Source organism: Colossoma macropomum, unplaced genomic scaffold (genome assembly GCF_904425465.1).
Source record: "Colossoma macropomum unplaced genomic scaffold, Colossoma_macropomum, whole genome shotgun sequence".
Taxonomy (NCBI): domain Eukaryota; kingdom Metazoa; phylum Chordata; class Actinopteri; order Characiformes; family Serrasalmidae; genus Colossoma; species Colossoma macropomum.
In genome coordinates this window covers 9,093,649-9,382,006 of record NW_023494807.1, presented here as the reverse complement: position 1 = coordinate 9,382,006, position 288,358 = coordinate 9,093,649, and the positions used below count along the sequence as shown (strand labels likewise).

Here is a 288,358-nt window from a genome sequence, read left to right as displayed (position 1 = left end):
AGAATAAGGCACAGTTTTGGTCACAGCTTTATACTTCTTAAGAGAGAATTGGCTAGCAGTGGTCAAAGATACTCACCCCAAAGGTATTGGATGGAGCTCCATCATCCAGAGAGCACAGTTCCACTGCCCCACAACCCAATGCTGGGGGGCTTTATACCCCTCTAGCCCATGCTTGGCATTTGGCATTGTGATCATAGGATCATGTATGGCTGCATGCTCTATCTTTACGCTAAATAAAAAGGCCAAAGCTTTCGCATCATGCAAACACATCATGTTCTGCTTTAACTGACCATTGAAGTATAATTTTAAACCTTATATGCTCTTTTCTTTTGTATTTTCAGGGAATCGAGTGATAGCAGCAAGGTTCTGATGGATTCTACAAGAGATGCTACTAAACCGTATGTGGGTTTGGCCTTCAAACTAGAGGTACGGACAAAATAACGGCTTGAACAGGAAAACGTGAACTTTGGTATTGTTGTATTGTCTGTTATTGTTCTAGCGCTGGAAGCTGCCTTACATTGATGTCTGCTTTTAGATGATTGAGTATCTGTACAGTTGTTTGAATTTTCTCATACTGCTGTCTGTATCCAAGGCTGGACGCTTTGGTCAGCTGACCTACGTGCGCGTGTACCAGGGCTGTCTGAAGAAAGGCGAGTACATTTACAACACCCGCACGGGCAAGAGAGTGCGTGTCCAGAGGCTGGTGCGCCTCCACGCAGACCAGATGGAGGTGAGAGGGTGTGCATGTGTATATGTGTATGTATGTGTTGGGAATGGCTGTTTTAGTGTTCAAATCGCCCAGTATGAATCTTTCATATTAAAAAAAAAATTTTGTGTTCACTGTGCTGGTATTTGTTTCTCTGTTTATTTTTTTTTTTCTTTTTTCGTTTTCAGACTACAGGGTGATTCAAAAAGATTCATTTGATTTCAAAATGCTTGATTTTACCTGTAAGTCATTACAGAACAATGCAGTGAACTGTAAATGGTTTAAATGAGCATAAAGTTTATTAATTTTGTTATTGTAATTTTACAAGTGCTCAGTATGAACCTCCTCCAGCTGTACGGACAACATCAATGCCATAGTCAAATTCATCCCATACTTGATTGAACATGTCGGGTGTTTCTGTACTCACGGCTCTTTCAGTGCGATTTCGGAGATCATCCAGTGTTGTGGAACCAACGACGAACGCTCTGAGCTGTTGGAGGTTCACTGCCCACAAAAATCACGTTGCACAGTTCTGACAGATTCACTCTTATTGAAGTGGAGAACGCAGAACGCTTTCTGCTCAGGGGTCTCATCTCCTCTCAGACTGAAGGGAGCCATCTTCCACTGACAGTGAGAAACTCTATGACCCCCTCTTTCAGTTGGATTGTGAATGGTTCCTAGGCGCCTCACGGTTGTAAAAATATGGCGCTTTGAAATCGGAGGAATCTATTTGAATCACCCTGTACAAAAACTGTTGCCTAATCAACAACGCTTCATCAGCAAAGGCCTTAATATAGAACAGTTCTTGAGTGTGTTGAAATGCACTTGATAATCCAATAACTGCAGAAAATCAGATTTTGACAGTAATCTGATCGATGCGTTTACATGCATTTTGAGTAAGTAGAAAACGGGAAACATAACGTAAAGCTCAAACTTCATGCCGCGGCTTTTTTTTCTTAACATTGTGCCACTTTACCTGAACATATGAACATACATCATGTAGAAGATGAAGAATATTTAAATCCTTCATTTCGTCAAGCATGTAGTCGGTTTCAGCGTCGCTCCAAAAGTGTTTTACTGCATCTCGCTGTGACGCTGCTCACTTATTTCCGGTACTGTGGTCTGTTTTCGCACATGCTCAGACTGAGAAATCCGAAAGAAGTCAGAGTAAGAGTTTACACGTACTGAGAAATCTGATTACTGAGCTAAAATCCAGCCTCTTTATCAGATTTCTTAATCAGATTTCTAGACCTTATTCCGGTTTAAGAAATCTGTATACTGTTTAAAATGACTCTTTGAATAATCAGATAACTGCAGAAATCTGACTATGATTGGAATGTTGAGTGCATGTAAACACATGCTATGTTATTAAAAGGAAAATGTTGAAAATAAATACATATTAGCCAGTTAAGTTGAAGGCATCATCGATTCTGGCTTGTTCTATTTGCTCTGCTTAAATCTTTGTGCATTCTGAGAGTGTCTGTGTTTCCCTTGTACGCTCAGGATGTGGAGGAGGTGTATGCTGGCGATATCTGCGCCCTGTTTGGAATCGACTGTGCCAGTGGAGACACCTTCACTGCTCGCACAAGCGCCAACCTCTCCATGGTAAACGCACTTGCATACAGCTGTGTTAATTCAGTCTAGGCAGGTTCATTCTGCTGGTCAGAGATCCTCCTTTTATAATAGGCCTCACAAAGAGCAGGCTGCCCTGCTGTCTCTCTGAATGGACTCCAGCTCAGAAGGCAGCAGCCTGTGTTCTCACCAGGAAAAGAAAGTGTGAGCGTATTGCACTGGCTTCCAGCTAAGTTTTGCATCAGCTACAAGGTCTTACTTATTCCATTTAGAGCTCTTAATGGCTGAAGTCCTAATGTCTTACATATCTTTTGAAGCGTTACAGCCCCTCCAGACCACTTCACTCAGCTGAGGCTTACTGCAGACTCCTATAGGATCTCTTACAGCTCAGTTGGTGGAAGATCATTTTCTTATAGAACTCATAAATTTTGGAGCAACATTGCAGAGAAAATTAGGTGAGAAAGAAAAGATAGAGAGAAAGACAAAGTAAGAGAAAGGAGAGAGATGATGGAAAGAGAAAAGAGAGAGAGAAAGAAAGAAAGGGTGGGGAGAAAGAGACAGCTAGAGAAAGACACAAAAAGGGAAAAAGGAAGTGGGAGGGAGAGAGACAATAGATGGAAAGAACAATGAAAGGAAGGAGGGGAAAGAGAGAGTGGGGGGAGAAATTATTATTATTATTATTATTATTATTGTTGTTGTTATTATTTTTATTATTATCACATTTGTGTTTAACAGGAGTCCATCCATGTCCCTGACCCAGTCATCTCCATGGCTATTAAACCAGCCAACAAGGTAGGCACTGCACTCAGGTACATACAACCGATGCACACGAGTAAAAACAATAGTGCCGCATGTGACCAATTATCCTCTGGTCACTTCAGAATGACACCGATAAGTTCTCCAAAGGCATCAGCCGCTTCACCAGAGAAGACCCCACTTTCAGGGTCCACTTTGACACAGAGAGCAAGGAGACCATTATCTCAGGGATGGGGGAGCTGCATCTGGAGATCTACTCACAGGTATTGCATCACATTCATTAATGAACCATGTCATGTTCTTCACTCTGTACTGAAGCCAAGTTGTGGGTGTTAATGTACTGAGTTGTGTGTGTTTGTAGAGGATGGAAAGGGAGTATAACTGTCCGTGTGTGATGGGGAAGCCTAAAGTGGCCTTCAGGGAGACGGTGACCAGCCCTGTGCCGTAAGTACTGCGCTATTTCTGTTCTAGCAGCAGAGACTACAGAGTTTAAACTCAAATGCCTTGTTTGTTATCTTATAAAACTTTGCCATTTTTCTTGTGTCCTGCAGTGCTTAAAATTACAATGCAGTTTTGCTAGCTGATGTTGAACCACAAATTTATGGACGAGTTTTATTGGATACTGTTTACAATCTAAATGGCGGTCACTTAGAATCATTTCTTTTGGTTCTAAGAATTGCAGTAATGTCTTTGTCAGTAGTCTAAATACAGCAAACTTTAACAAAGCCTCACTGGAGAGTGAGCATGCTGAACTCAAGAACACTCAGACAAAAGCTAAAAGGATCCACTTAAGTTTATACACACTGAATGCATTAGCAGTCTTCATTTGATGATAATCAGGCAGAGCTGAGATCCTGCTAGTTGAGTTATTTCCAGTAACTGTCCTGCCTTTCCTTAAAGAGACCAACCTATGTTAAAGAAACTGCGTTCACCTAATAGACTGGACTATGACGTAGCATAGAGGTAAGAAATGAATGATATTCTGCTCTGCAATTTCTAGATTTGACTTCACCCACAAGAAGCAGTCTGGGGGGTCAGGGCAGTATGGTAAAGTGGTGGGAGTCCTGGAACCCCTGGATCCAGAAAATTACACCAAAGTTGAATTTGAAGACCAGACCATCGGCACAAACGTACCCAAGCAGTTTGTACCAGCTGTCGAGAAGGTAAGTCGTAGTTTCTGCAAATTCCCTGCACAACACGAAGATGCAAAAGCTTTGGCCTTTTTATTTAGTGTAAAGATAGAGCTAACATTTTAATCTAGTTAAGTGCATAGTCCAAAAAAAAAATATCCTCTCGAGATTGCTTAAGAGAGAGCTTTGCAGAACGCCAAGTCCCATAAAGTGAGTGTGACTAGCAAAACGCTCCCCGATGTCCCTTTCGAATGACTCAGACTTCTGTTATGTCAGCCTCAGAGCTTCACTCCAAAACTTAGAAAGCAAACTTCAGATGCCAAGCATGCCCTGCCTGATCGACTACATTTAGGGTAGGTAGTGTAAAAAGAAAAGGATTTTTGTTGAACCATTGCTTTTTAAGGGGTTCTTTTTATTTTGTTTTGTTTTTTTTGTTGTTTTTACATATATTTTCTTCTTTCCTTCAAGCCCTGTAGTTCTGTGCAGATCCTCATGTCCATAATGGAGTTTGCAGGATTACCCATGTCCTTTAGTTGTCATACTTCTTCCCAACCTGGGTCTCCTCAAGTGGACCATACCTGAAAATGCGGCATATAAAACAATATACGCAAAAGTATTGACACCCCTTCTAAGCAGCAAATTCTCTGAAGTGATGGAGCTCCATCCAAAACTTTGGGATGAGTTGGAGTGATCCAGAACTGACCATCCAATATCGGTACCTGACCTCACTAATGCTCAATCAAATCCTCACAGCAATGTTAAAACATCTTGTGTAAAGCCTTCCCAGAAGAGTAGAGGCTGTTACTACAGCAAAGGGGGACAAACTCACTATTAATACCCTTCATTTCACAAGGGAAGCTGAATATGCAGGTGTCTCCAAACCTTTGGACCTACAGTTTAGCTGTATCTGAACATATGTATGTTGTAGGTTTATATGAAAGTGGTACGAACAGAATGAGTACAAGAAGTCTGATACATTTCAGGCCCATATGTCAAACGCAAGGTATCCGGCCCGCGAAATTGTTTTTGATTTTCTGTCAATATTAGCCCATTTCACAATGTACTGCACTACAATCCCCAGCATGCACTTCAGTGTAATGTGCGCTCCCACCCCCCTTACCAGCAACAATCTTTGGGGCAGCGGTTACACTTCAGTCTACCACACCAGTCATATCTCTGAACACACTAGCTGTGTTCCAGCTGCAGTTCAAGCCACATAAACACTCAGCTCAGCAGCTCAGAAACTGATCACAAGAATTAACTATTAAATATTCAAGTAATATTTCAAGGTTCACCAAAAGTGCCTATTTTTTGTGGTTGACAGTTGGAGGGGTATATTTTCAATAAACAGTGGCCTGTTCAGGTTGCAGCAAAATGAAATAAAAACATAGGCGTTCTCTTGCCCATGGATTTGTTGAGATTTTTTAATATGGCCTTTTTAGTGGTTGAGTTTGACACCCCTGATTTAAGGCAAGTTGGAATCCTCTGACAGCTCCGCTCTGTGGGTGAATCTGAGGCTTCTACACCTCATCTTAAACTACAGTGACTGAGCCTCTGTAGACTGCAAGGGCCAGATTATGGCAAATACACTGAGCTTCTGGTAGGATCTGATCATGGCTGACGATCAATGCCTTTGATGCCACTTGTCTTGCTGATTGGGGGTCTCCTCAGTGTTTGAATGGAAATGTGAGCTGGGATTTGACAGAGCTCTGATTAGAAGTATGAAGTGCCTTCATTGTCCCCTTTGAAGATGCTGAGGGAAAGTAAAGATACAAATTTGTTCATGTCCTTAAGCTTTCCTTCTGGTTCTCACGCTCACTCTGTCCCCTCACTGTATCCCCTTCCTCTGTTCCTGTTCCCTCTGCAGGGTTTCAGGGATGCCTGTGAGAAGGGACCCCTAACAGGTCATAAGATATCTGGCGTACGTTTCGTGTTGGAGGACGGTGCGCATCACATGGTGGACTCCAACGAGATCTCCTTCATCCGAGCCGGAGAGGGAGCTATGAAACAAGGTTAGTATGTAGCTCTGGTGACACTGCACATCAGTACAGGTGGATGCAAAGCGTGGGCACCCTGATCAGATTCCATGCTATGTTGATTGTCCAGGTGTAAAGAAGTTAACACACCCTCTACAGAGAACTTAATCACATTTTATACAACAGTTAGTTCCAGCCACGCAAGCTGTTTGGTTGAGAAGCGCTCTAAGCGTTCTTATGGTGAAACTGAGACTCCGTTGCTAAGCAACGACTTTGACAGCTGTAGGAGACACTCAAGCCTTTTGAACGTTTTTACTTCTTATTTTGCCACAAACAGAAAATGGATACTTTTAAGATCACATTTGACCGACAGGCGATTTGGTCAGACTCTGAAGATGAGACTACACTAAATTCCCAAACTGTCATCATCACTGAGCAGCTTTTCAGTCGGCAGCTGTGAAGGAAGAACAGCTAAACAACCTGAAATCAGCCAGAAATGAACCCAATACCAATCGGCAAACTAAATGGGCTGTAAGATGCTTTACAGACTGGCTGGAACAAAACAACATTAATACTGATCTGGCAAAAACTGACATTACGGAGCTATACTGACATTATTGCAGCCGACTGAAAAGCTGCGCAGTGGTGATGACAGTTTCAGAATTTAGTGTAAGGAGCTGGAGAACGAACTGCCGGCTGTGTAGCGAGTGAGCGGAGTTCGTTACTCTGACGTAGCAACAAGCTGCTTGTTAAGGAACTATAATTTGGCTGAAGGAACTGCCAACATTAAAACATATTAAACGCCGCGTTCACGACCCAATTTATTATTTTATTACTTTATTTATTTAACTGTTGTATAAAAGCAATAGAACACTCACTCTTGTGTTCTGTTGCTCAATTCATTCACAATTACTCTTTATTTGCTGAACTGAACATTGACAAGACATCAAGCAAGGCCTGTGTAAAAGTTATGGCACACATTGTTTTGTTTTCTATATTTCAAGATGTTAAACTTTGCAAATACATAGAAATTGTGCACTAAAATGACAAAAAAATGCCATATTTGAGTTTGTATACTGCTGAGTATATAAATTCAACAACCTATGCAAAACTGTGTATACATATCAGACAACTTGGTCTTAGTTTTGTTTATTCTAGATCACCAGACCATTCTTTGTTTAAAACGATGAAAGTGCAAAATACGCAAAAAGAGAAGACCTGCATATTCACGGCACTGTACAGAGCCAAAACAGCAACCGTCCAGTGACTCTCACTGTATAATAAATACATTAGTATTATCTCCCAGAATGCAAAGGATTTGCTCTAATGATCTTACATTTTCACAGAACACTCATGCATTCCTGTTTTCTCTCTAAACAGCCATGGAGAACGCCAATGCGGTCATTCTGGAGCCGATCATGTCCGTGGAAATCGTCGCTCCCAATGAATTCCAGGGGGCAGTCATTGCTGGAGTCAACCGTCGCCATGGTGTCATTACAGGGCAGGATGGAGCAGAGGGATACTTCACACTGTATGCTGATGTAAGTTGATGGCTAATGTAATCAAGCTGAAGTGAGCAAAAACTCTCTCTCTCTCTCTCTCTCTCTCTCTCTCTCTCTATATATATATATATATATATATATATATATATATATATATATATATATATATATATATATATATATAAAATAATAAATCAGTGCTCACTGTTTGTCTGTCTGTCTGTCTTCCAGATTCCTCTCAACGACATGTTTGGATATTCCACAGAGCTGCGCTCCTGCACTGAGGTGAGGCAACCATACTGAACACATCTACACTGTGTAGGGGAGCAGGACGCGTGCAGATATAAGCCAAATTCTGTATTAAGTGATGATATCGGACCCTGTGTGTGGTCACCTCAAAACATCAGCCATTTCCCTCCCAGGGAATAAGGTCTCTTTAAAACACTTGCACATAATTACATATTTCATTTTATTTCATAGGGAAAATAAGTACATACCCTCTACATAGAACACGCTTCTGCACGTTTTAATGTACAATTGCTGGTTATTTGATTAATTTTACATATTGGGGGGAAACATAAAACAAAATGTGGCCTGTGCAAAAGTTATGGCACATTTTAGATTTTTTCTCAGTGTGTTAAACTCAAATAAATAGAAATTGTCCACTAAAATCTGCAGAAAAATAATAGTGTCAAAAAAATTGTCATGCATCCTCTACAGGGGACAGTTAACATTTTCATCTAGAACATCAGCAAAACATGTAACTTGACCAGGGGTGCACAAACCTTTACAGACGACTGTAGATTGTGTAACTTGCATTGAATAAGAACGTCTGCTAAATGACTAAATGCAAACATATACCACTCTTACAAAAATATAGCTCTTCAAGGGTTCTTTATTAAAGGGAATGGGTCTGTTTAGAACCATGGATTCTGTACAGAACCAGTAACAGTGGTTATTAAGGGTTCTGCTTATATACATTAGCAGAACCCTTTTTGATGCTGTATAGAACCACATACAACACATCCCCCAACAAACTGAAGAACAGTTTTACCATGCAAAGAACTATTTAAGCATGCAAATAGCTGTATATAGAACTTATGGTTCTAAATAGACCCATTGCCTTTACTAAGAAACCCTTGAAGAACCATCTTTTTATAGCTATTTTGATTAGCAGGAGATCAGAAAATTACACATTTTGGCTAAAGAAAGATGGAACACATTATTTTTCTTGACAGAGCTGTGCAGTGTAACTGAATGTTGTATGTGCATTGATATATATATATATGTGTGTGTGTGTGTTTGTGCTGTAGGGAAAAGGAGAGTACACAATGGAGTACAGCAGGTATCAGCCCTGCCTGCCGTCTGTACAGGAGGAGCTTGTTAATAAATACCTGGAGGCAACAGGTCAACTGCCTGCGAAGAAGGGCAAATGGAAGAACTGAGCAACAACAAACACACAAATCTCTTTCAAAATGGTCATTTGAGTAATTTATGTATATTTTTAAGCTCTTGCTGCGCTGTTGGAGAGTTCAGGGAAAGCTCAAAGGACGGCTTTGAGCGTGTACAGATGGTTTTGTACTATGTACAGCATATGTGTCTGGTTCATAATTAAAATGTCAACAATCTTGTGTTTCTGTGTTCCTTAAATTAGATAAACAAGCAAAACAAATATTTTGGGTCAGCTGGTTAGCCGCAGTCCTCATTGGGGAAAAAAAAAGTTCACAAGTTCTTTAAAATGCATAACATACATAGCATATGCATAAAATAGCATTTGGTAGCAGCCCTAGACTGTTTTAAACTACAACTCGAGTTCAAAAGCAGAAATAACTGCAGTGTTAAAATATTTCATGCTGTTCTGTCTTCAGGAAATGAATGCATTCATCTTATGCATGTATTAATTGAGGACTCGCTCACGGGCGCCCTCTGCTGTTTTCCAGTTTTGACACAACGGGAAAAGTAGGAAGTGGCCAGGCACCTCATAAACTGGAGTTCTTGTTTAGGTCACTCTACAGACCACTTTGGCGACGCTCTTTTAACAATGGAGGCAACCCAACACCCCCCAACACATCAAAAACTTTTTTACAGGAGGCATCATGCCATTTGTTCAAAGATACAGTTTGGTGAGGTTAGTGGATTTGATCTTGGGACTGAACAAGCTGGCATCACTGAGTTGGGAGGTTTTCAGTAGTATCGTGGCAGCAGTTAAGTCTCTAACACTTTCACGCCCACTGCTGGAGACCAGGAGACCAGCAGCTTCCCGCGAATAATTTCCTGCAAAGAATACAGTGCCACGCGAACAGTTAATGAGATCAGTTTGTATGAATCTAAACCTACATTCAGCTTCTGCTCTTCATATTTTGGTGAATATAATAAAAAAAAAAGGAAATTAGATTTTAGTGCAGCTCAAAGGTTTGAAACATGCTTTTTGTGTAGGTACAATGATAAAACTGCATCTGTAGTATAGGGCATCTGCCAGCATCCTCAAGTTGAATCTCCTTTTAAGACCTTTTTAAGCGCAGACAATGCAGGTACTGCTATTGCAACACAGCTAACATGAGTTTAACGCACACCCCTGCTTTACCATAGCAAACTTGCATTATTCTTTAAAAAAAAACAACAACACTGTTTTCTAGATTCTAAGTAAACTACTACTTACTAACCCTATAATTAGCGAATTGTCATTTCAGACAAATTAATGCCTACAGACACCCTGTTCTAAAATAAGATCAGTTAATCATTTTCTTTGAGTTAGATATTAGATATTTATTGTTACCTGAGAAACCATGTCGTGAAGGAGAACCTCATACTCAAACCTCAGCTGGTCATCTTGAGTCTCCTGAAATGTTTAAAATAGAGAATAGTTGTGGAGGTAGCTGTGACAAAACAAGATAAGGGAAATCCTATTTGATGATCTCTTTAATCAGCCTGGGATTGGTCTTAAATGTTGTCTGATAAAACACTACATGAAGTAAACTACATTAGTACTACCAGACATGATCATCTTCACACAATCTGCCTACCAGCTGTGTGATCTTGGCCACTTGAGCCATGTTATACAGCGTTTTCTCATTGGACTCGTTCAGCATGATGAAGCTAGCTGCCACCCGCGCCAAGTGCCAGAAAGGTTTCATCTCTGGGTCTACATTACCATAACTATCTAGAGAGAAAGAGAGTCTGTTGCAGTTGTAATAGTATTTGTGGTATAAAAAGGTGTCTAAGATCATTTTTGGGCACAAATAAAGACACAGCCTTAATCATCAGGTGTTAAATCAATGTTGTGGAGGTCTTACCTGGTATGTCCTTTGCAGACACAGCACTGTCTACTGTACTGTAGCGCTGTTAGAACTCCTGCTCCTTAGCTGAGATGTTGAACTTTGATAACCTGCCCCAGGAACCCTGCGTCTCACCCCTGGAGTAGACGAGCCACGCCATTCTGAGCTCTGGAATACAGGATACTTTAGCTGAGCTTGAGTAGTTTAAAAAAAAAACATACAATCAAATTTAATGTTGTGCTTGCCTTAAATATAGTTAATCAGTCGAGGCATGTATAGTGTCTGATGTTTGCTTCTGTAGTTTAGCGCTGAAGTTACGAGGCTGATGTTTGTGCTGAAAAAACTGCACAGACCAGCATGCAGTCCATGCAGGTCTAAACTGGTTTATGCTGGTCTAGTGCTGCTTTAATGGATCACCCATCATGGTCATGCTGGTTGACCAGCATACCAACATCCAAAACACAACATGTGCTGGTTTTGCTGGTAACCAGCTGTGCTGGTTGATGCTGCAGGGGTAACTATCATGTAACGAAAGGTTGTAACCTAACAATTAGCGCTTTGCAAATTCTGTAAATTGTGTTATTTTGATATTTTGCTCCTCACTAGGCTTAGGCTACTCTCAAACACGTACATAAATCATGACACGTACTACTCTTCACCCTTCCAGCTAGCTAGCAATAAAACTAAATTAAAACAAATTAAAGGAAAAAGATGAAAAACTGGTTGAGTTGTCTAAGAGCAACGTGTCTGTATGTTTGAATGCATGTGTGTTTCCCCACATTGTTGTTAGCTCATCTCAGAGAAACTATCAACCTCCCATCAACCTATCAACCTTGTTTCACCTACTTAAACTGCATTAAGCCACTGAACAGAAGTAAAAGCTGTGAACTTACTTCATCACACCAGCTTTCCACAGATACCTTTAGAAAGTACTTCATCCCTGCCTCAGCCATATCCTGAGTGACAGTTGAAGGGAAATATGATGGTCAATTACAAAAAGCAGTCTTTGGGAGTATTACAGGGGAATTCCACCAATTTTTCAGAAGACTCATCTTAATTTAGTCATAGAGTGATTTGATGTGTAACCACCTGACATTTATACACTGGTGATGATAGAAATCAAAGGATCCAATGTCTACAACACAAACATAGCCATTTTATTTACTATGCAAAACCACCAATGAACCTAGACACATCTGAGTTTTTATATGTAATGTTGATTATGATACAGTGGAAATTTTTCCATTTTATCAGCTCCACTTACTATATAGATGCACTTTGTAGTTCTACAATTACAGACTGTAGTCCATCTGTTTCTCTGTATACTTTGTTAGCCTTACGTATTTTGGTAAATTGGGTACCATATCAAACGTATGTTTTATGAAGGAATTTGAAGTATTTTGGACAAAATACGTCAGTTGGAGGCATTTTCCAACTTATTTTAATGCCTTGGAGTGAAAATAAAAGGAATTTATGAACATTCAAAAAACGCACACAAAGGTAAGACTATAGCCTTACGTATTTTGGTAAATTTGGCACTATGTCGAACGTACATTTAATGAGGAAATTTGAATTATTTTGGATAAAATACATCATTTCTAGGCATTTTCCGAATAATTTTAATGCCTTGTAGTGAAAATTAAGGGAATTTATGAACAGTCGAAAAACACACACAAAGGTAAGACTATAGCCTTACATAATTTGGTAAATTTGCGCTAAATCAAACGCACATTTTCTGAAGGAATTTGAAACATTTTTGATGAAACATGTCATTTGGAAGCATTTTCCAACTAATTATGATGTCTTGGAGTGGAAATTAAGGGAATTTATGAACAGTCAAAAATGCACACAAAGGTAAGACTATAGCCTTATGTATTTTGGTAAATTTGGCACTATATCAAACATACGTTTTATGAAGGAATTTGAAGTATTTTGGACAAAATACATCATTTGGAGGCATTTTCCAAATAATTTTAAAGCATTGCTTTGAAAATTAAGGGAATTTATGAACGTTCAAAAAAAGCACATGAAGGTAAGACTATATAGTCTTATGTATTTTGGTAAATTGTTCGCTATAACGAACATAAATTTTATGAGGAAATTTGAATTATTTTGGACAATACACATCATGTCGAGGCATTTTCCAACAACTTTTAATACCTTGGAGCGAAAATTAAGGGAATTTGTGAACGTTCAAAAAACGAATGTTATGTATATGTTTGGAAAAATCTGGAATTTCTCTTTAAATGTCTGACACTGTAGAAAGTGTACGCTCTTGAAAAAAGAAAGAATACATCACTCATTAACATAAAGTAAATCTCAGGTTCTCTCTCAGGTGATGTGGTTTGCTCACCTTGGTTCTCGCCTTGTGGATTTGGGTCACCAAGTACAGCCTGAAGGGTGACCCGTAGAGGGTGTTGAGGTAGAGATGGACCGCACTGGGCTTCATAATGATTGGGATTCAGTTTTCTCGTCTTGACTTGTCCATCCTGACCCTCAGCAGAGAGAGAATTCAGAGAACTCAGAGGGGGAGAAAACACATTATAAAGGGTGTTGTTGCTCAACACTTTCCAGCCTTTTCAGAACGCTTCGCTTGCCTTGAGTAAACTGAGAAAATAAGAAAACACTAAAAAGAAAAAGAATCTACAGGTCTGTGTGAAGAGTGAATGTGTTTAGATCTCCAGTTATAACTCTAACTCAGCTCTGCATCAATGAAACAGTGTTATGTTCTTTGGTTAATAATAACAAGGCTTTCATTGATGATCCCAGAAATCTTATAACCCGGCTCACTGGGAAAACTCCATCTGCTCAAATCCAGAATTATCTCCACTAAACCTAACTTTAGGCTGTTCATCACAGATTTAAAACTGCTGTGAGATTCCCGACACAAAATTCTCCACAACAAAAAGGCCACCAAGACTTTTCTATTCTTCTTGAAAAGATTGTGAGTGCTGTTTATTAATGTTTCTCTGTTTTCCTTCCTTTCTCTTTTTTTTGCTCCTGTTGTGATATTGAGGAGTAAATGTAATACTTTTTTAAAGCACCTTCTCAATCTATAAATGAATAAATAAAAACAAAAACTCCCGTTTTCCTCCGTTTGTGAATCACTTCATTTTCATTACACTCTTGGTTGTATGAGCTGGTCTGACAGCGGTTCTCCACACAGGCTGATGCTGTTCGGCTGAGACCAACTTTAGTAACTAAGTTACTGATTTAACCAGTTACTGTTTTTATCTATGTGGTTAGTTTTACGTCATTAAACAGACAAAGTGATCAGACTGACCTTGAGACAAGCACAGAGAGCCGGTGCGGCTTCAGCGCTGCTCTGAATGCAGCACATTTGGAGTGTGTCATAGGCCTGACTTGGCCCACAGGCCTTGTGTTTGACACATGGGGTTTAGCTGGTCACCCCAGCATGATCATGCTGGTTGACCACCAACACCAGCATTAAAACACAACACAGGCTGGTTTTGCTGTTCTGTGCTGGTTTAACCTGTTACCCCAGCATGGTCATGCTGGTTGACCAGAACACCAGCATCAAAACACAACACATGCTGTTTTTGGTGTTGATCAGCATATCCACTTCCATTACTGTTGACCAGCATACCAGCATCCAAAACACACCATATGCTGGTTTTGCTGGTGGCAAGCCATGCTATGCTGGTTTTTGGGACTGTTCAAACAGCTGCACCATCTTTCTGCACAGACTGCAACTTGATAAAATGGAGATGCCAGTGAGGGTATATTACACAGAATTACATGCAAATTGTGTTTTCTTGATTTTCTAAGTGAAATGAAAACTCCACAAATAAATATAAATTGTGCCCCAAGCAAGAAAAAATGTCATATTTAAGTGTATAAAAATTTAGAAAAAGAACAGAACGTGTCATTTGACCAGGGGGTGTTCAAACTTTTGAACGATTTTTCAGTATATTTCCATTTTTTCCACTGCATAAGTTTGAGCATGTGATGCTAAACTTACTTGCATCTACTAGAAACTGGATTTAAGACCTCTCTACTAGATGCAGCAGCAGCAATACGGTGTCTACAACCAAAGTGGACTGCAGAGCCAGTTCAGTGTGGTCAGGTAAGGTATATCCTGTGATGAGAAATGTGGTGCGTTTGAGATGTAAGACCTCCTAAAAGTTGAGAGCCACCGCTGTGGAGAATGCTAACATGGGAATTCCAATGACAACAATGACAGTCAGATTCTCTGCTAAAATAGCTTTTATTGGAGTTACTCAGTGTGAGATTCTCAGATGTTGCTAACTTTTACATCAGCTACATTGTTTCCTCAATATGCTTGTGGACTGGAAAAGTGTGCATGGCAGAGAAAGAGCCATGAAGGATTACAGCTCAACCATTTTGTAGGGTTGCAAAGCACATTCTAATGTACGGTCTTATACAAGACGGTTCTTCAGTAAAGGTAATAGTTCTATTTAGAACTATGAGTTCTATATATAACCACTTGCATGGTTAAATGGCTCTTTGCATGGTGAAATGGTTCTTCAGATTGATGGAAAATGTGTTATACATTGTTCTATATAGCACCAAAAAGGGTTCTTCTATTGTATGCAAGCTTGACATCGTAACAATAGAAGAACCCTTTTTGAGGCTTTTAGAACCATATAAAACACAATGCAAAGAACCATTTAAGCATGAAATGATTCTTTATTGTACCTATGGTTCTAAGCATAACCACTGCCTATACTAAAGAACCCTTTAAGATCTTTATAAGTGTGTGGTCTTCTATTGTTAGGCTGAATAGCAGACCATACAGCACACTGAACTGACCAGTGTTTCATAACACTATTGGATTTTCTGGTAACACTGTATTTGCCTACCTATATAGGGACTTCTTTACAAATATATAAAGAAAGAATAAGATATTTAAAAAAAAATAGTTGAGAATTTATGAACAAATCATGTCAGTATGCGAAAGAAGTAAGTGAAACTGTATTGACATAAGGGCATTTACTTATGTAGCAAATATTTGTTCTGCTTATAAGACCGTTATAAAGCATCATTCCCAGTAATGGAACTTTTATGGTAGAGGACTGGTTAAGAATGCCATATATGATTATTCCAAGTTCTGACATAAGCTGTACTTACATATTGCTCCCATTCCACTCCTTGCCCCTACCCCTAAACCCTTAGCCCTCCATTTTGCACGTTCACATCTAGGGGTAGGATGTCCTGATTTTTGTTGAGATAGAGGGGTAGGGAGAAGTGTTAGGGCTACATGACCCCTCAAACAGAGGTTTTTCTCAGTTTGGATGGCCATGTGTTATGAGGAAGAAGAAAAACTGGCAAGATGGCTGCACAAACGACCAAAGAAACCCACAAATGTGAGGATTTTCACCATTAAAAATGACGATAACCATTGCATTATCTTAGTTTACTGTTGTTTCATTGTATTATGGTGCTTTTCTTCATATCAAGCATAAAAACTGCTAATAGTATGCTAATGTCTCAGTAGCTAGCTAGCTAAATTTCTTCTTCACCTTAAATAGTCCAGCAGTTCTGATGCTTGAAGCACCAGAATGTAACTGCTGCACCATTTAAGGTGGAACGGGAAAAAATTTGCACGAGAAGCTGGTGAATATCTAACTTCAGCTTCACATCACTGAAGAATTAAGGGTGGGTGATAATAAATAACTGCCCCCCCCCTTGAAGGCAGATGATGCCCTAAATGTAACTAAAGCCCAGCAGTGATGAGCTGAACTTTACCCTCCTCTGCTACCACTGCAGACTGGCAGGGTTGCCTACAGAGCAGCCTGTTAATGAAGTAATGCTCTTTTTATTTGAGGGTCCCAATTCATAGGGAAGATTTCAACCACTGGTGACACTCAAACAAGGGGTAGTGGTTAAAATAAGAAATGGGATTGGGCCTAAATGTGTCGTAAAGTCCCTGTGTAGGTAGATAGTAAATTATTACCGATGTTCCTATTAGCTGTTACAAAATGCTTTATCTCATTAGGTAACATCACTCACCTAATGTCATCTTACAGGCAAAGTAATAGCCGTAACATAATACAATGGTAGAGAAATGTAGCTGACATAAAAGAACAGGCTGTGCTTGCTTTAAGTCATGACTGAGATATATAACATTTTTACATGAGGCATCATGCCATTTGTACAAAAGTTACAGTTTGGTGAGGTTGGTGGATTTGATCTTGGGACTGAAAAAGCTGGCATCACTGAGTTGGGGGTTTGCAGTGGCATCGTGGCAGCAGTTCAGTCTCTAACACTTTCACGCCCCCTGCTGGAGACCAGGAGACCAACAGCTTCCAGCGAATAATTTCCTGCAAAGAATACAGTGTAAACAGTTAATGAGATCAGTTTGTGCAAATCTATATCTACATTCAGCTTCTGCTTTTCATATTTCGGTTAATATAATAAAAAAAGAAAAGCTGATGTTAGTGCCACTCAGATGTTTCCATCAAGCTTTCTATGTAGGTATAATGATAAAACTGAATTTGTTGTACAGGGTGTCTGCAGGCATCCTCAAGTTAAATGTAATTCCAATGTAAGACCTTTTTAATAACACTTCAAATTTAATTAGTCTGTTAATTATTTAAGACAGTCTATTAGTTTAATGCAGGTAATGTCAGTGTAACACAGCTAAGACTATCCCCTGCGTCACCAGAGCAATGCTGCATTATTCTTAAAAAAGAAAAGAAAGAATCTAGGATACAGCCGCGATTTAAGTAAATTCATATACTGTAACATAATAATGCATCTTAATCTACAGTGATGCCACAGTGGCATCAGAAGTGGGATAGGGGCCCCCCAGTGAAATGGTGCCTCCACAAATTAAAGGCAGGTAATGGAGAAGACCGAGCCCAGCTGAGGACTGTGGAAGAAGAAGCAGTGCAGCGAGGCTCGACAGTGGAGCCCATCCAGAGGATGGCAGCTGGTGAGGACCTGCCAGCGAAGCAGTGTGGTGGCCTGGCAATGTTGACCGTGGCCCTGCAGCGTCACTTTAGGCAGGCACTTCCAGCATGGTTGGCCAAGGCCAAGAGTCGGGGCTCCAGCGCACACTAGCAGCACCCTGACTGGCGTTGACAGCGCGGTGGGCGACAGAGGAAGCAGAGAGCAGCTAAGGGAGTGCTGCTGGTGTGTGGCATGTTCGTGAATGCCCCAGGGACTCTACTCAAACTTTGTGATGTCACTATTCTGTGCTGGGCTGTGGGGGAGTTTGTGCAGTGTTCGTTCCTATCCTCAGGAGAAAGTGCGTGGTTAGGAATGATCTGCCTGCTATCCCGGCCATTCAGTTAACACTGAGTGGCTGTTCTGCCTGTTCAATAAAAGAGCATTCGCCTTTATAGCACAATGTTTCCTTTGTCTTTTTCTATGGTGACACCACTATACTTATTAATCCTATAATTAGCAAATTGTAACTTCAGACAAATTAATACCTACAGACATCCTGCCATAAATAAAGATGATTTAATCATTTTCTTTCAGTCATTAGATATTTATTGTTACCTGAGAAACCATGTCGTGAAGGAGAACCTCATACTCAAACCTCAGCTGGTCATCTTGAGTCTCCTGAAATGTTTAAAATAGAGAATAGTTGTGGAGGTAGCTGTGACAAAACAAGATAAGGGAAATCCCATTTGATGATCTCTTTAATCAGCCTGGGATTGGTCTTAAATGTTGTCTGATAAAACACTACATGAAGTAAACTACATTAGTACTACCAGACATGATCATCTTCACATCATCTGCCTACCAGCTGTGTGATCTTGGCCACTTGAGCCATGTTATACAGTGTGTTCTCATTGGACTCGTTCAGCATGATGAAGCTAGCTGCCACCCGCGCCAAGTGCCAGAAAGGTTTCATCTCTGGGTCTACGTTACCATAACTATCTAGAGAGAAAGAGAGAAAGAGAGTCTGTTGCAGTTGTAATAGTATTTGTGGTATAAAAAGGTGTCAAAGATCATTTTTGGGCACAAATAAAGACACAGCCTTAATCATCAGGTGTTAAATCAATGTTGTGGAGGTCTTACCTGGTATGTCCTTTGCAGACACAGCACTGTCTACTGCACTGTAGCGCTGGTAGAACGCCTGCTCCTTAGCTGAAATATTGAGCTGAGGTAACTCACCCCAGGAACCCTGGACCTGAGGGGGAGCCTGTGTCTCACCCCTGGGGTAGAGCACCTCCACCGATCCACGCCATTCTGAGCTCTGGAATACAGGATACTTTAGCTTAGCTTGAGTAGTTTAAAAAATATAAATGCATACAATCAAATGTACCCAATTCTGCGCTTGCCCCAAATATAGTTAATCAGTCAAGGCATGTATAGTGTCAGATGTTTGCTTCTGTAGTTTGCACTGGAGCTACGAGGCTGATGGTCCTGTGGAAAAAAGCAGCACAGACCAGCATGCAGTCCATGGTTTATGCTGGTCTGGTGCTGGTTTAGTTGGTCACCCATCGTGTTCATGCTGGTTGACCAGCATACCAACATCCAAAACACAACATATCGCTGCTGTCAAAAGAAAACCTTGTATCTCCATTTTTGACGTTTTTCAGTTTTTGACATAATTTGAAAACGCCTGTTGCTCTTTATATTGTGTGTAAATTTCATGAAGAATGGACTACAAGAAATGACCTAAAAAGTCTGGTTTCATTGACTTACATTAAAAGTAAAGTAGGTTTTTTCTTTCTCCTGTAAAGTTACCATTTTGGAGATACAAGGTTTTCTTCCGACAACATCGACATGCTAGTTTTGCCGTAACCAGCTGTACTGGGGTAGCTACATATAATGGAAGGTAAACTGTGTAATTTTGATATTTTGCTCTTTACTACACTTCAGCTAAATTCAAATGCGCACATAAATCATAACACATGTGCTACCCCTCACCCTCCCAGCTAGCTAGCAATAAAACTAAAATAAAACAAAGTCAAACTAAAGTAAAAAGTAAAGTAAAAAAACTGGTTATCACATATCGTATAAGTATATATTCCTTTGGTTGGAAAGTGGGAGTGGGTTGCCTGTTTTAATGTATGTGTGTTTCACTATATGGTTGCTAAGGGCTGTAGAAGCTTATCTCAGGCTAACTATTAACCTCTCAGCAGAGTATACGCCAAAGGTTCTGCCTAACTGTACTGTATTAAGCCATTCAATACAAGTAAAAGCTGTGAACTTACTTCGCCAACCCAGTCCTTCACAGAGAACTCCAGAAAGTACTTCATCCCTGTGTCAGCCATAGCCTGTGAGTGACAGTTGATGAGAAATTTAAAAGTTGCTCAACCACAGAACGCATTAAAGGGGAATTCCACCAATTTAAAAAAAATCTCAAATTCCAAAATTTCTTTACAGTGGTGGTGATAGGAACCAGGGGTCGCCATGTCTACAACACAAGTATAGCCATTTCATTTACCATCCAAAACCACCAGTGAACCTACTCACATTCTTCTGAGTTTTATATAGAGTGTTTATGATGGTAAATTGGTGGAAAATCTGAAAAAATAAAAAGATTCTTTGGGCACTACTTTACCTCAAAACACCCTGCGGGTACCTCCCTGCTATGAATGGGTTTTAAAAAATATTTTTAATCTAAAAACCTCTCAAAACAGCGAATGACATCGGGCAGTGTATTCAAAACCATTTCATATAAAAGTTTGTGAGGGAGCTTTTAGAGGTGGACGTCTGGTTCCTGTCACCACCACAGTGAACAATTCTGAACTCCAAAACAGAGCATTTCACTAAATGATGTTGTTTACTTATCTTAACCATTTAATTATGCAAAAATGTGGGAAAAATCAGTGGAATTTCTCTTTAAAATGTCTGACACTGTAGAAAGCAAATTTTATTGAAAAAGAAGGAATTTATCACTTAGTAAATCTCAGGTTCTCTCTCAGGTGATGTGGTTTGCTCACCTCGGTTCTCGCCTTGTGGACTTGGGTCACCGAGTACAGCCTGAAGGGGGACCCGTAGAGGGTGTTGATGTAGTGCTGGACTGCATTGCCCGCCCGCCGGGCTTCATAGTAATCAGGATTGAGATCTCTTGAAGTCATGACTAGTCCTTCCTAAGCCACAGCAGAGAGAGAAATCAGAGAGGGGGAGGAAAGACATGATAAAGGGTGTGGCTGCTCAACACAAGAACCTCAGAACACTTCACTTGCCTTGAATAAACAGAGGAAATAAGAAAGCACTGAAAAGAAAAAGGATCTACAGGTCTGTGTGAAGAGTGAATGTGTTAAGGTCTCCAGCACTAACTCTAACCCACTCAGCTCTGCTGTGCTGCTGCTGATGTCCAGCTGCACTGTATAGTAAACTTCCTAGTTCCTGGGAACAGCAGCAGTCCCTCCTTCTCTTAAAGGGGCAGTCTACTCATTCATATGTTAAAGGACCCATTATAAACTATATTGTTGAACTATATTTTTTTTTCGTAAGGTCCACTTATAAAGTTCGTGTCATTTTAAGTACCAAAATTCATACAAAACTTCTCACCACATTCAATTAGATATTAAAACTTTGGCATTTTATTCACCCCTGTTGAGAGAGGGCTACTGCCACACCCTTTGGCACTATTCACATCACAAAGGCAAGTCATGGTGTGGATTATCCAGTGTCAGTCATCCAGATTAGCCAGCAATACTGAGTGTACATTATTCTGCATCTGATAAAAGCCATAATGGCTTGTGATAAGCATATATACACTAATCAGGCATGACATTATGACCACCTCCTTGTTTCTACGCTCATTGTCCATTTTATCAGCTCCACTTACTATATAGGTGCACTTTGCAGTTCTACAATTACAGACTGTAGTCCATCTGTTTCTCTGCATACTTTGTTAGCCCCCTTTTACCCTGTTCTTCAGTGGTCAGGACCCCCATGGACCCTCACAGAGCAGGTACTATTTGGGTGGTGGATCATTCTCAGCACTGCAGTAACACTGACGTGGAGGTGGTGTGTGTTGCGCTGGTCTGAGTGGATCAGACACAGCAGTGCTGCTGGAGTTTATGCCTGATCGTTGTACAAATAAATAGCTTCTCGTGTTGATTGCAATATTGATGTTATTTATTCAACTTGAGACTGCATGGGAACAATAGACAATGCACTTCAATTAATTTGAATCACACCAATGACAATTATTATCCTCTTTTATATATACAGGGGTAGGTTAGCCCACTGAGACATAGGCTTCATTTACTGTGGGGCCCTATAAAGCATACATAAAAATACATTACAATAATAAACAGAATAATAACAAACACAAAATATGTAAATCAATTAGAACAAACAAAATAATTAAAACAACCCAGCTTGTAACCATAGTGGAACCTTTCTTGGTACGATTCAGAACCCTTTTCAAAAAGGGTTCAATACAGAACTATCTACAGCACACTCTCCATCAATCTGAAGAACACTTTCATGATGCAAAGAATCCTTTAATCATGCAAAGTGTTCTTTGAGTGTTCATAGTTCTACATAGAATGCTTTTCTTTACTAAAGAACCCTTGAAGAAGCATCTTATTTAAGAGTGTACCGAATAGTTTAAAAGTATTTTAATTTGATTAAAAAGATAAAAGTTACTGTATTTTAAGTTATGTGACACTAAATAACTAACAGTAAACACAAAAGACAGACAGTGCCATCTACACACTTAAACAGGATGGTTCTTCAAAGGTTCTTTAGTAAAGAAAATGGTTGTGTATAGAACCATGAACACTCAAAAAACCATTTGCAGGATTACAGGGTTCTTTGCATCGTGAAAGGGTTCTTCAGATTGATAGGTTCTTCTATTATTTCAAGCTTGACATTGTAACAATAGCCCCTTTTTGGTGCTATATAGAACCATCTACAGCACATTCTCCATCAATCTGAAGAACCCTTTCATAATGCAAAGAACCTTTTAATCATGCAAAGGGCTCTTTGAGTGTTCATAGGCCTATATAGAACAATTTTCCCTACTAAACCCTTGAAGAACCATCATTTTAAGAGTGTAGCAGCAACCCAGCAGTTATGCCTGACGTCATAAAGAGATACAGGATAATATCATACTGTTGGTATCAGTATCAGTGCAACCCTAATTAGCAGTGCTCCCTGAAGCTGAATGGGAATAAACTCAAAGTCCGTCATTTCTCAGACTGAACACACTGCTTTGAGCCTTTTTTACATGCACAGAGAGTAAGAGAAGTCTAATGCAATCAAGGCAAGACAGAATCATCTGAGAACCGCTCTCTCCGGGGCTTCTACACATCGTCTGTCGCTACAGTGACTGAGCCTCTGTAGGCTGTACAAAGGGCCAGATTATGGCAAATACACAGAGCTTCTGGTAGGATCTGATCATGGCTGACAATCAAAGCCTTTGTCTTGCTGATTGGGGGTCTTCTCCTCAGTGTTTGAATGGAAATGTGAGATGGGATTTGACAGAGCTCACTGCTCTCTCCCTTACTGATCAATAAGCTCTGATTAGAACTACAAGCCTGCCTTTATTGTCCCCTTTGAAGATGCTGGGGGATTGTATACTGTCAAAAAAGGTACTATGCAGGTACAGTTTTCATTTATCAAGGTACGAACTGTGTAAATGCTCCCTCAAAGGCACAGCAATGGTTTTAAAATTCAACTGTGTACCTTAATTAAGTTTCTCCCGGGGTAAAGGTGCATATTTTCACTTTTTAATAAGCAAATGTTTTAAAACAGAACAGTAAAATAAAAAGGTTGGAGACGAGATGGGGTGTGTGGAATCAATACAACTTAGTAGTATATAATTTCAACAGGATACAATTATGTTCCCTAACTAGACATATTGATGTACCATTTAGTCAAACAATTCATCTCCCAACTCATTCTCACATTCATTCTGCTTTCTCTCCCCATTTTCTGTTTGCTGGGTGTTGATTCCCTCTGCAGGTTTACAGGAAGGCCTGATAATAGGGGCCTCTGACAGGTTGTAAGGCTGTGGTTACTCAATGGCTGCAGCTCAGAGCCTCAGTGTCCCCTTGAGCATGACTCTAAATGAAATAACAGCAACTGAGAAATGTGCTTATGTTGACATTGAAGCCGCACTTTTTATGATTTTGTGCTAATACTGAAAGAAGTCTCATTACTGAGTGAGGAGAATAAAATCAGGCTAAACTATAGTAAGCATGGGCTGCTGCAAGTCGTGCCGTAAAGCCTGAATAATCATTTAAAAGTCAGAAGTGTCGAGTCGGGGGTTTTCAGACCATGTCATACATATTTATGTATTGTCACACACACAGGCTCAAAAAGTAGGTCTGGCTCGATGTTTAGGCCTCAAATTGTCTAAAAAATCAACACCATACTGATGAAGATGTGATGACATTAGTAGATAATTCACTCACATCCTCGGAAGATGCGTCCTTTACCAAGTTTTGAGTTCTCTTTGAATTTTCTTTTAGTCTTCAGATTCATCCACACAGGGAAGGGGTCTGAATGTTGTGTCTCCAAATCCACAAAACTTATATAGTGCAGCTTTAAGACTTTGTGTAGTTTAGTGGGCATCTTCACGACTTACTGGATGACATCAAGCAGAAATAAAAACACAAATACAGGTGTACAAGCTTTAAAAGAAAGGTTGCTAAATGGTTCTTGTTTTGAACATACAGTTCTGATCATATGTAGGTATATTAAGGTTTTTGAAAGGTTAAAGAACCATCAATTGAAATGTTCTTTAAGGAACCAAAAGGGGTTATTTTATGGCATTGCTCCAAAGAACTTTTTCATCCTTGTTTAATGAACAAACAATCCTTGTTAAATGAACAAACAATGCTGGCATGATGAATGAATTGGATGTCTGTTAGGGGCCACAAAATAGCTTATGCAAGGCCTCAGAATGTCTTAAAAGGGGAATTTTCAAAAATTCTGCACGGTTCAGTTGTTGAAATGGTTTGTTGTGAAACGTTTCATTGCAGAGAAACTTACGAACACAGATTTTCTAACAGTGGTGGTGACAGTAAACAGGGGTCACAATGTATAATAAACCCATAAAGCAAATATATCCATTTTATTTTATACATGAAATAACAGTGAACCTACACGTCTTCTGAGTTTTTATACGTAATGTTGATGATGGTAAAATAGTGGCAAATCAGAAAAAATACATTTTCTTGGGGGAAGAGAAACTTACAAAGTCAGAATTGTTCACAGTGGTGGTGATAGGAAACAGACGTCCACCTCTAAAAGCTCCCTCACATAAAGGTACTACATGAAATGGCCTGATGCCCGGAACATTGTTTTATCATAGTTTTGAGAAGCTTTTGGGCTAAAATATACATTTGAAATCCATTTATGGTAGAGAAGAAGATATAGATGAAATATTTCCCAAACAAAAATAATTTTTCCATCATAAACATACAACATAAAAGCTCTGAAGACTCATGTAGGTTCACTGGTGGTTTTGGATAGTAAATAAAATGTCCATATTTCTGTTGTAGTCATGGTGACCCCTGGTTCCTATCACCACCACTGTAAAGAAATCTGAGTCTCTACAATTGACCATTTCACATCAAACCTAAAATTCAAGTTACCTTGAAAGCTGTGAGAAGTGTTTAGTGTTAAATGAGCATATAAACTTACAGTACAAATCGAACTAGTATCACTTATAATCCAGAAAGAGGAAGCTGAATACTTTTAGGCCGTGTATGTGCAAAGCTGGAGTGCAAAGCTACTTTTCCCAGAGAGACAAACAGAGAGTAGCAGAACGTACCTCAGACATGGATTCATTGTTGTAAACCAGTAAAAGACAGCTGGAAGGGCACTCCACCTCGCCTTGGGGAATCGAGCGTGGGTCTAGAGGCGTCGGGCTGCTGGGAGCCGCTGGACACGACCAGAGCTGTGAGAAGAGAATCACACTAACCAAGCACACGAACCAATTCATGGTAAGAGGAAAGGCTTGAGAGAGCTCTGAAGACAGACTGCGCTGAACCTGGAGACGAAATTCAGCAAACAGGCTCTGTTTAAGAAGCTAAATGGAGAGTTGCAGTAATAAGACAAGATTACACTGTCCAGACAAACATCTCAGAAGCTCGCTCAGGCAGTCTCTCTCCCCCTCACTCACAGTCTCTCCCCACTGACCGGTAAAAAAAACAAAGTCCTCCCAGTCTTACAGAAAACAGCTGAAAACACTTCAGATACTCCCTACAGCTTGTGCGAGACATTTATGTAGAAAAAAAAGGGGCTTAACATTCTTTAGCTTAAAACATTTCATAACAACTGCAATAATCTGATTATGAATTGGATCTCGTCCCAAAATCTGGTCGGCTTAGCTGCTTTCAAAGCTGTTGTGAAATACTTAATAGACATACATACATGGATCCTCCATCAAATTGGTTCAATGTCAGAGCTAAAACATATTTGGGAACACACTAGCCAGTACATGACCAAAAAACACAACTTTGAACAGCTTTACGCACTAAAATCAACATATTGTTCAATAAAACACAAAACGTTTTCATAACTGCAGAAAATCTGTGTTTTGGTAGTGACTATTCTTTATGTTTCACAGTTATTTTCACACTTTGGGTCACATTTGCTTCAAAACAATGAGATATAACTGCTCATCATGTGGCGGTGAGGGACAGGGATGCAGTCTCACTTCCTGATCTAAAATGCAGGGGGTGTGGCAAAATTAAGTCTCCGCCCACCTACAAAAACTGTGTTCGGTAGTGACATGAAAACGTGGGACAGAATTTTTTAAAAATGTTATTTTAATTAAAAAATCAAACTCATTATAAATCAAAATCTTTCAACTTCACTTCAGATGTTTAAAAAACAACATAAAAAGAGTAAATTTAGGGGTTAGGCTTTGAGACAGATGCCCCCAGTTAAAAGTCTTCTATATGTGATGATATTACATATATTTATATATTTATAAGGCTTATATTTAGCTTCTTACTATCTCAATTATATATTTAGCTCAGGACTGTCTCAATTACTGCATGGCTTTAAATAGATCATAACATAATCACTGTAAATATCCAAGCTGTGAATACTTAATTGTTTTTTTAAATAGTTAAAGAGTTTAAATAGTTTTTTTTTCCCTTTTTTTTTAACACAATGGGCCCACAGTTTGAACTAATTTGGTAGAATGGACCATATACACTGTCCAAAAGTATCCAAACAGCCCTTCGCACTGTTCGTATAATCTCCACAGAAAAGCACTGATCAACAGAATTGGACGCATGTGATGGAGCTCCATCCAACACCATATTAATGAGCATGGTTTTGGAATGGGACATCCAGCAAACTCATACAGGTGGGATGGTCAGTGTATACTTTCGGCCAAATAGTGTAGCTTTTATTGTTTAAATTAATAACAAAGCCTAAAAAAGCAGGTTTTAACTTGCTCTCTGGTAAGGAAATGTTATCTAATGCTTGGCTTTCGCTCTCTGGGTGAGAGATAGGGAGAGACAGAGAGAGAGAAAGAGAGAGAGAGAGAGAGAGAAGGCACATGCAGCTGTCCACATCCTTGGATTTGTTTACATGTACTAATGTGGAATGTACTGGAGCTGATTACACACAGAGACCAAATGGTGATTCTCAGCCGTGAGAGCAGCTGAATATTTTCTTCATTAGTTCACTGTGTCTCGAGCTGCATGGCTGCAAGTAAACAGTGGCATTTTCATGCCATCACAAGCATATGTGCAGCAAGTGTCCCACAGAGCATAGCATGTCTTGAAAGACTGTCTTGTCGCAGAGTTTGCGCTGTTAAAATCAAACTTGCACAACTTCCTCAAACCGTTAGAGCTGCTTACATGGTTTGCGACACTGTATGACACTGTCATCTATAAAAGTGGACCAAATCGCAGACAAAACTAAGGCCTGAAGATGCCTGTTAATGCACTTTAGTCCATGTTTATAGATAACAGTGTGTGACACAGTGTAAAAAACTACATAATTAAGCATATTAGAGATACTGAACAACTCCACACGGTTTAAGCCAAGTTTATGTATTCAGTTTTGAACTATGCTGATTTGTGGGGTATAAGCTGGTGCTCCAAACATTCTTATTCTCTTATATCTCACTCAAGCTTTTGACACCATCAGTCATGGCAATCTTCTCTGTTCCCTCTATTGGAATTGCTAGCATTTATAACTATTGGTGAACATGAGTCCTCTACTGTCCCACACAAGGTGTCCCACAAGGATTCATCCTAGGCCCCCTGCTTTTTTTCAACATGTATAAGCTTCTCCTGGGTCGAATCAATCAGCAACACTGTCTCAGTTTCCACTCTTACTAGGCCTTCCACAGCTCTTCCTCTTGCCTCATTATGGGATGTATAAATGATCCAAAAAGTACGTATGAACATAAACTTTCTTGAAAAAATGAAATTTTGCTTGACGCTTCCAAAACCCTTGAATTCAGTTCATTTCGATTCAATTCAAGTCATATATGGCGCCACTGTTCAACACTCTATAAGCACTTGCAATCTTAGCATAATCTTTGACAATAAACTCTCTTTTTAACCACATATAAGGTCACTTACTAAAAACATTTTTCATTAGCTACACAACATTGTTATTGGTGGTCTCTAAGACCAGACTGGCATCAATGGGGGGCAAATCTTTTAGTGTTGTGACTCTCACACTTTGGAATGTTCTTTTTCATATTAAGGCTCACCTTTAAAACTGCTATTAATTATTTGCTACATTAGCCTTGTAGCTCCAGAGCAAAACTAAAGAAGCAAATGACAGCAAACAAGAAACCATAAAATCACGTCTTGGCTGACTGACTGGTATTTTTGGGATAAGGGGGAAAGTTATAATATATAAAATATCTTGTTTATGTTACCTTAGATGACATCTGCATGCAATGATGTAATTAGAATATCTTTTTTTCTTCAAAATAATATGCATAATATGCCTTTTTATTAGCAAAATGACTTGTATCAGTGTAATTTAAATAAACCTTTATGCCGTTGTTTGTTGTGCAGGGCCATAAACCAGGAATATTCTTACCCACACTCACTTCTTTCATTATGCAACTATAATTTTATTTATGTAAAATAATAAAAAATGGGTGAATCTTGCCTTTAAGCAAAACATTCTTAACAACAGTTCAGTGTAATGAACACTGAGGCGCCCCGATGACCCCAAGGAGCCGACAGCAAACATGTGATTCGCCATAATTTATCTCCAAATTGTCACAGATGAACCTGAATTACAATCAGTCATACTGCATAAAGTCTTTAACCCGGGGCAGAGTATGCTAATACCGATCATGAGGTTTAGAGGTGGGATAAGATGAGGATTCTATTAAGGTGCCATGGGAGATCTGTGTGGAAAGATGCTTTATTCAGGATCATAGTCTGCATTTTCCCTCCGGATTAATTTGCAAAGCAAATTAGGCCGAGGAGAGGAAGGAGGCGAAAAAAAGAGCTTCGCGTGATCCTAATAAATTGGTTCTTTCTGAGTGACACCTTGGAGATGGGGGGGGGGTTTCGGGGACAGTCACACAACTGCGAGCGACTTTGCAGCACGTCCAGGCTGATTTACTGCCACGTACCTGCTGATTAATGGAATAATGAAATATGATCTTCCCTGCCTGCCTACCAGGGGAACAGAAAGGGTCTCGCATTAGAGCTGGAAATTAATGAGCTACACTGTCATTACTCTGACCATGCGAAGGAAACCTGTTTGTCAAACGCAGATTAAATTTTCTGACAGATTACCAAGCCTGAGTGAATTATGGGTAATTCTAAATGGCGTTCATAGAAATTGCTTAGTCCTGGTTCTTGCCCTTCCTCAGAGCCTTAAACGACTAATACACCCAAATGTGCTGATGTGGCTAACTGAGAAAGAACACTAGAGGGCACTGGTTAGCAGATGGGGCGTGAAGGCCCAACAACAGCCAGGAAAAGTTTGCAAGAACAGTTACGTATGTTTCAATAGAATTTACCCCATTTTACAGTAGACTTTCAGAGAGGATCATTTTCAGGTGTAAGCTTTCTGTTGAGTTCAACTTTGGCCAAATCTGACACACATATTTGCATCGTTGACCATTAGTTAGATTATTAATTATATCAATAGTTTGATTTGTCCTTGTCCAAGATAATTGGGTGAACAGCTGGATTAAAAATGAAAATATGCCTAGAGCTGGTCAACTAATTAAGATGTTTGTAGCCCAGCTAAATCACTGAACTCAATCAAAAGCATAGCTCATGCTGATCAATCAGTTAACTTGGTCCACCAGCTGAACTACCTTAAACAGCTTAAACTAGCCTGGACATTATGCAAAATATAGCCCTTAACTTTTTATTCTACAACTAAAAATAATGTCCCAAGTTGAGTTGAGTAGCAGTGTGTGAATCAATCAACACGCAGCAGCAGCAATGCCAACCAATCAGCACTCAGTAGCAGTAATGCTAACCAATCAGCACTCAGTGGCAGTAATGCTAACCAATCAGTCAACACTCAGTAGCAGTAATGCTAAACAATCAGCACTCAGTAGCAGCAATGCTAACCAATCAGCACGCAGTAGCAGTAATGCTAACCAATCAGCACGCAGTAGCAGTAATGCTAACCAATCAATCAACACTCAGTAGAAGTAATGCTAACCAATCAGCACGCAGTAGCAGTAATGCTAACCATTCAGCACGCAGTAGCAGTAATGCTAACCAATCAGCACGCAGTAGCAGTAATGCTAACCAATCTGTCAACATTTCTTTAGGACTCACTCAGTGGCGCCCTCTAGCGTTTCCAGTCATGTTTTTTTTTATTTATTTAACAGGAGAAATAGGAAGTGGCCAGATTCACCCAAAACTGGCTTACCTCATCTATTGTTTTTGCTGTTGATAGTTGGTGAGTTAGCTGGCTTGTTAACTGCACTGAGGGTTGTTTTCATCTTCAGTGTTCTGGTCACACCTATTTCACAAGGTGACATGAGCTGTACACTTGTTGTGTGACTGTGGCTTAATGCTAACTGTCCTTACTTGCTTTCATTGGTTATTTGTAGATGCCTTTGCACGTGGAATTCTTGTGCTATTAATAAAAAAGCCTGGTCTGTTGTTGATTAATTTAAAGTCCTAATTATTAATGATGCTTGCATTTTTGGGTTATGAAGTCCCTTATATGAGGAGAAAAGTGGCTGAAGGAGGAACTGAGAGGAGAAAGGTGAGGAAACGTATCAGCCGTGTCGATGTAAATGTATTCCTGATTGAAGGTTCCCCTTAAAGCGAACGTGGCTGCGAGTTTACTCTTAAACCACCAGTGATTGATGAACAGTGACAGGACTTGCGCATTTAAGGTCAAACTGTCAAATTTAAAACATGAAGGTGACATCAGCCATGCATAACAGCTTACAGACGAGACAATGGGCAGCCACGTTCACAGATACCTCCTTAAAGACCCCAGTCACGAACCACTGCAAGGAAGTTAGAGCTACTACAACAACCAAGGCTTTTACAAAAGGCCTGTGACACTATGACCACTAAAAACATGCCAAACTAGTAACCCACTGGGGAACCATCTCATGGAAAAAAAACATTTTTCCACACCTTTAAATAAAGCAGTTTGATGTAGCATGTAAACTTTGTTAAAGTTTCACAATTTCCCAGTCCATAAGGTCCATATATGAACATTAAGATGCAAAAAAGCTCTTTTTAAACTCACCGTTTTTGTGATGTCACAGAAACCAAAGCATTTTCAAATATGCACCTGTTCAGCCTATGGCAGTTTAGCGCCACCCATACAAACAGAAGCTATAAAGAACTGCGACATTTTTCAGTCCTGACTGCTTTTTGAATGAGGCACAACACAGGACAGCCAATCACAACAGGGGTAATTTACATAGATCAGTCTTAAAGGCACAGTAACAAAACAAATCATGCTCAGTTCTAAGGGGCAGAGAAAGGCTGGAAAAAGGTCATGAAAAAATTAATTATGATATGGCAAAAAATGACAAACAACATACACTATATTGCCAAAAGTATTCACTCACCCATCCAAATCATTGAATTCAGGTGTTCCAATCACTTACATGGCCACAGGTGTATAAAACCAAGCACCTAGGCATGCAGACTGCTTCTACAAACATTAGTGAAAGAATGGGTTGCTCTCAGGAGCTCAGTGAATTCCAGCGTGGTACCGTGATAGAATGCCACCTGTGCAACAAGTCCAGTCGTGAAATTTCCTCACTACTAAATATTCCACAGTCAACTGTCAGTGGTATTATAACAAAGTGGAAGTGATTGGGAATGACAGCAGCTCAGCCACAAAGTGGTAGGCCACGTAAAATGACAGAGCAGGGTCAGCGGATGCTGAGGCGCATAGTGCGCAGAGGTCACCAACTTTCTGCAGAGTCAATCGCTACAGACCTCCAAACTTCATGTGGCCTTCAGATTAGCTCAAGTACAGCGTAGAGAGCTTCATGGTACGGGTTTCCATGGCCGAGCAGCTGCATCCAAGCCTTACATCACCAAGCGCAATGCAAAGCGTTGAATGCAGTGGTGTAAAGCGCTGCCACTGGACTCTAGAGCAGTGGAGACATGTTCTCTGGAGTGACGAATCACGCTTCTCCGTCTGCCAATCCGATGGACGAGTCTGGGTTTGGCGGTTGCCAGGAGAACTGTACTTGTCTGACTGTACTGTGCCAAGTGTAAAGTTTGGTGGAGGGGGGATTATGGTGTGGGGTTGTTTTTCAGGAGTTGGGCTCGGCCCCTTAGTTCCAGTGAAAGGAACTCTTAATGCTTCGGCAGACCGAAGGACAATTTCCTGCTTGCAACTTTGTGGGAACAGTTTGGGGACAGCCCCTTCCTGTTCCAACATGACTGCACACCAGTGCACAAAGCAAGGTCCATAAAGACATGGATGAGCGAGTTTGGTGTGGAAGAACTTGACTGGCCTGCACAGAGTCCTGACCTCAACCCGACAGAACACCTTTGGAATTAATTAGAGGGGAGACTGCGAGCCAGGCCTTCTCGTTCAACATCAGTGTCTGACCTCACAAATGCGCTTCTGGAAGAATGGTCAAAAATTCCCATAAACACACTCCTAAACCTTGTGGAAAGCCTTCGCAGAAGAGTTGAAGCTGTTATAGCTGCAAAGGGTGGGCGGACATCACATTAAACCCTATGGATTAAGAATAGGATGTCACTCAAGTTCATATGCGTGTGAAGGCAGACGAGCGAATACTTTTGGCAATATAGTGTATTAATCTCTAGTTTTATAATTGTATTATTTAAAAGGGGAAAAACTCCCCTTTTAAATTACAGTTAAGTTGTTATCGGGAGATCACGACTTAATTATCTTGTGATCTCGAGATAACAGATGTTATTTTAAGATTACAACTTAATTATCTTGTGATGTCAAGATAACAAATGTTATCTTGAGATCATGACCTCGAGATAACAGATGTAGTTATTTTAAGATCACAACTTATCTTGTGATGTCAAGATAACAAATGTTGTTATTTTAAGATCACGACTTAGTTATCTTGTGATGTCAAGATAACAAATGTTGTTATTTTAAGATCAAGACTCAATTATCTTGTGATCTCGAGATAACAGATGTAGTTATTTTAAGATTAAGACTTAATTATCTTGTGATCTCCAGATAACAGATGTTGTTATTTTAAGATCATGACTTAATTATCTTGTGATCTTGAGATAACAGATGTAGTTATTTTAAGATCACGAGTTAATTATCTTGTGATGTCAAGATAACTACTTTCATTAAATAGCAAATTTTATTATCTTGTGATCATAAGACAAGAATTAAATTGTGATTACAAGATCACAATCCAGAGAATTATAACTATCTCATGGCCTCTCTGGACTTCCACAGGATTTGAATGAATCAAATCCTCTACAAATGCGGCTGCTGCAGTTTGGTGTACACAGCAACTGAAGACATTAGAAGACGCATTTGTCACAAATATTTTAACGGAACATTTTTTCAAATAAAATAAGTTAGAAGGACATCAAGAATGGCCTTCTCAGCTGCCATAGTAGCCCAGGTGTCTACAATTTTCTGGACATAGTGTATTTATGTTGCAAGTCAGTTCCAAAAAGAATCAATTCCTCAATTCCAGACATCCAGGAATCGAGAGTGGACTCTGCTCTGGGGTGCGAGATATTAAGGCAGCTTGTACGTCCCTGTAGAGGTGAGCAATATGGTAAAAATACAATACCATTACGATATGTCTCAACATTTTCTTTTCTAACATCTGATATATTGGAACATACAAAAAGAACCAGAGGTGTCATATTTGAAAAATAATTTTAAAAAAGACGAATATAGTGATTTTTATTCAATGTTTCACACTGTATTCTGCTATAAATGCAGTTAAACTGGACTAGCAAATCTTTCACTGTGATGAAACACAGATGCTCTGACTGGTTAGCAGTAATGCTACTGAGTGTTGATCAGCTAGCATTCCAGCTATGAGTGGTTGGCATTATTGCTACTGAGAGCTGATTTTTTTGCTGATTTGTTCGCACTGGAGTTCAAAAGCACTCAAAACAGCAGTGTTTAAAGAGTTTAATGATGCTCTGTGTTCAGGAAATTAATGCATTCTTCAACTTCAAAAATGTTTAAGCATTTACTATTCGCTCAAATGCTCTACATTAACCCCCTCATCTCAGACTCGCTGGACAGCGCCCACTAGTGTTTAACAAACCCGGAACACATTGCTGGGCAGGAATAGGAAGCGGCCAGGCTACCTTTAAACCGGCTCTGGAAAGACAAGTCAGTCACATGACAGGCAGAACTGCGGTCACATGATTTTCAGCATACCGCTCTGTGTTGTTGTTGCTCTTTGTGAAAGATTTTAGCTGCAGACTTTTTACCGAACCGACAGAAATGGCAGAGAGAGAAGAAAACGAGCGGCTCTTAAGTGAAAACCATCATGACAGAGGAAACTCGGGGCGCATGTCGCCCATCCTTGACCCGAACCACCTGCTCCACAGAATCATTGTGCTGTTTTTCATGTGTTTTTTGGGTTTCGGTGAGCAAGAGCCCGTCACTTCAGCGGGCTTTTTATGTGAAGTATTATGTCACAACAGCTACTTCAGGCTGTTTTTTTTCCTGAAGTACGTATAGAAGATACAGCTTGTTTTTCGAATTTTCACCGCTGCAGCATTTAAGGTGGAACGGGAAAATTCGAACAGGAAGCCAACTTTAGCTATACAACTTACATTGTTGCAGTTGATGTTGTCGGAAGTTGTATTTTAAAGCCTTCAAAGTCAGTAAAAATGAACTATTCTTTTGTCCATTTTGTATTTTCAGGCAGCTACTTCTGTTACGACAATCCGGCTGCTCTTCAGAAGCAAATCATCCAGGTCAGAGGACTTTTATTATGTAGAAATGGGCTGCGAATTTAATCTGCTGCCGTTTATTTATTTATTTTTTAAAATATATATAATTATATATATATATATATATATATATATATATATATATATATATATATATATATATATATATATATATGTGTGTGTGTGTGTGTGTATGTATGTATGTATGTATGTATGTATGTAGATATTTGCTGGACCAGGTCAGAGAACTTTTATTAGAGTCAGAATCAGAATCTTTAGCACAGTTTTAAAATGATGGTTCTTCAAGGGAATGTGTTGTATATTTTTCAGTGTAGCACCAAACAGGATTCTGCTATTGTAACAATGTCAAGCTTGTATACAATAGCAGAACCCTTTTTGGTGCCATATGGAACCATATACAACACATTCTCTATCAATCTAAAGAACAATTTCACCATGCAAAGAACCATTTAAGCATGAAATGGGGTTCTTTTTAGAGCCATTGCCTTAACTAAGGAACCCTCGAAGAGCCATCTTTCTAAGAGTGTACCAGATGTACAAGGAATTTCTTTTTGTGCAGTTGTCAACGTAAAGTGAGTTAAAATAAAATAAATATAGAAAAAGATATATGCTATTAATATATATTAAATACACACTACACAACCAAACTGTGAGGAATATAAAGGATGTGTAATGCGGGTAACTGTAAGTCCAGTTACAATCAAGTACTGAAGTACAAAAAACAGTATGTACAGCCAAAAGAATTAAATAGCTAATATGAATTTAAGTATATTTATTCAATATATGTATTACAATAAGTTAAAAGTGCATATGTGCACTGTCTAGAATAAAGTGGATAAGGTTCTTATTCTGAAGGATTTGGCATGGTATATTTTAATTAATGGTATATTTTATTGTGGCGGAATGGGCTGCGAATTTAATCTGCTGCTTTTTAAAAATGTTTTAATTAAATATTCATGTTTTTTGAGCTTCATTAACCAGAAAAAAAGCACATTCCAGAAATGAAGCGTACTATTTTTATTTTATATATTTTGAATTGTTCTCTAAAGTTGATCTGAATCAGTAAATTGCACTCTTTATAGTAAAGGGTTAATTCACCAATTTTTCTACATTTCTGTGTAATTCAGTACTTGGGATGTAAACAGAGTCATTCAAAGTGGTTTGGTGTGAAATGGTTGATTGTAGAGACTCAAATGTCTTTACAGGGTGGTGATAGGAACCAGGGGTCGCCATGACTACAACACTAATATAGACATTATATTTACCACCAGTCCAAAACCACCAGTGAACCTACATGAGTCTTCTGAGTTTTATATGGAATGATGATGTTGATGATGGTGAGGTAGTGATAAATCTGAAAAATCTGTTTATTTTGCCTCACAACGCTCTGCATGTACCTCCCCACCATAAACAGATTTTAAAACTAAGTTTTAGGCCAAAACTTTCTCACACTATCGGGGGGAAAAAAGACTCTTACACGAGGCAGCACATTCATAGGCATTTTATATAATAACCTTCTTCGAGGGAGCTTTTAGAGGTGGACGTCTGGTTCCTATCACCACCACTGTGAAAAATCTGTGCCAGTGAGTTTCTATACTATGAAGCATTTTACATCAAACCGCTCTGAATTACTTTGTTTAGCTCTTAACTTTTTAATTATGCAGGAATTTTGGATACCATAAGTAAATTCCATCTCTATTATTAAGAGAGACAGTAGGGCCAGTCACTTTAATGTGTACATCCTGCACTGATATATGCAAGCGTGTACATATGAAGTAGCTTCGTTCTCAGATGCTGCTTGATTAGTTTTTGTCAACATATTCTATATTTCAGATCTCTTATTAACCAAGGTAGGAAATATTTTTAAGGGACAGTTATTGCCCTCAGTGGTATCTTATACACCAATGGGATCACTCTACGAAATACAATGAATAACAGTTCAGCTTAGTGCAGATGTGTTAAGTTGATGCCAGCTAAAGCAGTTTAAAGTGGCCATATGTAATATTTATTACATTTATAACATTATTTGTGTATTTATGTTTCTAAGTGCAAAAATGTTGAATATGCAGGATTTTTTTGTTATTAACATTATGCAGAATTTCCTTACACTTTCAAATGGGTTTTTAGGTCTGATTCCTTCTTTTCTCTCTCTCCTCATAGGATATGCAATTAAACACTTCCAAGTTCATGCAGCTCTATGCCTGGTACTCGTGGCCTAATGTATTCCTCTGTTTCCTGGGAGGCTTTCTATTAGACAGAGTTTTTGGCATCAGGTGAGTACACTCCAGAAGAGCAGCCTTGAAGAGTTAATGCTGCTAGAATTTAATTTATTCATTTATTTTATAAGTATAGTGGTAGCTTTATTTACTGCATTACACTAGACTAGGTAATACATTGTCGTGTACAAACGGACTCATTGTGAAAAAATTTAGCATAAGCCTGAGGAATATTTAGCATCAACCACTTTACTGAAGCTCTAGTTTGCATTTATGAAGTCATTTTAAAAGCTTTGTTAATTACTCTACTTTGTGTAAGTTTGTCAGTGTTTTTCAGCAGTAGGTGTAATATGACCCTCTCACTCTTTCTAGGTTGGGAACGGTGATCTTTGCACTGTTTGTGTGTGTTGGACAGGTATGAGAACATCCATTACAGGGTTAGGCCTATATTAATGACATAATCGCCTAATCGCAATTATTTTAGCTGATTACAGTTATTTAATCTGGCCACAATTCCTTTCCACAGTTGTTAGTTTTCACAATCTCATGTTTATGTCACAACAAACATAGTTGTGTGAATGGATTTTCTCACAAAGATAACAGAAGTTCTTAGTTATGTGCCATTGCATAATTAAATCAGGCACAAAAAAACTAAAGATTTCCCTTAAAGATTTCTGAGCCGTGTCCTGATTAAACATATATATAATCTAAATCTGTTTTTGCAGGTAATATTTGCATTAGGCGCTTTGGTTGATCATTTCTGGTTGATGGAGTTTGGCCGCTTTGTTTTTGGGTAAGTTTCCCTTTTATTTAGATCAAATTCACCCAGCACTCATGATTAAATCACTCAGCACGCCCTTCTTTTCCGTCTCCGGCTCTGCAGTATTGGAGGAGAGTCTTTGGCTGTGGCGCAGAACACATACGCGGTGAACTGGTTCAAAGGGAAGGAGCTCAACCTGGTGTTTGGCCTGCAGCTCAGCATGGCTAGAGTGGTAAGACATCACCAGAAATGATTAGAAAGAAAATTGCAGCACTTTTTAGGTCCATTTTATAAAGTATTTCTGGGTTTATGTAACAAAATCATATATATATTTTTAAGAATTAAACAGGCTGATTTTGTTGCTGTGCTTTTAAGACTGATATATGTAAATGAGCTCTGTTTTGATTGGTTGTCCTGTAATGTGCCTCATTTGAAAAGCAGTCTTATTATTTAAAATTGAGTATAAACTTGGAATAAATTAATTCCTCCTGGCTCCCTATTGAAAGTCTTATATGTGGTACTTTGCCTTAAAATACTAACACTGCTAAACTGTTAAATCATAACACTGCTGGTTAGGATTGACAGTAAACCATGTTAAATGATCCCCAGTAAATTTCCTTCACTTTTATCAGTTTAAGAATGATTTCAGATGATTTCTCTCCGTCTCCCAGGGCAGTACAGTCAACATGAACATTATGGGCTCGGTGTACGATCACATGAAGGCTGTCTTCGGCCAAGCGGGCTACTTCACTCTAGGATCTGCTCTCATGATTGGTAAGTGTTCGGTGCCTGATATAACCTGCATAGTCGGTCAAGGATCAACTTCCCCGTAGCCTTGACACTGAACCATTTTGGTAAAGTGAAGTGATTCATGCAGTAGTGGATCCCTGTGCTGTTCTAAAAAAACATGGCTGTAGAGGTCTATATATATATTGTTTCCTTGTTTCTACGCTCATTGTCCATTTTATCAGCTCCACTTACTATATAGGTGCACTTTGTAGTTCTACAGTTACAGACTGTAGTCCATCTGTTTCTCTGCATACATTCTCTAGTCCTTCATCAGTGGTCACAGGATGCTGCCCACAGGACGCTGTTGGCTGGATATTTTTGGTTGGTGGACTATTCTCAGTCCAGCAGTGACACTGAGGTGTTTAAAAACTCCAACAGCACTGCAGTAACACTAATGTGGTGTTTAGTGTGTGTTGTGCTGGTACGAGTGGATCAGACACAGCAGTGCTGCTGGAGTTTTTAAACACTGTGTCCATTCACTGTCCACTCTATTAGACACTCCTACCTTGTCAGTCCACCCTGTAGATGTAAAGTCAGAGACGATAGCTCATCTGCTGCTGCACAATTTGTGTTGGTCATCCTCTAGTCCTTCATCAGTGGTCACAGGATGCTGCCCACAGGACGCTGTTGGCTGGATATTTTTGGTGGGTGGACTATTCTCAGTCCAGCAGTAACACTGAGGTGTTTAAAACTCCAGCAGCACTGCTGTGTCTGATCCACTAAGACCAGCGCAACACACACTAATACACCACCACCACGTCAGTGTTACTGCAGTGCTGAGAATGATCCACCACCCAAATAGTACCTGCTCTGTGAGGGTCCATGGGGGTCCTGACCACTGAAGAACAAGGTAAAAGGGGGCTAACAAAGTATGCAGAGAAACAGATGGACTACAGTCTGTAATTGTAGAACTACAAAGTGGAGCTGATAAAATGGACAATGAGCGTAGAAACAAGGAGGTGTGTGTGTGTGTGTGTGTATGTGTGTGTGCTTATACAGTGCTGGGATATAAACAATACAGCAATTTTACTTTGGGATTTTTACATGTAAAACAGCCTTTTAAGAGGATTTTGATTGAATATTGTAATAATCAATTATGATTGCTTATAACATTTCAAAATTGATGCATTTCAGTGGACCAGCCTTGCATTTTTGCTCCCCTGCTGCTTATTGCGTGATAAACTCTTTGCTTTGGTCAGTCAGATGTATACAGTGTGCTCTTGTTAGAGAGTTAGTATCATTTGCGAAACATTTGGCCACATTTGGCATCACTTCACTCGGTCTCTGAAACTGGGGTCTTGAGTTACACTCCTGTATCCCGGCCAATGAGACATGGTTTTTGAAACCTGAAGCCATGTTTCATTACTGCACTGACTAAGTGAAATCCTCATGGGGTTTTTTGTGCAGAAGTGCTGTTATCGCTTCATGGAGTTTCCTCTTTCACTTCTGCTCATCTCACGTTACTTTGGTCTTATCCAAATAGCAAGCTCCACCATTTCGTTTTCGCTGCATCATTGTTTTCTCTTCTCCATTTAGCAGTTAGCTGTGCTGCAGGTTTTAAAATGTTTTGCCTCTATACAACGTGTTGGCCTGCAGATGACCATTATATTGTATTTGTCTTGTATGAACTGTACAGATCGTGTTAGTTCTTTTTTGATTCAGCGCTGCTGGTTTACTGAACATTAAGAGCGTTTACATGCACTCAGTAATCCAATAACTGCAGAAAATCAGATTTTGTCAGTAATCCGATCAACACGTTTACATGCACTTGAGTAATCAGATAACGTGAAACGTGTCTACATGAGTCAGACAGTAATCAGATTTCTGCTTTGTGACCAGCCAATAAGCTCACAGAAGAAGACGCAACGTAAAATGTAATGTAAAACTAAAACTTTGCCGTGGCTTTTTTTTAAAACATTCATCACTCCAGAAACATTTTGCTGAATCTCATGCGTTTGCAGACTAAGAAATCCGAAAGAAATCAGAGTAAGAGTTTACATGCACTGAGAAATCTGATTCCTGAGCTAAACTCCAGCTCTCTCTATTGGATTTCTTAATCAGATTTCTAGATCAGAGTATGGTGTTTACATGACCACTTGAATAATCGGATAACTGCAGAAATTAATATTATGTAACGTGAATGTAAACACACTCATTATTGATGGAACAGATGGTGGTACCTGCAGCGTTGGCACGAGATGGCAACAAAACAGTTTTGGAGCGGCGCTGAAACCAAACATAAAATGAAGGATTTAAATATTCTTCATCTTCTTGATGATGTGTGTTCATATATTCAAGTAAAGTCACATGGTGTTTAAAAAAAAAAAACCTGCAGCATAAAGTTTGAGTTTTACGTCACGTCGTCTTCTGTGAGTTTATTGGCTGGTTGCAAAGCAGAAATCTGATTACTGTCTGACTCATGTAGACCTGGAGTTTCCCCATTATCTGATTACTCAATCGCATGTAAACGTGTTGATCGGATTACTGACATCTGACTTTCTGCAGTTATCGGATTATTAAGTGCATGTAAACACACTCATTGTGTCTGTTCTATGTTAATATCGTTCCTCAGGAAAGACGGAATTATCTGTCTGGGCTTTACACTAGAACTTTGCTGTGAGGATTTGATTGAGCATTAGTGATGTCAGGTACTGATGTTGGACGGTCAGTTCTGGATCACTCCAACTCATCCCGAAGGTTGATTATTATTGTGCTAAATTACATCACAATACACTTTACTGAGCACATCACAGGTGTCCTGAGTATTTCTGGAGCGCTGACCAGTCGCACGATTCATCTAAATAGAGATCTAGAGTATGTAGTGAACCTGTACACGAAAATGTATACTATCATACTGTAAAACTGAAACTGCAAAGTAAAAAGGAGATGATTGACGGCTCATTATGTCATCTTATGACCAGCTGTTGCTTGTTCCTTATTATGTTGAATAAAGTTATATTGGTGTTTCCCCTATTTTTAAACTCTGTCTGGCTTGGATGAGACATCAGGTTGTTACTGGCAGACTGTCGTTCAGTTTTTTATATGATATTTATTCAAATTTAGCTAAAAAATTCTATTTTTCTGCTTTTTATTTTGGGTTGCTGAACACTGTGTCTGTTCCACGTTGATAGCATTCCTCAGGAAAGATGAATTATCTCTCTAGGCTTTACACAAAAACATTGCTGTGAGGATTCGTTTGAGCGTTAGTGAGGTCAGGTACTGGTGTTGGATGATCAGTTCTGGGTCACTCAAACCCCTCCCAAAGGTATTGGATGGAGCTCCATCACTCCAGAGATCACAGTTCCACTGCTCCACAGCCCAATGCTGGGGGGCTTTATACCCCTCCAGCCCACAGTTGACTTTGGGCATGGTGACCTCAGGCTTTTGTGCAGCTGCGCTAGAGCGTCCTGTTCCTTGTCAGAAAACTGCTTTAAACCATGTCCAAACATATTTAAGTGTCAGTCATCATGCAGGTTAAAATATATTCATGTTATGTAGTAAATCAATTAGAGCTCTATAAGGTACACCAAAAAGATTATTGATTTTTCTTTTTAAATATTTTTTGGCACTAGCTAAAAGCTAATTCTCATTATTGTAATGTGTCCTCATATGTTTCTCATAAGAAATTTTTTTATTAAGATATTTTAATAAGAAAAAAAATATTTTGTATTACTTATAACTGTTGAATCTCTCTTAACCTCAGTGGTTGACAGTGTGTTACAGTAATGAGATTTGCGAATTTTATATCTATATATCTGTCTATACATATATATATATATATATCTGAATGTTTTTAATAATTAGCTTAGACCTGCAACCCTGTACAGATTATGATAAAAGTTGGGGAAAATATTATAAGTATACATTTATCCTCAAATATATCATAAATTTGATATAAATTGGACACTGCTGAAGATTAAAATGAACTAAATCATTTAAATGTTTTTAAATTGTTCAACCAGTATTGAGTTTTTTTTAATTGGGCCCCAGACTTTGTCATGTTCATGATTATGACTCAGCTTTGTCAGCAATGGGTGACCTTAAAGTAGCTGGATTCACTCGTTAGCAGGAGTGTCTGGATACTTTTGGACATAGAGAATTTGGCTTAGGCTGTAGTGTAGAAAGTGTGTGATATCTTAGGAGAACTGACCCGTGTGGACTTGTGTTTCAGCTGCCACGACGTGTGTCTTATCGCTGCTCTGCGCTGTGGTGTTGGCCTTCCTGGACAAGCGGGCAGAGAGGATACTCAACAAGGAGCAGGGGAAGACCGGTCAGTTAACTGTGTGTATGAGTTTATGGCTGCTTGGGCCTCCACTGTACAAAGCTGTTCATGTGTTAGATTGCCTGTCTTTGCACGCTCCACTTAAAACAGATTGATAAGTAACTCTTCTGCTGCTCTCAGCATCTTTTTTGTGACTGTATTACGTTCGGTTTGTCACCGAGGGTTAGGGGCATGATTACAGCCCTTGCTGCAGCCTTCACAGCTTTTCATGTGTCCTGTTTTATGACACTGTCAGAAAAACGGCTTAACTGAGCAGATAATGCCACGGTGAGCAGAGGGAAGCAGTTGTCTGTTTTTATGATTTGTGTTTGTACATGTGTGTGTTTGCCGGTGCAGGAGAAGTGATCAAGCTGAAGGATGTGAAAGACTTCCCTTTGCAGCTGTGGCTAATATTCATCATCTGCGTGGGATATTACGTCGCCATCTTCCCCTTTATCGGCCTGGGACAGTAAGTACACGGTCATGCCCACTTTTTCATACTTAGTATTAAAAAAAGTAAATATTTTTGAGGTCAAGTGTTGCTTAGGGCGGCCAAGATTCATTGAACTTGATTGCTTTTTTAAAAAAAGAAAAATATTGAAAATGAACATTTTCTATGAATTGGCAGCATTTAGTTGGGATCAGTTAGCAATACCATTAGAGATGACAGTATTGTTATTGTTATGAATTTTGTTATTGTGTTACTATGCATACTATGCATGATTCTGAGCATATTGTGGATAATGTGAGTGTATAACACTGACCAACTGCATGTTTTATTACAAAGACAGCATGGTTAGGCGGGACCCACCACATTATCTTGTGGTGCGGGTCTAATTTTTAGTGTTGCACACAGGAGCGTACAGGAACCCAGCCCAGTGCAGGTGGGAGCTGGCCGAAGCACGCATGAAGAGAAATTATGCAAATTAATGAATAGACTAAATAAAGTACAACGATCACTAAATGATATATATACACAGTATAAAATGATAACTGTAAAACAGTTAAAATGAATGAAGTCATTCTAAAGAGCTGTGAAGCAGCTGATCACGTAAACAACACGCAAATTATCGTAGCTTACAGAGACAACAGAGCCTATAGTCCGGCGGCCACAGCTGCCCAGTCCGTTCGCCTCGACTGAACTGCACGGGTGGGGGCGGGACAAAATATTTCAGTTGCGGGCGGGAGAGGGGACAAATGATTCCGATTTTCTGCGGGAGCAGGAAAAAAACAATCCCACGCAGACCTCTACAGCACAGTATGTAAAATAATAAGAAATAATAATCATTATATTCTAAGTGTTGATATGAGTTTTTAAATGTGACACTTATCTGCCATTTTGTCTGTGTCCAAATATCGTGATGTGTATCGCTTATTGTGAAAAAAGGCGTTAAGTATCATAATATACTATTATTTTCCATCTGGTCCATCATAATTATCATCATTTGCATAATGCATAAATATTATATTCTCCTGTGGCAGAGGCTGATATGAACTGATAAATACACCTCTTTATGTGCAGTCATTGCCACATAGTGTATATATATGTAAAGTTGGACGCAAACGTTTGGGCACCTCTGGTCAAATTACATTTGTTGATCTTCTAAGTATAGATAAGTGAACAAATCCTCTACATAGAACACATTTCTGTACATTTTAATGCACAGTTACAGTTGATTTGCTGAATTTATCATATTTGGTAAACATGAAATATGACTAATAAATAGAAATTGTGCACTAAATTCTGCAGAAAAATCTCATATTTCAGTGTGTTCTCTGTAGAGAATGTGTTACCTTATTTTTACCAAGATTAATGGTCAAGAACTGAGTATGCTTATTACTCAGCAACGTATATTATGGCTTCTGACAGCCCTTAATGTCATCTACGTATTCAAGAACTATGACAGATTATAAATTTTGCATTTTACACCTTTTGAGGAGGAGATTTTGACTTTAGTTTGACTTCTAACTAAATGTTGCATTGATTAAAAGCTGAATCCACTAAAATGCAAAGTAGCATTTAAAATTATTGTAACTGGCAGTTTACAAAAAAAAGGTCTGCTGTCCATAACAGACACATTTTACTTACTCCCATAGGGGGCAGTATTAAAATGCTTAGCAGCCACAGTCTCAAATTTCCCTTATTTAAACAGCACAGTTTGCCTAAACATGTTTTACATAAATGGAAAATAAATGTAGGCAGTACTGCATGAATTCATTAGTGCAAGTGGATGTGTCCAGCTGAAAAGGGGTCTGGATGGCTTGTAACACAAAACGTGTTCAACTTAGACAGTTAAGTTAATTTAAAAATAGCCTAAGCTGACCAAAGTGCTGTACAGCAGATTAAGCAAACAGAAGCAGAAACACATACTGACAGTGCCGCACAAAGAATGTTTTGCAGCAAAAAGTGCCCAATTAAAATGCAAAAACAATAAAAGAAAACATGAAGTAATACGTAAAACTAAAATAAACATTTATTTAGATGAATAACTAGGTGCATAAAATTTCACATTTCGTTAATAAACAATCTTCCTTGAGATTTAATTGAGAGCGTGAGACAGTGAGCAGTGGAACGGCGGGACCTGCCAGACGAGTGAGGACTAATCATATCACAGGTTTACTATGGGGCCAGACCACATAGTGCCTTAGACAAAAAGGGTAAAGTCTTAAAACTAATTCTGTGCTTGATGGAAAGTCAAGACGGGTAGAGAAGCCATGATGGGTGAAATGATCTCTCTTTCTTGTGCCTGTAAGAAGGCCTGTGGCGGCATTTTGGGCAATTTGCAAACAAAACAAACCTAGCCATGGTGAACTCTCTTTAGGCTACTGACCTTCTCTGCTAACCCAGATTTAGATACTCTGTGATTAATCTTCGTGCATGTGGACAGTGAGGTTTATGACGAACGTTCAACACAGGGAAGAGTAGAGCAGCTTATTTTTTAGAGGAGGAATCAACATGCTGCAGAAATATGTAGAAAGCATTTATAACAATATAAATGGATGCTGTCTCCAGTGCCACCATGTTTGTGCTCATTGGAATAAATATTGCTTTATATTCTTGATATTTGTGTAGCATGATTTGTTTACTCAACTGAAAAGCATCATTTTTCATGTGACTGGTGGCAAAAAAAGTGACCCAAAAAAGAACCGGAAGGCTTTGCTTCCGTCAGAATAATGAGCTCAATCAGGGTTGGACTGATCTAAGCCTGATGTTGGTTCAATCTATAGCAAATCATCCTGCTTTGTGAGATGAACCCCTGGCTAAAACCAGTGAGACAAAGACTATAAACAAACAAACAAATAAACAGGACCAGGGGCCTGTCTAATGAAGCAAGTTTAACAGAGACAGAGTTCCTGCACTTTCAGCTTCACAAAACCTAACAAGTTTCTTCTACAGTCTTCTACAAAGACACTTACCAGCTTTCTTTGTTAACCCAAGTTTAGATACTCAGCCTATCATTATTCCTTGTGTGCATACAAATGAATGCATAGCAATTATGACAAATGGCCAAAGTATAATAATATGCATGAATACAGTTTTTTGGCAGTTTTCAAACAGTGTCCACTCACTGTCCACTCTATTAGACACTCCTACCTTGTCAGTCCACCTTGTAGATGTAAAGTTAGAGACGATAGCTCATCTGCTGCTGCACAGTTTGTGTTGGTCATCCTCTAGTCCTTCATCAGTGGTCACAGGACACTGCCCGCAGGACGCTGTTGGCTGGGTATTTTTGGTGGGTGGACTATTCTCAGTCCAGCAGTGACACTGAGGTGTTTAAAAACTTCAGCAGCACTGCTGTGTCTGATCCACTCAGACCAGCACAACACACACTAACACACCACCACCACGTCAGTGTTACTGCAGTGCTGAGAATGATCCACCACCCAAATAGTACCTGCTCTGTGAGGGTCCATGGGGGTCCTGAGCACTGAAGAACAGGGTAAAAGGGGGCTAACAAAGTATGCAGGGAAACAGATGGACTACAGTCTGTAATTGTAGAACTACAAAGTGCACCTATATAGTAAGTGGAGCTGATAAAATGGACAATGAGTATAGAAACAAGGAGGTGGTCGTAATGTTATGCCTGATTAGTGTATAATATATGCAAAAAGTAAAGCATCTGTAACTGTAAAACGCAGCTCTGTTAGTTTGTATTTGAATATTAAACTGTAGTAGATCACTGTGTACCGGTGCCGGCACCCTTCTGTTAAAGCATTCACTTCTGTTTTTTATACAACAGTTTTACACATCAGATTGTCCAGGAAAACAGTGATGCAGTGTACAATTTTGAAGGCTTGAAATCTCAGGATTCAGTTTGGTTCCTGTTTTATGGAGCCGTTTTGTGATCCGTTATTCACAGCAGTTATGATTGGCTTATTTGGGGGGGATCATGACTGTAGCTCAAAGTATGTGGGAACAGCACTCCTTTAACTTTGGGTATGCTGCTTCAGGCAAAAATGGAGCGACAGTTAAAAGTTTAATTGCTTTACATTCTTAAATTCAGTGTAGTATGATTTACTTTCTTTTGCTAAAAAGCAATCAATATTCTTCACATGATTGGTGCTGCGAACGTTATGAAGAGAGAACCGTCATGAGACAGCCAGTGGTGGACGAAGTACACAAACCATGTACTTGGGTTAAAGTAGAGATACCCAAGGTAAAATATTACTCCAGTAAAAGTAGAAGTTCCTCCCTTTAGACCTCCACTTGAGTAAAAGTACAAAAGTATTCACCTTCAAATGTACTTAAGTATCGAAAGTGAAAGTACTAAAAGATTAATTATGACTCTAATGACCTATTATCATTTTTGTAACAAGACTCTGATTCATTAACTCATTTCAGGTGAAAATACTGCAGTGTCACGCTTGGTAAACCAGTCTTTTAATAGAATGTCATTAATTAGTCTGACGCTGATGTCTATTAAAATTATCATAAGCACAAAACACTGAAGGTAAACAATTTCCATTAGGTAGAACCGAGCAGCTCTGAAATAACTTTTTGCGAACACGCAAAGTTTCGGTTTAAGATTTATTTGCAACTTAATTATGAGTTTAAGTTTAATAAAAACTTGCTTTAAACTCAGGTTCACAAATGAGTTTTCCTTTACTGTATTTCATCTGTAGGTCTCTGTTCATAAACATAAACTAGCCAAAACAAATTTACTCTAAACTGAAAGTGTTTGTATAAATTCAGAAAAAGAATATGTTTCTATATTGTGGTCTATTTACACAAAGTTAGGTTAGTTCATCATTTATGTTGAAACAGACACTCCCAAAATTTTACGCTGCTGCACTGACGTTGAACCGTATGCTTGCACTGGGTCGGCATGACCAACAGGTCAAAACCAACTCAAAACAAAGTGCGCACTGTGCCCTGATTGGTGTTTTTGCTTCACGCTTCTTTTATTTTGACCTGTTACATTTTTATACACACATAAACCAAAAGGAACAACAGATTTTGCATAATGTAGAGGAGTAAAAGGTAAGATATGTGACTTTGAAATGTAGTGGAGTGAAAGGTAAAAAGTCACCAAAAATGGAAATACTACAGTAAAGTACAGATACATGAAAAAACTACTTAAGTAGAATTACATTTACTTCGTTACTGTCCACCACTGGAGAGAGCTGAGCTTAAAGTTAGCTGGGTAAACCATAAACCCTCCTGTGTGAGACAGGCTGCAGGAAGACTGTCGTTCATTCAGGCTTTGGAATATGCACTATATGTAGGTTATGTAGTGTATGTAAATGTGGGTCACTGACACAGAAAACTGAGTGTTAGCCATGAAGAAGCTTAAAAAGTGAATTGAAAGGCTTGCAGTGGGTTTTGTTTCCATGCCTCTGGGGAGCACCGTGACTATTTACAGCAGCTGCTTAAAAAAACGATCGACTTAAGTCAACCAAGCTGGAAAGCTGCCTCCTGATGGCGAAGTCAACTACTAAAGATGTGTTTTTCTCAGGTGCCTGTTGGCCTTTGCTGCAGACAGTTGTTTGATTCCAGCCCACTTTTTTGCACTCAGCACAAAGCTGGAGGCAAATATTTACCTGTTGGTAGGAAATGCTCACCTTGTTCAGAGCAACAGACACAGGACTGCAAACATTGATGGGTTCCAGGGATGAGCACAGCTCTGTTCCACATGCCTTTGTCTCATTTTTATTTAGGCTATTTAAAGCATTCTGTAAACCACAGACAAGTCATCCTTCAGATGACGATGACTTGAATGTTCATTTGAAGTCTGTACATCTGTATTCAATGGGCCTCACTCACCAACCGTTATTAAGAAGAAATTTCTTCCAAACCCCGTTTAGACCGTTTTTATGAAGATTTGACATTCTGTTCTCTTATTTGGGATTTGCTCTTAGGTAAGAACAGAATCTGCACACACTCAGTAGCATGAAGGTATGAACAGTCCTGCGCTTTAAGATCATGTCATGAGTCTGACGTAATTCTTTTCTGAAGAACTGTTTGGAGCTGGTAAAAATGTGGACCAAACTGGGAGCTGATGATTGGTTTGAAAAAAAAAAACACAGCGTTTGCGTAAAAACTCCCAACTGTGTAGTGCAGGACTAATCTAAGACTGGAGTTGAGGCACATATTTCCAAAAAAATTTAAAACAAAAAAAAGCATTGTCTTTATGTGTACAACTTCTAAGCAACATATTTCTACCAAATTCATCCAGCAGTCTTATTGATACATGCAAATGTAACAGTAAGCTCTGCTTGATGGACTGACATATGAGTGTGTATTATACACACACACACACACACACACACACACGTTCTAAGCCGCTTATCCTTCTGGGTCGTGGGGGGAGCTGGAGCCTATCCCAGCAGTCATTGGGTGGAAGGCAGGATACACCCTGGACATGCCACCAGTCCATTGCAGGGCAGAGAGACAGACATATACGTTCACACACACATTCACACCTAGGGGCAATTTAGCATGTCCAGTTAGCCTGACTGCATGTTTTTGGACTGTGGGAGGAAACCGGAGTACCCGGAGGGAAACCCACGCAGACACGTGGAGAACATGCAGACTCCACACAGAAAGGACCCTGGTCGCCCAGCTGGGGAATCGAACCCAGGCCCTTCTTGCTGTGAAGCAATAAATATATAAAAAAAATAAACACACACTATATGGCCAAAAGTATGTGGACACACCCATCGCATCCATCTGAGCTTGTTGAACATCCAGGAACACACTCCTGATTCAGTTTTTTTTTTTGCTGATATTGCTTCCAGAGACAGTTTAGAATTCTGTAGTGAGTTCTAACGGAGGATAGACATGCGTTTCAGCATTCTGCAGCCCCGCTTTTTGGCTTTTTGGTCTGCTGCTTTGCTGATGTTGCTTCTAGGTGCTTCCATTTCACAGTACACTTACAGCTGACTGGGGCAGATCTAGCAGGACAGAAATTTCCCAAACTGGCTTGTGGTAAATGTGGCATCCTATGACAGTGGCATCTTTTAAGTGGCTGCTGTTGGAACAAACCACGTATCTCTGTTTTTGGTTTTTGACATGTTCTGAAAATGCCTGTTGCTCTTTACATTGTCTGTAAATTTCATGATGAATGGGCCAAAAGAAACAGGCCAAAATGACTTGGAAAAAAATTCCGGTTCCATTGACTTACATTAAAAGTAAAGTAGGTTTTTTCCTTCTCCTGTAAAGTTACCGTTTTGGAGATACAAGGTTTTGTTCTTACAGCAGCGATATATGAAACAGTGAAATTTTAGCAGTGTTTTTTTTTTTATTTCAGAAGAACAAAATTTAGTTTTCCATGATCTGGTGTTTGTATTATTTTGTCGAACTGTGATATATAAAACTCTGCGAGCATCAATTTTAGGGGTGGAACACTGATATCCTAAAATCCAGCTCATGTATCTAAATTCTTTCCTTTACAGAGTCTTCTTCATCGAAAAGTTTAACTTCAGTCCAGTTCAGGCCAGATTAATCAACAGGTAAGCAGGGAGAGTACCAGTGTTGTCTGAATGGAAATAAATAAAGTGTTATGGCTTGACTGGTAATACCTGTACAAATAAGATGTATAACCTGATATTATAAGCCATTTTGATTGACTTTTTTCTTACCTCTTGTTTTTCAGCATTGTTTACATCATCTCTGCTCCGGCCTCTCCTGTGTTGGGTTTAATGGTGGATAAAACAGGCAAAAACATAATTTGGGTTATGTGTGCCATCATCACCACGCTGCTCGCTCACATGATGCTGGCTTTCACTTTCTGGAACCCCTGGTTTGCCATGGTAACTCCGCTAGTTTATCTGTAACCATTTCAGTAATGCAGTTGGAGCATTTTCAATATTGGACAATATTTGTTGCATTATTTTGTACTTTGCACCCTTTTTGAGGTAATTGTGAGCCTTGATTAAATATCTTTTTGTCTTTATATGTATAAGTACTTTGGTTTTATTTAAAGGGGAAAGTCATGTGTTTGATGTGTTTATCATAGAGAAACTTGCTGACTCCTTACAGTGATGGTGATGAGGGTTGCAATGTCTGTAGCACAAATGTAGCCTTTTTTTTTATATATATCCAAAACCACTAATGAGTCTGCACATATCTGCTGAGTTTAAATGTTAATGTTGATGATGGTAAAATATAAATCTGAGAAGAGGGATTTTTAAAAGCACATTTTGCCCAAAAACGATCCTAAAACAGTGCATCAGGCAGCATATTCATAGCCATTTCATGTAACTTCCTGTGAGGGAGGTTTAAGAGGCATTAAACTTTTCAGATGTCCGGTTCCTATCACCACCTCCATGAGTCATTCTGACTTGGTGAGCATTCTGAATGACTGTTTGCCTCTTTAACATTGGTGGAATTCCCCTCCAAGTTTCTTTATTTATTTATTTCCTCATCTCTCCCTACAGGTTATCATGGGATTGTCCTACTCGCTGCTGGCCTGTGCTCTCTGGCCAATGGTGGCCTTCGTAGTGCCGGAACACCAGCTGGGTACAGCCTATGGATTGTAAGCACTCCTTTTGCTATGTCCTCTTACAGTGCTTTCCTGAGTTCTTCATGTTTTTACCTGCGCTGTTTGATAGCTGCACTAATGGTATCTGGAAAGTGTTTTGGTCTGTTGGGCTGCTACACAGTGAAAGCAGTGCAGATAAATAACATGGAAATTTTATTCTAAAAGTCTGTTTTACACCAAAACTGTACACAGTTTGTTTTTACAATACCATCTTTGGGAAAATGTACAAACGTCCCGAATGTCTTATACGTGATATTTAGGGTGTTGCCCAGGCCGCTTTCCAGTGTGGAAAAGTGAAATGAGAACGGAGAGTTTCGCCTCATTCAGGAGCTGAAACTTTGAGCACACACAACTCAATGTCAGCTGCTTTTTGGAGGGGAGATTGTGGCACCGTCTGAAGCAGGGGCAAAGCTAATCGTTTTAGCGTTTACCCATCTTGGTTGTCGCCATGCCAACAACAGAGACAGAAGTGATTGATTCAGTGATTTCATTTTGCCGCTGCAATCGGACAGTGCGTCCATGCTGGGCATTGTAGTGAGAACATTGATAGAAGACTCAGCTGTTGAGGCTGACCGTGCACATTAGGAGGCGTCAAGGTGCTAATGTCGCCTCAAATTTGTGTTTTGTGGTTGTGTTCGAGGCCACTCTTGGTCATGTGTTGGCAAGTACACTGTCTAGTTTCTGACAAAATGTTGCAAATATCTACCAAATATGTGTCTCTGTTTGTTTAAAACAGCAGCTAGAAGTTGACGAGTTTATGAGATTCTTTTGTAATTTTCTACTCCTTACCTGGTATTACAGGTAACATATATATGCTAGTTTTAGGCTTAAATGCTCCTGTAATGCAGTTCTGCCTGTGAAAAGGAGATTCTCCCCATTGTTTCAATTCTCCGTGTCTCTGTCTGCTTCCCTTGTCAGTATGCAGTCCATCCAGAACCTGGGGCTGGCGCTCATTTCCATGGCAGCAGGAGCCATTCTTGACAGCAAGGGTTACCTCCTCCTCGAGGTCTTCTTCTGCGCTTGCATTTGCGGTGAGTGATTTGTAAAAATGCAATGGTACGTTGTGATGGAGTCTGGAAGGATAAACTGCATTTATTTTGAATGCATTAGGAATTCACTGATATGGTGATTGTGGGCTGATGCCGATATCCAGTATTACACATGTACGTTATTGTACATAAATATTTATACAATGTACAAATTGGAACTACGTCTCTTTGGATTAGCATTACAGAGAAATACACATTTTATTCTGAAAGACTAGAAGTGCAGTAAAATGCTGCTAATGGTTATTTAAACAATTTTCATGCACCCCTAGTATGATCTCATTTTTTGGCCCAATTTGAACTATTTTCAAACATAAAAATGAAAATCATTTTGGGCTGAAATGAGCATTCAATAAAATTTGATAACTTTGATACGTAAAATATTAGAAAACAATTTGAATTACTGGAACTTTTACCAGTTTTAAGAAAGCATGCCCTTCAATGCATCAGTTTGATCAGTCTGACAGCAAACAAGGGGTCATCAATACCGCACAGTAGCAGCAGAACTTAGATAATCTACCTGCTTATCACATAAACAGCGGTTTTTGGTCAAATGTTCCTTTCCTATCAAATCCATGATGATATCTCAGTTCACATTGTTGAGACTCTCTAATAAACTACCTGTTTTAGAGTAAAAATGATGAGGCTGAAGCGTTGGCCTCCTGTTCTCCAGGTTCTGATTTGAAATTTTCTGTTCCACCTCAAATCGTGCAGCGGTTGCATTCTGGCACCCAGACCTTTTAAGGTGGAACTGACAATTAAAATAAGAAACTGTCAAATAAGAAGTTAACTTCAGCCTCGTGTGATAATGCTGGGTCTAATCGCCTGAAAATGATTTTCCTACTGCTTGCCTGCTCTTAAATGCATTTATTACTGAGAGTAAAAGACTGTGTGCAAGCTAGCCATCCGAAGCAGAAAGCGCATAAGCCCGGGTATAAAACTGCTTTTCAGTGGCTTTAAAAACTCGAATATAAAACATGCTCACCCGCCTCGCTCACAGACAAGAGCTGATTAAAAAAAAGCTGCTCCCAGTTTTAAGACAATGTGGTTATAAAGACGCTGTTCCTCCCTGTATCACTCACCACATTGAAAACCTGACCTGGGTTGCCAGATTGGGCAGGATCCCTCAAATAGCATTATATGGTACTTAATATGATTGTAATTGTTTTGTGATGTTATTCCATTGCATTGCAGTTTCATTAATAATAATAATAATGCATAGCAACACAATTATGACAAATCATTTACCATTTAATAATTGAGATGAGACACATTTTAGTCACCTTATCCTCAAAGACTAAATAGAATATTTGAAAATTAAAATAATCGACAGTTACAGAATCTTAATTATTTGACCAAATCATGATTAAAATTTGAAATTTCCTGATGCATTAAGTTGTTTCCTGATGAACTGCAACAGAATTGTATAGAGGTCAGAAATGTACACGCCCACTGTTTGTTTATGTCTGTAGTCTGTGCGTGTAAACTTACTCATGCTTGTGTCTTCTCGCTCTTTCCACAGTGGCTCTGATAGCAGTGGTGGGGCTCTATTTTTTGGACTTTGTTCGAGGTAAGTTAAACAGTGATTCAGTTGAGTGCATCAGGTCTCTAGCGCTGACCAGAAGGAGTTGCGTTTGCTCACTTTATCTCCTGCGCTTGACCAGGTGGAGAGCTGAACCTTTCAGCCGCAACCCGGGCCAGACTACAGAAGACCTCATCTCCGGAGTCAGAGTGAGTTTACCACCCAACCTCAAAGCAGTTTGACCTCTTATTCTTTACCACCCACCTCATTACATCTGCACCTCTTAACCTTTCAGATACACAGACCTCATGCACAGTCAGTACAAACACATCTGTTAAAAAATACAGACCCCATATGCTGCACTTCTGTCTGTTAAATTAAATGTTAGACAGATATTCAGTTAATGTTTTAAATAAAGACCAATTATGGAACCCAAAATTGGTGAGTTATATAGGGAGATTCACTTGAAAGAGGCCCCGAATATTCTGTAATAACTCTCGCTAGGTTGAAGCAATCTGAACCAAACAATGTGCAATGAGCTGCTCAGTACATGGAGCTTCGAACAAGCCGGGATGCCCCTGCATTGGAGCAATGAGGTAGGCCTCAGACAGCCATCGCGAAGTTTGACCTCCGTTTGCAACTTCCGGGTGCATACCCCCGTTCCCCTTCATGTGTCTGGCAGAAAACGGAGATCGCTTCCAGCATCGCATGTAATGTAATCGATCACACATACATTAAGGTAGGTAGCGGATTTTTTGGTTCAGATTGCTTTATCCTAACGGGAGTTACAACAGAATATTCGGGGCCTCTTTCGAGTGAATCTCCCTGTAGTAGCCTTAAAGGGTAATTCCATATATGTTTTTGTCAGTATTGTTCTATTGTTGGGATGTAAAGTCCTTCTGAGTGGATTGATGTGGTATGGTGCATTGTAGAGAACCTTACTGACTTTTCACAGTGGTGGTGATAGTAACCAGGGCTGTGATATCTACAACCCAAGTATACCAATTTTATTTGTTATCTAAAACTACCAGTGAACCTACTGAAAAATGTTTTGTTTGGGAACTATTTTGCCTGCCATAAAAGAATTTAAAAAAATTGGTTTTACTAAACAAATCTGGTCTAAAACCTTTCAAAGCAATGACTCAGACTTCAGGCAGCATATTCATAACCATTTCATGTAATAACTTTCTGTTAGGAACCCGATGTCCACCTCTAAAAGCTCCCTATCACCACCACCCTGTGAATAATTTCTTTAGAATGGAGCATTTTACACCAAACCACTCTGAATGACTTTGTTCACATCTCAGTTTTTTAATTATCTAGAAGTTTTGAAAAATCGGTGGAGTTCCCTCCATCTTGAAATCCATTAAATCACACCTTCATTTGTATCTGAGCCACCATAATGTGGATAGCTGCTGTGTGCATCCTTGCTGGATCCCATTTAGCTTCTCCAGTCCGGGTCACCTTCTTGCAGCAGGGGTACTTTGCAGCCTCACCCGTTCTTGGCCACCTAGTGGGTAAAATGTCCTGCACTGTAACAGAGTCTGTGTGCTGTGATATGTTGCAGGTGAAGGCCGTTCACTCCGCTGGCTCCACCCAGCCTGCTGTGAGCCGTCTCACTGGACAACCTGACCTGTCAATCACACACCGGTGGGGGTGTTTCTGCAATACTGCACTGCTGCTGCTCCTCACCACACTGACCAATGCTGTCTTATTGCACTTCTAGGCTAACACCACACTGACAGCTAACTAGGGCTGCAACAGATACTTGCTAAATTGGATAATTAGAATATTTAAAAAAATGGAAAAGCCATTCAAATAACCACTTTCACCACTTTGATGTACTTATATGGGGACACAGACATTTTTTTTAAACAAGCACACAGTTTCCATCTCTGCATACCAGACTTATTGGAGATTTGGCCCAGGTTGCAAGACTATTTCTTACATTTCTAACCTCAGGCGTCAGTATCAGTTGCAATCCAAATAGAACTGATCCAGGTGCAGTCCAGGAGCTTTCTACTGCTCTGGTTTGTTAGCTGGCATGTTCTCAGCTGCATTTATTACCAAGGATAAATGAGAGCGCACCAGCTACCTATATTTCCGGAGCAGGAAGAAATATATTCAGGCTGCACCGGGCGATAAAGCCGACATGTCCGAGTCTACCTTTAGTAGAAAGCAGTTTTGAACAGCCCAAAAAGTTATTTTCATTTTTAAGATGATTAATAAGACGCTGTTTCCTGTGCTGTCCTGCACCGCTCGTCTCCCATGCTCAGAAACCTGTTTAGGGTTGCCAGATTGGCCAGGATCCCTAAGTTAGCATCTCCACACAACTTGCCATGAAAAAAATACGAGCGGCGTTTATTTTTTACCTTGTGGTAATTCAGTTTAATTAAAAATAAACGAAACGGTATAGTACGAATATTGTACAAACAATAGTAGGTAGGTACTATTTGTATTTTAAAAGTATTATTGTTTGCACCATAAAGTATAATAGAGAAAAAAATGCAACCAAAGCTGTAAAGAAACAAAAAAGGAACGTGCAGGGAAATCAAACAAATACCCAGAAATGCTTGTACAAATTAAATAAAAAAAACAGACCAGAATAATCACAAAAAATCACTTGAGCATTTTATATTCTTCTAGAATATTCAAACATTCGAGAAAATATTCAATAGAATATTTGAAAGTGAAAATATGCAAATGTTGCAGCCCTACAGCTAGCACTGCTGTAGGATCTCAAATCCTCCTAAACAGCCTCCTCTCCTCGTCTTTTGACTCCAGCTGTGAAACGAAAAGGAAAACAGTGGAAAGGTACGTTGGCTGAGGAGTGGACGCTGTAGGTGGATTTGGCTCAACCCCTCAGGCCCCCCTTGGGCTCACCCAGGGACAGAACTAACCTTTTAGTAGTGCTGATGTGTTCTGGGTTGGTTGTGGAGAGCTATGGACGGTGTCCTGTCACTCTCTCAACACAGCCTCAGGGCAGCTGGCCATCAGCCGCTGGGACTGAACATACCACTTCTTATTGCAAGTCATATGGGGCCACTTCTTTCCTGTCGACTTTTGCACCGGTGGATCTTCACTCATTGGAAAACTGTTATTCTGCCTTTTACTACATCCCAGCCTGTGACTTTTCTGTTCAGGGCATTGTTCACTTGTTCTTCAACACCTAAAACATTAAGACTGAAGCCCAGGCCCTGTGAGAAAAGCTTTCCTCACTTGTATTTTATCCAAATGCACTTCAGCCCACTGCCTTAGTTCTTGTATGACTGGAATTTTTTATTTGTTTTTTTTTTATGAGTTATTAGACTTTGTTTATCCACAGTGTAATGTTTTGTGTCTGACTAACATCTGGCATTAACATTTTTAAAACGGGTTTTATGTAAATAGTTTAATTATAAGAAGTGTAATGAGGTAAATAAGTTTTTATTCAAATTGTCTCCAAAATTTTCAAGTATGATATCAAACTTTCTTTACAAGTGTAAGTTGACGATTAAATGTAGTTTTTTTTTAACCCTTTATTCACAGTTTACAGACTGGTTTTACTCACTCACAACTGAACTCAATCATTTTGTATTGTTTTCCATGTAGTACCTTAATAATACACATGAGGCTGTTCATGAATATTGAGGGATTTAGTCCAAAGCTTTTTATCTTTGAAACTGGGAAAAGCAGGAACTTTTCTCAGACTTTGTAATATTTGGCCTGTCTGTTTGACATCTTGCTAAGATTTTCATATTTATTCATCTACAAATGATTTATGATTTGAAGTGATAAAGCGGCACGCTGTTAGTGTTTTGACGTTACTTAAAGTTAGGTTGGCTTTGCACTGTGTAACTTTCATGCAACTTTAGTTGCTTGAAACTTATGTGAAACTAAATTGCACATGAGTTGCATAACATAAAGTGTCTTGCAACTCATTTGAACCTCACCCGCAACAGTTGTAGGCGGCTCAGCTTTGTGAAACAAGTTTCATGAAACAGCCAGTCAAAATGCTGATACGGCATGACGCGATCACGTTGAACAACATACTTTCAAAGCTTTGAATTTGCAGGATCAGTGGACAGAAAATAAAATAAAAGATGGTTTATTGGGCGGTTGACAAGGAGACCTTCAGTCAACCGGTGCTCAAATTTTGTCAGTTTCCTGAGTGATGATGACAAAAGTGAGTTTCTCAGGGATAACGTTTCTTTAACAAGACATAATAACTAGCTAACATCTGTTCTTGACGCCCCATGATTTTACACAGATTTTATTTTAAGCTTACATACACTCGACAGATAAAAGTGAAATATATAAGTATCACACAAAGATGATAAACATGCTGTAAATATATAAATATTTACACCTTGCAGTGACTTTACAACAACAATAGAAGTTATGTTGCAGGCAACTCACAACATGCAGCTAGTTGCATAAATGTTTCACCATGTAACGCCTACCTTAGAGGTGCACTGATCATCTGATTACCTGATTCAGAGTTCTTTACAGCCAAATTGGCTTTTTGATCATATTATTACATTGTTTTTGGTTACTTCTTTGAGTGTTTTGTCCAGGTTTTATTTGTGCATGTTAAATCAAATGGGCGAGTTGCAACTTAGCAAATAATGTAAGGGCGTTTTCTCATTGTTTAGTCTGCCTGCCCAGGCCGACTCAGTGTGAAACTGATACTTTTGTTTCCTTTTCTATTTGTTCCGATTTGGTTTCGCACTGCACAGATTTAAGCAAACCAAAACCACAAAAACTTTACAGAATGCAACGTGGGAAGGGTCTGGAAATGTACTCACAAAGTATTTAATTCAGTGGTCAGAAATATTATATGCTTGCCTCAGTCCCTATAGTTTGGGTCGAATCACTTTCTCACTGCTGAGTTGACTTTGATGTAGTGCTGGGCATCCAAATTCAATATTTTATGGTTTCGATGACCAATTATCAATTACTGTCGCAAGATTCCATGTAATTCAGTATCAGCTTTCTCTACCCAAAGCCCTATTTGGACAGGATTAGTTTTACATGAAGAAGTAGGGTAATGTTATATATATTAATATATACATATAATATTACTGCCTCTCAGTAATTCCCTATCCGAATGCACCATGTCAGTCATTTAGAAATAACCTCAGGTTATATTAATCCTGTGCAAATCGAGTTGTTGATAAAAACACTCATTCTGTGGAAAAGGAGTTTAAGTATGGAGGCTCAAAGAAGCATTGATTTGTGTTCTCTGTGGCTAAAGTTGGTATGTAACGTTACTCCATTTAAGGTGGAACGGGAAAATTTGAAATAGAAGCTGGCGAATGAGAATCTGACTTCAGCTTTGCGACTTTTTGTTGTCTGACAGTTTCTCGTTGCAGATTAGACGTATCAGGAAACCAGCTGGAGTGATTATAAATGTCCATTTAATTTAAGTCCGTTCTTCTCCAAATGATCAATGTTCTTCTTAAATCCTTTTCTTTGCCTTTTAGTTAGCTGCTAGCTAGGCAATATTGTTGTCTGTGTTGCTATGGTCATCGGCAGTCTGTGCGTCAGTCTTAAGGGTTAAAGGGTGGTGAATTATCAGATATAGGCTACATTAACTCCAGCGTTTAAGACCATTTAGTGTTAAACTGTGTTGAACGATCAGCAGAGCTTTATTTTACTGTAAAGGAGGATTGTTTTATTTTTACCGAAAAATCTTAATTCTGCCACATGTTGCTGACCCCTGACTTAGAACATGTAAAAATTACAAAAAAATTCTTTGATTTTATTTTATGCAGTGATGATGACTGCTGTGAGTTCCCAAGCTAATGGCATTGCTAATGGCTCACTGCAATCACTCAAGACAGCGAGGTAAATTATCGAAATAAGAGCTAAATTAAATGTTTTGACATTTTCTGCTCTTTTCTGGACTAAAGGCGGTGCGTAAATCAAGTAGCCACCCGCATCTCTATCATTTATACTCATGCAACTCGGTCATAAACACCACAGACATCCTGTGGTAAACTGGCATTACCCACCTCCACCATGGAGAACTGATCCTGTCCAAATAGGGTTTAAGTCAGTGAGCCAATAAACATGTTTGTTCAGACTCTCCACTGCAGACTGGCTTTCTAAATTACAGTCCATGTGAATGTTATTAACGTCAGTGCTTCTTGATTAAGGCCTTTTCCCACCAAGTACTCATTAATATGCATGTGATCGCTTGCAAAATATGACGTTTATAAAAATTGGACTCTCTCTAAATTGGCCTTTTGGTCTGCAATCTGTTGTCAGTAAACAGACACACTTCCAGTCATTTCTGCTATAACCAGCAACCAGTTTAGATTTGCACAAGTATCAAAAATTGTAATTCAGAAGTTTTCATCTTTTAGTCGAGTCCTTTTGATGTGTAAACCAGATGTGAAGGCTGTCCAATCAGTATGACGAAAAATGTTGTGTTCTGTTTGGAAAATATAGGAATTTAAAGTGACCCTCTGTTATGGTGTTAAGTGTGGAGTCACATTCACAGTTTGCAGAAAGGTGCAGTCTTTGTGTCAGGGAGAGAAAAAGTCTGGGGGTGGTTTGGGGTGGATAGTGTTTTCCTCACTATCTGTGTGCCTTTTGCTGTGTGCCTGAACTGAAGAAATTGTGTTGGTTTTATTAGTTTGTTTTGTACACACTGAGGATCGGGAGAATTTAATAAAAATGTCATTACATTTGGTATCTTTTGATTGCTTGGCTGGTTCTGCAAATACATGATAGTGGTGTTTTTTTTTGTTTTTTTTTAATTAAATTTTAAGCTTACTTTAAGTTAGGGCTGTCATAATTATTAAGTGTACAGTGATTATTTAACAGCTTACAATGATAATGCATATTTCAATTCTAATATCTGCCTTACAGTAAAAATCATTCTTTGAATAGGCTTCCTTTTCGTTTTTCTTTTTCAGTACTTAAGATTCTTTAAAAGTCTATCGCTGCTGTCGGAAGAAAACTTCGTATCTCCATTTTTGTCATTTTTTTAGTTTTTTAGACAACTTGGAAAGACGTCTGGTTCCATTGACTTACATAAAGTAAAGTACGTAAAGTATGTTTTTTCCTTTTCCTGTTATCATTTTGGAGATACAACGTTCTCTTCCGACAACAGCGCTATGCATAGTTTTATTATCGTTGAGTTAAAGGGGCATTCTGGACAAAATGAATAACAAAACCATCACTACATCTGTTGTAAACATGCGCACTCACCACCTACAGCGATTCCACGATAGGCCTAAGAGATTTTCTGGTTTAAAGACTAGGAACACCTTCTGATGATGTACCTTGAAGGTGAAAGGAACTTGTGAATAACTACAACAGCTTTGGGGCGGATAGTGTTTTCCTCACTATCTGGGTAGTGCAGAAGGAAGCCAGATCTCTGTGGAGGAGGAATCCCCAATGGTTGTAAGTTGCATTTGCGCAGTGCATGCTGGGTATTGTAGTGAGAGAACACTGATGGAGGAAGATACACTGCGTAACACAAAACATATTGAAGGCTACTTTTAGACCAGTATTGATGTATTTCACAAGCCTATTTTTGTTGTTTGTCCTTTATGAACTCATTACTTGATTAATCGCCTGGTCTGATGTCTGTTCAAAGGTCTCTCTCTCTCTCTCTCTCTCTCTCTCTCTCTCTCTCTCTCTCAGGGAGGTACGGCGCATGCGGGACGACTTGGCTCGTTTGAAGCCCATGTCCACCTTTGGCCTGCGCAACCGCTATCTATCCAGACTGGGCGCACAGGTAACCTTCACAAACAAGCTCACTGCCTCCTTTTCTTCTGTCAGTCCACCTTGTAGATGTAAAGTCAGAGACGATAGCTCATCTGCTGCTGCACAGGTTGTGTTGGTCATCCTCTAGTCCTTCATCAGTGGTCACAGGTTGGTGGACTGTTCTCAGTCCAGCAGTGACACTGAGGTGTTTAAAAACTCCAGCAGCACTGCTGTGTCTGATCCACTCAGACCAGCGCAACACACACTAACACACCACCACCACGTCAGTGTTACTGCAGTGCTGAGAATGATCCACCACCCAGATAGTACCTGCTCTGTGAGGGTCCATGGGGGTCCTGACCACTGAAGAACAGGGTAAAAGTGGGCTAACAAAGTATGTAGAGAAACAGATGGACTACAGTCTGTAACTGTAGAACTACAAAGTGCACCTATATAGTAAGTGGATCTGATAAAATGGACAATGAGCATAGAAACAAGGAGGTGGTCATAATGTTATGCCTGATCGGTGTATAAAATCCATATAACTGACTTTCCATCTCTGTGTCATCCATGCACAGCTCCCTGACCACTACAGCATCCACCTGTCCTCCCTCGCTTACAGGAGTCTGCTCCGATGACCTCTTGCAGTCTACAGCTGGCTATATAATGATGGAATATGAAACTAAGCTGAGAGGGCATGAGATACACGATACTTTTAGGTATTTTTTTTTTGTAGGTTTAAACTGCGCAGTATATTTGGAGCATCTGTCCAGCACATTTTGGTGCACAGACTGTTCAGGTATTTGAAAGTTGATGTCTATTCCATTAAGAAGATGCACATCCAGCACTTTGTATATGGACATTTTTGACCACTCTAGAACACGGCAGTTGAATGTATGGTAGGGTTTACAGTTCTGGGGGATTTTTGCAGATTTTGTACAAGTTTCACAAATTTTGTTTAATGTTCCTGGATTAACGTCGGGCTAAAAATAGCTATTTATATGACTGTTTAGGCAGTAACATTGTTTAATAAAGAATGTTCTACAGTATAGAGCTCTGATGCCTGTTTTGTTGCTTCTAATTTGAAAAGCAGGCACATGCATAGAAGTAACCCAGAGGTCGGTGCTCTTTTACCCTCAGAGTGTACCAGTGCCCTCTTCTATAATTTGTGTTTTATATGGTCATACGTTGTGTGAATTGAACTAGTGGTTCAGCGTTGGTTCCACATTCTTCATCACTTTTAGGCGCCCCCTGTGGTGCAGTTCTGGCACCAATGGAGATTTCACCTTAGTAACTCAGACCTGTTATGTGTGTATCACCACAGCGCTGAAAGTTTGACCAAAAAAGCACAAATTGTATCTTTAAGAATGCATCGCATTCCACAGTATGGTAATTTTGAACAACAACCATTGTCACACTAATGTCTCGCTTACCAAGTTTCTGTTATTGTGGAAGACAAAAAAAAACAAAAAACATGGCTTTATGGCAGGAGTTACCACTCACTAATCTATAGTAATGTGGCAGCATATTGGATAACATTACAACCTAGTATGCAGGAGATGCTTTTGCAATAATAATGTTTTTTACTGAATTCTTAACACTATATTAATACAGACAACCTGGAGAGTTGTTCGTTCAGTTGTTATGCTTCTTAACTGTGGAACTCAATTCCACCTTTTATTAGACAGTCAAGCTCAGTGCATCTGAAAACGTATCCCTTTAACTTAGTATTTAATTAAAACTGTATGTCTTGTGGTATTTATCTTTTAATTTGATCTGTGTAATTTTCTTATGATTCTACATTAACCTCTTCAACTCCTTGAGACCACCGGTGGTTCCAAAACGCACTTCATCATATTGTTCATAATTTTCATATTTCATAAGCTACATTCAAAAGGTGGGGGTCATATGAGAGCTGTAACTGTCTTCTTTCCAGTCAAATAGATGGGTGATGTAATTTTAAACCCTTATAATAAAAGAAGCTGAACTCAAAATTTTTTTGTCTACTGAAAGTCGACCCATTTTTCCACAAATCTATAAACAGATGGCGTCTCTTCAGTGATCTGCTCTGTAAAAATTATTTTAATAAAATAATACAAAGAGCGTCTAAGATTTTTGGCTTTCAGCAGTAAATTGTAAGCATATAGCAATATGTGTGATCATAAAACACATTTTCTGTTAATTTGAGGGGAACTTTTAAAATAAATAAATAAAATGAAAATTTACATTTATTTCATCCAGTTGCTGAATAATTTGCCTTACGATTTGGTCATGTAAATTCAGATGGACAAACCAAAATATACCCTGGAGAATAAGAGGTTAATACTTATACCTTCTTTTATAACCATTTTCTGTCACCGGCATGAAAAGTGCTATAATAATAATAATAATAATAATAAAATCCTACAAATCTAATTCTGCTTTGGAGCTGCAACGGGGCAGTAAAAGAGCCGCATGTTGCCAACCCCTGAGGTAAACAATTACAGATTGTAGTCCACCTGTTTATCAGCGCCCCTCTACTCCATTCATCAATAGTCAGTTTCTGACCACAGGGCTGGTGTTGTCGAGATATTGTTTGGGTGGTGGTCCGTTCTCATTACAGCAGTGACACTGACACAGTAGTCTGTGAGGTTCTGGTGCGAGTGTACAGGTGTCAGTGGGGTTTTTACACACATCAGTGGACAACAACCCAGAAATATCCACACAAGAGTGGCTATGTGGTCAGACACTGGCCACTGATGAAGAGCTAGAGGACAGCTAACATAAACTGTGCGTCAACAGATGATCTGCAGTCTCTAACTGTACACCAGCTTCATTGGAGCTGCATCATTGTATTATAGCAAGAGTAGAAATGTTGACAGTTTAAGTGTAAAATGTAGCCTGTTATATTGAATAACATCTGTTCAATCAGGTTAAAGCTGTGATAAAGTTACTAAAATCTGAGCTTTTTCCGAAATATATCACTGTCACTTTAGTCTCAGTCACGCTGCATGTAGAAAATCTCAAGTGTTGCATTCGTATTATTTAAAAAAATCATTTGATGTTTCTAGATTAACACAACTACACAGCTGTCAGTATTTTAGCCAAAATCATCAGAAATATGAAAAGAGATTTCATGAACTGTGGAGAGAGTTAGCCCTTCTTGCTTTGTGAAAACTTTCACAACACCACTGACGTGCAGCTTTAAATTACATTTATATATCTAAATTATTTTAGCATAGGGCAGATAATCATATAGTACAACCCCATTTCCAAAAAAGTTGGGATGCAAAATGTAAATTAAAAACAAAATGCAATGATGTGCAAATCATTTAAACCCTGTATTTCTTTGAAAATATTCTTTGAAAAGAATAACGTTTCTCAACATAAAACAGCAAAGAACTTTTCTTTTTAGCATCTACGGTACATAATAACATTAAATGATTCCGAGAATCTGGAGAAATCTCTGTAGGTAAGGGACAAGGCCGAAAACCAGTATTTGCTGGCCATGATCTTTGGGCCCTCAGGTGGCACTGCATTAAAAACAGACATGATTCTGTAGTGAAAATCACTGCATGGACTCAGAAACACTTCTGAAAAACACTGTCTATGAAAACTGCATCCACAAAGTCTAAAACGCAAAGAAGAAACCATATATAAAAAGGATCCAGAGATGCTGCCACCTTCTCTGGGCCTGAGCTCAGTTTAAATGGACTGAGGGGAAGTGTCCTGTGGTCCGATGAATCAATATTTGAAATTCTTTTTGGAAATCATGGACACTGTGTCCTCCGGGCTAAAGACCGTTCAGCTTGTTATCAGTGCACAGTTCAAAAGCCAGTATACATGATATTATGGGGATGCATTAGTGTGCACGGTATGGGTGACATGCACATCTGTGAAGGCACCATTGATGCTGAACGATATATACATGTTTCGGCAACATATGCTGCCATTCAGACGACGTCTTTTTCAGGGAAGGCCTTGATTATTTCAGCAAGACAACGTAAAACCACACTCTGCCTGTATTACAACAGGATTGCTCCGTATTAAAGAAGTCAGGGTGATAAACCGCACATCACTGCATTTTGTTTTTTATTTACATTTTGCACAGCATCCCAATTTTTTTGGAAACGGGGTTGTACATTTTTACAATTTAAATTGAAAAACAAGCATTAAAATTGCTGTTTCATATCCATAAAGTTACTGCTGTGACAGATGCAGGTCTAAAAATCACTACAATAAAAATTAAAAAATAGAATGATTCATTTTTAATTTTGTTAATTTATGCATAGAGCAGAAAATACACGGACATCAACTTTCTGTGGTGTGTTCTCGTCTTGGGCTCATTTTCATGGCTTCAGAGTTCATCAAGTGCCACCACAATAGTCGAACGACCCAGCTACAAGCTACACGTTTCTTATAAAGTGGCCAGTTAATGTGTACCGCAAACAGCAAGTCTGTGAAGGAGACCTGAAACTGAAGTTGCACATCCTCCTTAACTCCTCTGTCCCCTTGAGAGGAGATGACCCGCAGGCAATGAATTTCCAATTAAGTGTGGCGGCTGTGTGCATAAGCCCTGGATAATGACAAACCAAACACAGGCAGGTATGAGGTCATTATCAAAGTAAGTCTGTGGAGGACAGAGTCAACAAACCATGTTTCTAATCTTCTGCAGACGTTTTTCTCATCTCAGGATCGGTTAGTTGGAAATGTACCATGTTAAGACATTATTTGGGAAGAAAGACTTTTCCTGCAAGTGATAGTAGATACTGATGTAACACTACCAAAATGAAGAGGTGATTCTTTTGATTTGGTAGAGTTACAACACCTTTTGCCTTAATCAAGTAGCATTAATTGACTTAACAAATCAATCAGCATTGTTTGTTTATTGTTATTTCGTTCCTGCCAACATTAAAATAAAACCTTTAACAGGAAATGACACAGAATCCTCAACAGCTAAATCTAATATCAGCTGTCTGAGTGTTCAGTGAGTCACTCTTCACCTTTATTCCAGCTTCCACTCTTTTCAGGAGACTCACTTTTGGTTTCTCAAAGAATCTGCAGACACACCTCCAAAGTTCAGTCTTAGAAGCTGGTTGATGATTTTCTGAAGTAATCAAACACATTCAATGATGTTGAGGTCTGGACTCTGGGCTGGTCAGTCCGTTGTTCTGAGAACACCAACAGCTTCTTTGTTTGAATTGCAAATTTTCTTTATATCTTTTAATCAAAGAAGCCTCATTCCAGGCTTTTTGAAACTCAACTTTTTGAAACTTAAATCTTACAGGAATAGTTAATCAACAGTACCAATTACCCAGTAATTACTATAAATTATTCAGTATCTATTACAAACTATTCAGTAACTATGATAAATTATTCTGCAACTACTACATATTATTCACCAACTATTATACATTATTCAGGAACTCAAACTATTTAGGAACTTTGATAAATTATCCAGTTATTGTATAATATTCAGCAGCTGCCATAAATGATTTAGTATCTACTGTTAATTATCCAGGTGGTATTGAAATTTATTCAGTAGCCACTAAAACATTATTCAGTATCTACTATGAATTATTCAGTAATTACTATAAATTGTTCAGTATTTGCAATGAATTATTTAGTAACCACTCAAATATTATTCAGTATCTACTATGCATTATTCAGTAATTACGATGAATTATTCAATAACTACTATGAACTATTCTGGAACTACTATTAATTATTGATTAACTGCTATAAATTATTCACAATCTACTGTAAATTATTCAGTAATTACTATAAACTAGTCATTAATCACTAAATCCTTATTCAGTATATACTATCATTTATTCAGTAATTACTGTAAGTTACTCAATAAGTACTATGAACTATTCCAGAACTGCTATTAGTTATCCAGTAACTACTATAAATTATCCAGCAACTACTATAAATTATTCAGAATGTACTATAAATTATTCAGTAACTACTATAAACTAGTCAGTAACTACTAAAACATTATTCAGTATCTACTATACATTATTCAGTAATTACTATAAATTGTTCAATAACTACTATGAACTATTTTGGAACTGCTATTAATTATTGGGTAACTGCTATAAATTATTCAGGGTCTACTATCAATTTTTCAGTACCTACTATAAACTATTCAGTAACCACTAAACATTATGCAGTAGCCACTATACATTATTCAGTAATAACTATGAATTATTCAATCACTACTATGAACTATTCAGGAACTGCTATTAGTTATCCAGTAACTACTATAAATTATCCAGTAACTAATATAAGTTACTCAGAATCTAAAATAAATTATTCAGTAACTACTATAAATTAGTCAGTAACCACTAATACATTATTCAGTATCTACTATCAGTTATTCAGTAATAACTATAAATGACTCAATAACTATTCCAGAACTGCTATTAATGATGCAGTAACTTCTATATATAATATATATTATTCAGAAACTATTATAACTTATTCAGTATCTACTCGTAATGATTCAGGAACTATTATTAGATATTAAATTATTCAATCATCACTAATATGTGAATCATTATTCAGTATCTACTATTAATTATTCTTTAACTACTATACATTTTTCAGAAACTATTATGAATTATTCAGAATCTACTACAAATTATTTAGTAACTACTATGAGCAACTGAATTGTGGCACTGAAGGGGTTAAGCACTCCCCTCTCCAGTACCTGTGTTGTTCTCAGGGTCATCTGTAGATGCTCCAGAACTCTCTCACTGCCAACTTCCAACTGACCTACTGAGCAAATGAGCTTTTATTGATAAAGCATTACGCCTGTAAGGGTAATCTCAGCGCTCAGCGCGCTTCATATTCAGCTCGTCGTGTTTGCTGCGTCAGTGTGTTTACCTGGACGCTGCAGGCCTGTATCTGTACCCCGGGCTGCTGACACTTTATTTGAAGATAAACAGCAGATATTTATTGAAATATTACCCACTCTTTCCCGAGAGCGTGCAGTAGACCTGTTTATGTAAAAGAGTGGAACTGGAAATGATCAGCCGAGCTGGATGAAATGCTTGCTAGCACTATCACTGTGGTGCAGCAAATCCTTCATTAGAGTTGCTGGGTCCTTTTAAGAAATGACCATCACAGGTTATGCAGATTGGAAGCCAGTGGTTCAGTCAGTTCAGTTTACTGTTTGCCATATCATAAGTAAATAAACACTGTGTCCAAAAGTATCTGGAAAGCCATTCTAATCAGTGAATTCAGTTACTTTAAGGTCACCTATTGCTAACACAGCTTGTATAATCTCCATGGAAAAGTATTGACCAATAGACTGAGATGGTTTAGAGCATCCTAAGGTCACCATGACCAGCATTGGGCTGTGGAGTAGTGGAACTGCGTTCTCTGGAGTGATGGAGCTCCATCCGATACCTTTGGGATGAGTTGGAGTGATTCAGAACTGATCATGCTGATAGACGCTGAATGTACCAAGAAGTTCCACTGCAGTTCTCCAAGTTGTTCATAGTCTCAGGAGTTCTTTGATCTTCTTAGTAGTTAAGTAGTTTCTCAGAAAGGTAAAAAGAACATTGCTGCCCGTCTGCAGTTTGCTAAAGATCACACTGACAAGCCAGAAAGCTATTGGAACAATGTTTTATTGACGGATGAGACCAAAATTGATCTTTTTGTTTAAATGAGAAGTGTTACCTTAACCCATCTGTGAAAAATGGTGGTGGTAGTGTCACGGTTTTGCTGCATCTGGGCCAGGATGGCCTTCCATCACTGATGGAGCAATGAACTCTGAATTACACCAGCAAATTCTAAAGGAAAATGTCAGGACATCTGTCTGTGAGCTGAACCTCAAAAGAACGTGGGTCATGCAGCAAGACAACGACCCTAAGCACACAAGAATGGTTAAAGAGGAATAAAGTTAATGTTTTGGAAGGACTAAGTCACAGTCCTGACCTTAATCCTATAGAAATGTTGTGGAAGGACCTGAAGCAGCAGTTCGTGCGAGGAAACCCACCAACATAACAGAGCTGAAGCTGTTTTTTATGGAGGAATTAGCCGATGTGCAGGACTCATCAACAGTTACTGCAAACGTTTAGTTGCAGTTATTGCTGCACAAGAGGGTCTCACCAGATACTGAAAGAAAAGGTTCACATACTTTTACCACTCACAGATCTGTAATGTTGGATAATTTTCCTCAATAAATTAATGACCAAATCTAATATTTTTGTTTAAACTGGTTCTCTTTATCTACTATTAGGACTTGTGTGAAAATCTGATGAAGTTTTAGGTCAAATTCATGCAGAAATGCAAAAATTCTCAAGTGTTCACAAACTTTCAAGCACTACTGTAAAGCGATGGTTCTTCAAGGGTTCTTTAGTAAAGGCAATGGTTCTGTTCTTTAGAATGATGGAGAATGTATTGTATATGCTTCCATGTAGAGCTGAAAAGAGTTCTGTTATTGCTGTGATGTGATATCAAGCTTTTTGGTGCTATATAGAACCAAAACATTTTCCATCAATCTGAAGAACCATTTCACCATGCAGAGAACCCTTTAAGGTTCCATATAGATTTCATAGTTCTAAAAAGAACCATTGGAGAAACATATTTTTAAAGTATGTACATCGATCAGGCATAACATTATGACCACCTCCTTGTTTCTACGCTCATTGTCCATTTTATCAGCTCCACTTACTATATATATGCACTGTTCTTCAGTGGTCAGGACCCCCATGGACCCTCACAGAGCAGGTACTATTTGGGTGGTGGATCATTCTCAGCACTGCAGTAACACTGACATGGTGGTGGTGTGTTAGTGTGTGTTGCGCTGGTCTGAGTGGATCAGACACAGCAGTGCTACTGGATTTTTTAAACACCTCAGTGTCACTGCTGGACTGAGAATAGTCCACCAACCAAAAATATCCAGCCAACAGTGTCCTGTGGGCAGCGTCCTGTGACCACTGATGAAGGACTAGAGGATGACCAACACAAACTGTGCAGCAGCAGATGAGCTATCGTCTCTGACTTTACATCTACCAGGTGGACTGACAAGGTAGGAGTGTGTAATAGAGTGGACAGTGAGCGGACACATTGTTTAAAAACTCCAGCAGCACTGCTGTGTCTGATCCACTCAGACCAGCACAACACACACTAACACACCACCACCACGTCAGTGTTACTGCAGTGCTGAGAATGATCCACCACCCAAATAGTACCTGCTCTGTGAGGGTCCATGGGGGTCCTGAGCACTGAAGATCAGGGTAAAAGGGGGCTAACAAAGTATGCAGAGAAACAGATGGACTACAGTCTGTAATTGTAGAACTACAAAGTGCACCTATATAGTAAGTGGAGCTGATAAAATGGACAATGAGTGTAGAAACAAGGATGTTAATGTTATGCCTGATCGGTGTATGTTCAGTTTATTAGATTCATATTTTTAATGTTTAATAAGCGTTCCCAGCATCGCAGCCTTGACCCTCTCTCCTCGAGCTCGCCTTCCTGCAGCTCAGCCTGGGAGTGTGTGAAACACTCTGCTGATGGATGCTGATTACGGCGCTTCCCACAGCGCTCTCTCTCTGCACGCGCCGTGATATAAAACCGTGCTGAGCGTGCCATTGGCTGAGAGAACGCTCTGGAAGTCGGAGCCGCTGCTTCCCTCCTCGCGCCACTTCGACCGAGACGTGATCCGGGCATGCTGGGGACCGGCTCTCCTCGGTTAGTGTGACATGCATCCCTGCGAGGCTCGCGCACCACTGTTGCAGTAGACGCGAGCGGATTTGGCGTTGCCGAGTGATTGATTGACTTGTCTCGTGCAGCCCAAACCCCTCTTACCCGGTTATGTCATCGAGAAAGCCAGACGGACCCATGTAGCGCGAGCTGCACGAGAGCTTTACATTCGTTCTGCTTGCTTCACTGATACCTCCAACTTTGCTCTCGTGTCCTTTTTTGCAGGGATCTGAGAGCACGAGGCGAGACGGAGAGGAAGCGCTTATCCCTGAGCATCACGCAGGTATGTGGTCATGTCTTTCCTCACTAACGTCCAACACAGTCAGCAAGGGGTCAGACTCTCGCTGTGTGCCTACCTGCGCGCTTTAGGTGGGAGATACATTTGACGGTGGACGTAGAACTGTAATTAAGCAATTATCAGCAATTAGCACGCGCGTTTTGCGATAAATGATGGGCACGGGGCACAGCTGGAGCTTAGCTCGTGCCCTCGCGCGCTCTACAGTGGTGTGCGTGCGCTGGCAAGTCAAGAGTAGACTTCATCATTCTGCGCTTAGGTCATCAGGTGGCTGATCTCCGAGTACGCAGCATGTCCAAAAGTTTGCACCTGCCTCACCAAAAATGAGGGGTATTAATAGTGAGTTTGTCCACCTTTGCTGCAGTAACAGTCTCTACCCTTCTGGGAAGGCTTTGCACTAGATGTTGAACATTGCTGTGAGGATTTGATTGGGCATTAGTGAGGTCAGGTACTGATGTTGGATGGTCAGTTCTGGATCACTCCAGCTCATCCCAAAGGAGCTGCATCACTCCAGAGAACAGAGCTGGGGGGCAGCTGAGGAGAACAGTGACCTCAAGCTCATGTGCGGCTGCTGCAGTGTCCCGTTCTATTAGCATTGCTTTTCTCTGGACATCATACAAGCTGCGCAGATGTACACCTGAACCAGCAAAGGGTGCACTCTAAAGCGGCTGAAATCAGGCTGTCTGGATACTTTTGGAGTTATGGTGTGCATGAATGCAACGTCCTGCAAGTCTGACCGACAAGTCTGTGTCACCATAGTGAAGGCCTGGATGTTGTTGAGCAGGTTGGGAAAAGCTTGCATGATGTATTTTTACAGGACCTATTTAGGCTATTTGGGTGACTATTGAGCCCTAGTCTGTGTTAGCGACATTAGCCTCATAGCTCCAGTTCTCAGCTAAAAAAGCAAAATTTGGATTCCAAACATGTCTTGGCTGATCAACTACATCTAGGTTTAAGTGTAAAATTGGGTAAGTTTTCTGATTTTTCACTGATTTATTCCTTGACTCCTATTGGAGTGCACTGACCGTGTGTCTGCATTCCAAAGCTTCTACAGAGCAGCTCCTTAAAAATGAATAATTAATTGCAGTGTGATGTATTCAGCACTTTAAAAATTGGTATATTGAACGCACCCCCTATGGCACAGCTCGATCGGCTGTAATAATGCTGCCATTACTCATACCCCACAGAACAGAGCTGTTTATTATTACCCCCAGCCACTGAAAATTAACATTAAAGATGTTTTATCCATAAAAACATGAACGAGACAATATCAAATGCAGTCTGAGAATGTTCTCATGGCTTTGAACTAGTCATCCATCTATCCATCCAGCCATTTATCTATCCATCCATCCTTCCACCCCTGCAATCAATAGTGGAGCTAAGTCTGCATTGACCTTCACTGTAGTTAATCACCGCTCAAACTGAGCAACTGCTTTAACCAAACAGCAGAGATGTTGGGTAGAACATCTAAGACTTTAATGGACCTAGACTATATGTCCAAACGTGTCCTGATGCTCCTTCTAATCAGCTTGTATAGTGTCCATAGAAAAGCATTGATCATTAGAATTAGGACGGAGCAGCTGCACGTGAGCCTAAAGTCACCATGCCCAATGCTAAGCATACAGGGGTATAAAGGTGCCCCAGCATTGGGCTGTGGAGCAGTGGAGCTGCATTCTCTGGAGTGATGGAGCTCCATCCAGTACCTTTGGGATGAGTTGGAGTGATCTATAACTGACCATCCAACATCAGTACCTGACCTCACTAATGCTCAATCAGCTCCTCACAGCAATGTTCAACATCTCGTGTAAAGCCTTCCCAGAAGAGTAGAGGCTGTTACTGCAGCAAAGGAGGACAAACTCACTATTAATACCCTTCATTTCAGAAGAAACGCTGGAGAAGCAGAACCCTCACATAATGTAAAGCTTCTATACCAGTTTAATCGTCCTTCCTAGAACTTTTACTTAAAAACGTTCTTCAATCTTTCACATCTCGTTTACAAACATGGTTCTTCAAAGACCTATTAGACCTATGAAAAGTGGATTTTCTATGCAATCTTAGAAAAAGGTGCCATAAAATGTTTTTTAATCGCTGCCATAGAAGAACTTCTTTTGGTTCCCTTATGAACCATGTTTAAAAAGATACTTGTAAGTGTGAAGAACCTTCAAAGAACATTTTTAAAGAATATGAAGGATCCACACCAAATTTTTTTCCAGTTCTACCTAGAACCTTTACGTCATTTGAGCATTCTTTAAAAAGCGTCTTCGCACACAAACATGGTTCTTTAACGAACTATTGGTTGAAAAGTGGATCTTCTATGCACAAAAAACGCTCTTTGAGCGATGCGATAGAAGAACCACTTTTGGTTCCTTGAAAAAATGCTGTTTGAAAAGAGATGTGTGAGTATTTAGGACCTTTAAAAGATAAAGAGCCCTCACATAATGCAACAGTTTTATACCAGTTTAAGGGTTCTTCTTAGAGCCTTTATATGATGTGGAGGTTCTTTAAACTTCACCATCCGTTATTAAGAAGAAATCTCTTCTTAAAACCCACTTATGCAGTTTTCACGAAGGTTCTGACATTCACCAATGTTCTCTTATTTGGGATTTGTTCTTAGGTAAGAACAGAATCTACACACACTCAAGAGCACAAAGGTGAGAACAGTTCTATGCTTTAAGAACACGTCATGAATCTGATGTAGACTTTTTCTTATGACCTTTTTCAAGAACACATTTAAGAAAATACGAAGGAAGATATTGGAGAACGAGGCTCATTATTCTTTAAAGAACTACCGATCGCAAAGTAAGCGCTCTTAAGATAAGGTACAATAGCCATAAAAGAACTAAGGTGGTAAAGATGGATTTCTGAAGAACCATGCATTGAAAGGTTCTTTAGGGAACAGTTTGTTAGGTTCAAATCAGAATCCGAAGCTGCATTTCTGAGTCGCAGCGAATGCGAGCGCAAGCGCGTTGGTGGATGTTTGTAGAGCTCCAGCTTGAGGCCACTGATGTAGCCTCGCAGGAGACAGTTAATGGCTTCTGAAATACATTATAAAGGAAAGACCGGCGATGCGGTGGTGTGCAGAAGCCAAAAACCTCATTTGCGAGGTAGACGGAGATGAAGAAAGGTAGAGAGAGCTAGACAGAGAGAGAGGCAGATATTAGATGGCGGAAGTGTGCTCCACTTCCTCTGTTCTCCCGGAGGAGTGGAGGAGTGAGTGTAGAGTGCAGACTGAAAGCCTTGACTGTGTCTTAAAAAGCCATAAGTGTCCCCAGATCGGATGCATTGCCTCTGTATATTATTAAAAATAAAGGTTCCTGAGTGGTTCTTGGCTTGGATGTAGGGTTCTCTGGAAAACTTGTTGGTTTAAAGCCACTATATTACATCGAGAACTTTCATATAACACATCTCTTTTACTAAAATTGAACCATCTAGTAAAAGGTTCTTCAGGGAACCAATAGTGGCTCTTCTAAAGAACACTGTTTGTGTGCTTTGGCACTGACATACATGATTGGTAAAGCATGCAGAGCTGTGCTTTGAAAGCGTGTTGCATGTGTGCTTCCATGTGACCTGACGTACTTAAAACACTGATGCAATTTGCACATCAAGTTGACCTTCAGGACTCTGTGTGCCCAGTTTAAATGGCTGAATGCATTAACGACCTAGAACTTTCCCTCGTGTCTCAAACAGTCCTCTGATTGACTCTCAGACTCTGAGTTTAGTACTGATAATCAGAAATTTACGGCTAAATACACATAAAAAATTATTCAAAATGCAGTCACGCTTACATAACTGAGGCTAAATGCTAGCCATGCGGCAGGTGCATGCTTCTGAGCTGAGAGAGTGGGGGAGGGGCGGAGAAACGGGCAAAAAAGGTGACAAAAATGGCCCTTGTCCTATTCACTACAGTGCACTTCTTTCCCCTCTTTCCCCTTAAAATCACACAAACAGGCCCTAAAACAGATTTTAACAGATAAATAACAATAAATATGACAAATTTTATTATAAAATGAATACTGTTTAGCTCTGTCTTTCAGTTTGCATTGATTTTGAGTATTGAAAATATCTGATATTAAATATTCAATTCAATTTGTAATTAAAAATAAAGCCTGTCTTGCTGCATATCTGAGTTTTAGCCCTCAGCATGAATCCAAGAGGACAGAAAATCAATAAAAAGTATGGCCGCCTTATGCTAATTGTTTATTTTTGGTCATAATAACCAATAACATGAATCATCCTCAGAATTCTTACACTTTCAGTTCACAGACAGTCCAGACTAACAATTTCTGAAAAGGTATCTGAGGTGCCACTTGTTTTCAAGATCTGTATAACAAAAGATTACAAAATTCAGCAGGCGCTAGGTAAATGTTTGATTAGAAATGGCCCAAATTCATAAAGATATCAAATTTCTGTTCGCATTCACATGTCAAACAATGTCATAGCTGAGCAGCCCAGGATCTCCTGAAAATAACATATGGCATGTAAATACTTTATAATTGCAACTGTAGTTGTAATTGACCCAAAATATCAGTAAAAAAACCCAAAATTCTAGGGTTCTAAGGATTTAAGAGGAATTCCACCAATTCCACCAAAAAATTCTGTATTATTCAGTCATTAAACACAGTTATTCAGATTGGTGTAATGTGAAATGGTTAATTGTAGAGAAACTTTGCAGTGGTGGGTGCCGCAATGTCTACAACACGTATAATCAACATTTAAAAACATGTAGGTTCACTGGTGGTTTTGTTTAGTAAATAAAATGACTATATTTGTGTTGTAGTCATGGTGACCCCTGGTTCCTATCTCCACCACTGTAAAGTAATCTAAGTCTCTACAATTGACCATTTCACACCAAACCACTCTGAATCACTCCGCTTACATCTTGACTGTTTATGCAAAAATTTTTAAAAAAGGGTGGAATTCCCCTTCAAGGTTATATTTATGCTATGTGTCTACAAATGTGCCAGAAAGGCCCCACAGTGTCCCAAAATCAGACAGATCAGGCTTCTGTACTTTGGGAGCGAGACAGATGATTCCTAAAGCATGATGGGATTCTTCATGGCTTTAGAGTCCCCCTCATCCCCTCCGCTCGCAGTGCAGCACCGCAGGCAGATCCATCTCTGGAATGGCGAAGGTGCCTCGACTCCTGCCATGATGAAGATGATTTCTGTGGCGGGTGGGGAGCCGTGTGCTGTGTACCTAGCCCTACTTTATTAGTCACGGATGCTGCGCTGGATCCATCTGTTTGCTGCACAGGGGAGGGGACGGCGGGGTTCGGGCGAAGCTGGGGGTCCGTTTCGCTGGGGCTAAATGAATCGGCGCCGTGTTTAATTGGACGAAGCTTTATGCTCTGACGCGGTGATGGAGGTGGCAAAGCTTGTGCCAGCTCCATATGCTCTCCAAAAGACTGCACCAAGGGTCTGATGGCACCATGAGACCAGCCCACCAGAGACCACCCTGCACTCTGATAGAGTGTATGATCATTCTCGCTCAGCTCCCCCCACCGTATGTGTGTCTCTCTCTTGTTCTCTCTCTCTGTCTGTATCTCACTTTCTGTCTGTATCTCACTTTCTGTCTGTATCTCTCTCTCTCTCTCTCTCTCTCTCTCTCTCTCTCTCTCTCTTTGTGGCTCCAACATTCTCATTCTCTGTATGTATGTATCTCTCTCTCCCTTTGTCATGTTATCGTTCTTTCTCTCTCTGTATGTCTCTCTCTTTCTTTCTTACTCTCTCTTTCTGTCTGTATCTCTCTTTCTCTCTATGCCCCCCCTCTCTCTGTGTGTATGTAAGTATCTCTCTCTCCCTTTGTCACGTTCTCGCTTTCTCTCTCTGTATGTCTCTCTCTCACTGTTTTTTACTCTCTCTCTCTCTGTATGTATGTACCTCTCTCTCCCTTTGCCATGTTATCTCTCTTTTTCTCTCTGTATGTCTCTCTCTTTCCGTCTGTATCTCTCTGTCTCACAAGCTCATTTTCTCCTCTTCATTTCTCTTTCACTTCCTCTCCTTATCTCTTTCACTGTCTTTCTTCTTCTTTTTTCATTTTTTCATTTTTTCTCATAATCTCTAATGTCCTTTACTCTTTTTCTGTTTCTGATTTTCTTTTTTCTGTATCCTTCTTAATTTTTCACTTGATCATTTATTTCCTCTCTCTCTCTCTCTCTCTCTCTCTCTCTCCCCACATTTTTTCTTGTTTTTCAATTTTCATTTTTCTTCTTTCTCTTATTATGTCTTCAATTATTTCATCTTTCATTCATCTTTCACTCGCCCTCTCACTCTTTCTCTACCTGTCTCTCATTTTTTGTTCTTTTCCGTTTTCTCCCTTTCTGTTTATCCTTTTCTTTGCTCTGCCTGTCGCTCAACTTCCATGCTCTCTCCTTCTCTTTTATTCTTTCATTTATTCTTGATTTCTGTGCCCCTCTCCCTTCTTTCTCTCATTTTCCCCCTTCTGCTTCTCTGTCAGTTTTCTTTCTCTCTCTCTCTCTCTCTCTCTCTCTCTCTCTCTCTCTCTCTCTTTCTCTCTCTCTCTCTCTCTCTCTCTGCCTCTTTCTTTCTTTGTCTCTCTCTCTCTCCCTCGCTCTCTGTCTCTCTCACTCCCCCATAAACTCATTGTCTCTTATTTCTTCTCTCTCATTCTCTCTTTTTTTATCTATCTTGTTTTCAGTCCTTAATTTCTCCTCTTCATCTGTGATCGTCTTCATCTGGGCGTCTCAGGGTCATCCAGCAGTTTGACCGCTCCATTACAGTAACAGATTGTTTCCATGACCTGTTCCTTCACATAACATCCTAAAGCTGCCTGGTCTGTTCTTATCGCTCTGTGTCCTCAGATACTAAACTAATCTGCTCACATAAAGACTCTGTTCAAGGTGAATGTGCTTCTAATCACAGTGGCTTGGACATCTGACACTAGTTTCAGGCTGTGTCTGTGTTCGTGTTTCTGCGTAGATTTCTTATCACTGTGTCTCTGAAACGGAAGCTTTGGAGGAGAAAACAATAAAGAAATTTTGGGTCCCCCTGATCACATGATACCACCAGTGTAAGGAGGGTAGCACATGCTTCCTTCAAGTCATATAAAGCCAGTTCAAATAACTTCATAATCAAATTCTTAAGCTGTAGACAGAGTCATTCAGAGTGGTTTGGTGTGAAATGCTGAAATCTGAATTGTTGAAGTAGTGGTGATAGGAACCAGACATCCACCTCTAAAAGCTCCCTCACATGAAATGGTTTTGGTTGTGTTACGAGTTTTTGGGCAAACATATACTTTTGGAAACAAGTCACTAAGTTGCAAGTAATTAGTAATCTCAAGTCTTGACACTCTAGTCCCAAGTCAAGTGCCAAGTCAAGATAATCCAGTCCCGAGTCAATGAAGGTTCAGTCTCAAGTTGAGTCCAAAGTTAATAGTTCTTATCTTTGAGTCCTAAACAAATCAGTCTGCATTCTTCAGCTAATTTAAGGCCACAACACTGAATAATGGTAGCAGTGCCTTTTAATGACAGCACGGTAGCAGCGTATGGCTGTAGGTTATTATTTTTTGTTTTGTTCTGTTTTTTTACCCTTACAACTAAAATACAAAACCCATGGTACACAAATAACCATGACAGGTGTACTGTATACACAAAGAGTAGCGCAACTACACATGAAAAGAATTTTAAAAGTACTACTGAACTGAACACTGGACTCACAGGATTATAATAAACAATAGCTCAGCACAAAAACTTGTTCAGCCAACTTAAATCAACTAATAGTCTGATTAAATTTTGAGGCCAACAGAAACCAAAACGACCACGCTGAACTCAGTTTACAGAAAAGACAGCAAAATGAAGGTGATTGTACGAAGCTGAAGTTGTCTTTTTTCACCAGCAGCTTCTTATTCAAGTTTTCTGTTCCACATTGAATGGCGCAGCAGTTACGTTCAGGCGCCTGACTGCTGCACCATTTAAGGTGGAACGACAAATACAAAACTGGCAAGTCAGCTTCAGCCTCGTGGTGAATGTTGCACTTGTTTTGCCTGCAGAAGCTGTTAAATCGATCAAAATGAGAAAAATGGTCAGTTTGCCTGGTGAGTTTCTCAGTAAGAGTTTAAGTGCTGAGTGAGGGAGCATTGATGCCATTGATGCTTCGCTTGTTTCTAGCTTATGAAGACAAACTTGAGCTCTGATGCTTCATTTGTCTTCCGAAATAAACTAAACCTGGCATAAACACAGTGACTGACAACCGACGACTCAAGATATCAAAGACGAATCCGTTCACATGAAAAGTAACCGACTATGTAGAGTCCTGTCTGCAGCCAGACTCTCGAGACTCTCGAATTTCGAGACATTTCTTCCACTTTGGGTCCCAAGTCTTTCCAGGTCATAAGGCTGAAGTCCAAGTCAAAGTCCAAGTCATTGGTGTTGAAGTCGAAGTCGAGTCGTAAGTCTTTCTCGATTTTCTTGAATTGAGTCTCAAGTCATCAAATTTATGACTCGAGTCCAAAGTCATTTGACTCGAGTCCACATCTCTGCTTTTTAAAAAGCACTGTAAAGAAATCTGAGTCTCTACAATGAACCATTTCACAGCAAACCACTCTGAATGACTGTTTACATCTCAAACACTGATTTCTTTGGAAATTTAAAAAATGTGGAATTTCGCTTAATGTATTTTAATGGTCTGTTCATTGTGAAATGTTCAGAAAATGTAAAATCCAGCATTCAAGTGGTGTAAAAATGTATTTATGAGGTTTTGGTATGACAATGTTGTTTCTCATACTGCGTCTCAGTGTAGTGCACAGTGTGCCAGAAGGACGTTTGAGTGCCGGCGCTGGTCTTTTATCTCTTAGCGCTGGCAGCCTGTAGTTGTTTGAATGTGTTCCACTTGTGTCATTTACAGTACACGTGATATCAGTGTAATTACAGCTCATGCGACTGCATCCACTGCGCAGCGTTTTTCCTCGTCCGTTTTGGGCAAGGACCTGCATCTCAGACTCTGAATAATGGCCCGCTCCCGGCGGCGCTCATGTAAATTGATTTCCAATTTTCCAATTAATGGCCATCCTTACAGATACAGCTCTTTCCCCTGATTCAACATTTCCCCCGGACTGAGACGGCCGATAACATCGCCTGTGCAAATGAAGCCGACGTAGTGACTGGATCAGATCGTGTTGGGTGATATTCTCTAATTGAGCGCAAAAACAGCACTGACTCCAGCTCAGTGAATGCCATTTGCAGCACTGCGAAAGACTGATGGAAAGCCTTGGTTTAGAGCTGTAAGAATTATATGTATATTAAAGCCTTTTCGTTTGGCCGAAAATCCTCCCTAGGATATCCTGACTACAACTTCAAAATCATATCGAACAAGATAAAAACTGAAAAAAGAAAAGATACAGTGTTTTGTCCCTTGCATACAGAGATTTCGCCAGATTCTCTAAATCTTTTAATGATATTATGTACTGTAGATGATGGAAAGCAAAAGTTCTTTGCTATTTTACGTTGAGAAAAGTTATTCATGAATTGTTGCACTTTGATCATGTCTTTCACAGAGTGGTGAACCCCTCCTCATCTTTACTTCTGAAAGACTCAGCCTCTCTAAAGTGTTTTTTTAGCATTATATAACTTTATCAGCCTTTTCCCAACTTTTCTGGAACATGTTGTTGGTCAAATTCAAAATGGGCATATATAAAAAGCAAATATAAACAACACACATCAGAAAAATATGAAAATATTGTTTCTGAATAACTACAGCTTTACCAGCTGTTAATATCAGTTTCATTAATATACTTATTTAAAACCAAAATTTTACTTCATTTCTCTTTGTTTATTAAAGTGTAACCAGTTGTAACATTGTGTAAAAGCTAACCCTGCAGTATGGAGGCTGTACTCAAGCCCAGCTGCACCTGCTGTGAGCTTGTCGGCAACAAGATGATTATTAAAGTAATGTAAGGTTGGATTTGAAAAAATTTACTTACATGCCCTGAAAACGCTCTTTGGCACAGATCTCTTTAAAACGCTGATGAATCGCTCTGAATTTTGGTGAGAGACGGCGGCTAGGAAATGTGGTAAAGTGGCCAGAAGCTCACGCTGCATGACCTTCTTTAACAATGTAAAAAATCTGTATTAATTTGTGTCCTTGTTTGTGAGGTTGTTCCCCCTTGCTCCCCTATATGACTACATGACTGGCATTCGACCAAGGACGAAACGGCCTACATTGCGTAAAAGGAGTGAGAGGCTCCCAAATCCCCACATTAGCATTAAACACAGGCATTTGCGGCTTGTAAAGGACATTTAATGTTTTATTTGCAGCAGTTAACAGACATTAACAATTGGCAAATGCAGAATGTGGGCCCTTCAGTGAGGCGGAGAGCTAAACTCTACAGGGCTGTGGCCAAGAATGAACCCAGTTCAACGCCTCTGCTTTAGCGGGAATGCACTTGGCAAAGAAACTGTTTGCAAGTTAAGAATTTGTCTCATGAGTATTTTTTCGTATGCAAGAACTTTTATTGCTTTAAGAGCTTAAGATCCAATACTTTGAAAGTCTAATGCATCTTTTTAACACATACTTCACTGAACTGCAAGATCCATCACACCTAGTACAATGGTCACTACCAAGAATGGTCCACCCACCCAAATACCATCTGACCAAAGGTGGACCTGGTGATCCCTTTCTATTGATGAATGGGGTAGAGGTGGCTGATGAACCACATGTGGATCAACAGATGGACTACATTCTATAATTGTTAGTCTAATGTTCACCTATGTCAGAGGTGTTTCTGATAAAATGGCCAGTGAATGAGAAAAACAGGAAGTTGTTTCTAATAAAGTGGCATCTCTGTGTAGATCTGGTGGTCCTTTAACAGCTGCTCTCTGTTCAGCAGCTTCTCTCAGCTCTCAGCCTTTTATATGAAGTATGGAGGGCAGTCTGAAGGCCTTCTCTTTCTGACCTAATGAATAAATGCTTTGCATACTCCGTTTCGTCTGAAGAGTCTTCTCTAGAACTAGGCCTTGAACAAGTAATAATTTAATAACTCGTCAAGAAAAGGTCTAAATGTTCATACATTTCAAGTGGGGTCGAGGGGGCGGCAGCACACCCACATTTCAGGACTGGTTAACTAAATGCCTGAAAAAGATAAATTAACTGAGCTGAGCATAGTGAAGACCTATATGTGCTTGTTTTAGAGTGTTTATATTTATATATATATATATATATATGTATGTATATATATATATATATATATATATATATATATATATTCAAAATAAAAACAGAAGTAGCTGTGCACTGTTTAAGTTAACGCTGCATTGTCATTACTGCCAGCTGATTTACATCCCTCACCAGCTGTTGGCTGCTTTGGGAGCATGTCGCTAAAACACAAGCAAGTTTAGGTTTTCAGAGAAAAGCATGTGCAGTCTTGTTGGCTAGTTCTGTGACCCAAAGCCTAATATTGTAATATTGTAATAATGTCCCACATTTTTTAATGCACGTGTTGTTTTCTCAACCATTATCCGCATGTGCTCGAGTCTTGAATCACTGTGCAGCTTGAGGATGGGTGACGCAATTGGTTACCACATATCAACCACCTGATTGGTTTTTGGTCGGTCTGTTTGCATAATGCTCGTCCAGAGCTAGAGTGATGTTAGACCACCATAGGACCACTGCAGACTAGTCCATGACTAGTTAGTTAGTTATTCTTAATGAGTCTTTATCTCCTTTCAGTATCTATTACTTGAAAAATACACTATATGGACAAAAGTATTGGGACACCTCCATATTACACCTACAGGAGCAGGAGGATTTTGCTTTGTGCACTGGGGCTCAGTCATGCTGGAACAGAAAAGGTTCTTCCCCAGACTGTTCCCACAAAGTTGGAAGCACAGAATTGTCCAAAATGTCTTGTTCCACTGAAGCATTAAGGTTTCCCTTCACTGGAACTAAGGGTTCTAGGCCAACCCCTGAAAACAACCCCATATCAACATCCCTCCTCCACCAAACTTTACAGCTGGCACAGTGCAGTGAGGCAGGTAACGTTCTCCTGGCACTCACCAAACCCAGACTTGACTGCTCCAGAGTCCATTTAGCCAAAGTTTAAAAAGACTCTTTTTTATATGCTGCCATTACTTACAGTTGGGTTGAGGGGTAGGGGGGGATGGCAGGGTTTGGGTGGGGGGATTTAAATTGAAGTAATAAAATTCTCTTTGTTTTAGTTAGTATTGGCCCATTCATCATCACTTTATTTAATACGAGGGGATAGTTGTGCCATCCCGGCCCGCTGCTAATGGCTGTATTCGCTCGTGTTTTCTTTGTTGATCGAAATGAATTAAATTAGTATAAACAGCCTCGCTTGTCGTCTGTTATTCATTATCTTTTTTTTGCTTTATATTGTCATTGGTCGATGATGGGTTTTGTTGATGCTTCTGACTCACTTTAGTGACATCATAAGTGGGTGGTCCATGTAACTGGTAGTTCTGTTTAGTGGGTTTGGTGGCTAGAATGCTATTGTGTTGAAATGTCTGTTCATCTGTGAGTCTGGTAAATAGTTTGCAATTACTATATGAGTCATGTCTGAACTTTGTTCATTTGTTTACTTTTTTGTGGATTTTGAATTTCATAAGCCTTTTTCTTATACATTATGCAAAAAATTCAAATGAAAAAAAAAATCCATATCCTTTTGTATGATGTAATGTCATAAGCAAAAGTTGGAACGCTACGCCATGTTTCTGTTGATTTTCTAAGTGAAAATTTAACACATCCTCTACAGAGAACACACTTCTGTACAAATTTGAATTTGACATTTTGGAAAGAAAGTTCTGTTAAACTCAGCAAATAAATGGAAATTGTGGACTAAAATTTGCATATTGAGAATGTAGAGAATGTGTAGAGAATGTATTAATTTCAGACAAAAAATCAACAAACCCTCATTTGAAATGGGTTGTTCACTTTTGCACACGACCGTATATATTACTTAAAATTTCAGAACGCCGTACCTGCATCCCAGACTGCACTGTGGAGACCCCAGCCTGCCTCCCTCTCCCGTACTTATTAAGCACTTTATTAAAAAAAAAATAAATAAAATTTTATAGTTTATTATTCACGTTACTGGCCTGGCTCTATGAAACTCTCATAAACACTCCCTCTGAAGTTATTAATCAGGCCGAACTCTCAGTCACACTCCTCCTACTTGTTTTAACATCTGTTAGACCCTGCGCTCAGGGACCGGGTGAGTGTTGATGTTCGATCAATGTCAGCATGTTCAGGCACTGAGAGAGCGCTCTATAGGGACCTGGAGAAAACATCAGGCTCAGAATAGCCTGCATGCGTCTTGTATGTGTGATGTGGGAGATCATAGGTTAGAACGAATCTGGATGTAAACTAAGAGCCGTGTTCTGACCTGTTTATACAAGATCAGACCACAGTTAGTTCAGACCTTGCAGTGTGACTGGCTGAGAGGCGCTCTGTTTCTTTTCCACTATACGGTAGAACATTTCTAAGCACGGACAGGCGGCATTTCCCCCCGGACGCATGCTTTCAAACTGATCAGCACGGTTTCCTTGGCATGGTTAACTAACCATGCTCAGGGCTGCAGAACTGCTCTGGTGGGATTGCTTAATGATGTACAGTCATATGCAAAATTGCAAACAAATTACATGTTTTATTGATTTCCTACGTGAAATGTTACCACATCCTCTACGGGGAACATGTTTAAATATGTCTATTTCTGCTAATTTTAGGGAACAATTATTTTAATTGTATATTTTAATTGAGTATTAATTTTCTGAGTTAAATATTTTTCCCCCAATCTGTTAAATTCAGCAAATTAACAGTAATTGCGCATTAAAATGTGCATTACAATGTGCAAGCATGTGTTCTCTGGTGGATGTGAGGATGAGCAAAATGGGTGAGTTCAGCTACTTTAAATTGCATTTATTGCTGATACAGTGGTTCAGTTGCACTCACACAGCTTCTGTAATCTCTACAAAAAAGCACTGACCAATAGATGTGAGCCTAAGGTCACCATGCCCAACACCAAGCGTGGGCTGAAGGTGAATAAAGCCTACCAGCAGTGGGCTGTGGAGCAGTTGAACTGTGTTCTCTGGAGTGATGGAGCTCCATCCAATACCTTTGGGACAATTTATGATCCAGAACTGACCATCCAACATCAGTACCTGACCTCACTAATGCTCAATCAAATCCTCACAACAAGTGAAAAGCCTTCTCAGAAGAGTAGAGGTTGTAACTGCAGCAAATAGGGAACAAACTCCCTATCAATACCCTTCATTTTAGAAGAAACGCTGGATGTGCAGCTGTCTACAAACGTTTGAACATACAGTATATCAGCCTGCAGAGCTGCAGCTCCAGCTGCCCAGGCCCAGTCAAACTACACTTCATTAGCTTCCACAAGTCGTTGATGTCATTCTCCAGAACTCATTACTGTTGGAACCAAGATGAGCCGTACTCTAAACCATCTGAGCACACAGACTCACGTCTACAAATCACAGATTTGGCAGTGCCCACTGACAACCGGCTGCTGTGTCTGGGAACGGCCTGTTCCGTCTGCGGCATCGGGCGGCCGATTTATAGAGTGCTTTACTACCTGTTGGCACCTCATTTGGCACACAGCGAGATGGATAGACTCTCAGCGAGCTAAAACGATGCAGAAGGAAACCTGAATGCGTTTTCCTTTCCTGAGGCGAGCATCCTCATTTTCATCTTTGGGTAAACTTTGTTTCTTTAGTGAGTTGTGTAGCTTTTTGTGCATATAAACGGTCTGCAAAGTCCCAAAGCTCAAAGTTAACTCCAGAGGGAGAAACTCTCTCCCACAGAAGCCACTTTTCTCAGCTTCCTGAAAGGCCTTGTTGGAATTCCAGCCCTTTTCCTTCATTACAAGGTGATGTCATCTCATAACACAGTCCTTACTGCCCGCCTACCAGTGAGCTTGGCAAGCTCTCGCACAGCGCACAGCGGCTACTGGAGGAGGAAGAGTGTGTTCACTGGTGTAGCTGTGTGGAAAAGACGCTGACCAGATTTTCAGGATCAACTCTGGATCAAACTGATACGGCAAAATCGATGCCGCTGGAGAAACAGGCACAGTGGAGTTTACAGCTGCTCAGGAGAGAAGGGTCTGTCTGCAGACTGCAAGACAGGGGCGGAACCTGTAGGGGCAGAACCACTCTGGCAGTTGACCAATCGGACAGAGTGGGCGAGCTGATCAATCAGAGCAAACTGGGCTCATCGGGAGGCGGGGCTTAAAGACAGAGGAACTCTAACAGAGCGTTTCAAACACAGGATAAATAAAGATGTACAGTATGAGAAGAATAATGTGTTTTTGGAACATTGGAGCATAAATCTATTGTAGTAGACTCCAAAAATAAACCTATGAGCACAGAAATTGAGCATAATGAAGGTTCCTTAATGGTTCTTTTCTTGGACATATGGTTTGAGTAAAAACATTTGGTATAGAAGGTATACATTATGTTGAGGTCCTGTAAACTACAAACAGGTTCTTCATCTCGTCTTAAAACTCTACAGCAGTTGTACATTAAAAAACTATCCATTGAAGCTCCTTGGGGAACCTAAAATGGTTTTTCTATGGCATTGCTCTAAAGAACCATTCAGAACCTGCTGACTCAAATTTCTCCAACCAACCCAAATGTTTATTATATATTTATGTGTGATTGTTGACAGTTCCTAAAATGTTCTTATCTGTTCACACTGTTCTAGAATGTTCTCCATCATTTACAGTGTTATAGGATGATCACAAAGCCCTTCTCGAGAACATTCCCCTTCCCTCACTCACATGGTTCTGTTTTCCTCCCTTCGCATTGTTCTAGAATGACCAAACACACTGTTCTACAGTGTTCTCCCTCATTCACACATGGCTCTAGACTATTCTAAGACATTTATAATGTTCTAGGATATTCTTTTCCAATTTCACTGTCCTAGAATGTTCTCCTTCATTTATATGATTATACGTTATATGATGTTCTCCTCCATTCACAATGTGCAAAAACATTCACCTTAATTTACAATGTTCTAGAATGTTCCCTCCCACTGTTCTACAATGCCCCCATTCACATGGTTCTGTTTTCCTCCCTTCCCATCATTCTAGAATGCCCCATGCACACTGTTCCAGAATGTTCCAATCAGTCTGTTCTAGAATGTTCTCTCTCATTCACAGACTATATTCTAACTCATTCATAATGTTCTAGAGTATCCTCCATCCATTCACAATGTTCTAGAATATTCTCTTCCAATCACCATGCCCTAGAATGTGCTCTACCTATTCAAACTTTTCTAGAATAGTCTTCCTAATTCAGCCTGGTTCATTTGGTTTGCCATTGGCCTTGCTGGAGCACTGCAGAGTCATCTGCCCACATGGGAGTGTTGCTGTTTGCTGGAGAACATTGTGCTCTGTAAAGGCATGGCTTTCGTTGACTACTGGTTTGGTTGGGTTTTTTTTAGGAGGAAGGACGCAAGTATCATCGCTTCTGCAACCACGGTGGTGCAGGACTGGGAGGCTTGAAGATGGAGAGGTGAGTGAGCTGCCTGAGAAATGGCTTTAGGCCACCGCAAAGGTGCCACACATACAGAGTACATGATAGATTTCATCATAACAAGATTAGCGACAGGTGACTTCACATTTAAGCACATCTCGAAACCTGCAGCCTGAAATCGCTCGCTTTGGATTCAAGCAGCGCCGTTTCAGCTTTTCCCCCTCAAACAGTAATCTCAACTTAACAATGCGCTGCACCCTGTGCCCTGTCCTGTCTGCTGTCTGTTGTCATAGGAACCGCCATCAGCGGACTGAGGAGGAAGATAACAGTCCCTGTCGCCGGGAGCAGCAGCTGATGTGGGAGAGCAAGGCCCTAGTGTGAGTGTTTCAGTGCTTTACCTGACCTTACCAGAGCAGGGCAGCGTGGGCAGAGGGTAGAATAGAACTGGGGTGTTTAACAACAGCACTGACCGTGATATATGACAGGGGCCAAAGGTTTAGAAGTAACACTAACTTTGTAAAAATCAGCATGAATGTCTTATGCTTTTGATAAATATCTTAACAAGATGTCTAACCAGATGTCTGAGAAGTTTCATGTCCACAGTTTTTATTCTACGTAGTTATGAATGTCGCCTAATGATACTGTGTTTTTCGATACTCTTGAGAAGGTCTTGGCCTGTTTCTTTAATCCATTCATGGTGGAAGGATACATTCAGGGCATTGTGAGGCAAAATAGTCCCCAACGAAAACGGATTATATCAGATTTTCCACTATTTTCCCATCATCAACATTTCATATAAAACTCTGAAGACTCGTGTAGGTTCACTGGTGGTTTTGGTTAGTAAATAAAGTGGCTAAATTTGTATTGTAGTCATGGCGACCCCTGGTTCCTATCACCACCACTGTAAAGAAATCTGTAAAGAGTCTCTACAATGAACCATTTCACTCCAAGCCACTTTCAATGTGTCAGTGTCTCCCCTTAACAGTATGTCTTCAGAAATTTTGTTAGGGAGCATAACTGTACCATAATCCATTGCAATTCATATGTTCTAAGTTGTATTGACTCCACACACCCTGTCTTCACTCCAGGCTTTTTATTTTATTGTTCTGTATTAAAACACTATTACAAATATGTACCTTTTCTCTGGGAAAACATATTGAAGGTACACAGTTGGACGATGTTGTATATGACATCAAATCACATTATACAGAAAAGGATAAATCTCAGAAACGCTGCATGCTGGAGACTTTGATTTTCCCGGATGTGTAGTGTTCAGCCATCCCAATGAGGGCTCTGGGGCAACCGTATCCCTTTCAGAAGCTTTGTAAAATAAATTCATAATGACAAACCAAAGACTGAATGTCTTCTGTGATTAATTATCCATTTCTTCGGGTTGAAAAGAGTTGTTGTTGTTAGCATGGCTGTTAGCCGTCCAATGACGCCTTGGGTTGAGTCTGTTGACCAATCAGAGGCTGTGCTCCTGACTTGTTGATGGAACAACACTACCCTTCCGGGCAAAATGAAAGTAAGTCTGTAATATGCAGCATTCCCAAGATATTTATTCTTTTATGTATGATGCCCTTTGATGTTGCATATGACATCGTCAACCTGAGAGGGTTAATTTGTCGTTTTATCTTAGAAGGTACATTGAAAAATGTACCTTTTTTCTGACAGTGTAGGGTAAGTAGTTTGATTGTAGGATGATTCTTCACTATCTTTTTTGAACAAAAAATAGCTCACTAGTTTTGCTGCTGCATAGCACAAACACAAAAAATCCACCTCCCAGAGCCTGATAGTGTTTATCTCGAGCAATCTAGAAGCTAAATCTGTTTATGTTGAATCGATAATACAATTATTACAGTGTAAGCAGCCTGTGTAATACGCCATCCGCTGAAATAAGAAAGAAATCTGGCTCCTTCTGATGCCTTCCTCCCTGACCCGAGTGACCTTATGGAACCCTCGGAAAGTAATTCATATCGACTGCAGCAAATGGCCGCTGGACAAATTCAATTACAGGCGATCGTGCGCAGGTTCAGAAGCTGCGTGTTTGTTTTGTCCTCGCTCCATCACAAACACAGGCCTCCAGGCTCGTGTTCCTCCGGAGCGGCTTTGGAGCCGGGGTTATGCGGGCCGCTCACCTGCGGATGAACTCTAATCTGGCTACAGAAACCCAATCAAGGGCTAAATTGAATTAGCGTCAGGCTGGGATCGATACGGGCGAGGACAGGAGAAACACGCTTGAGCAGATTATCCTAAGAGATCACAGCAATAATAACACCCGGAATAGCCGGGAGGAGGGGGGATTGGCGGAAGTAAAGTAGAAGAAGTAAACAACAAAAAGAGGAAACACAAACAAAAGAGGAATAATAGTGAAGACTGAATCAGCAGGATTAAGGATCTACTGTTAATTATTTGAAAACAGCTATAAAACTAACATATAAAAGCCAAAAAATAAGCTTCTGTTTGTACTCTTCTTATGGAGCAAACTCTTCACCACATTCAGATAGTGGTAATCTTTGCACTGAGAGTCCGAGTTGGGTCTGTCAACATGCGACTGAAGTGTGATTGGAGTCTGAGTTACACTGTCGCACACAGCAAGCTCTAACTCCTCACTCTGATCCATTGTACTGAGTGAGGTACAGCTCCACCAGTTCAAAAACAGCCAAAACTTGCTTTTCTTCCAAGTTGCATGAGTGGCTGATGAGAGAAAACCCATCCTCTATATTGATTGGACAGTTATAATGAGGTATGGTGCTTTTTTAGTGCACTCAGAAGAAGGGCTGATGGTTTTTCAGCTTAAATCCATGGTTTAAACATGTGAACTGCATTATGCAGCTTGTTATTAGCTGTAGGCTTTGCATACAAAAGTAAACCCTACTAAAAACTTCAAATGACATTAACAGCTTCAAATAATGAGACATTTTTTATAGAGAAGCCTTCAGTTTGAAGGAAAGAGGCAAAACAACATGAAATGATTGGTAAGTCTGTAAGTTGTATAGCACACATGCTAGCTAGTCTGATAGTTAACCAAGCTGAGTTAAGTTTTAGTTTTTAGTAAATTTTGAAGCGATGTGATCTGTAACTTACTAAAACGTCAGCTAAAAAGTGAGTGTGCTAGCTAGCATACTTGCTATCCAAACTACATACTAGCAAACAGTGCATCCAATAAATCAAGGCAACTTGTTTTAGACTCTTAAAATCCCAGGCTCATTTCATACAAAGGCTTATTCTTCATTAACTACAGGGACTTCAGTGCAAACTGGTTGAGCTACTCTTGAGTTATAGAAGTATATGATAAAACTTTGACCATGTGAGGGGTAAATAAAGCAATAACAAAAAATGAAAAAGTTCATGAAATGACCACAATATACAGTGAAGGGGGTTTTAGGCATGACACGAAGCAAAGTAAAACCCCCATCCCTGTTGGATAAAAAGCAAGTTTATTGCTTTTTATCCAACAGCGGCCGACATAAAATATAATGAAATACACATTTTTTCAGAAAATAATTTAAGCTATTATTAATAATAATAATTGATATAAACAAGTATTCTGCCAAGAAATGTAGTTCTTTTAGAGAATGGTTTTGTTGCCAAGCAACCAAGGACTGCAGCATGAGAAGAAGAACGTTTGGTTACCCATCACTGTATATTGCAGTCATTTCATGAACTTTTTAACTTTGTTCATATAATAATGAACATATGATAACACAGCCCTGTTTAATGCAAAAACCTTTGCTTTATAAGCACTTTTTGGTCACCAAATTACCGCGAGTCTTATTTAGCACAAAGCTAACAGCGACCCTCTTCTAATGCTGGGGCTGAATCTCAAACGGCTCCTTGCTCCCTACATAGTGCACTACGTAGAAATTTAAATACTGGATCCTGCAGCCCAACAGAGCAAAATACAACTAAAAATAGTCATTTGGGATTCTGCCATATCCATAGTCAACAAACTGTGCACTACCTGACCATAGAAGAATTTAAAACTTATATAGCACACTATTTTGGGTTTATGGAGCCGTTTGGGTGAGTGACTTTTTATGAGGTGGCACAATAATACTGAGTTCAGTTGTTGTGAAGCGTCTGGTGTGCATCTATATTAAGTATTTTACAATGGCTTTGAACGCAGCTCAGCCAATCAGATTTTTGCACCAGAACCATCCTTTTATATAAAGTTAAAGTAAGCTCCAATTCCACATGCTGATCCATTTTACTGTCACCAGTGTGAACACGCCTGCTCACCAACAGATTCTTTGATTCCGTTGAAGGAGCTAAACACTCTGGTTCTTGGGTGAGATGTGAGGCGAGACAAGGTCAGTGGGTTAATGGACCATTTCAAATTGCTTGTTTGTTTTCCTAGAATTCAAAGGGCCTGGCGTACTGCACTGGACCGCAAACTGGGCTGGCAGGGGGGCCCTAAGAACCGCATGGATCACCGTTGTGAGATTGATCCAGAGGAAGATGCCTTCACTGCTGGACTCACCATTGAGGAGCTGGACCAGAGCCTCACACTGGTAGGGCAGCTGAAGTGTGTGTGTAGAGAGAGAGAGAGAGAGAGTGAGGGGCATGCAGCCTATTCTCACAGTCCAGGCTACTTGGATCGGGGGGTCAAGAAGTGAACGTGCGTTGGCGTAATGCCCAGATGTGTAATTAGTAGTTAATTAGATGAATTTGCTAAGTTGGTTGATTGATTAATGAAGTAGTTGGAGAAGTGGCAGTGTCCTTGTTCCATCTGCCCTCCGAGCTCACGGTGAATTAAACACTGCCCACAACAGCAGCCCACACACACACACCCACACACAGGTTTGTTTTTATTCAATGTCAGGAGGGTCATGTCTCACATAATAATATGTCCTATAAAAAAGCGGAAAACATAATTAATAGAAAAATTACATAGAAGCTTCAACAACCAAATATGACCTAATTTTTTTAGTGTTGAGTGTGTTTCTCTTTACCTTTATTCCAGCTTCCACTATTTTCAGGAGACTCACTCCTGAACTCACAAGTTCAGTTTTAGAAGCTGGTTGATCATTTTCTAAAATAATCAAACACATTCAATGATGTTGAGGTCTGGACTCTGGGCTGGTCAGTCCGTAGAGTGACTCAGTGAGGCTTCTTGACACATCCTTTCAGACACACAGCGCTGAGTCATCTTCTCACAGTGGAAGGATGGACAGAAACACCTGTGGATGTTTTCAGATCTGAAGCAGCTTGATTTTCTCCTCTCTCTCATAGATGAAAGCTTTAAGTGCTGTTTATCTGATGGGGGCAGTTTTGGGGTCTACCAGGTCTTCCAGGTGGTTGTTAGGAGGCATCATTTTTTGAACTCCAGGTTTAAAAACTTCATTTGTTTTTCTTTGGCTTTCTCCTTCATTATGCAAGTGGATCTTATATCTGATCTGCTCAGAAATACCTCCTAAAAAAATTCAGAATTTCCATTTTATCTGGAAATTAAACAAATGAAGAGTAGTCTTTGATTTTTGCCTGGTACTGTATATAATAATAATATATAATATATGCATTTTATATATCCCAAGCTACCGATATAAAGTAAGACTTTGAGAATATTCTTAACTTTATCCCAAACCTCACCCACAAAACCACACACCCACACTCTCAAACAAACCCAAACAGAGCAGTAAGACCTACATATGAAGGAACGACTGAAGAAACCTTCAGATGAAGAAAGAAAAAAGAATCCAAAAGGGCTGACAGGAAGCAGACGTGTGAGACAAACCCAGGCTGATTTGCAGACAGTTGCGAGAGAAAAGAGCAAAGCAAAGAGACGACTCCCTTTGTTTTGTCTGACGTAGAGGAAAAATAAACTTGGGTTAGAGACTTCCTCCGGCTCTGAGTCAGATGAGTGTTTATAAAAGATGGTTCGAATTGCACATGGAAAGGAGGCTTCAGAGAAGCGGAACTACTCTTTTTTTGCCTGTGAAAGAATAGAAACTATTGTTAAGCTCATAAAGTGAGCATGCGCTCTTCTGGGAACAGCATGTCCCTGGATCAACAGTCCTTATCTGATGTCATCAGTGTGACCGCCTTGAGCCACCTGAAAGTTCCCTCAAGAACATTTTTGTTGGTTTATGCTTTTTCACTTCATAAAATTAAGCACATATTGATTCGTTACATTTTGTGATGATTTCATGCCTTCAAATTGAATCTCTGAGTTTAATCAGTTTAATGCAGTTTACTTTAGTCTGTTGCCACTGGCAACTGGAGAGATTGGCCTAGGAGATCCCAGGAGGAACTGATTGGCCAGCACACTCCAGAAAAAATGAAGCTGCTCTGCTTTTGATCTTAATAATTTTTTAATAACTTCTCTTTTCTGTTGTTGATGCCACTCAAGCAGTGTCAGCAATGTTGTGACTTGTCAGGATTACTTTTTTTTGGTCGGTGCAAACCTTGTTAGCTGTGCTCCAAAATCTAAGCAGCATTTCTAGACCCCTACAAGGGCCTCCAAACTGCTTACACACTTAAAATGATGGTTCTTCGAGAGTTCTTTGGTAAAGAAAATGGTTCTAAAATGGAACCATGAACACTCAAAGAACCCTATGCATGATTAAAGGGTTCTTTGCATCGTGAAAGGGTTCTTCAGATTGATGAAGAAAGTGCTGTGGATGGTTCTGTGTAGAACCTTTTTGAAAATGGCACCAAAAAGTTTTCTTCTATTGTTTCAAGCTTGGCATCATAACAGTAGAAGAACCCTTTTTGGTGCTATGTAGAACCCTTTTCAAAAAGGTTTTATATAGAATCATCTACACATTAGCACATTCTCCATCAATCTGAAGAACACTTTCACGATGCAGGGAACCCTTTAATCATGCAAAGAAACATTTTCTTTAAGAACCCTTGAAGAACCATCATTTTTAGGAGTATAGGCACTCCCAGAGACCTAAACACTGTAAATGGTTTACAAATGAAAGCAGAGAGAATAATTGTTATAAAACAAATAATGTTATTTTTGTTACAATATTAATAAGTTGTTTATTTACACAATACCACAAGATGGTATTACTGATGATTGAATGCTAATTAACCCTGTTTGGGGGTGTAATAAGTAACAGTTACATAACAGATAAGATCAGCCTTTTTTGGGGGATTTTATGTCTCAAAACTGTGGATCACTTTGTGACCTGGATACCATTTTTTGTACCATTATAAAAACAGCTGTGTTTTTCTAAATATTTACATAGTATGAATCTTTTAGCCCTTTGATTTATAAGATGCTCCTCATGCTTCACATGACTGGCACATCATAAATGCACACTTTCATGAGCACACGCACAAGGATTAATCACCGCCTGAGTGTCTAAACCTGGATTGACAGAGAAAGTTGTTAAAACGAGTTTACCATGGGTAATAAGTTTAGTGACGCTAAAACTCTGAGATAAATCTGCTTCGTGAGACGTCTCTATTTTCTCGTTACCCTTTTTCTTTCTTTTTTAATGATCAAACATTTGCTTTTTCCCCTCACTGGAGTTTAGCATTTTTGACAATATAATGGTGCACTAATAATCCAGAGGTTGTTGGGCTGTTATGTTTATGTTGCAATGTTGCTTATTAGGTAGAGCTGGAACTGTTGTCTGCTGGTGTGTGTGGTTCGGTGCTGGCTGGGCACTTTTGCACTCAGGATTAAGCCATCAGTATTAGGCAAGATGGTCCAGATTTGTTCTAATCGCACATTTAGGCATAAAATATTCTCTGTACATTGAATTTGTGAAGTAAAAAGTAATTTAAAATAGTAAGAAAGAGTTACATTTGTGTTATATTAACATATGTTATTCTAAGATGCAGTGTTTAGTACTTTAATCACATTCAATTCTGCATGTTTATCAGTGCTTAAATTATTTTTTGGGCAGTGGGTTTTTTTTAAAGCAATCTTCTTTGAGTGTACAGTGTTGAACATTGTCCAAATATAGCTGCAGTCAACCTTTCAAGCCCAAACAAGCACTATTTCTATGCGTAGCTAGCAAACATTAGCTGAGCCATTTAAAAACTCCCTCTAAAACATGGCATTTTACAGAGAGATAAAGAATTGTGTGGCTCATTTTTGGTACCTAATACATTTAACAAAATACTTGATTCGTTAAGAATATTAAAAGTACACTTCTTTCATCATTCGTTTAGGTGAGGAAACATAGCTAATGTCTGCTAGCTAGCTAGGGAGCATGGTAGTTCATCCACTAAGTTCACAGATGTGAGCTGAGCCAAAACATGTTGTTATTCAATGCAGATGTGTTGCAGGTTCTGTGCCATCCTCAAATCTGCCAAATGTGCTTTTTGAACAAGCAGAAGTAACCGTCGTCCTGCTTAGTGCATAGAAGAATCGCAGGACAATAGACAGCATCAGTCTCATTCTGTGGAGGCGTAAAGCTGTATCCTGTTTTTATTCCTCGCGCTGCCTCACTCCTGCTCCTGCCCCTCCCAGGGGCACCGTTTCTATCTGAAAGCCGCAGATCAATGAGAGAAGGGGTTCATGGAGAGCTGGATCCGTTATCTGAATGTTCCTCCATATTTTCTGTAAGCCCTTTTTTACGGAATGAATGAAATCAATGCTACAGCACAGCCAAGGGACTGTGTGGAGAAGAGGTTCAGATGTGCAGGCTGCATAAAACATGGAGTGGTGAGGAGAAACCTCTTGTTACATACACACATACATTTATTATATACACCTTCGAATACTAAATCCCTACCTTGTACTTCCACTCACTGGCCACTTTATTAGAAACACCTACCTTGTGCTTCCACTAACTGGCCACTATATTAGAAACACCTACCTTGTACTTCCACTCACTGGCCACTTTATTAGAAACACCCGTCTTGTGCTTCCACTCACTGGCCACTTTATTAGAAACATCTACCTTGTGCTTCCACTCACTGGCCACTTTATTAGAAACAACTACCTTGTGCTTCCACTAACCGGCCGCATTATTAGAAACAGCTACCTTGTACTTCCACACATCGGCCACTTTATTAGAAACACCTACCTTGTGCTTCCACTCATTGGCCGCTTTATTTAAAACACCTACCTTGTGCTTCCACTCACTGGCCACTTTATTAGAAACACCTACCTTGTACTTCCACTCACTGGCCACTTTATTAGAAACACCTACCTTGTGCTTCCACTAACCGGCCGCATAATTAGAAACTTCTTCTCTCTGTATGAGCCCTACCTACCTTGTTGCTCCACTATGTAGTTGGACAACAGACTGTAGTTCATCTGTTGCTGCTCAGTTTATCAACCATCTATATCCCCTTCATCTTTGGTCAATTTCTGGCCAAGTCTTCAATAAGGTCACGCAGACTTATCAATGTGGTTTAGGACACTGGATGACTTACTGTGCACTGTAAAAATGTAAAAACAATTCACACAGGCTTCCCCTGACTCACAGGCATATGAAAATTAGATAACATTTCTGTTGTTTTTGTTTTTGTACATATAACTTTCATTTGAAAACTCAATATTAATATTAATTTATATGTACAAAGAAACAACAGAAATTGCTCTTTTTCACAGTAAGTCACACTGTGTCTATAACCACATTAGCCACATTTACAAGCAGCCTAATCCGTTAATAATCTGATTAATCGCTCAATCAGAATAGAATACGTCCATGTATACACCTCAATCGTAATAGACTAGTCCATTGAAGCCATTCAGAATACAATTCTATCTGATTGAACAAGGTGAGTAATCCTGTAAATAATCCGTTAAATAGAAGAATAATATCCAGGTAAACACCTGTATGTGATTACATTCCCAGTCTGAAAGTTTAAGTCCGTTCTGATCATGTGCGTCACATCATAGTGAAAGTTTATAACGTTCAACACGGCGGAGCAGAAACTGGTCTGCAGAGGAGACGAAGTTTATGCTCTGATCTTTAAAAGACGGCGGTGGGACGGACGTCCAGCTTATGTGTCTCAGAACACGACATGTGAAGGACGTTTCCGTGAGTCTGACATCATTTTGAAGTCATCAAAAACACAAGCACTGCTCACTGCTGCTCGTCTCACTCTGACTGGTTCTCGCTGTCGCTGTCATATCACTCGCTGGTTGTCATGGTAACGTCTACTCTAAGTGGTTCTCTATACATGCACATAATTTTGGATCTGATTACTTGTAGTGAGCATGTAAACGAAGATTTTCACCAGACTGTTGAGTAGAGTATGATATAAACACCTCAGTCTTCATCTGTAATTGGAATGTATTTAATCGGATTGGCAAAAATTGTCAAAAAGCTCCAATTTAAAACCAAAGAAGCAAAATTTGGACTCCAAACATGTCTTAGCTGGTTGATTATATCCGAGGTAAGTAGGATTTTGTGTACATTTGATTTTTTTGCTTTCTTTTTATTTTAATTCACTTCTATTGGTCTATAAAGGGCAAAAAAAAATAATAACAAACAGATAAAAGAAAGATACTACATGTGTAGTTTCTTGCTCATTTTGCTCAACTCTGCAGCATATATTGATAATTCAAACCCATCTTATGCATTATTTATGTTATGTGTAAAATAAGATCCTCTATACAAGCAGCACAGCTCATTGCCACTCACTCGAAGGCAGTGGGCGAACATGCTGTAAATGACAGGAGAAGACCTTGAGTGCCGGTGCAGTCAAGGTTTGGCCTTTTGATCTGTTTACTGCTGTGTTGCTCTCTGCGATCCACTGAGCTGTCCCTTCACCTAAATACATTATTTACAGCTCCACTCAGATCCAGCAGAGAGCAAATCAATCGGTTTGTCTGATGAATCGTGCAGAGATGGCTTGGCTGGCCCTGAGGCTGAGCTGGTTTAGAGCGCTCGTTTGCGGAAGACCAGAAATGCTAATATTGCTAGCATACTTGAATGGCCTAATATTAATTGGTAGTTACCAGCTTTCATGTATTATTTGCTATGTGAGGATATTTCATGCTGTTAAAGCCTGTTCCTTTAGCATAAAGACTTCCGCTGTGGCTTGGTCGTTCTTCTTTTGCCTGTCTGCATAGGTTAATGTCTAATCTCTGTGGCTTAGAGGTTGCTTAGTTGCTTTAAGAAGTGAATTATGAAATGATTTTTCATCAAGCTTTGTTGCTATCAGTTTTGCTATGTTTTTTAATTTTGAAAATTGATGCCTTTAATCTTTTAAGTCACAAATTATTGCTTTTGCTAAACTATTCAATTGGAATTGTGTAAAAACACAATTAGTTATTCAATAAACTACATTTACATTCTGTACTGACAGCATTGAGCTTCACTCCAATCTTGACTCCACTCCTCTATGCTATAACCTACAGCAACTCATGTAAAACTAAGTAAACAAATCATGCCTAAAATAATCATATTTCCATGATTATTAATGCTTTTATGTCAGTTTTAAAACATTTCAAGTTAGTTTTTATGTTTCAGTATTCAAACTGTAATGTAACCACCTATTTTCTCACAAAGTTTCAATTTTATTGCATTTTTCTTTTCACTGTGTCACTGAACTTCACAGCCTGATTCGCACGTTGCTATAAATAATTTACTAAAACACCTCAATATTGAGGAGTTATTAATAATTGTCATGACATTAGTCATTGTCACAGTAGGGTAAACGTGTTGGAGATGGACCAGATCATGTGCTACATATAATAAATCCACTGTTTAAAGGAACGAGGCTGAACAACTTGTCGTTTGGATAGCAAGTATGCTAGCTAGCTACACTATATGGGCAAAAGTATAGGGACACACCTCCTAATCATAAATTCAGGTGTTTCATTCAGTCTCAGTGCCACAGGTATATAAAATCAAGCACCTAGCCCCGCAGTCTGCCTTTACACACATTTGCAAAGCAGTGGGTCGTTCTAAAGAGCTCACTGAATTCAAGTGTGGTGCTGTGATAGGATTTGTGAAATTTCTCCCCTCCTAGATATTCCACAACCAACTGTAAGTGGTATTATTGAAAAGTGGAAGCATTTAGGAACCACAGCAACTCAGCCACGAAGTGTCAGACCACATAAGGTTACAGAGCGGGTCACCGAGTGCTGAGAAGCATAGTGCATAAAAGTCTCCAACGCTCTGCTGATCAATAACTGCAGAGTTCAAACCTCCTCTGGCATCAACATCAGCACAAAGACTGCATCAGGAGCTTCATGGCAGGGTTTCCATGGCCGAGCAGCTGCACGCAAGCCTTACATCACCAAGCACAATGCCAAGCGTCAGATAGAGTGGTGTAAAGCGCCGCCACTGGACTCTGGAGCAGTGGAAACGTATTCTGTGGAGTGATGATTCACGCTTCTGTATCTGTCAGTCTGATGGACGAGTCTGAGTTTGGCGAATGCCAGGAGAACATTACCTGCCTGACTGCACTGTGCCGGCTGTAAAGTTTGGTGGAGGAGGGATGATGATATGGGGTTGTTTTTCAGAGGTTGGTCTAGAACCCTTAGTTCCAGTGAAGGGAAATCTTAATGCTTCAGCACCAAGACATTTTGGACAATTGTACACTTTGTGGGAACAGGTTGGAGAAGAACCTGTTCTGTTCCAGCATGACTGAGCCCCAGTGCACAAAGCAAGGTCCATAAAGGCCTGGCTGGGTGAGTTTGGTGTGGAAGAACTTGACTGGCCCTCACAGAGCCCTGACCTCAACCCCGTCAAACACCTTTGGGATGAACTAGAACGGAGATTGTGAGCCAGGCCCTCTCGCCCAAGATCAGTGTTGGACTTCACACATGCTCTTCTGGATGAATGGACAGAATTTCCCACAGACACTCTCCAAAATCTTATAGAAAGCCTCCCAGAAGAGTGGAAGCTGTTATAGCCGCAAAGGGGGACCAACTCCATATTAATGCCTAAGGATTTAGAATTGGATGTCGTGAAAGCTTTTGTGGGTGTAATATGTAGGTGTCCCAATAATTTTGTCCATATAGTGTATCTATTATAGCTGAAGCTGTCAGCTAATCTAGCAGAAATTTTAATATGTTACAGATCACATTTCTTTGAAATCTACTGAAAATTCAGCTGGATTAGTTATTATTCCAGCTTGGTATCTTACATATAAACAACAGACTGACCTGTTAGCATAGCTGGTCACCACCAAATCCAGCATATGTTGTTTTTTTTTTAAATGCTGGTGTGCTAAACCAATACCAGACCAGCATAAACCAGTTAATTCCAGTTTAGACCAGCATAGACCAGTATGAAAGTATCAAAGTATTACCAAATTAATTTTGAATTACAGCATACTTTTTTTTTATCATTGGCCGAACCTGCAACCACTAAGGGCTAAGGTGTAACCCTGGTTGTTTTTCACTTACACCATGTCTAACATGTCAGTCCACCACTGATGACCAAGTTTATTCCATTTGATTTGTTCATTGTTGTGACTTTTAGTGCTAAGAGGCTTAAAATGTAGCTCATATACAGTCCCCAAGAGGAGTGGACCAAGCCAACGATGCCCAAAGGTCTTCATGCATATTTATGAGCTGTGAAACCACAGCATGTATGTGTGCAGCGTTGAATATTCATCAGTTCAACCATGTGGTGCAGCATTGAGATGGAGACCAGCCATGCCCGCATGGGGGAAGCCTACACAGCAGGATGAACCAAATAGCTTTGTGCATTCTCCACAGCTGCCTTTAGTTATGGCTTAAGATAGGCCTAGAAAGTCACACTTAAGTCAATAGGCTAATGGTGAGTGCCTTTGCTCAAGGGCTGCAAACCATTGCATCCATTAGCGCTTCTGTATTGAACATGAGATTGGATTCTACTTTAAATTGCCCATCTGATCAGGCACTGCATCCTCTTTAGAGCTATAGCTATTGTGTGTTTTCTCTTGCATCCCTCTGTGAGTGCATAAGTGGCTTTGGTGTTTGAATCAATATGGCAAAGAGAAGCTCAGTCTGTGGTGTTTTTTGGGACGCATGGCTGATTTGTAATAACCCCATCAAACTTCTGAAGAAAATAAAGATATTCCATGAGGAATTCCTTCCACTTATGAATAATATATGTATGAATCACCCTCCTCTGTGACTAGATCTTGGATATTTATCTGAAGTGTAACTAGATTTCAACCTCTAAGCACACTGACATGGAGTATTATGTGCACTGAGAAAGCTGAGGGGGATCATATTTCATTTAAAGTGTAATGAGCCGAGTGTAATTCAGGACTACGGTCAGCACACAGCGCTCTTATCTACACTTTTCTTGTATTTAAGGTCATAATTAATTTTTACATGACCATTTTCCAACCTTGGAATTAAACAGGCTTTATGGCCTGGAGATTTCAGCAATGTTTACACCAATTTGGAAACCTCAGGGTCTTCTAGGCCTTCAGAGAAGGCCTGATGGTTTTTGTGGAATAAAAACATAGATATCTGTCATTTTTAGTTATTATTTAATATAATCATCATGTTTGTTGTATTGCAAATATTGTAATAATACTCCTATTTTATCAAGTTTTGAAACAAAAGTGGAAGTGTTAAAGTCTTGAAACGGCCAACGGAAAATTAGCCAATCAGAATTGGTTTTCTCCCTGGTATCTAGGTAGATACCGCCAAGCGAGCTCTCCCACTGGTTAGGACTTCAGGAGCTGGACTGAAGGCCTTACACATTACATTAACTACCAGCATAATTAGGATGTGACAGAAAAAAATCAACCAGTCACATTTTTATTTACAATAAGATCAATTTTGTTAGAAAAACGTCACTCTAGGCCATCTGGAAGTTCTAGACACATCAATGAATGTGAAAATGAGTCAGTGTCTCACCAGATTTTCAGTGGCTAGAAAAGAAAATCAGCAGCATCAGGAATCTTTAGTGAAAAGGTCACTACAAAACTAATACATACAAGCTCAAATATAGGATAGTTTTTGTCACAAGCTTCAAATAAAACATAAAGACATACAGAATGCCTTTTACAAGCTTCAAATATCTGTGTTTAATCTAGAATGTTCATTTGAATCCCCATTAGCTTTGTGCTAACATGCTACTAACATACTCCCAGAGGGGCGCTAACAGAAATTCAGACATTAGCATTATTGTCAAGGTGTTTTTTCTCGTTTGTGGTCAGATTTTGACATTTATGGCCTGGCTTTAATAGCCACGGTTCACAACTAGTTTACACAATATATCTTTTTCATTAAAAAAGCAGGGTATATTTGATCTTCCGTGATTTTGTGCCTCATCTTTTTTTTAAATAAAGAACATTACAGCAAATGCTAAAGCCACGACAAGACCGCTTTGGAACAAAATGACCACTTCTTCTCCTCCACCCTTCTCCATTTTTCCCAGCCCTCACTCTCTATCTCCTTGGATGCTAACGGATGGCGGGATTTACGAGCGCCAGGTGAGGGAGCGTCTTAAATGGATTTATAAATTGTGGCCGTGACTGCTCCATTGATTGAGCCCAGCTCATTTACCAGTGACGGCAGCTCCCTGTTAACTTATTTACTATGCACCAAGCAGCCTGGCTGATCCACCCTGGACGTATTTCTTCAGTCTTCTATCTCTTAGCCTTCTAGGATACGTGGGAGAAGACCACAGGCTACATTAGCTGGTGTGTGCGTGTGTGTATACCTGCATCCATACTCGGCCCATAAAGTAATGCGCCCAAATTAGCTATTGATTTTTGGTGAGATGGTGGGGGGAGAGATTTATCGCCAGTGTCCGAGACTGAAGAGAGGACTCATATTTCTGAGAGAGAGAGGAAAATATTGATGGGAGATGGCAGAGAGACATATGGAAGATGGCTGATCATTTGGGGTTTATTAGTTTAATCATGCCGAATTGAGGTCGGCCCAGCCCCTTGGCTGGACCTGCTTTCTTTTGTTCTTCGGCTTCAGGTTAGACTGATGTGGGTCATTACTGTTGAAAACAAACACATGAGCTCTCTCTCTCTCTCTCTCTCTCTCTCTCTCTCTCTCTCATATACAGACACCTATGTACAATCAATAGCCCTTGAATATTAGTACAGCGCAGTTCATAAACCCTCTGTATTGAACAGAGAGTGAATTCAGGTATGGCAGTTTCTTATCATTATCAGTCGTCTCATAATGAGAATGTCTGGGGACAACCGTGATCAATTTTGGGCTAAATGTGGGTTGGAATGAAAACTTATTATTAAAGTAGGAGCAAAGAAAGTGTGAGTTGTCAAAACCAATCCAATTAAAGTGGAGGTTAAATTAGGGCTAATGGCGTGCTCATCAGCGTTGTCCAATTGGCAACAAGCCTGATGTTCACCCATGGATGTAATATAAGTTAGCATGGCTGAAAAGTCCAGATTGTTAGTCCACTCCAATATTTGTATTTTTTTATAAGATTTAGATAAGTAGGTACCAAGCCAATTCAGATAAGACTTGTTAAAAAGGTTTTTAGCAAAGGCAATCGTTCTAAATACATTCCATTTCCAAAAAAGTCGGGACGCTGTGCAAAATATAAATAAAAAGAAAATATGATAATGTGCAATTCATTTACACCCAATATTTCATTGAAATTAGTACAAAGACAACATATCAAATGTTGAAACTGAGACATTTTATTGTTTTTTGAAAACATATATGCCTTTTTTGAGTTTGATGCCAACAACACATTCCAAAAAAGTTGGGACGCTAAAGCTGCTAAAGTTGTGTAATGCTAAAAACACCTGGTGGTTAATTGACAACATGTCAGTAACATGACTGGGTATAAACAGAGCATCCTGTCACCCACTGAAAACATTTGGCGCATTATGAAATGAAAAATATGACAAATCAGCCCCCGAACTGTTGAGCACCTGAAATCCTATATCAAACCAGAATGGGAAACATTTCACTTTCAAAACTACAGCTGTGTCTCCTCAGTTCCCAAACGCTTACAGAGTGTTGTTAAAAGAAGAGGTGATGAAACACAGTGGTAAACCTGCCCCCATCCCAACTTTTTTGGAACATATTGTTGGCATCAAATTCAAAATGGGCATATATTTATCAAAAAACAATAAAATTTCTCAGTTTCAACATTTGAATGTTTGAAATGTTGTCTTTGTAGTACTTACCTTAAAAAATATGGTTCACATGATTTGCATATCATTGCATTCTATTTTTATTTACATTGTGCACGGCGTCCCAACTGTTTTGTAAATGGGGTTGTAGAACCATGAAGACTCAAATTATTTGAATGCATAAATGGTTCTTTGCATGGTCGAATGGTTCTTCTCTATGATGGAGAGCTTCTTCTTTTTTTCTTGTTTCTATGTCCACCTTAATTCTCATGTGACCAGTGTCCTTTGAAATTGTGGCTGAAACATCCGGTTAGAGAATGGAAGCATCATTCGTTTCTGTTTTCTATCAAAGTCAAAGACAGTGTGTTCACTTTTTAAGCTTTTGTTTTGTTGCATTAAATGTATCTGAGGTGTTTCCATGTCTGTACAGCCAAGCCATTACAGCAAGAACAGCAATGCTACATGCATGAAAAGTGCAGAACTTCAGCAGACATGAGACAAGAGCCTGATAATGACTCCTTCAAAAAGCTGTTGAAAAAAAAAAAACATAGAGATCATTTTCTGTTTGTTCCTGATGGTTTTGCAACATGTTTTGGCTTTTTTGATGGGTCGATATCACAATGTAAATGATCCTAATGGTATATCAGGTGACGAAAAGGGTCTGGCTGCAGACATGCACTCTCAGCCTGACATGAGGAAAAACAGTGAACCACGAAATGTTGGGCAACAAGAGTAACACTGAACATATATTAACATTGTCATACTGATAATAGTAATAATAACGTAATTACATATGGAAACTTTCAAAATAAAACCCACCCTGAGGATAAAACATGATGTCAAGTTTACTCACAGACAAAACAAAGAGGCTACTGTTGAAACCCATAAAAGCCATGCTGAAGACCAGTAGAACCATTAGGAATAAAACCTGAGGGTTTTGCTTTAAGAGAATTGGCTTTATGGTTGCAAATGATGGTTAAAATCTGTGTCCATAAAATGCAACCAAATGATGACCTGACAGTTGAATATCGCTGCCAACAGACTCACTCAAACTAATTTCCACATTATATTCTCTTTATAACTGGATATATTCTGACCTAGAGCAGCCTCTAGTTAGCCTCGACAGCAGGCTGAGCTGGTAACAGAAAGCTAACCAGCTAACAGGCTAATGCTCCAACAATGAAAGATAGACTTCAAGTTCAAGCTTTAAAGAGAGGGTTACTTAAAAACTGAGACATATAAAGTAAAGAATGTTACTTACAGGCCTGTTATACACTAAAAATGTCTATTTTTAAGAAGAGCTGACATCAAAATCCAACATAGCGCTGAGCTAACCCTGCTAGCTTGACGCTAACGCACCATGGTGAACATATGAAGAGCTATCAGAGACGTTTTTTGAGAAAACTGGCCGCTTCCTATTTCCACCGTTATATAAAAAATATGACAGTGAACGTCAGGGCGTGAGGGCACCCGCGAGCGAGTCCTCAATGAATAGGAGTAAATGGAGCTCAATGGCTAAAAACGAGTTAGAGTTAAAATAGTTTCTAATTATTTGCCCAGAACGTTTGTTTAACTTTAGAAAGTAGAAGGATGTATTTCACTAAAAAGCAAAAAAACTCAACTGTATGTTTCCTTTTTTCTATAGCAAATGGGTTTTGGGCAAGAGAACGCTAACATTACTGCTACTGAGCGATGATTGGTTGGCGAGCAGAGCAGCTCATTGGCTATTCGTGCTCACAGACGTCATGGACGTACATGAACGATTTAAACTCCTATAGCTCGAGTTTAAAAGCTCTTAAAAATATAACAGCAGTGTTAAAACATTTTATGCTGTTCTGTGTTCAGGAAATTAATGCATTCTTTTACATTAAAAATATTTTAACATTTATAAACTATGATTTTGCTCAAATGCTTTAACCCATCCATTTTGGACTCACTCAGGAGCTCCCTCTAGTGTTTGAAAAACCCAGAGGACATTACAGAGCAGTAATTCTCCTCTCTACAAGTTCTGTGGAGCAATGTCGAAGCTCTGATTTCAAAAAACAGATTTACAGGAGACATTGCTGTGTAATGGCAGTGCTTTATGGTTTTCTGTCTGTACCTGAGTCTCAGAGTAAGATCAATTAAAAATGAAATGACTTTATTAGCATGAATAATCGGTGTAGGCTATAAATAGGATCCTCTCACTAAAGCGTTTCTCTCATGCAGGTTCAGGTTTGTCTTCACACGTCGATTATAAACTTCAGCACACAAACATTCCAGCATCCCAACAATTAGTATTATATTTTTATTTCTGCACACATTTGCATCATGTTAGGATGTTATAAGCGTTTAACATGTGTTTACGCTTCGCCGGAAATCACTGAAAGCAAAATAGCACCAAAAAGCAGCATTTTCCAGCACTTTTCTAGGCTTTGCAGGATAAAAAAACACTTTTCAAATGTGTAGTTCCAATAGTTTTGTTTTAATGACCATTTTTATAGAGCATTTGATATTGACCCAATGATTTGGCTGTCATTTGTGAAAGAATCATTTTATAATGTTGTGAATATGCTACCAATTAATATATCTCTAATGTGCACAGTAGCTGCTCTTTTCTCTTGATTTTGAATGCTGTTACTACTTCTGCTTTCTGATGCTCAAGTATAAACCAGGCTTAATTTTATATCAGTGTCGCAATGTGGTAAAAGCTGGAATGGGTTTAAAATTTATTGAAATATGCCAGGATCAAGGAAAAAAAACACTTCTGATAGCCAACTACGAGTGCATTCACATGCACTTAATAATCTGATAACGGCAGAAAATCAGATGTTGTCAGTAATTCGTGTTTACATGCACTTGATTAATCAGATAATGGGGAAAAATTGCGGTCTACATGAGTCAGGCAGTAACTGAATTTCCGCTTTGCAAGCAGCCAATAAACTCACAGAATAAGACAGTGTAACATGAAAGTCGTCGTGCAGCAGCTTGTGAACAACATCTTGAAGATGAAAAATAGTTACATTCTTCATTTCGTCAAGTAGTAGTTGGTTTCAGTGTCGCTCCAAAAGTGTTTTGTTGTGTCTTGCATGTGCTGTGTTAAACGCTGCTTGCTGTTTCCGGGACAGCGCTCTGTTTTGCACAGGCTGAGAAAAATGAAAGAAATCAGAGTAAGAGTTCACATGCACTGAAAAGCCCCAATACTGAGCTCAAGTCCAGCCTCTTTATCCAATTTCTAGGCCTTAATTCTTGACAGCTGTGGTGTTCATATAGTGGTTTAGCGACTCAGGTGGACAGTTGCCTAGTAAGAGAGGTGAGCCAGCACCCAGGACTGATTCCTGCTTGGGGGATTACTTTACTTCTGAGTTACTCTCTAAAACCCAAACACATCTAATGCTATCAGAACTTTATTTCAAAAGAACCACAGTAAACCTCATTTAAAAGGCCTGTTACTATGTGTGTTTGCTCTAAACAACACAACCAGTTATGCTAGGGTAGTGAAGTTGAGTCTGGTCTGATTAGGTGGGATTCTCTTCTTCAACGCAGAGATCTTTATCCATCAATTTCATATTAGCATGATTAGACACTTTGACAGACAGTTTGTTAAATATGCCTCCCGTACTCAAACTGTGCTGCTCACACTCACAGTCAGATTCATACAGTCGTCTGACGCAGGTCACACATGCAAGTTTTGCACAAAGACAGGTGCGTATAAGACATTTAGAGGAGATGTATTTTAAAATGCATAATTTTTTTGTCTCTTAGTACTTGTAAGTAATGCTAGTAGTGTAATTCTTATTAACCCTTCTGTAGTGTTGATGTGTTTGTTACTCAGTGGTCTGCTGGACCCACCGCAATTTTGTTGTTTTAATCAATACAGCCATAACAATTTATGTAAAAATACCAGATGTTTAAAATGTCACAAGTGGTCAGCGTAGGGTTCTCCTTTAGCAGCTGTAGCCAGTCAGCAGCCTGTCCATGTTGTCCACCCTCACACACACACACATATACAAACACATGCACACACACAGACACACACACACACACACACACACACTAACAGCAGGCCATGTAGGAGGAGAACAGAGTGAAGAACACAGCACCTCCACACTTTTATTCCCCGCGGGTTCACCCAACACCACATGTAATATAAATGTGTGGGGGGTGAACAGAGTGAAGACACTGAAAATGGGTTATTTTATATGTTCTTCACAGAAAATGAGCAAAGGACAAGGAATCTGAGTTCAAATAATAATAAATCACATCATTTTTTTTTTTGGTAAACACTGAAAATGGGTCCCACAGACCCCAACACCACATAAGGGTTAAGCCAGTAACTGTAATGTGATTATAAGAATTTAGACTGTAATGCATTACACAACTTAATTACAGGAAAAAGTATTCACATTAGTAATGTAACACATTACTTTGTGCCACATCACACCCAAAACTGGCCCTTGGATTCTAAAGCCCCCCCAGCACTGGACCGTGGAGCGTTCCAAATGTACTGTACTGTATTTGAGCGTAACAGTTGGGAGCCGTACAGATTGGAGGCTGAGTTTTATTGCTGTTATGGAGTCTGCGAGATTGGATGCCTCAGTAGCACCTGAACTCTCTGCTCTCCCATTACAAACACACTCGTAAATCTGAGGGGACCTCCGCGCCACAAACAGCCGCTGTAATTTAGACCTGCTACCTCAGGCAGACACACACACACACACACACACACACACACACACACACACACACACTGTAAACCTGTTTCTTAGTACACTATGAAAAATAAAGGATAATTTGGAGAAACGACATAGAAGATTTCCTACAGAACCTTTCAGTGGATAGTTTTTTAAGTTTTGTAAATGAGATGTGCATCTTTCTAAAGTGTTCAAAGGTCTTTAAACCTCCACATAATGCAAAGATTCTGTACCAAGTGGAGGTTTTTTGTAGAAAAGCTTACATTCAAGCCAAGAACCATTTGCAATCCTTTATTGGTAGGGACTTTAGGAGTTTAGGCCCACAATCCACAAGGAGTGGCTTTTGAACTTGGTTTAATGGAGACTGTTCTTTTCCTTTTGGAGGGTGTGACTGCACAACAACTGAAAGCACAGAAAGAGAAAAGAACAGATCCCAAAAATAGACAGTTCGAAACTTTACAGTAGTGCCATCACAGCACTAAAGCTGGAAGTTTAAGTTCCCCGATTTCAGAGTAATTTTCTAACCAAAACTGGAATGAATTCCCTCCCTTTTGAGGAGTGGTTGGGAAAAAGAAAAGAGGGAATTTTAATAATGTTGCATTAACATTAAAATAAAGAAAACAAAATACAAGAAATAATACATATAGTAAATGATTCCTCATGCACTGAGAAACTACATTTATTTCCAAATTTCTATCAGATCCCCTTTGGATCTAACAGATCCAGTGTGTGAATTCAGCTACGTTGCAGTCGCCCACTGCTGAGGCAGCTTTAATGTCCATAGAAAAGTGCTGACCCATAGAATAGGACACTGGAGCAGCAGCACATGAGACTAACACCAAACCACTCTGAATGGCTTTTGTTTACATCTCAAGAATAGTATTATGCAGACATTTTTAAAAACTGGTGGAATTCCCCTTTACGGTGTATCCATTACTGACACTGGTGTTCAACTGTACTTGCACAGCTTTGATAACTTCCATAGAAAAGCATCGACCAATAAGGCGGGACGTTGGAGCAGCAGCACATCACCATATCCAATGCCAAGCGTGGGCTAGAGGGGTATAAAGCCACAGCATTGGGCTGTGGAGCAGTGGAGCTGTGTTCTCTGGAGTGATGGAGCTCCATCCAGTACCTTTGAATGAGTTGGAGTGATCCATAACTGACCATCCAATATCAGTACCTGACCTCACTGGGAATGCTTAATCAGATCCTCACAGCAATGTTCCAACATCCAGTGTACAGCCTTCCCAGAAGAGTAGAGGCTGTTACTGCAGCACAAACTTACTATTAACACCTTAATTTCAGAAGAAACTGTAGTTGACCTGCTTCATATTATGTACAGTGAACATTGATGGACACCTGCTTTATTCCGCTGATTCCAGATTCTCAGTTAGTAAAGTCAGAATCACAGTTTTTGCAGATGATTTAGCCAAAAGTGTGATCTTGTGAGGTCATTAGTGCTGTAGCACATTGTAGATGCAGCTGATTGGCAGTGTAAACAGTGCAGCTCCACAGAACTATCAGGAGAAACGCTTTCTCTCCCAGGATTGTGGTCTAAAACTAATATCTAGTAATCTGGTCAATTTAGAAAAGCGCCTTAAACTGCCTTCTTTCACAGAGAGGCCCTGCTTTTGATAGCAGACTAGCTTCTCTGTCAGATGCTACTGTGGATTCAGGCGTCTTAAGAAGAGCAGCTGTATGATTAGTCCATTTCTCAGTTTCATTCACTAAAGTATATCACTGCTGTCGGAACAAAATCTTGTATCTCCATTTTTGTTGTTTTTCAGTTTTTGACATAGTTTGAAAACGCCTGTTGCCTTTTACAGTGTGTGTGAATATCACAATGAATGGACCAAACGAAACGACCTAAAATTACCTGGAAATAATTCTGGTTCCATTGACTTACATTAAAAGTAAAGTATGTTTTTTGCTTCTCCTGTAAAGTTACCATTTGGGAGATACGAGGTTTTGTTCCGACAGCAGCGATATGTTCGAATAGCAGTTAATGTAAAGGAAAGACCTAAAGGAGGGACTACAGAATGCCCTAAAGCAGCGTTCATGTACAAATCATCTGAAATGGACTTTTGCACATGTCCACACTCTTGTCTTTCTTCCCCCAACCATCACATTTCCTCTCCTCCTCTCCATCGGTCCATCCTTCTTTTGGCCTGCATTTTTCTCTCATGGGGAGGAAAGCAAGCAGCTGAGGGCTTCATCCTTTACACTTAGACACTGAGGGCTCTCTCTCTCTCTCTCTCTCTCTCTCTCTCTCTCTCTCTCTCTCTCTCTCTCTCACTCAATATACCCCTCACTCACTCTTTTCCTCTATTCTTTGTGTGGCCGGTAGAGTACATCACATCTAATGAGTTCCCTGGAGGGGAGCGATGATGCTATTCTCTTTGTCTTTAACCCCCCCCCAACACACAGAGAGAGAGAGAGGGGGAGAGAGAGAGATCGACAGAGAGAGAGAGTAATCATTCAAGCCCCACACACTTACATGCGCTTTTCCAGTCTGCATTCCACTGTTCCACTGTTCCACTGTGGTCAGGCAACGTCCATTACTGAACTATAAATACACAGGTCAGAGACCACACTGTTTCGTTTATTTCATTTCCAGTGAAAGCGGCCATTCAATACAAGTGATTAAGTTTTCATTGTCAGGAAATAAAGCAGAAACATATTTAGCAGAAATTACGCAGACGTCTTAATAACTAAATGTAATATATTTTTTCAGTATTCAGTGAGTCACTCTTCACCTTCATTACAGCTTCCATTCTTTTCAGGAGACCCACTTTCAGTTCCTCAAGTAAATCTGCAGACACACCTCCAAAGTTCAGTCTTAGAAGCTGGTTGATCATTTTCTGAAGTAATCAAACCCATTCAGTGATGTTGAGGTCTGGACTCTGGGGTGGTCAGTCCATTGGTCAGCTTCTTTGTTTGATGTGTCCGTCTCCTTTTCTCAGTGAGGTTCTTCTTGACAGCTACACATCCTTTCAGACCCATAGCGCTGAGTCGTCTTCTCACAGTGGACGGATGGACAGAAACACCTGTGGATGTTTTCAGATCTGAAGCTGCTTGATTTTCTCTTCTCTCTCAAAGATGAAAGCTGTTTATCTGATGGGGGCAGCTATGGTGTCTACCAGCTCTTCCAGGTGGTTGTTAGGAGACCCATTTTCTCTGTAGCTTTTAATCTGTTTCCAGTTTTGGAAACTCCTGTTATTTTTCTTTGACTTTCTCCTTTCTTGTGCAAGTGGAATATCTTATATAAAATCTCAGAATTTTCTCATAAAAATGAAGAACTTGTACTTAATGGCCCTTTTGACTAAATTAAGTCTCTGACTTTTACACTCTATATATCTATATTTATACTCACTGAACGCTTTATTAGGAAGACCTCCTTATTTCTATGCTCATTGTCCATTTTATCAGCTCCACTGATCATATAAGAGCACTTTGTAGTTCTACAATTACAGACTGTAGTCCATCTGTTTCTCTGCATACTTTGTTAGCCCCCTTTTACCCTGTTCTTCAGTGGTCAAGACCCCCATGGACCCCCACAGAGCAGGTACTATTGGGTGGTGGGTCATTCTCAGCACTGCAGTAACACTGACATGGTGGTGGTGTGTTAGTGTGTGTTGTGCTGGTACGAGTGGATCAGACACAGCAGTGCTGCTGGAATTCTTAAACACTGTGTCCACTCACTGTCCACACTATTAGACACTCCCGCCTTGTCGGTCCACCTTGTAGATGTAAAGTCAGAGACGATAGCTCATCTGCTGCTGCACAGTTTGTGTTGGTCATCCTCTAGTCCTTCATCAGTGGTCACAGGATGCTGTTGGCTGTTTGGTTGGTGGACTATTCTCAGTCCAGCAGTGACACTGAGGTGTTAAAAACTTCCACAGCACTGCTGTGTCTGATCCACTCAGACCAGCACAACACACACTAATACACCACCACCATGTCAGTGTTACTGCAGTGCTGAGAATGATCCACCACCGAAATAGTACCTGCTCTGTGGGGGTCCTGTGGGGGTCTTGACCACTGAAGAACAGGGTAAAGGGGGGCTAACAAAGTATGCAGAGAAACAGATGGACTACAGTCTGTAACTGTAGAACTACAAGTGCTCCTATTTGGTAAGTGGAGCTAAAAAAGTGGAGGAGGCGTTCCTAATAAAGTGCTTGGTGAGTGTAAATACATAAGCCATAACAACCAGTGAAACTTCTGCGCTGGTATTGCTTTAATTAACAGATTTTTTTTTGCTGACCCTGACCGTGACCTTTCCCATCACCCACTTCTCATTAAGTGATGCACTGCTGTCAAATAAACTTGAAAGCTGTTAAATTTTCCCATCTCATCTGCTCTTCTTTTTTACGGCATTTCTTAAAGTGACCTCTAGAGCAAATTCATTACTGTACCCGAAGACCAACCATCTGATCGACTCTTCCATTTCTGCCCATGTCGGTTAAAAATTATCAAATTTTAGGCATCACTTCTGCTTATCAGCTTTATTTATTTATGCCCAGGCTCAGATGGGTTTTCTACTTTATCAGTCCATGAAATCCTTCCTGAAGGTCAGCCTGTGTGATGTTTAAAGGGCCTATATTGAGGAAAAAAAAGATTTTCTTGCTTTTTATAACAGTTTAGTTAAATGTAAACACTGATAAAGTTTGAAAATGTACTGTTCACTGTACTGTAAAGACAGTCCATCATTGTTGTGACGTCACAACATCCGAAATATCTGTAAGCAGCATCTGAAGTTGGTTTGATCTGATGTCCCTGGTGATTTTAGTCAGTTTGTTCCATATATTTTGTCCCAGAGGCACTATAAAAAGTAGCCAGCCAGAATGGAGGTAATTTACATACAACCCCTTTTCCAAAACAGTTGGGACACTGTGCAAAATGTAAATAAAAACAAAATGCAATGATGTGCAAATCATTTAAACCTTTGAACATTTGAACCATTGAAAATAGAACAAAGACAACACATCAAATGTTGAAACTGAGAAATTGCTTTGTTTTTTGAAAAATATATGCCCATTTTGAATTTGATGTCAACAACACGTTCCAAAAAAGCAACAAAAAGCTGGTAAAGATGTGTAATGCTGAGGAGACACCACATTTGAAATTCTTTTTGGAAATCATGGACACTGTGTCCTCCGGGCTAAAGACCACTCAGCTTGTTATCAGTGCACAGTTTAAAAGCCAGTATTCATGATGGTATAGGGGTGCATTAATGCACATGGTATGGGTGATGTGCACATCTGTGAAGGCACCATTAATGCTGAAGGATATATACATGTTTTGGCGACATATGCTGCCATCCAGACGGCGTCTTTTTCAGGGAAGGCCTGATTATTTCAGTAAGACGATGTAAAACCACATTCTGCCTGTATTACAACAGCATTGCTCCGTATTAAAAGAGTCCGGGTGCTACACTGACCTGCCTGCAGTCCAGACCTGTCACCACTGAAAACATTTGGTGCGTTATGAAATAAAAATTATGACAAAGGAGACCCCGAACTGTTGAGCAGCTAAAATCCTGTATCAAACAAGAACAGAAAAACATTTCACTCTTAAAACTACAGCAGTGTCCCCTCAGTTCCCAAACGCTTACAGAATGTTGATAAAAGAAGAGGTGATGAAACACAGTGGTAAACAATCCCCCGTCCCAACTTTTTGTGTTGTTGGCATCAAATTCAAAAAAACAATAAAAGTTCTCAGTTTCAACATTTGATATGTTGTCTTTGTAGTATTTTCCTTTAAAAATATGGTTTACATGATTTGCATATCATTGCATCCTATTTTTATTTACATTCTGCACAGCATCCTGACTTTTTTGGAAATGGGGTTGTATATTGCCTTAAAGGGACAGCCTATTCAATGCTAAGGGCAAAGAGAGGTATGTAGATGGTCATGTAAATAAGAGTGTTGCTACAGAAAACCATTGTAACTGTTGTATAAAAAAAATAAAAGTTAAGAAAAATCCAATATGGAGCCTTTAAATAAGTTCTGGGAACAGTTGGTAATCAGCTGGGCCGGGGATGTGTGGGCCGGCCGCCTGATCGATGGCATTTAACCTGTGGGGCAAACTCTTTTTCCGGTGGGGGAAGATTTTCATAAACAGATAAGAAGCATGCACTGTTAATTGCCAGCTAATTAGCGTGGGTTTTAATGAGGCTGGGCACCTGCTGAAGATTACCATTGCTGCATGGAGCATCAGATCAATGACTTGCATTTCTAATGGCTAAAGCCTTTAGTCATTTGGAGGCGTGCATTGGGGTTGAAATCCTAATTGCCCTGCGCTTTAATGAATGTCTTAAGGCGTCCGTTTTTGGCCCGGCTCCCCTCCGTGAGAGGTCTTTGAAATCGACAGAGCGTGTGTTCTTCTTCAGCGGGGCGGCCTCTGGGTCAGGGCGGCCCGGTTTGATGCCGAATGATTGGTGATGCGTGGGTCTTTGATCTGGAGGGTTGTGGGAGAAAACCAGGGGTCTTTTGGTATGCACAGTGAAAGTCAAGTACTCAAGAATGCCCTCGACAGCAAGACGCTACCTGCTAGCATGTAGCTTAATGCAGTATATCATGTGATTTACAATGCTAATGCTGGTTGTATGTGTTGGCATGGGTGTAGGAGTAACTCTATGCATAATGCATGACGGTGAGCGATGGAGTGTTCTGTTGGGGAAGCCCCAGCTGAGAGGATTTCTCTGGTTACTCATTTGATCTTCTTAGCGAAGTTTTTTTTCCTGGGCTGTTTCTGAAGTGGGGAGAAAGAGGAAGAGGCAGGCCGATTCGGGGCGAGATGATACATTCAGTGTTCGTCCCTGGAATGATGTGAGATAAACTGGCAAAAGAAAGAGAGAAATAAAAAATAAAGCCTATTTTTTAGGTTGCACCACCTGTTTTGGAGAAGTGCTCTGCTTCCAATCTGGACTGTGTTTTTTATGTCTAATTGAAACTAAGCAGATTGGAAACAACAACAAATGTGTCACCATGCTAACGATAGTGGCCTCTCAAATATCAGAAGGAATTCATAAAGCAGTCTGAATGTACACTCTTAAAAAAGATGGTTCTTCAAGGGGTCTTTAGTAAAGGTAATGGTTCTATTTAGAACCATGAGTTAGAACAGTTTGTATTGTTCAGAGGTTGAGATTGTTGGAGAATGTGTTGTATATTTTTCTACATAGCACCAAAAACGGTTCTGCTACTGTTCTGATGTCAAGCTTATAGACAATACAAGAACCCTTTTTGGTGCTATATAGAACCCCTTTCAAAAAGGTGCTATATATAACCACATACAATACTTTCTCTATTAATCTGAAGAACCGTTTCACCATGCAACACCCGTTTAAGCACAAAATAGTTCTATATCAAACTCATGGTTCCAAATAGAACCATTCCCTTTACTAAAGAACCCTCTTTTTTAAGAGTGTAGGTATTAGAATGTTGTTTCTCACTAGAATTAATGGGATTTTTCTGTAAAGCTTCTCCAACAGTAGCTACAAAAGAATGCATTTGTGGGTGGACCCTGAGTAGGTCAACTGTACCTTAGACATGACAGAGAATGAACCAGCTCAGTTTGTTTCTGCCTTATTACAGTTCCTCTGTTGTGGATCTGCTCAGTTCAGATCATTCCTCATCATCCCTGCGGCATTTTGCTACAATGTTCCTGTTATCATATGCAAATAGGCAGTTATCAGTCATCATCACTCAGACGTTCAAAACACGAATGTTTCTGTCTGTTTCTGTCTCCGACACTCTTCTTACCTATCCGGACAAGTGAGACGTTTCCAGTGTCTGATCATAATTGTGAATGCTGTGGAAACTATTGAGATAACTGCAGCTTTCTTCATGTCAAACAATCCTGTACAGCTGACACAAAAAACAAGAAGCATTTCAAAACAAAAAAAACACTTTTATACAACACTTAAACAAATTGTAGTTGACCAGACATGCTTACTGTCTGAAGTTTGCTTCTTTACATTTGCAAAAATAGGAAAGTATTATAGCGCTCACGCTACTGGGATAGGCTCCAGCTCCCCCTGCAACCTAGAAGGATAAGCGGCTAAGGGCATGTTACTCTGTGTGTGTGTGTGTGTGTGTGTGTGGCCACAGTGGACACTGTGTATGCATAAGTCGTTTTATTTGCTATAATAAAAAAAGCTTGGCCACAGCCACGCCGTACATAAAAGAATTTTGACTAACACTTCACATTAAGCCTAACTACGTCCTGCTTTCTCAGCCATCAGCATTAGATATCTCAGTACATCCTTGTCTACACAGAACACAGCCCAACCTTCAGAACAAGAGTCCTTACAAAAATGAATATACTAATAAATGCTGCCGAACAGTTACCACAAACTTAACAGGTACGTCTTATTGAACACACTACAGTATATGGCATAGCTAAAAACAGAAGTAGCAGCCTGACTTTTCTATGTACTTTTTCATACAATGTCAGGAAGCACATAAGCAAGACTGTTTGAGATTAATTTGGACATTTTCATCACCTATCAGGAAAGTAATTGTGTTTAACTGATGAAAATGCAACATTATTTTGTTCTACCCAATTTTTTGCAAACTTTCCCAGGTGACATAAACTCCCTCTGTGGCGTTGGCATGGCGACAAACAAAATGATGGATCAGCTCTCTGTTCTCCTTTTTCCTTGTCAAAATAGAAAGTGGCCTACAAGAGTCACAATGCGCCTGGTTTGCATTACATTCTGTACATTACGGCTTTTAGGCATGAAGTTTGCAAAACGCTAATTGGTGGTGAACGGTTTGAACATCCCCCATCAAATTATGCTTTATTGATTTTCTAAGTCAAAACTAGTTTACTCGTCCTCTACAGGGAATGATATGATAAATTTTAGTGCACAGTTTTTTTATTTGCGTTTGAGTTTTACGTAGCGGATAAAAAATTAAACATAAAATATAAGATGTGCCAAAACGTTTTGCACAGGCCTTTTGATTATTACTTCCCTGCCCCCAGTGTGTTGAATTCATCAAATAAACAGTAATTGTGCATTAAAATGTGCAGAAGTGTGTTCTCTGTATTTTCTCAACAGAACGTGTCATAAGACCAAGGACACCCAAACGTTTGCACATGACTGTATAAGCTTTCATTACTGAGCCTCGTAGCTCCGTTACTAAAGAAGTGGCCTTGAAACCTGTCTTAACTGATCCTGCACTTAAAGTGAGGAGAACATTTTTCCACTAAACTATCCCTTTAAGTGTCACAGAGAGCTTCAGATCAGTTCTATCTGGATTAGGAAGGGAGAGGCAGAGGAGTGTGTTTATATGTGTGAGGCCAACGGCTCACAAATGAACTCCATGTACACAAACATTTGCTGATATCTATGCAATATGCTGGTGCTGTTGGCTGGAATGCATCTAGTAATGCATCTCTCCCTCCTCCCCCTCCGTCTCTGTCCTAAGGGATATGATTGTGTTTGCTTTCGCTGTGCGCCGTTAGCCCGCGGGGGGATGTCATTTAGCATGAGATTACAGCAGCTGTAGGAGGATTCTGGAAGAAAGAGAAGAAAGGGGAATTACCTCTTTGTCAGCAGGACAGGCACTTAGAGGGAGAAACCCAGTTTAATTTCAGAGATGATATCATACCTCTCTGTTCAGTAAATACAGGACTGCTCTCACTGTCTTCTCCATGTCATCTTTTGGTAGCTGCTTGTTAGCTACACACTTAAAAAAGATGGTTCTTTAGTAAAGGGAATGGTTCTGTTTAGAAGTTCTATGTAGAACTTCAAAAAGGTTCTTTAAAGATGAGTGTGCGCTGCTGTGAGTTGACCTGTAAAGCCTCAAATTATCATTTAAAAGTCAGAGGCGTCGGGTCGGGGGGTTTTCACACCACGTAGTACGTCTTTCCGTATTTGTGTCACACACGCAGTCTCAAAAAGAAGGTCCGGCTCGATGTTTAGATCACATATGATCTCAGAATTAACATTATACTGATGAAGATATGATGACAGTAGTAGATAATTCACTCACATCCTCGGAAGACGCGTCCTTCGCCAAGTTTTGACCGAGTTCTCTTTGGCCCAATCCCATTTCACCCCTCATCCCTACCACTTAGCTCTTACTCCTCCGTTTTGCGCGTTCACGTCTAAGGGTAGGGCGTCCTGATTCTTGTTGAGGTAGAGGGGTAGGGCGAAGTGTTTGGGCTTCATGGCCCTCCAAACGGAGGTTTTTCAGAGACTTCAAACAGAGTGTTATGAGAAAAAAAGACAAACCGGCAAGATGGCTGAGCAAGAGACCAAAGAAACCCACAAATGTGAGAATTTTCACTGTTAAAAAATGACTGTGATCACTGTATTATCTTAGTTTAATCTCATTTCAATGTATTATGTTCCTTTTCTTCAAAACAAACATGAAAATCGCTAGTATCATGATGATGTCTCGGTAGCTAGCTCGCTAAATTACACATTCCACCTTCAGCTTCATATCACTGAAGAATTAGGGGTGGACGATAATAAATAATTGCCCCCCTCTTTAAGGCATATGATGCCCTAAATGTAACTAAAGCCCAGCAGTGAGGAGCTGAACTTTACCCTCCTCTGCTATCACTGCAGACTGGCAGCATCGCCTACAGAGCAGCGCTAGTAGCTGTTAATGAAGGAATGCTCTCTTTATTTAAGGATCCCATTTCATAGAGGATGATTTCAACTCCTACCCCTTTTAACTTGGTTTCAAGGGGTACAGTGACACTCGAAAACAAGGCGAAGGGGTAAATGTCATCAGATTCATCCCATCCGGGAAGGGGACCGCGCTGCCGGGCTGGATTACCTTGTTGCAGCAAAAGTATGAAGGTTGAAAACGTCAAGGAATTTGGCTGTTTGTTTGGCTGGATGTTTGCTCAATCACATTTCCTGTAAAGCTTATTCAACCTTATTCAAGAACGTCCACGTTTGTCATTGTGAACTGATCAACTGTGGAACCTTCAGTGAGATACCTGAGAGTAAATTTAGAAGCGGCTGTAGGACGGCGAGTGTAAGCTGTTTAATTCACTCATTTCTCTTCCCCTTTTTTCACTCTGACCTTTCGATCTCGACCCATGCCTCTGGCCCCTGAGGAGCAGCGAGGCTGACAAGTGTGAGCCCTTCTCTTCACCTCCACCTGATATCATCTCATGTTCTTTTTTCCTTCTCCCTTCCCACACTCCATCACAACATCTCTCTTCCCTCACCATCTCTTGATAGAGCCTCACTGGTGTTTATTACTCATTTCTGATGTGCTGACCGATGTGGGTCAGGGAAAAGAGAGGTGGAGGGAAGAGTGGAGATGGATAGATGGAGAGAGGAGGAGAGAATGGATGTGCAGCAGTCAGGTTTTGTGGTTCATTCTGTCTGGCTGAGATTTAGAGCTGCAGAGGGTTAGTGACTTTAGATTACATGCCTGGGGTTATGTTGGTGTGTGTGTGTGTGTGTTTGTGTGTGTGTGTGTACATGAAACATGGAAGAGCATTTTTTTAACCACTGCTGTAAATCCAGGGCCTGTTTAGCTCTACATTCTTAGCAAACAAAAGTGCCGAAGACATTTTTCGGGTCGAATACGTAGAAGAACCATTTCATTTTTTAGCGATGCACCAACATTTAAGCCACTAAAATGTTTTGAGTGAAAATGGTCAGAAATGGCACTTTCAGATTTCAGCCAAAAGAGAAAAAAAAGGAAACATAGACCTAAAACGAAATGTAAGAATTTAAGAGTTTAAATCATTTAATATCAATGAAAATAATGCACAAAAATAGCGATTAAAATACTTTTCCATCACTCAGTTTGATCCGCAGATCAACAATGAAAATATCAACAACTTGCAAAAAATTCCACAGTTTCTATGAGGAACAAGATTTATAATCACTGTTTATTGAGTATCAAGAGGAGATACAACACCTAAAAACATCTCCACTGCAGGTTTGATTTCACTAAAAAAACACAGCAACCTGTCGATACACAGAAAAACAACAGAAGCAGAAAGGTAAGTCCCTGCAGTGCCATCTGTTTTGCTCAGGCTCAGTTTTAGAAATGATAAAAAAAATTATGACAGTGTAAAATTGCAAAGTATAACTAAAACCAATGGAATTCATTGCCTTGGCTGACCAATCTGTCTTTGGATTTTGTGGCCCATACTGTAGCCTACACACTGTAATCATTTTCATATGTTTACTTCATGTAAACTACGTTTTTCAGTCAAGTGAGCCCTAAATTTCAGTTAAAGCCAGAGATTTTCATTTTGGTGCCTCACTACTCATTTGACTCAAAAAACAGCCAGCTGAGGTGGAAAAGTATTGAGATTGTACAGACCCAGAGTAGCGGAACAGGAAGACGGAGAAAAAAATACAGGCTAACAATTCTGTCCATCACTATTTTATGTTTAAACAGGACAATAAAATGTGACAGTTTAGCTCATATTTTTGAGTATGTGTTTTATGATTTCCCTAAATGTGGGATGGCAGTGAATTTAAGGTATCGGTAAATTTAAGGTGGCAGTGAATTTAAGGTGGCAGCACATTTAAAGTCTCAGTAAATTTAGGGTGGCGGTTTATTTAAGGTTTCAGTAAATTTTAAGATGTCAGTGTTTTTAAGATATCAGTGAATTTAAGGTGGCAGTTTAAGGTAGCACCTAGCAACACATTACCGTCCACCTTGGATACCGTAGCAAGCGCCTAGCAATATCTAAGCAACACTTTAGCAACCATTAACAGTCTTCTGCCTTTTTAACGTCTTAATCAGCCTGCCTTTTCAAACCAACTTAAAGTTTGTTCACAAATTTTCCTGTTTTTTATTTATTATTACAAATTGCTACCTTGTCTACTCTTATCTACAACTCTAAAATCTGCCAACACTAAATAATGGAGCCCTGCTGTAGCCTTGTAAGCAATGATGAACTTGATATCAGCTCATTTTTCTAGGTCATTTACTGCAAGATAGCGCAGCAGATCAAGTTTAGTTGTCCAGGAAGTGATCTTTTATAGGTACTTCTGAAATTTTCCCACCTTGCTTTTGATTTCAAGATCATCCTTTAGCGTGTTCTTTGGGGAACCAGCTGTTGTTCTTCCATGGCTTTCCTCCAAACAACCCTTTCTGGCAACCTTATTTTCAAGACTGTAGCTATTTTCAAGAGTTTCCTGTAGCTGTGAATAATGTGCGACTTGTATGGTTTTCACCTCCAACCTCACATTTACATTCACTCGCTCTCACCTGCTTCTCCCTCTACGCACTTGTTCTCTCTCAACATGAGGACTGTTAATTGCATTGTCTCTCATCCAAAAAAATTAATTAAACACTTTCCCAAATCTCCAGCTCACAGAAAGGAACCAAATACTCAGCATTATACATATGCATACATATCATATAATCCCTAACTTACTTTTTATCATTCATATATTGTGTGGATGTGTGTGTTTGAGCCCACATCTGTTCTGATTTAGCCATTCTGAAGGTCAGAGTAGTGTGTAGAGACAAGGGGTTAGCATAGCACAGCATTTGAAGCGGGTTACGTAGCATGCATCACAATGCCACATTACTAGCTTCACCAACGTGCTAATTATCCACCCGTCCGGCTCTCCTCAGCTTAGCTATAGGTCTGAGCGGCTGTTTTGCACAGTTTTTAAGCACTAGTGAGTCAATTAAACTTTAATTCCCCCTTCCTCCTTGCCCAGGGGAAGCTAGCATTGTCCCATTATATGCTAATGATGTTGCGCATGAAGACTAGCTCTGGACTTCAAAGTGTTTTTTTTTCCATTTTGTTATCCTTGGTGTCAGTGGTGTGGCAAGTAGTGGAGACTACTAATGACAAGCCTACACACTCAAAAAAGTAAAGGCAATGTTCTGTTTAGAACCATAAGTTCTATATAGAAACATCTGCGTCCTTAAACGGTTCTTTACGTGGTGAAATTGTTCTTCAGATTGAAGGAGAGTGTGTTGTACACTCTCCGTTTGATAATAGTTCTATATAGCGCCAAAAAGGGTTCTGCTATTGTTACGATGTCAAGTTTGTTCTGTATAGAACCAAATACAACACATTTTCCATCAATCTGTAAAGTGATTTCACCATGCAATCATCATCATTCATCAATACAGAATGGTTCTACTTAGGATCATTGCATTTACCAAAGAACCCTTGAAGAACCATCTTTTTTAAGAGTGTAGGGTAAAGAGTTGTTCCTTTGTCACATTTAGCTAGCGCTAGCCAAGACAATCCAACATCTCGCTAGGGTTGCCAGGTGTCTGTTTTTTGAGCTTGTTGTCCTGTTGGTACCGTCGAATCTCACCTAAAGTGCCGTTCTAGCCCTGTTTGTGCGCTTTTCACTCGCTTTTACTCACGTTCTACACTGTTAGAAATAAAGGTTCTGTGCAGGTACATTTTTCATTTATCAAGGTACAAATAATGTAAATGTTCCCTCAAAGGTACAACAGTGGTTTTAAGGTCCAATTGTGAACCTTTTTTTTTTCCAGGTGAAAAGTTAATATTTTTACCTTTTCATAACTGAATGTTTTAAAACAGAACAGTAAAATAAAAGTCCTGGAGACGAGACGGGGTGTGTGGAGTCAGTACAGCTTAGAAAATATAATTTCAATGGATTATGGTACAGTTATGTACCCTGACTAAAGGTACTGAGATGTACCCTTGAGGGTTCCACCCCAGTGACAAGAGGGGAACCGCCACAGTGACAGTTTAGTACCTTTATTTCTGAGAGTGTAGGCTTTGCGCTGGTGTAGCAATCACAAATGATCATGTCACACTACATAAATAGAGGTATTCAGTCATTTCTAAACGCATATCCTGCACTGAATTAATCAACTCCAGTTAAGCATGTAGGTGTGTGACGCGTGATCTCTTACAAGAGAAAAACTGTTCCATTAGCAAATGATAGCATTTTGCAGTTTGCTGCTGTTAATAGCTGATTGTTGTTGTAAACTTAATTGGGTTTATGTCATGAAAATTGGTTGAAGGTTGTGGGTTGTTCATGCTGTAAGAATTGAATGTGCTTTTTAAGTTTATGTGTTATTTAAAATTTAACGGGTTATTTTTGTTTGGATTTAAACTTTGAGCACATCGAACTTGGTGATTTCTATAGTATCTCAGGCAGTTGGTGTTGCCAAGGTGGTTGTCAAGGTTTGTTATTGCAGGTGGTTACTAGATTGGTAGGTGGTTGATATGGTATATCTGTGGGTTGCTAAATGGTTGCTACGGTATCCCAGGTGGTTGCTAGAATGTATGTGAATCAATAGCTGTGTCCCAATTCAGGGGCCTTCGCAGTCAATAGCTGTGTCCCAATACAGGGGCCTTCACAGGTCACGCTGCCTTCGAAGGACACGCCTTCTAGACCACGTCCTTCGAAGGCAGCGTGACCTGTGAAGTCTGAACCGAAATGAGACAGTCTGCTCTGAGACGGATTTCCTGTTTGCGTCACAGCGCCGCTGTTCCAGTTCTAACCGTTGCATCACGTATCGCCGCTCCTATCAAGTTCTTTAAAGATGGAGCCAGAAACTTGATTTGAACTTCTGATTGGTCCCAAAAGCACAACCACACCATTTCCATGTCTGATCCTGAGATTTTGTGGTTCTAGCTCAAAAAATGCAATGACTGCGAAAATGGAACAAATTCCGAAGTAGATTGACAATAATAATATGATGAAGTTGTCAAGCCAACAAACCACTGACAATTATCACACTGTTTTAAGCCACAACCAAAACAGTTACAAAGCACAGAATAGGGGGACATCATAGAGACATATTGGATACTTCCTGGACACGCTGATCAATACACCCCCCCACGGAGGCATTTGCTATTCTGAAAGTGCTTGGACCTCAACGATAGCCAGCCAGGTAGCAGCCATATCACATAAGTGCAGAATTTCCAAATTTATCTCTTTCTGGCTCAAAGGAAGCGTTGTGGTGTCTGCTGCACTCGCTGACTAGCCGACGCTAGCTATTTTTAGTGCCTTATCTTTAAGGACCTTGCACACACACATCTGTCTGCTGAACACTCTGTTCTGGGTGGTGTGTGTGTGTGTGAGAGAGAGCCGTCTGTTAGAGGACAGTATTGGACAGGGTGCTAAATTAGCGATGTCTCTCGCAACTGAGAGAGAAATATAGTGCTGCCCCAGGCTGGTCCTCATGACCTGCCTCGCTCTCTGTTTATGCCTGCACTCGTCCTTTTCTTCTTCTTACGCTCTTTCTCTCTCTCTCTCCAGCCTCATCTCTGTTGTCATTTCTCATTTTCTCCTTATGAATAGGCCCTTTTCTTACTTGTTCTCCAGTTTTCTCCTTTTCTCTCTCTCTCTGATTGATAGTCTGTGGGCTGTTTCCTCTCTCTCTTGCTCCAGGCTCTGATGTTGGCCTGATCTATGGTTGTGCGCTATCGTGCTAATTAAGCAGAGAAAGAGAAGCCTTATGTCTTTCAATGGTAGCTTTCAGAGCGGTCAGGCAACCTGGTGAGGAGCACTGGGAGAGAGACTGGTTTATAACTCTCTTTGGACATTGCTTGTCCTTTAGTTAACGACAAGCTTGTGTAGTACAGCAAATCATGGCTGTCTTGAAGGCCAATATACCACAACGATGAGATAGTACTATCATTTGATTTGCTATAAAATGCATGAAGGAGGTTGTAGCCTTGGTGGCCATTTCAAATACCTGTTTGGCATTAAGGGGCATTAAAGACATTCAGTTTTTCACACATTTCATATTACTGTACATTCCTTTTTTCAAGCCAATTGTGGCATGTACTTTCTTCACATTAGCGGTAGTTCTAAAACAATCAATTAGAGACAGATTGATTTCAGCTTTAACTAACTGTATCGAACCTCCAGTGGGTCAAAAGGGCTATGCTGTTAGAACTGTGGTCTGAAAGCTTCACCCCCACGACAGCAACAAAGAAACTGGTGAAGGCGTTGGAGGCATCAGGTATTAAAATATTTGCATTCACCATTAAGAGAGTCCTACATCATCATGGCCTGAAAGGTTGTCACACAAGGGAGAAGATCCTACTCCGACCACCATATAAAAGCCAGACTCTATCACCAAGATAAAGATCCAGCCCTTTGGAGGAGTGTTCTCCGGTCAGATGAAACAAAAATTGTTCCTTTTAATCAAAGTAGCATTATCCCAACTGTGAAACATGGAGGTGGCAGCATGACTTTGTGGGGGCGTTCTGCTGGAAAGGGGAGGACTATAGGAAATAGAGCACAAGAAAGGAGGATTATCTAGAAATACTGAAGCAGCACCTCAAGACATCAACCAGAAAGTTGTTCGCTACTAGGTCTTCAAGCAGGACAGTGGGCCTCATTCTCCAATATTTTCCTAAGTTTTTTCTTAAGTATGTCTATGTGCTCTGGAGTGTGTGTAGAGTCTGTTCTTACCAAAGAACAAATCCCAAATAAGAAAACACTGGTGAATGACAGAATCTTTGTAAAACTGCGCAAGTGGGTTTTAAGAAGAACTTTCTTCTTAAGAACAGTGGGTGAATGAGGCCCATCGATCCTAAATATTCCTCCAAAACTTGTCAACATGGCTTTGAGACAACCCTGACCTGAATCCCAAAGAAAATTTGTGGAATGAACTCAAGATATGTGTCTGGACAAAGAGGTCCAGAAACCTGGGTTACAGCAGTGCAGCAGGACAAAAATTCCAGCAAAATATTGTGAGAAGCTTATTGTAAGTTGCCCAAGTGTTTGATTTGAGTTAAACAAACTTGGTTGCCACCAAATACTAACAAAGTGCATGTAAACTTTTGATCCACTGCAAATCTGTCCCTATGGCTAGTATTTTAAAATGACCACTGATGGTCCTAACTGACATAATACAAGAAATGGATGGTAACATGAAATGTGTGGAGTTTGAACGACTTTAGTTTAGATGTATGTAAACTCTCCTGTTGTCTGCTAGACAGACCAAAACATGTACATGGATTTGCTTCCTTTCCTTTCACACGTTTTCTTCTCGTCTTACACGTTCCAGATTTAGACTCACACCTGCTCAAACTATCGGCTTCATCTGCACTCATATCAGACTGTATTCAGCATTCACAGCCCCCCTCCCTCCTCTCTCTCCCTCTCTCTCCCTCTCTCTCTATCACCCTTTATCTTCTCCTTCTTTTAGCAGGCACTTGTAGGTGCAGTAGTAATGTGCATCAAACTGACTCTAAAAAGTGACAGAGTATTCAGAAACATGGCGTTAAGGTGGATCCAAAGCATTGATAGTTTAGCCAAAAGAATCTGATTTGCACACTTTTCAGTTTTCCCTTACTTCAGCTGTCGTCAGTCTGCCAGTGCTGAGGTTTGCTTCTTTAGTTTTGCATGCTAATGTAGTGGGTGAGTGCGTTTACATGCACTCAGTAATCCGATCATAATTTCTGCTGTTATCTGATTATTCAAATGGTCGAAGTTTTACATCACGTTTATGTCACGTCTTCTTCTTTGGGTTTATTGGCTGGTTGAATAGCAGAAATCCAACTCATGTAGATGAGTTTTACATTATCTAACTCAAACGTATTGATCGGATTACTGACAAAATCTGATTTTCCGCAGTTATAAGATTATTAAATGCATGTAAACGCACTCAGTGAGAGCTTCCTGACAGCTACACATCTTTTATGACCCATAGTGCTGAGTTGAGCACTTGATTCTCTCCTCTCTCTCAAAGATGAAAGCTTTAAGTGCTGTTTATCTGATGGGGGCAGTTTTGGTGTCTACCAGGTCTTCCAGGTGGTTGTTAGGAGTCACATTTTCTCTGTAGATTTTAATCTTTTTTCCCTGTTTTTACACTTATTTTCCTTTGACTTTCTGCTTCCTCATGTAAGTGGATTATCTTATATCTAACCTCCTCAGAAATATCTCCTGAAAATGAATAACTTGTAATTATTGGTCATTTTGACTGGAAATTAAAAAAGTAAAGAACGTTATCTGGTTTTGCACTGTATTTTACATTCAAAACAATAGAGCCAGCAATGCAACTTTTCCTTTTTTTTCAAATATACACAGTAGTTTGGTGACAGGAGGAAATGGCTCACATTGACAAACTGGAGCTTGCTAGTTAGCCTTGGTAGACTTTCTTTGGAATCAATAAACACTTACAAGTATGCAAGTGGCTTCAACCAGGCCTGTTCCCTCAGCATTGCAATCTTATGTTAAATCCCAGACTGAAAAAAAAGAAAATATATCACATATTGGGCTTCCAGGCCTCAGGCACCATGGACTTTAGTTCACGTTTATTGTGGCACTAAACCAGAGAAGGGGCTGACAAGTATACTGCACCCTATTTATGCTGTAATCAGTATTTATCAGTATTTTCAAAGCCCTGTGACTTTTCTCCATTTTTGCTTTGTCCATTTGTTCACCGCAATGACACCTGAATGTATTGAGTGCTTTAGGCAATGCGCTGGCCTGATGTCTCTATGAAAAGTGCATTTTCCCGTTTTTCCAGTCCAGTATTTCATGATTGTGAGCTTCATACATCACTTGAGTCAGCCAGACTGTTTCCTCCTCTTTCATGGCTCTGTAGGTGAGAAGTGGATAGAAGAACTGTTGGAATTTATCCTGAAAAATATAGATTCCTCAATGATTCTTGGCTTGGATGTACACTTCTGTGAAATGCCTTTAACTGGAATAGAATTGGTACTTTCACATGATGAGAACCTTAAACTTTTATTTTAAAAAGGTTCCTCAAACTCACAAATCGCATTTACAACAATTGGATCTTTAACAAATCTTCCACTGATACACTTGCATGAGATACATTTTGCATGATGCCATAAAAGAACCCTAAAGAAGGTTCCCTAAAGAACCTCTCAGTGTTTTGCAAATGAGACTTGTGGGTGCAAATGAGATGAAAAACTTTTTTAAAGATTAGAGAAGCTTCATATAATGTAAAGGTCCTAGGAAGAACCCATACATTTGTAAAGAACCTGTACATTCTTCTGGAATGAAGGGTATTAATAAAGAGTTTGTCCCCCTTTGCTGCAGTAACAGCCTCTACTCTTCTGGGAAGGCTTTACACTAGATGTTGAACATTGCTGTGAGGATCTGATTGAGCATTAGTGAGGGCAGATTTTGCCTGTAGCTATAAGGCCAGACCCCCCTCAGAGCTATAGTAGGACTGATGTAGGACTGATGAACAGGGAGGAGATGGGGTGGCGGTGGGGATTATGAACTCTTCATCATGGGAATGAAAGGTAAGGATGTGAATTTATAGGGTGTTAGATTGGAAGAAGGAGGGGTTTCAGGCATGATCCTCCTCCCAAACTTCAGTTATAACATAACTACATTTAAGGCTACCTAGCTATGCTAATGTACTGATTACTTGGTGAAGTAAAGTATGTATGATAAATTAAACAATTGACATTTAATAAAAAAATTCTAATTTAATTTTTGCAGAATTTCCAGATTCTGCAGATATCATGAGCACATCGTCGCTGTATCTCTATTTTTGGCGATTTTTGTTTTTCTACATCATTTCAACACACCAGCTGTCCTTTACATTGTGTGAAAATTTCATGATGAATGGACCAATAGAAATGCTCTAAAATCACTTGGAATAACATTTATTTACATTAACTTACATTGAAAGGTAAGAGTGTTTTGCCTTCTCCTGTAAAGTTACTATTTTGGAGATACTTGTTTTTCTTTGGACAGTGACAGTATATCGCAGGAGCAAAAATACATGCATGCACGTATACTTGAAGACCACTTAAGGATATTGAAGGGGGTGGATAAAGAAGAATAAAAGAGGGATGAGAGTGTTGGCTCATATTGAGCTGTGCTGACCAAAAGCACTCAGCAAAGGCTTCACGTATGTATGTGTGTACATACAGGTTCTCACCTGTGAGCAGGGATCAGAGAGAGGCAGCCTACAGCAGAGCTCATCTTTAATTCATCCCTTCCTGAACAGTATAGACCTGCACATCTGAGAAGTCCATACAGTCCCACTGTATCATAATCCCTCTGTTTTAGATGGATTTTCTAAAGCCGGAATATGGACACTCACAGTCATGTGGTTTGCATGACGCTAACTGTGTCTGCTACATGAGCTCCAGTGCTACAGCTGACCTCAGACACCAAACCTTGGCTGGTTGACTATAATTGGGGCAAGAGAGGAAACTGTGGACATACTGTGCACTATTTGTCCATATATTCTATGAAGTCAACATGAATCAGAAATCATAACTCATTCTTCCAGAGTGACAAATGCATGAGTGGAACACAGTATCAGTAAATCTTTGAGCAAGCTGAGCATTTTCTCTCTGTGATGGGAGGGCATGAAACGTGATATAATATTATTATATATTATTTTGCCCTGCTCGCTGGTACAGGGTGATGTAATCAAAAATCAGAAGATATTTTAGAGGCAAGTAAAAGTCATTACATTTTGATTGAATGTTACATGTACAACCAAAATATTAGTCTTTTAAATTATACCCTTTAAATGGCTCCTTGAAAGTTTTATCACACACTTCTAAAACCTAAGGAAAGCTCAACCAGTTAACATTGAAGTCCCTGTAGTTACTGAATAACAAGCCTTTATGTGTCAAAAGTCTGGGATTTTAAGGCTTAATATGACCTGGAACACAAACTAATAAGAGAAAAATCATCAGTTTTGATTTCAGGCTGACTTTAAAGGATCTAAAGTTGGTCGAATGGAAAACTATATTGCTCAAATGTTGCTCTTTGATGGCTCAGGAGAATTAAAGGTGATTCTTGTAATTCCTTAACAAAATTAGCAGTAAATAAACTAGAAAAGTGCATTTCAGCACTGCTGTGTCTGATTCACTCAGACCAGCACAACACACTAACACACCACCACCACATCAGTGTCACTGCAGTGCTGAGAATGATCCACCACCCAAATAGTACCTGCTCTGTGAGGGTCCATGGGGGTCCTGACCACTGAAGAACAGGGTAAAAGGGGGCTAACAAAGTATGCAGAGAAACAGATGGACTACAGTCTGTAATTGTAGAACTACAAAGTGCACCTATATAGTAAGTGGAGCTGATAAAATGGACAATGAGCATAAAAACAAGGAGGTGGTCATAATGTCATGTCTGATCGGTGTATAACCCCCAAAGGATTAGCAGTTTTTATATATAATTGAAAAATGATATATTACAAAGGAAGCAAGTTGAGCCCAAACCTTTGATTGGAAGTGCATACCATAGTTTATATTAGGGAGCCAAAGGAGATCTGCTGATGTTCTCTCTATGTTCTCCAGGGTTTCTGCTGAAGCTGTTTTGAACTGTGTGTCTGAGACACCTCTGCCTTTCTATTTACTTCCACAAATCCACAGCCAGTTGATGTCAATCTCTCTGTAGGCTGCTATAGATGCTACAAGGCCCCGCAGAAAGCAGGCAGCCCAGAAGGTTGGACTAATGGCAAGACAAAGCCAGACGTGAGGGATTTAAAAGGAACACTGAGGAGGTACTGAGAGCTGGGATTTATGGGCCTGAAATGATAGGAGAGAGGAAAAGACCTGAAACAGTGAATGTGAGCTGTTTCTCTGAACCTATTAATAATAACGTTTTATAAGAAAACTCCTCCCTTGTAGCTCCACCTTGCTGGTGTACAGTTACAGACTCTAGCTGATCTGATGCACAGTTAGCGTTAGCCATCCTGTAGCTCTAAACGAGCCATTTCTACTCAGAGATGATTTGTGAAACTGTTAGCTGTTGTCATTCGCTGTCCACGGTGCTAACAGGCAAGATAATAGCAGTGCAGTTTACACTCACTGTGACCATCTTATTAGAAACCCTTCACTTGTAGCTCTACCTTGTTGGTGCGCAGTTAGCCCCCCAAGCCAGACTTCTGCCTATAGACCCCCCAAGTGTCATTCTGTAGTTTGCGTTGTGCCCGTATTTGGAACTCCGGGCCTAAGCTTGATTCTCTATGGTCAGAATGAATGGGGATCCTCTGAATTATGATGTTGTTAAATGTTGTAATACTCATAATTCTGCATGCAAGCTAATGCTGCTGCGCATCAATTTGACATACTAAGCTACACGAAAGTAAGGCAAGTGTTGTGACGAATTGTGCTAATGTTACCTTGTTGAAATTTCCTGCCATAGTGCATATTTATAGGTAGCTCCATAAATAAAACTGCTAGGTAGGATGTCTTGATAGCTTACTAAAAATACTACCAGCATTAAAACTACGAGGCTGAAGTCAGCTTCTTATTTGCCTGCTTCTTGTTTGAATTTTCCAGTTCCACCTTAAATGGTGCAGCAGTTATCATAACACCTCAGGTGGAATGGGAAAATTTGAACAAGAAATTGGCACATATCCTTATCTGGTTGACCTGCTTCGTATTATGTACAATGAACATTGATGGACACCTGCTTTCTTCTTCTGATGTCCCGATTCTCAGTCAGTAAAGTCAGAATTGCAGTTTTGTGCAGATGATTTAACCACAAAGTGTGATCTTGTGAGGTCATTAGTGTTGTAGCACATTGTAGATGCAGCTGATTGGCAGGGTAAACAGTGCAGCTCCACAGAACTATCAGGAGAAACGCTTTCTCTCCCAGGATCGTGGCTTCTTCATCCACTCGCCTATGAAATTTACCCAGTAGTGTGTAGAATGATCCACCGAATGCATAATGCATTGCATTCTTACATTATATGAAGCACATAGAGACACCGGGCTGATCCAGAGGCTCTTTTGCGAGACAAGTGCTGTAAATTGTGAAGTATTAAAGCAATTCTGCTCTCGCCGGAGCTCCCAGCTGTGAAATAGAAGCAGTGAGAGCGGAAAGGACACTGCTGTTTGGATTTCTACACAGAATGAATTTCATGAATACGGAAGTACAATGCAGACCTGCATTTCTGAGATGCCGTGTAAAATCCAGCCAGCTTGAAATGAAAGGAGTCGGCGCGGCACAAAGAGTGTTTTAGTGGACATGGCTCCTCACTCTTAATACAACAATCAGTGTCGATCCAGACTCTCACTCTTACACTGACAGTCTCAGGACTGTCTCTCTCTCTCTCTCTGTCTTCCTTTTTATTTCACCTTTTTCCCCTCTTTTTCTTTCCTCCTCCTATTCTCTTTTTTCTTGCTCTTTCTCTCTTTTACTTCTGTCTCCCTCTCTCTCTATTTCTCCTTTTTTAGTTATCTTTTTTTATCTTTTTTGTCTCTTTCTCTCTCTTGTTCTCTTTCAGCCTTTTTTTCTCCTTTTCTCACATTCTCTCTCTTTCTGTCTTTCACTCTCAATTTTTTACTATTTCTTTCTCTGCTTCTCTTTTCTTTCTTTACTGTCACTTGCATTCTTTCCCTTTCTATTTGTTTCTGTTTTTCCTCTTTTTCTTTCTTTCTTTCTTGTTCTCTTTTGTCTTTCTCTCACATCCTCTCTTTCTGTTTGTCCTTCACTTTTTCCCACCATCTCTCGCTCTCACTCTTTTATTCTGTTTCTCTCTCTGTCCTTCTCCCTCCCTCCATCTCTTTTTTCCTCTCTCTCTCTTTATTGCTGAATGTCATTAGATCTGAGATTTTCTCTCTCACGCTCACTTTTTATTTACTGTAGATAAAACCTCACAAAGGAGCTGTTTTATTCATCACTGAGAGACACCAGTACAGTATATATACAACATTAATACAGAGCACCGAAGATTAGTTACAGTTACATGACATCCAATCTGCTCTGAGCGCTTTTTGCTAGAAAAGATTTAAGTAAAAAAAGAAACAAAATAACAAAAAACAATAGCTGACAAAGTCATGCACAGTTTACATTTAATAATTCATCATTTGCACCTGCTGTTTCAGGCCTGCGGTTTTTTTCTGTGGGGCACTGCAAACATTGGTTATTTATCCACTTTATTAGAGAATAAAGATCATTCTTCTCAAACAAGGCAACATTCAGGTCAGCTTACTCTGCAAAGAAAATAGAGGAAAACGAAGGAAAAAATGGTATAGAACCTTAACATTATATGTAAGTTCTCAACTTTAAAAAGGTCCTCAACCCACACATTGCATTAATTAAGGATCTCTTTAAAGGGGAATTCCTCCAATATGTTAAAATTTCAGCATAATTCCATCTCTGACATTTAAACAGAGTTATTCAGAGTGGTTTGATGTGAAATCATTGATTGTAGAGACTTCTTTACAGTGGTGGTGATAGGAACCAGGGGTTGCCATGACTACAACACAAATATAGCCATTTTATTTACTATCCAAAACCACCAGTGAACCTACACATGTCTCCTGAGTTTAATATGATGGTAAAATAGGGATAAACTTGAAAAAATGCCCCGTATGTACCTCTCTGCCAGAATCAGGTTTAATAAAACAGTCATAAAAACTTTGAAAACCTATGGAACACAAAGGCATCAGGCAGTGTATTCATAACCATTTCATGTAATAACTTTATATAACTTTCACTTTGTTTACATCTTAACCAGAAATTTTGAATCATCCGGGATCCAAAAGTGTTTTTTCTGTGGCATCACTCCAAAGAACCCCTCTGGCACCTCCGTAGGGGAGCCATAATAGATGCAGTAAATATTTGATAAGCTGACAAGGGTGTGTAAGGTAAAGGTTACTTTACTGTCTTGGATCAAACAGAGCTACTACTTTAAAGACAGCGCTGTTCCACAAATTATACATTACAAAAAGTTATTATACAAAATTCATCACATATACAAAACTGTGCAATATTGAAGACGCAGACACACATACCTTGTGAATTATACATCTCATACTGTATATTTAATATAAACACACCTCGTACTCTCAGTCCATCCATCCTCTTGTCAATTAATCCTTCTACTGTACTTCTACCGTAAGCTGAACCCAATGTCAATTGTGTCTATACGACTTAAGCCTTGGGTTCACTACAGGACTTTTAAGGTCTTAACAGATTATAAACAGACTGGGCTTCTAACAGAATCCGACGGTTTTTGCTGTTTTTTTGGGGCGACTGAAATATTGGAATCACAGATTAAATAACTTTGGAACAAACACTACTCAACTAAGTTGTTGCTGAACCAAACTGAACTCACTGAACTTATGCGAACACCCGTTACTAGGAGACGCAAATAAACAAATGTGGAGCTGCTGCTGCTGTTTTCTCTGCCATTTGCACTGATGCAGTAAAGAAGTAGCAGGTAAACATGTTTAAGTGATGGTCATGGATCTAAAATCCATCTATGATCAGTTTGGTATTTTTTAGAATTGAAAATGTACATAAACTCGATTGTGCCTTCACTGTAAAAAAAATTCACTGTAAAAAAACAGTAAAGAACTGGCAGCAGAGTCGCCAGGAGCTGACTGTTAAATTAACGGTATCCTACTGCTGTAAAAATGTACGGTTCAGTACCTTTTTTATAAATACAGGATATAACTGTAATTTAGTACATTTACGGTATAATACTGCTAGAGGTAACAGGTCATTACCTTTTTCTTTTTCCTACAAAATGATAATCCAGACAGTTGTTACAGGTGAGTTTTGTATAAACTCACAAGCAAAATAAAATGCCATGCTATAATGTAAAGCATGAAGCAGGACTACTCCTGTAATGCATTAGTTTTACAAGAAATAGCTGTTTTTAAGGATAACGTGATAATACTGTAAAAATGGCTGTAAATTTACAGACACTTTGTTTTACAGTAAAGAGCTGTTTTGGTGTATAACAGGATAATACTGTTGAAAACTGGCTGTTAATTTACAGCAATTTTTTATAGCGCTCATTGAAAAGCTTCACTCAACACGTGAGTGACTGTTCACCATTTTTCTTTGTTTACTTGCTGTATTTTCTTCTTGTCGACTTCAACTGACCCAAACATCTGCAGACTAGAGCCGACCAGCTCAGACTCGGCCAGACTGAGAATCGGGGCTAAAATCGGGGTAAAAGTTGTGAAGTGTAACCCCGGCTTTATATAATCTAAATAGAAAGCGCATTTTTTCTGTTGAGTGTAAAAATATCAGCAGAATCAAAATCTACTTGAGTAACTTTTTACTAGATTACAAGTACTTTCATTAAAGTAAGGGTACTTCTGCCACCTCCGTACAGGCATTACAGTACGCGATTCATAATCACTCTTTTTTATATACCCTCTCTAAGTCATGCTCAGATGCTGAGAACATCTTCAGGACAAATACAGAATCAAATTCAAACATGTTTTATAAAAGAGGCCCCCAGTTTTATAAATGGTAGAAAACATTGAATTTCCTTGTAGAGGCTTTTCATCCAGTTGTTGCCTGTGTTGCTCCCCTACCTGCTGTTTACCAGTGGAGTTGAGAAGAATGATGGAAGAGAAGAACGAGAGAGAGGGTGGAGAGAGAGGTGGAGTGGGCTGCTGGAGAGATAGTGAAGCACCCAACAGGTCTGAGAGATAAGCTCCCAGTAGGCTCCCTTTCTCTATCTCTCTCTATCCCTCTCTCTCTCTCTCTCTCTCTCTCTCTCTCTTTCTCTTTTCCTTCATCTCTCTGTCTCACTTTAGGGCTCCATCTGAGCCAATCTAAATTCAGATGTTCCTCTTTCGCTGCCTTTTATCAATAAGCTTTCATCTCTCTGCACCACACGCACATGCAGTTCTCTCTCTCTCTTAGTGGTGCAGGTCTGGCCCTTTTTGGCTGGAGTTGAGGTTTAGAGAGCCAGCTGTTCGGGTCTTCACCCCAACAGCCTGCCAGCCAAACACGCACTCCTCCCTGAAGTAAAGGAAAGAGTCGCAGCCGGTGCTGACCGAGAGGCAGCTGCGGTCGTCCGCGAGCTGTCTGCGCTTCTGCTCTTTGGTGTGCGTGTAAGGGAATTGAGACAGTGTTGCCTTATCTGTGAGCGCTTGTGCAGGCTGTTCATGTCTGATGAGCGTTTAATTAGCTCTGGCAGTGTGCTCTGCTTCTTTCTCTCTCTCTCTCTCTCTCTCTCTCTCTCTCTCTTTCTATCACCTAGTCTCATTCCTACCCATAGTCCCTCGGCCTATCCACTCTGCCTCTGTTTGCACATTCATGTCAGAGGTCTGCAAAGGTATTAAAGCCCAAACCTGACCCAACTAGACATCAGTGTCACTGCTAGACTGAGAATAGTCCAACCAAAACGAACCAAAACCAGCCAAAAATATCCAGCCAACAGTGTCCTGTGGGCAGCATCCTGTGACCACTGATGAAGGACTAGAGAACGACCAACACAAACTGTGCAGCAGCAGATGAGCTATTGTCTCTGACTTTACATTTACAAGGTGGACTGACAAGGTAGGAGTGTCTAATAGAGTGGACAGTGAGTGGACACAGTGTTTAAAAACACTGCTGTGTCTGATCCACTCATACCAGCACAACACACACTAACACACCACCACCATGTCAGTGTTACTGCAGTGCTGAGAATGATTCACCATCGAAATAGTACCTGCTCTGTGAGGGTCCGTGGGGGTCCTGACCACTGAAGAACAGAGTAGAAGTGGGCTAACAAAGTATGCAGAGAAACAGATGGACTACAGTCTGTAACTGTGGAACTACAAAGTGCACCTATATAGTAAGTGGAGCTGATAAAATGGACAATGAGCGTAGAAACAAGGAGGTGGTCATAATGTTACACCTGATCAGTGTATATTAAGACTGAGGTGTTTATGCTCACTCTAATCTCCGTTTACAGGCTCACTACAAGTAATCAGATCCAAAATTACATCAAACATAGAGAACTACTTAGTGTAGATGTTACCATGACAACCAGCATCACGTGAGTCGAGTCAGAGTGAAACGAGCAGCAGTGAGCAGCGCTTGTGTTTTTAATTGCTTGAAATTATATCAGACTCAGGAAAACATCCTTCACATGTCCTTATTAAAGAAGGCCGAGAGGAAGACGTCGTATTCTGAGACACGTAAGCTGGACGTCCGTCCCACCGCTGTCTTTTAAAGATCAGAGCATAAACTTCGTCTCCTCTGCAGACCAGTTTCTGCTCCGCCATGTTGAACGTTACAAACTTTCACTCTGACGTGACGCACATGATCAGAACGGACTTAAACTTTCCGATTGGGAATGTAATCAGATACAGGCGTTTACACGGAAAGTATTCTTCTATGTAATGGTTTATTTACAGGATTACTCACCTCGTTCAGATAGAATTGTATTCTGAATGGCCTCAATCGGACTAGTCTAGTCATATTGAGGTTTGTACTGAAGTAATAAAGCCACAAGAAGGGTGGTCACGTCGTGCCTCAAACTCCTTTCCTATGATAAAATTGCACTTTTTAGCAACTGTGAGTCTTATTTAGCACCAATCCATCTGAGCCCCTCTTCTCGTGCTGGGGCTGGATCTCAAATGGCTCCTTGCTCCCTACATAGTGCACTATGTAGGAATTTAAATACTGGATCCTGTAGCCCAACAGTGCAAAACATAGCTAAGAAATAATCATTTGGGACTCATCAAAACACAATAAATAATGCACTGTTTGGCTGGAGAGGCTAGAATTTCTAGACTTTCATAGCTAGAATACTGTTTAGGGAGTACAGAGCCGTTTGGATTCAGCCTGGGTTTGACGATACTTCTGACTGAAACGTGGACATTTGAAGCACATAATCCATTCAAAGGGACATTTTTAGATGTTTATACTGCCATTTTACAGTTAATCATACTGTAAATACTTTTATTCAAGCCTGTGATATTAATGATGGAACTATCAGGCTGCATGTAAATGTGGCTACTGAGAAGTAAGATTGCTGTCTGTGGTGACTGACTGTACCATACAGATGCAGCTGATAGAGATGAGTTGAAAAATGCTGCTGCTTGGGCCACATATGTAAAGCAGGTCACGTCTGCATCACGTCAAAGGAGGCCGGGATGGGGTGGTTAGATATTTGCTGACATAGACTTTGTGTCCCGGGGGCCGTTCGCCTGTTCTTTGCTTAGCGGAAGTTATTAAAGCTGTAAATATCGGCAGGACATTGATTTGATGCAGCGAGCTAGCGCTCCTCAATCCCTATCCATCCATGTGGCTTTCTTGGAGCATTTCTTACTTTCCTAAATACTTGCTAAGGTCTCTCACTCACTCCGCCTCTCTCTCTCTCTCTCTCTCCTTTCATGTCCCCCACCTCCCTTTGTTTTCATCCATTGTTTACTTGCTAATAACACATCAGTTTCCAAAACTAATTACCGGCTAGGGCTAATGATTGCTGCAGGGTGGCATTTCTGCATTGCGTTTGAAGGGGGTCCCTGCGTTTCTCTGCAGCCCGCCGGTCCTCATTCCTCGCATCAATCCCGAAGTCTCGCGGCAGCCGCGGTTTAATTAGCATTTTCGCTCCGCCGGTTTGAGCAGTGGTCGGGCGGTGAGAGTCCTTCAGGGAGCCTGGGGTGATTGGCTGCGGAGCCGCGACCATAGGAGCAGAACTTTCACATTGTTGCCGAGCCGTCGTTTAACCTGTCAGTCATTTTCAGCAGGGGAGTGAGGGCTTTCTCAGAAAGGTGCAGTGACTCTTCTCTGTGGAGTTGACTGCTTAGCGCTCACTCAATATTTGAACATTTGAAAAAAGCCTTGTCGGTCATGCAGCTTTTTCTCTAATTCAATAGAATGCAGGAAATGTCTGAATAATTCAGTTTGAGATGTAAACAGAGTCATTCAGGGTGGTTTGGTGTGAAATGGTTGATTGTAGAGATCAGAGTCCTGATAGGAACCAGGGGTCACCATGATTACAACACAGATATAGCCGTTTTATTTACTGTCCAAAACCACCAGTGAACCTACACGTCTTCTGAGATTTATATGGAATGTTGATGATGGTGAAATAGTGGAAAATTTCTTTGGGGGTTGTTTTGCTTTAGAACACCCTTCATGTATCCCTGCACCAGGAATGGAGGAAAATAAATTGATTAAAATGCATTTTAGCCAAAATTCTATCACAGCCTATTATAAAACAATGTCTCAGTCATCAGACAGTGAATTCATAACCATTTCATGTGATAACTTTCTGTGAGGGAGCTGTTAGAGTTGGACATCTGGTTCCTATCACCACCACTGTGAACAATTCTGACTCGGTAAGTTTCTCTAGAACAGAGCATTTTACACCAAACCACTCTGAACCACTTTGTTTACATCATAACCATTTAATTATGGAGAAATATAATAATAATAATAATTAAAAAAACAGTGGAATTCCTCTTAAAATGCAGGGAGGAACTATAAGAGCCTTCTAGGTCTTTTAGGTGTAATTTTAGTTCATTTTTGTTTAATAGAACTATTTTTCTTGTATTCAAACTCTACAAGTGCTGTTGGAATACTTTTAGTTGATTTTTAAGTTTTGTTTGGAAACAAAAGGGTTAAAACCTTGAAGGGTCCACTGAAATATTGTCCAGTCAGGATTGTTTTCTCTGTGCTATCTTGTTAGATACAGCCAAGCAAGCTTTTTTATTGGTTAGGACTTCAGGAGCTGAACTGAAGGCTTTTAGATTAAGTACCAACATAATTAGAAAGCGACAGAAGAATTCAATCAAGTTCAGTTTTGACCATTTTGTGGGAAAAAGGGTTCTCTTCAAGTTCTAGCTACATTACATACTGTGAATATTAGCCATAGCCTAGCCAGGAAAGCAGTGGTGGCAGCTCTGTGCCAGCACTCTTTACTCCTTACTGACTGTAAAACCACTACAAATATATTTGAACAAAACCTCATATCTACATATCTAGATGAGAAAACATTCCAATTTTTCTATGGGCGTTCATCTAAAAAGAGTTTATTCTAAGTAACTGTGGACTATTTCTATTGGTCTATTCATCACACAGTGTAAACAGCAGCTGTCATTTTCAAATAATGTAAAAGAAATTTAAAAATGAACAGAAATTGAAATACAAGGCTCCAAAGTGCCGCAACCGTCTAAGCATTGGCCCTGTCATCAGGGGATTGCGAGTTTGACCCCTGGTGATGCTACACCCTTCCGTGGCCAGGAGTCCAAGAGAGCACAATTGGCCTCACTCTCTCTGGGTGGGTAGGATGGCCCACCTTCTCCCCCATCACTCAGTCTGATGCTAATCAGCACAGGTGTCTGCTAGCTGATGTAGCAGAACCGGCAATTGCCACTTTCCTCTAAGCGTTCGGCTGTCCAATGACATTGTGTGAGCGGCAGTTCGAAAAGATGCGGTGGCGCTTCACAGGACTCAGAGGAAGCCAGTGCTAGCTTTCGCCCTCCTAGTGCTGGTGGTATTGTGTGATTGGGAGAGTCCTAACTAGTGGGTGGAATTGAAAATGACTAAATTGGGGAGAAAATTGGGGAAAAATTAAAAAAAAAGAAAAGAAATGGAAATACAAGGTTTTGTATCAACAGCAACAATATGTTATATATCCAAGTGGCGCCATTCTAAAGTTTGGGACTTGAACGGGATCCCTGGATTGCTGAGGATAATTGGGGTCAGACCCAGATGCTGAACTTTATAATTAATGTTACTTTTCTGTCCTTAGACATTTTGCTCTCCGAAGCCATGAGGAAATAATGAGACCTCAACACTGAAATAACATTCAAACAGCATTTAAACAGTGTTCATCCAGCTCTGAATGTCAGTGCTGCCAAAGCTTTGGAGGCTGAAGCGAGTATAATTAATGAGAACCTTTTGTACAAAGGACCTGTAAGCTGTTAGAGGAAGACTCCACCGTTTTTCAGCGCAATGCATCTGTGTTGCACTCTTGTTTACCATTGACACTTACTTCAACATGGATGGGGGAAGTGGGGGTGCTGAAGGGTCTGCAGCACCCCTGATTTTAGGACTGCAAATCAGCCTAATATGGTTTTTAAAGTTAAAAATAATAATAATCTATTTTAATAATGACATTTTCATCAACCATTATATCTCCCGCGAGTGAGTGTGTGTGTGAATGTATATGCCTGTCTGTCTGCCCTGTGATGGACTGGCGGCCTGTCCAGGGTGTTCCCTGCCTTCTGCCCAAAGACTCCCAGGATAGGGTCTAGCTCACCCGCGACCCAGAAGGATAAGCGGCCTAGAAAGTGTGTAAGTGTGTGTATATCTCCCGCTGGATGTGTGTTCCAGTGTAAAATGTCACCGTGTGTCTGAGGCCGTGACACATCAGTTACCGTGCCACATATTGACAAACTGATTGGTCGCCACTTAGTTAATTTGCATAAAATCCAGGATCAGAGAGCACAGAGCTGATGTCTCAGCAGTCTGTGTCAGTTAGATGTATATATGGTCGTCTCTTGCCTCATTACAGCAATGTATGACACAATCTGTTTAATGTGAATTCGAAAAATAAATAAAGAAATAAAAACAATAATCAAAGTTAAAAAGGCCAATTATTTTGAATGATGTCATTGATCACGTCGCATATACAACTTAAAACACTTTCCTGCTTCAACACGTTTCCCTGTACTTAGAGAAGAACAGAAGACCTTCTGGCTCAAAATACTGCTTGCTGATTACTCTGAATGACTGTTTGAAATATGTGACCATGATGGGAATTTAAAACTAAAGATGAGCGAGACTGAAAGAAAGTCTTACCAAAGCTCTTCTTGTGAAGTTTATGAAGTTCTATCCAATTTGCAAAAGCAGTAAAGAAGTAGTTCTGGCTATTCCTTTTCCTATGGTAGTGGTCACCAACCCTCTTCCAGGAGATGTACTTTCCTGCAGAGTTTAGGCCCAACCTTCCAACCTTCCATGCTGGCCCACCTTCTCTTACCTGACATTAATGCATCTGGGCCTGCTAATCAAGGACTTCTGAAGAGGTTGATTAGCTGAAGCAGTTATGTCACACTGTGGTTGGAACTAGGCTCTGCAGGAAGGTAGGTCTCCAGGACTAGTGGCCAGATTCAAGTGTCTTAACCCCTAAATGGCCAGGGCCCATCAGCGGCTTTCTTGACATAAAACAATTATGTGTAACTGCCACAATGAACTACAGCAGCTAAACTCAACAAAAACTGCTTGCTCACCTATGACAAAAACCCAGTTCTGTAAGTTGTACACTTTTCCATTAAAATAGTATGTTCCATCAATGTTACAACTGAGTGACCCCCAAAATAGGAAAAAGGATTTTAGAATTCTGCAGCTGTCCATTGATGTTAAAAAACTTTTGGACCCAATCCCATTTCTTATTTTTACCCCTTCTCCTTGTTTTCGAGTATCATCTTGCTTCTTGGAACTGAGTTACAGGGGGTAGTGGTTGAAATCTCCCCCTTCAAAATGGGACCCTCAAATAAAAAAGAGCATTACTTCATTAACAGCTACTAGCGCTGTTCTGTAGGCGACCCTGCCAGTCCGCAGTGATAGCAGAGGAGGATAAAGTTCAGCTCCTCACTGCTGGGCTTTAGTTACATTTAGGGCATCATATGTAATAGATAATGTGATAATTATGTATTTTGGTTCCTCCACTAATTCTTCAGAGATATGAAGCTGAGGTCAGACATTCTCCAGCTTCTTGTTCAGATTTTCCCATTCTACCTTAAATAGTGCAGCAGTTACATTCTGGCGTGTCAGGCATCAGAACTGCTGGACTATTTAAGGTGGAATAGGAAATTTAGCTTAGCTACCAATATATCAGCAAGCTACTAGCAGTTTTTAATGCTTGTTATGAAGAAAATGACCACAATACCTTGAAACAACATTAAACTAAGACTAATACAGTGGTTATCATAATTTTTAACAGGAAAAATACCCATTTGTGGGTTTCTTTGGTCACTTGTTCAGCCATCTTGCTGTCATTACACTCTGTTTGGAGTGTGTCTTTGAAAAACCTCCGTTTGGAGGGCCATGTAGCCTGAACACGTCATCCTACCCCTCTATCTCAACAAAAAAACACCCTATCCCTAGATGTGAACGTGCAAAATGGAGGGGTAGGGCTAAGCAGTAGGGACAAGGGGTGAAATGGAGTTGGGTTATTCTTGTACTAAATACAGGCGAAGGTATTGAAACTATAGTCTGTGGTCAACTAAACGGCAGAACGTTCCATGTAGCATAATGTATTATCTTCACATTTTACTGCTACTTATTTTCTCAAAATGAAGAACTGCTACTATAAAGAATGTTCCAGAAGCCCCACCAGGCCCTCCTGCTGTTCAGCGCATTAAGAGCCGCCCCTCATAAAGGCACTGACTGTTATTTACAGGCAGGTTTATGACTCTTCTATTAAAACCATATCAGTGGCTGTACCAGCCATTCAAAACATTTTACATGCAATTTATGACCCATTAAGAAACAATTTATTAACTGTAATTGTGTGTATGTGAGAGCGAGAGAGCGAGAGAGATGCCACAAATCCTCGCCTTGTTCGGCCAAGCTATTATGTCCTGCTCGTGGATTGGAGGACAATGGTCAGGCACACAATGTAATGGCGGTATCTGTTCAATTCCACACGACACGGTGGATCCCGCTCCGCGCACAAAAAGCTCATTTCTCCAGCGGATGGATGTGAAAGACCCGGCATCCTTTTGCTCTTAAAGATACACCGCTGCTCTTGAAGATACATTTCAGAACATGATTGAGTTGAAATGGGCTGGGGAGTACAAAAGAGAGTGAGCGAGAGAGCATATGTTTGAAAGAAAGAGCCTGAGTGAGGGAGAGAGAAAGAAAGAGGTGATAACTATTTGAAAGGCCGCCATTTCTGACTTCCCTGTGGAACGATCCGGATCTCTCTGATTATTCCAGTGATATGCTAATCAGCTGCTTTCCATCTATGCATATGCTAATCTATTCTCAGCTCAGGCTGTGCTATATATATTGCTGTTGAAATCTCAGCTCTATGCCAAGGTAATTGGACCTGAAATTGCAGAAGGTTGTACAGAGCTTGTGTGTGGGATGTATAATCTGTACTGGCTCTGATTCTCCCTGTGTCTCAAATCAAGGTCTTCCATAGTGAGCTGGATTGTGCAGGTAGTGCTTTCACACGGGGAAATGAAACTGAATATAGTTGGGGATGTTTTGGAGGGTAAACACACGTAAACATTGTTTACATTGTTTAAAATATGAAAATTAACCCCGCAGAACATCGATTAGCACAGTGCGTTTCCGGTATAAAGGGCTACCACACTCGTTGGAGGGTTTGATGCTGTGATCTCGACGGCTGCAAAGACATCATATCCCTAACCGTCGAAGCCGGTGCCACCCCAAGCCCCCCTAGACAGGCCACTGTGACAACTAACGATAATCCAGCGCAGAAATCCCGTTCAAACATTTCCTGAATCTGTAGAGTCGCCCTTTCCATTACGTCCTATCACGAGATCATACATGACTCACATCCGGAGTTATGAGCCTGTGAAGAGGGGCTGAGATACACGTCATCTGCCTCTCACCAGGTGGAACAGGTGGATTTGTGTGTCCATCTACATTCTGTGTGAAACTGACCAATGGACACTCAGGAAATCACTAAGGACTGACCCATCACACCGGAAACGCTTCATTCTTCATTCAGTCCACATCAGAGACACATGAGAAATGGCATGCGGAGAGTTCACAGCTGCTGAAGTTGCTGCAGCGGTTTTGGAAAGTAGTGATGAAGATAACGGAGCATTTTGATATGAAACCATGTTATATGCAGGATAGAGGGTAATATATGCAGACCCCAGAGGAATACTAAGATGTAATGCTGAAGCAAAGCCTCTGATTCTCAGTGTGTCTCAAATTAAGTGCTTCTATAGTGTACTAGATTGCACTTTTGCACAAGTAGAAATAAAATAGAATATAACCAGGCATGGAGTGAAGGGTAAACATACCTTGTAAAATTCTAACAATTTATCAGTTCACCAAACGTGAAAAGAGTCAGAAAGATCACAGCATCATACCCGCCAATGGGTGTAGTAGACTTTTATAGTGACAATGCACAGCAAGAGTCTATTTTTCCTCCACTAAACCATTCAGAAACTACAGCAGTGATGGTTTTCATTCACTTTTTCATCGTGTGAAGAGAATCTAATTGTGGAATCTGGTTCCATTTAGAACCACTTTCTCCTGAAATGGCATCCTATCCTGCACTATCAACTACCAGCTTCAGGGGGGAGGCGCTTCGGGGGTCTTTCAGTGTTCTTTGGGCCAGTGCCACTCTAGGCCCCCTGACCCAGACACACCACTGAACTTTTGCACTTTAACAGAAAGATATTATGATGTGATATCATTGTAATATATATTTTTACACATAAATAAAACAATATTCAGTGAATAATTAAAAAACAAACAAATTGTAGAACCCAGACTTTTAAGAAAAATATATTTATTTGTCCATCAGCGCAACGCTGTTCATTTTACTCCCTCTAAGTCGTCCGTCAAATCATACCGAAGTGACTGCTGTTATACTGGATTACAGTGATAGCAATCATATTTACTTTAGTACTAAGGAAGCTAATTTACATAAATATTGGAGTAGGCACCATTTCCAAGGAGATACGGGGAAGCAAATAAATACATTAGGAGATGAGTAATTAGATGAAAAAATAAATCGGTGATTAATTTTTGTCCAGCAGGGTTAATGTATATTGTGATTGGCTCCTGCTGTGGGCAGTATGCATTTGTAAACTGTGTTTACTGCAAGAAAAGTAAACAAAACAGGTTCTAAAATGGGCAATAATAATCGACTCAGTGAGATATAGATGGTCAGTTAAGCGGAAATTACGTATAGTCACTGGTCAATTTCTTGTAGCTCCACCTTGCTGGTGTACATTTAGAAATTGTAATGTATCTGTTTATGAACAGTTTGTGTTCAGAATTATCTAGTCCTTCATCACTGGTCACTTTCTCTTGGTTGTAAATTTGGGTAGTGGACGGTCTAACCTCAATTTAGCAGTGACACTGAACTGTGAAAACCCCTACAACATCACTGGATCTAATATACCAGCACTGCACTTGTTGTGGCCCTGTGGTCAGAAACTGACCAGTGATGAATGGGAGTAGAGGGGGCTGATAAGTTATGCATCAACAGATGGAATACAGTGTGTAACTGTACACCTACATTGTGGACCTGAAATAATGGAACCATGAAGAGGCCAGTGAGTGGACATACAAAGTAGGTGTTTCTAATAAAGTGGCCAGAGAGTGAATGTACAAGGGAGGTGCTTCTAATGAAGTGGGAAGTGAATGGACATACACAGTAGGTGTTTCTAAAAAAGTGGCCAGTAAGTGGACATACAAAGAAGGTGTTTCTAATAAAGTGACCAGAGAGTGAAGTAAAAGGGAGGTGTTTCCAATAAAGAGGCCAGTGAGTGGACATACAAAGTAGGTGTTTCTAATAAAGTGACCAGTGAGTGGACATACAAAGTAGGTGTTTCTAATAAAGTGACCAGAGAGTGAATGTACAAGGGAGGTGTTTCTAATAAAGTGACCAGTGAGTGAAGTAAAAGGGAGGTGTTTCCAATAAAGAGGCCAGTGAGTGGACATACAAAGTAGGTGTTTCTAATAAAGTGACCAGAGAGTGAATGTAAAAGGGAGGTGTTTCCAATAAAGACGCCAGTGAGTGGACATACAAAGTAGGTGTTTCTAATAAAGTGACCAGAGAGTGAATGTAAAAGGGAGGTGTTTCCAATAAAGAGGCCAGTGAGTGGACATACAAAGTAGGTGTTTCTAATAAAGTGACTAGTGAGTGAAGTAAAAGGGAGGTGTTTCTAATAAAGTGGGCAATGAGTGAATGTACAAGGGAGGTGTTTCCAATAAAGTGGCCAGTAAGTGGACACACAAAGTAGGTGTTTCTAATAAAGTGGCCAGCGAGTGAATGTGCAAGGGAGGTGTTTCCGATAAAGTGGCCAGTGAGTGGACATACAAACTACATGTTTCTAATAAATTGGCCAGTGAATGGAAATGACATGCATGAAGTACACTGGTGGATCTTCATTGCCGTTTCTATAGCATTAGCATTTTTACTGTTATCAGCCTGTTTTAAGAAAAAAATGGAGACAACAGCGATGACATTTTCTGATTTTTTTCTCCTTTCTGCCCTTTCTGTCTTCCAACAGTGCATGTAATTATCCCTCCATCCCCAAGGACTGGATGCGTAATATCACTCCTTTGATTATCATGCTGTTTAGTTTAGACTGCATTAGATGTAGTTAAATAAATTGTCATTTAAACGAGAGGAGGGGTTTATGACATGGCTCCTCCTGCTCGTTACAGATCAGTCGTTGAGTTCGGCCTGTGTGGATAGTTAGATCATGTTTCAGAACCAGTGGTAGCTCTGTTGCAAGCCTTCAGAGCAGCACTATCTTGGCATATAGTGTCTGAATATGAAGAGTGGGAGAATAAGTGCTGTCTGAGATATTGGCTCAGGCGTCTGTATGTGTGTACGTGCCACCGAGTTCTGCTGTTTCACAGTCATCGTGTCTGTGCCCTCATGAAGTGTAATTAGGTTTGGCCTGGGCTGTGGGGAACACACACACGCTCGCATGCATGCCGAATGAGGGAAGCTTATCAGCAGGGAGCAGACAGAGATGAGTTTTGTGTCTCCTCATGCCAGGCCAGCGACTCGTCTGCTCGGCAGTAGCAGATAAAAACAAAGACTCATGCACAGATTCAGTGAGAGATATATACACACATACATACTTATCTCAAGAACGCACTTAACCACTGAGGCAGTTCACTTCCATTCGCCTTGGTAAAGCCTTTCTGTCATGAATCTTTCAGGGTCATATTAACACCACAGCCGCACTGTAACTATGATGTTTAACAGAAACCTCACTGGTTGTTCATTAAAGAAATATCCCATCACTTTTCAACCTAATCCCTAACTGACGGATCTAAAGCCAGAGTTGCGTCCCTAATCTTTGGAGTATGAATCTGAGTCAAGTCGTGAATCTCTGGAGTACGAGTCTGAGTCCAGTCTTTGAGCCTCTGAGGTGCGAACCTGAGTTCAGTCTAGTCTCTAAGGTGCGAAACTGAGTCTAGTCTCAAATCTCTTTGATGCGAGTGCTAGTTTAGTCTAGTTATGAGTCCTAAGTCTCCGATCCAAGTCGAGTATTGAGTCTCTGAGATTTGAGTCTATGTCGAGTCTCGAAATTTTTTTAAGTGCAAGTCTGAATGTCTGATGTGCAAGTCTGAGTCGAGTCTCGAGACTCTGAGGTGCGAGTCTGAGTTGAGTCTTGAGTCTTTAAGGTGCGAAACTGAGTTGAGTATTGAATCTCTTTGATGCGAGTTTAGTCTGGTTATAAGTCTTAAGTCTTGAATCCAAGTTAAATATCGAGTCTCTGAGGTGCGAGTCTGAGTCAAGTCTCAAATTTCTCAAGTGCATGTCTGAATCTCTGAGATGCAAGTCTGAGTCAAGTCTCTGAGGTGCGAAACTAAGTTGAGTCTCGAGTCTTCGTGGTGCGAGTTAAGTCTGGTTATGAGTCTTAAGTCTCAAGTGTGAGTTGAGTTGCGAGTCAGTGAAGGCCGAGCCTGAGCCAATCAGAATGAAACTGAAGTTACCGCCTGCACTTAGAAAACAACTGAAAACCTGTTAACTTGAGCTCATATATGATAGAAGCCGTTACGTATTCAAGGTTAAAGATGCTGCAGTGTGGCTTTAGGTTGGAAATCTCTCGGGTTGGAAAGATTCCACAGTTCCTTCAGTTTGCAGCCAACCTCTCTCAGGTTGTCCGTCAAGTTGATTGTCTCTTAGGTTGGGTATATTCTACAATTTTTTGAAAGAGAAAAGTTTTTCTAAATTTGTTTTTTTCCTTATTTTGTCTCACTCTGCCCTAAGCACACACACACAAACACACACTCACAAAATTCATGCTAATCTGGAAGCTGTTAAATTGACTGTCATTGAGCAGTGCTGGAATGAGGCCATCTGTTGGAGCAGAGGAGCAGGAGAATTATAATGACCTGTCTGTCACTCAGCTGAGGCCAAAACACCCTCTCTCTCTCTCTCTCTCTCTCTCTCACTTTCCTCCTTCCACCACTAATCCCTGCCTATCTGCTTACTTATTTACTCTGAGATTTGCTTTGAGCTGATCAGGTATTTCAATTTCTCAACGTTTTACTCATTATTATAGTTTATTAAAATGTAATGAGAACTTATAGTTTAAAGCCTCATTCATTGATTTTGACGCCTCTTGTTGAAAATTCAAGTAATTGCAAATTGGACTCGAGTGTATTGCTGTGATGCACTGTGTAATTTTGCTTCTGATATTATTTTCTGCTGTCATTTACACCTGAAGCACTTGCTAACTCATGCTAATTGGAAAAAAAACTCCTATGCTGGTGCTTGTCATTGTTCTAAGCTAGTGATAAAACCCCTTTGTTAGGCAATAATGATACCTATGGGGAACCTTTAGGGTCCAGAGAAGGCCTGAAGATTCCTGTGAATGCATGTCTGTGTTTTTTAGTTTCTTTTTATTTAATAGAATCATCAAGCTTGTTGTATTTAAACTCTGCCAGTATTGGAGTCATATTCTTATTTCACTGTTATGTCTTTGTTGGAAACAAAAAAGGTTTAATTCTTGAAACACCCAATAGAAAACTGTCCAATCAGGATTTTTTTCTTTGTAAGTTACAGCCAAGTGAGCTCTCCCACTGGACTTTAGGATTTTAGGAGCTGAACTGAAGACCTTGCAAGTTAGATTAACTACCAATATAATTAGGAAGTAAAAGCGGAACCAACAATCATGAAAAGCGGGACCAATTTCATGAAAAAAGTCACTCTTTTTTTGAAAGTCACTCTTTTTTTGAAAGCTATAGATACTCTAGATAATAATGTGTATTAGATTTTCAGTCAGTTGTCAGAAATGGAAAACAGTGACGGCAGCTCTGCATCAGTAAAGAGTCCTTACTTGACTGCACTGTTATGGTGGCTGAATTGCAAATAAAAAACAAGCTGCAATTCAAAAACCACTTTCATCAAAATGATGATACCAACCCTACGTTTCATAAACGCTCTGTAAATACAGAAAAGACCTTTTAATTCTATGCAGCACAAACATTCAGCAGTAAAAGTAAGTTAACTTTTATTTGAGCAGATTAGGACTTTCCCTGGATAATAATGGGAATTAGCCGTAGAGAGTAACTGTAAAAGTGAAACTAGATCAGCGGTGTCCCATCTTACCTGCAGAGGGCCGGTGTGGCTGCACGTTTTCACTCCAACAAAGCAGGAGGTTTTGAAATGTTTGAAGACCGACTGATTAAACAAGTAGAATCAGGTGAGCTCCAGCTTGTTTGGAGTGAAAACCTGCAGCCACACCGGCCCTTTGTGGATAAGATTGGACACCCCTGACTTAGACACACCAGATAACTCCCACAGTGCAGCTATGACATGTCAGATAGCAAACTAGCCAGCCAGGTTAACCATGAACGTAGGACGTGAGTGTCGGTGGTCTTATCTACTTCTGTCAGTGATTTTCCATCATAGATATTTCATCCACTTTGAGTCTTCTTGAAACATTTCCGCTGTGTTGTGACTGACTCTGCAGCGTTTCTGAAGTTGCGTATATTTTCTTTACTTGCTGTGTGTTTGCAAAATGCAGTTCAGGTGTGGTCATTTTGCTAAAAGTGTTTTCTGTACTTGCAGCATGTTTATAAGTTTGCAACATTTTTTATTTGTACTGTGAATAGGGTCTTGTACATTGTCTTGCACAGAGCTTACTTCTTGCTGACATTTCATGTATTTATTTGAATATAATTAGACAGCTTATTTTCTCAAACTTTTGAAATTACTATGACAGAATAATAACTTGCTGTTTCAAAATATTAATTAAAGGTTTCAAAATAATGAATAGGTCAAAATGGTGACTTACTATCTTGAAAAGAATGTTCACAATAAATACTTATTTTCCTATTAAATGAAAAGATATTGATACTAAATCAATATAAAAAAAACAAACATGTAGAGAAAAGAAGTCATTACTTCGAGATGCACAAATATTTCTCCTCAGACTGACAGACTTACATACATATGTGCAATTTCATAGCTTTAATCATCACCGTTATTGTAAAATGTGGAAAATAGTAAGACCACGAAACCCATTGCATAAGGGTGCTCAAACTTCTGTTGTGTTTGGGTTGGCATGCCTGTAGGCAATCGATTTTTTGTGCTCTTCACATAAGCACTCTCAGCATGGTGCTCGAGGTGGGGGATTGCAGTCCTGCGCCCCAAGAAGAGGGAGGGAATGGAGAGAGAGGAGTGAGCGAGGGAGAGTTTTCACTTCTGAGCTTTTTCACACGGCCCAGTGGACGTCTAGAGGTTTGGTCACCTTCTGTGACAGCAAAAACTTGCCAGGTTACCTTCACATGCTCCTCATTCGGCCCTGTAAAGCTGTTATTATGAGGTCTTTGCATTCAAGACAAAAACTTTATTAGCTAGTTAGCTTTTCCCAATTACCCAAGTTACATAAAAATGTAAGCAGTGCAATCAACAGTTACAGATGTAAGTGGTGTTTATTGCTGAACTCGTTACTAAACAAACACTGTATGTCCAAAAGTATCTTCTGATGAGTGAATTTGGCTACTATTATTATGCGCCACTTGCTAACATGAGTGGTCAATTGTGCATCTCCATAGAAAAGCATTGATCAATAGAATGGGATGCTCTAGAGCAGCTGCAGGTGAGCCTATGGTTGCCATGCCCAATGCCAAGCGTGGACTAGAGGGGGCATTAGACTGTGGAACAGTGGAACTGCGTTCTCTGGAGTGATGGAGCTCCATCCAATATCTTCAGCATGAGCTGGTGTGATCTTGAACTGAACATCCAACATCAGTACCTGACCTCAGTAATGTTCCAACATCTAGTATAAAGCCTTCCCAGAAGAGTAGAGGCTGTTACTGCAGCACAAACTCACTATTAATACCCTTCATTTGAGAAGAAAAGAGAGTCAAAGTAATTTGGAGAGGGGGGGGGGGCATCAATTTAGAGGGTTTGGAGAAAAGAAAAAAATGAGTAATGAAAATGAGATGGGTTAGAAAAAGAGGGAGAGAGGGCTGAACAGACGGTGGGAATGGCATGCAGCTGGCTGATGTTGTCTCAGGCTGGTATAAAGAATGAATAAGAGAGTATATATGAACACCTACAGTCCAGCTCACTGCGGTAGTCAGAGTAAATCTCATCCACACTGCTGAGACACTGCTGGAACCACAACGACTGCAGACAGCACAACACACGGGCCAAAGTCTGATTAGGCTGCATTGTGCTGTGAGCTGTATACAAGCGGTTCTGGACTAGGCTCTACATGACCTGTATTATAAATTTCCCCTTTTGTTCAGTAAGGCTGAAATGGTTAGTCATCAACAACATCAATTATGGAAAGCATCAACACATCATGTGCTGAAAAACATTCTGCAGTAAAGTTTTGTAACGTTCATATGATCCACACAGTCATTCTGACAGACTGTAATACACTACAGGAAGTGTAGGTGGCGATATGGCTCCTGTTGTTTAATTTAACTAGGTCACTGATGCAAAGCACTACTCTTAAAAGCATCAAAGCTATTTAGCTGCTAATTGGTGCCACCTTGTGGAGAATTTCTAGCCTACTAAATGTGAGGGAGTGAGATACAAGCCAGTCCAAGGAGGCTTTACATCTAAGAAGTGCTTTATAATGCTCCATAACATTCATACACTCATGTGAAATGTTAGTTAGCAAGGTAGCTACCTGGCTAGCTACACACCGTACCTCAGTTTGGCTTCTTTTTTTTTGGCTGAAAGGGTTGAAACTTGTCCATTCAGGTGTCCATTTTGTGTCAAACAAAGATAGAATCTCTGTTTTCTTCACTTTTGGTGTCCGAGGCAAGAGTTTCACTAATGCTAGCTTGGTTGTACTTAGCCTATAGGCTAGTGGCTAGGCTAGCAGTCAGGATTAAATGACATGTATTTATGTAATGCATGCTGGATATTGTGGTGAGAGAACATTAATAAATTAAAACCTGAAAATGTGAATTCTGTCAGCTCTGTTAAACTGATGAAGCTGCACAGAATACTGCATAACACGACAAACAACATAAGCTATTAGAGAAGAAATTATGCATGTGACTAATTTTTTGTCCAGGGACTTTATTAAACTCTAGTTTTAGACTTGAATGCCCCTTTAACTGCCCTCTAAAGAATAAAAACTGCTCTCTAATCAGTGCTAAAAGCTCTGTTCTGCCATTACCAGCTCTTGAGAGTTTTGCTCATGTAGAAATGACCCACTGTTTTCCCCTCTTCACTGCTTCGGAGCTGTGTTTGTGGCAGTCAGGCTTGGAGCTGCAGTGTTGTCTTAAGGCTGGCCGAGCAGCGGGCGGTGAACTATGCTTCACAGCCCCGTGGCGCTCAGGCTAATCACTCGCACAATAGGGTGTAACGCACACAGAGAGCAATCGTTTTCCAAGCATGGCCAGCGGAGCAAGAGCGAGTGTAAAGTGTCCCATCCCTCCCAGCTCTTTAGCTCCCATTGTGTATGTCTGTCCCAGCATTTAACCTGTAAAAATATGGACAAAATTCTATATTATGATTATGACAAATATGAATGAAATTTTAATGGATAAAACTAATTTTGTTAAACACAATACTTAGATCCTGAATTTTACCCATATTTAAAGATAACAGTGAGTCATACAGTGTTAGAAAAAACATAATCAAGTCTATTAGAGATACTGAACAACTTAATGCAGTTTGCAGCACGTGTGAAGATTTGCTATGCAGTTAACACCCATGGTAATTGTTGGGACCTCTTTATGTTAGCTGCATTAGCCTCATAGCTCCAGTGCAAAACTAAAGAAGGTGATCAACAGCAGTAAGTAGTGAGGGGGGGAAATGATGTAAATAAGAATTTGTTCTGACCTATTTCTTTTTGTTTAAGTTTTTTTTTGCAACTTAAAGAACCCAAACATTGAGTGCATTTATATGCACTCAGTAATCTGATCATAATCAGATTTCTGCAGTTATCTGATTATTCAAATGGTAATGTAAACAGCACGCTCTGATTTCTTAGATATTAAGGTAGAGTAAGGTCTAGAAATCTGATTAAGAAATCCGGTAAAGAGAGCTGGATTTTAGCTCAGTAATCAGATTTCTCAGTGCATGTAAACTCTTACTCTGATTTCTTTTGGATTTCTCAGTCTGCACATGTGCAGAAACAGCAGCTTTGCCATGAGATGGCAGCAAAACAGTTTTGGAGCGACGCTGAAACCGACCATATTAAATTACATTAAATTCAATTTTCTTCATCTTTATATGATGATGTATGTTCATACTTTCCAGTAAAGCAGCGCTACGTTTTTAAAAAAAAAGCCACTGCGTGAAGTTTGGGCTACATTTCGTTTACGTCACATCTTCTTCTTTTATGTGAGTTTATTGGCTGTTTGCAGAAATCAGCAGAAATCTGATTACTGTCTGACTCATGTAGACTCATAGTTTCCCCATTATCTAATTACTCAAGCACATGTAAACGTGTTGATTGGATTACTGACAAAATCTGATTTTCTGCAGTTATAAGATTATTAAGTTCAGTATCAGACTTAAAAGGAAATTCAACCCATTTTTTTTATAATTTCTACATAATACAGTTGTTAAGATGGAAACACAGCCATTCAGAGTGGTTTGGTGTGAAATGATTGATTATAGAGACTCAGATGTCTTTACAGTGGTGGTGATAGGAACCAGGGGTCACCATGACTACAACACAAATATAGCCATTTTATTTACTATCCAAAATCACCAGTTTTATATGCCATGACTATTTTGACTCTGCATGTACCCTCCATCGTCAGTGTGTCTTGTCTAAAAACATATATTTAAATGCTGCTGGAGTTTTTGAACATCTCAGTGTTGCTGCTGGACTGAGAATAGTTTACCAACCACAAACATGCAGGCAACAGGGTCCTGTAGGTGAGTGTGTCTTTGCCGTGTGCCTGTCCCCCAGGCCCTGATGACGGCCGCGACAGCCGGCAGGAAGGTGTGGCCTGAACCCCGAGTCAGGAAAACCCTGCAAGAATGGTGTGAGAGTCCCAAGCTCTGCCTCCTGGGCACCACCTCCTGTTCCACAGCGAGGCCACTAGACTACACCTCGCGTTTGTCCCAGGCGGCCATTATCAGGTCCTGGGACAGTGAGTGGACACTGTGTTTAAAAACTTCAAAAGCACTCTAACCAGTGCAACACACACTAACACACTGCCACCACATTAGTGTCACTGCAGTGCTGAGAATGATCCACCACACAAATAATACCTGCTCTGTGGTGGTCCTGATCATTGAAGAACATGGTAACAGATGGACTACAGTCTGTAACTGTAGAACTGCAAAAAGCTCCTATATGGTCAGTGGAGCTGATGAAATGGACAATGAGTGTAGAAACAAGAAGGTGGTTTTAAAGTTATGTTATCTGCCATGACATATTTATGGCATGGTTATGTCAGTATTATGTCGCAGTATTCAAGTAAAGTGTTACTAAATGTATTTGAATGTACATGAAGTTTCACTACAGTTCTGTAAGTTTTGGAAAGCTACTTTCACTGCAGTAACAACACTTGTGCTGGAGTATAAGTTCTGGCTACTCTACATATCTCTAGCTCTACCACTGAAGAAAAGGTGTAGAGAGAAAAGAAGGCAGAAAGAAAGAGAGAGAGAGAATAACGACGATACGGCCGTGCTGTTTATGGCGACAGTTTTAACTGCCCATAGGCGTTTAATTCCAGTGATATACTGGCCTGTCCAATAGCGCTGATGTACAGAGTACTGCAGTCCTACCAAAATATATATAAATTGAATGTCACCCCTGGAGGGAAAAAAAGGCATAACATTGGCCATAAAACAACATAGCATGTTTTTAGTGCCCCCTATACTTCCACTGCAGCCCCGCTTATGGCCTAACGATGCTCTTTGTGTATGTGTATGTGAGAGAGATGGAGACTGAGGGTGGTATGGGCGTGTGCATGCGCGTCCCAGGGGATATCTCAGTTTACGTTTTAATAGCTCTCTTTCTCACTCAGTCTCGCTCTTTCTCACTCTGACTCAGTGATTCATGCCTGCACACGCACACATAAACTCTTTACGTGGCTCTAGGGGGGCCGAGTGGGGTTACAGCACAGGATGGCGGGAGGGGAACTGAGCAACTTTATCCACGGTATGGCTGTAAACTGAGGATTTATGCTGAAAAATAAGACGAAAAGGAAGAAAGAAAGAGCTAGAAGGATGGAAAGATGGATATTCGCCAATGCTAACCACCCAGTCTGGTGGTAATGATAAAGCTAATGTATGCTGGGTGATATATGCTGTTTGTCAAGTACATTTATAGCTTTTCAAACTGTTTTTGATATAAAAAGCATGTTTTCTTTGTTGGTTGGTGGAAAACAGGAGATCTGTTTATATTCTGCCATTTTTCTTTGCTAAAACTGAAAAAGTCTTCAAAAGTGGATTTTCATTACTGTGACGATGCTCCGCCGAACCCCATGAGGAGACACGAACTGAATGGGTGTTGGAATGCAGTTGCAGACTGAAGATGTGACGACTTTGGATGATTGTTGGCAATCAGTGAGATTTATTTACATGGTGGAAACACACAAAAGAAAAACTGTACAAACAAAGTAAGTGGTGGGTAAAATGTTGACCTGACTCGATCAGTCCAGGTAAGGAGTCTTAGGCCGCAAGGCCATAGGACTATATTCTCTCCAGCTTGGCTCTTACTCCCTTCCCCTCAGTCTCTTCACAGTCTGAGGTGAGTATCGTCGAGCCCCCTACTACACCTTTCCCCTACCTCTTATAGGGTTAGCCCCACCCCTGCATCACCTGAGCTAAACCATTCCACTCTGCAGGGGTGTTGCTGTCCTATAAGAGTGGATTAAAAACAAGGGTAGATAAAATCATAATCTCACATCACCAGGCCTTAATGTATGACATTACCGGCAAGATGTTTCACATGGTGTGCACATTTACTAGTCTATCTCACTCTGTCTCCCTTTGCTGCTGGTGCTAGGAAACAGACGACAGGTGAGTATTACAGGTAGGTGTTCGGGTAAGTATTACACACACACACATATAGTCTCTGGTGATGGGCAACACGTTTGCCTCATCACAATTACTTTCTCAAATATCTGCATAATTTAGCAGTTGAGATATAAACAGAGTCATTCAGAGTGGTTTGGTGTGAAATGGTTCAGATGTCTTTACAGTGGTGGTGATAGGAACCAGGGGTTGCCATGACTACAATACAAATATAGCCACTTTATTTACTATCCAAAACCATCAGTGAACCTACACAAGTCTTCTGAGTTTATATGGAATGATGATGATGGGGAAATAGTGATTAATTTGACAAAATGTATTTTCTCTGGGGACTATTTTGCCTCACAACACCCTGCATGTACCCACTCCACCATGAATATACAAACTTTAATTCCAAAAAAAGTTGGGACAGTATATGAATTGCACATAAAATAGAAAAATTTGCTTTGTGAATGATTCACCTGCAAGACGTGACTGAAGCCGAGAAAGACGAGACACAAAGCCTAGTTTATTGTCGAGGTAACGTGAAGCTTTGACAAACATTAAAAGTGTTCAACATAAATATATTTAGAGGATAAAAATGTTTTTTTCTCTCTTATTTGCAAAGTAACAGTGAAAGTCAAACATAAAATCTATTTTTCACAAGTCACAGTGTTCCCAAACTTTGGATGGACAGGGTATCTGTGTTTGTATGCGTGTGGTCATGTGTTTGTGGTCAGTGCACAGGTGTGAATGATGGGTGTATCTAATTAACTTCATAGCAGGTGATTCGGTACACCTGTCCATACCCAGAGGTAATGAGGTCAGTAACTCACAGCCTACAGACACACTGGAGTGTGTTTATAAGAGTCCTAATACAAAATCACACTGACCTTCAACCCCATCTCTCTCTCTCTCTCTTTTCATCTCTCTCTCTCTTCATCTCTCTTTCTCTCTCTCCATCTCTCTCTCTCTCTCTCTCTCTCTCTCTCAATCTCTCTCTCTTCATCTCTCTCTCTCTCTCTTCCCAACTCTTTCTCTCTCCATCTCTCTCTCTCTTTCCATTTATCTCTTGTTCTCTCTCTCTTCCTCCATCTCCACATCTCTCTGTCTCTCTCTCCACGTCTCTCTCTCTGTCCCCAGTTGTCCTCTGTTCCGTTGCTATAGTTACTGTCACCGGTGAAGGGGACCTCGCACAGAAAACACATCCATCTAACACCATTAGAGAGAAACTAACACAAGCTGCCAGAATTTTCTCAAGATCTTTCTTTCTTTTTTCTCCCTCTTTTTCTCGCTTTCTCCATTTCTCTTTCTTTCTTTCTTTCTTTCTTTCTTTCTTTTTTCCTTTCTTTCTCAGTACAGGAGGTTTAAACTGCAGCACTGTGATTGATGTCATGCGTCTCTGTGGCCTATGAGCACTCGTTCGTAACACAGTGTTTGTGTAATCTGCATAAACTCCTGTGTCGTTATCCAGTCTGTCTAAATGCCGCGTGTGAAGCTGGTCTTAATGGACTGGGAGTGATGAAAGTTAATGTAGCGATATATGTGCGTTATAGAAAGCTGTGCCTTGACTAACATGACGCATAGCATCTAACATTTATAGCTGTGGTTGACATCGTAAATGAGGCTCATTGATGGGTGACCGGGTGCAGTTCTTGGCAGTAATGTTAATACTAATGAGCACATCTAATATACTCTCACTGACCACTTTATCAGAAACCCTTCTTTTGTAGCTCCACCAGTCAGAGACTGTAGCCCATCTGTTGATGCACAGTTTGTGCTTGCAGTCAGAAACTGACCACTGATGAAGAGGGTAGAGGGGGCTGATGGACTGTGCAGCAGCAGGTGCGTCTGTAACTCTACAGCTACATAGTGGAGCTATAAGGGAGGTGTTTCTAATAAAGCAGCCAGTTAGTGGAAGTACAATGAAGGTGTTTCTAATAAAGTGGCCAGTTAGTGGAACTACAAGGTAGTTGTTTCAAATAAAGTGGCCAGTTAGTGGAAGTACAAAGTAGGTGTTTCTAATAAAGTGGCCAGTTAGTGGAAGTAGAAGGTAGGTGTTTCTAATAAAGCGGCCGGTTAGTGGAAGTAGAAGGTAGGTGTTTTTAATAAAGTGGCCAGTTAGTGGAAGTAAAAAGTAGGTGTTTTTAATAAAGTGGCCATTTAGTGGAAGCACAAAGTAGGTGTTTCTAATAAAGTGGCCAGTTAGTGGAAGTAGAAGGTAGGTGTTTCTAATAAAGCGGCCAGTTAGTGGAAGTAGAAGGTAGGTGTTTTTAATAAAGTGGCCAGTTAGTGGAAGTAAAAAGTAGGTGTTTTTAATAAAGTGGCCATTTAGTGGAAGCACAAAGTAGGTGTTTCTAATAAAGTGGCCAGTTAGTGGAAGTAGAAGGGAGGTGTTTCTAATAAAGCGGCCAGTTAGTGGAAGTAGAAGGTAGGTGTTTCTAATAAAGTGGCCAGTTAGTGGAAGTAAAAAGTAGGTGTTTTTAATAAAGTGGCCATTTAGTGGAAGCACAAAGTAGGTGTTTCTAATAAAGTGGCGAGTGAGTGAATGTACAAAGTAGGTGTTTCTAATAAAGTGGCTATTTAGTGGAAGTAGAAGGTAGGTGTTTCTAATAAAGTGGCTATTTAGTGGAAGTAGAAGGTAGGTGTTTCTAATAAAGTGGCCATTTAGTGGAAGCACAAAGTAGGTGTTTCTAATAAAGTGGCCATTTAGTGGAAGTACAAAGTAGGTGTTTCTAATAAAGTGGCTATTTAGTGGAAGTAGAAGGTAGGTGTTTCTAATAAAGTGGCTATTTAGTGGAAGTAGAAGGTAGGTGTTTCTAATAAAGTGGCCAGTGAGTGGAAGCACAAGGTAGGTGTTTCTAATAAAGTGGCCATTTAGTGGAAGTACAAAGTAGGTGTTTCTAATAAAGCGGCTGTTTAGTGGAAGTACAAGGTAGGTGTTTCTAGTTAAGTGGCCAGTGAGTTTAGGAACAAGGGGGATGTTTCTAATTAAGTGGCCAGTGAGTTTAGGAACAAGGGAGGTGTTTCTAATAAAGTGGCCAGTGAGTTTAGGAACAAGGGAGGGAGTTTCTAATAAAGTGGCCAGTGAGTTTAGGAACAAGGGAGGTGTTTCTAATAAAGTGGCCAGTGAGTTTAGGAACAAGGGAGGGAGTTTCTAATAAAGTGGCCAGGTAGTGGAAATACTTCTGTCTACATAGCTGTTGCCTTGTATTTCTCAGAAGGAGAATGTGTTATTAATTCAGGTGATATTTATTTATTTTGCATGGCGACACGTTTCCAGCCCTGCCTGGTTTTATTTAGCTTCAGCAATGTAGTTCAGTTCACTGGCGCAGCTCTGAGCTCTGAAGATTTGATAGGGTCATTTAGGATTTTAGCCAACATGTACAGCTTGTCCAACTTTACCACAGTTTCTGTGGTACAGGCGTGTTTGTGGGCGGAGCTTGGAGAGATCAGTTACTGTGAATGAAGTGCCATTTAGCTCGTGCAAACCTCACTCATAACTCGGCCATTTCGCTGAGGACGCTGCGTCTGTAGAGCTCATTTCACACCTTGTGCTCCATAATTACACAGACTCTATTTGGACATTTATAGGGCTTTTACTGAAAGACGAAGAGGAAGAAAAAGGAGAGAGAGAGAGAGGAGAGAGAGAAGAGAGAGAGGAGAGAGAGTGATGTTCAGTAGTAGATTACATTTCCTTCAGCGTGGATGTTTGGAATTAAGCACCTCCCTGAGTGTTGACCTCATCTCCCCCTCAGACTCAGAGAGAGAGAGAGAGAGAGAGAGAGAGAGGGAGAGAGAGAGAGAGAGAGAGAGAGAGAGAGAGATTTAAGCATTTAAACAGACTTTCATCTACTAAGAGAGAGAGAAGGAGAGAGAAAGATAAATGTGTGGTAAAATGAAGGGATGAATAATGCAGGAGCTAAATCAACAAACTCTCTCTCTGAGTCTCTCTCTCTCTCTCTCTCTCTCTCTCTCTCTGTTGTCATTCGTCCCTTTCACGAAAAACTGACCAGCTGAATACCTTTTCATCAGTCTGTGTTCCTTCTTTCTTTTTCTTTCAATCATCGCTCCTTCTTACCTTCTTATTCTTTTTCCATCAGTCTTCTCTTTTGTCTTTCATTCTTTCATTTTTTCACCTTTCTTTCTTTCTTTCTTTTTCTTTTTCCTTCCTTTCTTTCTTTCTTTCTTTCTTTCACCTCTTGCTACCTTTCTTTCTTTCTTTCTTTCGTTTTCTTTCTTTCTTACTTTCACCCCTTGCTGCCTTTCTTTCTTTCTTTCACCTCTTGCAGCTTTTCTTTCTTTCTTTTTCTTTCTTTCTTTCTTTCTTTTTCATTCCCTACTCCCTTTATTTCTTTCCTAAAATAATAAAAAAAGTGTATTAATTCTTTAGAACCTCTTTTAAAGCTTTTCACTCCTGTTTGTTTGCTCCTGGTTCGTATGCACTTGTATAAGATGAGTGCAGCTCTTCGTTTTCCTCCTCCATCACTATGAGAGCATTTTGTTGCTGAAGGAAAGACCTTCTCCTTTCATGTCTCTCACTGACGGCCGAAGCTCCACACGCTGTATTGACGCGGAGCTCTGGAAGACTCTGCTCTTTCTCCGCCTCCTTTTAACTCAGGTCACAGTCACTTTGAAGAGCCCTCCTTTGCTCTTGACCTCATTCCACGCTAATCTCTCTGAAGGAGAAAGCCTCGTGCGGTGCAGTCGTGTTCGTGAGTCTCTCTGGAGCTGGGGTTTGGAGTTAAGCCCTCACTCCTCGCTTCTGACAAGTATGAAGACGAGCAGGAAGATGAAGGGGAGCGCTGTGCTCTCTGCAGCGTTCTCATCATTTGATTGTTAACACTCCTGCAGCCCTCTTAGCGTAAACGCCTAGAATCACCTTTCCTTACACATTGTTTAAGTGGCCTAACCAGGCTCCGCCCATAAATGCATTCTTTCTTACCTACTGTTGCAGAGCTTTAGGCTGGCTTTACGCTGTGAACCTTTCATTCAGCTAGTTGCGTGTTGTGAGCTGCCTGCAACATAATTTCCATGCAACTTGACATTTATACAAAGTCAAAAACATTCAAAGTTACACGCAACACATTCAGTTCCTCCACTTGATCACCAAATTAGCAACTCATATTTTTGATACACTGTGTTTTTTCAGCTTTATCATTATCATTGTCACTTTTTCAATATCTGTGCTCTTAAAAAGATGGTTCTTCAAAGGTTCTTTAGTTCTTTAGTAGTGGTTCTATATAGAACAATTTCATGCTTTAATGGTTCTGTAGTTGAAATGGTTCTTCAGATTGATGGGCTATATATGATTCTTTTTGAAAATATAGCACCAAAAAAGTACTTCTATTTGTACAAGCTTGACATTATAACACTAACAGCAGAACCCTTTTTGGTGCTATATAGAACCATATCGCTGTTGTCGGAAGAAAACCTCATATCTCCAAAATGGTAACTTTACAGGAGAAGGAAAAACATACTTTACTTTTAATGTAAGTCAATGGAACCAAACTTTTTCCCAAGTCATTTTTGGCTGTTTCTTTTAGTCCGTTCATCATGAAATTTACTGACAATGTAAAGAATAACAGGTGTTTTCAAATGGAGATACAAGGTTTTCTTCCAACAGCAGCGATATATAACACTCTCCATCGATCTGAAGAACAATTTCACCATGCAAAGAACCAAAAGAATGATTCAAGCATGAAATTGTTCTATAGAGAACTCCTTTAACTAAAGAACCCTTGAAGAACCATCTTTCTAAAGAGTGTGTTTATCTGTGTAAAATTATGCAGTGTCAATAGAGGAGAAACTAAATCTATCCACATAGGTCGTGATGACAGGCTAAAAATGAAGAATACACGGCGGCACAAGCAGCTGTGAATAGCTGTTATTGTTAGCTGGCTAATTAACACAGATGGATACAGAAATGCTAGCTTTGAGAAACTCACATTTGTTGTCATGGCAACTAACAAAATTGAAAAAACTGCCAGCCAGTCAGTCAGACGATCTCTTTTTCAAACACCAGTAAACCGTCTTTTGTTGTTTTGTCCACTGAACCTGTGAAATCAGTGAAAGAACATTCGCATGATCATGTGATGTGTTATTGCTGTTTTAATTGGAAGTTTCATGGAGTTGATCCACCTGCAACTGCAACTGACTGAGTTCCAAGTGAGTTGCATGATGCTTATGCAACTCAAAGGCAATTTATTTTCAAGTAGGTTTCAAGCAACTAAAGTTGCAAGAAAATTTCACTGTGTAAAGCCAGCCTTAGAGAACGCTTGCAAAAAGCTTTCATCCTAATGAGAATCTGTAGCATGCAACTCAGTTTTCATCTCAACACCTACATTTAGAGTGTGTTATTAATTTCACCATCATGGTTCGGCTCAGTAGTTTAATATTTAATCTATAAACTTCACTCAAAAAATAATTCATTTTGTAAGTAACAGTGTAATTAATTGTAATTAAGTAATTACATTTTTGAAAGTATAGCAGTAAAAAACTCTAGACCTTCACAGGCATTATTGAAGTCAATCTCAGTAGCAGGGATAGTGTGTATTGTAGTCAATTTTAACAAAAGAGAGCCTTTATAGAATACTGGTAGAATTCAGCGGTTGCCGTGGTTACTCAGAAGAAAGAGAGAACAGTTTGTGACTTTTTTGAAGCAAAAGAAAAAGAACTGCTAAATGTGTTACAGTGATTTGCCTCTTTGTGTACTGAGGCTTTAAATAGAACAGCAGGTAAAATGAAAAATGTTGAAAATACACTTATTTGCTCAGCGTTAGCCGACATAGTCTCACCATCTGCGTCATTAGAAACACCTCCCTTGAACTTCCACTCACTGGCCACTTTATTAGAAATACCTACCTTGTGGTTCTACTCACTGGCCACTTTAGTAGAAACACCCCCTTGGTATATTCTCTTACTGGCCAATGTATTGGAAACACCTATTTTGTATGTCCACTCACTGGCCACTTTATTAGAAACACCTACCTTGTACATTCATTCACTGGCCACTTTATTAGAAACACCAACTTTGTGTGTCCACTCAGTGGTCAGTTTGTTAGAAACACCTCCCTTAAACATTCACTCACTGGCCACTGTATTAGAAACACCTACCTTGTTCATTCACCCACTTGCCACTTTATTGGAAACACATTCTTTGTATGTCCATTCACTGGCCACTTTATTAGAAACACCTACCTCATACATTCACTCACTGGCCACTTTATTGGAAACACTTTCTTTGTATGTCCACTCACTGGCCACTTTATTGGAAACACTTTCTTTGTATGTGCACTCGCTGGCCACTTTATTGGAAACGTCTACCTTGTACATTCACTCACTGGCCACTGTATTAGAAACACCTACCTCGTACATTCACTCACTGGCCACTTTATTGGAAACACCTACCTTGTCCATTCACCCACTTGCCACTTTATTGGAAACACATTCTTTGTATGTCCATTCACTGGCCACTTTATTAGAAACACCTACCTCGTACATTCACTCACTGGCCACTTTATTGGAAACACTTTCTTTGTATGTGCACTCGCTGGCCACTTTATTGGAAACGTCTACCTTGTACATTCACTCACTGGCCACTGTATTAGAAACACCTACCTCGTACATTCACTCACTGGCCACTTTATTGGAAACACCTACTTTTTATGTCCACTCACTGGTCAATTTATTAGAAACACCTCCCTTTTACATTCACTCACTGGCCACTTTATTAGAAACACCTACTTTTTATGTCCACTCACTGGCCACTTTATTGGAAACACTTTCTTTGTATGTCCCCTCACTGGTCAATTTATTAGAAACATCTATCTTGCACATTCACTTACTGGCCATTTTATTAGAAACACCTACTTTTTATGTCCACTTATTGGCCATTTTATTAGAAACACTTATTATAATATGTAATGCTGTTGTCCAGCTATTCAGTCTCGGTTTCAGCACCATGGACAGTGACTTACTACAGCTAAGACTTTTGTGAATCAGCTCTGAGTAGAAACTGCTCTTCACTGATGTAAAACCAGCATTCCTCTCAGATCAGTGTACTAGGACAGCTTCAGCCAGTGGGCCATTACTGTGCACAGTAAAGGAGAGCACAGCAGGCCTCCTGTTCATATGACACTGCAGAATTCATGCAAGTTTTGAGACGCTGTCAGAACAAAACCTCATAACGCTTACGTTGTGTAAACATGATAGAAACTGTCCAAAAGCACTTGGACCAAAGCGATACATTAACAGGGACTATTTATAGTCACTTGTAGTTATTGGCATTTTTATGCTCACTTGATTTGTGGAGTCTGATTCTAGAGTTACTGTTAAATGGAGCTTCTATGTCAAGTATGTCTGAGTGGAATTTTCCCAGCAGCTCTGAAAGCCTGAAACCAGAGCTCACAGCGTTCCAATCACTCAGTCCATTACCCAGAGAGACCTGGGAGGAGAACAATACCACTCAGCCCTTCTCGACACAAGCCCTCATCGGGGGGAAATGTTTTTATTTCAGCATAATACTTAGTTTTCCACTGAGTAATTAATAATTTTGTTTTGTGTCTTGTTATTTTATATTAAGTGTAATTTCCGGATTTCTCATTATTTTGGCCTAATAACTTATTTCAAGTGAGTTATTTGCCATTTTGAGAAACTCATGATATTGACTTGATATTCATGAATAATGATATTCATGAAGTTCATGACTCATTTCTCGTGCATAATTCATAATTTTATGGTATTTTCTCATTACTTTCACTGTTATTTTTAAAAAAAGTAACTTACAATCTATCTTGGTATTTTGTCACTCACAATATTTTATCATTTGAAATTAATGAATCTTAATTATTGTTCTGGCTTATCGTGTCATTATTTTGAGTCTTAAAACTCAAAAAACTGCACCTGTAAGACACTCACTGATCGAATTTTATGATTAGTCTATAACAGACAGAAGATACATTATTTGTTTTGCAATGATACCTGGCACCTCTGGTCAGAATGCACTTTCGCACATTTTAATGCACAATTATTGTTTATTTACTGAATTTAACATACTGGCGAAAAATGTATATGAAATGTGGCCTGTAAAAAAACACATTTTATATTTTGTGTTTTATTTTTCCCCAGTATGTTAAACTTTTTATAAACACACACACACTCATTGCATATATATATATATATATATATATATATATATATACACACACACACACACACACATATATATATATATATATATATATATATATATATATGTACATGCAATAAACACACTATACATATATATGTGTGTGTTTACATGTATATATTTAGGGAGAGAGAGAGAGAGAGAGAGAAAAACAAGATGGACAATAAGAAGATATACAAAGGATGAAACACTTAGTATGCTAAGATTTACTTAATATAGTGTTATTCATTATAATTATATTAGAAATGATTAATAATAAATAAATAATAAATTCTTTTTTCAAGAGTTCACAATCTTCAGATCTTAAAGCTGAGAGATTTGATCACTTCATGCTAATCATGAGGAGGAAACTGAGCGTCTGAGAGGTTCACGCACACACACACACACACACACACACACACACACCTATACACACACACACACACACACACACACACAGAGAGAGACTGTTTTTGTGGTATCAGCAGAGTTGTCTGTTTGCCAGCTGAACTTGAAGCCAGTGATGCGAAACAAGCAAACAAACAAACAGAAAAACAAAAGCCCAGAATGACTGAACTCCACTGAGGACTTTTGTGGCGTTGAGAGGAGCCAGACGGCTTTCAGCTCTATTTCTCTCGCTCTCTCTCTCTCTCTCTCTCTCTCTCTCTCTCTCTATCTCTCTCTCTCCCTCTGCTACTTCTTATCTTTTCATATTGCTAAATATTTTCGTAGCTTCTTTATCTAAGTACTGATCTTTGTTGACTCTTCAGTGTAAAGGGACTTTTGTAACACTTTACTGGCACCATGTTTAAACATGTCATAGGAGATGCCATATACTGTATTAGGTTGTCATGACAGATTTAGTTCAGTATGTATGTCTTGTTATCATTACAGTTCATTATCATGACAGAGGTCATAATGCTTGATGTCATCACAGTTTATGACAGCTTAATTTTTGCTAAGTGTGCTCTAATTAGCCATCATGACATCAAACATTATGACAGCATTACAGCAAATTATCTTATGACAAGTATGATTTAGATTAAATGATTTTGGATAAACCAAATGATTTTATAAATGATATCTCAATTTCTATTCAGATGAATGAGTATGAATTATTTAATAATAATTTAACCCGTTATCAGGCCATGGGGCCGCCAGCAGGCCTGAAGTTTTCTGACACACTTCTATAACCTAAAAAAAGCTCCCTGAAGTCCCTGTTGTTACTGAGTAGTACGACTTAGTATGTAATAAGCCTGGGATTTTAACGGGTTAAATATTCTTGCACATTCTTTGATGAGAAATAAACGTTTAACTAAAGCTACGATTGTGACAAGCAGCCCCTCTGTGAACAGCATGAACTGAAACCCTAATGTCTCATCACACCAATCAATAAACTACATAATGTTCCATTTATTTTCTGCTTTAATTTTATCTTGGTTTGGTCCATAGCAGGTTTCTGTTTTGTGAGATAAAAGAGCCAGAGTGAAAAGTACAACAGCAAGAACACAAGCAAAATTATTGACTATGATAATATTAATGTGAGGGTCCCATTTATTTATCAGTTTTTTTAACCAAGGTCCATTACATGCTACTTACACCACTGTATGTTTGGCAGTAAATGAGGGTCTCCTGTATACAGGATGGCTCTGTTTTCCTTAAAGGAACCAGACAACACAGAGCAGTAAACACCAGAGACTCTGTGCTGCTTTAGGACGTCACTGCAAAAAACAGTTTATGTTAACAGTGGGCCGTGGAGAGGCCGAGTGATGAAGTTAACTCTAAATCTCATAGAAAACTACTGCAGCACCTCCAGTTCCAAATCCACCAAGGACTCTATCTGCTCCTAATGCAGAAATGACTGCGGCTAGGATCCGGTTATATATCAACTTGTAAGCTTTAGTGCACTCGCATGTACCCCGAAAAAACTATGTTTTGGTCTGAGGCATAGTCGCCCCACACAACCCAAAATGTGTTATAGAAATAGAATTGTAAAGTGGGTTTATTGACAAAAATCCATCTGACGTAACACATTTTACCACAGTAACACACATCACACTAACAAGTTCTGAAGATGAAACAGTCACAGGATTTATGCAAAATATTAAAATCTATCAAGCAGGAAAAGAAGAAAGGAGATTTGTCGGGAGGATAAGCCATTCTGTCAGCTCTAACTTCAGTAACGTTACAGTTTTCTAGTAATGCATTAACAGATTAGTAAAGTAGCTCTTAACTAATGTTTTTTAAAATCTATGATATTAATTATTGCTATAATAGTGTCGTGTAAACGTGATGTGACAATAAATGTGATTTGATTAAGCAATAGAACACGAGACGGAGTGTGTTATTGTAAAATAACATCACGGCTGTGATTTGGTCGCCGTAGATCATCACAGCTGTGACATTATACGCAATAACACACGACCTTGAGTGTTCTATTGCTTTTATACCACAGTTAAATAAATAAAGTAAGAAATAAATAAACTGGGCTGTGAACGCGGCGTTTAATATGTTTTAATGTTCGCAGTTCCTTCTGCCAAATTATAGCTCCTTAACAAGCAGCTTGTTGCTACGTCAGAGTAACGAACTCCGATCACCCGCTGCACAGCCAGCAGTTTGTTCTCCAGCTCCTTACACTAAATTCCCAAACTGTCATCACCACTGAGCAGCTTTTCAGTCGGCAGCTGTGACAGAAGAACCTAAACGACCTGGAATCAGCCAGAAATGAACTGAATACCATTCGCCAAACGTGTAGTCTCATCTTCAGAGTCTGACCAAATCAGACTGAGCCATAAAACTGCCGCAATATCAAGTTCAGCTCAGTTTTGTCATTTTTGCCAGATCAATATTGATGGTGTTTTGTTCCAGCCAGTCTCTAAAGCATTTTACAGCCCATTTTGTTTGGCAAATGGTATTTGGTTCATTTCTGGCTGATTCCAGGTTGTTTAGCTGTTCTTCTGTCACAGCTGCCGACTGAAAAGCTGCTTAGTGGTGATGACAGTTTGGGAATTTAGTATGGTCTCATCTTCAGAGTCTGACCAAATCGGCTGTCGGTCAAATGTGATCTTAAAAGTATCCATTTTCAGTTTGTGTGTAAAGTAAGAAGTAAAAATGTCCAAATGGCTCCTACAGCTGTCAAAGTCGTTGTTTAGCAATGGCGTCTCAGCAGAATGATACGGTGTTTGTCAAAACTCCTTTTTCTCCAAACATGACACGTTTTGTCTGACCACTGAACATTGGGCCTCATTCCCCAGCATCTTCCTAAGTATTTTCTTAAATGTGTTCTTGAGAAAGGTCCTAAGAAAAACTCTACTTCAGATTTATGACATGTTCTTAAAGAACTGTTCTCACCTTTGTGCTCTTGAGTGTGTGTAGATTCTGTTCTTACCTAAGAACTAATCCCAAATAAGACACTGCTGAATGTCAGAGTCGTCGTGAAAACTAAGTAAGTGGGTTTTAAGAAAATTCAGTTGGGGGATGAGGCCCTTTGTTTCTGTTTGAATGCTCCTGTGCACTATTTAGATGCACATCTCTGAGCTTGTTTTTCAGCAGAGGGGTTTTTAGGGTGTGCTAATGGAGATGATTGTGATGAAGTTCATTGCTTTTTGTTCTCTGTGCAACTTCCTGGTCTTCCTGGAAGTCCTCTTTTCAAGTGACTGCTTTCGTCATTAGTCTGAGGGTGCGTCCGATTAGTTGTGGTTCCATGAATTTTCCACCTGTGTATTACTTAGCCAGCTGTACTGACAAAGGTGTTTAAGGCCTTTGCTAGGGCTCCTTTTCTGTATAATGTGTCGCTTTACCATAAAATGCATCCCTGCTCTTTGCCTCTTACCTGCAAAGAGATGCATACACACACACCACACATACACACACACACACATGCACACACACACATAGTGGTATCAGCAGCTCATCCTGCTTGCCAGATGAACTTAAAGCTTTTGAAAATGAACCCGCCATCCACCTACTCAACGTCAATTATCACGAGTGGCAGTTGTTCAGAATATGCACACTGTGCAAAAAAAACTCATTTCTGTTCTCGCTCACAATTACTGTAGCCGTGGGGTGCAGCATGAGGGCTGGACAGTAATTAGCCTATGTATAGAAAGGCATTATGGGGTGTGTATGTATGTGTGTGGAGGGGAGGAGGGCGTGAGAGCGCGTGTGATTAATTGCCCAAGGTGTCTGACCCTTTACTAACCATTTAGAGCCGGAGACCCAGGCACAGCAGTGAACGGGTAAAGGTGAAGCCTAATTATGTACTTTTCTATTGGGCAGCAATTACTCAACGCTGTGTTTGGAACATTGTCTTAATGAAAAAAAAAAAAAACACTCTCCCACTTTTCCACAGTCCAAACAGATCTCAGAGTTCTCCTGCCTGTCTTAAGTTGTTTGTATCACCTTAAGTCAGGCATACATTGTGCGATTTCAGAAATCTTGTTCTTTGGTGAAAACTCACACTGTATGTTTGAATCGCCCATCGTGTACGAACAAAGCCTGCAATTTTTGTACTCACACTGTACAAAAACACTCGGTCCCACTGACATGATGCGACATGGGTGCTCACACTGCACGTGAAATGCAGCCCCTACAGTCAGATCTGTCTATAATTTCCAATAAAGCTGTTTCATTCAAAACAACAAGCTGTGCCTCGGAGTTCTAACAAAAACATTGGCTGAATCTTAAATGGCTCCCTGCTCCCTACATAGTGCACCACATATTAAAATAGTGGCTCCTGCACTCATAAACATCACATGTCGAATAAATAGCCTTCTGAAATTCAGCCATGGTTTAACAGTTATCTGTAGCTAACATAGCCTTTTTAATAGTTCAAGTATTCAATGCCTATTTTGCTGTTGCAGTTTTGGCATATTTTGTATAAACAATGGCCAGTTTAGGTCATGGCAAAATGTTAAGTAAAAATGATAACAACACAGCTGGACCACTGATTTGTTGAGATTTTTTATATGGCCCTTTTAGTGATTGAGTTTGACACCCGAGTTAAGACTACATTCAAGTGCTTCAACTTCTTGATTAAAGGGTTCAGAATATCCATGATTAAAGGGTTCTTTGCATCATGAAAGGGTTCTTCAAATTGATGGAAAATGTGCTGCTTTTTTTTTTGAAAAAGGTTCTATAAAGCACCCAAAAGGGTTCTTTTATTGTTACAATGTCAAGCTAGTAACAATAAATGAACCCTTTTGGGTGCTATATATGGAATGCTTTTTAAAAAGGTTCTATATAGAACCATCTACAGCATATTCATGCATATTTTCCATTAATCTGAAGAACTCTTTAATCATGGGTTCTTGGAGTGTTCATGGTTCTATATAGAACCATTTTCTTTTCTAAAGAAACCTTGAAGCACCATTTTTTAACAGTGTACATGTTTATGTACACGCACTGAGTGTCAGTTTTCACTTTTGGGTTCTCAGGTCAAGAACCCCTTGCTCAGAGATTGTTCAAATGAGAACTTCCTCTATTTGGGATCTTCAGTGCTGCTATGTGAAGAACCACCCTTTTGGAGGGTATTGCAGACAAAGCAGTTGGTACTGGTCACCAAAGTATTGCAAGCAAAATATATAAAGTTTATTTAAGCAAAGTCAACTGAAATGAAACTCCCTCTTTTGTTATATACAGTCTTCCTGATATTTATCTGATCATATCTCCTTTCACACCTCTCTTCCAAGTCTATCTGCCACTCTTCCCTTCTTGTTCTGCCTCTTTCCTCTCTCGTCCTGGCTCCTGTTCCCCTCTCCTCTGTTTGAGGATGGCAGGATTTATGGTGTGCGAGCCGGTTCACACTAAATGGGAATGTTTTATTCAGTGCAGGATCCTGTTTGCAGTGGTGTGTTCCACTAACGGAAAGATTTATGGAGCAAAAAGGGAACATTTCTGCGCTCAGCCACAGACAGAATTACTGCAGAGGGAGAACAAGCCCTTCATGCATAAGTGTCACCCTGTTCTGGCCTTTTATTAAACATATTCTGATTCTAGATCAGCTTTTAAGTGTTTAACATTGACTATCAGTGCAATTAGCTCAGAACAATCAGCTTTTTAAAGTCAATTAATGTGTTAAATAGCTAATGTGGCTAACGGCAAATGAAAGCTAATGGGGAGCTGTGATATTTGTCATTTGAATAATGCTAACAGACTGCCAGCTTTTCTGCTATTAGCAGAAACGATTATCTTTAGAGGTAAACATACGTAGCTTTAGCTTAGCATACACATCAGGTGGAGTATAAAACACTCCAGCCCAGTTCACTTCTGTGAGAAGTGTGCTAGAATATCTCCTGAAGTGGCCACCATAACTCAGGAATGTCAAGGCGAAACAGGGCTCGGAACGGCTAATCAACCTACTGCTATTTCTCACAGGCTAGAGTGGCATTTTTGAGATTGGGTGTGAAGCAACTGTAGCACTTTCAGAAGGCTGTTGAGGTCCGGTATGGTAGTACGAGGTGGTAGTCAGTGTGAAATAAGCCTTAAAGTTTGATCAAAAATGCTTAAATAATGAAATTAGCAATGCTGCTAATGTGGCTAACAGTAAATTAAAGCCAATGGGGACCTGTAAGCATGACAGCTTTTATTTGAACGTTGCTATCAAGCCACTGCTAACTTTCATTAACTATTAGCAATGTTAGCATCTTTAAATTAAGTTCATCTCTAATATATACAGACTAGCCACTTCACTTCACCACCTTGTATCAACACACATTGGCCATTTTATCAGCTTCACTTACCAGATAGGAGCACTTTGTTGTTCTAAGTCCATCTGTTTCTCTGCATACTTTGTTAGCTCCCTTTTACCCTGTTCTTCAGTGGTCAGGACCCCCCACAGGACCACCATTCAGGTGGTGGGTCATTCTCAGCACTGCAGTGACACTGACATGGTGGTGTTGTGTTAGTATGTGTTGCGCTGGTCTGAGTGGATCAGATACAGCAGTGCTGCTGGAGTTTCTAAACACCTCAGTTTCGCTGCTGGACTGAAATACAAAAACATCCAGCCAACAGCGTCCTGTGACCACTGATGAAGGACTAGAGAATGACCAACACAAACTGTGCAGCGGCAGATGAGCTATCGTCTCTGACTTTACATCTACAAGGTGGACCGACAAGGTAGGAGTGTCTAATAGAGTGGACAGTGAGTGGACAAACTCCAGCAGCACTGCTGTGTCTGATCCACTCGTACAAGCGCAACGCAAACTAACACACCACCACATTTGCACAATGCTAATCCTGTTAGCATTCATTCTTTATTAGCAACATTAAGATTAGCAATGTTGGCCACACTATTCTTATAAAGTCTTTTGCAGATGCTGAACATTTGGGCAGCGTTACTGATAATGATCAAGGCCAGCAGAAGGGCAGGGAGGCCTGTTCTCAGACTCTCTGATAAGCAGGTTGAGGGTGGGCTGTCCAGACAAGGTCAGCGGTGTCAGTGTAGAGGCATTAGCCCGCACTGTTCCAACCTTCAGATTCTGACAGGAACATCAACGCGGAATATTCATTATCATCACAATGCGGGCCTCTCTCTGTCTCTCCACCTCTCCTTCTTCATATCTCTCTTTCTTTCTGAGTGAAAACCCAGCACAGAGTACAGGCCAATAATGACAGTTTCCTCCCTTTCCCTGTCTTTGTTTTCTCACTCTCTGGTGAAATGTAAATCAAACTATATACATTATTCATCCTCCAACTCAGAAAAAGAAAGAGAAGACAATGTAAAGACGTTGAGCAAACCCAGAGCGCAACACGCCTGGGACAAAGCCGAAGCTATATGCTAGCTGTGTGGAACTGGGTAGCATGGATTTGCTAGCATCGTGGGCCTATAAACGTCTTCAGAGTGAAGGTGCAGGTCTAGGAACAGTCAATCATGTTCATTAGATTATGAAGATCAAAAACTAATCCCAGAACAGCCTTGAGAAGTTTGATAGATACAAGCCTTGTTTTTTTTTAGTCTGCCGGTCTTGTAGTAGAGCTCATTAGCTATTCAGTCTCCTCTGTGGGGAAACCACGCTGTTGTTTTTCATGTTTTTGCAGACTCTGTTTTTGAGACAAAATCTCCCACCCTGTGTGAAGGGCAGAAGAGTATTGGAGCAGTAAAAGCAGGCAGAGCTTGAAATATTTGACCGAATCTGACAGAATCTGTTTAGTTTTAACTTTGTTCTTCACTACTTTTTTTTTTCTTAAAAGAGTTTTAAACTGACACGCTAATTAAAACACAAATCAATTCAAACGAGCACAGTTCCATTCATCATGAATTTTTCACACAACATAAAGGGCAACTGCCTTTGACAAATTAGGTAAAATGAAAAAAATGAAAAATGGAGATACAAGGTTTCGTCCCAACATCAACAATATTTACATATGTTTTTGAAAATATGTGTGAAGATTGTAATATATTTCCATGTGATTGACACTGCTGCAAATTTAGCTGTATATCTACATGTATGCATGCATTTCAATAAAATGTACTTTCAAAAATGGCAGTTATATATACACACCGATCAGGTATAACATTATGACCACCTCCTTGTTTCTACGCTCATTGTCCATTGGATCAGCTCCACTTACTATATAGGTGCACTTTGTAGTTCTACAATTACAGACTGTAGTCCATCTGTTTCTCTGCATACTTTGTTAGCCCCCTTTTACCCTGTTCTTCAGTGGTCAGGACCCCCATGGACCCTCACAGAGCAGATACTATTTGGGTGGTGGATCATTCTCAGCACTGCAGTAACACTGATGTGGTGGTGGTGTGTTAGTGTGTGTTGCGCTGGTCTGAGTGGATCGGAGTTTTTAAACACCTCAGTGTCACTGCTGGACTGAGAATAGTCCACCAGCAAAAATATCCAGCTAACAGCGTCCTGTGACCACTGATGAAGGGCTAGAGGATGACCAACACAAACAGTGCAGCAGCAGATGAGCTGTCGTCTCTGACTTTACATCTACAGGGTGGACTGACAAGGTAGCAGTGTGTAATAGAGTGGACAGTGAGTGGACACAGTGTTCCAGCAACTCCAGCAGCACTGCTGTGTCTGATACACTTGTACCAGCGCAACACACTAACACACCACCACCACGTCAGTGTTACTGCAGTGCTGAGAATGATCCACCACCCAAGTAGTACCTGCTCTGTGAGGGTCCATGGGGGTCCTGACCACTGAAAAACAGGGTAAAAGGGGGCTAACAAAGTATGCAGAGAAACAGATGGACTACAGTCTGTAATTGTAGAACTACAGAGTGCACCTATATAGTAAGTGGAGCTGATAAAATGGACAGTGAGCGTAGAAACAAGGAGGTGGTCATAATGTTATGTCTGATGTTAGGTCTGTATTTAAGTTTTGGTCCCACTTTTAGGCCTGATTAAAGCGCTAGTTTGATACTGAAGTCTGGGGCACTAAATGTGAGGACTGGGTTACTTATGTGTGTGTCTCTAAACGTCTCTCTCTTATTCTTAAAGTCTCTCTCTTAATGTCTTTTTTTCTCTCATGTTTTCTCTCTCTTTTGCTCTGTCTCTCTGTAAAACTACTACTGTCTGGAGATGAGCCGCTGAGGAGGTTATGCCCTCATTCATAGGGCTGGGAAATATTTAAATTGTTTTCATTTTCCACCTGGATGACTTCTGCTGATGGCTTTACAGCAGAGACAGACAGAATAGAAAAAAAAACAGGAAAATATGAGAGTCATATCGGGGGAGAAATATCTATGTATTACACATTATCTCTCTCTCTCTCCCTCTCGCTTCTACTTTATACAAGATTGAAGACAGTGTACTGTTAACATAATGAGATTGTATGTGTGTTGTGCGTGTAAATGTGAGCTCACTAACGTGTGTCAAACAATGTGTGTCTTGCTTCAAATGCTGAACTTTTAGCAGAGATCACTGGTGCAGCTCTAACAAATAAAGCCTCTGCTGTAATCGTTCTAAATCAGATTAACTGATCCTGACACTATGCCTCATTTAATACCAATTAGACAGCTGCAATCAGCTAAAATCAAAACAACAGGACAACATTATGTATAAATATCAGTATTCTTATTACATACAACTAGGACTCAATTGCTCAATTTCAAAAATGCAACTGATTAAAATTTAAGGTTTCAATGAATTTAAAATATAGTGCTAATAATTAGTGATTTGTTTGCACTTTGAATGATAATAGGTGGATCTGCAGGTCATTATAAAGATGTTTTTAGGAGATTCTCCACAAGGGGGTGCTATTTGTAATCTGATCACTTTTCTTTGCATCACTAAATTAGTGGAAACCCACTCTAGCAGGATCTAAGACACAAAGAATGGCATGTATATGAAGTAAAATCAAATTGCATTTATGAAATTGCATATACTTGAATGTATTCTAAATGGATCAAGTGTTTGTGTTTAAGTAAAGCCACCCTGAGTAATACGAAACACTGTGTGGATGTGGAAGACCATAAACTAATATGGCAATTCCCATAGAGGCACTAGTAGAAATTAGCATCATGGTGGTTGCGCTTGGACATCTAAGACACTAATATAAGTTCATGGAACGACTGTCCCAAAGCAGAATTTCACAAAGTAGCATTATAATTACTTAAAAATGTAACACTGAATTTGCTGATATCTGCAGATATCCTGCTAGTTCATATTTCATTGTCTCAAATTTTATTGTTTGGCGTTACCAAAGAAAACAAAAGAAAGAAATAAAAGTAGATGAATCATCAAAATAATCAGCACTCGTTTACTAATTGAATTGATAGCGACAGGCCTACATAGAACCACAGGTGCTTTACAGTACAGCATATCTAGGACAATTTCTTTTTGACCCAGAGGGGGCAGTATATAGTATCTACTGGTGCAGTATGCAGTATACAGTGTAGTTTAGTACAGTATGGATAATTTAGTATATAGTATACAGTATATACTAGTACAGTGTGCAGTATACAATATATTCTGGTACAGTATGGAGAATTCAGCATATAATATACAGTATATTATTGTACAGTGTTCAGTATGCAGTATGTTTTGGTACAGTATGGAGAATTCAGCATACAATATACAGTATATTCTGGTACAGTATGGAGGATTCCGTTTACAGAATACAGTATATTGTGGTACAGTGTACAGTATATTCTGGTAAAGTATGGAGAATTCAGCATACAGTATACAGTATATTCTGGTACAGTGTGCAGTAGACAGTATATAATATACAGTATATTTTGGTAGAGTATGCAGAATATAGTATATACTATACAGTGCATACAGGCTCAGTATGCCAAATACAGTATATAGTATACAGCATATTCTGGTACAGTGTGCAGTAGACAGTATATAATATGCAATTTTAAACAGTCTTAGAGTTGCATGTAATTCACTGCTGTGTGTGTCAGTAAAACAAGGTTTGGATTTGTGTATGATGGAGATTAGAACGCTTATGTGCGCTATAAGAAAAGAAAAACATACAATACATTTTACTCATTATTCTCAGCTGTCGATAAGTGGTCTCAGCTTTAGGTATTAGGACAAAAAACCTTTTCTAAGTACCAAACAAGTGGATTTAGTGAGTATTGTGTGCTAGCATGCTATCATTGCATGAATTTGTCACATGTATCTATTGTGATATATTTTTAATAAAGCTCTCAGCTCTCTATAGACTCTCCCAAGGCCCTTAAGTCATATAGACACCCGCTATCCATCTGTGTGTGTGTGTGTGTGTGTGCGTGTGTGTGTGTGTGTGTGTGTGTACGCCTATAGGACCCTCTTTTTCATTAAATCTAAACGCAGTTAGTGACACAGGCTTTCCGAGCCCTCGGGAGAAGTAAAGGCAGAAAATAATCACTCCTCCTATTAAAGGAAACGCAATAACAGGCCTGCTATTCTTAGCCTGACCAGTCAGGCCTCGATTAATCTACACGCCACTGTTTCAGAGCTTAATATCACACGTTATTCTCAAACCCTCTGGGCCTTAAGCAACCTCACACATGTGTATGCAAGCAAGGACGGCCACTCATTGTTTATGTGTATGTATGCTAGCCAGTGCTGATGATCAACCTACCTCCATTCATCATTGGAAAGAGGCCCAACTATTCAGACATCCTCTCTCAAATACTCGTCGGTCTCATGTCAGGTTCCAGTCTCACATTTGGGTTTATCAGATTTTGGCCTCCATTTACCTCTGCTTTGCTTTTTCTCTCTACTTTATTCTTCCTCACTGCTTGTATTACCTTAAAGGAAAACTTTGGTGCTTCTTTAGTTTTAAACTGAGGCTATGAGGCTAACATTGCTAACACTAGAAGCCAATAGTCACCCAAATCTTTTTTTTCATAAATACATCCACCAAACTTCTTCTTAACTGCTCAAACCACATCAAGGCCTTTTTTAACGTTGCACAGAATTGTTGACACGATTTAGGACGCGGTATGATTTATGATAAACTATAAACAAAATAAAAAGCCCCATTTCCAAAAAACACTGGGACACTGTGCAAAATGTAAAGAAAACTAGGATGCAATGATGTACAAATCACATAAAGCCTATATTTCATTGAAAATGGTACAAAGACAACATTATAAGTATAGAAACTGAGAACTTTTTTTGTTTTTTGAAAAATAGTATGACTTTCACAGAGTGGTGAACCCCTTCCCATCCTTACTTCTGAAAGACGCAGCCTCTCTGTTTTTATACCTAGTCAGTATCAATAGCCTTGTAGTACCAGGTAAACTAAAGTAGCAAAATTTGGACACAGAAGATGTCTTTGCAGATCCACTATGTCCAGGGATGGGGGGGGATCTGAACCACAGAACCTGACTGAGCCGCGGACAGTTCAAGCAAACGGTCACGCGCCGCCCCACGCGCTGATCACCCCCTACTAGTAGGCTCAGGGGTCGCAACCGAAGCATTTTATATCCGCTTTCCCATCTTGGCTGTAAATGAGTCTCAGTGTGTTAATGTGCTGGTATAGGCTGAAAAAATAATATAAACGAAAACTCACTTTGCTCAGCTGAAGCCGCTTCTCTCGCACATCAGTCAGGAAACTTTAAAATGTAAAATGTCTCTGATCTTCTGACTTTTTCCGAGGCTGAAGATTCTCATTTACCAGCTTCTTGTTCGAATTGTCCCGTTTCTCCTTAAATGGTGCATGAGGCGCCAGAATGTACGTTACTGCTGCGCCATTTAAGGTGGAACGGGAGAATTCGAACGAGAAGCTGACTTAACGACTTAGTGTCTTAGTTTCTCGTTGCAGATTAAACGTATCAGGAAACCAGCTGGAGTGATTATAAATGCAAACACGTCCATTCGTCTCCAAATGATTTATGTTCGTCTTAAATCTGGGGACAGAATATTATGCCTCATTTTTATATGAAATTAGATTTGTTCTCTGTGAGCGCTGTCACTGAATTATGGCCAGTCAAAATCGGCCAAGCTCAACCCTCCAATCACCGCTTATTAATTGTTGCTGTCCGCAATTACTTTAGTAATCAGCGCCTGTGAGGTTCGTAACTAGCGTTAAGCCTCCGGGCTCCTCAGAAGAATCTCAGGGTTTTATGAGATTCAAAAGTCCAGCTCCAGTAGCTGCTCAGTTTAGGCCACAGGCTCCATAGTGGGCTATATTAGAGATTAGATGTGAAACTAAAGCTGTATTGTGTTACCTACTCATAACAGACTACAAGCAACATGAGAAAGTTCACTGTTAACCAGCATATTGAAGGTATAGTATAATGTAGCAAACATTAAGAAATCAGCGGGTATGTTAGACTATATTTTGTCTCATTAACTATATGAGTAGCTGCTTTTCCCTTTAGCTGGCCTTTGGTGCAGACAGCCTTTTTATAACATCTGTTTAATGTGTGCTTTTACAAAAGAGCCTCATAGCCTCAGTTTAAAACTAAGATGCAAAAGAGACCAGCAAAGAGAGAGAGAGGTAAATGAAACAAAGTCAAATTTAAACTATCGCCTGATTTAATGTAGGTTTAATGTATTTTTTTAGCTGAAAATAAACATAAATAAATGGTTAAATGATTAATTAAACTTAAACAGGGCTATTGAAGTCAAATACATTTATGGAACATTAATAGCAGTTTATGGAAGAACTGAGGGATGAAGAAGAAACAAATGAAAGAAAAAGTTGCATAACAGTTATAGATGGGTAAAAAAGAAGCAGTGATTGAATAAAAAAAGAAACACAAGGAGAAACTTATTGTTGCTGTAATTCTCATATTTGGTAGTTATTTTAATCACAATCAGAGGTACGTAACATTTCTGCAAAATGGACCTCACAAAAATTCTGATCCCAGTTACGGCCCTGTTAGCAGTTATACGTTGACTCCAACGTTTAAGACCATTTATTGTTAAAACTGTGTTTGAACGATCAGCAGAGCTGATTGTTATTTTACCTAAAAATCTAGTTCTGCTGTGGAGCCGTAACCGGGCAGTAAAAGAGCCGCGTGTTGCTGACCCCTGACTTAGCTAAAGTGGAAGAAACATTTTTGTAATAGTCTATTACTAATAGTACTCCGCAGAGCCAGGGTCACTGATACAAATTTGAGGCTGAAGTGTTGCTGAAGTTTAACAAAGGACTCTGAATATCATGTCTGTACATTTCTTGCTGAAATGTTTAGATTGGAGCAGTTTTATGTTTAACAGTTGACAATGCTTTGTACAAAATTGTTTGGTTTGTATTCGGTTATTTTTGTTGACTTTTGATAGGAAGAACCTGGAATGATTGACTTTGCCTTTACTTAAGCTACATTTTTGTTGGAAATCACACCTTTGGTTGTGTACGTTTGATTGTTGGTTACACTTAAACTCACTTTTCGGTGATCTTTTCGTATATTTGCAGCTTTTTAATTGTATGTTTCTTTCTGGCACATGACAATGCAGTGTCTTGTTCACACCATTAGTTGGGCTTGTCTGGTGTGTCAGGTGGAGATTCACAAACAGTCGCGCTTTGGAAGTAGCTAAAAAGTAGTGCACTACTTTTCAAAGAGTAGCTAAAAAGTAGCCACTACTTTTCTGGAAAAGTAGCTAAACTGTAGCTGCTACAAATGTTGGGAAAGTAGTTACAAAGTAGCTAACTACAAATTTTTCAGTAGCTATCCCAACCCTGACTATGTCTGGCATAAGTGAAAAAGTGGGTAAAATAGTTTTTTTGTGCCAAACTCTTATTTTAAATTTTGAAAGTTCAGCAAGGAATTTAGGATAGCTGATAATGAAGCTATTCACTTTTTAAGCTTGTTTGTCAGTGATCTGATCAGGTTGTAAATGTCGCTTGGTCAAAGCTAATTTAGCTATCATTAGTTATGCATATTTTCTTTCTCTAGTTCTATTCAGCTCAGGTGTGGACATGATTTTTCAGGTCTTGGGTCAGGATTAAAACTTAATGCTGAAGGTTGGACCAATTTTTCAGAGTATATTCATGTTTGGACCAAATTTCAGACTCTATTTAACCTCATGTCTGGAGCTGCAGTTCTGTAAAGCTGATTTGTGACAACATGAATAAATCTGAATATACATGGACGGAACCGAATTGGCTGTAATTGAAGTGAAGCGATCTGCGTTGAGCATTTGAATTGGATAATCTCCACCACTGTCTTGGGCCTGTTAGGCTTATTATCCCCCACTTTCAATTAAAGGCATTTAATCTCATTTACTGTATTTGAACTTAAGTTTGAGTTGAGCTTTATGTGGCGGCTCCTTTTTTACAGTCATTATGCCTGTGTTGCAGTAAAGCCGAGTTTGATAACACGCCGCAGGTGCATTGTTTTACCTGTTTATCTGAAGTACCAGGGAGCTTTAATCTGCTTTATAGAGCACCAGAAGGAAGGCAGATATATTAGCGCAATTTAACGGTTCCCCACTTGAAACCCTGAGCTGTGTATATAAGCCCCAAACCCTTTGCAGCCAAACCATAGTGGGCCAATTTAAAGAGAGGAAAATGCTTATTGGCTGTGTTAATTTGGTGAAATAGATCACTGCGGTGCCCCTGAGATATTTTGTGTTTTAAACCACAGTTACCTCAAAACAGCACTGTATGTATAGCTTTTCATCAGATAGTATAGATCTCCTCTTCTGCTTACAAACATTGTTGTAGTATCGATTGAAAGTTCTGCACTTTCTACCCAATTTCCTCCACCTGTTTCAGAAATAATTTAAAAAGTGTGAAGGTTACCAATACAAACTCTCCTTGTTTCTATGCTCATTGTCCATTTTATCAGCTCCACTTACTATATAGGTGCACTTTGTAGTTTTACAATTACAGACTGTAGTCCATCTGTTTCTCTGCATACTTTGTTAGTCCACTTTTACCCTGTTCTTCAGTGGTCAGGACTCCCATGGCCCCCTACAGAGCAGGTACTATTTGGGTGGTGGATCATTCTCAGCACTGCAGTAACACTGACGTGGTGGTGGTGTGTTAGTGTGTGTTGTGCTGGTCTGAGTGGATCAGACACAGCAGTGCTGCTGGAGTTTTTAAACACCTCACTGTCACTGCTGGACTGAGAATAGTCCACCAACCAAAAAATATCCAGCCAACAGCGTCCTGTGGGCAGCGTCCTGTGACCACTGATGAAGGACTAGAGGATGACCAACACAAACTGTGCAGCAGCAGATGAGCTATCGTCTCTGACTTTACATCTACAAGGTGGACCGACAAGGTAGGAGTGTCTAATAGAGTGGACAGTGAGTGGACACAGTGTTAAAGAACTCCAGATGGACTACAGTCTGTAACTGTAGAACTACAAAGTGCACGTATATAGTACGTGGAGCTGATAAAATGGACAATGAGCATAGAAATAAGAAGGTGGTCATAATGTTATGCCTGATTGGTGTACAGGACATGTTCTAAATGTACTTAACATACACAATGCATGTATTTCACTCACTGGTTCTTTCCCCTGTGCAAGGTTGCAAGATTTGCTGTTCTCCTGCCAAATTAGGCTAGTTTGAAAATGAAGCTGAGGGTAGAAATTAAATATTCACAGCATATACATATATTTTTGAGCTTCTTATTGCAGCTGCTGAAAAAGGTATGATATTTTTTTTGACCATTCTGTTTATTGAGTATGAAAGAAGGAAAAGGCTTACGAAGCTGAGACAAGATACATGCACAGATTTTGTTGGTTATTCCCGAGAATTAACCGAATAAGCCATCCCAAATCCCCCAATCCAACTAAACCCATACCAGCCACCCCCCGGCCCAAATCCACCCACATCCACCCCGTCACCTGTGTCGCCACACCAGACAACATCGAGTGTCAAATGAGTAAATAAATGGAAAATACACATACACGTATACATACCCACATGTATACCTACATACTTATATATACAGAAACATATGCACAACTATATATTAACAGGAAAAAAAATAAAATATATATATATTAATTAATAATAAAATATATAAATTAATATATAAATTAATTAATAATAAAATAAAATAAAACAAAAAAAAATAAGATTAACAATTAAATTAATTACTGTGATATACTGGGAATGTCAAACTGCTTGAACTCAGAGAAGAAGGAGAAAAAGGGGCCCCCATACGCGAAGAAAATGACGTGTGTCGCCTTTAAGACTGCCAAAAGGATTTTAAAGCAGGGCAAAACCAAAACATATGAGACAAGGTAGCTGGAGCTTGGGAACATCAATCACAAAGATCATCAAATCTGGGTTAAGTATAGCAAGTTTAACCTTTGTCCAGTAAGTTCGATGAACCAACTTCAACTGAATAAGACTATGTTTAGCACAGATTGAAGAGCTATGGATACGGCAAGTTATCTTGTCCCAATCATTTTCCTCAAAAGTGAACTGTAGTTCTTTTTCCCATTGCTGTTTAATAACAGTACCAGGGGTAGGGGCTAAAGAGAATATGAGCTTATATAATTTAGAAATAATGCTTCTGGCATTAGCATCTATTTCCAGAATATCATCAAGGGGTGATTTTGAGGGAGCGCTAGGGAAGTCTGTAAAAACATTTCTAACATAATTCCGATTTTGCAAGAATCTAAAAAAAATTAGATTTAAGAAGAGGAAATCGATTACCAAGCTGTGAGAAAGTACAGAATGTGTTATCAGCATACATATCTTTGATCCTCTTAATACCAGCTCTGTGCCAGCTAACAAAAGCAGAATCTATCATCGAAGGGGGAAATAAGGGATTGGCTGTAACAGGCATGTTTATAGATGGAGATTAAAGACCAAAATGATGTCGAAACTGGCGCCAAATACGTACTGAAGCATTTAATATTGGGTTAGCAAAAGATTGATTAAAGCTTGATGCCAGGGGAGCACATAATACTGCCATCAAAGAGATAGGTCTTGCAGCATCAATCTCCATCGCTGTCCATGCAGGAACCCAGTCACTCAACCCGTAGTGGCCTTCACACCAAAAATAAAATGCTATGGATATTTGCTGCCCAATAATAAAGGGAAGTTTGGAGACACAAGGCCACCTACTTGCTTAGGGCTTTGAATAAGCACTTTGCGGATTCTGGGGGGCTTACTGTTCCAAATAAAATCAGATATATGTCGGTCAGTAGTTTTAAAAAATGATTTGGGCAAAAGCAAGGGAATCGATTAAAAGAGATATAAGAATTTGAAGAGTATATTCATTTTAATCAAATTTACTCGGCCAATTAAGGACAGGGGAAGGGAAGACCAGCGGGATAGATCTTCCTTGACCCGAGACAATAATGATAGAAAGTTACCTTTAAAAAGTTCAGAATATTTACGGGTCAGGATAACACCAAGATATTTAAAACTGTGTGAGATAATATGGAAGGACAAGGCGCTCTGAGGTAGATCATTAGCTATAATATTAACAGGGAATAATTCACTTTTAGCAGTGTTTAATATATAGCCTGAGAATGAACTGTAGATATTAATGATATGAAGAACATGCTGCAAAGAGATCTCAGGTTCCGTCATAAATAAAACCACATTGTCCACATACAGGGAAATTTTATGTTCAAGTCCTCCACGATTAATCCCCCGAATCCCAGGATCTGTACGAACAGCGATTGCTAAAGGTTCTATCGCGATGGTGAAGATCAAAGGTGAAAGGGGGTCACACTGGCGTGTCCCACGCAAAAGTGGGAAAAAACTACAACAGAGCCCATTGGTGCGCACCGAAGCTAAGGGGAACGTATATAAAAGCTTAATCCAAGATATATATATACAGGACCAAAGCCAAACTTATGCAGTGTGTAAAAGATGTAACTTGAAACATGAAACTTCAGAGGGTGGGGATGGGATCGAAGAATAAATAATATTCATAACCCTTCTAATGTTGAAAAAAGACAAACCCTGTTTGATCCGTATGTATTATGCTACCTAACACAGTTTCAAGCCGTTTAGCACTTTTGATAGGATTTTACCATCTACATTAAGAAGACTAATAGGGTGGTACGCAGCACAGTCAAAAGGGTCTTTATCTTTCTTCGAAATCAGTGAAATGGTTGCTTGTCGTAGAGGGGTAGGGAGGACACTCCGTTCCAAAGAGTCATTAAACATTTCCAATAGTGCGGGAGCAAGTTCACTCGAAACTTTTTAAAAAAATTCTGCAGGGAAGTCGTCGGGGCCAGGGGTCTTGCCGCTCTGCATAGCTTGAATGGCTGAAATAATAATATCCCTTTAGTTATAGGTGAATCTAATTCAGCTTTGGCTGAGGTACTAATAGTAGGAATTGGAAGGCCTTCAAAAAATGGCTCCATTTGCTATATGTCAGGAGCAGAATTGGATTTATACAATGATGAATAAAAGTGTTTAAAACAATTATTAATTTCCAAAGCGTCTGTAGTGAGAGTACCACACTGCATACGAATGTGCGATATGAAATTTCGAGCGGTTTGTTGTTTAAGCTGGGAGGCTAAGATCTTACTAGGTTTATCGCCGTGTTCAAAAAAGGATTGCCGTGAGCGTAAAAGCATTTGTTCCGCATGATGAGTGGAGAGTAAATTAAATTCAGATTGCAGAGATGTTCTTTTCTTTAAAGTATCTGGATCTAGGGAAGGGGCACAGAGCGTGTCCAGCTGCGTGATCTCATTGGTCAACTTTAGAAGTTTTTCTTTACGCTGTCTATTTTGAAAAGACAAATAAGAAATGGTCTGACCTCGAATCACTGCCTTTAAAGCTTCCCAAACAGCAGAGGAGGAGACATCTGGAGTATTTTTGAGGCTAAAAAATATTTGAATATTATCAGTGAGGTGCTGTGTGAAAGCACTATCTGAGAGCAGGAGGGAGTTGAAATGCCACAATTTTGAAGTAAAAGGCTTGTCTGGAAAAATAAGTGCCATAGATTTGGTGGCATGGTCAGAGATAACGATACTGCCAGGATTTTACTCTTGATAAGAGAGCTTTATTTATGCGAGAATAGGACAGGTGAACCGCTGAAAAGAAAGAATACTGTCTACTGTTAGGGTTAAAAAAACGCCAGACATCTGAGTAACCATGTGAAAAGAGTCTAGTCCTTGTCTAAAGAGACTGTGAGTGTTTAGTTTGTTAGACGATCTATCCAAATTGGGGTCCATGACACAATTAAAATCACCACCCATGATGAGATAATGAGAGTTTAAATGTGGGAGAAGTATAACAATTTTGTCAATAAATCTAGAATTGTCCCAATTGGGTGCATAAATATTAACTAAAACTACAGGCATTTCATAGAGGCGGCATGTAACGATCACATATCGCCCTGCCGTGTCTGACTGAATTGAACCGGCTGTGAATTGGACACTTTTGTCTATTAACACTGCTACTCCACGAGATCTCCTTGAAAATTTTGAGTGAAATATTTGCCCCACCCATTTTCTATGAAGTTTTTTATGTTCAGAAGGACGCAAGTGCGTCTCTTGTAAAAAAAGCTATGTTGGTATGTAAGGCCTCGAGATGTGAAAGAACCTGGTTCCTCTTGATAGGTGAATTTACCCCCTAACGTTCCAACTCACAAAATGAATCATACCACTGCCAATACCAGGCATTTAAAAAGGCAAGAGCAGGTATAACTCCAGTGTAAAAATTGAGAGGAAGAGGGGTTAAAAAAAATCTCAAAAGGAAACATTCAAAGATTCCAAGCAGAAAATTAAAAAAAGGGGAAAACAACTTGAGCTGGGTAGAGACCAAAGACACATCTCGAAACATAAACAGGGCGACACATTTAAGTGATTCGTAACACATCAACAGCTCAAACATGATTCTCCTTAACTGTGGAGAGGGAACACCGTGACAAACTGTATGTGAATAAACGACTCTATATAAACGTACTGGAAAAAATTACACTTAGCTTATACTATGTAATATGCACAACTATATATAAAAGTATGTGTTACCAAGAAATAAGAAAAGAAAAAAAAAAAACACTCGGTTCACCGACACAAATTTTGGATTAAAGTAGGGATAATATGTAAATAATGTACATAATAAACTATAACACAGACACAAATAGCGAACGCTAATATTCAGTTGAAACACTTAGGCCTATTGTTAGGTATATAACGAATACTGTTTCAAAAATAAGTGATCCACTCATATCCAGACGTCTTAAAAAAAAGTAATAATAAAAAAATAAGAATTGACTCCCTTTGGACTAGATCTTGGGCACTAAGAGTCAACTGCAGAGTCGAAACAGGTTCCTCATAGTTCAAAAATTCGTCCATACTATATACAACTATTGCGGCTGCCTTTTTTTTTACTCTATAAAATAGAGCAAGCGTCCGAAAAGGTTAAGACAAGAACCTCATACCTTTGAGTGAGCTGTCAACAGATTACACAGTTACATAGAGGGATCAGGCGCTGCTTTCAGGGTACGAAGGACTGAGTCTCTGACAAACGCAGATGCCTCAATCGCAGAGTCGAATTTGTGTATGGAACCGCCAAAGGAGAAAACCAGCCGAGATGGATACTGCATGCGAAATTTCAAACCAGCCTCATGTAGTTTGAGTTTAATGGACTTGAACTCATTCCTACGGCTCTGTAAATCTGCTGATAGATCTGGGAAAATGTGCACCTTGGATTTCCTGTACAGTAGCTGGCCCTGCTGCCGAGATACCCGAAGAATCTCCTCTTTGCTCGAAAAGCGAAGGAAACGAACCAGCATTGACCTGGGATGAGCACCTGGCTGGGGCTTCGGGATTGGGGCTCAGTGAGCTCGATCGATTTCAGGCGCATTGGGTAATTTTTGCACGCCGAATAACGTGAAAAAGGATGCCATGAATGAGGTGGGTTGAGGGCTTTCTACCCCTTCAGGAATGCCGATAATACGAAGAATGTTCCTTTGGGAGCGATTCTCTAAGTCATCCGTCTTCTCTCTGAGCCATTTGTTATCAGAACTCAATGATTTGCAAGCTGTTTCGAGTTCTGCGATTCATTTGTCCATGTCTGTAGATGCAGCTTCAATGTCCCAAATTTTAGAGCTCAGAGAGTTAATGCTGGTGGTCAAAGTTTCATGTGATGAACGAAGTTCAGCCAGAAATTCTGCTCTAAACGTGGAAATCTCTTCCCGAATAGTCGTTGTTAGGACTTCTTTGAGCAAAGCAGGGGTTAGCTCACCGCTAGCTGTAATCCTGGAGCAGGTAATGCTAGTCTCGCTTGGAATGCTAGCATCCTCAGTATCTGGTGAATCCGTCACATTTCGTTTATCTTTTGGCATTGTGAGGGTTCCTGTAGTGTCTGTCGACTTCAAGGAATAAAAATGCAGTAAAGAAAAAGTGTAAGAGTGCCAAGGGACCAAGCAAAAACAGAAAAGTCACGGAGCAACTCCCGCACGCGTCTTACTCCTGCAGTGGCATACCGGAAGTCCAAGGTATGATATTTTGATTGCAGGCAGAAGGAAATGAAAACAAATAGTCTTATGAATGTGTATTGACCCTAATGACTGGCAGCCTAAGAACACAGAGTGTGGCACGTTTGGTGGCATGTTGCTAACAGCCAGCTTAAGGCCACATCCTGACCATTCTAAACTTGAAAGATGGCATATGTGCACATAATATTACAAAAAGAGATCTGTGTAAGTCAACTATTAATTCTATATTACAAGCACAATAAGAGCATTCTTTGATAGATGCTAAAAGATTATTTCAAAACAGTATTTACACCCTGTTTCAATCATTTACTTTTGGACACACACCACTGCACGGCTTTTAATAAACTCAGTATAATGACAAAAGTGTATGATCATGAAAACTAAGCGTTTTTAGTATATTCCTATGTCTGAATTGAATGTCTATCACCTTTTTTGGTCTCGTCCAAGTCAGCACCCATTCAATCAACATGCGTAACGATCGCTGAGATAAAATCCGAAGCTGCTTGTTGTGATCCGTAGACCATTAAACTCTGTGTAACCTTCCATTGTGCTGACATTAATGCAGTGTAAATCATTACCCTATCTGTGCTTACAGTGGAAGAACGCCTGATTATCTAATGGTACATCGCCTCTTCTGGCTCACACATGTCCTGTAGACACACTCCCGCTCTCTCCAGACGTCCAGATTGGGAAAACCATAATAATTGCTGACGTGCGTCTTATTTACTGCTGACTCAAACTTTTTCTTTGGCCTGAGGCCTGTGCAAGCTTGTCACTTTGTAGTAGTATGTATTCCCCTGCATGTGCTTTAATAAACTCCACCTAGAAGCCTGTTTTGTTACACACACACACAGTGTCGTTGTACCAGTACTATAAGTTAAACTGGACAGGAGAGAACTGGAGTGGAGTTTTAGCACATTTGGTTTGTCTCAATGGCAAACAGAGCTAAGCTCCAGTGCTGTGCATTGATGGAAATGTAAATAGTTTCATAAAACTCCATTAAACTATCCAATGTGATAAACCCCTAAACAGTCACACTTTCTCACACCCCCACCCCCCAAATTAATTTGTTTTTTGTCACTTTTATTGTTCTGCCCAAGAGTTTCCTAACCATATAAGTACTTATGGGTTCGTTCCTGATATTTAATGATGTTTTACTTGGTAAGTAGATTTGTTTAAATTTTGTTACAACCTCAACAAGAATCCTAGATTGTTTGCTGTTTATGATGTATGCCGTTTATTTAAGTATTTAAGTTAGTGAAAGCGTTCAGTCACAGGCGTATCTGTACGGAGTCTGCAGAGCAAGATATAGTTGATATTGATTGAGTCGGCATTGTTTGGATTTGTTCAGAGTTGGCTTTGGTTGGATTCATTCAGAGTTGGCATTAGTTGGATTCATTCAGAGTCAACATTGGTTTGGCTTTATTCAGAGTGGGCATTGGTTGGATTTGTTCAGAGTCGACATTAGTTGGATTCATTCATTGTGGGTATTGGTTGGATTCATTCGGGGTGGGCATTGGTTGGATTCGTTCACAGTCGGCATTAGTTGGATTAATTTAGAGTCGGCATTAGTTGGATTCATTCAGAGTCGGCATTAGTTGGATTCATTCGGGGTGGGCATTGGTTGGATTCGTTCACAGTCGGCATTACTTGGATTAATTTAGAGTCGGCATTAGTTGGATTCATTCATTGTGCGTATTGGTTGGATTCGTTCTTCTGGCAGTTTGTAGTGGAAGCAGATAAAGACTAATTAAGGTATGTTCTGAAGGAGGACCAAAACCCAAAAAATTTGGTCTTGATCTGGTCTCACTTTCATTTGGAGTTGGTTGTGACTTGGATTTGGCCCCATTAGACTTGATCTTGATGCAATATTGACTAGCCATATTCTTGGACTTATCTTGGCCTCAACAAAAGTCGTCTTGACTACAGCTGCTATTCAGAAGATCCAGTGATGTTCAGAGGGAAATTGTATTGTACAGCAAAACGTATCATTTTCATTTGCAATTTTTCCCCGACTACAGGCTTAAGAACATGACTTCAGAGGTCAATAGCAAACTGCGTTTAGTTCTTTTGAGGCTGTTACAGTTTAAAGTGATGTCATGTATAGCGTGAGGGATACTGGAGGGAGAGTGGGTCCTTTTGTTTGGTCGCAACTGGGCTCATTAAAATGCCAGCCATACGGGAGTTAGCTTCAAACACATATCAGCTGGTACAGACCTGCATGCTCTCTGGAGGCCAGAGCACGTCTGTTGGTGTTTATGTGTTTGTCTGTGCCTGTCTGAAAGACAACACAGCCTAATTATCTAACAAAGCAGACTAAGTCTGGAAAAAAACAACACATTTTCATTATAGAAAGGCTTATTTTAAAAATCAGGCCTATTGAAATTCCTCAACTCGAGAGCTCTTCTCTGTGGAAATTTGAAGAGGCAATGGCAAATCATTATCCCCTCATACCATTCAGCCAGTTACAAGTGGTCGATTTTAAGGGCTCATATTATGGAAAATCAAATTTAAAATAAGAGTTGAAGGTAGTATGTAAACATTGTTACAGTTTAGAACATACAGTTCAGTCTATACAATCCATATGTGGGAACTATGCTGCAAATCAGCCTGTTTTTAAATGTATTGTTTTTGTAATGTCAATAAACCACATAGTTATATGTGTATTTACACCGATTAGGCATAACATTATGACCACCTCCTTGTTTCTACAGTCATTGTCCACTTTATCAGCTCCACTTACTATATAGGTGCACTTTGTAGTGTACAATTACAGATGTAGTCCGTCTGTTTGGTGGATCATTCTCCGCAATGCAGTAACACTGACGTGGTAGTGGCGTGCTAGTTTGTGTTGCACTGGTCTGAGTGAATCAGACACAGCAGTGCTGCAGGTGTTTTTAAACACTGTGTCCACTCACTGCCCACTCCATTAGATGCACCTGTGTTGTTGGTCCACGCTCTAGATGTAAAGCCAGAGACGATAGCTCATCTCTTGCTGTATAGTACGAGCTAATCATCCTCTAGTCCTTCATCAGTGGTCACAGGGCGCTGCCCACAGGATGCTGTTGGCTGGATATTTTTGGTTGGTGGACTATTCTCAGTCCAGAAGTGACACTGAGGTGTTTAAAAACTTCAGCAGCACTGCTGTGTCTGATCCACTCAGACCAGCGCAACACACGCTAACACACCACCACCACATCAGTTTTACTGCAGAGCGCAGAATGATCCACCACCCAAATAGTACCTGCTCTGTGGGGGTCCTGACCACTGAAGAACAGGGTAAAAGGGGGCGAACAAAGTATGCAGAGAAACAGATGGACTACAGTCTGTAATTGTAGAACTACAAAGTGCACCTATGTAGTAAGTGGAGCTGATAAAATGGACAATGAGTGTAGAAACAAGGAGGTGGTCATAATGTTATGCCTGATCGGTGAATTCACACTACAGCAGTTTAGCCCCATTCACTCATGCTGAAATCGTAATTACTGTTTCAGCTTGGACTGTTTCTGAAGCACAATACAGGGCAGCCTATCAGAACAGAGCTAATTTACATATATCATTCTTAAAGGCACTGTAACACAAACAGCTTATTTTTTAGTAGTCATGTAAAAACAAATTATCACTATTTTGACATGTAAACAAATATAAAATACTAAAAATAAAATACTACAAAAATGCAGAAATACAGGCCCTTTAAAAATCACATTCAGTGAATCAAACACACTGAAAGCTCCTCATCTGATAGAAGTTTGGAGTAGAATTTTAAAGAGCTTTACTTGATGGTGCACATAAAACTGACAGACTGTATTTAATGATGCTATAAACTGATTGGGGTGGGGGCTTTTAAAGGCTGTTTGTTTGGATGTAAATGAGTGTTTTCACTAGACTTCTTCAGCATTATTGCACACTCAGGGTTTCTCTGTGGTTTCCACATGAGCATTTTAACTAAGTAGCATCACCACAGCGTTTTCTTGTCAAGTAGTAGTAAAATCTGGACTTGCTATAAAAACAAGCTGCCACTAACTGTGTCCTTCTGTGGCAGGAAGATTGTCAGACCACTTTTACTGGATACTCAAATGAGAACAACATAAGATAGAACTTGTATTGAAGAACATTACTAGTAAGTTGCATTACACTATTACTGCCATTAAACATAACTTATAATATTACAATGTCACCGCCATTACTGGTAAATTATTACATTACAGTATAATGGCTATTAAAGGTTACTTACTAACTTGTTGGCATTAAGAAATTACATTACAACATCTTTGCAATTAAAAGTAACTTATTACATTACAGTATCATAGCCATTAAAAGTGTATTGTTACATTACAACAGTACTGCCATTAAAAGTTACGCTTTACATAACAGCGTTACAAATTTACTGCCCATTAACGTATCTTGTGCATTATGTTACTGCCATTAACTTGTTGTATTACAATGTTACTTCTATTAAAATAAACTGTTACATTACAACATAACTGCCATTAAAGTAAATTGCTGCTTTATGTCACTGCTGTTAAAAGTAACTTGTTAGAGTTAAAACCATAAAAAAGAAACTTGTTACAGCACAGCTTTACAAACATTTAAAGAAACGTGTTAAAAGACAGCTTTACAGCCATTAAAAGAAATTTGTTACATTACAGTTTTACAATCATTGTAAGAAGCTTGTTGCATTACAGCTTTACAGTCATTTAAAGAAACTTGTTACAGTGCAGCTTTACAACCATTAAAAGAAACGTGTAACAGTGCAGCGTTATAACAATTAACAGAAACTTGTTGCAGTACAGCTTTACAATCATTTAAAGAAACTTGTTGCAGTACAGCTTTACAACCATTAACAGAAACTTGTTGCAGTACAGCTTTACAACCATTAACAGAAACTTGTTGCAGTACAGCTTTACAACAATTAACAGAAACTTGTTGCAGTACAGCTTTACAATCATTAAAAGAAACTTGTTATTTTAAAATATTACTGCCATTATAAATAACTTGTTACGTCACACTTTTACCATAAATAAAATTACATCACAGTGTTACAACCATAAAAAATTGTTACATTACAATGTCACTGCTGTTAATTATAACTTGTTGCATTACAGCTTTACTGACATGAAAGGTAAATTCTTACACTGCAGCATCACATTTTAATGCATTTTACATTTTAAAGTGTTTGTAGAGTAAATAAGCAGGAGTAGGAGATTTTATTTGTATTCAGAGTTTTGGGACTGTATTACAGAATCAGACGCGATTCAGCATTTACTCGTACATTCCACCTTTCCCAGTATTCATGGTAGATCCAGGTGTAAAGCGGGTATGTTATTAACAGTAAAGCCAGGGGCAGAAGCAAAAGCAGGTGTAAAGTACAGTACAGTGTTGGACGCTGTGGTCTCTGTATCAGTGATCGTGATGAGTGCAGTATCAGGATGGCTCCTGTGTTTGTACTGTGTGTCGCTGAGCTACTGTATATCAGCCAATGCAGAGCAGCGGTGGAGGCGTGTGTGTGTGTGTTTGTGCGTGTACTGAAACACACATGCCTGCACATACTCACACACCCACACACACAAACACACACGGATGCTCCACACACCGCTTATCAACAGCACAGCAACTTTCTCAGCGTGACACCACACAGATGATCTTACTGTCGCCCGGGAAACAGACACAGAGCACACAGAGCACACAGAGCACATCGCTACTGCTCACTGTGATGCACACTGCACACATATACACCTACAGAACTGTGCAAAAGAGACACCCTTCATTTCCTTAATTTACAGTCCAAACAGTCATTCAGTACAAGTTATTCATTTTCAGGAAATATTTCAGAGGAGATTAAATTCAAGATAATCGACTTGCCTAAGGCTACAGAAAAAATGAGTCTCCTAACAATAATCTGGAAGACCTGGTAGACACCAAAACTGTCCCCATCTGATAAACAGCACTTAAAGCTTTCATCTTTGAGAGAGAGGAGAAAATCAAGCTGCTTCAGATCTGAAAACATCCACAGGTGTTTCTGTCCATCCTTCCACTGTGAGAAGACGACCCAGCGCTGTGGGTCTGAAAGGATGTGTAGCTGTCAAGAAGAACCTCACTGAGAAAAGGAGACGGACACACCAAACAAAGAAGCTGACCAATGGACTGACCACCCCAGAGTCCAGACCTCAACACCACTGAATGTGTTTGATTACTTCAGAAAATGATCAACCAGCTTCTAAGACTGAACTCTGGAGGTGTGTCTGCAGATTCTTTGAGGAACTGAAAGTGAGTCTCCTGAAAGGAATGGAAGCTGGAATAAAGGGAAAGAGTGACACACTGAACATTCAAACAGCTGAGATTATTTTTGTCAAATGTATGTTTTTTGCTTTTTCTTTTTTTTCCCCTTATGTTAACATAAATTTGAATAAATAAATATTGGAATAAATGAGAAGTGAGGGGTGCACACTACTGAAGTATGTGTATGTAAGTATGTATAAATACTGTTGTAAAAGGCAAAAGGTTTAGGCACCTCTGGTCACATTCCATGTTTTGTTGATTTTCTAAGAGTAAGTAAGTGAAAACATCCTCTGTAGAGAACACACTTCTGCACATTCCAGTGCACATTTACTGTTTATTTGCTGAATCTAAAATATTGGACGAAAAAATAAAACTATAGTGGACTGTCCAAATAAAGTGAGACCGCTGTTCTATGTACAACCATTTCATGCTTAAATGGTTCTTCGCATGGTGAAATAATTCTTTAGATTGAAGGAGAACGTGTTGTACATGGTTCTGTGTAGCACCAAAAAAGAAGGGTTCTGTTACCGTCGCGATGTCAAGCTTATACTAATATACATCTTTGGTGCTGTATAGAAATATATATATGTTGTCGAAGCAAAACCTCGTATATCCATTTTTGTATATAAACACACACATTTATACACAGTTTCAGAAAATGAAACATGGAGCTTCTGTAAAAAGCACTTTACAAAGTCGTCAGTGTTTTGTTTGCGCTGCAGCTCAGCTGCTTTTACTACAAAGTCAGGACACTTTTGTCATGTAAATGTGTCTAAAAAGCGTGTGTGCCAGGCTGATAGGAGCAGCTGTGTGCTGCAGGGTGAGAGTGTCTGAGTGTGGAGGTGTGGCTGGCACGGTGCCAGGCCTCAGTGCCCGTCTGTGCCAGGTGCCAGCATGACCCCGAACTCGCCCGAGTGTTTATCATCGCTCCTCTCCAGTCCCGCTGGGTCAAACCGCTCTCAAACCCGCCACACTGCATGCCTCAGCGCAGCGCTCAGCGACACGCTGCATCACACCACCACGTCGCCACAATGCACGCATGAAACGCTGCAGCAGCTTCCACCAGCAGGTGCTCTGGTCCTGAGATGGTATGAGCTGCAAGTGGCATCCACACTACACTGCTCTCCCTGCAGTGTAGCGCTCTCTCTCTCTCTCTCTCTCTCTCTATCTCTCTCTCACTCTCTCTCACTCTCACTCTTTCTCTCTCTCTTCCTTCTTCTTCCTTTATCTGTTTCTTTCTCCTTCCCCTGCCCTTCTCTCTCTCTCTCTCTTTCTCTCTCTCTCACTTTTTCTCTCTTCTTCCCTCTGTCAAACTTTCTCTCTCTCTCTTTCTCCTTCCTTTATCTGTGTCTTTCTCCTCCCCGCCCCTCTCTCTCTCTCTCTCTCTCTCTCCATCTTCCTGTTGCTCTATAATTCAGTCTCTCTTTTTCTCTTTCTCTTTCTCTCTCTCTCTCTGCACCCCATCTCTTTCTTCCTCTCCTTCTTTTCCTAACACACTCTCTCTCTCTCTCTCTCTCTCTGTGTCATTCTCCGTCCTTTCCTCTCACTACCTTTGTGTTTCTTTCCCCTCATCCCTTCCATCCTTACTCCCTTTTCTGTCTCTCTCTCTCTGTCTCTCCCTCCCTTCCCCTCTTTTCTTTTGTTTCTTTTCCCTCCCTCTCTATCTCTTCATCCCTGCCTTCCTTCCTCTTTTTCCTCCATCTCTTTCTCTCTCCCCTTCCTCTCACTCTCTCCATCCATTCTATCTTTCCTCTCTCTCTCTCTTTCTCTTTCTTTCTCTCTCTCTCCCTCTTTTTCTCCCTCTCTTTTTCTCCCTCCTTCCCTCCGTTGAACTCTCTCTCTCTCTCTCCTTCTTCCTCTTCCTGTTTCTCTATCACTCAGTCTCTCTTTTCTCTTTCTTTTCTCTCTCCCTCTGCACCCCATCTCTCTCTTCCCCTCCTTCTTTTCATATCACTCTCTCTCTCTCTGCATCTCTTCCTCCCTTCCTCTCTTTCTACTTTTGTGATTCTCTCCTTCCCTCTCTATCTGTTCATTCCTTCCTCCCTCCTCTTTTGCTATCTCTCTCTCTCTCTCTCTCTCTCTCTCTGCTTCTTTCCCTCCCTTTCTCTCACTCCCTTTGTGTTTCTCTCTTCCCCTCTCTCTCTTTCTCTCTCTCTGCATTCGGCATTTCTCCCTCCCTTCCTCTCTTTTTTGTGTTTCTGTTCCCTCCCTCTCTCTAACTCTCTATCCCTTCCTTCCTTCCTCTTTTTCTCTCTCTCTCTCCACTTCCTCTCACTCACTTCATCTGTTCCATCCTTCCTCTCTCTCTCTCTCTCTCTCTCTCTCTCTCTCTCTCTCTCTCTATCCGGTGCGCTTCTGTTATCAGGGTCATTCAGGGACGTGTGTCAGACACTGTCTGGACCACAACTCCCAGAAGCCCCTGGGAGCAGATAGCAGCTACTGTCACACTAACACTCAGAGGAGACACCTTCTGTCTGGAACTGGCTGGAGATAAACAGAGCCCGCAGCGTGCACACACACACACACACGCACACACACACACACACACACACACGTCTGTGAGGATAAAGTGTATAGCGGTATCACTCCTGGTGGCTGCTGGTTCTAGACGTTTCTGGGAGAAAATGTCGCTGGCGCTGACCTGGAGCAGGTGCACAGCTTGACTTCATAGTGTCTGGGTACAAAGTCCGTGACTTATCTAGAACTTCCAGTAGGTCTAGAGGGACAGTTTTTCTCACAAAATTGGTTGATTGATTGGTTGATTCCTCTGTCACATCAGTTATGCTAGTTATGCTGGTAGTTAATCTAACATGTTAGGCCTTCTTTTCAGCTCTCGAAGGCCTAAACAATAGAGCTCACTTAGCTATGTCTGTAACAGAGAGAGACAATTCCTGATGGGCAAGCTTTATGCTCAGTGTTTCAAGAATTGAATGCTTTTGTTTCCATCTGAAACATAACACTGAAAAAAGAAAAGTACTGTTATAATTGCAGAGTTTAAATACAAGCATGACCTGTTTATAAAAACGTACGAAAACCTACAGACATGCATTTTTTTTTGTTCTAAGAAATCATTAGGCCTTCTCTGAAGGACTAGAGCAGGGGTCACAACCCAAATGATAAGAAGAACCATTTTGTCCTTCCAACAAATGTCAATCCACCTTTGGAGCCACAACATTTTATGTTATTTTACCATCTTGGCTGTTAATATGTCTCAGTATGTGCTGATGTGCTAGTATAGGATAAAAAATATGATATTTACAATAGACTTAGAGACTTACTTTGCTCTGCTTTAGGCTTTAGCTCAGCTATAGCCACTTTTCTCGCATCTCCAGCAGGAAACTTTCCTGCAAAAGTGGAATAGTTTCTTGTAAAATGTCTCTGGACGTTTGACTTTTTATGAGGCTGAAGTCGCTTCTCATTCGGCAGCTTCTTGTATGAATTCTTCCGTTCCACCCTAAGTGGTGCCAGAGACACCAGAATGTAACTGCTGCACCATTTAAGGTGGAACGGGAAACTTTGAACAAGAAGCTGCTGAATGAGAATCTGACTTTAGCCTCGTGACTTTTTAGTGTTTGACAGGTTTTCGTTGCAGATTAAATGTATCAGGAAACGAGCTGAGTGACGAAGTCCGTTCGTCTCCAAATGATCAATGTTCATCTTAAATCTCTTTCTTTGCCTTTTTCGTTAGCTACTAGCTAGGCAAAATTGTTGTCTGCATTGCTATGGTGACCAGCAGTCTGCGTGCTGATCTTCAGGGTTAAAGGGTGAATTAGCGAATATACATTAACAGCGTTTAAGACCATTTATTGTTAAAACTGTGTTGAACGATCAGCAGAGCTTTATTTTACTGTAAAGAAGGATTATTTTATTTTTTATTACAAATCTAATCCTGCTGTGGAGCCAAAACAGGACAGTAAAAGAGCTGCATGCAGCTTCGGAGCTGCATGTTGCCTCCTCCTGATCTAGAAGGCCCTGAGGGTTCCCCACTTGTGGAAGTATAGATGAAATACTTGTACTTTTGCTTAAGTAATATTTTACCAAGAGTACTTATGCTTGTACTCAAGAACAGTATTGTACACGTATTGTACTTCATCTGCCTCTGGCTAGTGTGCAAGTGAACGCTTATGAACGCTCATTTGCATTGTAAAGTGCAGAGATTCCGTAGTTGCAGTGTGTTTACACTGTGTTTAGTGATTGGTGTTTGTTTACTGCTGCTTTGGTCAGAGTTAATGGACTTTATTAGAAGAGCAAACAAAGCTGGCCTTGTGTTCTGATCCACTTCACCACAGGTGCCTGTTTCCCCTGGACAGCAGGACTCTCATCCACTAATAAAGACAGTTGCAGGGTGGACCTGTGAGCACTGACCCACTAGTTAACTCCTGGCAGTGACACAAAGCTTACAGCTTTTTAAAAAATAGCCATTGCTTTAGTGGTGCTCTACTTTGGCTGTGTCCCAAATAGCACTCTTCACTCTCATTTCCTGCTTAGTGCACTTCATTGCACCCTAAGTAGTGAGCGTGCAGGCCACAGGATCAGTCTAGAGATGATGCGTTGCTATTTGCTGCACTGTTGCACACTGTGTTTCTCTGAAGGCAGAAAAAGTGAGTTTTTTCAGGGGAGGATTCACACTGCTGCATTATTTCAGGCTGTGTTAGGCTTTGCCTCACACTGCTGCCAAGCAAGCTTGCTAAAATTAGCCACGCTGCTTCTTTGTTTAGTACAGATAGCTTGATGAATCAGTAGAAAATTTCCCCCAAATCTCCAGTGCTGTAGTGATAAGACCCCAGCTGTGCCAGAAAGCTGGTGCTGCTGTTTTGATATGCACAAGTTTGCAAAAATCACCTGTTGGAAACAGTAGAAAAAGGTGACTTAGCAGTTAAGATTGTCTTAGTAAAGACTTGTTGGAGCGACCGACCCCAGATACACAGATAAATGTGTCTGTGTGACAGAGACGCACAGTCTGGGTTGTTTTTGATTGTTGATTGTGATTGGGTGATTGTTTATCTCAGCTCCACTGAATGTCATTTTTGCCCAAATACAACCCCGATTCCAAAAATCTCATAGACCCATATTTTATTCACAATAGAACAAAGAACACAAAAAAAGCATCTTAGAGAGGCAGAGTCTCTCAGAAGCGAAGATGTGCAGAGGGTCACCAATCTGTGAAAAACTGTGTCAAAAGATTCAGAGAATCTGCAGAAATCCCTGTAGGCAAGGGACAAGGCTGATGGTCAGTATTGGATGCTCTTGATCTTTGGGCCTTCAGGCAGCGCTCCATTAAAAACAGGCATGATTCTGTACTGGAAATCACTGCATGGGCTCAGGACACTTCCAGAAACCGCTGTCTGTGAACACAGTTCACAAATGCAAGTTAAAGCTGTATCATGCAAAGAAGAAGCCATATGTCAAAGGTTATTTAAAATGGAGGCAAAATGGAAAACTGTCCTGTGGTCAGATGACTCAAAATTCTTTTTGAAAACCACGGACGCCGTGTCCTGCAGACTTGAAAGGAGAGGGAACATCCAGCTTTAGCTAATCTAGCCTTTAGCTTAGAACAGACTGTCTGACGTACGCCATGCAATTAAATAACTATCTGCCTCGATATCCTACCTCATAAACTGGTAAGCAGAGTAGCAGGTAGTTTGTTGTTGACCAATTTCCATTCACTCTGGGTTGCTCTGCGTCAGCGCCGGCAGGTTCAGCCTCTCTCTCTCTCCTTTTTGGCTCTGTCTTCTTTAAACTGCTGCAACTCTGCTGTGTTTTCTGGTTCAAATTGATAAGGTTCTATGACATTTTGGAAACGCACCTCCTCTAAGTCCTCCACATGCTCTGCCATCTTCCAAAAATAGGTAAAACTGTAAAAATAAACTGTAAACAGATGTTGAACAGCTGTAGCTACAGGCTTGTAACAACAACAGCGTGTTAGCTCGCGCGCATTGTTCTCAGTCGAGAATGAGGTTTTGGCAGCTAACACGGAAGTGATCCTGGAGTAATAGTTTACAGTAAAATACGTTTTAGGCTTTAGGCAAAACTTTATAACAAAACTATTACAAAACATTGTCTCAGGTATCAGGCAGTGGATTGATAAACATTCTGTGTTATAACTTAATGGGATGTAGCTTTTAGAGCCATTTAGTGCTTCAGACGTCTGGTTCCTAGTACTATAATGGTGAATAATTCTGGCTCGGTAAGGCGCATTTCACACCGAACTACTCTGAATGCTTTTGTTTACATCTAAACTAATTTTGCCAAATAGGTGGAGTTCCCCTTTAAGGGCCTGAATCTTATGCATCTAGTTTGTATAGGCTACACATGTATCTAACCAATGCACAGTGCAGGCTTAAAAGAAGCAGGAAGCACTTCTTAGGGGACGGGTTAAGTCGATTGACAAAGCACAGCCATTAGAGAGAAAATGAAAGACAGATGACCCCTTAAACATGCAGTAGCCGATGTATGGCCTAATAATAAATAGAAAACTGCCCCCCAACGTCCAGCACTGATCAGGTTCTCAGGCGCTTCACTCAGTCTGACGAAACTGAAAGAACAAAACCACAGACACTGATCTTAAATGGTGTTTTGTGGCTTAGAAGTTACACTATGAAAGGCAATCAGTTTAATATTGTAAAAGAAACAAGTCATTTAGTTTGTGCAGATCGCCTCAGCAACTCATACTGGTCAGCAGCTGGACAGTAGAGTCCAGCTTTTCTGTGCTAATTAACCCTCAAAGGGAAGTTGACTTTCTAAGAGTTTCTGTTGGGATTCTATCACTGTCTGTACTGAGGCTCCTCACATTATCACACAAACACTCATTCATACCTCGAATATTTTGAGCAGAGAGACAGATTTACACCCAGAACACAGACCAGACACGCTGTAACTCTCTCTCTCGCTCTCTCTCTCTCTCTCTCTCTCTCTCTCTCTCTCTCTTTCTATGTTTGCAATTCTATCACTCTCTTGCTCTCTTTCTGTTTCCTCCTCTCTCTCCGTAGCCCGTCTCTATCATTTTCTCTTTCTCTTTTTCTCTTTCTACTTCTCTCCATTCTTTATTCCAATGTCATTTTTATCTCTTTCTATTTATCTCGCTCTATCTTTTGCCTCTCTCTCTCATTCTATCCCTCTCACCCCTCTGTATCTTTTGATCTCTTTCTATTTATCTCTGTCTTCTATTTATCTCTATCTCTCTTCTTAGTCTCTCTCACTCTTTCTTTATTCTTGCTCTTTCTCTCTCTCTCTTTGTTTCTCTCTCCTCTATCTTCCTTTCTCTCTATTTCTATGCTTGCCATTCTGTCATTCTCTCTCGCTATTGTTGTCTTCCTCTCTCTTCCTTGCCCTCTTTATCATTCTCTCTCTCTCTCCTTTTCTCTTTCTACTTCTCTATTTTTTTATCTCTTTCTATTTATCTCTCTCCCTCTCTCGCTCTCTCTCTCTCTCTCTCTCTCTTTAACAGTTCTTTTTTTTATCCCAGTATATTTGACCTTCATCATTGGTCAAGTCTGTCCTTCATTATCTTCCTCTCTGTCTCTTTTTCATTTGTGTTCCTCATCCCTCGTTCTTCTTCTGTTTCACCCGTTCTCTCTCTCTCTCTCTCTCTCTCTCTCTCTCTCTCTCTCTCTCTCCTCTCTTTACCCACTTATTCTGTTGGCCAGTGTCCAGTTTAATATCTGCACAGCCAGAGGGTCCAACACACCCTCCCTCACTCCTTCTCTCTCTCCTCCTGCATCCCGCTCACTCTCCCTCCTTCAATTGCTTTTCTCCCTCACTCTCTCCTTCAAGGTTGTGACTGATTGATTTACAGTCTGCTACACTGTTTGAAACTTTACAGTTACTCGTCATACAAACCTAATTCTAAAACAGTTTGGACTGTATATGAAATGCTAGTAAAAAACAGAAAGCAGTGATTTGTTAATCCATTTTGGCCTGTATTTTAACAAAAATCAGTACAATGACCAGATATTTAATGTTTTATCTTATCAACCTCATTGTTTTTTGTAAATATGCACTTGTTCCAAAACTGAAGCCTGGAACACATTACGAAAAAGACTTAGAACTGGATCAATCAAGACCAGGGGCTATTTTTTACAAATTCGTATTACAGAAGCAAAACGTATCTTGTTTTAAGAATCTTATCTTACAGCATCTTTTCTTATCTCAAGTTAGAAAATCTTAACTTACTCGATCGAAGTCGACAATCAACTGTCATGTCTGTTACCTAGCAACGACCATACGTGCACAGCTGAAACGTAAACATGTAATCAAGCCAGTTAGCCAGACAGCTAACGTTAGCTACCATTACAGATGTAAAAAAGGTCAAATAGAACTAAAGCGCGATGAACCGAAAGTTAGAATATTGTGTCAGCGCCCCCTGCTGTTTATCAGAGCGTCGCTGCTCCCCAGTTTCAGTCTCCATTACCCAAGCTCTTTAGCCGAGCGCGCTAACGTTATTCCTCCTAATAAACAGACACTCGTTCAGCTCTGTCTACTCATTGTTCACCACCATCACTGTAGTATTTCATCATCAACATTAACACACGAAGGTAATCAGAGGGGATGGTGGAGATCGAGTCTTTTATGGTGAGATTTTTTAAATGCTGTTAGAAAAAAAAACTCAATTCAAAGCACCTTCTTCAATGTAGATAATGTAACGTCATGCTAGCTATAGTCAACTATACTGCCTGACACTGCACAAAACGATAGAAACAGACTAGAAGTTAAAATTAGGATAGTATTTAGGAGATTTAGTCTAGTTAGGATGTTTGTATAATACTATTTTCTTATCTGGAGTTAATGGATAAGATTATGAAGTTAGGAACTGTTGTTCTGTAATAGCTTCTGTCCTAAATTCAGTCCGTACTGAAGTTGTTATAGTGACTAAGCAGATAAGATTTCAGACTTAAGAAGTTTCTGTAATATGATCTCTGGAATGTTTGTAAAAGTGTTCAAAAACATTTTAAACAGGTGACACAATCATGCTCGAGTATATTTACGGGGCAAGGTTTGTCACTGCTTCGCAAATGCAAGTTAAGACTGTTCTATGCACAGCTAAATATCAACATCATCCAGAAACACGGCCGACTTCTTTGGGCTCAAGCTCACCTAAAATGGAAGGATACTCAGTGGAAGCATTTGTTGTATGATAAGTCAACCTTTCAGATTATTTATGTAAATAATGAATGCCATGTTCTCAGAGCCAAGGACAAAATGGACCATCCAGATTGTTACCAGTGTAAAGTTCAAGATCCAGCATCTGTTGCGGTTTGGGGAGGAATGTAAAATGGGCAACTTGCACATCAGTGAGAACACCATTAACGCTGAACACATTTTGGAGCAACAAATGCTGCCTTCTAGACACCTTCTTTTTCAGGGACATCATGCTTATTTCAACATGACAACACCAAGAAACATTCTGCATGTGTTATAAAATCAAATTAATGTGTTATAAAGATTAAAATAAGAATATATTTACAAAAAAAACACTTTTTTATATCAAATATTGTGTTGTTTGTACTGTTTTCAGTTTAATACATTTTTCTTAGCCTTTCAAATACTGTCCCAACTTTTTTGTGATTGGTTCTGTATTATTGTATATACAATAATAACTTTTCTAGTGTAGATTTAAATTTAAGCTTATTTATTGTGAAACTAGAGGCTATTTTAGTTGCTTTGTCCAATATAAGTATTATGGGCACAATACGAATTTATTAAATAAAACATTAATAATATGAAATAATAATGTGATATAATGTTATATGTGATGTCAGATAATAGATTGTAATCATCTATTTGTAGTAATTCATTTTAACTCTTCTGCCTCCAGTTTCTCTCTCTCTCTTTCTCTCTCTCTCTCTCTCTCGCTCTCTCTCTGTATCTCTCTATCTCTCTCTCTCTCTCTATAATATGGAGCGCTAATAGGTTGCTGGTTCTGTCAGTGGCTCTATTTCTCCCTCTTGGTTTTTTACAGCTCTGTGGGTTCAAGGTCTCTCATCCTGCCCATACTGCCAGGACCCCCACACTTACAGCCTTTGAACACTCCCCCACCCCTCCCCCACCACCTTCATTCCACACTACATAAATTCACCCCCACCGTTCTAATCAATAGGGTCTGCTGGGCACTGCAAAACCCAAAATGACTATAGATTTTCTGTCCTTGCTGCTGTTAAATTATGCAAACCTCCCTTTTTTTTTTATTTCCCGGGCGTTTTTGGCCCCGGCTCCTGGGCAGCGAATCAGACTCTGCCCATTTGAGAGCTAAAGAGTGTGGGTGTGTGTGTGTGTCTGTGTGTGTGTGTGTGTGTGTGTGTGTGTGTGTGTGAGGTCTATGGAGAGTAAGTTACTGTAAAGGGACAGAGTCATTATGAGGCTCTTAAAGATCAGGAGAGTTAGATAAGATTGTGCTGCTGATGCCTGTTTACTAAAGTAAGTTTTCAGCACAGGCTGCTTTCTGCAGCAAATAAAACCAAGAAAGCTGATTCAGCACTTTGGAACAGTGCTTAAAAAAATAAATCAGTAGTAATAAAAGCATCCAAACACCACACTTAAAAAAAAGTAAAAGTAAAGCTATTATTCCCAAAAATAACTTGAACAAAAGTTATTTGTTCGTGTTTATAATTTATAATTCTAATTCTATAGTTTTTACATGACCATTTTCCAACCTCTCTTTATGTCCTAATATTAAACAGGCTGTTTCAGTTACTGCACCTTTAAGACTGATACATATGCAAATGAGCTCTGTTTTGATTGCCTCTTCTGTATTATGCCTCATGCAAAAAGCAGTCCAGTCTGAAACACTCCTTATAACTTCCTTGTGAATGGGTGGGGCTAAACTACTGTGGGCTGAATAGTTAAATGCATGAAAATGAGTTGATTTGGGTGACATCACATAAACAGTGTACTGAAGCATTGGGCTGAAAGGTGAATGGTGTTGAAACTTGACTGTTAACAGACTGTTTATATGCATCTTTCCATTGTCTTGTTCAAATCCTCATACACACTTCTACACACTTCTATAACCCAAGAATATCTCAACCAGTTTGCATTGAAGTCCCTCTAGTTACTGAATAATAAGCCATAGTATGTAATAAGCCTGAGATTTTAGATCAGGGGTCGCAATCCAAATGTTAAGAAGAGCCATTTTGTCCTTTCAACAAAAATCAAACCACTTTAGGAGCCACAACATTTTATGTCCATTTTACCATCTTAGCTGTACGTATGTCTCAGGATGTGCTAATGTACTAGTGTAGGCTAAAAAACATAATATAGATGAAAATGTGGACTTTGCTCTGCTTTAAGCTTTAGCTCAGCTATAACTGCTTTTCTCGCATCTCCAGCAGGAAACTTTTCCTCAAAAGTAGAACAGTTTCTTTTAAAATGTCCCTCAATGTTCATTTTTTACGAGAATTTTCTCGTTCGACCTTAAATGGTGCCTGAGGTGCCAGAATGCCACTGCTGCACCATTTAAGGTGGAACGGGAAAATTTGTTCTGCTGCGGAGCCGTAACAGGGCAGTAAAAGAGCCGCATGCAGCTCTGGAGACACATGTTGCCAACCCATGTTTTAGGGGTTTCAAATGGGTTTTTTTTGTATTTTGTCTGTCATATTTCTCGTTTCATTGTTAAGAATGGAAAATGGGAAATGGAAAATGAAAAAATCTGAGTTAATTATCTAAATGCCCGTTTTACCTGAAACAATTTGTTTGATTTAAGGAACTAAAATGAAAAGCGAACTAAATGTTTAGTAAAAACATCTTCCTATTTTTTTTCAATTCTTTATTCTTTGGTTTCAGAAAATGAGGCGAAGTCTAAATGCTTAAGTATGGATCCTGAATAAAACTACTTACGTACAGCAGTACTTCTACTTTATTGTATTACACAAATATAGAACAAACCCATGTGCTGTCACAGGTGCACCTGTACTGTAGTTTACTGCTGTGGGCAGTGGGCCTGTGGCTCGTTTGGCTCAGTGTGGGAGAGTGGACACAGTTTGTTAGCAGTGTGTGTGTATGTGTGCGCATCCATGCATTAAGTGTGTTTAGACACTTGCTCACACCAGGCAGGAGCTGTCTCCCTCCGACAGGGCCAGTTGGCACCGGCTGGCGTAGCGTTCCCCCCCCACCAGCTGACCCCCAGTCATAGCTGCACTGTGCATTTACAGCTAACATGCTGAGGTCATGAGCTGTTCTCGGATCAGCACAGTAAGCAGCTTATAAAGACGCAGGGAGTCTGGCTGTGGGCCTGCATTAATACAGTTAACAATACAATACTCCCAGTCATATGACCGTCAGTCATATGCTATGGTTTGGGAAAATGAGTGAACACATCCTCTACAGAGACACACACCTGCACATTTTAATACACAATAATTGTTTATTTGCTGAATTTAACATGTTAGGAAACAAAAAAACAAACAAAATGTGGCCTGTTGAAAAGTTTTGGTATGGATTATATTTTATGTTGGTTTTTTTATAACTAAAATTGTGCACTAAAATTTGTGCACTAAAATTTGTGCACTAAAATCTGCAGAAAAAAGTGTCATATTAAAGTTCCACGTAGAGGATGTGTTAACTTGTTTGCACTTAGAAAATCACTAAAACATGTAATTTGTAACCAGGAGTGTCATACAACTTTTGCATACTATTGAATATGGACCAATTAAATTAATCAGAATTAGTCCCACAGTAAAACTATTTAAAACAACAATGAAGTATTCAGAGCTTAGATATTTACAAGGATTATGTTATGAACTGTTTTAACCCAAGGCTGTAATTGAGATAGTAATAAGCTAAATATATAAAACATATATATAAAAAAAATATATTAAAAAAAATCATCATTTATAGGGGACTTTCTATAGGGAGGTGTCTGCCCCAGAAAACAATTTACACTTGTAAAAAAAAAACTTTTTTTGGACTTTTTCAGTGTTTTTAACTATTTTAAGTATTTTAAAGTGAATTTGGGAAGATTCAGACTCATCACGAGTTTAATAAAAAAAAACTCACGTTTTCATGTCACTACCCAAAAAGAATGTTTTAGTCCGTAGACGGAGCCTTATTTTAGCCACGCCCCTGCATTTTAGAGCAGGAAGTGAGGCTGCATCCCTGTCCCTCATGGCCACAAGTGAGCAGTTAGATCCGAGTGTTTAGAAGTAAATGTGTCCCAAAGTCCGAAAATCAGTGTGAAACATTAAGAATTGTCACTTCTGAAACACATATTTGCTGCAGTCAAGTAACTTTTTTGGTTTTAATGAAACATATGATGTTTCGTTTCTGTAGTGGGTAAGCAGGCCCAGTTTAGTGTCCGCTAATTGTGCTAACTTTGCTAACGTTCCACTCCAGGTAGCTGTGTCTGTATGTGAAAGTGTGTGAGTGTTAGTTAAGTAGGCAGGGCAGTGAGGCTCTCTTGGGGCGCAGGAGCTGATGGAGTGTGTGGTTATGACCTCCTATGAAGCTCTGACTCTGACTGGTGGAGGAGCTAATAGACTGCGTATGCGGTGACAGCAGCGCTGCTAACTCCTCTGAGAGATCCGCACGGCAGCTCTCCCACCTGCGTGTCCTCCCTCTGTCTGCAGTCTGGTCTGGTTCAGTCACTCTTCTTCCTCTTCTGTCTCCCTTTCTCCCTTCGTTCTCCTTCGACGTCTTTTTTCCCCCTTTATTCCTCCTCTCACATCTCCCCTTGTGTTTTTCCTCCTCTCATCTCTGCGCTCACGTCAGCTCATTTTCACTTTTTTCCTGCTCCCTCTCTCACCCACTTCTCTTTTTCATCCTGTCAGACTCTCTCTCTTTCTTTCCCTCCCATTCCGCTTGCACTTCGCACTGAAGGCTTGATTCAAGGGGGGAGGCTTCAAGTGTAATAGAGCATCAGTGAAACAGTATGTAAGGGATTTTTTGGGGGGAGATGAAGGTGACTTTGCTGCTCCGTGACGAGCAGCTTGGAGTGCATAGTGGAAAGTCATCTCTACTGATCCGTAACTAATACACAGGCACCACACATTATTCGCCCTGACCCTGTGTCTTGTGGGTGAGATGGGGGGGGGGCACAGGAACATGTCAGGGTTAGCGTGTCCTGGAGTATGTTTCCATAATATAAATGTAAACTCACCTTTTCTGCAATTCTAATGTCACTAGCAGCCTGTTTCTTAGGCATGCAGCTACGCAATCAGTACATGATGCTGAGGAAGAGGCCTGACCTGGCCGTCCTAAAGGGATGTTTACACAGTTTTCCACCCTTATCCCAAATGTAATCTATCAGCCAAGGCATGTTAGTTGTCTGAAGATTGCTTCTTTAGGTTTGCGCTGGATCTAAGGCTAAGAGTCCATGTTTATATAGTGCAAAAGTTTGAACACCACCCATTGAATAATGTTTAGTGGAGTGAAATTTAGTCTAAAAATTGCCTACAGGAAAAGAATGTAAATATGGCATTTCTTGGCAAGTTTTAATGCACAACTTATATTTGTATTTGTAATATACTGGGGGGGAAAATAACAAACTAGAAACTAGAAAAAAACTAGAAAAGACCACATTTTATATTTTATTTTTCATGCTAAATTCAGTAAATAAGCAGTGGTTGTGCTTTAAAATGTGCAGATTCACAAAATAAACAATGACCAGGGGTGCGCAAACTTATGCATACGATTGTAACAGTGTGTCATACAATATCTGAATCCACAAAAGCCCATTAAGTCCAGGTTTTAAGCCCTTTCTGCAGGCCTCACAGCAGAAAGAATGTAAAATGGAAATCGACTCATCTGATATTTTATTAATATTATCAACAAATCTGTTTAAAATCAAAATAGTATTAACATATTTTCAACATATAAAATTTAATTAAAGATATTAAAACTCGGGCTCCCAAGTGGCGCAACCGCGTTCCATCCCTGGTGATGCTACAGCCATCCGTAGCCGGGAGTCCATGAGAGCACAGTTGGTCTCGCTCTCTCTGGGTGGGTAGGATGGCCCCCCACTTCTCCCCCCATCACTCATCACGATGCTAGTCAGCGCAGGCGTCTGTTAGCTGACGTAACAGATCTGGCGGTTGGCGCTTTCCTCCGAGCGCGTTCAGCTGTCCAATGACGTTGTGTGAGCGGCAGTTTGAAAAGAAGCGGTGGCGCTTCACAGGTCTCGGAGGAAGCCTGTGTTAGCCTTCGCCCTCCTAGCGTGGTACTATTTTGTGATTGGGGGAGTCCTAACTAGCGGGTGGAATTGGAAACAACTAATTTGGGGAGAAAATTGGGTAAAAATCCCCCCCCCCCCAAAACATATATAAAGATATTAAAACTCACGGCTGAACTTAGTTGACTGAGTTAACAAAGAATACTCTTTCAACGTGCTCGCAGTCATCAGCACAGCCCACATTCGAAAATTTTCCGCACAAATCCCCAAAATTTACATGGTGTAGCTTTAAGCATTGAACATTGTCTCAGACATGGGATTCTCAAAACTAAACAATCAGCTCATACACTCTCAAAAAGATGTCTTTTTTATGATATCAAGCTTCTAATAGAAGAACCCTTTTTTGTTGCTATATAGAACCATTTTCAACACATTCTGCATCAATCTGAAGAACCATTTCACCATGCAAAGAACCATTTAAGCGTAAGGCTCTTCGGTGTTCATGGTTCTGTAGAGAACCACTGTCTTTACTAGAGAACCCTTGAAAAATCATATTTTTAAGAGTGTAAAGTATGAGTAGTTAATGAATCACAAACAGTGGTTTAACTCGCGTTGCTGATCTGTTGCAGCAGTAGCGGCGCATTTGCGAGTGATAAACAGTGTCAGTGTCATCCCAAACAGGAGGCCTGCTACCTTATAACATTTCCACATTTTATGATGTGTCAGTTAAGATTATTCTTGCATGCATCTCTACAGATTGTAGTAGGAATGTATGTAACATGTGAACAAGGTTGCAGATCCACTAAAATAGGTGCTGGATCCAATCTGGCTTGTTATGGCACAGCTTAAGCCTCGATAAGCCTATTTAAAATTGTTCAAACTTGACGTGATGATTTAGCATGCAGTTTACAAGATAATAGCCTGGTAGAGTTAGCATCCTTTACATGTGGAACAAGTAAGCTTCCATTACTTGTAGCTACATTAGCCTCATAGCTCTAGTGAAAAATAAACAAAGCAATCTTTGGATACCAAACATGTCTTGACTGATTTGGGTGGGTTGGGGTTGTTATAAATGAGATTTTTTCACCAAATATAATGCTTTAACACTCGCTCCATATGTATAAGATGGAAATTATAATAATAATAACAATAATAATATTGCTGTAGTCACAATTCTGGCTACTGAAGGGCCTCTATCTGTTATTTTCTTTATAAATCTATTAGGCCAATAGCAAACTTAGCTAAATACTACAGAATTATACAGTTCATAACATCATTGCTAGCTGAGGATGATACTTATAACTTCCATAATTTGCATATATGTAGTATATCATAAATCTGGTCTAATAAATGGTTTCATAGTCTGGCTTTTTTTCTTTTTGTGGTATGTGACTGTAACTGTCAGAGAACTCTGGCGATGTAAGTTTTAAAGAAAGATTTAAAGTTGCTGTTTTTTCCCTCGCTTTCTTGCAGTTACTCACTGCACACACTCAGCTCCCCTCCATGCCCCCATTAACAGTACAGATGCTTTAGCTTAATTTTGTATGTAATTAAATTAGTTTCCTAAATGATGTCGGGGGAAAGAAGCCTGGCCTTATTAAAGAGAATTATTTAACCTGGGGGGGCTTAGAGCAAGAGCGAGGGGCTTACTTTCTCTCCCAGCAATGAGGGAGAGGTGGAGGAGAGAGAGGGAGTTAGGGAGGAGGCGTGAAAGATAAGGAGGAGCGTGGCCTGTCATACAGAATTATTCAATTACTTTTGCATCTCAATTTTCATCATTAGCTCACTGAGTGATATAACTGCAGCAGGGGAGATGACTTGGGAATTTTATTAAGTGTTTGGGTTTGGATGTACAGTAGCAGTCAGAAGTTTGGAAGCCAGCTAATAGAGAGGACTTTTTACTGATTTCCATGTTTTAGAATCAGTCAGTGACATGACTTTGTGTCTAAATCCATTATTTTCCTATTAGACAAATCTAATTATTCAACAATATCTCTTTTGTGTGAAACAACTTTCATTGCATCCATAGAAAATTTATCTTAGTTTCTTTTTGCTTCCAGTAGTCTAAAAATGTTGGGTGGCGCCTTTAAATAAAATAGTATGGCATGATTTTCTCCTTTAAAGTAAAAACCTCCTGCAAAATAAGTCAACTTTAAATGTGCTCAACTCACTGAAAAACTTTTTCCTGCAAGTTCTTACCTCCTCAATTGTCAGGTGGCACAACCGAAAACAGAAGACTTTTATTTTGACATGCTTCTGTGAAAGCATGGCCATGGTATTGCATCATAAAGAAGACCCCAAGTGTCCTTTATGGTGCAATGCCAAGGTCTGTAGCCGTTTCACAAATTTAGTAAAAATGTGATTTTGAGTCATGGTTAGAACTGTTCAGTTGACCATGTCAGGTGTTCTGACCTCAGGAGAACCATGAAAATGTGTAATTATTATTATTAAATACTGTGGTTATTTATATTAACAAATGTAAGTATAAACTCAAGTTCAGGAACAAAAAAATCTGAAAATAATAATAAAATCTGAAATAATAAGTTTTCTTTGTGGACTGTTTTGCCTCACAGTATCCTGAATATTGTTGCATTCACCACTAAGTAGTGGTGATTTATTTTCCAGCTGTTGTTGCCACAGTCACACCGACACAAGCGAAGCTTTTCTCTTTCAAACAACTCGTTCTCTTCTCAACTCTTACTTTCTCTCACTCTCTACACACCCATACACACACACACCCCGGGGTGGTTCCTAACCCAGCCCTCTCCAATCAGAGTCCGTAGCAAAATGAACCAAGTGCAACAAATGCTGGAGAACACAACGTAAAACTAAATTGCCAAAACATTTTTTGAACACACTACAATACATTTTAGGTCAAAACCATAGCAAAACTATCGCCAAAACAAAGTCTCAGGCATCAGGCAGCGCCATCATAACAATTCATGTAATACCTTTCTGTGAGGGAGCTTTTAGAGGTGGACGTCTGGTTCCTCTCACCACCACTGTGAACAATTCTGACTCTGTAAGTTTCTCTAGAACAGAGCATTTCACACCAAACTACTCTGAATGACTCTGTTTACATCGTAACCATTTATTAAGCAGAAATTTTGAAAAATGGGTGGAATTCTCCTTTAAACTTTTGGCTGGCAGTGCACAGTGCTGTTTGCAGAGCACGCTGACCTCCCCTTGACCTTCCCTCACTTTCCCTCCCTCCCTCTCTCCCTCCCTCTCTCTCGCTCTCTCTCTGGATGAAAGTAGGTTAAAGTGCTGACTCATGTGTTTAGTACTAAACTTGTAGAACTGAGAGTTGAGGGGGAACTGAGAGTTGAGGGGGAACTTCAAACGAGAACGGCACGAGAACGCCTCCCCCTCAGGACCGCTTCACACATGCACACTCTGCAGCTGAGCTGGGGGGGTTTCTCTCTCTCACGAACCTCTCTCTCTGCCCACCGGCTCGCTGATACGGAGCCCACAGCTGTTCTGGTTACAGAGGGGTTTGCTTTAACCCTCCTGGGTTCTCCATGACTTACACGCCTCAGAACGCCTCCTCTAACATTCTCTTTAATGATTTCTCACTTGTAGCTCATTGACACAAGTGGGGAAATAATGTGGAAAGTGCAGATCCTAAACTTTCAGTCCGGACCACGTTTGAAAGCAGACGAGGAGATATTTTATAATGATTTGAATTTGTTGAAGTTGTTGTTATGTTTACAGTCTTGTTTTGTGGAAATAAAACCCAAACCTTACATTTTGTATGTTTTTGTCAATTTTTGACACCGAAACAAAGTAAATGGGTCTGTTGCGAAGAATTTTGGAAGTGCAGGCTTGATGTACATTGAACATAAATGTAACTCACTGTGTAATTCTGAACATGTGGGGGGTCTTAAGTAACATCCTACTTGGGGGTCCTAACCTTAATCATATTATTATGCATGAAAGAATGGAAAAGAATCAATACTTTCTTTTTATAAAATGGCAAATCAATTGGGACTTGGGATGGTGCTTAAAAGTTTGTGAACCCTTTAGAATTTTCTATATTCCTGCATAAGTTTGACCTAAAACTTCGTCAGATTTTTACACAAGTCCTAATAGTAGATAAAGAGAACCAAGTTAAACAAATGAACAAAAATATTAGACTTGGTTATTTAGTTATTGAGGAGAATAATCCAGTATCACATATCTGTGAGTATGTGAACCTTTGCTTTCAGTATCTGGTGAGACCCTCTTGTGCAGCAATAACTGCAACTAAACGTTTGAGGTAACTGTTGATTAGTCCTGCATATCGGCTTTGTGGAGTTTTAGCTCATTCCTCCATGAAAAACAGCTTCAGCTCTGTTATGTTGGTGGGTTTCCTCACATGAACTGCTGTTTCAGGTCCTTCCACAACATTTCTATAGGACTAAGGTCAGGACTGTGACTTGGCCAGTCCAAAACATTAACTTTATTCCTCTTTAACCGTTCTTGTGTGCTTAGGGTCGTTGTCTTGCTGCATGACCCACGTTCTCTTGAGGTTCAGCTCACCGACAGATGTCCTGTCATGTTCCTTCAGAATTTGCCGGTATAATTCAGAGTTCATTGTTCCATCAGTGATGGAAGGCCGTCCTGCCCAGATGCAGCAAAACAGGCCCAGATGCAGCAAAACAGGCCCAAACCGTGATACTACCACCATCGTGTTTCACAACTCCTCAGAAATCTCGTTTGTTTGTGCCACAATTCACTTCCACAAACATGTGTTGTGAAGATCAGACTGATAGATCCCTGTTCTCTAAATAAAACAGGGTGGTCACTCACACCTGATTGCCATCCCATTGATTGAGAACACCTGACTCCAATTTCACCTTCAAATTGTAGGCTAATCCTAAAGGTTCATGTGCTTTTGCCCCTCACTGATCTGTAATACTGGATCATTTTTCCTTCATTAATAAATGACCAAGTCTAATATTTTTGTCTCATTAGTTTAATTTGGTTCTCTTCTACTGTTAGGACTTGTGTGAAAATCTGATGACATTTTAAGTCAAATTTATGCAGATATCTAGAAAATTCTAAAGGGTTCACAAACTTTCAAGCACCACAGTACCTTATGGAACAATAACCTGCCCATAAAGCATGTCAAAATAAAAGTTCTTCCTTGTTGGTTGTGCTGCATGACTTTTCAGAAAATCAACATATATGAACAAGTTTATCAATTAGTTAATTAATGCATTTGTTTCAATTAGTTGTAAAGCTGCCTTTTTTTACAGAATGTTATTTTAATGGTTTCAAACATAAAATCATGCCACCAACATCGCTGTAAACAATTTGTTTCTCAGTAATCAGTGAAATTTTTTTAGTCTCAGTGACAAAATTCTGCAGAATTTTTTTAAAAATTGGTGGAATTCCTCTTTAATCGTCATGTATGGTTGGACTTTGGAAGGCATAATTCCCTAAAATAAATTGAAAATGTTTTGACATAAAGGAATGTAGAATAATGCAAAACATGTTTATGTGAATTATTTATTAGGAATATAATGAACTTGGACACAAAAAATGCACTATTTACCCTATTATGATCATCATATTTAAATAATTATGTAATGTAAACTGAATAAAACTAAACATATTCTCTCTCTCTCTCTCTCTCTCTCTCTCTCTCTCTCGCTCTCTCTCTCAGGAGGAGCTTAAAACACTGCAGAGTATGAAGTATGTAAATGTTGGAGGATACCAGCTGCAAAAGTGAGTTACAACACACACTTACATACAGATGGACAGATGTCTCTCTCTCCCTTTCACACACACACATACACACACACACGCACACACATACTGGTACACACTCATTTTCCGTGTCCTTGAGCAGTGTTGAAAATGAAATTCACCTGCTGTCACTGTACGGAGGCTGCGCTCCCCTGCGGCTCAGACTGGAGCTGCTGTTTAATTACTGATGACACACACAGACACACGGACACACAGACACTGACCACTGAGATTACTGTGAGCAGTAATATAATGAGGTGTACATTCTATTGGGATTAGTTTTACAGGGGTCGATGTGGAGATATAATTATTATTTCACAGTGATTTCAGTCAGTAATTTTCACAGACTACACACTTCCACACCAGTGAAGACTCTGGCATCTTTAACCTGCTATAAAACTAACTTCAGACATAATCCCAGATTATGTTGCTATTAAACTACCCAGGGTCATATTAATCCCACGCAATAAAATGAACTATAGAAATAATCCAAGGTTGTACTAATCTAATTATCTGTAGGAATAACCCTAAATTATATTAATCTCATGGTGTAAAATGAAAAAAGGAATAATCTCGGGCTTTATTAATCCTGTACTTTAAGGAATATCATAGAAATAGTTCTAGGATTTATTACCTTAATTTGTTAATTTAATTTATTAATCCTGTGCTACTGTATCTAAATTTACTGTAAAAATATCTCCAGGTTATATTAATTCTGTACTATGAAACAAACCACAGAAATAACACCAGATTATATTAATCCTGTGCAATGAAACACAAACTGCAGAAATAACCCAGATTATATTAATGCTGTGGTATAAAACAAACCCTAGAAATAATCCCACATTGTATTAAACCTGTTCTAAAAACACAAACCACAGAAATAATGCCAGATTATATTTATCCTGTGCTATAAAACAAACCGTAGAAAATCCCCAGGTTATTTTAATACTGTGTTGCAAGAACAAACCATAGAAAAATAACCCCAGATTATTTGAATCTTTTGCTATAAAATAAACCCTAGAAATAACCCCAGATTATCTTAATCCTGTGCTATAAAATAAATCCTAGAACTAACCCCATCTTAAAAACAAACCATAGATATAACCCCAGATTATTTTAATACTGTGCTATAAAACAAACTTCAGAAATAACCCCAGATTAGATTAATCCAGTGCTATAAAACAACATAGAACATAAAACATCCCTAGAAATAACCCCAGATTATAATAAGCCTGTGCTTAAAACACAAACTGCAGAAATAACCCCAGATTACATTATTGATTTAAAATAAACCCTTGAAAAACACCAGATTACTTTAAACCTATGCTATAAAACAAACCACATAAATAACCCCAGGTTATATTAAAGCTGTGCTACAAAAACAAACTATAGAAGGATTAAACAATTAATAGATAAAATAATTAATAGATCATATTAATCCTTTGTTTTTGTGTTCTTTTAATGGAGACACTCACAGAAGTATTTACTTGTGTTTGTTTTTTTAGTATTGGCCATATATTTCCAACCAAAAGACAATGTTAACAATACATGACATTTGCATTAGACAGGTTAGAGTAAATAAAACTATATCTAAATTAAATGTTTGTACTCGTGAGCAGCTGATCATATTGATTATGGAGCTTTTTGGAGACCCCACCTGTGTGTGTGTGTGTGTGTGTGTGTGTGTGATATGGTTCGCTTGTTTTTGTCTGACTATTGGGAAATCATCTAACGTATGTGCAGAGCATGTATTTGTCATGTAAACACTATAAAACTGCAGGCAAACGGCAAATCACTGAAAACACATATAAACCATATTCTAATGCTACACAATCAATAAGCGCTGAAGATATGATCCAGCAGAGGCGGCTGGTGTAGCTTAGCTCTGCCTCTCTTTTAAAGAAACTGTATAAATATGAATTTTTGATTGCTTGATGGTCTGTTCTTTCTCACAGTAATCAACTGACCACTGACCTGGAGAACAATATTGCTGTCAACATGAAACCGCTGGAGTCCAACGTGTTGATGTGAGTAGCATATATTTTACTGCTTACCATAACGTGAACGTATGTGCACAAATTACAAACTAACAATGACTTGATTCAATTATGATAACCTCTCTGGTGCGTTTACTAACTTTAGTGTAAATGAGAGTGAAATAATCCCACATTATAATAATTCTGTGTTACAGAAACAAACCCTAGAAATAACCCCAGATTCTTTTAATCTTGTGCTATAAAACAAACTCTATAAATAACCCCAGATTACATTAATCCTGTGCTATAAAACAAAGGCTAAATAATCCTATTTTATATTAATCCTATTCATAAAGCAAACCATAGAGAAAAAGCCAGATTATTTTACTCCTGTACTATTAAACAAGCCCTAGAAATAACCCTAGATTATATTAATCCTGTGTAATAAAAACAAACCCTAGAAATAACCCCATATTATATTAATCCTGTGCTATAAAACAAATCACAAAAATAACCCAAGATTATTTTAATCCTGTGCTATAAAACAAACCCTTGAAATAACCCCAGATTATATTAGTTCTATGCTATAAAAATCCTTGAAATAACCTATAATAAGGTTATATTAATCCAGTCCTATAAAACAAACCCTAGAAATAATTCCAAATTATATTAATCCTGTGCTACAAAAACAAACCATAGAAATAACCCCAGTTTATATTTATATCAGTGTAGTTGAATCGTCACCTTGAAGCTTTTTACATTGGTAGCTTGTTTATATAGATGTGTGAATGTACTGTAGGTGTATATATGTGTGTGTGGCACGTTTGTACTGAGCTGTGTATAGCGAGTGTGTGTTTTGCTGTATATATGAGACACGGGGGAGCAATAATGTTGCCCTTTGGAAATAATTTAATTGGAACATCAATTACACTTTGGCAAATAGCTGTAAAAGACAGCAAGCCGCTGCATGAGCCAGATGGGACTGTAAGCTTTGTCCATGCAGAGAGAGAGAGAGAGAGAGAGAGAGAGAGATTGAGAGAGAGAGAGGATTTAAGCAGAAAAAGAGAGTTTGGGGGGCTCTTCTTTATTAATCAGTGACTAGACATGAGTATATCTTTAATAATGAGAGAGGAGAAAATTAAACAGAGGATAAAAGAGAGCAGATGGAACTCAACATTTACACAGTACACACTCACTGGCCTCTTTATTAGAAACACCAGTGTTGTATGTCCACTCATCGGCCACTTTATTGGAAACACCAACCTTGTACTTCTGCTCACTGTCCATTTGATTAGAAACATGAGCATTTTATGTCCACTCACTGCCACTTTATTAGAAACGCAAGCCTTGTCTGTCTACTATTTGGCCACTTTATAAGAAACACCTACCTTGTGTATCTGCTCACTGGCCACTTTATTAGAAACATCAGCCTTGTACTTCCATTCACTGGCCACCTTTTTAGAAACACCAGCCTTGACTCTCCACTCACTGGCCGCTTTATTAGAAGCACCTACCTGGTATGTCCACTCGCTGGCCACTTTATTAGAAACGCCAGCCTTATACGTCCACTTACTGGCCACTTTATTAGAAACACCCACCCTATAGGTTCACTGTATAGCTATACAACTACAAATATATAAAAGCTTCATTAATCCCAGAGGAATTTTCCAGTCTGCTGTGGAACTGAAAGGCACCTTAGCTTTGTATGAAATTATTATTGTGCATTATTTATTGATTGACAGCATCCAGCGTGCCTGGAGAGACTTCCTGCAGAGACAGGACATCCTTGAGAAGCGCAGCCCCTCCCCTCCCTCCCTCTCCTCCTCCGACAAGATGAGCACTTCAATCAGCATGACCACCCTATCGGATGGCAGCACCCCTGTAAGTTCCGCCCCTTTTTTATCGCAGTCTTCCCTGGCCTTGGTGGAACACGCTGTGAGCTGGCTGTGATTGGTGCTCTTATTTCAGATTAATGATTGGCGTTTGTTTTATTATAAAGTGTGAAAAAGCTGTTGGCTTTAATGTTGTTTTCCATGTTCTCTGTGCAGTAATGGTGTTAATAACTCTGATGCTTTGGCTTGGTCTCGATTTGTATTAAAAGATTAACATGCCTTGTATGAAAGATTGGATTATACGGATTATGAATTTTAATACTCTCTTGGAGAATTAGGAGATGTGGAATCTGGTTGCCTTAACTAAAAATGGTGCCATCTTAAATCTAAAGCTTTTGTGTGATGAAATGCAAAGATATGCGTTTAATCTGCTTTGCCTTTGGCTAAATATCACAGTAAAAGTGGCTTCCAGTTGCATTATGCAGTTCATCTGAGGGCATCAGCTTCGCTCGCTGATCAGGGAGTTTGACATTCAAAGTGCTACTTCTGAATTTACTACTCTGTGGTTTGGTGATGCTCTTCTTCTGCATGTATTTGAACATATTTCTTCTGAATGTGTTTTGGTGAGTGGCAGGTGAACCTGATTGCTGCAGCACACAAATAAGAAACTAAATAAATTCTCTGAACACAAGAATATAAAATGTGTTCTGCTTTTGCAAAGGAATCTAATGCTTGCCATTCCTCTGACAAATCCTCCTTTGGCCGTGGCACAATTTAAGCCAGTACTTAGGCCTCAGGCCTATTTTGCGCTTTTGCCACATTCATATGCATTTATAGGAGTTTCCCTCTCAAATAATGGCTGATAGTAAAAAGTGACCTGGTCATTAGGCCTATTTACCACCTGTGAACAGCTTACTGATTTCTATGCACTAACATGTGTGATGCTGTGGTTGTTCAAAGACACCTTACATTTGGCCTGTCTACATTTTTAATTATTATGATAAAATAATTGCTTATTTTCTTGGCGTTTTGACTTAGAATGTGAAAATTATGACTTGTTTTAATAAAATAAAATAAAATAACAGTAAAATAATAGTAAAAACTCATTATTTTGGCACACATAGTCAAACTCGAGAAAGGGAGTAGTTATTTTGACATAATAAGTTATTATTTCAGCCTACTGAGTCAAAAGATCATAAAAACAAGTCTTTATTTTGAGACGAAAGGTCAAACTTTTGACATCATGAGTCAAAATATAGACATACTGCTGTCAGAAACAGACGGGGAAAAAAAAAACCTTTGAGATAACCCATTTTTTTCCCTCCTACATTGCAGAAAGAAGCTTACGTATTTAAAGCACATGAGTAAAACAGGAGTTTACATTGTGATGGACTTTATGTTGATTGCATCTGTGTTCATTTGCATAAGGGTTTAGTAGGTAGGCTGCTAAATTTACCACCCATACCAGCACAAACTGTCTGTAGATGATTAGGGAATTAGTGCCTCTTTTAGTAAATCTGACATTCCGGCATGATACAACAGAACATGTCGGTTCACATGGGATTGATATAACCTGAGATTGTTTCTACTGTTCATTTAGTAGCTACTGTAATATTTATAGATGCAAGAATGCACTGTCCATTTAAAAATAACATGATGCATTCAGATGGGACTAAAATTGCAGAGATACTTAGAAAATAATTACATTACCACACCCACTGTAAACTAACTCCATCCAATTAATACTTTGGCACTGCAAAAAAATGATAGCAGGTGAAATCATCTTAAATGCACTCAATATATCTAATATTTCTCATTATGAGAATTAACTTATCAACTTATTTGTGGACATTTCTGTTTGTTTTAAGTAATTTTATGATATGAAAGTGTCTTATTCCATTGGCAGATCACTTTATTTGTTTTGAGCATTATTTCTGGAAATAAGCAAAATTGCCTTTGTTATTTCTTGAAACAAGTAATATGATCTGCCAATGGAATAAAACTCTATGTAAATGTACAGAAACAGATTGAATAGTCTTATAATGTTCTTACATCTGTCTCATAATGAGAAATATTAGATTTATTAATTACATTTAAGATGTTTTCACTTGCTAAGATATCATTTTTTGCAGTGTGTCAAATGGTTTAAAAGCTCTTCATTACAGGTGCGACGTTATAAAGCCCTTTATTACACTTTGTTCAGCTATTACTACTTTACCAAGCAATAAAGGAGCCAAATTAAGCATTTCACAGATCATTACTACATTGTAATTTTTTGCACAACATTTGAGGCATTCACTGTGATGCTGTTATTAACCCTTATCAAGCCAGAAGCTGCTCATTACTGCTTTATTAAGAAATAACTAGCATGAATTAAATATTTTGTAAGTCATAATCATGTGCACAACTTACTTGAGCACTGGTTCTATAAAGTGCTTGTTTTCTTTTGATTCAAATCTCTGTCAATAGAATTAGTTCTGCATAAAGACAAACTGACCCCCCCATTATTACCCCCTATAAGTTAAGATTTCTAGTTAGCAGATGCTAAGAAGTATCTGCTAACTAGAAGCAGTGAGTCCATGGTCCTAGCCCGGAAAAGGATGGCATGCCTACTCCACGTAAGGGGGAACAGATCTGCCCCAGGTGGAGGAGTTTTAGTATCTCAGGGTCTTGTTCACGAGTGATGAGAAGAGGGATCGTGAGATCGGCTGCAGGCCGGGACAGGCAGCAGCGGTGATGTGGTCACTGGACTGTAGTGGTGAAGAGGGAGCTGAGCTATAAGGCAAAGCTCTCTGTTCACCAGTTGGTCTACATCTCAACCCTCACCTGTGGTCATGAGCTGTGGGTAATGACCGAAAGAATAAGATCGCGGATACAAGCAGCGGAAATGAGCTTTCTTCGCAGAGTGGCGGGCGACACTCTGCTGGCAGGGTGAGGAGCTCATTCATCCCGGAGGAGCTCGGAGTAGAGCCGCTACTCCTCCACATTGAGAGGAGCCGGTTGAGGTGGTTCAGGTATTTGATCAGGATGCCCCCTGGATGCCTCCTGGTGGAGGTTTGCCAGGCACGGCCTACTGGGAGGAGATCCCGGGTGTCCCGGGGCTAGGACCGGCTGGAGGGATTGTATCTCCAAGTTGGCCTGGGAGGAAGCTGGAGGAAGTTGCGGAGGACAGGGTCACCTGGGATAAGCCTTAGTAGGGAATTTGAAAATTTCTGTATACCTGATGTCAACAGAGTGATTCAGAGTGGTTTGGTGTGAAATGGTTGATTGTAGAAACTCAGATGTCTTTACAGTGGTGGTGATAGGAACCAGGAGTCGCCATGACTACAACACAATTATAGACATTTTATTTACTATCCAAAACCACCAGTGAACCTACATGAGTCTTCTGAGCTTTTATATGGAATGTTGATGATGGCAAAGTAAGTTCTTTGGGAAATATCTTGCCTTACAACCCCCTGCATGTGCATCACCATTCTACTACTTTTAAAACAATGTCTCGGGCATCAGGCAGCATATTCAAACCATTTGGTGGACGTCTGGTTCCTATCACCACCACTATGAACAGTTCTGACTCAGTACGTCTCTCTAGAACTGAAAATTTCCCCTTTAATGAGAATGTCCTCCTATACTGAAGTCTTAACTTTGTTATAGCTTCATTTTACTGTCATAAGCCCAAGGTGTTTAGCACACTTCAGTGCTTTTTTAGGAACAGAACAGTCTGTGCTGCTCTCAGAAGTGTAAAGAAGTGTGTTTTGTTATCACTGAGGCACCGAGATGCAGAAAAGCGTGATACCCCTGATAGTCTGCTTATAGACTGTGTGAAATGGCTTTATGTGAATGCAATTTCCTTCTAAGCTCCTTCTTATTGCTACATTACTGGCTCAGCACCTCTGAAGTACTGGAGCCGCTGTAAGGTACCTGTGTTTTATGAGCAGAGTGAATTAAGGCTGCGCAAAGACCATTTGAAGTGGTAACGTCCACTTAACTTCAATAGAGATCTATCAAGGTCCTTTGTAGCTGCTGAAGAGGCTGATTTGTGCGTGTTAATGTTAAGGAAAGGCGTTTTAAATTCTTTTCTGTAATCAAATAGTAACAAGTGAATTGATTAGTATTTGAAGCGTTGAATGTCATTTCGCCTCTCCCGACAAAGGCCGCTGATGGCACGTAAATACCATGAAAATATATAAAAATGATTTTTGTCAGTAATTAGTAAATAAATAATAACCAGGTGCTGTGTGAGAATGAAACCTTTCATACCTCACTCAACGTCTGCGTCCATTTTGACTAACCAAACAGTGGATTTTTCTTGCCAGTGTGTGTTTCTGTGTGTTATCTACATGTGCTTGCTCACTGTTTTTGGTGTGAACTTATCAGGTGTGTGAATCGATACAGGTCTCAAGGTATGATATTGTGAAGATACTTGAGCCACAATCTGGTTCTCCTGCAATATTTAAACATTTGTGATATGCTGAATATTACAATATGGCATATTGCAATATACTGTTGCATTTTGTTGCTTCAAAAAATTATTTCCTTAAAGGTCACTCTTTGTTCAGATCAGTTACATTTGTTCATCTCACTTCAGTCTCTTAAAGGAAGAACCAATAACAGTAATGAAGAGGTCTTAGAAGAAACATGTGGTGATTAGGACCGATAACAGTCAGAGGGAGATCTCAGAACAAACAATACAGTGATTAGAACCAATCACAGTCAGGGGGAGGTCTCAGAATAAACAATACAATGATTAGGACCAATCACAGTCAGGGGGAGGTCTCAGAACAAACAATACAAAGATTAGAACCAATCACAGTCAGACAGGGGTCTTAGAACAAACAACATGGTGATTAGAACCAATCACAGTCAGACAGGGGTCTTAGAACAAACAACATGGTGATTAGAACCAATCACAGTCAGACAGGGGTCATAGAACAAACAACATGCTGATTAGAACCATTCACAGTCAGACAGGGGTCTTAGAACAAACAACATGGTGATTAGAACCAATCACAGTCAGTCAGGGGTCCAAGAACACACAACATGGTGATTATAACCAATCATAGTCAGACAGGGGTCTTAGAACAAACAACATGGTGATTAGAACAAATCACAGTCTGATGGGGGTCTTAGAATGAACAACATGGTGATTAAAACCAGTCACAGTCACATGGGGTGTAACGGTTTCACAGAATTCAGACGCTTGTGGATTAAGAACGAGAAGTAAGCTTTAATGTTGAAGTCAGAGTCCAAGATCGTTGTCAAAAAACAGGCGAAAAGGTCAAAACACAGAGAACAAATATCCGGGGCAAACAATCCAAAAGGGCAAATCCAAAAACAGAGTCGAAAAGAACGGGTGCTACAGGTCATACACAAAATCCAGATCATAGATATAACGCTCAGTAGTTTACCAAAGAAACAATACCTCGCAAAGAACACGCGCTAAAGACCGGTCTTTAAAGCTAACTAAAGAAGTCACATGATCAATACACAGGTGAAACACATCAGTATTCAGGCGATCGAGAACGCTGATAGGAGCGTGTGGGGAGATCAGCAGTCAGCTGATCTCCCTGTGTATTCTGGGGGATGGAGTCCGTGTGTGTACTGTGGTTTGTAGGAAGCGTCACAGTCATGTGATCTCCCAGAGGATTCTGGGAGATCGAGTCCGTTTCCTCCGCTTCGCCCGTGACATTCGTAACATGGGGGTCTTGGAACAAACAATGCAGTAAATAGAACCAATCATAGTTGGGGGGGAGGTCTCAGAATGAATGACATGATGATGGACCACAGTCAGAGGGCAATGTGAGAATGAATAATGCGGAGATTAAGATCACAGTCAGGGGGAGGTCTCAGAATAAATGATGCATGAAAAATTGTTTTGCTCTGAAATGGCGTTTTGTTTGTTGTATACTGGCGGCCTAAGTATAAATATGGGCTAAATTCACATTAAAAATAATAACAATGGAACAATAATGAACAATTTAAAACCAAAATATTGCACTGTACTGATTTTTTCTTTCATCCCTACAGTTTAGGATGTGCTGCTCTACACTGTGCTTTTGTATAGTGTTTGCTGGCCGTTCCTATCTGTGTTAAAGTGTAATATGACTCTGTGATGTATATGTCAGTATACAGTAGCAGTGGTGGTTATCCGAATGACATTTGTGTATGTGTGGAGGAAAAGGTTGCTCACAGTGAGAAAGGGGACTGTGCACACAACTCTGTGGACTCTCAGCATTGCTGAGCTCGGTGACAAAAGGCTGCTCACTGTCCATTTTTAAGAGAGGAGACAGAGACAGAAGGACATTGTCAAAGACAGGAGAATTTCCAAGATAAACACTTGGTTAAGCTCACAGATGCCTGCATGTGATAAAGATTGAAACCAAAAAACTGAAAATTTTAGTAAGGCACAATAATTTTAAGGCAGAGCAAAGTTGAATAAGAAGAACTTAAGCCTCGTTGGAAACTGCCGTTAGCTTTGTGCTAACAAACTTCTAGAATCCTATAGGGACGCTAGCAGAAGTTAGCATTGTTACTGAGCTGGGTTTTTTCCCACGTTTTGGCCGAGTTTATACATTTATGGCCCAAATTGAAGGCCTAGCTCTTACAGTCATTGTTTGCCACTGGCTTTATGCCCCTTCAGCCCACGCTTGGCATTGGGCATGGTGACCTTAGGTGACCTTAGGCGACCTTAAGCTGCTCCAGAACATCTCATTCTATCAGTCAGTGCTTTTCTAAGGAGATTATACAAGTTGAATGCCTGTGTCAGCATCTTAAAGTATCTCAAATCGCTCATTAGAAGGATTGTCTGGATACTTTTGGAGATATAGTGTATGAGATATACATTCAGGTGTTCGTGATCCATCTAACTACACATACATTAGGGCCAGGCCTCACGCTGTCTTTCTGACCTCATCTAGTGAATGACGTTTTGTATATCGACAGCATCCTCCCAGTTTCCCTCCATCTTCCCTTTCCTCCATCCTGCGCTCCTCTCCCACTTCCTTTCCTTTTTCAGTCATCAGTCTTTCACGTCTCTCTGGCATGACAGCCCTGTTTGAATTTCTAATGCCCCCTCTTTCTGTGGTGCCAGCAGTATGTGTCGCCCCTCCGCGAGGTCCGGCCATATTTTCACACCAGCGTCCTGATAGAGCCGCTGTCTGAACGCTGATTGAATTTGTAACCTCTGTGCCACGATATCCATCTCTGACAAAACCCTGTCCGCCTTCACACCCCCTCCTTGCGCAGTCAGGCTGTATAGGCTTAGGCTGTTGCTGAAATAAGCACTTACAGTGACAGTTTAGTGAAAAATCTAATTTACACCATTTTCTTGTTAGTCGATTTGGCGTCTGAAGTGCTTCTTCATTTTTACCACTGGAAACCATGATTGTTAGATGAAGGCCTTTAGTGCAGGCCATAAATGTCAAACTTGGTTAAAGAAACAGAAAAAAACACACCTTTCCGTTGGCGCCCCTAAGGGATTTCTAGTAGTATGTTAGCACTAAGCTAATGCTGGTGTACATTAACATTTTTTGGCCATTCTAGATTAACAATGGACATTCTGTGTGTTTTATTTAAAACTTGTACTTGAACTTTAACACACATTTGAGCTTGTATGTATCAGCTTTCAAGTGACTTATTCAGCAAAGAGTCCTGGCATTGAGCTGCCGCCACTGTTTTCCATGCTTAACAGCTGACCCAAACCTACTTAGACTACAGTTCACATTCACAGTATCTAGATTGTGCCTAGAACTTTCAGAAGGCATAGAGTGACTTTTTTCTCATTAAAATTGGTCCCATTGTAATTCATTTCACTGCCAGTGCCTAATTAAGTTGGTAGTTAATCTAAAGGCCTTCAGTGCAGCTCCTGAAGTCCTAACCAATGGCAGAGCGAGATACCACAGAGAAAACATTTCTGATTGAACAGTTTTCCATTTGTCATTCCAGGAATTTAACCCTTTTGTTTCCAACCAAAACTCAACAATCAATTAAAAGTATTACTACAATAGTTGCAAAATGTAAATGCAACATACATGAGAGTCCATTAAAACAATAAGCAAAAATGATCAACATCCAGAAATTATGAGGCCTCCCTAGTGATTTTTGCCAGTGCAGATATCAGGCTAATGTAGCTAACAAGCTTAACCCTCACCCAAAATTCAGGCTTGAAGATGGCTAGTTTTACTGTTTTTAGCTATGCCACTCAGCACAATGCTAACTGATGTAAATAGGTTTCTATTACTTTGCAACATTAGCCATTTAGCTTCAGTGCAAACTTACAGAAGCAAACTCCAAACATTTTCCAAACAATTGACCACATTTGGGGTGAGGAAAAATCTGTAAATTTATTTCTGGCCCAACTTTCACTTTAACCTCACTTTCCATCCCTAAACTCTATAAATACATACTTTCCTCCAGTCATTGCTGTCATGACAGACTACAGCAGCTGATTTCGGCGTGTTCTACAAGTGATTAAAACCAAACTAGGTAAGGCAAGGACACAGAGTGAGTCAGCCGTGTTCTCGTCAGCGCTAAATCATTATTATAATGCATTCGCTCTCCGCACCGTTTTGAATTATCACACTTAAAGAAACTCCCGTTCACTCCTTTACGAGCTCGTAAATCCCCAGAGCTCCTGCACAGGAAACGGCAGGAATGATTGTTTTCATTAAAAAGGACCAAGAGGCAAAAATGTCTCTCGCCAATCAGATGACAGTTTTTATGCTTCATAAATCCATAATCACAGTTTAAACAAGGTAACTTTTGTAGCACTAGGGCTGTTGCATTGAATAAAACGAGTGATATGTGGAAATCTGAATGTATGACTTGTGTTCAAACAATAAAAGAAAGCAAGGAACAATCTAAAACCAGAACAACTAAACCTTCTCATAAGATTCACAGACCCAGACCATTGTTTGTAGAACACCCACTGACCTCAAGGCATGAATAATCAATTTTCAGTGCTGCTTATCATCGATTTGCTATATTTATTATCATGTAATTCTGCCAGTGTCATCAACGGCGCATCTTAAAGTAGCTGAATCTTCTAATTAGACGCTTTTGGACGTACAGTGTAACGCAACTATGGTCAAACCTCTAAACGGTGTCCCAGTGCAGCTGTATTTGAAAACAGCAGGTCTCTGAAACAGAACTTCTGCCTTGTTTTAAGCACTGCACTGACATTACATGTCCTCTAGGGAGTGTTATTGAGCTAGATTTGAGTTTATAAGGGCTCTGATCAGTGACAGTGTGTTTTGTTCATACTGTATTTACACAACATAACACAGATGTGCGTTTCTTTTCATTTCTATTTCATAATGCATGTTCTAGTTGGTGTGTAGGAACAAGGCCGGACAGTTTTAGATGCTGTTCTTAGAAGTGTTTTTCAGTGTGTTGATGAATGTGTGGCTGCATGTTTTTGACTCACTGTATTCCTCTTTGTTTGTCATCTGTTTATACTTGCATTAAATCAGCAACAACATACCCTCAATGTCCATTATAGATGTACAGTTGTATGCAAATGCTTGGACACCCCTGGGCAATATATATATATATATATATATATAATATGTTGTGTATTTTTTGAAGTTCAAAGAAGTAAACAGCAAATTGTTTACAATGTATTACAACTCATATATGTAGTACATTATAATTACATTACACATGTACTGTTACTTTATATTTTATTAATATAATGAAATATATAATAAAATAAAAATATAATAAAAATAGTACAAAAAAGTACATATGGCATGATTTGGGCACCCTGCTTAGTCAGTACTTAATAACACCCCTTTTGGAAGATATCAATACTTTTATAGCCAACCAGGAGCCATTCTATGCTTGCAGGACTTTTGCTGTCATATGGGGGTTTTGCTTAGCATTTCTGTCAAGCGTATGAGCAGTTCTGTCTTAGTTCCCCTTAAATGCTATTTCTGCCATTTCAAAGGAAATTGTAAGCTGGAAGCGTTTCATATCTTTTTATTGCCTTTCCTTGCATTGTAGGCTTCAGTTAGCTGCTTAGAGGAGCCCATGGTTGTTGAGTGTCAGCACAAGGTTAGAAGAGTCAGACAATTGATGACGTGCTGGAACTGTCATCAGCTGACAAATCCCAGTGACAGTTTGTTTTGACTTGCTTAACGAGTCAATTAATGCCTTTCTATTTTTTGTAGAAATTGAATGTAAAGTAACTGTGTATTTACATTTGCAGAAAAAATGTTATTTTTTTTAAATAGTTTGCTGCAGAGATTGTGTTTACTTGATTTAACTTTGGTAATATACAAAATAGGTATTTATGGCCAGGGGTTCACCAACATACAGCTATTTTTACACAATGTGCATGCAAAATAAAACAATACGTACATCCAAGAGTAACAGGAACTCGCGTTTAGCAGTAGGGCTGGCCAATATGACAGTATATATCATTATTATGGTAAAATAACATTATGACCTAATTGTTTCTACGCTCAGTGTCCATTTTATCAGCTCCACTTACTATATAGGTGCACTTTGTAGTTCTACAGTTACAGACTGTAGTCCATCTGTTTCTCTGCATACTTTGTTAGCCCCTTTTTACCCTGTTCTTCAGTGGTCAGGACCCCCATGGACCCTCACAGAGCAGGTACTATTTGGGTGGTGGATCATTCTCAGCACTGCAGTAACACTGACGTGGTGGTGGTGTGTTAGTGTGTGTTGTGCTGGTACGAGTTGATCAGACACAGCAGTGCTGCTGGAGTTGCTGGAACACTGTGTCCACTCACTGTCCACTCTATTAGACACTCCTACCTTGTCAGTCCACCTTGTAGATGTTAAGTCAGAGACGACAGCTCATCTGCTGCCGCACAGTTTGTGTTGGTCATCCTCTAGTCCTTCATCAGTGGTCACAGGACGCTGTTGGCTGGATGTTTTTGTTTGGTGGACTATTCTCAGTCCAGCAGTGACACTGAGGTGTTTAAAAACTCCAGCAGCACTGCTGCGTCTGTTTTTTTTTATGTAGCACTACTGCTTCTTTTTTCTCTGTTCCAGCTGATCAGAATAAATATTGTGATATATTGTGTACTGTGAAAATATCTTAAAGTATTACAATATTATATTTTTGCCCTTTCGCCCATCTCTATTTAGTGAGGTGACGATTCTCCACAAGGGGGCATCAGTGACACTGTGTTAATAGTCAATTTTTGAAGTAACCTGCAAAACACTGGCATTTCTCAACATCATCCAGATCTAATTTTCAAGAAGATGCCAGAATATCCTCACCTCACCCCTGTTGCAGTTAAGCAGCTTCTTTCCTTCCCCTCTCTCATTATTCTGAGTGCCATCATAAATACACACACCTGCTTAATCCAGGTTGCACTCACACGCTGTTCCACAGCAGGCTTCAGGGAACTGGAGTGCGCTTATTTCTTTCTATATATAGCAGCTGAATGTTCTGCAAAAAATCTCCCACCAGCATGAAGATGCTGTTCTGTGCTAATGGCAGTAATGCTGCATTCACTTGCTCCTCAGATGCTCGTACATTTCCAATCATCCACCTCTAATGAGCGTTTTAAAGTGTCTCTTAATTAAAAGTGGGAGAAAAGAACAGTTAAAAGTCAAAAGAAGTGTTTTCAATAACGTTCTCCAGAATCATAAACAGTTCTGCACTGTTTTGCTGCATAGGCTCGCAACGTAAGGGAAGTGGCACGCAATAAAAAAGTTCAATATTGCTCCAGAGTTTATAGAGGCATGAGAAAATGAAGCCAGTCATAACTAATAAACCTGGAAAAGCTGACATTTCAATTTCTAATTCCAAATGAAACTTTCCTTTTGGAAAATTGCTTTTTCCAAGCACCATTATTAGCCATTTTTAATCGAATACAATGGAATACAGCGGGCAGTCGGTTTTCAGGCATTGTAGTTTTTCTGATTATAAGTTAAAAGCGCGTCTTTGTTGCGCGGCCCCCCGGAGCCTGTCCTACAAAAGTATAGCAGAGAAAATGCACACATATTGCAGCTATTTTAAATGAATCAGTGCAGCAATAAAGTCTGATATAACTCTATAGAACTGCTTTTTCTTACTTTCCCTCTGCTTCTCGTCCCCTTAGGCAATCCAGCTCGCAATTACAGAGAGGTAATATATGGTAATTATGCAAACTGCAACATAAGGATATGTAAATGAACCCCTACTTTCCATGGCCTACCTTGTCATTTATTGCTCCACCAGAAACAATCACATTGTTGTAAAGTATGACGAACGCTTTGCTGTATTGTGCTCATTTTTGTATAGTTTTAGGGCTTTTCACATAACGCTGTGACAGTGTCGGAATGCTAAATCACTCCCTAAACACTGTGGAGCTGAACTTAAATGGCTGTTTGAATTATTCATGAAAACAAGACACCCTATTTGTTCACGCAGCAAGAATTCAGTGACCATAACTGTGGAATTTATTTGGAGTTCAAACAGTACATTTGTGACTTAAGTATGAAATTTGTTGAGCTCAACCAGTATGAATTCAGTAACCTTTACTGTGACATTTATTTACTTTTGTCTATTTTGACTTAAAACCATAAAAATTTTAATTCAGCCAGTGTGAATTCAGTGTCCTTAAACCTAAAATTGATTGGGTTCAGTAATTCATTATTTAACCAATGAATTCAATCATTTTAACTGTGGAATTTAGCTATAACTTTAACTATGACATTAATGAGACTTAACCAGTATGAATTCAGTAATATAACTGCGGAATTTGGTGCGTTCAACAAGTAATTATGTAACTTGAAATATGAAATTCATTGAGTTCAACCAGACTGAATTTGGTAGCCTTAACTGTAGATTTTATTGAGCTCAATGAATTAATGAATTAAGTAACCTTGACTGTGAAATTTATTGACTTTAGCTAGTAATTTAGTAACTTTTAGCCATAAAAATCCAATTCAGCCAGTGTGAATTCAGTGTCCTTAAATCTGAAATTTATTGAGTTCATTATTTAAACCATTATCCAATCATTTTAACTGTGGAATTTAACTATAACAGCCAGTATGAATTCAGTAACGTAACTGAATATTTGTTGCGTTCAACAAGTAATTCTGTAACGTTAAATTCTAACTTTAAATAAATTGAGTTCAACTGGTACAAATCTAGTAGCCTTAACTGTAGATTTTATTGAGCTCAACCAGTATAAATTAAGTTACTTTAACTGTGGAATATATTGAGTTCAACGAGTTTAGGTACTTAAGCTGTGAAATTTATTCAACGGTTTATGTAACCAGTATGAATTCAGTAATCTAACTGTGGAATTTATTGACCAGCCAGAAGTTTAGTAACTTTTAACTACAACAATTTGAATTCAGCCAGTGTGAATTTAGTGTCCTGAAATCTGAAATTTGTTGAGTTCAGTAGTTCGGATATTTGAACTATACAATTTATGAAGTACAACAGTATGAATTCAGTAATTCAGTAATGAATTCAGGAATTTATTGATTTCTACAAGTAATTTAACTAACTATAACTTTAACTATGACATTTATAGGATTTAACCAGTAAGAATTCAGTTAAAGTTCTGTAACTATAACTAAGTTTAACTAGCATGAATTGAGCTCAGCCAGAATGAATTATGAAACCCTTAAGTAACTTTAACTGTGAAATGTATTCAACCTGTAATTCAAACAGTGTGAACTTATTGGATTTTTATATGAAACTTTGGAATTTATTGAATTCCACCAGTAATTCAATAACAATAACAGTGGAATGTATTGAGCTCAATACAGTTACTTCTTTGTTTATTGTTATATCTGCTTAGCCTGTTTTCACATGTGCATGTATTTTTCTTTGTTTCAGTTGCTTGTAGAGGACTCACAGTCAATCCCACTACTGACGATATTCCCTAGGAAGATAATTTCAAAGTAAAAATTCTTGCCATAATTTTATGTGCATTGTTGTGGTAATAAAGCATTGTATTGTTAGCTGGAATGTTTTGTTAATATCTGAGACCACTGACCTGTCGAGATGTCCATATTATCTGTTCTAACCCTGTTGTTCCACTAGAGGTCAGTGTTGCACCATGCCGTCCTCTTCATGGCATGCTGGACACTACTCTTTCTCTCTCTCTCTCTCTCTCTCTCTCTCTCTCTCTCTTTCCTTCCCTTCATAATTGTCCATTATCATTTGTCTGTTAATTAAAAGTGGGAGAAAAGGAGAGATAAAAACATCATGGAGCTGTCACGGAAGTCTTTGATTCTCTCCCTCTCTCTGTCCATCTCTCCTCCCCTCCGTCCTTCTCTCCGTCCTTCCACCCGCTGTTCTGTGGCTGCCCCTTTCCCATACCGTCCCCAGCTCCTTCCTTTAATGCCACGATGCTCACATCAAATATTTAGCAGCTCTAGGATTACATCAGATTCCAGAATGAGGATTCGGAATCTTCCCCCCGCCTCACACTTCTTTTTCCGGAAGCTGATGGCTGTCCTTTGCGCCCCAGGGAGGCCGCTCCGCTCCTCATCGATCCCACCTCGCGCTACCACATCTCTAATTCATCATTAATGTCTGCACCGAGGATGTTGTTGATATAAAAGGCGGCGGATTGATATGATTATGAATAGGCCTGGCTCAGCTGTCCTATTGATTAAGGCTAGGAGTGTGGTGAGTTGAAGGGGCGGAGAGGGACACTGCGTTGCTGCTGCATTGTGGGAATGTCGCAGAGGGGTTATCTGGCTCATGCAATGTAGAATGTGTGTTTTCATAGGTGGGACCAGGCATCACTACCAGCAACCCCCCACCACCACACATACACCACCACCAAACAGAATGGGATGTCTTTTTAGATTGCATTTTTGAGGGCAGAGATGTTTTTGCCCCACATGACTGGGAATGATGTGAGCAGGAAAAACGTACAAATGTAAAAGCTTGTAAGCAAATTATTACAAAGACGTGGGTACGCTCAATAACCAGAGATCTGTAGATCTTTAGAATTTGATTGTATTGCTCTGAATGTGAGCGGTTCTTCTAGAACTTTCGAGTGGGATTTAATGTTCTGGATGTGAGCTGTTCTAGATCTTTCGAGGTGGGCTTAATGTTCTGGATGTGAGCTGTTCTAGATCTTTCGAGGTGGACTTAATGTTCTGGATGTGAGCGGTTCTCCTAAATCTACAGATTTAGACTTAGAGCTCTGGATGTGAGCCATTGTTCTAGATCTTTAGTGTTGTACAGCTCTGGATATGAGCTGTTCTCCAACATTTTTAGAGTTGGACTGTAGAGCTCTGGATGTGAGCTGTTCTTCTTGATCTTTAGTGTTGTACAGCTCTGGATATGAGCTGTTCTCCAAGATTTTTAGAGTTGGACTGTAGAGCTCTTGATGTAAGCCATTCTTCTAGATCTTTAGTGCTGAACAGCTCTGGATGTGAGCTGTTCTTCAAGATCTTTGAAGTTGGACTGTAGAGCTCTGAATGTAAGCCATTCTATTAGATATTTAGTGCTGCACAGCTCTATATGTGAGCTGTTTTTCTAGACCCTTTGAGTCAGAGTGCACAGCTCTGGATGTGAGCTGTTCTTTTAGATCTTTTGAGTCAGATCGTATAGTTCTGAATGTAAGCTGTTCTTCTAGATCTTACGAGTTAGATTGCACAGTTGTGGACGTGAGCTGTTCTACTAGGTCCTTAGAGTTAGACCGAACAGCTCTGAATGTTAGCAATTCTTCTTGGACTTCAGAGTTAGGAGTGAACAGCTCTGGATCTGAGCTGTTCTTGTAGGTCTTTTGAACTGGAATGTATATTTCTGAATGTAAGCAGTTCTTCTACATCTTTAGTTAGATTGCACAGCTCTGGATGTGAGCTGTTCTTCTAGATCTTTAGGGCTGGATTGTATATTGTATTCTAATGCTAATAACTGTTAGCTTACACTGATTGCAGGGTGTGCTGCTAGTGAGCTTGGCTACTGTGAAGTTGATTTACAATAGTGAAACTTTAGTGTGAAAATGTGAAATTTAATCTTTTGTTAAATTTTGAATTTAAATGTAATAATTTATCTATCCTGACTCCAAATTTATTTATCCATCCTGACTCCATGTTTGCAACTGTTTGAACCTACCACACCCCACATTTCCTGTAGTAAGTAAGCACTCACATTACATACCTATGATGCAGATACACAGTTTGGGAGGATGAAGTAGAAGTTATTCAGAGAAAGAAATGGAATTGAGGAGTGGAAAAAGACAGCACTTAGTGATTCATCACATTCCCTCTAAAGTAGAGTGAAAATCCTGAAATACCCTGGATAAACCCTGATGTCTTCTGAGCACTCACTCAGTGGGATCTCCATCGCTGCCTTCTAGAAAGAAGGCTCGACCAGTCATTCTGAGCCAAGACCTTTCTGATCTCTGCCGTATTTCAGTAATAATCTCTCAGCGTCTGACAGATAAATGTTTCAGGTTAGGTGTTTTCTAATCTTCTGTGCTGCCGTCGGGGACTGGAATGAGGTGGTAGTACAAGCAGATCGATATGAACTTTCAAACTACACCAAAGAAGACACAGGGCTTCTTCTGCTGGAGGATGATCTCTAAAACAGATGAGGGGAATTCATCTGAACCCTGAGCCTCGAGTGTTATTCTTTTAAAGGCCTAGAGAGACGGACGGCGGCATGGGACGATTTATTTGGACAAGGGGATGGACAGAGATCAGGGCAGGAGAAGGAAAGGGAGGGTCCTGTTATCTTCATGGCTGCTGTAAAACACAATCGTTTCATGATTCGTTTCACTTAAGAGAGAGATTCACAACTGTGTCGGTCTGCACAGCACTGCTGTTACAGTAAGAGACTGTCACTAAGAGAGATTTCAGTGGACTGGACAGTTGTTGCTACAGGCCACACCTTTTGAGTGATGTGCTGAAAAATGATGTCATATTTTTCATATATTGCACAGGAATGATCCGAGACATCTAAGCATTTTTTGAAGATTGCTAGTGGTCATATTTGATTATAAAAGCTATTAGATCTGGCAGTTGTATAAATATAACAGATCGCTCACAATTATTTCCCAGAAATTGCTAGAAAAGTGAACAGGCCTAGTTAGCTTTCTAACACATAACTTAACCCCTTAAAATCTCAGGCTTATTACATGCTAAGGCAAAATTAGTGCAATCTGGCTGAACTATTCTTAGGTTATAGGGAAAATTTGAAGGGGTTAATGTAATAAGTTTATGTTCACCTGAGAATTTAATGCAAAATTGTATTTGACAAGCCTCTCAGCCAATCAGAATCTTTAAAGCTTCCTTCCTCCATCAGGAGAAGGAAAAACTTCTAGATCCAGATGCTCTAGAGCTCTTGAGATGCTGCACGGTGCATGTAAAATAACATAGCAAACAAAAGCACCCTGTATATACAAAAACATTTGGGAGTTTGCAAAGATGTAAATAATAAGATATTTCAAATTCTTGAAGTAACCAGCGGTGTAGGCAGAAATACATTTCTGGGCCGGCCAGTGAAAAATAGCAAAGCAATCCATGTAACTACACATAAACAAGAACCCAGGCTTAATATAACCCCCAAACAATGAAAAACCCTTCCATATAAATCAGTCCACCTGTGGCACAAGTAATGAAAATTAGTTAAAAGTTGATAAATTGGACAGACCAAAATGGCAAGAAAAAACACCAGTATCAAGCATTATTATCTAAATACTGCCATGTTGAGCATGAAAGATTGTTTATGAACCATTTATATCTTACCTTTGATGACTTTTACTTCGACATTTAAAAATTTTAAGCACCTAATTTTCAGACCACTTATAGTGACCCAACTTTTTCTTCTACACGTTCTACTTTGTAAGAGCACTGGGGAAATATATTCATGTCAAAAGCTGGCATTAAGCAGTGATTGGAAGGCTTAGATTGCAAAGATTGTTGTGATTTTGTTTGGCCATAATACAATGACAGTACTCATAGAATTCTGATTTCACCATCTGTAATGTAAAAATATTTCTCGATTAGGTAGGCTTGTGATAGCCAGCATCTCATCACTATGTGCCTACATGTAACTTCTTTCTGCAGGCCCCCTAGTGGCCATTTCAGCAGAGGAACGAAATCAACTTTGATATTTTTAATTGATATAGTCAAATAAAATATTTTTCTCTGTAACTCTGTTATCAGGTGAACTACTAGAACTGTTGTTTCTCTGTGTATGAAATGTTGGAACTCCATGTTGAGCTGCTAGCGAGCAATGGGGGGTGAAAAACAGTTCACGCCTCTCTGCTGAGATAACTGTAGCTGTCAGTCTTGAACTGACACAAAAAAAAATTAAATCGAATGAAAATATTTTTATTAATGATGATTCACACAAAGATGAAAATCCAGTTTGCTTCCGGTTATATAAATCTATAAACATTTACATTGAAATATACACTACATGAACTCTGCTACATTACATTGACAGTGCCATTACCAGTACCAAATGCAGATGTCGAGTGATGTGATATGATAGAATTTGTTCAAAAACACAAAAACAAAACCTTGTATCTCCATTTTTGTTGGTTGTTTTTGTATCTTTGTATCATTTGACACCACTTACTGCCCACTTAATACAAAATTTTGTGATGAATTGAATGAACCAAAATGGTCCAACATTACTTGGAAAATATATTTTATATCAACTTCCATTGCAAGTAAAGTTGCAATTTTTTTTTTTTTACTAAGTTCACTCTCATAGCTGTTATGACATCAAACATTATGACATTTCTCATGATAATTAACTGTAATGGTAACTGTTATATTACTTGACATGTCATGACAACATATAATATCTGCTATGACATATTTATGGCATGGTTATGTTAATGTTATGTAGCAGAGTTCAAGTAAAGTGTTACCAAAATGTTTTTCATCAATGAAAAAATGGAGAAAAATGCAGAAATCAGCTGAAATACCTCCTCCAAAACAGGCAGAAATTGCATTTTATGAGCACTCTGTAGGTTAGGGATGATTAGATCTTTATTTTCCTTGGTTCCTAGTGAGAAACACCAGTCGTTTCTGTTTATTGTTTTTGTTCCTTGAACAGTTTCTTAACACCTACATCCTCAAATCAGGTGTACAAAGAAAGTGGGTGTGATTAAAGTGCGTGCGTGATTGAGGTTTGTGTACGAGAGAGCACAATCAAGCTGTTTGGTTGTGTACGTGTGTGTATGTGCTTAATGATGCTGAAGCCTCATCTTCTCATGTGTGATGATAATGATGATAGCTTCTTATGATTAAGGAGACATCACACAATCTTATGCTAATTCTGTCTCATTATCAAGAAGAGCGAATCTGCTCCTGTCTCATGATTTCAATCGTTATGATATTAGGACTCGTATGAATTATTCATGTGTTCACGTGTTCATTTGTTCTCCGTTTTTCCCGTCTGCGTAACGAGTCTAATAAAGAATGCCCGTCCACTAAGACTCCGCCGCTTCATAAGTCATTGTGTTTGGCCGAGTAGCTTCGTTATTAACTTTATCATTATTTAACACCGTCACGTGATGTTTAATTAGCTTCAAGCTATCAGTGTCACTGCGCATAACGCTGCTGGAACAGTACAGGGATGCTCATTAGTTCTGTTTCATGAGCAAATGCTGCCACCCTCTCTCATTACAGACCATTAACACAACGCTGTAACCATATACCTGCTGTGTGTGTCTGCATGTTTGTTTTTGTACGTTTTCAGGACAAAAATGTCCCGATTTTAACAGTTAAACATGTTTTCTTCTGGTATTCTAATATTTTGTGTCTAAAGCTGCTCAATTTTTTGTGTATTTTAGTGTATTTAAATTTGACCCCATTTCTTCTTATGATGTACACCGATCAGGAATAACATTATGATCTCCTTGTTTCTACGCTCATTGTCCATTTTATCAGCTCCACTTACTATATAGGTGCACTTTGTAGTTCTACAATTACAGACTGTAGTCCATCTGTTTCTCTGCATGCTTTGTTAGTCCACTTTTACTCTGTTCTTCAGTGGTCAGGACCCCCATGGACCCTCACAGAGCAGGTACTATTTGAGTGGTGGATCATTCTCAGCATTGCAGTTACACTGACGTGGTGGTGTCCACTCACTGTCCACTCTATTAGACACTCCTACCTTGTCAGTCCACCCTGTAGATGTAAAGTCAGAGACAATAGCTCATCTGCTGCTGCACAGTTTGTGTTGGTCATCCTCTAGTCCTTCATCAGTGGTCACAGGACGCTGTTGGCTGGATATTTTTGGTTGGTGGACTATTCTCAGTCCAGCAGTGACACTGAGGTGTTTAAAAACTCCAGGAGCAGTGCTGTGTCTTATCCACTCAGACCAGCACAACACACACTAACACAACACCACCACGTCAGTGTTACTGCAGTGCTGAGAATGATCCACCACCCAAATAGTACCTGCTCTGTGAGGGTCCATGGGGGTCCTGACTGCTGAAGAACAAGGTAAAAGGGGGGTAACAAAGTATGCAGAGAAACAGATGGACTACAGTCTGTAATTGTAGAACTACAAAGTGCACCTATATAGTAAGTGGAGCTGATAAAATGGACAATGAGCGTAGAAACAAGGAGGTGGTCATAATGTTATGGCTAATCGGTGTATGTGTGGTACCAATTTCTCTTTTATCCTCAACAGTACTTTTTGTTACTGTGCTTTTAAGACTAATTTATTTAAATGAGCGCTGTTCTGATTGGCTGCCTTATATTTTGCCTCATTCAGAATGAAGTCTGGGCTGAAATGCTTCTAATAAGATTATTTCGAATGGGCGGGGCTAAACAGCTATAGGCTAAATAGGGCAAATACATGTAAATGCCTTGGTTTTTGTGACATCACACTGGCAGTACATTAAAAACAGGTTGTTTTTGCAGCATTAGCATTCACAGACTAAAGAGTAAAACTTTAAGGATGTTTATATATTGTATCTCATTTTTAAAAAGGGAGGACAGATTAGGTTTAAGTTATTTTAAGGTTAGGCTTAGGAAATTCTTATATATAGTGACTTATATATTTCGATCACGTTAGTATTAAAGATAGATGTTTACATAAATATAATACATATGACACATATTATTGCATATAGGTACTTATCTACATCTGCTTTGTGACTTATTTTCCACACATCGAACTGCACTGTACCACCTTTTCTCAATCTATGAATCACGTCACACACCCCGCAGGTATTTATAACCCAGTCATCTTCGTGCAACACCATCTGCAGAAGCCTGAAGTTACTACCACCTTAAACACGCAAGGTGACTAATTGTTGTCCGGGGAGCATATGTATGTGTACATAGAGAGAAAGAGGCGATACATAAAGGTCATATTATCATTACATATATAATATTTAAGGGGCATATTAATATATATAGATACTAACGTATAAGACATAAGGGATGTATGTATGACGCCACATCCTGTTGTTGCATAAAAACAAGTATGTGTGCTAGCGTGTGTGAGACAGCGAGCAAGAAAGAGTATAAAAAAGAAGAAAGTTTTCTCTTGTGAACCCAACCATCAAGAGAACAGGCTTTTAGAGGAAGCAGCTGCCTGAGCCTTGACACCACCGCCATACACACAGCCCTGTGTGTGTGCTTGTGTGTGTGTGTGTGTGTGTGTGTGTGTGTGTGTGTGTGCACTTACCTCCACAGATCCATTAGCGAGCAGTGTAATTTAAGAATGCACAAAGCTCTGGATTATAGAAGAGAAAGAGAGAGAGAGAGAGAGAGTGAGAGAGAGAGGGAGACTGGAGGCCAGTGAGTTCACTCTCGTGTACCAAGCTGTGCTAAAGCCTATTTATGTTCCACCATCGTCTCAATTCATTGAATTATTAACATGGCCGGAGGAGAAGGTGCATTCTGGGTGATGCTCCTGTCCCAAACCTTTAGCCCTGTGATTCCCAACCATGTTCCTGAAGCCCTGCACTCCTACCCTTTTTCTCACTCTACACTTTTAAAAAATAAAGGTGTTTGGACCTCGGACCAACCTGTAATCCTTTGAGAACCTCTCAATGGATGTTTTTTTTAAAGAAATGTTTTGGCAAAATATCAGATTCACACCATTTTCCACTTACAGCAGATGCAGCACATTTGGGGTATAAATTGTGCTTCTTATTGGAAAGTTTTTTTTGTTTTTTTTTAATAAAGCGGCCAGTGAGTGGAAGCACAAGGTTTCTAATAAAGTGAGTATAAATGCATCTCTGATTTTGCATCAGTCCTGCTCTTCCCACATTACATGCAAATCAAATTATTTATTTTATTATTTATTACAAATCTTGAGATGACACCATATACTAAAATGGTTGAAATCCCTGCACTGTTTACCCGATTTGATCATAAATACCCTCAAATATAGCCTGAAAAAAACTGTCAGTGTCCAAATATTTATGGACCTGACTGTATTTGGCTTGAAGGAGCAGGTGGCATTTCTAATGCATCTCAAACCATCTCTGGAGGTGTCTGAGAAATTTGATCTCCAATACATCTTGGTTACATTTACAATGGGCTTTTTCATGATATCTCAAGATGCACAAAGTGTAAATAGACTCTAAAGCACCTTATTAATTAGCAGGATCAGGTGTGTTGGAGCAGAGAAGACCCCAAAATAAGCAGGACAGCGTTACTCCAGAACCAGGAATTGGAAACTCAGCTTTAGCCTTTGTGCTTTTAGACCAGCTTATGAAATTTACTGAAGGCTTAAGGGGAACGCCTGAGGCCAAGGGGCCGGTCAGACGGATTGGAAGTCAAATATTAAATGGGGCTGTCAAACGCTGGTGCAGAACTTGATTACAAGCTGGCAGGTTCATATATCAAGCAAAAAGGAAGGGACTGTTGAGAGGAGAACCACCTGACCCCCCATGTTGCAGACCTCATAAGTCATGTTGTGGAAATTGGGTCGAATAGAGGTCGTTTGTTAAAGGAATAGTTTAATGAAAAAAGTTACACAGTTTTCCCTTCAAATCTCAAATGGAGTTGATCAACCAAGACATGTTTGGTGTCTGAAGCTTGCTTCTTTACTCTTACGCTGGAGTTATAAAGCTAATGTGGCTAAAATTATGGACAAAGTTCGGCTTCATCCAATTTTATAGACGACAGCATTAGTGTGGTGGTGCTCGAGTCCGGTTTCAAAAACCTTAACCCTTGTGTGGTGTTGATGTGTTTGTTACTCAGTGGTCTGGTGGACCCACCGCATTATTGTTTTTTAAATCAATACAGTCATAACAATTTATGTAAAAACACCAGATGTTTAAAATATCACAAGTGTCCAGCGTAGGGTTCTCATTTCGCAGCTGTAGCCAGTCAGCAGCCTGTCAATGTTGTCCACCCTCACACCTCATTTAATAACACGGGTGTATTTCGGACCCCCACAAGCAGATGAATCTGACATTTGAAAGAGTATTCAAAGAGAATTCAGTCAAAACTTGGTGAAGGACGCATCTTTCGAGGATGTCAGTGAACGTTGATGTTGCATTTGAGACCTAAACTTCGAGCCGGACCTTCTTTGAAGTGATTATTTCAGGCTTTACAGGGTGACTTGCAGCAGCGCACACACTCTATATTTTAATGTGCTCTTTTTTCCTTCATACTCAGTGATGCTACTTCCTTGCACTGCCACTTGTTTATACCCCCCTGCATATACAACTATTAACATAGGTTATCATTTACAGAGTGTAGTCATTCAGTTCATTCAGTGCACCACTGCATTGTCATCTGCATTATATTTGTGATTTTACCTACTTGTTTTCCTACTGAACATTATATTTAATGGTTGTTTTAGCATATTTTATTATTATCTTTACTCCTTCTGTTTATGTTTCTGTATAATAGTGTACAACAATACTTTTCCCTCTTGTTTTGCTCTTTACTGATCTATCTATCTATCTATCTATCTGTCTATCTATCTATCTATCTATCTATCTATCTATCTATCTGTCGTTTGTGAAGTGGACTCTGAAGTGTTTAAGGAGATGTGGTGAACAGCGCTGTGGATAACACTCCTGGAATTTGCTCTGGTGTGTTTGTGCATGGCTTATGTGCTTGTGTGTGTGTGTGTGTGTGTGTGTGTGTGTGTGTGTGTGTGTGTGTGTGTGTGTGAGGAGAGAAAAAGAGAGAGAATGAGTGAGTGTCAGTCAGTATACTATAATTGGATGAGGTGTCTCAAATGTTTTCGTGGACGAACCCACTGGTCCACATTTGACGATTAGTCTTCTCTGAGGTGTGTGTGTCTGTGTGTGTGTTTGGGGGGTGGGGGGTGGGGGGGTGCAGGTATGCAGGGTATCATTAATCAGACGAGGGTCCAGTCTCTCAGCATCATCTGCTTGAGACCGAATGCAGACAGTGTAGCTTAAGGGCAGCTTTCCATTGTAATTTAATTTAGACTAAAAGCTAAAACCTGCTTCTGCGCTACCTAGCAACACTCCCCATTGTCTTCATCCTCCATCCTCACAATCATATACATATCACACCTCACAAATGTGCTATATTTGTGTTGTGTTTATCACTGCAATGCAAAACATGATATCCTGGCAAGTGAAGTCATCTTCAGTCTATTTGATCTGTCTAATATTTCTTATTTTAAGATTGTTGTGAGAATATTAGAAGTGAACCATGTTGGCAGATAATTTATTTTGTTTTAAAAAATACGCTTGAAACAAGTATTATTATCTGCAAAACTACCTAACTAGATTTAAGATGATCATTTTTATGATAATTTTTCAGGAGATATTTTTGAGTCTGAGAAGATTAGATATCAGACAATTCTCTTTCAAAGGAAAATAAGTGGGGAAAAAACAGGAGTTTCCCCCAAAACTAAAACCAGAGTACAGAATCAAATTAAAATCTACAGAGAAAATGTGGCTCCTAGCAACCACCTGGAAGACCTGGTAGACACCAAAACTGCCCCCATCAGATAAACAGCACTGAAAGCTTTCATCTTTGAGAGAGAGGAGAAAATCAAGCTGCTTCAGATCTGAAAACATCCACAGGTGTTTCTGTCCATCCTTCCACTGTGAGAAGACGACTCAGCGCTGTGGGTCTGAAAGGATGTGTAGCTGTTCAAGAAGAACCTCACTGAGAAAAGGAGACGGACACATCAAATAAAGAAGCTGTTAAATGTGTGTTTTCTTCATTTTCTCCTGACACTGTAAATGATTAACTTGTACTTTATTGTCTTTTTGATTGGAAATGAAATGAAATTACATGGGGTGTTATAAGTATCTATATACGTATCATCACTGTCAGAACTTTGTATCCGCATTTTTGCCATATTTTATTCTTTTAACAGATTTTACTTTAATCTCAAATGTAAAAATGTCAGCTGCCCTTTACGATGTGTTAAAATATCATGATGAACTGGACAAAATGACTTCTGGTTACATAAACGTCCTTTTAGAATTAAGACGTTTTTCTTTCTCCTGTTAATAAGTTTCCATTTCGGAGATACGAGGTTTTGTTCCAAAAGAGACGATATAATACGTATGTTTGGCGCCACAACCTAACACTGCATAAAAACAAACCTGTGTGTGCACAAGTGCAGGCAAGTGTGCACAGATTCAATTTGAATCCGGAATCTGGCCGTCACTGTAAGTGGGTAAAAAGGGATTGTGCTTCACGCTTTATTGCTTTGGCATTTGTGGAGTTCCCAAATCCTGGAGAAAAACACAGCGGAAAATGAACACAGCATATCGGACAAAAGGGATTAAAGGACAGAGAGAGCGACAGAGAGAGAGAGAGAGAGAGAGAGAGAATGCATCTGCATTCCTCCTGGGAATGTCCTGGCATTGGAAAAAAAATTAAATTTCTTATTAATAAAACGATTTAGTATTCCCCTTCATTGTGTTTTTGTCCCTCCCCTCTGGACAAACGGCTCATGAGAAATCCATTTTGATCATTAAACAAACACAGTAGGAAGAGTGATGGAGATAACAAATAGAGTAGCCAATCCAGTCTGTAAAGCTGGGGTAAATATTCATCACGCCACTTATTATTCATGAGGCTTGGAATGCAATTTAAATACATAAGCAGACAATAAAATAGCCTTTATGACAGGGGTCAGTGAAATGACCATATGTTATCATTATTGTTATAAATTACAGTTGTGTGCAAAAGTGGCCAATTTTAGAGTCAAGTTTTCCCAAGTTAAAAGAAGGCAACACATCATACAATTACTATTTTATTTATTTTTTCTATTTTTTTTTTAAGTTAATCGCTTTTAACATAACTGAAAATATCATTTTTTAGTAGTTTGCTTCAGAGCTTGTGTTTATTTCTTTTCACTTCAAAAATCAACAAAATATGTAAAAATAGGCAGAGAGTGTCCAACATATACCTTTATTATTGTTTTTATTTTATGGAAAAACGGTGATTCCAGACTTTTGAATGGTGGCGTAATGGTGGCCCTACCCCAAACACTGATCCGAGACATATTCTTGGCTGTGACTTTACTCATGACCATAATCATATCCATAACTATAACACTTCATCTGCTGAGTTTAAATTTTTAACAATTTGAACACCCAGTTTTAGAGGGCTATCCAACTAAAGTAGGACCATAATCGCATATTAAATTATGGACATATTAAATTATGAATCCTTTAAGCCCACTCGTGGTCTAAATTACACCATCAATAGTGCTCCTGCACTGAAAATCCCTTTAAGCCCAGTTCCAGGCTTAATCAAACCAGGCTGTGGAGTCAGACAGCTGTGCTTGATCACGCTGCCCTCGGTCCTCCATATCAGGGATTAGCCGCTAAAGACGTGTTGAGAGCCAGCATGGCATCACTTGTCTTCCAGGATTCAAGGTGCTTGTCACAGCTCATAAGAGCTTAAGACTGATCACTGAGAGAAGAAATGACCTCGTGTGAGTATGTGGTGGGAGAGAGAGAAGTCGTAGGATTTATCTGGGGATAAATGGCTCTCATCATGCTCTGAGTTCTGAGCATCTCAGTCATTCTGAATGAAGTGATGTGCTTACTGTACAAGTTGAATAAGGCTAATAGGCAGACATGCATTCTTGTATGAGGCCAGTTAATGGTCTGCTTTTTTTTTCTCCTGACCACATCGGAGTTGACACACACCACTGTGGAAAATGTGAGGCTACATTGAGAGGTTTTCTAACATAAAGAGGGATGGCAGCTAGTCATACCCAAGGTCTTCCAGGTTTTATGACAACTCTCGTACTGTGTGGTTCTTTACATAGAACATACAGTCAAATGCCAAAGTTTGAACAAATTAAATGACAAAGCCTTAGCACTTATTATGGTACTGTTTTTTGGTACCATTTTCACAGGTTGCAGTTTTTAAACTAGAACCAGTAGTGTATATATGCATGCACACATATTAGCAACCACCTGGAATACCACTGGAATGGCCTAGCAACACCTTAGCAACCACCTGGGATACTATAGCAATGGCCTAATGACAATCATCTGGGATACCATAGAAATGGCCTAGCAACACCTGAACAGCCACCTGGGATACCATACCACTGGCTGAGCAACACATTAGCAACCACCTGGGATACCATAGCAATGGCCTAGCAACACCCTAGCAACCACCTGGGATACCTTTTTTTTTGTACCATTTTCACAGGTTGCAGTTTTTAAACTAGAATCAGTAGTGTATATGTACATACACACATATTAGCAACCACCTGAGATACCACTGGAATGGCCTAACAACACATGAGCAGCTACCTGGGATACCATACCACTCGCCAAGCGACACATTAGCAACACCTTAGCAAACACTTTGGATACCATAGGAACTGCTTACCAACATCTTAGCAACCATCTGGGATATCATAGAAACAGTCTAGAAACACTTGAGCAGCCACCTGGGATACCATACCACTGGCCGAGCGACACAGCAACCACCTGGGATACCAGACCACTGGCTGAGCAACACATTAGCAACCACCTGGGATACCATAGCAATGGCCTATCAACACGTTAGCAACCACTTTGGATACCATAGGAACTGCTCACCAACATCTTAGCAAACGCTTGGGATACCATAGCAATGGCCTACCAACACCTTAGCAACCACCTAGGATACTATAGCAATGGTCTAACAACACCTTATCCACCACCTGGGATATCATACAAATGACCTAGCAGTACCTGAGCAGCCACCTGGGATACCATAGCACTGGACAAGCGACACATTAGAAACAACCTGGGATACTAACAACACCTTAAGAAAAACTTTGGGTACCATAGGAATTGCTTACCATCATCTTAGCAACCACCTGAGATACCATAGCACTGGTCTAGAAACGACTTAGCAATCACCTAGGATATCATAGCAACAGCCTACTAATAACTGCCTGGAATACCACAGCAACATCCTAGCAACACCTTAGCAACCACCTTATATACCATACCAACCACCTGGCACACCATAGTAATGGCCTAGCCACACCTTAGCAATCTGGGATTCCATAGCAACAGCTTTGTAAAGACAACTTAAAGTCCATTCACAAACTTTCTGCTTCTGGTTGATTTTCTAAGTGAAAATAATAGAATAATTTCTGTACATTTTAGTGCACAGTTTCTATATTTTTATATATTCTTATTCTTTCTGTCCACCTGGTTGCAGTGTCTGCTGATACTGATAGTCTCTCAACAACATGTCTTTTGAAACACTAACAGACATTTACGCCTGGTGGAGGTGAACTAGTGTAAATCTTAAATTTGAATTGTGGAGTATGTAATCAGCTGCGTGTGTGATATTGCTCCCACTTTTTGCACGACCCTCCCTTAAATGTACATACATGAGGAGAAGTGGATTTTGTATTTTATCATGCACGCGGCCCATAAAATGCGCATGGATGCTTGTGCACTATTTTCTTAGATAACTCAGGCAAATGCATCCGATTAGCACCTGAAATTGGCACAAAAGGCTCAGTACATCAGGCCATGTGACTTCACTTCAGTGTTCTCTCTATGCTAGGCAGGTCACACACACACTCACACAGCTGTTTGAGTGGAGGTGAGAGAGAGTAGCAGAGCTGAGGTAACCTGCCCCCCCCCCAAAGATCAGAGCTCCAGCCTGTCACCCCCACACACACATACACACTCGCTCTGTAATGAGCATTAAAGAATGGTGGGGTCTGAGTTTGGTGCGCACTGATCCCTGAACGCTGTGAGGAGCGGGGAGGGGGGATTATGGGGGTAATTAGGGTGACAGGCAGAGCTGTCTGCCTGCTTTGTGGCAGGTGTGTGTGTTTGTGCTAAAATTTCAAATGCGATATTTTTACTACAGAGTGTTTTTTGCTGAGAAGCAACCATGACTTTTTTTTTCCTGTGAGTAAAACTGACTTTGGTGGAGTTTTGACACCAGAACAAAAGCATTGCAGCAATTCTTTGTCATGGTATCATAAAACCTGGTTAGAATTCCACCATATTTTTCTAAATTTCTGCATCATTCAGTGGTTGAGATGTGAACAGTCATTCAGAGTGGTTTGGTGTGAAATGGTTGATCGTAGAGTCTCAGATTTCTTCACACGGAGGTGATAGGAACCAGGGGTCACCATGACTACAACAAAAATAGAGACATTTTATTTACAGTCCAAAACTGCCAGTGAACCTGCACGTGTCTTCTGAGCTTTTATATGGAATGTGGAAAATGGTAAAACTGAACAAATAACTAGTTACACACATCATCAGTCATCTGTGATACCATAGAAATGGCCTAGCAACACCTGAGCAGCCACCTGGGATACTATAGCAATAGCCTAACAACACCTTAGCCATTGCCGTGGCCTAGCAACACCTTAGCAGCCACCTGGGATACTATAGCAATGGCCTAACAACACCTTAGTCATTGCCGTGGCCTAGCAACAACTTAGCAACCACTTAGGATACTATAGCAATGGCCTTACAACACCTTAGTCATTGCTGTGGCCTAGCAACACCTTAGCAACCACCTAGGATACTATAGCAATGGCCTAACAACACCTGAGCAACCACCTTGGAATACCTTAGAAATGGCCTAGCAACACCTGAGCAGCCACCTGGGATACCATACCACTGGCCTAGCAACACCTTGGCAACCACCTAGGATACCATAGCAATGGCCTAACAACACCTTAACCATAGCTGTGGCCTAACAACACCTTAGCAACCACCTGGACTACTATAGCAATGGCCTAACAACACCTGAGCAACCACCTGGGATACAATAGCATGGTCTAGCAACACCTTAGCAACTGCCTGGAATGCCTGGGATACCATCGCAACAGCCTGTTTACTGTCCAGTCCATATATGGACTCTGTGGACTTGACAGTAAATGGTACATTTTAAAACTTTAACAATAATTACATAGGACTATATTTTCATAGAGGGAAATTTGCTTTTCCATGATATGAGCCCTTTAATAATTAAATGTCATTTAACAGAAGTTAAATTCTTAGATCACCAACAGAATCAACACTAAACAGGCATAAAGTCTTTATTAATAGCATTATAATAATAATCGTGGATATATAAAGGTACGGTTCCCAAATGTCCAAGGTATATTTTCGTTTGACAGATCAGAACATGTACTGTGAAGGAAAATATACAATTTAGAATAGTACTGCAAAATTAATTCATCTGTCTCTCCCACTCTCCGTCTCTCTGCTCCTCCCTTTCTTTACTTCTGGAGTTCGTGAACTTCTCTTTAAAGCTGAGATTCCACCGTTTCCGCTGGAGGATTTCTCATTTTCTCACTCCCACTGCTTCAGCAGAACAACAGCGAATTCGCAGCAAAACACACATCTATACGTCTCCGCCTGGCTCGTTTCGTCTCGGTTTGGTTAGATGAGCGAGACTCAGCCGGGTGAAGAGTGCAGAGAGTGGGTCTTCAAAGAAGCACAAATGTTTCCCCGTGAAAGCAGCACTCGAGCTTTTGCAGTTTTACTGATTTCAGGGCTCCGAACTAGATCTGGTTTTTAACAGAAACATTCATTTAAACTTCTTTTTTTCTTTTTTTGGTTCAGTGTGACCCACAAGCTTATTATTTGTCCTACCAAACTCCCAAATCAACACTAGTATCAGTACAAACACAACCACTGGTTTGAAAAGCTTGGGCATGTAGTTGTAGTGTACAAATTCAATTCCAAAAAAGTTGGGACAATATGTGAAATGATAATTAAACAGAAAGCAGTGATTAGTAAATTCTGTTTGACCTGTATTAAATTGCACAGTATTTTACTTTATGAACAGTGTTGCTTTTTTTGTAAATATGCACTTATTTTAAACTTGATGCCTGCAAAACGTTCCAAAATGTTGGGACAGGACCATGTTTATTCTGTTAAGTCCATTCTGTTAACTTATCTGGTTTTGAATGCATCCTTTTTCCATTCTTCCGTTATACAAAGCTTTAGCTGTATTCTGTAGTTATGTAGCTGTAACAATCCAGGTGGTCCATTTCTTCTTCGTAGTAACAGATTTACATAAAATGGACAAAATGAATAAAAGCACATTTCAGTGCTTGAAAACCCTTAATTTTGAGTGAAAAATTTTCAGTGAAAAAAAAAATTTGAAATAGGACTGAAGAACAGGTAGGAAATGGTATGGTGGTGGGGTGTAAGAACTTTGTCACAGGAAATGTAGAGATGGAAACTTAAGTATGATTTACAAAACATGTAAATATGTGGACAGGTGTCAAAATTGTGCATGCCACTCTACAGAACCATGACAATTTAAGTTATGCTTACATGGTTCTTTGCATGGCTTAATGGTTATTTTCTATGATTTGGAACCTGTTGTATAGGGTTCTTTAAAGGGAACCCTGACTGTTAAGACATGTAAGTCTCAGTATGGTGTACATGGCCAGTACTACTACTAATAGGTTGCCATTTTTGTTGTGGCATCTCTTATCAATCGATCAAAGAACTTGGAATTTCACTCAAATATATCATTTTTCTCAAACATATTTTTTTAATTGTCTTATGTCCCATAGGACTGACTCTTCACCCATATGACATCATCACAGGAAGACAATGGCAACCTGATAGTCAAGGAATTTTGCCTATTGTCATGTTTTTAGAATAAAGAAAACATTTCCATTAGGATTATACATCATATTTTAATAGAATGGGTGTGTAAACTATTTAAATCATACAAGACAGCTAAGGTTTCCTTTAAAGCAGTGGTGCTCAAACTGGTCCACCACTGTTACAAGTCAAAGTATCTTTGTTTTGGTACTATACACTGTTCAAAATAAAGGTTCTGTTCAGATACATTTTATATCAAGGTACAAACAATGCAAATGTACCCTCAAAGATACAACAGTGGTTTTAAGGTCCAGTTGTGCACCTTTTTTTTTTCCCAAGTAAAAAAGTTCGTATTTGTACCTTTTCATAACCGAATGTTTTAAAACAGAACAATAAAATAAAAATCCTGGAGACGAGTCGGGGTGTGTGGAGTCAGTACAGCTTAGAAAATATCATTTCAATGGATTATGGTACAGTTATGTTCCCTGACTAAAGGTACTGAGATGTACCCTTGAGGGTCCCACCCCAGTGACAAGAGGGGCACTGCCCCAGCGATGGTTTGCTACCTTTATTTCTGAGAGTGTATAGAACTCTTTTGTCTTAGTATGTGTCCACAATTTTGACCTCTACTACAGTGTATTTACATCATGCCAAAATGAACCTGAAGCCATCAAGAAACTTTTTATGCATCCTCATTAATTTGTCATCTTCGGCACAGACAGACTATTCCGGCTGCCGTCTCGGATTCATTTTATTCCTCTGTATTTCCAAAGTCTGCCGTCTCTCTCGAACCATACAGTTAATGCATTCGTTTCGTCCATCGTAAATCACTGTGTCCGGCACGGCAGAGCCGTCTTCATTTGCATGTGTTTTAAAGTCTTTTACAAATTCAATAATGTGCTGCCGCCGATGCCGTGCCATATGCGGGAAGTGCTGTGTGCATGCTAATTCACACAGCTACAGAGAGAGAGAGAGAGAGAGAGAGAGAGAGAGAGAGTGAGAGAGAGGTGGGGGAAGAGAGAGAGAGACTTCATTAGTGGGATGTGAGCAGACTGGTGGATATTTCATTTGTGTTGGCGGGGCGACGGGACTTAACTAAGATGCATGGGCCGAGCCACAGCGCGACGGTGCCCTGGAGCGCCAGCCCAAGCTAACGTTACTCACAAACATGGCCTAATTCCCTCCTCAGCGCCGGGGTCTTTCAATAAGGACGGCTGCCCGGGGCTTCCCGCACTGATGTCTCCATTTCTCAGACCCTAATTATAAGGGGGCGGGTGGGTGGGCAAGGATGGAGACCAGGCTGATGAGGAAAAGAGAGCGGGGTGGTCCTTGGTGTGCCCTTTGGAGTGGCTCTGAATGGTATTTGGGCAGTAGCTCTGAGAAAAAGAGCAGTCAGCAAGTGAAGTGTTGTAATAACCACTTCTGCTCGACTGCCGTTCCATGGTGGAAAGTCCTTGTTATATGGCCTGTATTATGTGCACATGGTGCTATTGCACTGTTGGATGCTAGGGGGCGTAAACCTAAAACATGGATGAATATGTGTGTATATATGGAGAGAGAACTAGATTGCTGATGACATCACAATATACACAGCAAAGTAAAGCCAGTATTATATAATAAGTATATATAACTAGTATAAGTTATTCAAGTTATACTTAACAAAAAATTATGCAGAAGCTTCAATGACTAAATTTAATAGCAGATTTCTCAGTATTTAGTGTGTCACTCTTTACCTTTATTCCAGCTTCCATTCTTTTCAGGAGACTCACTTTCAGTTTCTCAAGTAAATCTGCAGACACACCTCCACAGTTCAGTCTTAGAAGCTGGTTGATCATTTTTTTAAGTAATCAAACACATTCAGTGGTGTTGAGGTCTGGACTCTGGGGTGGTCAGTCCATTGTTCAGCTTCTTTGTTTGGTGTGTCCGTCTCCTTTTCTCAGTGAGGTTCTTCTTGACAGCTACACATCCTTTCAGACCCATAGCGCTGAGTCGTCTTCTCACAGTGGAAGGATGGACAGAAACACCTGTGGATGTTTTCAGATCTGAAGCAGCTTGATTTTCTCGTCTTTCTCAAAGACGAAAGCTTTAAGTGCTGTTTATCTGGTGGGGGCAGTTTTGGCACCTACCAGCTCTTCCAGGTGGTTGTTAGGGGCCACATTTTCTCTGTAGCTTTTAATCCGTTTTTTTGAACTCCAGTTTTGGAAAATTCACTTATTTTGTTTGACGTTCTCCATCCTTATGCAAGTGGATGATCTCATCTCGCTACTGTCTTTTTGAAGGGGAACAAAATGTCAGGGGCCTTTGGGAGCAGCTGTCGTCAACCTCATCGGTTTTAGGGATGGAAGGATGAGAGTGCTAATATGGCAGTAGAGAGCCTCAGACTAAAAAGGTTTGAGAACTGCTGGCCTAAAAGGGTGTAGGATCGAGGCAGAGCTACAGGATAGACTGGACTGCATCCAGGCAGCATTAAGCCCGCTGCTGTTAGGTGATTCATTCAGTAATCCCTCTATCTGAAAGCACAGGTCCAACACTGCCAAATCTTTAGCCTTGTCTCAGAGGAGAAAACTACTAGCAGATAACATAGTCCATCCATCACACCGCTGACACACCCAATGACAGGTGTTATCATGAACTGCCCCATGTGTGCACATATGAGACAGAAATAGAAAGAGGTCCTGCTATCTTTTTGGCCAGGTCTCTAACCTTTCCCTTTTTGCCCGTAGGTCAAAGACAGTTACCCGTCCAGTTTGGAACAAGAGGCTGGATTGTGCCATTCGGCAATCCAATAGAAATACAGCAGAGATATCTTTCGCTGTGGCAGCTTGGCAGCGATAAAGGAAAAATCATTTAACTCAATCAGGCCGATCTAAATGTGGAGCACGTTTATCTCGGCATGAACAACGAAAGGCTGCAATGCTAACAGAATGGGGTGTGTATACAGTACTGTGCAAAATTCACTGACCACTCCTCTCTTATGTATACCCGTTTAAACATCTGTTCAGTACAAATTATTCATTTTTAAGGAGACATTTCTGAGAAGATTAGATGTGGGATAATCCACTTGCAAGAGGAAGCAGAAAGTCAAAGGATAGTGGGCCAAAAACATGAGTTTTTAAAACTAAAAAGTGATTAAAATCTACACAAAAAACGGGACTCCTAACAACCACCTGGAAGACCTGGTAGACACCAAAACTGCCCCCATCAGATAAACAGCACTTAAAGCTTTCATCTTTGAGAGAGAGGAGAAAATCAAGCTGCTTCAGATCGGAAAACATCCACAGGTGTTTCTGTCCATCCTTCCACTGTGAGAAGACGACTCAGCGCTGTGGGTCTGAAAGGATGTGTAGCTGTCAAGAAGAACCTCACTGAGAAAAGGAGACAGACACACCAAACAAAGAAGCTGAACAATGGACTGACCACCCCAGAGTCCAGACCTCAACACCACTGAATGAGATTGATTACTTCTGACAATGATCAACCAACTTCTAAGACTGAACTTTGGAGGATGAGGAAAAACACCCCTGCAGATTTCCTTGATTGTTTTTTTTTTTAAATATATGTATTTTTAAAACTCCTCTACTTAATGCCAGTTTAACTGGAAATGAAATATATAAAGAAGGTCTCTGACTTGGGCACAGTGTGTGTAGGTGTCTGGGCATATAAGCGTGGTTTAATATGCCTGTGACAGCCCTCCGTCGCTCCAAAGCACTGAATGACCTCTTTGAAGGTGGCTTTTTGAAGAGCATGCAGCCGAGACGCTCAAAGCAAGGTGAGAATTTGCAACTGTGATCGTGTCGCACTTTGGCTTTCCTGCTAGTTGCCTCATGCTGCGCAGGTACCTGTAACGGCTGAGAGATCAGAAAAGAGCATGTGTTAAAAAACACATTCCTGGCTATGCCACTGCCATCACACACACAAGATATAATTCTTATTAACATCTAATCAGTAATGTAATCTTTTAGATTATGTTAAAGGCATAATATAATCTGATTACTTTTAGAGTATTTATAGTGTACGGATTTATTGACAAATGTTACAAGGTGATTTTAAGTGGTGGTTGTGTAAGGTTCATGTGTAAAATTACTTGTATAATACATTATATTGCCAAAAGTACATGGACACCCCTCCTAATTAATACATTCAGGTGTTTCAGCCACACCCATTGCTAACAGGTGTTTAAAATCATGCACATTGTCATGCAGTCTCAATAGACAAACATTGGCCGTAGAATGGGTCATACTGAGGAGCTCAGTGACCTTAAACATGGCACTGTCATAGGACGCCACATTTACCACAAGTCAGTTGGTGAAATTTCTGTCCTGCTAGATCTGCCCCGTCAACTGTAAGTGCTGTTGTTGCAAAATGGAAGCATCTAGAATGAACAACAGCTCAGCCTTGAAGCGGTAAACCACAGAGAACATAGAGGCATAAAAATCGGGTGTCCCCTATTGTATCAATCACTACAGAGTCCCAAACTTCAGCAAAATCAGCACAAGAACTGTGCGTCTGGAGCTTCATGAATTCAGCTTCCATTGCTAAGCAGTTTCACACAAGCCTAAGATCAGTATGTGAAGTGCCATGTGTTGACTGGAGTGGTGTAAAGCACCATCACTGGACTCTGGAGCAGTGGAAACCAGTTCTCTGAAGTTACATCACACTTTATTATCTGGCAGTCTGATTAACAAATCTAGATTTAGTGGATGCCAGGAGAAAGCTACCTAACGGAATGCTCAGTGCCAACAGTAAAGTTTGGTGGAGGAGGGATGGTGGGCTGGGGCTGTTTTTCTGGGTTTGGGCCCTTTAGTTCCAGTGAAGGCTGATGTTAATGCTACAGAATGCAAATATATCTTACACAATTATATACTTCTGACTTTGTGTCAGCAGTTTGGGGAAGAGCCTTTCCTGTTCCATCATGACTGAGCCCCTGTGCCCAAAGCGAGGCCTATAAAGACATGGTTTGATGGGTTTAGTGTGAAGGAACACCAGTGGCCTGCACAGAGTCCTGACCTCAACCCCACTGAACACCTTTGGGATGAACTGGAACATCAGTTGTGAGCCAGGCCCTCTCATCCAACATCAGTGTCTGACCTCACAAATTCTCTTTTGTCTGAATGGACACAAATTCCCACAGATACACTCTAAAATCTGTGCAAATCTTCCCAGAAGAGTGGAAGCTGTTATAGCTGCAAAGGAGGGCAACTCCATATTAACACCAATGGTTTTGGAATAGGATGTCCAACATGCAGGTGTCCACATACTTGTGGCCATATTGTGCATCTTCAGAAGTCTTTGAGCTGTAACACTGCATAGGTGCTAGAAAATGTCCACTGCAGTGAGAAGAACTGGTACAAAAGAAGCATTTGTACGTGAGACAGATAGAGCTACTACAGGTGTGAAAGGCAGAGAGATGGAAGTAGAAAGGGAATCTGATAAAGAAAGAAGGAAAGGATTGGAGGAAAGACAGAAAGCCGTATCTGGGCAGTGAGGAAAGACAGCAGTGTGGATATAAATCTGGAGAAGCCGTGTAGAGCTGGCAGGAAGTGGTGAGATAGAGACAGAGTGACACCATTATAACCACATACACTGGAAGTGGTGAGATTGTGAACACACACGCATTTCAGTCAACGTCCACTAAAACTGTCAGATGTAAATGGCTTGTATAAAATGGCTGTTTAATGTTCTGATCAATGAGACGCGTACACTGGTGTCTCAAATAAGCCAAATGTTCAATAAAGGTCATGTGAAGGTGATATATGTAATGTTCTCAGTTCCTAAAGATCGTGTATGTATGTAGAAATATTGAGTGCTTCTTATCATGCATTCTTGTGGACTTAACAGCCTATCACCACCAAAGTCGCATTCCACTATCCAAGAATGTGAAGACTGAATAAAATAGACAAATATAAGATAAACAATAGAAGAGACAAAAAATCGGCAATGTAGTTGTCGAATCTTCCCTTATTTGGTACAAATAATGAGTTAAACAAACTAATATGAACGTTTGCTCCGATTAGATTGTAATATCGTCTTCTGTTAACCGTGCTGGGTGAACACTAGATGATGTTTAGACCTTCGGACAACATAACTTGTCAAAAATGTTCTATTTTGGGATTTTTTTTGCTTAATAATTTGGTCACGACTCGTACTTAGTCAAAAAGGTTTTGCATGCTTTGCAATTTGATTTAGAGCTACAGTTACTCTTTCTAGCACCCCCTGCTGAAGAAAAGCCCTTACAACTTTAAAGGGTAATTACACCTATTTTACAATATTTCTGCATACCTAAATTATTGAGATGTAAACGGAGTCATTCAGAGTGGTTTGCTGTAAAATGGTGCTGATTTCTTTACAGTGGTGGTGATAGGAACCAGGGGTCACCATGACTACAACACAAATAAAGCCATTTTATTTACTGTCCAAAACCACCAGTGAACCTACATGTGTCTTCAGAGTTTTTATATAGAATGATGATGATGGTGAAATAGTGGTAAATCTGGAAAAATAACTTCTTTGGGGACTATTTTTCCGCCCTGCGTGTGCCCCTCCACCATAAATTGATTGAAAAAGAAAAAAAAATTATGCTAAAACCTTCTCAAAACTTTCGTAAAACAGTGTTTCAGACATCAGGCAGTGAATTCATAATCATTTCATGTAATAACCTTCTGTGAGGGAGCTTTTAGAGGTGGACGTCTGGTTACTATCAGCACCACTGTGAACAATTCTGAATCGAAGTTTCTCTAGAACAGAGCATTTCACACAAGACCACTCTGAATGACTTTGTTTACATTATAACCACTTCAAATCTTTGGAATTTCCCTTTTAGAAACACTTCCCCAGATGAAGTCGCAATCAGCAAAGACATTGTTTGGTGTCCAAATTGTAGCGCTGAAGCTACAGGGCTACCATAGCTAACAAACACAAGAGGTTAATATTTACCCAAATCTTTTCTGTAAACACATCCCCAAAACTTCTCTCAGCCCGTTCAAACTGCAGCCAGCTCTTTCAGTCAGCTTACTTTCTGAAACACCACTGAGAGCTTCTTTAGAGCTAAAGAACGATAGTTTAGGCACTCTGCTATTCAAAGCCTCCCCAACTAGCGGTTTGCCTTAACCTCCCATCGGTAGGCCAGTAATTCACTGGGTACTGGATGTTACATATTAACACTCTAAACTAGTGTTGTAGTACTTGTGGCTGGTCTTGAGACCATAAACTAGCGCTCTCAGTCTCGTCTTGGTCTCAAAGTCATTGAGACTCAGTCAGAAGTTGTTGTCGACACCAGCTAAATGATGCCTTTGTCCGAGGTAACTGGAAGATGAATTATTATTAAATATCAACAAAACCAAATTAAACAGAATGAACAGTCCTTTCTCTGCACCAGGGGTTCACAAACTTTTGCAACTCACGGCCCGCACAGACAACTACAAAAACTTCCACAGATTTAAGCGATTAGATCATCTTTTTCTGACTAATGAGAAGCTGATTTGGCAGCTACAGAGTGTCAGGCTGCAGAGAGGAAAGCTGCAGACGGAGTTTTGGCTCAGTTTGACAAGTTTATATACATATTCACTGAGTTTAGTCTCCGAGTGACGGAGTAATTGTTGGGTTTCAAAGCTATATTTATAAAGACCCCAGAGCTGTAGTTACTCGTTTTCAGTTCTCATGTCTGTGAAGCCCAGAGCTACATATTCACTGCTGTATTTCCTTCATTTCAGTTATGCTTGCACTGAAAATATAAACATAACTTGTTTCATATTTTGCCTAGAACAATCAATTAGTGCGTTTACATGCACTCAATAATCTGATCATAATTGGATTTCTGTCCTTATCTAATTATTTATGTAGTCATGTAAACAACATAGTCCGATTTCTTAGGTCTAGAAATCTGATTAAGAAATCCGATAAAGAGAGCTGGATTTTAGCTGAGTAATCAGATTTCTTACTCTGATTTCTTTCGGATTTCTCAGTCTGCGCATGTGTGAAACAGACCACAGTACCGGAAAATAAGTGAGCAAACCAAATACACGCTTGACGAAATGAAGAATTTAAATATTCTTCATCTTCTAGATGATGTGTGTTCATATTGTCAAGTGGCACAATGTAAAAGCTGCGTCATGAAGTTTTACATTACGCTTACGTCACTGGTTTCAAAGCAGTAATCTGATCACTGTCTGACTCATGTAGACCTAGAGTTTCCCCATTATCTGATTACTCAAGTGCATGTAAACGCGTTCATCGGATTACTGACAAAATCAGATTTTCTGCAGTTATCAGATTATTAAGTGCACGTAAAAACACTCAGAAACACACAGATTGCCCACAGATTGGAAACCACTGTTGTATAGTTTTATTAAAATATGCTGGTTGAGAATGTAATTGATTCTTTCCAGGATGGCTTAACTGAGTATGATTTGTTTGTTGATGTTCATTAATTCTAAAGTTCAGACATCCTCAGTGTGAAGATTAGAATGTTATTTTTACAATGATTTCATATCATATTAAAATGTAGTTTAGTTTCTGTTCATTTGGTGCTTCTAATTAAGTTTCAGAGAAGAAAGAACAGAGAATAACCTCAGCAATGCATCCAGTTACAATGCAAAGTTTGACTAAAACTATGTTTTAGGCTACTTACATATATCCTATTAAATATGTTTTGAAAAAATTCTTAATCTGATCTCAATCTTGTCTCGGTCTCGGCTACTTCTGACCTTGACTACTAAAAGTCTTGGTCTTGACTCAAACTCGATATGTCTCGGTATCGGTCTTGACTAGAACTCGGCTCTAGGGGTCTTGACTCCAATGCTACTCCAACCCTTAACCAGCTTTGCTGTACTGTAATGTACGCATGCACACAGACAGAGGGTGATTGATTTTCATACACTGTGAATGATGAAGGTACACATATCTCTGTCCAGTATTATGTCATATTTTCTCCGTCCCCTAAATACAGCAGCCATCAGTTTCCGCTCCATATCTTCCACCAGTGGTAATTATGAGCGATGGCTCTCCGACGCCATCCGGCTGTGACTATCAGGCCCGGGAAGGAACGAATCCTTTCTAATTAATGTGGGACGAAGGGGGAACCATCACGAGGGAATTATACTCCACAGTTGGATTTGATTGGCCAGTTTAGATTGGCTGCCGTTGGAGGAGGATGACAGAGGATGGAGAAGGACGCACAGAGTGAAGGTTAGCGCAGGGCAATTAATGGCCCTTCATTAGATCACTTCTTCTGTCTGGGAAGCGTTGGCCTGTGTGGTATGGTGTGGGCGGGAGGAGCTGCTGTGTGGAATGTTTAATTGTGTGCTGGGCTGCTTTGGGTTTAGTGCATTTCTGCCTTTAGTGTTTATCTGCCTTGATCCACAGTCACCTCTCTGGTTTTCATGTCAACCCACAGGAAACCAACTGTGAAGACCAATTTGGCCAACATACATTGTCTGGCAAAGGTTTGGGACACCTTGTGAAGTTGTTTTAATCATGTCTTATTTTCACTGTTACTTTTCAGTTACGCAAGAGTCTGATATTGTTTTCCTCTAAATGAATCTGATTAGTCTTCTATTCTTTTTCCCTCTGTGGGTCCCACTCCTTTACTTGACAGCAACCTTTAAGTCATTCCATAGATTTCAAATTGCCTTTATGCTTTATGGCTTTGGCCTTATGTTTGGGGTCGTTGTCCTGTTGGAACATGAATTTCCAACCCTTTGTCAGATATTTTGCAAATTTCATCAGATTCTTCTCCAAAATCTCTCTGTACATGGCTCCATCAATCCTCCCTTCAATCTTGACAAGTTTCCCAGTCCTGCAGATCAGTAACATCCCCATTCCCACAACGTCATGCTTCCACCGCCATGCATCACAGTCTGCATGGTGTTCGGTGGAGTTTCTCTACAAGGGAGTCCTATATGTATGCAGGCTGCTTTTAAATGCATCATTCAAAGATAAGAAACAGCCATGAACCCACACCAACAGGAGCTCACGGATGCATGTATACAGTCACAACTTTAAAACAAGAGGTGAAATTTTTCAAAAGGTTTTCAAAGAATTGAGCTACTCAGTATAATGTTATTTAATATTTCCACGATCAGATAATGTTAAAGAAGTATATAGGCTGTTGAAAGCATAGAAAGTAGGTCTAAGCTGCAGCAGACCGTGTGGGTATGTGTGTTTTCTATTGGAGGTGGGTTGGTGGTTGTAATTGATTATCATGTTTTTTTTTAGCAATATTGTCCTCATTATTTTTATCGCCTAGGCCTCATCACACCACAACTGCTCTCTGAACTTAACACTGACTTCAGCTTCAGTTGCTTAGCAATACCACAGTCTGGTGATATGTAGAACCTTTAGAAGCGTTTAGCTTTGGCTATCTGGAGCTCAGTCACTGCTGGAGGTCTGATATCTAAAAGCTAAAAGATCAGTAGGGCTGTAATGGAGCATGAAGCCACCTGTAGGGCTGATGCAGCATCAGGAACTGCTCTTCTGAGGGACGATATTAAAGCTTTTTCATGTGCGGGAGAGAGTGACTCAGAGTCTGCGGTTATGGAGTTCAGCCTTCTGGGGGAGATCAATGGCTGTGTGTGTGTGTGTGTGTGTGTTGGCTTGAGCAGTGACGTTAACACTTACTTGCCAAAACCCAGAAGCAATCGCTCACATTGTCATATTGACCCAACAGTGTCTTATTGATTGAAAATTGAGCTGAAACCGGGGCTGACTGGTTCCGTCTGCTTTTGCTCATGTAGAGTCAGGTGAAGGTGTCCCTTTGGATAATGCTCTGCCTTTGCTGTATTTCCTTAAAGTATTGGAGGTTTATACAGAGCATTCCAACAACTGAACAAGGGTAGTAACCATAGAAACTTACTAATTCAAATCCAAGACGTGTAGCAGTTCTTAAGCCTTAAGCCTATTTTACACAGGATGAAGTAACCACATTGTGGCTAGCCACATGCAGCCAGCTCCTGTGTCAATCCGTGTAGCCTTTTACACCAGCTGCATTTGTTACATGCCACCACAGCATTAAATATGTTTTAAGTCTATTCTTGGTGCTTGTTATACGCCGTGTGCTGCGGTTTCCAGGTAGAAACAGTAGAAAATTCAGTATTCTTGCTATTTTGTGCAGTATAGGCCCTTAATAGCAGCTACAGTGGATAAAGAACGAATACGCCCCTTTGTAAAATGATTTAAGACAAAGCTTTACTAGGCAACTCTAGAACATTATGCTTAGAACATTTACGCTTGGGGTCCGGTTGGAATATGATTTTCCGACCCATTTTGAGACATTTTGCAGATTTGATCAGGTTCTTCTCCAGAATCTCCCTGTACTTGGCTCCATCCGTCCTCCTCTCAATCTTGACAAGCTCCCCAGTCCCTGCAGATGAGATACAACATTGTGCTTCCACCACCATGCTTCACAGTCAGATGGTATTATTTGGGTGATGAGCCATGTTGGGTTTTTCGCCAGATGTAATGCGGAATATTTTACTTTAGTTTCATCTGACCATAAAACCTTCTGTCAGTTTGTCTTTTGCAAACTTTTAAATGAGCTTTCAGATGGACGTTTTTAAGAAATGCCTAGTCTCTTGCGATGCTCCCATACAGGCCAGATGTGTGCAATATCATTTGAGATTTTCTTCTGTTGGTTGATTTTTCAAGCTTGCCTTTGGTGGCCTTTCTTTCCAAGTGTCTTTTCTCTTCATCTAGTGTATTTTAAGTTGTAGCAGCCGCCCCAGCACAAGCTTTGAGAAGGTTCTATAGTCTGTTGAGGGAAATAGCTGAGGAATAATGATGTTTGCAGGTTATATTAGTTTATCCATGACTGGAAAAAACGAATGAGGAAAGAAAGCGCTCTTCCTTTCCTCCTGCAGGTTGTGTCTAGTGTGAAATGGCAAGTGCAGAAGAACAGTTTAGGTTTGCCACATGCACAGCGCCACGTCTGGTGTGAATTCAGCTTTTGTGCTATACAGTTGCTGTTTTGCTATAAGATTTGCACAATTATTTGTCATTACGTAACATATTTTCACATACTTAAACAATTCATTACGTTCACATCTGATCTACATTTTATCAAGTTGTTTTGGTCAAACAATGTGAAAGACATGCAAAGTAGGGACCTTTAACCTACATATTGTCTTAGCTAGTTTATAGGAGCTGAGGAAACAAAGGGATTCAGCTTCATTGCATTGATCAGTATGGAACTAACATCTGTCTGAGAATAGAGAATAGATGTGCTCCTCATAATGAAGACTGCAGTCTGCCAGGCCACTGTGTCTGGGAATCACTCTTCTGGGATTCCTCATTTTAGATTCATAGCCACTTTGCATGGACACATTGTAATAATGCTGTGTTGTTGTGATAACATCTGCAGTAAAGTTTCCTCCAACTATATTGGCATCCTTAGCAAAGACAAGCAGCCTTTTTTGTTGTTTATCAGCTTAAACACAACTTGATCTTAAGGCTTTTTTTTCTTTTGAATATTTCACTTTCCATAAAAGCAGTGTATTTCATTATAGCCATATGAATGGACAAAAAATCTTTATCGGAATGTATTTATTGCTTTCAATAATTAATTAATGATTTAACATGAACGCAAAACCTCATCATTTCTGCAAGTGGATGCAGTTTCCAGTTTTCTTGACCAATGTCCAGTGAGAGCAACAGTGTCTGCATGTTCCAACCAATGAGTGTCTATATCATATATATCATATATACAGTCAATGAGAATATATATCATATATATCCTATATGCAGTCAGTGAGTGTCTATATAATATATATCTCATATACAGTCAATGAGAGTCTATATCATATATATCATATATACAGTCAGTGAGTGTCTATATAATATATATCCCATATACAGTCAGTGAGTGTCTATATAATATATATCACATATACAGTCAATGAGAGTCTATATCATATATATCATATATTCAGTCAGTGAGTGTCTATATCATATATATCATATGTACAGTCAGTGAGTGTCTATCATATATATCATATGTACAGTCAGTGAGTGTCTATCATATACATCTCATATACAGTCAATGAGAGTATATCATATATATCATATATTCAGTCAGTGAGTGTCTATATCATATATATCATATGTACAGTCAGTGAGTGTCTATCATATATATCATATGTACAGTCAGTGAGTGTCTATCATATATATCACATATACAGTCAATGAGAGTCTATATCATATATTCAGTCAGTGAGTGTCTATATCATATATATCATATGTACAGTCAGTGAGTGTCTATCATATATATCATATGTACAGTCAGTGAGTGTCTATCATATATATCTCATATACAGTCAGTGGTTCAGCTCCTCTGTGATTGTAGCCTCTGGCTGTCATTCATACATCTTATGGATTGTTGTTACAGTGGAGGATCTTGAGGGGAACTGAAGCTCCACCAAGCTGCTGCTTTTGTTAGTTAGCTGCTGGTTGATTGATTCATAGTTCTCCATGAGCGCTGTCCAGCGCAGTCTGCTGACGGTACAATCGCAGATACTGCTATATATATATGTGATCTGATTTGGCAATTCTGGCACTCTGGTTTATCTTTCTCGCTCCCTCTCTCTTCTTTCTCTGTCTGTCTGTCTCTCTCTCTCTCTCTCTCTCTCTCTCTCTCTCTCTCTGTCAGTTTTATATCATCCCCTATTGCTCTTCTGTGCCCCCTTCCCTCATCTACACTCTATTGTCCTCTCTCTCTTTTTTCCCCTCTCTCTCTCTTCCACCCTCTCTCTCTTTTTATATCTCCCTCTCTTCTCTCTCTAAGTGTATGGAGTAACTCATCAATGCACAGACACACAGGTAATATCCTGCCTCGCTTTGTCCATAAACTTTACTGTCTGGGTGGATTCTTTTTTTTTCCTCTTCCTCTTTCTTTCCCTCTCTCTATCTGTCTTTCTCTCTTTCTCTTGCTCTCTCTCTTTTTTTTACTGCAGTCAATTTAAAGCATGGAAAATATACGTTCGCCACTCCCTTCCTTAATGTCTTCGAAATGGCTGAGCACCATAAAAGCGTGAGTTAATTGCACTGCCTCGGAATGTGTCGGCTCCCTGAAGGGCTCGTGCAAAAAGAGACGATAAGTCCAAAGACAAGAGAGCAGCACCTGCAGCCTCTAAGCACTGCTATAGGGGTGGACTGAAGGTCCACCACCTTCTCCCTGAGTGAGGAGACGTGAAAACTAACTTCATCCCAAACTAACTTTAATGGAGTCATTGGCTTTTAATATCAATGTTTTCACTTAAAAGACATGTTTAATGTCAAAGCACATTCAGGGGGACAAAATGTTGTAGCCCCGCCCATTCAGACTGAAGTGATGTGGAGTGTTGTTCCTGCAGACAGTTATTGGAGTGGAAGACTACGCCTATACCTCAGTCTGAAAGGCTTACTAAAGCAATGAGCCATGAGAGGCTGAGCGTTACTGTGATTTTATAATGGGGTAGGCTGTTCTTAGAGTTCTTGCCTAAAACTCCCTTCCCTGTGGCAAAATCACAGTAATACATGGGCCCTTGTGGCTTATTGCTTTTATAAAATAGCGGCCAACATAAAAATATGATAAAATACACAATTTTGCAGAAGATAATGCAAAAAAAATATATGTATTATTAACAGTAATCAACATACACAAGTATTCCACCAAGAAATGTAGTTCCTTTAGATTATGTTATTGTTGCCTAGCAACCATGGACCGCTAAATGAGGAGAACGTTCGGTCACCCATTGCTGTATGTTGTGGTCATTTCATGAACTTCTTTAACTTTTTGTTGTATAACAATGAACAAGTGATACATATGAACATATGATAATGTAGCAGAGTTTAATGCAGAAGCTCTCGCTTTACTTTTTGGTCACCAAATTACCACCACGAGTCTTTTTTAGCACCAATCCAGCGGCGCCCTCTTCTCTCGCTGAATCTCGAATGGCTCCCTGCTCCCTACATAGTGCACTGGATCCTGTAGCCCAACAGAGCAAAATACAGCAAATAAATAGTCTTTTGGGACTCAGACACATCCACACTCGATAAATGATGCACTATTTGGCTGTAGAGGCTAGAATGTCTAAACTTTCAAAGCTAGAACACTATTTAGGGAGTACGGAGCCATTTGGGATTCAGCCTGGGTTTGACGTGACTTTTGACTGAAACACAAACGTTTGAAGCGTGTAAAACATTCAAGTGACATTTTTAGACTTTTATACTGCCGTTTCACAGTTAATCGTACAAGCCTGTGATATTAATGATGGAGTTGTTTAGGCTGTTTGTTATCTTTTAGCCTGTTAGCTAGCTCACCAGCCTAGTTCTGGTTAAGAACATAAGTTGCCAGCCCCTCAATTTAAACACAAAACGGGTTCTTACTTCATCAGTACACTCAGCAGAACTAGAGTCAAAGATTATTCCATTAACAGCAGAAAGGTAATACAGGGCTCAGTTGTTGTGAGGCATCCAGTGTGTGTATATGTCATGGATTTTGCAACAGCTTCAAACGTGGCTCTGCCAATCAGATTTTGGGACTGGAACTATCTGTTTTTTTAATGGATAGGAGCAGGATGTTTGCAGTCACGTGATTCTGATGATGCGCAAAATCCAGACGGAGGGCGAGAAGTGAAAAGCAGAGCGGACGAGGTGTAGTTGAGCCCATACTGTGCTAGTTTAGATGACATTACGAGAGAAATGTCTAAACAGAAAATCATATGTTGGACGTGATTTTCTGTTTATACATCTCCTAATATTGTCTTGACAGAAAATCACATCATGTGGACGTGACCGTTATAAAGAGAAGTATTTTTTCAGCTGAACTGAAAGACTTGCCTTCTATCGAGGCAGTAAATATTAGCAGCTACCTTGTCCTCCAGACATCCTTCTACTTAAGAAAACAAATGAAAGTACACAAAAGTATGGAGGCACAACTTTACGAGGCTGAAATTGGCTTCCAATAGTGCAGCAGTTTTTATAACACATGATGGCAGACTGTAACTGCTGCACCATTTAAGTTGACATGGCACGGCACGTTCTTTACGTTGGACTGTCTTTTGTGTAACTGTTAACCCTGATTTGTGTATTAGTGGTGTTGCTTGTAGTAATTGTTTTCAATCTATCAGCCGTACACACCCACAGAATGCACCACTCCAAAGGTTCACAAGTTGTTTTTGCTGGCATTTTTAGTCAGTTTCTTGCATTTTTCTCCCTCATGAACAACAACTTTGTATAATCGACAAAAGCTCATCGTGGTTTCTTGGTTGGATCAATTTGAGCAGCCGTAAACAATGCATCCCACAGGCATTTTGAGAGCTTGTGACAGATTCCTATGTAGAAATTTAGTCCTTTGCAGTTCATGGCACAGCAGTGAATTTGCAAACAGTTTTTATTTCCAGTCTATATTCTCTGTCAGAGGCGAGTTTCTGAGAGCTGTGGTGATTTTAGCGTGCAGTTCACGTCAGTCTCAGCACACAGGTGGTAATAAAGACTAGTTGGCTACTTTTTTGAATGGCTAATTAATTACTACAGTTGAATATTAGTGCCACCTTAGTGTGTGATGGCCATATTAGCTTTTACCCTTTCATGCATGTAGAACTACTTCTGTTTTCCCATTTCAACACAGTTAATTTTAAAAAGAAAGCAGAATAATTCTTGATTTAAGTTTGTTGTGTAAATTGTACTCAGAAAGCGCCGTCATTATGTTGACGTAGGAGAAAATTGCACTATAAATCGACTATTTCTGTTTAGTTTTAAAACAAAGAAAAAAAACAAACATGAACTATATTTTCTGGTCTTTTATTTTAATACATTGGTCCTAAGAAAAAGTCTATGTCAGATTCATGACGTGTTCTTAAACCGCAGAACTGTTCTCACCTTTGTGCTCTTGAGTGTGTGTAGATTCAGTTCTTACCTAAGAACAAATCCCAGATAAGAGAACGGAATGTCAGAATCTTCGTGAAACATGCGTAAGTGGGTTTTAAGAAGAAATTTCTTCTGGTGAATGAGGCTCGTTGTTATTATTACAGGTCGGGGTCATCCAAACATGCTTTTGCCCAGGGGTCTCACAAATACATGATCGATCCCGGAGGATTTCAGTCTGAACTTGTTCCGTACATTTCAGCTCAGACTGTTTTTGGAATGAGATGCAACACAGGGCAACCAGATCAGAACAGAGCTTATTTGCATATATCGGTCTTAAAGGCACAGTCATATAAATGACCTATTTTGTTCTAGGGGATAAAGAGAGGTTTGAGAAATGGTCACATAAAACTAAATTAGGACTGTTTTTGATACATAAACCCACACAAATGTTGTAAGTGGCCATCTGTGAAAAATAAAATACAAGAGAAGTGTAAAATATAGCCACATACCAAAGCTTCAGTGCACATTTTAATGCACAATTACTGTTTATTTGATATATTTAATATATTGGGAAAGGAATAAATGCATGAAATGTGGCCTGTGCAAAAGGTGTATTTTTATATATATATATATATATATATATATATATATATATATATATATATATATATATATATATGTATGTGTGTGTGTGTGTGTGTGTGGTGTGTGTGTATTGTCCAGTATGTTAAACCCAGCAAATAAACACAAATTGTGCACTGAAATAAGCCAAAAAATGACATACTTAGCTCTCTGTAGAGGACATGTTAACTATTTTTACTCAAAAAATCAATAAAACATGGAATTTGACGAGGGGTGTTCAAACTGTGGCATTTGACTATATAGGCCAGGTGTGTCAAACTCAACCACTAAAAAGGCCATATTAAAAAATGTGCAGCTGTGTTCATATTTTATTTTTACATAACATTTTGCCATAAACCCAACTGCCCACTGTTTGTTCAAAATATGCCAAGACTACAACTGTAAAACAGGCACTGAATCTTTGAACGATTAAAAAATAATTTTAAATATGAAAATTGTTTTATATGAAACAGTAGACCACATTAGCTGCAGAGAACTGTTAAACCTCTTTAAATGTCCCCAGTGGACAGTAGGTTTTTTAAAACTGCCCATTCACTTGAACCAGGCACCTGTTTTGGTGGCGCTGTCTGATGGCTCGTTGTTGGGGAGGGGTGGGGGCACACATTACGTTGCATTAATGCTGGGAATTGTACTGCAGCTCATGGTGAAATGGGCTAATATTAGTAGAAAATTAAAATCATTTTGCAGGCCAAAAAAGGATTGTGCCACAGGCCTGACTTGGCCTTGTGTTTGACACATGGGGTGTAGATGTACAACATGCTGCAATCAGACGTGGGCAGAAGAAGGTCTTTCAGTGTTCCAGTATCATGTTTCCTCTCCATGATTCAGTCTAATGCCTCGTTCTCCCCCTTATATATAGATTTTCATAATATCCTAATATCCTAATATTCTGGCAGTAAAACAAAGCAAGATTCTGATCTGAGTGCATTTCAAAGCCATTCAGGTTCCTGAGCCTTTCTTATCTCACCTATCTTCGCGTATCATGAGCAGCCCGCATTGTGAGATCTAAATCATTCATTCTAAAGCCCATCCAGATCCTGCGTGTGTCTGAAACTCTTCCTCAAAGCGGCAGGAGACGCGTGACTGAGATGTTCTTTGATTCCAAGAGATAAGCTTTTAATCCGGTCGATAAATTTGATCCAGCGTCACGCTCCAGCGCTTCTCCAAGCGGCGGCGTCCGTACGAAGGAATAATGTAATTACAGAGAATATAAAAATACTTCGACAAGCGCGCGACTCGAGAAGAATCACAGAATGGAGCGAGAAATCGATTGGGTTAAAAACAGATTGGGCTTGATTAGTTGGAGAATGGATGATGGAGGAGGAATTGGCATGCGGGAAGGGAAACTTGAAGAAGACGGATAATGGAGGGAGCGATCGATGATGAGTCTGGTAAAACCAGCCATCATTTTTCACTCTCACTTAGCGCAGCTGGCATGAGAGCCAATAATCAGACAAGACAGACCCTCATAAACATGCATACTGTACATGCACACAGGGAGATTCGCTCACATACCGTCACTGTCCAAAGAAAAGAATGCATCTCCTTTTTTGTCGATTTTTATTTTTCTACATCATTTTAACACACCAGATGTCCTTTACACTGTGTGTGAATTTCATGAGGAATGGACCAATAGAAATGCTCTCTATCTGGAGTTTTTAAACACCTCAGTGTCACTGCTGGACTGAGAATAGTCCACCAACCAAAAAATATCCAGCCAACAGCGTCCTGTGGGCAGCGTCCTGTGTCCACTGATGAAGGACTAGAGGATGACCAACACAAACTGTGCAGCAGCAGATGAGCTGTCATCTCTGACTTTACATCTACAAAGTGGACTGACAAGGTAGGTGTGTGTAATAGAGTGGACAGTGAGTGGACACTGTTTAAAAATTCCAGCATCACTGCTGTGTCTGATCCACTCAGACCAGCGCAACACACACTAACACACCACCACAACGTCAGTGTTACTGCAGTGCTGAGAATGATCCACCACCCAAATAGTACCTGCTCTGTGAGGGTCCATGGGGGTCCTGACCACTAAAGAACAGGGTAAAAGAGGGCTAACAAAGTATGCAGAGAAACAGATGGACTACAGTCTGTAATTGTAGAACTACAAAGTGCACCTATATAGTAAGTGGAGCTGATAAAATGGACAATGAGCGTAGAAACAAGGAGGTGGTCATAATGTTATGCCTGATCGGTGTACAGCATATGCGTCTCAAGAGTTTAATGCTTTCAAAAGCATCCACACATGAAAAGTATTACACAAAATGGTTATAAACACGCTGCCTGATGTCTTGAGACATTATTTAATGATAGTTTTCAGAGCATTTTGGTCTAAAAATATGTTTTAAATCCATTCATGGCGGGCATTTAAGTAATAGTCCTATTTTGCCATCATCAACATTCCATATAAAACTCTGAAGACACGTGTAGGTTCACTGGTGGTTTTGGATAAATAAAATGGCTATATTTGCATTGTAGTCATGGTGACCCCTGCTTCCTATCACCACCACTGTAAAGACATCTGAACCATTTCACACCAAGCCCCTCTGAATGACCCTGTTTACATCTCAAAAACTGAATTAGGCAGAAATTTTGGTGGAATTCTCCTTTAAAAGAGTTCGTACAAACACAACCGCGGAACTGCGGAGCTCACTGGAGTGTGGCTGGATTCTGTTAAATATTTCAGTCTGTTACAGCAGTGGAGTGGGTGAGGCGGTGGAAATGACACTGGCTTAAGAAGAACGTGCATGACTGCTCTCGTCTGAACGGACCCCCGAGCGTGAGAGTGGGTTTCAGAGAGAAGCGGGTCTACTCAGAATGTGGGAGTGTGTGTGTGTGTGTGTATGCGCGCCTTTGAAAAGTGCCTAAAGCCCTGTATGTGTATATGTACAAGAAAACTCACCCCATACAGTACAGCACTGCGCAGTAGTCAGAGATCAGCTTTATTTATATAATTCACAGTCAAAACAACCTTTCATTGCTGGTTTTTCATTTCTGAGCAGATTATAAGTTAATCCACTTGCATAAGGAAAGAGAAAGTCATAGGAAAGTAAGTGGGGTTTCCAAAACTGGAGTTACAAAGAAAATGTGACACCTAACAACCACCTGGAAGACCTGGTAGACACCAAAACTGCCCCCATCAGATAAACAGCACTTAAAGCTTTCATCTTTGAGAGAGAAGAGAAAATCAAGCTGCTTCAGATCTGAAAACATCCACAGGTGTTTCTGTCCATCCTTCCACTGTGAGAAGACGACTCAGCACTATGGGTCTGAAAGGATGTGTAGCTGTCAAGAAAAACCTCACTGAGAAAAGAAGAAGAAAGAAGCTGAACAATGGACTGACCACCCCAGAGTCCACACCTCAACACCACTATATGTGATTGATTACTTACATAAATATACTATGAGCAATCAGTCGACTGAATCTTAGTGTGGTGGTGGGATTCATTGCATGAAGGAATTTTACGGGGCCGATGATGCTCATCCATTCCCTGTAGATGCTGGACAGCCACCTGAATGTAAGTCTTACTAAAGTACTTTGCATTACGATTTAAAGATCCATATAACATGCATTTCAGTCTGGTTAACTCCATCACTTTTGAGGTAAAGACAAAACAGAATTTATCAATCTTTGGGATAACAGTGCAGCATTTAGCCTCAAATAGTTCCAATTAAACACAGTAACCAATGCACAATTATACTTGTGCCTTCTCCAAAACCATAAGCAAGGAAGAATATCACTGACAGTGCTAGCATTAAACCCCAAGAGGGTTAAATGATGAATAACATTTTCCTCAACTATGTACAGACTGTTTAAATTACCCCTTTGGCATAATACAATTTTAAAGACATCGGAGAAAGGAGAAAGAATAACAAAGTGCAAAATGCTTAAGAAGAATAAAGAAGTTGAAAGTATAGGCAAACTGTGCCTAAGTGTCAAAGCACGTAAAGACCAAATGGGTGAACTGCGGTCATTTATATTTTGGCTGTCTAGAAATGAGGCGTTTTACTGAAAATAATTTAGTTTTTCAAAAAAGAGAGGACTTTTATTTTGAAACATGTCTGAAATGACATAGTAGTCCATATTATTATCATGTAAAACATGTATACCTTATATATGTTAATTTAAACATTCATGAGCATGTTATCCCTGCGATGGACTGGCGACCTGACCAGGGTGTGTCCTGCCTTCCGCTCAGTGATAACTGGGATAGGCTCCAGCACCCCACCGTGACCCAGAAGGATAAGCGGTTTAGATGATTGTGTGTGTGTGTGTGTGTGTGTGTGTGTGTGTGTGTGTGTGTGAGCATGTTATGAAGTGTTTATATAAGATAATATGAATGTGTTATGTGGACAATCTTTAAGTATAGTGTTACCATTTTATTCATGTGAAATTATACATGTCAGATAAATTCAGTGCATATTTTTCAGGATTTTTTTCCATATCCTGATACTATTTGCACGCATACATGGCCACATAAGTCCGCCTCACATGAAAAAAGCACTCTGGTCTGTTCCTTTATGTCTACGATCCATCCATAACTCAGTTATTTCCCAGCCTTCGAAAATTAGGATTAAACCTCGCTCTTGCCGGGGAGGAAAATGGCTATTCATTTACTGGCAATATGACAATAAAAATCCAATCGCTTTCCGCCTTTCCGCCAACGGAGAGAACAGTGTAAAAATAACGTTCCGTCCTAAACGCTACTTTTTCAGGAGAAATGGAAAAGCGCCTTTCCTTTTTTTATTACTTAAGCAATAACGGTCAATGGATGAAGGCAAAGGCTGTAGCACGATATTACTGGCTCTGAACGGACTGCAGCTCAAGGCGTGAAAAGCCAGGGAGCGGAGAGAGAGAAAGTAATGAAAGCGGGAGAGGAAATGGAAAGAAAGTAGAAAAAGAAAGAAAAGAAATGAAAAAGTTTGTCATGGCCCCATTCATCATTGGTCAGTTTCTGACCACAGCGCCACTGTTGTCCAGATATTATTTGGGGTTTTGCACATCAGTGTAACTGCTGAGTTGAGAGTGGACCGCCACCCAAAAATGTCAAGTCAGGAGTGGCCCTGTGGTCAGAAACTGGCCAATGATGATGGTCATGAGCATAGCTAACACAAACCATGCATGTACAGATGAGCTAAGGTCCAGCAAGTTGTACACCAGCAAGTTGGAACTACAAGAAGGGGGTTTCTGAGGGTTTCAGGCCTTCAGAGAAGTCCTAATAATTTCTGTCAAATTAAAAAAGAGTTACATTTAACATGTTATATTTAAACTCTGTAATATTGTAGTTAAATTATTATTTCATTGTTAAGATGGTTGGAAACAAAAGGGCTACATTATTGAACTGCAAAACAGAAAATTGTCCAATCAGGATTGTCTTTGCTCTGGTATCTAGGTAGATACAGCCAAGCGAGCTCTCCCATTGGTCAGGACTTCAGGAGCTGGTCTGAAGGCCTTACACATTAGATTAGCTAACAGTATAACTAGAAAGTGAAAGAGGAACCAACCAGTCATGTTTTGTGTGACCAATTCTAAGAGAAAAAGCATCATTCTAGGCCCTCTGGAGGTTCTAGATACATCACTGACTGTAAAAATGAGTCATAGTCTAAGCAGGTTTTTGGGTAGTTGTTAGAATGGGACAACAGCAGCAGCAGGAATCTTTACTGAAAAAGTCACTATAAAACTGATACATACAAGCTTAAATACACTTTGGCCCAAACCCATTTCACCCCTCGCCCCACCACTTAGCCCTTAGGCCTCTGTTTTGCGCGTTCACACCTAGGAGTAGGGTGTTCTGATTTTTGTTGAGACAGTGGGGTAGGGTGAAGTGTTAGGGCTACATGACTCTCCAAACAGAGGTTTTTCAGAGACTCCAAACAGAGCGTATGAGGAAAAAAAGACAAACCGGCAAGATGGCTGAGCAAGAGACCAAAGAAACCAACAAATGTGAGAATTTTCACCATAAAAAATTACAATAATCACTATATTTTCAGTTTATTGTTGTTTCAATATATTATGGCCCTTTTCTTCATAACAAGCACAAAAAATCGTTAATAGTATGCTAATGTCTCAGTAGCTAGCTGACTAAATTACCCGTTCCACCTTAAATAATGCAGCAGTTCTGACGCCTGAAGCGCCAGAATGGAATCGCTGCTACATTTAAGGTGGAACGGGAAAGTTTGAACAAGAAGCTGGTGAATATCTGACTTCAGCTTCATATCACTGAAGAATTAGGGGTGGGTGATAATAAATAATCGTCCCTCTTTGAAAGGATATGATGCCCTAAATGTAACTAAAGCCCAGCAGTGAGGAGCTGAACTTTACCCTCCTCTGCTATCACTGCAGACTGGCAGCGTCGCCTACAGAGCAGCGCTAGTAGCTGTTAATGAGGTAATGTTCTTTTTATTTGAGGGTAGATTTCAACCACTACCCCTTGTAGCTCAGTTCCAAGGGGCAAGGTGACACTTGAAAACAAAGGGGTAGGGGTAAAAATAAGAAATGGGACTGGGCCGTTAATGTCTGTTACAAGCTTGAGATGTCTATCTTTGATCTAGAACAACCAAAAAAAACTTTCTTAAAACTATTGTAAAATTGTATCGCAGACATCAGGCACTGAATTCATAACCATTTCATGTAATAATTTTCTGTGAGGGAGTTTTTGGAGGTGGACGTCTGGTTCCTATCACCACCACTGTGAACAATTCTGACTCTGAAAGTTTGTCTAGAGCAGAGCATTTCACACCAAACCACTCTGAATGACTCTCTTTACATCTTCACCACTGAATTGTGCAGAAATTTAGAAAAATTGGTGGAATTCCACTTATGACAGTCAATAATTCTAGACTTTTTAAGCTTAATGTAAATGATAAACTTCTTGTCAAAATAACTTCTAAACAGTCTCTCTCTCTCTCTCTCTCTCTCTCTCTCTCTTTCTCTCACTCTAACTCACCCGCTCTCTGCAGAAACCCATAAGTAGTCCATACATAAATGTAAATGTACTTCCCCGGCTCTTAGCGTATTCACTTGCGCTCATACTTCCCGTAAATGGCACCCTGCCTGAGAACGCTGGAGGGTTTGATGGTTCTGTTCCATTACGCTAAGTGTTATTACCACATGCAGAGACCTCTCTGGACTGCAGGTCTGTAGGGAGAGGACAGTCACGCTACGCCATCCCACCGCACCTCTAACGTCATTATTAATTATCAATGCATCAGCAGCTTGATGAATTGCTTCACAAGTGGGTAAATGAAACAAGCAGCAGAGCCAGATCTATACTGCTAGTCTTAAAGGGCATGAATGCCTAAAAACTCATATCCCAGAAATGGTAACCTTTTATAGGAGAAGGATAATATGATCTTAAAGGGGAATTTCTGTCTAACTCAATCCTTGAAATGTAAACAAAGTCATTCTGAGTCCTTTAAAGTTGCCATTCTGGAGAAAATTATTGCATTGCTCACAGTGGTGGTGATAGGAACCAGACGTCCACCTCTAAAAGCTCCCTCACAGAAAGTTATTACATGAAATGGTGATGAATTCACTGCCTGATGCCTGTGATAGTATTTTACAGTAGTTTTGAGAATGATTTAACTTTAAAAAAGAGTGTATGTTTTCAATATATTCCTGGCAGACAGGAGCCTGGAGGGTGTTGTGAGGCAAAATAGTCCCAAATGCAAAACTTACTTTGTAAAATCTTTCACTATTTTACCGTCACCAACATTACATGTAAACTCAGAAGACTCGTGTAGGTTCACTGGTGGTTTTGGATAGTAATTAAAATGTCTATATTAGTGTTGTAGTCATGGCAACCCCTGGTTCCTATCACCACCACTGTAAGGAAATCTGAGTCTCTACAATCAATCATTTCACACCAAACCAATCCTTGCTCTTATTCTTGATGGGTTACAACCACCAAACCTGCTATGTATACATTACATGACCAAATGTATCTAGACACCAGTACCTGACCTCACTAATGCTCAATCAGATCCTCACAGCAATGTTCCAGCATCTAGTGTAAAGGCTTTCCAGAAGAGTAGAGGCTGTTATTGCAGTGCAGGAGGACAAACCAAGGATTCAGCTTTTGGGCCAAAGCAATTATCGGTGGATAAGATGTCCACTTCACCTCATGAGCTGCTTTGCAAATGAATAAATGAGAAAGACTTAAAGGTCCTTCAGCCTATAGACTTCCATTCATATTCCAATGCCTTCTTGTTCCTACGTTTTTCAAGCTAGAACCACCAAACTTGGTATACATCATGAGTCTGTCCTAACTTATGAATACAACCATTTTTATTTCTCTAACTTTTATTCATTCCTTTTTAACCCCTCCGTTATCCCTTAGAAAGCCATTCTTTGGGATAGTCCTTGAATTTCCAAACTAGAGCCATCAAAGCTGACCCAAAACAACATTTTCTTCTAATAGCACTTATTTATTAAAGTTTACTATCCTCTATTTCATCCTTCCATCATCCTATAAATGTGATTGTAATACTACTTGAATTTTCAAGGTGGACCCCATGAAATTTGTAGAAAAAAATCAGGTGTTGACCCAAAGCACAGCTGTATTTCACTCTGAGAAAATCCTCTCTCCTTTTTTTCATCCTCCATCATTGATTTTAACTTACATAGTTGTGCCGCAGCCACCAAATCTGATAGAAAGATCAGGCTCCTGATCCAAGGCTTGTAACTGCAGTTTGTACTGATAGCATTCATCTATTCCAACCTTTATATTCTTTCTTTCATTGCACCGTCCTCCCAATGAGATCCATTGATTTTGATACTTTTTACATTTCCAAGCCATCAAACATGATAGAACAATACAATTGAAGACTCAAAGAACAGAACTGTGTTCCCTGCTGTCAGTTCTTTCATCCCTCCATCATCCCATAGACATCCATTGATTTCAGTGCTTCTTGTTTCTGCTACATCAAATAAGGCAACTTTTTTGATACAGTATCTCTTGCATTGCATGATAACATAGATTTTCATTCTCCTTGAAGGTAGTTGCAGTAAACAATTCCCATATTATTACTTTCTGTGCTTTAGCAAGCCAGTCTGGACTTCACAGCCTGTACTTTCTTCACAGTCTTCACTTTTATTGTAAAACTTGAGGGCCAGTTGAACAGATATGACTATATGCAGCCATATTCATACATGATTTTTTCCCAATTTCTAAATATTTTGATGGTTAAACATAAGACAGTCATTCAGAGTGGTTTGAAATGCTCTGTTCTAGAGAAACTTGCCGAGTCAGAATTGTTCACAGTGGTGGTGATAGGAACCAGACGTCCACCTCTAAAAGCTCCCTCACAGAAAGTTACTACACGAAATGGTTATGAATTCACTGCCTGATGTCTGAGTTTTTGGTCTACCACATACTTCTTAAACATGTTCATGGTGGAAGGACACATGCAGGGCATTGTCAGGCAAAATAGACCACAATGAAAGCATTTTTCCATGGTTTTCCACTGTTTTTCCATCATCAACATTCCATATAAACACCCAGAAGACTCGTGTAGGTTCACTGGTGATTTTGGATAGTAAATAAAATGTCTATATTAGTGTTGTAGTCATGATGAGCCCTGGTTCCTATCACCACCCACTGTAAAGAAATCTGAGTTTCTACAATCAACCAAACCTCTCCGACTTTGAATTCTCTTCTAAAATTAAAATAATTTAAGATGATGATTATTTATTTTTTAAGTTAAATTTACTTTTTTACAGTCTAAAGTTACCATTTCTGAGATATGAGGTTTTGTCATGACAGCATATGTTATGATATAGTAACCATATTTGTGGATTTTTATAGATCCACAACTGCCTCTCCAATATAAACATGCATGCACATTGACACAGTGTCATATGACTGTATTGACATGTTTCTGGACGGTCAAGGGTTTAATTGCCAGCGATTAGATTGATCACTCACTAATGACCAATGCTGATTGATTGACTTATTGAATGTCATTAAAGCAAAGGTTATGTTTCACAAGTGAAGACAGGTTCTCCTTTCTCTGACTGGATGAATTCAGCCTGTCCTTGGACACGCTCGGGTCTTCAGTGTCCGTGATTGGCTGAGGACACAAGAAATAACTTCCCTGGCCTGTCAGTCAAATTCAGCTGATTAAGATTCATCTCTGGTTTCCTTTACTGCAGATGGTCATCTCTTATTGGCTCGGGTCTGGCAGTGGAGAAAGTAATCAAAGTGGACAGGAATGTGTGTGCGAGGGAGTGAGAAGAGAAAGACCACCTCAGTCTCAATCCTGAACCATAAGCTCCATGCAGCTCTGGTCATCTGGCAAAAGTAAAGCAATAAGCCACATTACAGTGAATTTGACCACCAGTATTCGGTAAATCATTACGGTTTGTTTACATACACTTTCTTTTATATTCTTCTTCTCTTTTATTCTTATTTTTCTGTCAGATTTTTGCCGCGTAAGTCGTCCCACATTTTTCGAGATTTCAACACCGGTCCAACTCTGTATTGTCTGGTCTGATTTTATTATTCAGGCTTGTATACAGCTTTTTGATCGGAGGCACAGTTTTTGTACAATCTTTGTTAAATTCTGATTTTTTTTTTTCCCATAGGAATGAATGGGGTGAAAAATTGCATGACCATCTACTGGACTTCTGCTCGACTGAAATAGTATCTCTGGGCAGGCCCCCCAGCACAAATTCAATCTTGTTCTGACCTGTTTGTCATTTTTTTCGTCCCTCATCCCTCCCATAGAGTCTCATTCATTTTCGCCACCACACAAACTCTATTACTTCGTTGCCCTACAGCCACCAAACTGCATGTACTCCCTAAGGGTAGGACTCAAACTCTACTGCACAGCCATACTGACCCGCACTCCTCTATGTGTCATTTTTTCATCCTACGTTCCTTCCATAAAGTCCCATTCACTTTTGTCCAAACCCCAGCACAGTTTTGTTCTTTGCCCAACAGACCAAACAGACCAAAATGCATGTACTCACTCAGAGCAGGTCCCTAAGCTCTGAGCCATAGTCATATTGACCCGCACTCCTCTATGTGTTGTTTTTTCATCCCTCGTTCCTCTCATAGACTCCCATTCATTTTTACCCACAAACAAGACATATATTTTCCTTTGATTGACAGCCTCCAAAATGCATGTACTCACTCTTTTTCATTCTTTACAGTTTTTCATCCCTCATTCCTCACATAGACTCCCATTCATTTTTAACAACACACAGTCAACACTTGGCAAGTCCTTATGAACAACTAAATAAACACCCCGTACACCACAGCAACTGCCTAGCAGCAATTTAGCAACTTCATGGGATATATATATATATATATTTACACCGATCGGGCATTACATAACATTATGACCACCTTCTTGTTCTACACTCATTGTCAGATCTTAGATATTTACAAGAATTATGTTATATCTATTTAAACCGAAGGCCTTAATAGAGATAGTAAAAACCTTAATATATACAAAATCATCATTTGTAGGATAAAAGATGTAGATTTATCATGAGTGTAATTTTGAAATAGAAAACTTTCATCAAATTTCATAACTTTCTGTGAGGGCACTTTTAAAGGTGGACGTCTGGTTCCTATCACCACCACTGAACAGTTCTGAAAATTTCTCTAGAACAGAGCATTTCACACCAAACCACTCTGAATGACTCTGTTTACATCTTTACATTTAAATAATGTGGAAATGTTTAAAAATCAGTTCTGCTATCATGTATATAATCTCTTCAGTTTTCCTGAAACAGCTGTTTTCTGCATTAGCAGTACTTTCTTCAGATGCTTGGTATAAAATGATCTGTGTGAAGGTTTTGAACAGCACTCAGATGATATGATGTCCTACATTGAAATATCACACTCGCTTCCTAACATTGCACATTTCAGCAAAGATGCTGTTCATTGATTATACTGAGTCTGTCATTGTCATATCAGAGGGTGTAATACTGAGGTACCGGCGTTCGCTTGAGATAAGCAAAGTCTGAGGAAACAGCTCCAGGATCTCTCGCTCACCGTGAAAAAGTCAGTGGATTTAATTACCAGCCTGAGATAATCCACAGGTAATTACTCTCTTTCATTCATTTCTTATCGTACGCTCAATTATTCGCACACACTTGCTCACTCCAGTTCAAATAAATGCTCTGAGCTGTGATGCAGGGAACTGCACTCCAGTTTATGAGAGGAAAAGGGGGAAAGAGAGGAAAAAAGAGAGAACAATGTTATTCTGTTCTTCAGTACCTGCACATTTGCTTGATTTTGCATGAAGGCCTGAATTTTTGGAATCCAGAGAGAAGAAAAGGGTTGAAAAGAAACCTACTGAGAGCAGAAAAGAGCAAAGAGAAGGATAATGAAGGAAAGAAAGAAAGAAAGAAAGAAAGAAAGAAAGAAAGAAAGAAAAACAATGAAAATGAAAGAAAAAGGAAAAAAAAGATAGGTAAAGAAAAGATAAGAAAACTGCCAAAGGGGGCGCTGCAGATTTCCCTGGAGCATGCTTAGTTCCCCATAGTGACCCCATAAATTTAAATAAAATTAGCATATGAGCTGCAAACTCACCACTGTTAAAAAAACAAACATGTTTAAATATGGATTCGGTACATTGTTGTCGCCCCGTATATTGTTGAGTTCTATCCTCAGGTGATGCCACAGCCAACTACACCATCCACTGTGAGTCCAGGAGATCTTAACTGTCCTCTCTCTCTCTCTCTCTGTGGATAGGATGGCTCTCCCTGTCCCCTCTCACTCTAGCCAGTGTGGGTGTCTGTTAGCTAACACAACAGTATTAGCAGTTAGTGTTCTCCTCCAAGCGTGTTGAGCTCCAGTGATGTTGCATTACCAGCAGTTTGAAAAGATGGTGGAGCTTCACCTGTCTTGGAGGAAGTTCATGCGCGCCTTCACCCTCCCACTTTGGCAGCATCATGTGACAGAGGAATAACTAGCTAACAGGTAGAATAGGCCACGACTAAATTAGGGAGAAATTTAGGCAAAAATATTATTTGCTTTGACTTGTGATTTGAGCGCTTGGCTTATTATTGTGTATGTCACAATGATTAACTTGTTAGCTTTGCTGTAGCTATGCGATAAAGCTACTTTATTCAGTGAACTGATTTATCACTATAAATAAGAAATGGAAATGAAATGGAAGTGAAAATGAAAAGGTGTAAATTTATAAGCTGATGCATTGTTGTCCTTTACATTTTTTAGGATGAAGCAAACCAATGATTTGTGAGCAGTAATACTTAATAAATCACATTAATAAAATCATGTTTCTCAAAGGCATTTCCACAATAAACTGTATATATATTTACATTGCATTAATATTGGGACACCTCAACATTACACCCACAGGAGCTGGGGGTTGTAGGTCAAACCTGAAAAACAACCCCATATCATCATCCCTCTTCCACCAAACTTTACAGCTGGTACAATGCAGTCAGGCAGGTAATGTTCACCTGTGAAAAACTATAAGCAATGATTTCTTTTAATCAAGGTAAACTTTCCCTGTTCTTTGTTCTCTTAGAAAAGGGAGAAAAATCACGGGTTGTTGTTGTTGTTGTTGTTGTTGTTGTTTATGGACTGTCACAGCTCTTAACATATTGTCAAACTGCCCAACCCTACCTGGCTGAAATATAACTCAGTGAGTCCATGATGGGTGGATATCCTACGTTTTTTGCATCTCCCAATTAAAGCCAGAAAAGCAAGACTCTCTTCAGACCGGAGGAGGCGATGTGCTTGGAGCCAGAATGCCTCCCTCTGGCCCAGTTAGCCAAGACAAACAGCGGATCACTGCAAACTGAGCGTCCAAGGGGTCTTCAGCTCCGGGCCAGATCCAGCAGGCTCCAGCTGTTCCGTTACCATGGGGACCCTGAGCTACAGCCGAGATTCTTCATCACTATAGCCAGAGACAGTTGGTTAACCTGCCTGGGGAGAACGGGAACCAGCCTAATTTATCGCAGAAACATCTTCATGACCAGGGGACGACAAATATTTTTCTGGTGTAAACACTAAACTGGTGGAGTCCCCTGGAGTTTCACTAAGAAGGCCGACTAAAACCATGGCAACAGAGTTAAAAGTGAAGAGACTATAAGGTATTGTATTCTCAATATTATTGTAATACATTCTGATCAATTCCAGTGAAACCAATGCAGGTGAATCACCTCCAGATACAATGATGCATTTTTACACCTCTGCTGAACACAGAACTCACACTGCTATAGACAGAACTGTGTGTGGATTTGAACCTGACCTTCACTTCTCTGGACTCAGCAGCTTCTGCTGATAGATTAACCCGTTGCTCTCTCTCATGTTTGGCTGTTTGCCTGTATAGATGTTAGCATATGCGAGGACTTGTACTGAGTAAGGGGCTTGGAGCACTGCGGTGGTCTTATAGATCTGTAGAGAAATCTATGCTCTCTGGACAATACAGCGTGCTGATGAATCACCGTCTTCTCTGCCGTGCATGTGGGCAGCATAAAGTCATGCAACATTGAAAACAAGGCTATTTCTGCCATTTCATCCACACTTTTCAGTTAATAGTGCAAGTTCAGAGCCCTGTTCTTGCATTTAATTAAGCTAAAACAGCCCGTTTTGATTTCATCATGGTTGTGACATTTTCATTATAGCCTTTTGCAAGCAGCAGTTTAGTTCTGAGACCTCCGTCTGACTGTGATTGGTCCTAACCACTGCGTCAGATGTTCTGAGACCTCCCCCTGACTGTGATTGGTCCTAATCACCTTGTTTATTCTGAGACCTCCTCCTGACTGTGATTAGTCCTAATCACCTTGTTTATTCTGAGACCTCCCCCTGACTGTGATTAGTCCTAATCACCTTGTTTATTCTGAGACCTCCCCCTGACTGTGATTGGTCCTAATCACCACATCAGCTGTTTATTCTGAGACCTCCCCCTGGCTGTAATTGGCCCTAATCACTGCATCAGTTGTCATGAGACCTCCCCCTGACTGTGATTAGTCCTAATCACCTTGTTCATTCTGAGACCTCCCCCTGACTGTGGTTGGTCCTAACCACTGTGTCAGATGTTCTGAGAACTCCCCCTGACTGTGATTAGTCCTAATCACCTTGTTTATTCTGAGACCTCCCCCTGGCTGTAATTGGCCCTAATCACTGCATCAGTTGTCATGAGACCTCCCCCTGACTGTGATTAGTCCTAATCACCTTGTTCATTCTGAGACCTCCCCCTGACTGTGGTTGGTCCTAACCACTGCGTCAGATGTTCTGAGAACTCCCCCTGACTGTGATTAGTCCTAATCACCTTGTTTATTCTGAGACCTCCCACTGACTGTGATTGGTCCTAACCAATGTGTCAGATGTTCTGAGACCCCCCCCCAACCCAGACTGTGATTGGTCCTAACCACTGCGTCAGATGTTCTGAAACCTCCCCCTGACTGTGATTGGTCCTAATCACCTTGTTTATTCTGAGACCTCCCTCTGACTGTGATTGGTCCTAATCACTGCATTGCTTGTTCTGAGACCTCCTCCTGACTGTGATTGGTCCTAACCACTGCGTCAGCTGTTCTGAGACCTCCCCCTGACTGTGATTGGTCCTAATCACCACACGAGCTGTTCTGAGACCTCCCCCTGACTGTGATTGGTCCTAATCACTGCATCAGTTGTTATGAGACCTCCCCCTGACTGTGATTGGTCCTAATCACTGCATTGCTTGTTCTGAGACCTCCCCCTGACTGTGATTGGTCCTAACCACTGCGTCAGCTGTTCTGAGACCTCCCCCTGACTGTGATTGGTCCTAATCACCACATCAGTTGTTCTGAGACCTCCCACTGACGGTGATTGGTTCTAATCACTGAATCAGTTATTCTGAGACCTCCCCCTGAATGTGATTAGTCCTAATCACTGCATTGTTTGTTCTGAGACCTCCCCCTGACTGTAATTGGACCTAATCACTGCATCAGTTGTTCTGAGACCTCCCCCTGACTGTGATTGGTCCTAATAATCACTGCCTTGTTTGTCATGAGACCTCCCCCTGACTGTGATTGGTCCTAATCATCACATCAGTTGTTTTGAGACCTCCCCCTGACTGTGATTGGTCTACTGCACTAAGCAGGCTCTAATTATTCCTCTAATTATTTTCCATATTAATGCTCATGCCACCATTTGTCTTCTCCAGTCTGTCTTTATGTATCTGCATCTTTTTCTCCGTCTGCCTGTCCCTTTTCTCAGTCTATCTCTCTCTGCACCTTCACCATTCCTCTCTGCTCTCTCTATCTTGCTCTCTTTCTCTTAATCTATCAAAAACTAGTTTCCTTGTTGCTATTTTTCCTCTAGCTGGATGATTCTCTTTGACTCTCTTGCTCTCTCTGGTTAAGGAACAGCTTTTGTGTTCTCTGATTGATGGTGATAAACTCTTTTGTTTCTTTTCTTTAAGAATATCTGCTGTTTCTGTTGCTGTGGCTCAGAGTGAGAGAGTGAAGAAGACGAATGTTAAAAGTGTATTACCTCTCTCTGACCTCCGCCACATTCACAGATTATTCATTAGACAGACAGCGATATTAAAGCCTTATTTGATCTCTCACTGTGTCGCACAACAGCTCTGTTTACTTAGAACTCTGTGTGTGTGTGTGTGTGTGTTTGTGCGTGTGTATAGGTGTGTGTGTGTGTGTTTGTGCATGTGTATAGGTGTGTGTGTGTGTGTGTGTGTGTGTGTGTGTGTGTGTGTGTGTTTGTGCGTGTGTATAGGTGTGTGTGTGTGTATATGTGTTCGTGTTTGTGCATGTGTATAGGTGTGTGTGTGTGTGTGTGTGTGTGTGTGTGTGTGTGTGTGTGTGTGTTT

The 288,358-nt window shown here is 39.9% G+C and overlaps 5 protein-coding genes across 10 annotated transcripts in view; 3 read left to right on the top strand and 2 right to left on the bottom strand.

Moving 5' to 3' along the window:
* Positions 1-9,272, top strand: part of gfm1 (G elongation factor, mitochondrial 1) — a 15,026-nt gene extending 5,754 nt beyond the window's left edge. The window contains exons 8-18 of the mRNA XM_036556484.1: positions 342-426; positions 593-730; positions 2,210-2,311; positions 3,014-3,070; positions 3,160-3,297; positions 3,396-3,478; positions 4,035-4,197; positions 6,032-6,176; positions 7,521-7,681; positions 7,874-7,927; positions 8,956-9,272. Coding sequence (XP_036412377.1) covers positions 342-426; positions 593-730; positions 2,210-2,311; positions 3,014-3,070; positions 3,160-3,297; positions 3,396-3,478; positions 4,035-4,197; positions 6,032-6,176; positions 7,521-7,681; positions 7,874-7,927; positions 8,956-9,087 — 1,258 coding nt within the window. The 3' untranslated portion in view covers positions 9,088-9,272. The remainder of the gene's footprint in view (positions 1-341; positions 427-592; positions 731-2,209; positions 2,312-3,013; positions 3,071-3,159; positions 3,298-3,395; positions 3,479-4,034; positions 4,198-6,031; positions 6,177-7,520; positions 7,682-7,873; positions 7,928-8,955) is intronic.
* Positions 9,273-9,286: 14 nt separating this feature from the next.
* LOC118797212 (latexin-like) lies at positions 9,287-11,052 on the bottom strand. The gene is made up of 4 exons (XM_036556485.1): positions 10,936-11,052; positions 10,666-10,802; positions 10,419-10,481; positions 9,287-9,916 (listed from the first exon to the last, which is right to left on the bottom strand). The coding sequence occupies exons 2-4, from the start codon at positions 10,774-10,776 to the stop codon at positions 9,848-9,850; spliced, it is 243 nt and encodes an 80-aa protein (XP_036412378.1). The 5' UTR covers positions 10,777-10,802; positions 10,936-11,052; the 3' UTR covers positions 9,287-9,847.
* Positions 11,053-17,081: 6,029 nt separating this feature from the next.
* Positions 17,082-35,148, bottom strand: LOC118796719 (latexin-like). 5 transcript variants are annotated; one of them, XM_036555777.1, is made up of 8 exons: positions 35,034-35,148; positions 25,607-25,732; positions 20,808-20,957; positions 20,076-20,138; positions 18,934-19,111; positions 18,656-18,792; positions 18,409-18,471; positions 17,082-17,222 (listed from the first exon to the last, which is right to left on the bottom strand). In XM_036555777.1, the coding sequence occupies exons 2-8, from the start codon at positions 25,613-25,615 to the stop codon at positions 17,115-17,117; spliced, it is 708 nt and encodes a 235-aa protein (XP_036411670.1). In that variant the 5' UTR covers positions 25,616-25,732; positions 35,034-35,148; the 3' UTR covers positions 17,082-17,114. The 5 variants fall into 5 exon arrangements, with proteins under 5 accessions (XP_036411670.1, XP_036411669.1, XP_036411672.1 ...); XM_036555776.1 differs by lacking the exon at positions 35,034-35,148 and having other exon boundaries at positions 25,607-26,053; XM_036555779.1 differs by lacking the exons at positions 25,607-25,732; positions 35,034-35,148 and adding an exon at positions 21,104-21,610.
* mfsd1 (major facilitator superfamily domain containing 1) lies at positions 34,603-63,149 on the top strand. 2 transcript variants are annotated; one of them, XM_036555774.1, is made up of 17 exons: positions 34,603-34,843; positions 35,125-35,177; positions 37,335-37,447; positions 37,763-37,805; positions 38,116-38,183; positions 38,274-38,382; positions 38,822-38,924; positions 43,111-43,209; positions 43,558-43,669; positions 51,097-51,153; positions 51,297-51,453; positions 52,081-52,178; positions 53,103-53,215; positions 54,753-54,800; positions 54,895-54,961; positions 62,391-62,484; positions 63,032-63,149. In XM_036555774.1, exons 1-17 carry the CDS (start codon positions 34,699-34,701, stop codon positions 63,089-63,091), a joined length of 1,539 nt encoding a protein of 512 aa, XP_036411667.1. In that variant the 5' UTR covers positions 34,603-34,698; the 3' UTR covers positions 63,092-63,149. The 2 variants fall into 2 exon arrangements, with proteins under 2 accessions (XP_036411667.1, XP_036411666.1); XM_036555773.1 differs by lacking the exons at positions 62,391-62,484; positions 63,032-63,149 and adding an exon at positions 56,320-58,273 and having other exon boundaries at positions 34,604-34,843.
* Positions 63,150-72,066: 8,917 nt separating this feature from the next.
* LOC118797490 lies at positions 72,067-229,311 on the top strand. Its single transcript, XM_036556864.1, has 9 exons — positions 72,067-72,137; positions 72,375-72,432; positions 88,869-88,939; positions 89,194-89,277; positions 93,261-93,414; positions 218,250-218,311; positions 220,291-220,362; positions 222,054-222,192; positions 229,234-229,311. The coding sequence occupies exons 1-9, from the start codon at positions 72,115-72,117 to the stop codon at positions 229,309-229,311; spliced, it is 741 nt and encodes a 246-aa protein (XP_036412757.1). The 5' UTR covers positions 72,067-72,114.
* The last annotated feature ends 59,047 nt before the right edge of the window (positions 229,312-288,358 follow it).

Coding starts and splice junctions, on each gene's coding strand:
- LOC118796719 (XM_036555776.1), bottom strand. CDS start 25,777: ATGAATTGGTTCGTGTGCTTGGTTAGTGTGATTCTCTTCTCACAGCTC. Junction 18,472..18,655: donor TGGCCAAGATCACACAGCTG/GTAGGCAGATGA, acceptor TAAACATTTCAG/GAGACTCAAGATGACCAGCT. Junction 17,223..18,408: donor TTCACGACATGGTTTCTCAG/GTAACAATAAAT, acceptor TATTCTTTGCAG/GAAATTATTCGCTGGAAGCT.
- LOC118797490 (XM_036556864.1), top strand. CDS start 72,115: ATGCTGGGGACCGGCTCTCCTCG. Junction 93,415..218,249: donor TGGACCAGAGCCTCACACTG/GTAGGGCAGCTG, acceptor TCTCTCTCTCAG/GAGGAGCTTAAAACACTGCA. Junction 222,193..229,233: donor TATCGGATGGCAGCACCCCT/GTAAGTTCCGCC, acceptor CTGTGGTGCCAG/CAGTATGTGTCGCCCCTCCG.
- mfsd1 (XM_036555774.1), top strand. CDS start 34,699: ATGGCAGAGAGAGAAGAAAACGAGCGGCTCTTAAGTGAAAACCATCAT. Junction 34,844..35,124: donor CATGTGTTTTTTGGGTTTCG/GTGAGCAAGAGC, acceptor TTGTATTTTCAG/GCAGCTACTTCTGTTACGAC. Junction 38,184..38,273: donor TTTGGCCGCTTTGTTTTTGG/GTAAGTTTCCCT, acceptor CCGGCTCTGCAG/TATTGGAGGAGAGTCTTTGG.
- LOC118797212 (XM_036556485.1), bottom strand. CDS start 10,776: ATGAAACCTTTCTGGCACTTGGCGCGGGTGGCAGCTAGCTTCATCATG. Junction 10,482..10,665: donor TGGCCAAGATCACACAGCTG/GTAGGCAGATTG, acceptor TAAACATTTCAG/GAGACTCAAGATGACCAGCT. Junction 9,917..10,418: donor TTCACGACATGGTTTCTCAG/GTAACAATAAAT, acceptor TATTCTTTGCAG/GAAATTATTCGCGGGAAGCT.